The sequence below is a fragment of the Phyllobates terribilis genome, unplaced genomic scaffold (assembly GCF_046119375.1).
Source record: "Phyllobates terribilis strain yellow unplaced genomic scaffold, ASM4611937v1 Scaffold_9__5_contigs__length_417890890, whole genome shotgun sequence".
Lineage (NCBI taxonomy): Eukaryota > Metazoa > Chordata > Amphibia > Anura > Dendrobatidae > Phyllobates > Phyllobates terribilis.
In genome coordinates, this window is record NW_027362769.1 from 6126166 (window position 1) to 6414523 (window position 288358).

Sequence of the window (288358 nt, forward strand, 5' to 3'; positions counted from 1 at the left end):
ATTCAGAACCTCTGGAGCATCATCAAAAGGAGTGTCTATGATGGCGGGAGGCAGTTCACATCTAAGCAACAGCTCTGGGAGGGTATTCTGTCCTCATGCAAAACAATTGAAGCAGAAACCATCCAAAACCTGACAAATTCAATGGACGAGAGAGTTCAGAAGCTCCTTTCGAACAAAGGGTCCTATGTGCAAATGTAACATCACCTAGAATAAAGTTTTGAGTTGAAAACTGTTTGATTTCAGTTTCTAATAACCTGCTAATGCTTATAATTTCAAAAATTACCATTTTTTTTGTTCTTTATTAAAATGAAAAGGTTGATCGAAGAGTGTGGTGGATCTAAGAGTGTGGCAACCCAGTAGTCAGGATTACTTTGAATTCTGACAATCTGAGGGTCATGTTGCAGGTAGTGCAGCAAGAAGGCAGTCATGTGTCTTGCGCATCTAGGAGACCCAAAATTATTTTCCGGGCTAGATGCAGCTAAAAATTATTATTAATTTGAAAGCTGGTGGAGCTTAGTATAGATGGCCTAATAGAATCAGTACTGCAAACTGCTACAAAGCCCAAATTATTTTCCAGCCAAGATACAGATAAACATGATTAGTAATTTTAAATCTGGTGGAGTTTAGTATAGATGGCCTAATAGAATCAGTACTGCACACTGCTACAAGGCCCAAATTATTTTCCAGCCAAGATACAGATAAAAATGATTAGTAATTTTAAATCTGGTGGAGCTAAGTATAGATGGCCTAATAGAATCAGTACTGCACACTGCTACAAGGCCCAAATTATTTTCCAGCCAAGATACAGATAAACATGATTAGTAATTTGAAAGCTTAAAACGGTTGGTGAGGTGATTTTAACAAATCATCAAGCTTTTACTCTCCCCAGGATGACACAGGGGTAGAAAAGTCGTTTCGGATCCATGATTTGTTCATCTTTATGAACGTGAGTCTGTCTACATTATCAGTGGAGAGCCGCGTGCGCTAATCTGTCAGCACACCACCAGCAGCGCTGAACACACGTTCAGACAGAACCCTGGCTGCAGGGCATGACAAGATCTCCAAGGCGTAAGTGGCGAGCTCCAGCCATTTATCCAGATTGGAAGCCCAAAAAGAGCAAGGGTCCAGTGACACAGTCATGGCTTCAATGTTTACTTGGAGATACTCCTTTACCATCGTCTCTAGGCGTTGACTATGTGTCAGACTTCTTGTCTCCTGTGGCCTTGCAAAGGATGGGCTAAAAAAGTGGTGAAATGATTCAGCAAAATTGATGTTACCAGCAGATACTGTGTTTCTGTTACGGTTTGAGTGCTGAACACTCGACGGTCCCATGGTTGGCAAGTTGGAACTGTGAGATTCACTACGTGCACCACTGGTGTTTTGTGGAAAAGCACATGTAAGATTCTGCAACAGTCTCTGCTGATACTCCTGCATGCGTGCATCCCTTTCTATGGCAGGAATAATTTCTGCAAATTTACTGTACCGGGGATCTAACAGTGTGGCAACCCAGTAGTCAGGATTATTTCTAATTCTCACAATTTGGCGGTCATGTTGCAGGTAGTGCAGCAAGAAGGCACTCATGTGTCTTGCGCATCCAGGAGCACCAAGTCCCTGTTGTGTTGGTGGCGAAGTAACAATCATGCATCCTTCCTCTGCCCTCTCCCCCCAACCTCGCACAACAGAAATGTGATCAAGGTCTCCCTCATCTGATGAGTCTTCCATCAGTTCGTCCTCCACTTCTTCTTGGGCTCCTGCACCTTCCTCACTAGTTTGGCTGCTACCATGCGCCCTGGTAAAACCATCTCCCCTACCCTCACATGCCTGCCGCCTTGGTGCTGCCGACCGTCAGGACCTTGCAGATGTTAGCCCTTCCGCATACAACTCCTCCTCCTCTACTTCCTCCACCTCCTCTTGTCGCACCACCTGACTCCGAATTCTGTTTAACATGTGCTCCAGCATGTAAATCACCAGAATAGTCATGCTGATAATGGCATCGTCAGCACTAAACATCTTCGTCGCCATTTCAAAACTGTGCAGAAGGGTGCATAGGTCCCTGATCTGAGACCACTCCTCCTGCGTGATTTGCCCCACCTCTGGATCTCGTTGGCCCAGGCTATACGTCAGAACGTATTGCATCAGGGCTTATCGGTGCTGCCACAGTCGCTGCAATATGTGCAGAGTTGAATTCCACCGGGTAGGCACATCGCATTTTAGCCGGTGAAGTGGCAGGCCCAACGACTTCTGTAGAGATGTAAGTCGCTGAGCTGCTGGATGCGAACGGCGGAAGTGAGCACACAGCGACCGTGCCCTCTGCAGAAGGCCATCTAGTCCGGGATAGTGGGCTAAAAATTGCTGGACAACCAGGTTCAACACGTGAGCCATACAAGGCACGTGTGTGACATTGGCCCGGCGAAGGGCCGCACCCAGGTTTGCAGCATTGTCGCACACGGCCTTCCCTGGTTTCAGGTCCAGTGGAGACAAACATTCATGAAACTGGTTCTCCAGAGCTGACCACAACTCCTCAGCTGTGTGACTCACATTTCCCAGACATTTCAAAGTAAAAATCGCCTGATGACGTTGAGCCCTGCTGCCAGCATAGTAAGGAGGTGTGCAGGATCCCTTCTGCGCAGTTAGAAAGCTTGTGGCATGACCAGACAGGCTTTGGGTGCAGGTGGAGGACCATGCCTACTCGTCCAAGTGTCTGTGGTGAAATGCACCCTGTCACACACAGAGTTTCTCAAAGAAGCGGTGATGTTGTGTGCGACATGCTGGTGGAGCGCAGGCACACCTTTCTTTGAGAAATAGTGCCGACTGGGCATCTGGTACTGGGGCACTGCGACGGACATAAGGTCTCGAAAATCCTCTGTGTCCACCAGGCGGAAAAGCAGCATTTCTGTAGCCAAGAGCTTGCAGATGGTGAAATTCAACCTCTTAGCTTTCTCATGGATAGGAGGAAATGGTCTTTTACTTGTCCACATCTGAGGGACCGAGGGCTGGCTGTTGTGCTTAGACGGGGTTGAGAAGGGTGTGCCCGGCAAACTGCCGGTCTGTGAGGAAGATGCAGGTGGACATGTTAGGTTGCCTTGATCCAAAGGTGGTGCTATTGATGTCGGACAGCGCTGAACACCAGCTGGTGTTTCCACCTCCAAAGAAAATGATGACCTGCCAATCACACTGGCTGTTGCGGGTAAAGAGGTGGCAGGTCTGCTTCCCAAAACAGGTGTGACCGCTGTCCCCCCAGTCACAGAGGATGAAGAGGCCGCGGATGCACAAGATGTGGCAGACAGTGGTTGGCCCAGCCGGCTAGGCCGCATTGTAGCACAGTGAGCTTCCCACTGCAACTTATGCTTCATATCCATGTGCCGGTTCATGCATGATGTACTCAAACTATGTATTTTTTGGCCTCTACTTAGCTTTTGCTGACAAATGTTACAGATAACACGAGTTGGGTCATCTTTATCGATCTGAAAAAATGCCCAGGCTATGCAAGGCTTAGCACCCATGCGACCTGAAGAGCCACGACGACTTGTGGTCAGAGGCAGAGTTGTGTTTGAGGATGCAGTTGTTGACGTGCTTCCAGCACTGCGTCTCTGTCCAGGAAGGCGCAACCTGACCTCGTCGTCACTAGCATCCTCCTCCACCTCCTCTGCTGACCTCATCTCTTGGCTGACTGTGGGTTGACAGTAAGTGGGATCTCCAACCTCATCATCATCACCCTGTGTGTTATCACACCCATCGTCCTCAGAGCCAACCTGTTCCTGCCCTGACAAAAAACTAAAGTTGTCGCTCCAATCAGGTATTTGAGTCTCATCATCGTCTTCCTCATTGTCTCCACCAACAGGAGTTACTGTTTGGGAACGAGGGTCTACATTACGGTCAGAACCTTCTGCGTCTGGTCCTGGATCCGACTCATAAAGATTCTGGGCATCAGTGCAGATCATTTCTTCGTCTGGATTCACAGAAGCGCTGGAGTCGACCTCTGATTCCCAGGCTATAGTATGAGTAAACAGCTCTGCAGACTCAACCATCTGTTCTACCCCATACTCAGACGGGCAGCTGGAGACTTGGGAGCTGTGAGGAAGCAAGTGCGATTGGGGTGACACCTCTGAGGACTGGAGTATTTGTGATGTTGAAGTTGAGGTGGAGGAGAGCACATTTAAAGGAGCACTTGATATCCGTTGAAGCACCTGCTGTTTTTGTGCCTCATCTGGAATTTGTAGCGATTGGCGTGGCCGTAAGAAAGGGATCTTATCACATAGTCCGCTAAAAGAAGTAGACATCTTAGTTTGGCTGGAAGATGGTCTTTCTTCTGCAGATGTTACTGTTGCTTTAACACCTACCCCATGGACACAACCTTTTTTTCCCTTCCCAACATGCCTATTCCCCTTTCCACCAGCAGCAGGCCTTTTTCCACTCATTTTGGTGGTTAATTAATTCACAACTCTGGAGTTGTTTGCACAAAAAACAATCGATGGGAACCGAGCAGAGCTGAGTGGCCAAACTGTGGTATTAGCCCAAAAGTATTGGCTGGGTTAGATGCAGATAAAAATTATATTGAATTTGCAACCTGATGGAAGTCAGTATAGATGGACTAATAGAACAAGTCCCACACACTGCTAGAAGCCGAAATATTTTTTCAGAGCTAGATGCAGAAAAAAATTATATTGAATTTGCAACCTGGTGGAGGTTAGTATAGATGGACTAATAGAACAAGTCCCACACACTGCTAGAAGCCAAAATATTTTTTCAGAGCTAGATGCAGAAAAAAATTATATTGAATTTGCAACCTGGTGGAGGTTAGTATAGATGGACTAATAGAACAAGTCCCACACACTGCTACAAGCCGAAATATTTTTTCAGAGCTAGATGCAGGAAAAAATTATATTGAATTTGCAACCTGGTGGAGGTTAGTATAGATGGACTAATAGAACAAGTCTCACACACTGCTACAAGCCGAAATATTTTTTCAGAGCTAGATGCAGAAAAAAATTATATTGAATTTGCAACCTGGTGGAGGTTAGTATAGATGGACTAATAGAACAAGTCTCACACACTGCTACAAGCCGAAATATTTTTTCAGAGCTAGATGCAGAAAAAAATTATATTGAATTTGCAACCTGGTAGAGGTTAGTATAGATGGACTAATAGAACAAGTCCCACACACTGCTAGAAGCTGAAATATTTTTTCAGAGCTAGATGCAGAAAAAAATTATATTGAATTTGCAACCTGATGGAGGTCAGAATAGATGGACTAATAGAACAAGTCCCACACACTGCTACCAGCTTAAATATTTTTTCAGAGCTAGATGCAGAAAAAAATTATATTGAATTTGCAACCTGGTGGAGGTTAGTATAGATGGACTAATAGAACAAGTCCCACACACTGCTACAAGCCAAAATATTTTTTTAGAGCTAGATGCAGAAAAATCTTATATTGAATTTCCAACCTGGTGGAGGTTAGTATAGATGGACTAATAGAACAAGTCCCACACACTGCTACAAGCCAAAATATTTTTTCAGAGCTAGATGCAGAAAAAAATTATATTGAATTTGCAACCTGGTGGAGGTTAGTATAGATGGACTAATAGAACAAGTCCCACACACTGCTACAAGCCGAAATATTTTTTCAGAGCTAGATGCAGAAAAAAATTATATTGAATTTGCAACCTGATGGAGGTCAGTATAGATGGACTAATAGAACAAGTCCCACACACTGCTAGAAACCGAAATATTTTTTCAGAGCTAGATGCATAAAAAAATTATATTGAATTTGCAACCTGGTGGAGGTTAGTATAGATGGACTAATAGAACAAGTCCCACACACTGCTACAAGCCAAAATATTTTTTCAGAGCTAGATGCAGAAAAAAATTATATTGAATTTGCAACCTGGTGGAGGTCAGTATAGATGGACTAATAGAACAAGTCCCACACACTGCTACAAGCCGAAATATTTTTTCAGAGCTAGATGCCGAAAAAAATGATATTGAATTTGCAACCTGGTGGAGGTTAGTATAGATGTACTAATAGAATAAGTCCCACACACTGCTACAAGCTGAAATATTTTTTCAGAGCTAGATGCAGAAAAAAATTATATTGAATTTGCAACCTGATGGAGGTCAGTATAGATGGACTAATAGAACAAGTCCCACACACTGCTAGAAACAGAAATATTTTTTCAGAGCTAGATGCAGAAAAAATTATATTGAATTTTCAACCTGGTGGAGGTTAGTATAGATGGACTAATAGAACAAGTCCCACACACTGCTACAAGCCAAAATATTTTTTCAGAGCTAGATGCAGAAAAAAATTATATTGAATTTGCAACCTGATGGAGGTCTGAATAGATGGACTAATAGAACAAGTCCCACACACTGCTACCAGCTAAAATATTTTTTCAGAGCTAGATGCAGAAAAATATTATATTGAATTTCCAACCTGGTGGAGGTTAGTATAGATGGACTAATAGAACAAGTCCCACACACTGCTACAAGCCAAAATATTTTTTCAGAGCTAGATGCAGAAAAAAATTATATTGAATTTGCAACCTGGTGGAGGTTAGTATAGATGGACTAATAGAACAAGTCCCACACACTGCTACAAGCCGAAATTTTTTTTCAGAGCTAGATGCAGAAAAAAATTATATTGAATTTGCAACCTGATGGAGGTCAGTATAGATGGACTAATAGAACAAGTCCCACACACTGCTAGAAACCGAAATATTTTTTCAGAGCTAGATGCATAAAAAAATTATATTGAATTTGCAACCTGATGGAGGTCAGTATAGATGGACTAATAGAACAAGTCCCACACACTGCTACAAGCTGAAATATTTTTTCAGAGCTAGATGCAGAAAAAAATTATATTGAATTTGCAACCTGATGGAGGTCAGTATAGATGGACTAATAGAACAAGTCCCACACACTGCTAGAAGCTGAAATATTTTTTCAGAGCTAGATGCAGAAAAAAATGATATTGAATTTGCAACCTGATGGAGGTTAGTATAGATGGACTAATAGAACAAGTCCCACACACTGCTAGAAGCTGAAATATTTTTTCAGAGCTAGATGCAGAAAAAAATTATATTGAATTTGCAACCTGATGGAGGTCAGTATAGATGGACTAATAGAACAAGTCCCACACACCGCTAGAAGCCTAAATATTTTTTCAGAGCTAGATGCAGAAAAAAATTATATTGAATTTGCAACCTGATGGAGGTCAGTATAGATGGACTAATAGAACAAGTTCCACACACTGCTAGAAGCTGAAATATTTTTTCAGAGCTAGATGCAGAAAAAAATTATATTGAATTTGCAACCTGATGGAGGTTAGTATAGATGGACTCATAGAACAAGTCCCACACACTGCTAGAAGTCGAAATATTTTTTCAGAGCTAGATGCAGAAAAAAATTATATTGAATTTGCAACCTGATGGAGGTTAGTATAGATGGACTAATAGAACAAGTCCCACGCACTGCTTGAAGCCTAAATATTTTTTCAGAGCTAGATGCAGAAAAAAATTATATTGAGTTTGCAGCCTGGTGGAGGTTAGTATAAATGGACTAATAGAATGATGCTATGCCCAAAAGGTTTTACTTCACTAGGTGCAGTAAAACAATTTGTATTCTATATACAGGTGGTGTAGCTTGCAACACAGATAGGCTACTCCACTGACTAACACACTCTGCAATAGGCCAGAAAGGATTTGCTTTGCTAGATTTAGCCAAATGCTGTGAAAAAAACTTGCACAGCACTGGCACAGACCTGCCTGGCAAAAAGTGATAGGAACTGATGTAACCTAGCCCTGAAAAGGACTGCAATTACAATTAGTCTTTACTCCTAACCTATCTATTTAAGAGCACAGACCTGCCTGATAAAAGTCGTAGGAAATGATGTAACCTAGTCCTCAAAAGGACTGCAATCACAACTATTCCCTACTCCCAAGCTATCTGGAGATTTGTGCGAAAATTGGCTTGAAATTAACAAAGTATAGCGCACACAGCAACAGCGGTGCCGTCTAACACGCAGCTGCAGCAGTGAGAAAATGGTGGCGACGGGGAAAATGGCTGGGTCTTATAGGGCAAGGACATGTGACATACACTGCCAATGACACATGCCCTTGCGTGTGTGAAAAAAAGCAGTTCGCTCCGTGTGTGCGCTGCTGATAGGCTGACAGATTGCAGCTCCCCACTGTAAATGCGGGAAAGAGAAAAAAAAAATGGAGATCTTCATTATTTCTGCAAAGATCCATCACCTGCCCCTCCCCCCGCCCCGCTGTACACTCAAACTGCGTATTAACATTAATTTTCAGCATTACTGAGAAAAAAATCCAGTTATGATTTTGGTGCACGAACAGTTATCGAACATAACCTCGAACAGCCGAATTTTTTTCAAATCGTTCATGTTCGTCTAACGGCTCGAACACCGCCCAAAACAGCTCGAATTTGAGATTGGCGAACAGTTCGAGTCGAACACCGCTCATCTCTAATTGTGATCTCATTGTTACCAAGAGAGCCTCAATCCTGGGCATACTGTTTCTGTTTGTTTCCAGTCAGTTGAGGGATTTTTAGGGGCTCTATCCCTCATCTATGATGATCCTGATCGAATCTCCTTGCCTGAATCTAGGCTACGTCGCCTTAAGCAGGGGAATCGGTCAGTGGAGACTTATACAACCCCTGGCAAAAATTATGGAATCACCGGGCTTGGAGGATGTTCATTCAGTTGTTTAATGTTGTTGAAAAAAGCAGATCACAGACATGGCACAAAACTAAAGTCATTTCAAATGGCAACTTTAGGGCTTTAAGAAACACTAAAAGAAATAAAGATTAAAAATGTGGTACTCAGTAAGGGTAATTTTTTTCAGACCAAGCAGAGGGAAAAAATTATGGAATCATTCAATTCTGAGGAAAAAATTATGGAATCACCCGGTAAATTTTCATTTCCAAAACTAACACCTACATGAAATTAGATCTTCTCGTTAGTCTGCATCTAAAAAGGAGTGATCACACCTTGGAAAGCGGTTGCACCAAATGGACTGACATGAATCATGGCTCCAACACCAGAGATGTCTATTGAAACAAAGGAGAGGATTATTAAACTCTTAAAAGAAGGTAAATCATCACGCAATGTTGCAAAAGATGTTGGTTGTTCACAGTCAGCTGTGTCTAAGATCTGGACCAAAATATAAAAAACATGGGAAGGTTGTTAAAGGCAAACATACTGGTAGACGAAGGAAGACATCAAAGCGTCAAAACTTAATGTAATATGTCTCCAAAACAGGAAATACACAACAAAACAAATGAGGAACGAATGGGAGGAAATTGGAGTCAATGTCTGTAACCGAACTGGAAGAAACCGCCTAAAGGAAATGTGATTTACATACAGAAAAGCTAAACATAAGCCATCATTAACACCTAAGCAGAAAAAAACATGGTTACAATGGGCTAAGGAAAAGCAATTGTGGACTGTGGATGACTGGATGAAAGTCATATTCAGTGATGAATCGCAAATCTACATTGGGCAAGGTGATGATGCTGGAACTTTTGTCATGTCATGACCTGCAAATTGCCTGGATCTCAATCCAATTGAAAATCTTTGGTGGAAGTTGAAGAAAATGGTCATTGACAAGGCTCCAACCTGCAAAGCTGATCTGGCAACAGCAATCAGAGAAAGTTGGAGCCAGATTGATGAAGAGTACTGTTTGTCACTCATTTAGTCCATGCCTCAGAGACTGCAAGCTGTTATTAAAGCCAGAGGTGGTGCAGCAAAATACTAGTGATGTATTGGAGTGTTCTTTTGTGTGTTTGTTTTTCATGATTCCATAATTTTTTTCTCAGAATTTAGTGATTCCATAATTTTTTCCCTCTCCTTGGTCTGAAAAAAAATTACCCTTACTGAGAAGCACATTTTTAATCTTGATTTCTTTTAGTGTTTCTTAAAGCCCTAAAGTTGCCATTTGCAATTACTTTAGTTTTGTGCCATGTCTGTGATCTGTTGTTTTTCAACAACATTAAACAACTGAATGAACATCATCGGAGCCCGGTGATTCCATAATTTTTGCCAGGGGTTGTAGTTCCGAATTCCGTAGAGGGGCAACTGATACCAAGTGGAATGACCCGGCTCATATAAGCCAATTTTGTCAGGGTCTTTCAGAAAGGTTGAAAGATGCCTTGGCAGTTTACGAAATCCCAGGGTCCTTAGAGGCTGCCATGTCATTGGCTATAGACGTGGATAGACGCCTTCGGGATAGATGGTTGAGACCACCTTCTCCTGAGCTCTCTTTTCGGGGCAACACCCCTTTGCCACCAGGCCAGTCTGGAGGAATCCATGCAGCTAGCGGGGGCTACTGCGTCGCATAATTCCCCTGAAATCCGCAAGAGAAAGGAGGTGTGTTTTTTTGCTGTAACAAGGGACATTTTATTGGGGTCTGTCACTCGATTCCTAAGCAAAAAAAAATTTGTTTAACCCTTGGTAGTGTGGAGTTGTATAATCAGGGGGTGTGTTTGTCTTCAACATGCAGTTCTCGGTTTGTCCTGACGGCAGAGGTGGTGATAGAGAGCAGGACTGAGAAAATTTCTGTGTTTGTAGACAGTGGAGCTGGAGTGAGCATGGTTGATGCTGGGTTTGTGAGAACTCATGGGCTTACTTGCTGTACATTAACTAAGCCCATTCCTATTTATGCCATCGACTCAGCATCACTTCCATAGAGAGCTCTGACTCAGATTGTACATAATATAAGACTGAGGATGGGGTCTTTTCATTGTGAAGTAATTCCTTGTTATGCCCTGGAGGGCCTTCCCACTCCGATTCTACTGGGTCTATCCTAGTTGGTGAAACATAATCCGATTGTGGATTGGCTATCCAGGGAAATTGTTGAATGGGGAGATTACTGTCATGGGAACTGCTTAAAAATTTCCCTTTGCGGTCTCTACGGAGACCTTGCCTGCATTTCTGTCTGATTTTGAGGATGTATTTTCTGAGAAGGGATGTCAGGATTTGCCTCCTCATCGTGCATATGACTGTCCTATTAACCTGAGTCCCGGAGATAAACTACCCAAGTCCAGACTATATAATCTTTCGGGCCCTGAGAGACAAGCAATGAAGGATTTCATTGCTGAGAGTTTGGAGAAGGGACATATTAGACCCTCATCTTTGCCCGTGGCTGCAGGGTTCTACTTCACTAAGAAGAAAGATGGGAGTCTCGGTCCAGGTTTAGATTTCTGGGAATTGAATCAAATTACTGTCCGAGATCCGTATCCTTTTCCTCTGATTCCAGATGTATTCAACCAGGTTGTGGTAGCTAAGGAGTTTTCCAAGTTGGATATAAAGGGAACCAACAATCTGGTTAGAATGGCATTCAATACCCCTGAGGGGCATTTCGAGAGTCTGGTTATGCCTTTTGGTCTGACCAATGCACCTGCGGTGTTCCAGCATTTCATAAACAATATTTTCCGTCATTTAGTGGGCAGGTTTGTGGTGGTCTATCTGGGTGATATTTTGGTTTACTCACCTAATTGTGAGACTCATCAGGGTCATGTTAAACAGCTACTACAGATATTAAGGGATATCAAACTTTATGCCACACTAGAGAAATGTGTTTTTGCCATCCAGGAGGTGAAATTTTTGGCATACCTCTTGTCACCATCGGGTTTTCAGATTGATCGGGAGAAAATCTGTGCTGTACTTGACTCCGACCGTCCCGAGAACCTGAAGGCATTACAGAACTTTCAGGGCTTAACTAATTTTTACTGGAAATTTCTCTAAAATTATTCAGCAATTGTGAAACCCCTCACTGACATGACAAGAAAGGGGTCTGATCTTTCTAACTGGTCGAATTCCGCCCAGCAGGCTTTTTTCTCCTTAAAGAAATGTTTTGCCACAGAACCTATACTCAGTCAACCCGATGTTTCTCAATCTTTCATTGTAGAAGTTGATGTGTTGGAGGTGGGGGTTGGGGCTGTGTTGTCTCATGGTCTGTCCCCTGGTAAATGGTGTCCATGCACTTTCTTTTCCAAAAAATTATCTTCGGCTGAGAGAAATTATGACTTGAGTAATAGGGAGTTTTTGGTAATTAAATTGGCTTTTGAAGAATGGCGACATTGATTGGAGGGGGCAGTCCATCCTATTGCTCTTATCACAGACCATAAGAAACTATCATATCTTCAGTCTGCTCAACGTCTCAACCCTAAGCAGGCTAGATGGTCTCTGTTTTTTATTAGGTTCAATTTTATTGTCACTTTCCATCCAGGGGTTAAAAACATCAAGGATGATGCTTTATCTTGGAGTTTCCCTGGTGGTGGTGACCATGAGAACCCTACCCCTATTTTGCAGAAGGAGGAAGTCATTTTGGCTTTGTACGCTGATCTAAAGGGAGAGGTGTTGGAGGCTCATGGGAACGCCCCTGCCTCCTGTCCTTCGGGGAGGTTATTTGTACCATCTAATCTGCGCCGTAAGGTAATTAGTAAACATCACGACTCGGTGCTTGCTGCTCATCTATGTGGTAGGCAACTGCGGACCTCCTTTTTTGTCATTTTTTGTGCATCAGGATATAGTTGAACATGTGTTTGCTTGCAGTATTTGCATGCGTTCTAAAGTATCGTATACCCGTCCATCTGGTCCTCTCCTTCCACTGCCTATCCCTAGCAGGCCATGGAAACAATTGTCCATGGATTTTATTACTGACCTACCGGTATCTGATGGCAAGACTGTGGTCCTGGTGGTTGTAGATAGGTTCAGTAAGATGGTTAATTTTATTGCATTACCGCCCCTTCCAAATGCCAAAACTCTTGCTCAGGTATTCATTAATGAGATCGTGAAGCTTCACGGGGTTCCTTCCGATGTGGTGTCAGATCGGGAAATCCAGTTTGATTCTAATTCTGGAAAGCTTTCTGTACTCGACTGGGGGTGTAGTTGTCTTTTTCCTCTGCCTTCCATCGTCAGTTGAATGGACAGGCCGAGCGCATTCATCAAAATTTGGAGACTTACCTCAGGTGTTTTGTCTCTGAGAAACAGGAGGATTGGGCATCTTACTTACCGTTGGCCTAGTTTGCTATTAATAATCATCGCCAAGAGTCTACCGGCAGGTCACCTTTCTTTGGTGCATAAGGTTTTCATCCACAGTTTGGTACCTTTAGTGGAAGAGGGGCTTTGGGAGTTCCTGAGGAGGAACGTTTTGCTTCGTTGCTCTCGTCTGTGTGGCTGGGGGTTCAGAGTAATTTGAAGTTCATGGGAGACGAATATAAATGCATACCTGACAGAAAATGCTCGCCAGGCCCAGACCTAAGTGTGAATGACTTTGTGTGGTTGTCTACCAGGAATATCAAGTTGAAGGTTCCTTCCTGGAAGTTGGGACCTAGATTTATTAGTCCCTATAAAATAACCGCCGTCATTAACGCAGCAGCGCTTTGTCTTGAGTTACCTCAGACTCTTAAGATCCACAATGTGTTCCACAGGTCTCTGCTCAAAAAGTATGTGGTACCTCTTGAGCCCTCTCAAACTGCCGCCGCCCCCAATAGGGGTTGATGGCAATTTGGAGTCCCAAATTTCAAAGATTGTGGATTCTCGTCTTCAAAATCGTTCCATCAGGACTTGGTGCACTGAAGGGGTTATGGTCCAGAGAAAAGGATGTGGGTTTCAGCATCAGAGGTGAATTCCCCTAGGTTGGTTCATATTTTCTATGCCTCTCATCCAGAGAAATCTGGTCCTGAGTGTCCGGAGGCCACGCGTAGAAGGGGGGGTACTTTCACGGGTGTGTCGGATGTGACAGACCGTCATTCTGGATCCAGCTGTAGAAGGTCGCTGAGCTTGGCCTTGCAGACACTTTCTTAATCCTTTCACCATCCCTCCCTCTCTAGGACCCAGCGGTGAGCTCTACTTTCTGCTGCTAATTTCACACCCTTGCTGGACCTTTAAATATCACCCAGTCTCTCCAGAGAATCGCTGGTGATAGAAGTATTTTCCTCTGTTCAGGCCTGGAGTTCTAGCAGTCGGCTAGTTTCTTCTTGGAGTTCCCCCCTCCCTCTCCCTACCTAGGGCCTAGCTCTAGGGTCAGTCAGGGATTAGGTATCCTGCTCAGTGATAGGTGAGGAACCTATTTAGGGATGATACGGGAGTCAGGGTGTTGTGAGATCTACCTAGGGTTCTCCACTTTCCCTTTCCCTAGTTGCTGGGCTCCCCCCCTTTTCCCTTCATCGTACGCTGGGTCGTTCCCATACCTAGCATGACAGTTGGCCCACGACTTTGTCCAAGCTTTTAAATTTGGCCCTCTGTGTATTTGAGTTTGACATCCCTGTCATAGGGTCAGCAGAGACCACAGTGCAATATTTACATACAGTATACATTGGTGTGAAAAACTGTTTGTCCCCCTTGCTGATTTCTTATTCTTCTGCATGTTTGTCACACTTAAAAGTTTCAGATCACAAAACAAATTTAAATATTAGACAAAGATAACACAAGTAAACATACAATGCAGTTTTTAAATGAAGGTCTTTTTTATTAAGGGAAAAAGAAATCCAAACCTGCAGGGCCCTGTGTTAAAAAGTGATTGCCCCCTAAACCTAATAACTGGTTAGGCTACCCTTAGCAGCAACAACTGCAATCAAGCATTTGCGATAACTGGGATAACTGGCAATGAGTCTTTTACAACGCTCTGGTAGAATTTTGGCCCATTGATCTTGGCAAAATTGTTGCAATTCAGCCACATTGGAGGGTTTCCGCCCTTTTAAGGTCATGTCACAGCATCTTAATCGGACTAAGGTCAGGACTTTGACTAGGCAACTCCAAAGTCTTAATTTTGTTTTTCTTAAGCCATTCAGAGGTGGACTTGCTGGGGTGTTTTGGATCATTGTCCTGCTGCATAACACAAGTGCACTTCAGCTTGGGGTCACGAACAGATAGCTGGACAGTCTCTTTAAGGATTTTTTTGGAGACAACAGAATTCATGGTTCCATTTGATTTTTGGTCTAGTTTTTGTTTATGTTTATCTACTTCAGGTACTTTTGTATTGCAGCATATCTATGAATATTTATCTCTTATTTACATATCAATAGTCTTACTATGTTCTATTTGGTTACCCATCACAAAAAAATCCTCTATGCCCTGCATTGCTTATATTATTGTAGTGTGTTAGGCATCGTCGATCTCTGTCCGTCTTGTCTTAGGACAATATAGGATAGCCCATGGACAGATGACGTATGAGCAGGGGTGACAATATCGCAATCTTTATAGGGCGCCAACCTCCGCATTTACAAAGGTGTGCATAAGGTACAATCAGGGAGAGAGCACCCTTCTGTCACTTAGTTATCCTAGTATATGCACTTGATCACTTTTTTATGCACTTTATATACATGTTTCTAGGTTCTAGTGAACATTTTATTGATTTTAATAAAGGTTATATTTTAAAGGGTTTCATTTTTTAGCTACTTTCTATACCCTCTTGGCATATCGATTTTTGTTATTCAAAATCGGCAGTGTATCAAATACTTTTTTCCCCACTGTATGTATATATTTTGTGACATTGGCATGAGATGCTACCATGTAGCATATAATAATAAAACGACAACTCCAAAACACGTGAGTGAGTTTGTACATCATTTTATTATGTGTCTCTTTACACAACAACCATGAGAAGTTTACAAAGATGGTTAAAGCCTGCCAACTGTGTTGTAGTATTCCAGCAGCATACTAACATTGCTGACTAACATTGACTAATGCCACATGCCATTGACACATGCCATTAAAGAAGTTGTTTGCCTGCAAATCATTTTAAACAGAAGACAAACATTTTTCTTGTGTTGTAAAACTTTTTTCTTCCCCTGTGTTCAGCTATTGTGTTCAGTCAATACTTTGCACAAAGTTTCTGAGTGGAAAGATGTTAGCATTTAGCACCATGATGTCCGATTTCAAACTTCCCTTATATTTTAGTGGTCTTGGCCAACAATGACAAGAACATATAGACAGCACCTAGCAAAACTGAATTTGTTTATCAGTTCAGGTCAATAGATCCTATACAAAATAGTATTTGTGCTTGACAAAATGTTGCTGTGATGCTAATGCGTTATCAAACTCTCCCCACATTCTGTCCATGATGAGGTAGATGAAACATGGAAGTTCTTTCTGTATGCTATGAACTTCATCTTGGTTAGAAAGTTGGGTGGAGTTTGATGAATGTATTGATCAGCGCTTGTTTTGCCACAATTTTTTTTTAAAAATACACAGTGTTCTTTAATTTTTCATTTTGATATTTTATAGCACCATTCAGAGGTCTTCAAAATAGGAAATTTTGTAGAAAAAAATAGAGCAAAGCAATTAGTTTGTGTTATTGCAAATATTTAGCGCCTCTCCATCAAATCATCCCTGTTTTCCACAATGTGTGGAAAATAAATTACTATTTTGGTGACGCAGTTATAAAAGGGACAAAAACCGGAGTGCTGATTGTTTGCTGTGGTTTAAAATTAAGTAATACCCTAAATCTACAAGAAGCATACTGGTCCCACTTCAACACCAAATTCTTGATCTGGTCCTCCAATATCCAATGGTGCAATATCTACAATAGGCAATCTCATAGTCTTGCGTGTTCTGTACTCGAAAACTGTTTTACCCCAGTCTCCTGTGTGTTTCTATAAAGCAATAAGAAATAGAGTATAAGGTTAAGTAGGGTTGACATTGGAATAATGAATGCCACAAAAAATATAGTAACTATTAATTACCAAAGTTACTGAACAGATTTTGGACGTACTTTGTATGTTTAAAGAGGATCAGTCACATTTCACAATACTAACTGCATACATTATTAAGTAGATCTCTTAGACCTGACAAAGTTGGCGTACTTACTTTGAAAGTACATGTTGTAATGGCTGTATAATTATTTTGAAAAATCTCTTCCCTGATATTTAAATTAGCTTTTTTTTGAGTCCTGCTTTACTGTAGCTCAAGATGAACTGAGAAAACTATTATTTCTAAAATAGGTGGGACTATTCTGGATAGCATGCAATTTGTATTGTGAATATAAGACATGCCCACTTTAAACAATACAAGGAAACACAACTTATCCAGAAATAATGCTCTGATTACAGACAAATGAAACTGATCAAAGAATTCCGGCAATACTAAAACTAAATATAAAACAATATAAATGTCTTTATTATTACATAGATAAATAGACCATTTAAAAAAGGTCTCAAGTCGACCAAATAACTTGATACACTGACAAATCGACAATTAGTAATTAGGTGTCACCAATATTGTATGTAGAAACTATAATTCCAAGTGCAAAATCATGAAATAAAGCAGGACTGACATACAAAAATATAATATATCACTGTGAGGGAAGGGCAAATTATAATCACCCCCAAAAGTATCAAAAATGCAACAACAATTCCAAAAAGATTGTTATGCTAAGTAAAATGTAATGAAAACAAGAATGCAATGATTGGAAAATCTCTTATAGACATATTTTATTCATAACAGAACAAAGAACACAGAACAGAAGGTGAAACTTAGACATTTTTCCATTTCAATTGAAAAAATTACCTCATTTAGAAATTGAGGGCAGCAACATATCTCATAAAAGTAGGGACACAGTCATGTCTACCATTGTGTAGAATTCCCTTCTTACAACAGTCTGTAAATGTCTGAGAAGTTTTTTGGGAGAGAAATGTTGTCCCATTCTTGTCTGATGCTGGATTTTAGCAGCTCAACAGTCCTGGGTCTTTTTTGCCGGATTTTTCATTTTAGTATGCACCAAATGTTTGCTATTGGTGAAAGGTCTGGACTGCACTGTCATCCCCTGAACTCTTATTCTGTGAAGCCATGTTGTCATGGATCCAGTAAATGGTTTTGCATTGTCTTGCTGAAATATGCAAGACTTTCTCTGAAACAGACGTTTTCTGGATGGGGGGGTGTGTGTTGTCCTAAAACTGTGTGCTGATAACAAGCTGGATGGTCCTTTCCTCTTGAGTCCGCAGGACACAGTGCCTATCTGTCATCTGACCACAGAACAGTTTTCCATTTGACTCAGTCCATTTTAAACAAACATTGGCCTAGAGATGACAACAGCGACTGTGCATTGTGTTGATATATGGCTTCTTTGCATGATAGAGCTTTAATTTACATTTGTGGATTGCACAATGAACTGTGTTCACAAATACAGTGCTGATCACCATTATTCGCACCCCTTAATTTTTTTTTCATAAACTGAACGATATCTTCAGAAATAAATAGAAATGTACCAAAGTTATATCCTAAGGATTCATTAATTAGTGGTTCAAAGTAAAAAAACAATAAAACATTGTTTTTCAACTTCCATGTTTCAATTTCAAAGCAGAAACAGAATAAACAGCATGTGCAGCAATAAAGGCACCCCTAATTAGTACTTGGCTGCACACTCTTTGGCATTACTTACAGCCTCCAAACATTTCTTTTAGCCATTTATAAGCTTCTTGAACTTCTCAGCTGGAATTTTCACCCATTCTTCCTTTGCAGTTTGTTTAAGCTCTTGAATGTTTGCATGGTTCTTTTTCCCAATGGCAGATTTCGGCTCATCCCAAAGATTTTCAATGGGATTAAGGTCAGGACTCATTGTTGGCTATTTTAAAACAGTCCATTTTTTCTTTTTCAACCATTCCTGTGTACTTTTTGATGTGTGCTTTGGGTTATTGTCTTGCTGGAGGACCCATGATCTTCGACTCAAACCAAGTTTTCTTACACTGGGTAGGACATTTCGCTCTAAAATCTCTTGATAATTCTCTGATTTCATGATTCCTGTGATAAGGTCAAGGCCTCCAGTACCAGACGAAGCAAAGCAACCCCACAGTATTATGGATCCTCTACCAAGCTCGACTGTTGGTAAGGTGTTCTTTTCCTTATAAGCTTCATTGATCCATCTGTAAACAAACTATTGCTTTGCATTGCCAAAAAGCTTTATTTTTGTTACATCCATCCACAGAACATTTTCCCAGAAGGATTGTGGTTTGTCAAGGTACTCTTTGGCAAAGATTAATCATTTCTCTTTATGTCTTTTCTTTAGCAATGGTTTCTTCCTTGGCCTTCACCCATAAAGCTCTGTTTGGTTTAGTATGAGGCTTATGGTACTTGCTGAAACCATGACCCCAGACTGTTCCAGGCTGGACTTCATGTCTTTGGATGTTTGACGTGGTGTTTTTTCCACCATTCGCACCAAACTTCAAAGACATCTCTTATCAATTTTCCTCTTTCCCCCACGTCCAGGGAGGTTCTTGACAGTTCCATGCTTGGCAAACTTCTTAAAAACATTGCGCACTGTTGAAACTGGGATAGCAAGGTCTTTGGAGATGGCCTTATATCCTTTGGAAGTTGAGATGTCAACCCCTTTGTCTTCACCATTGTGACAAAGGAAAAAGGCCTACCATGTGGCTTTTTAAAACAGTGAAGTCATTATTCATTGGCTAATTCATGTCACATGGGCACTGACAATTAATCACAGGAGAATCTCTTCTCTGATTTACCATAGTTGAGCCAAAATGTGTTTCTATACAAAATTAATGTAAAGGGTGCCAATACCAGTGTCAAGGCAAACTTTAGGTTTTTCTATTTTTCCCTCCCATTGTTTTTGGTTTTAAATTATTGTTTAACATTTGCTCTTTTGTATTTAACACGAGTGCTCTATACAAAATACTTGATTAATTTTTTTCAGGAGTTATATCACATTATGTACTTAAACTTCATGGGTGCCAATAACAATGAGCAGGACTGTAATTATTTCTGGTAGTATTCATGAACCCATGCAGTGATTTACACAACTAAATCATGCTGGTTTTTAATGCAGTTCCGCTTGAGGACCTATAGACCATGAGCATCCAATATTATCCATCGGCCTTGTCCCTTGTGCACATGGATTTCTCCAGAATCTCTGAATCTTTTGATGACATTCTATACTGTAGATTGTGGGATATTTAAAGTTTTAGCAATTTTTCATTAAGGAACATTTTTCTGAAGCTGTTCCAATATTTTTAGATGCAGTTGTTGACAGATTAATGAACCTCTGATTATTTTTGTTCTGAGAGACTTTGACTCTCTAGCATCCTCGTTTTATACAGTCACGTGAATTAGATGAAAATTGACCCTCCAGCAGTTTTTCATTAGTACCACTTACTTTTCCAGCCTTTTGTTAAAGTGTTTTGAAATGTGCCACTGCCATCAATTTATAAATGAGATACTTTTTTCAAATAAAATGTAAAAATGTCTAACTTTCAACTTCTTATCTGTGTTCTATTATGAATAAAATATGGCTACAAACAAAAGATTTCCAAACCACTGTATTCTTGTTTCCTTTACCTTTTACAGTCTTCCAACTTTTTGGAAATTGTGGTTGCACATGAAATATTTGACAAATTATCACCTAAACAAATAACCAATAATTACCAGGGGTAATTACCAGGAGTAGGGCAAAAAACAGCCTCAACGCACATTTTGAATTAGCTTTATCAGAGGGTTCAGGCAAATATTTAATGTATATTTGGTACTTTATTTAAGCTGTACCTTTCTGCTCAAGTCACAAGTTCTATGAATTTGTAATTCTACAGTGAGCCATTCATCAAGCTTTCTTGCCAGAAAACTGATGTGAAATGTTTTAAAAAGTTGCAGTTCATTGCACAACAAGAAGTTGGCATTTTCACATCAGTTTGAAGCAGCTCCACCAAAATGAGTAAAGCTGAGGAAGAGCAGGGTCACAGAGGGACGTGGGTAGGCCCAGAACGCCAGTCTTAATGAATTGGCCCCATTGTGTTTTTCACATTGTCTATCTATGAATTAGTATAGGAAAATAGAATGGAAGCAGCACTCCAATGGAAATCAGTGAAAAAAGTGGACTTTATTCACACAGGTAAATGCAACATTTCAGCTCCTCGTTTTCTCATGCTTGAAAAAGGCTTCAAATGAGGACCTGAAACTTCACAATATACAGTACATACCAAAAGTTTGGACACACCTTCTCATTTAAAGATTTTTTTTGTATTTTCATGACTTTGAAAATTGTACATTCACACTGAAGGCATCAAAACTATGAATTAACACATGTGGAAAAGGTGGCTACTTTGAAGAGCCTAGAATATAAGACATATTTTCAGTTGTTTCACAATTTTTTGTTAAGTATATAATTCCACATAATTCATAGTTTTGATGCCTTCAGTGTGAATGTGCAATTTTCATAGTCATGAAAATACAGAAAAATCTTTAAATGAGAAGGCGTGTCCAAACTTTTGGTCTGTACTGTATATGTGTGAATAAAGTCCAGTTTTTTCACTTATTCCCATTGGAGTGTTGCTGCCACTCTATTTTTTCAATATTTGGACCTTTTGGCTGGTTGCCCGTGGAAGTATTGCACCAACAACATTAGAACTGTGCTGCTAGTTTTCCTTGTTATTATGAATTAATATAGATATTTAGTTTTCTATCTAGTTATTGGTATTGTTTCCGTTTTATGATCAGTTACTTTTGGTAGTTTTTAGAAGCATTTGTTTTCTAGAATAGCTGTACATTTGTTGATTGATTTACAGACAAGCATATTATATTAACATTAGATGGTGGCCCGATTCTAACACATCGGGTATTCTAGAATATGTATGCGGCCGACCTGGCGCGACTAATCAGCGAAGCAGTGTTTAAATGGCTTGTGCACTACTTTGTTTAAATTTGGCGCCAATATCTCTGATTGGTCACGGCCGGAACCCGCGACCAATCAGTGAACTGTGTTAGTGAGGACCGGGGAGCGGCGCTGCCTGTTCGGGTACTTCTGTTGCGAGCAGCCGGGAGATGACCGGCTAGCGCCGGTCATCTCCCGGCTGCATCGCCGCTGACCTCCATGCGGCTACCGTCGGGAGATCAGCGGCTAGGGCCGCTGATCTCCCGACAGCAAGTGTGAAGGGAGGACCGGGGAGCGGCGCCGCCTAGGCCGCCGGTCGGGGTACTTCTGCTGCAAGCAACCGGTAGACGACCGGCTAGCGCCGGTCATCTCCTGGCTGCATCGCCGCTGACCTCCGTGCAGCAGATGAGCCGCTAACGGCTGCCATCTTGTTCTGAAATCCCGCGGTGCTGATTGGCCACGGCCGACCAATCAGCGACGCGGGATTTCCTGGACGGACAGACAGACGGGATAAGCCGATTATATAGTAGATAAGGTTCTGATCAGTGTTTCTCTTGAGCCTGAAGTAGGGTTCCCCAGAACATCAACATCATCAACACCAAGCACTGTCTCATTTCCAGCCTCATAGATTTTGAGCATTGGCTAAAATACATTACTGCACAATGTTTTACCTTTTCTTAAGGTAGAGAAACATTAATTTATACTTCTATAAATGAACAATTTTAATGAAACTGATATGTCTGTGGAATAACAAAAAATAATTTTTTTTTTAGAGAGAAGTTGACTGTTTAAAATTTTCATCTGATAATCTGTAGTCAATGAAAAAAAAATTCTGCAAAAAAAATGTTCCTGAAATATTCCCAGAAAAATTGTCTGTTCTTCACTAGATATCTTTAAAGGTCTATCACCTGTTTGAAATGTATTTTCTAGTATGGGCAAAAATATGCACGGTTGTGTAGGTGTCATTCATGTAAGGGTTATTCATTATTTCATTTATTTTTGATTATTTAATATGTGTGGTCAGTCACCTCTAAACAAGTTTTTCTTTTGGTGGTAGGGTTTCCCTGGGAATCAAAATATTTTCTGAGAAGTCCTCTAATATAATAAGACTGAGAATCACTGTTCCAGATCAGCTTTTATTAATTATAATTTAGAGGGATGAGAGATTCTAAATATTTTCATGGTAAAACCAACTTTGTATGTCAAGCTGACCTATTGTTAGCAAAGATAAAAAAAAATGGTAGTAATAAAGGCAAGAAAGTAAGACACAAAGAGCAGGAAAACTGAGTAAATAGAAGGAGAAAGCTTGGAGGTGATCAAATACTTACAGTGCAACCATCTTCCAAAACAGTGTATGTGAATTTGCTGTTTCCTTCTGCTTTTAGTTCACTTTCAGTCGAGCTCATAAATTTCACAGCTTTCTTAACGTTTCCATTCTGTCCATCCATATATGCGACACTGTTCTTGCAGTGGTAAGTGATATTTTGAGAGCCTCGGCTGGACAGAATTCTTAGGAACGCCATTTGCACATCAGCAACATCTTCTGGGAGCTCTGGATCACCATAGCTGAACTGCAAAGTGCCCGTAGCAAATAATATTATTACATTAGAAAAATTAAAAAACAATTATTAAACATTTGTTAGTCAGATTTTAAAGGAGTGTTTACAAGAGTGATGGGCAACATTATGTTCTGTCTTCACTGGATCAAAAAAAGCACAGTGAGATGAAATATTCTGTGTCAAGTACAATATTAAACTACGTACAGTTTAAATTGCTCATTATTATTGATGTATGACCAAAACAACATCTTATTTTTTTAGTCCTACCTGGAAACCACCACTCACAGACTCGCCAAACCAAATATGTTTCTTAACCCCTTCTGGGCGGCTGTACCAGTTCTTTTGTGGGACATTTCGAGGATTGGCATTAATGCATGTTTCACCAGTTTCCATATTGCAGAACACTTTAATGGCATCCATTTTACAACCTTGGTTAGGGTCAATCCAGTATTCTCCTGTGAATGAAAAATAAGTCATGTCCAAACACAATTCAAGGCTTAGTTGACACCATAGAAAGAAGGACATCATCATAAGGTATTTTTTTTAATTAAAATTACTTAACACCTAATGAAAATCCAAGAGTTCCCATAATAACCAATGTGGTCCTTCAAGCTCTGCTTGTGTCCTTCATGCATTGTATCTTTTCCTGCATGAATTTATCTTTTCTGGTCTTATTATGGAATAGAAAAATTGTGCTCTTGCATTTGTTGAAGTATTTCCATACCTGAGATTGTGAAATGAGATTGTAAGGCTCATTGGGGGCTTTGGGATTAATTACCGTATGCTGAGCAATATCTTGATGGAAATTAATGCATAAACTGAGTATCTAAAAAAATGTAAAAGTGTAACTGTTGAATATTGCAGCTGTCATTTTAAGTTAGTTAATAATGTCAGAGATCTTATTGACTGCTATAAACAAATCTTTCACGTTTTATTGTGCTCTACTTCCAACATATCATACTTTCTCAGAGATATAGATTTTACGATCAATAGCAGATAACAGACTGACAATTTGGGCATTAAAACTGCATCATAGGGCTCATATGCAAAGAACAGTTCATGCTGTCTCTTGAAGCCTAGGAGACAGTAGTTTGCCTTCTCCATTGTGTTATATGGGCTTTCTATGTGAGGTTATACAAAGCTGCCACAGAGAAAACTGGTTTTATTTACATGACAGCAAGCAGCCCAATAAGTGACACACCAATGGAATTAGGGTCTTTGTGCCTACATCATGCTGCTCTAAGTTTATATAGAAAACAGTTGGTGTCGGATTCCCTTCAAAATGCAAAGAAAATTATATGTGTATATATATATATATATATATATATATATACACATATATATATATATATATATATATATATATATATATATATATATATATGCAGTACAGACCAAAAGTTTGGACACACCTTCTCATTTAAAGATTTTTCTGTATTTTCATGACTATGAAAATTGTACATTCACACTGAAGGCATCAAAACTATGAATTAACACATGTGGAATTATATACTTAACAAAATAGTGTGAAACAACTGAAAATATGACTTATATTCTAGGTTCTTCAAAGTAGCCACCTTTTGCTTTGATGACTGCTTTGCACACTCTTGGCATTCTCTTGATGAGCTTCAAGAGGTAGTCACCGGAAATGGTTTTCACTTCACAGGTGTGCCCTGTCAGGTTTAATTAGTGGGATTTCTTGCCTTATAAATGAGGTTGGGACCATCAGTTGTGTTGTGCAGAAGTCAGGTGGATACACAGCTGATAGTCCTACTGAACAGACTGTTAGAATTTGTATTATGGCAATAAAAAAGCAGCTAAGTAAAGAAAAATGAGTGGCCATCATTTCTTTAAGAAATGAAGGTCAGTCAGTCCGAAAAATTGGGAAAACTTTGAAAGTGTACCCAAGTGCAGTTGCAAAACCCATCAAGCTCTACAATAGTTTTGATGCCTTCAGTGTGAATGTACAATTTTCAAAGTCATGAAAATACAGAAAAATCTTTAAATGAGAAGGTGTGTCCAAACTTTTGGTCTGTACTGTGTATACATATATATATATATATATATATATATATATATATATATATATATTTATATATATATATATATATTTTGTAAGGTGGCTACCGGACACATAGTTGATGGGAGGTACTGTATGTATCACGCAGGTGGTTGTCCTCTGTGATGTAAAACTGTGGTAATGCACTAGTGCTCATAGTACAAAAATCCTTGGTTTGTGCATCAGGGCCAGGTTTTTAGGCTTTGCCATAGCTAATAGGAGTGGCATAGTGTGAATACTACTGAATCACGTTTTTAACAACAGAGATACAGACTTCTATGATACCTGTATACCTTTTCTGCTTTCATTCTATTGCAGTGCTGTATCAGAAGCAGGACCTTACCAGGAATATAAGGTAGAGCCACCATCAAGCGGAGGCACCATTATCGAATCTTAGGGTGCCAACCTCCGCTGGTAGGTAGGAACAGCAATAGGTGCAGACTAGGGTTATATATAGGTCCTTCCTGGCTGTGATTAGTCTCTGAGTCAACGCTAACATCATATATATCTTTGCACACACAGAATTTTTAGTGTTGGTGTATTTTAATCAAAATAATAACAATTTGTTTTGAAGGGAATATATGTTCACCAGTTTTTGACTCCCTTTTATGATTGTCACTTTTTGAGGATGACTGGCTGACCCTACTTATAATTTCTTACTGGCTTTGCACTTTGTGCAAAGTCTTTATGAGAGTAGAAGTACCACAACTACAATTTCATAATTTTTTTATGGGGCACTCCAGTTGGTGCCTTCAAGGGTGTATGGATAACCCTGCTTGAAATTTTTGGCAGGCTTTGCAGTGTGCGCAGAGCCTTTATGTGTCTATGAGTACCACTAAATGAGTATTTGAACAGAATGTGTATGAGGTTTATGTCTAATACAAGGTGTATCTGGATCCCTGATTTTTGGCACTTCTTGCCACCTTCATAAATTACACTGAAATTTCCAATTTTAATAAAAAAATAAATTTTGGTTTACTTTAATTATATTTCTTGTTTAATCTTTTTTAAATTTTGCCTTATATACAAGTTATTTTACAGGAAAAAATGTTTCTTAACATTTTTTTTTCCTGCAAACTCCAATTTCTCGTCAATTTTGAATGTTTTATTGTCAGTGCTTAAAGTGGAGTAAAAATGTGAAACCTTTGTTCTCAGCAGTGATCTGGGAGTCAGAGATGCTTCCAGGGGTCTTCCTCATGATGTTCCTCTTCCATTCAGCACTTTTTCCATCCATTTCAACATTTTCACTCCCCCAGACCTCTTTGTAAGGTCTGCCGGAAAAATGCTCAGATTTCCCATTGACACCCATTATAGTCATTACTCAAAATGAGCATCAGAGCATTAGAAATTGCTTGGTTAGAGTAGCTAGCATCCAAGAATTTTAGTACTCACTCATCTCTAGTGCCAACATTTTCGGCCATTACTGTATGTATATACATATTGTAAGGTAGCGCTAGTCATCATACTGGGGGATACTCGCTGCATCGGGTCAATTAAAGCACACCAGCCATGTCTTTCCGGTATTGCACAATGCAGCAGTTTATTACTCTTCATAAACGGCTTATCACACAGTCCATCTTAGTGGCTCCCCGACATATTATACATATAATGTCAAGAGCCTTCCAGGTACAGACAGGCCCACTTGGCTCCAGTTACAGCCTCCAGCAAAGTCACTTATATCGATGTCCAAATAAATGTCCACATCAAGCAGTGTTTTACCTTTGCCGGGTTTTAGATGCTGCAGTCCGTTTGGTTTGCCACCACTGTGGCTTTGCGGCTGCCCAGATGGGGGTCTCCAGCCCTCGTCCCGTCTAAGGCTACTGGAATGTTTCACATACACATCCAGTGTTTGCCTTCCAGAACTCTTGCCTTCCAAGCCGGCTTTCCCTCCAAGGCCACTGGCATCTACACACACAATCCAGCCTCGACCTTTCAGGCTGCCAGCCTTCACCAGGCCTCACTAGGCCTCACTCTATAATGGTGTCCCACACGGGAACAGGCCTCATGCCTTTCACACCCTGTCTCAAGACTACCAGGGTTTATATATCCTGTAGTACACACCCACAGGACCTGTGCTGATGTCACAGTCATGTGATCAGACATTCTGTGCATACAGGACCTGAGCTATGTCACAGTCATGTGACCAGTCACGTGAGGGGGAGGTACATGGTCAGCCAAAGCACATCATGGACCATTACCGTAATGCCGCAAGTCGCTGCATTACAATATACAGTTGAAACCAGAAGTTTACATAGACTATATAAAAAAAACACATATGCATGTTTTTCTCAATATATTACATAAAATCAAAATAAACCTTTCCCGTTTTAGGTCAATTAGGATTACCAAAATTTTTAATATTTGCCAAATGCCAGAATAATGAGAGAGAAAATGTGATAAGGCATTTTTATTACTGACTGCAAAGTCAAAAGTTTACATACATTTCATTAGTATTTGGTATCATTGCCCTTAAACTGAATTACTTGGGTCAAACATTTGGCATATCCTTCCACAAGCTTCTCACAATACTTGGTCAGAATTTGGGCCCATTACTCCTGACAAAACTGGTGTAACTGATCAAGGTTTGTAGGTCGCCTTGCTCGCACCTGCCTTTTCAGCTTTGCCCATAAATTTTTAATAGGATTGAGATCAGGGCTTTGTGATGTCCACTCCAAAACATTGCCACTGTTATCCTTAAGCCACTTTGTTACCATTTTGGCAGTATGCTTCGGGTCATTGTCCATTTGGAAAACCCATTTCCGCCCAAGCTTTAACTTCCTGGCTGATGTCCTGAGATGTTGCTTCTGTATTGCCACGTAATTTTCTTTTCTCATGATGCCATCTATTTTGTGAAGTACACCAGTCCCTCTTGCAGCAAAACAACCCCACAACATGATGCTGCCACACCCGTGTTTTACAGTTGGGATGGTGTTCTTAGGCTTCCAAGCTTCTCCCTTTTTCCTCCAAATGTAGCGATGGTCATTATACCCAAAAGGTTCAATTTTCATCAGACCACATGACATGTCTCCAAAAATTAAGGTCTTTCTGGCTTTTTTATGTTTCTTTTGGAGTAATGGCTTCTTCCTGGCAGAGTGGCCTTTTAGCCCATGTTGATACAGCACTCGTTTCACTGTGGATATTGACACAATCTTATCAGCTTCCGCCATCATCTTCATATTGTCTTTTGCTTTTGTCCTTGGGTTGATATGCACATGTCGGACCAAAGCACATTCATCTCTGGGACACATAACCCGTCTCCTTCCTGAGCGGCATGATGGTTGGACATTCCCATCTTTTTTGTACTTATAATTGTTTGTACATATGAAAGATGCACCTTCAGGTATCTTCAAATTGTGCCCAAGGATGAGCCAGACTAGTGCAAGTACACAATTCTCTTCCTGATATCTTGGCTGATTTCTTTAGACTTTCCCATGATGCTACACAAAGAAGCAGTGTGTTTCAGGTGTGCATTAAAATACATTCACAGGTGGGTCTCTCTAATTAATTCAGATGTTGCCAAAAAAACCATTAGAAGCTTCCAAACACATGACATCATCATATGGGCAGTCCAGAATTGTTTAAAGGCATAGTAATCTTAGTGTATGTAAACCTTTGACTTTGCAGTAAGTAATAAAAATGCCTTAAAACATTCTCTTTCTCTCATTATTCTGGCATTTGGCAAATATCAAAAACTATGGTAATCCTAATTGACCTAAAACGGGAAAGTTTTATTCTGATTTCATGTCAGGTATTGAGAAAAACATGCATATGTGTCTTTTTATATAGTGTATGTAAACTTCTGTTTTCAACTGTATATATATCTTCCAACTAATGTGTAAATCAAATATATACATATTCAAATGTAAAAAATTGTGTTTCTATTAGTGATGAGAACAAGTGCTCGTTACTTGAATTTGCCTAGGTTGCTCAAGTGACATGTTCGAGTCCCCACGCCCGATATTTTGTGACACTTAGACAGCCACAAAACATGCGGGATTGCCCGTGTTTATCAGGCAATCCCTGCATGTTTTGTGGCTTTCTAACAGCCACAAAATATGCGGGCGCGGGGACTCGAACATGTCACTCGAGCACCCACGATACTCGGTGCATACCCGAGCTCCCCATGCAAACTCAAGTAACGAGCACTTACTCTCATCACTAATGGAAACACAATTTTTTAAATTTGGATATGTCTACATTTGATTTACACATTAGTTGCAAGATGTTAAAAATGGACGAATTTTAATTTCTAATCTTTAATCTCTCAACAATTTATAACTTGGACTACTTACCACTCTTCATCTCTGGATGACAGAATTTTAGGTCACGACAGTTACGAGCTGGGTTCTTTCTAGTACCGTCTGGACTGATCATGTTTTCTATTTGACTATTAATGGATTTTAGTGACGACATAATCTCAGATGTTGTTGTTGCATCAATTGGTTGGTCACCGTAATATGGGGCTGATGGTCCCTTTTCCCCACCAAATGAAGCAAGATTAGCTCCACCACCATCACAGCAAGGCCCTGGGGGGCCAGGCTCCCCTGGTGGTCCAGGTTGACCAGCTGTTCCCTAGAAAATAAAGAACAATTATCAGTATTGCTTCCAGCTGTAACTAATTTGTTAGATTGTTTTCTATATATAATTGCATTAAATTCAGAAATCCTAATTCAGGAATCATTCTGCACAATATACACACACACATCTAAAAATATGCATAGAAATTACCTCTGAGCCAGGTTCTCCTCTGCTACCACGTGGACCTGGAGGGCCCAGGGGTCCTGGATATCCACTAGTGCCATCTTTACCAGGAGCTCCATTAGATCCTGGTGGGCCCTAAAACCATAATTTAGTTAACCAGTTAAATATTTTTAGCCGTTTTTAAATCAGTACCCAAAATTTTACTTTATAGTGCAAAGATTTACTTACTCTAGGACCTTGAGGACCTGACAATCCAGCCGTACCTTGCTCTCCAGAAGATCCCTAGTATAAAAAAAAGGTATTCAAACCTTAAGCATTATTCGTGATGTGAACTATTTTTAAAGAAACTAATATTAAGTCATATTTTTTAATTATAACTGATAAACATAATGATTTTGAGTGAATTTTGATATAAACTCACAGGAGGACCAGGAAGACCAGGGTTGCCAGGAAATCCACGATGACCTTTAATTCCATTAGTACCACGTTCTCCTGCTTCACCCTTATCACCACGTGTACCCTGAGGACCCTAGAGAAACCATGAAAGCTGCACCATTAGCTTCAAAATCAACATTAACTGTCTCGTTCTCACTCTCTATAGATTTGTATATATGTATATTGTAGGAAAGCAGGAAGTGTAAGGTCCTGGATGGTAGATATTTGTCGATAATGTAAGCTGTATCAGTAACACTAGGTTACTGAGGGGGTTTAATGTGAATGGATTTTGAGTAACCAAAAGAAACTAGCTGGGAAAAGTCGATCTTATAATCCAGTCCGGGGTTTACAAGCCAGTTAACAGCAGCTGGGATAGCTCAGTAGTGTGGAGTGTGTTGAGACTGGAGAAAGGCAGAGCTGCTGGTTAGTCTGCTCTGCAAAGAAAGGCTTGCTGGAAGCAGAGAGGTGTTTGTTTAGTAAATTCGTTGAATACAAGTGTGAGCTGCTGCTGGGAATACCGAGGTTGGTGAGGCTACTACATCTATATTGTTTCATTCTGCCTGAAGAAAAGGACTGTTTATATTATCCATTGATACTGAATGATGGCTGTTTTCATTTGGGAGCTGTAAAGTTTATGATGGACAATAAACTACATGTTGTTTTGATATAAAGTCTTGTGTCATGTGTATCCAAGCAACTACCCGAGAGAAGTGAACTCCTACTATATATACACATTTCCTGTATATACTGTACATATATATAAATATGTATATGTATATGTATATATATATATATATATATATATATATATATATATATATATACGGTACATCATAAATCCTATTGTGTATATGTGCGATCAAAGAATTGCTTGAAACCTACAGGGAGACCTCGAGCACCAACAGGGCCAGCAGGACCAGAAGGACCAGAAGGACCCTAAAAAAAGAAAGTGTGCATGAAAATTTGTTTTCAGATTAAGAACACAAAAGTAAAATCTTGCTTTTTATGCTTTTAAATTGGTAATATTTTATAATTAACCCTATCCCAGCCTATGAAAGGGTATGACCATATATGAAAGGGGGTGATTTTGGTAAGAATACCACTTTAAAAGGAAACCCGTCATCTTGTTTATTTTGTCTTCTCTATTGGCAGCAGAAAGCAGTGACAGACTAATTTCAGCAATGCCAGGGTTGTTAGCCAGAAATCCGATGTGTTCATGAGATATCAGCTCCCCTGTCACACCCATCTCTGATTCACAGTCATGTTACAGTAATAGATAGAAAGAAGACTGGGTGGGTGGTGTGTTAGAGCTTGCATCTCATGAATATATTAAACTCAGAAAAAATCAAGGGGGATGATTCATCAAAGCTTTTTTGCCAGATTTCTGGGAAAAAAGGTCTGAAATGTGTCAGTTTTTGAATGCAACATGAGGATGCACAAAAAATGTGACTTCTAACTTTTTCCCGCCATACTCGCCACAGCTTGGGCAAAGTGTGTGGGGCTGGGGCATGACAGGGGTGTGGCAGAGCATGGCAAATTAATTTGACGAGCGTCGATACAAATATTACTCCAGGAGAGGCTGGAGTAAGATTTGGGGTGAGGCGCACATAGCGATGCACGCCCCAATGCGTCTCTACTGATTCATTAAAAAGTGTGAGCCTCTTAATGAATCAGGAGCGTCTGACACCAACATGCCCCCTCATCAAGACTTGCAAGGGAATCACTGTTCTTGATGAATCACTTCCAAAATATTCATATCTAAATGGCACATCATTGAAATCAGCATGTGTGTGACTACTTCATGGTGCCCTAACAGAGGGAAATATAGACATGGTGACAGGTTCCCTTTAAGTAGAACACAACTCAGTTAACCAACCTTACGCTTTGCTTAGGATTTGTTAGTATGTTCTATGTTACCACCATCTCCCTGCAAACCCTGCATTGTGCTATTCTTCTTGTATTCCACCTGGAAATTCATGAATAAATTGACAACTGGGTGTTACCAATTGAGGGTGTGTATACACTTTCACATTGTTTAATCAGTGCTGCTAGCATCAGACTGTACATGGACACACCCCTATAACATAGGAATGGTAATATCTAGTTGTCTAGTTATAAATTTCTAGGAGGAATAACACAGGAACGGCACAATGCAGTTTCCAAAAATATGTTCCTGAATTGTTATTTAATAGTAAATACAAGTATTCACTAAGAATAGCCAACTAGTCCTATTAAACTGTAACATTACAACTGTTTTCCACAGGAAATGCCAAATGGACAATGTTTCTCTTATCTAAAAAATGAAATAGTAGAATATCTAATAATTGTAATATTGGCAATCGATCCAATGACTTCTTTCCATATGTGGAGACAATACAGCTTTTTTCTAAAGTGGCGTTATATTAATGAGTGTCTTATATAAGAAACTGTATGACTATACAAAACTGTCTTAATTATTTATACTTAGAAATTACTGCTTACGCACTATATACCAGCAGATACTGTAGCTTTATAAATTGCTGTAAACTGTATTTGTTGTAAAGAGTATAATAGCATATCATAGCATGGTCTAAATATGTTTATACATTGCTAAGCATATAATTCTTAAATGAATCTCTTACATTTTCTCCTCTATCCCCTGATTTTCCTGCTGGACCAACAGGACCTGGGGCACCAGGATGGCCTGGAGATCCAGGAGCACCAGGAGAGCCATTTTCACCGCGATCACCCTGGGAAAGAGCCAAAGGTACAATAGATTAACAAAAAATTTAGTGAAATTAGGTAAACTATTGGCAAATAGCTGGATTAGTCATTTATACCTTAGAGCCAGAAGATCCATCCCGTCCAGGCAAGCCATCGGTACCTGGATTACCCTAATGAATAAATATATTACATTTACTTACTAGCTGACCATAAACCACATAATTATTAATTTATAGCCTCCTCTAAATAATGAATAAAACACAATAAAGTGTTTCTTTTTCACTATATAATGAGATTACTGCAATAATAATACAAATCATTCTCTTTTACAAGCCAAGCTATAGGTAACTTACATCTCGTCCACTTTCTCCAGGAGAGCCATTAAGACCAGATGAACCTGGTGGACCTGGAGAACCACGATCACCCGGAGACCCGTTGTTACCTGGTTTACCATCTTCACCCTTAAAAATAAAACATTATGTTGTATTGAAGGTAAGGTTTCATACATAATGTCACAAAATGGTAATGTCAAGTTATTATGGTATGTGAATTAGTATATACAACAGGTAAAAAGCTATTCAGAAATAATATTTGAAATCTTGGAAACAATATATTGCAGAAACAAAGAATTATAACCTACCTTACCACCTGGAAGGCCAGAAGTACCTGGTCTACCCTGTAGGCCAGGTAAACCTACAATACCACGGGTACCAGCTGGGCCAGAGATACCAGAAGGTCCTGGTGAACCCTGTGGAAGAAAGTAACAAATATACAAAATATTTAAATGTTTTAATGATTCAGGCTCCCTGTTCATGGCAGAGTTTAGCTGAAATATTTTAAGAAATTCTTACCGCTTCTCCTCGAGAACCTGGTTGACCCCTCTCTCCTGGTTGACCTGGCTCACCCTTTGGGCCAGCAGAACCTGGACTACCAGGGGCTCCAAGACTGCCTGCTGGACCTGGAGGGCCATCTTTTCCTGGGCCTCCAGAAGAACCAGGAGGACCGGCATTGCCCTAGTAATAAGAAAGAGTTTCTTATTATAGCTTAGCTTGAGTGATAGCATTGATTTAAACATAACATTATGATTCTCTGCCACAAACAAGAATCACTCTTTCATATAAAATGGAAGAATAAGTGGCATAATTATTGTCATGTGTGTCTGTCCTATATTTTCTAGTTAACTAGTGAGTGAGTTAAGGAAGAGCATTTGTTAAGAAAGTAATCTGGCCATATATTGGTGTAATGTATTTTAATGTTAATGCTATTCTAAATGGTATTCTGGAGCTATGTCTATAGGTACTGTGCTAAATTGTGTTAAAATAAATATAAATATTTAGTAGGATCAGATATTTAATTGTCACAGATATTTGCCATCTTTGATCTCTAAAACCTGACTAAGTTTTCTTTTTAAATAAGTGTCTACTTACATTAGAACCGGGAGGTCCAGGTAAACCACGAGCACCAGGGAAACCAGCAGCACCCTGAAAGGCATGAAGCAAATATAATGAAACTTTATCAAGTCAGAAAATGAAACTACCTATCGCAATGATATATTTTTTCCAATTCAATCCAAACTTTCTTTAACCTTCGACAACATAGGGTTACACTTTTGTGTTTGTATGCTTTCTGTGTTTTTGCTTTTCCTCCCACAATCCAAAACATCCCAATAGGTAAATGCGAAATTTAGATATTCAACCCCAATAGGGGCAGGGGCCGTGAGGATGGAAGATTATCTCTGTACAGAGTTGCAGACTATGTTGATGTTAAATATATAATTTACTTAAACAATAAAATTCTCAAATAACTGAGCCTGGCTTTGGAAAACTTGAAGTATATTTTTAAATTTTTTAAGGTCAATTTTAATCTTACTACCGTATGTAGCTGGCATAACAATATTGAAAACTGATTTTGATAAAACTTGACTTTTTATTCTAGTCATGAGATGCAAAAATACTTAAAACAATGAAACCAATTTACATACTAATTTACAGACATACTAATTCATTTATTGTGACATAACAATATGCATATGTGAAAATCCAATTGCCAGAACCTGACCATGAATCACAAAACTAGGGGCTGATTAGTCTTGATGAACCATGCGCAGAATTAAGATGTGCCATATTTATAAAGAGGCATGCTTCTTCAACTGCCATGTGCAACCGCCAGAAATGCTACACCATTCAGGACCTGGTGTAAGTTTTTAGTGTAATTTCTTCCACATTAATGCCATTTATGTTCATGAGACAATCTGGCACGTTTGGTCATGCTTTCTCTCGCCTCATCTCCACCCATTTTTCTAAAAGTTAGCGGAGCTGGCCAGAAGTGGTATAAAAACGCCAAAAGTTGCAACATTTTTGCACAACTTTGAGTTGCACAATCAGAAAAAAAGGGACATTGCAAGTGTTTTTACTATAGAATTCTAGCAAAAACAACTTGATGAATCGGGTCCGTAGTGCTCAAATTGTTCACAGTAATAGTGAATTTCTAATTAACTTCTAATTAATCTAATGAAATTACAGTTTCTAATATATTTCAATCATATGTTTTCTAACTATATTTCTAATTATATCAAAATACAGTATAACAATACTTATTCACTTACAGCTGAGCCTGGAGCACCACGGTCACCTTTAGTTCCTTGAGGACCGGGACCACCCTATGATTAAGAAGAATAATAAAAGTAAAACTTTAAATCAGAAGACATGTTATACATTTTGGAACAAAATAAAATAGAAGGTTGCACACTAATATCTGGAAGCAGAAATTTATATATATATATATATATATATATATATATATATATATATATATATACACTGTATATTAAAATAAATATATATATATTATATAAAGAAAACTCACAGCAGGTCCAGGACCACCAGCAGGTCCAGCAACACCTGGAGAACCAGACTCTCCTCTTTCACCAGGACCACCCTTATCTCCTTTACCTCCTGGTTCTCCATTCTGACCCTAAAGATGATAAACATAAAAAAGGTGTTATTACCAGTAAAAGTTAATTTTCTAAAGAAAGTGTCACTAATTGTTTTCGTTTTCTTTGGGTGATGACGAGAAATTCCCTTCAAAAGAGGGAGTTAGTGTCAAGAAACCTATATTGTTTTAGTACAGATTAAAACTGTTAAGTATGAAAGGTAACGTATTGGTTTTAATGTATTGACTATAGTGATTAGCCCTAATATTTACAGTTATGCTCAGAGTATTCTTATATCGGTTTTCTACAACATTGGCTATAAGGTAAGGAACTTTGTCAAAAAAGAAAGAAAACAATTCTTCATCCGCTTGAATCCCACGCCACTCCATGCTTGCTGGTGCTGAAAGTGGTGCTACAAGAAATCGATGGCCTCATGTACATTTGTGTGTACAGCAAGTGACTACTGAGGCCAGTGAATGGCGTAAATCAGGTGACTGATGGATGGGATGTCATCACCCTTGGGAACCACTAAAGAGATTGCACTGAAGCAAGCAGGGATTGAAGGAGTAGTTACTTATTTCCTTGTTCTATTTAATAATATTAAACAAATCAGGGCATTTTGCATAAACATGGAAAACCCCTTTAAGGTGATTATTGACGTGCTCGATTTCATTTTTGTGGTACATTTTGCATTAAAAAAATCTGCAACAACTTACAGTTCAAAAACCTTTCCACATGTGGTGTAAAAAAAAGCTGTGCAAAATTTAGAGCAGATTTTCAAATCCTCAAAATTTACATTACATTACAGCAATGTTGCGGATTTTCACCAATTTTATAAACAAATCCACATCAAAATTAAAATCTACATGTACCATATTACCCCATCTTAATTCACCAATTTTCATCAAGAAAAGGCAAAACACATTTCTAAACTCTCTTTCTCGGAATGTTTTCTTCTCTCCTGGATTGTGTGATATACAGTAGTTTAGTAAATGAAGACATAAAAGAGGGAGCAAAACTCATTGAAGTAAAAATGAATAGAAGCTCAAACTGATGGTTTGATTTTCTTTCTGCAGTGTAGACTAAGTATTGCTTTTTGCACTTTTACCAAGTAATTTCAAAAGCAAACACCAGAATATTTTATCTTTAAAGGAATTTTTCAGGCTTAAGATATTGATGAACTATTCTTAGGAAAGGTCATAAATATCAGATCTATGAGGGTCCAATATCAACATGACCACCAATCAGTTCATCATCAGCTCTTTTGATGGTCAGATGTAAGCAGTGAACAGAGCTGGAACAGCACAATTCCGTTCACTGTGCAATGGCTGTTTCCAGGGATTTCAGCTCAGCTCCTATTCACTTTGAAAGAAGCTTAGCTGCAGTACCTGAGAAAGGCTACTATACAACAAACAAATCCGTGCTATTCTGGTTCTGTTTTCATCTGGAGCCGCCAGAGCTGAACAGCTGATCTGATATTGACAACCTATACTAAGGAAGGGTCATCAATACCTTAAGCCTAGAAAGACTTTATAAATGAAACACTATAAAAATAAGGATGACATAGATGTAGTCCACTATAGTCAAGCCCTTCTCTTATCTGTGTTATCTGACTATTAGAGATGAATGAATCTTTTGAAATTCAAATTTTCCTGCTTTGCCGAATTTTCCAAGATTGATTTGATGTAAATAAATTTGTGGAAATCTAAATACTGGAGAGCTTGTAATAGTTCAGAAAATACATGTGGGGGAGAGGAGAGAGAAAAAGAGAGAGAGAACGCCTGCTGACCATAAGAGCTTACACTCTACAGGTGAGAGACATAGAGGGGCTTCACTGATCATAAGAGCTTACTCGCTAAAGGACAGAGAGAGAACCCTGTTGATCATAAGAGCTTACACTCTACAGGAGAGGGAGAAGGGACTCAGTTGACCATAAGAGCTTACACTCTACAGGTGAGAGACATAGAGAGGACTTCACAGATCATAAGAGCTTATCCGCTACAGGTGAGAGACATAGAGAGGACTTCACGGATCATAAGAGCTTATCCGCTACAGGTGAGAGACATAGAGAGGACTTCACGGATCATAAGAGCTTATCCGCTGCAGGACAGAGAGAGAATCCTGTTGATCATAAGAGCTTACACTTTACCGGAGAGAGATACTTACCCAGTGACTTTGGAGATGGATAATGACTCTGTCTTACAAACTTTGCTCTGATTAGAACCACTGTTCTGTAATGGCCCAGGTTACTCATGCCCCTCCTGCAGGGCATTACTGGGAAGCCTGAGCAGACATGCAAAATCACCTTAGTTTGCTCTCTGATGCTTCAGCAGTGTGGGGAATGGTGTTAGGCAAATTGAATCTCAAAATGTTCGAATTCACGTGAAACCATGAATTTCAGGAAATTTGAATCGATCTCGATTCTCTGCAATTTGATCTGCCCATCTCTACTGACTTTAAAAATAAAAATTATGGGCTTAGAAAATAATACATCTGCTTTATAAATTTGGTGTATTTTTGTAAAGCATTAAACCACAACACCAAAAAGTAGTAATTGTAGTGCTGACTGTAATCCACTATAATATTATTTGCTGAATACTGCCTGAGACACTTACAGGTGCTCCAGGGAAGCCAGCAGGGCCCGGTGGACCAGATTCCCCACGTTCTCCCTAGAATGGAGAAGTACACAAAAATACGATTTTAGAATACAAAATGTTGGTATTCTGTACTGAGTAATTTTGACATCAGAGAAATAAATAGATAACACTAATAATGCAAGTTACACTACAATTACACATACTGTTTTTAATGCAATTTTTAATTCAAAAGAAACAACTCTTTCCTACTTCATTGATTCAAAAAAATGCATCAAAAACAACATCATCAGATTCTGCATGATTGTTACCAGCTTCAGGTCTCATTCACACAACTATGAATCAGTGGTATTTTTTCTGCTGTATTTTAGCCACCAATTACAACCTAATTGTGAGTCTCGTTGCTTGAACTAACAGAATCAACCTATGATGATGATAGATTAAGCCATGAGGAAACTATGGCTGTGTGTGAATAAGCTCTAAAGATAATAAAAAAAAAAGACAGTGATGCAGATATTACTAAATTGCATTTTAAGGTGTAAAATCTGCATAACATATTGGCAGCATTACCTTTTTCCATAAATATTATGATTACACCAGAATTGTAATGTAACCAGTGATGTGACCAGGACAGGATCTGTGGCAGTGAGGAAAAGGATTCTGTATTTAAGTATTTTGTTTTTTTTGCTCCTTTACTATTTTTAAGCAGTGGTTTAGTTAGGATCTGTGCACTTCACACTGGGGTACCACAACTGATGTATATGTTTGTATAATGAAAGATTTTTTTAACAATATAAATAAAAACATGGATCCAAAACATATTGCAAACAATTGCCCCTCTTATAAAAAAAAATAATTAAACATATCTGAGGGAATATTAATAATTTGAAAGATCCAAAAAAGAGTGAGAAAAAATGATATTCAATTAATATTTTAGGTCATTAATTCATTTCCTTTTTTGTCAAATATATTGTATATCAGAAAGAATACATTCCATTTTTATAAGCATAGACCATTTAAAATAAAACATGAATTGTCCATTATTAAATAAATTTACATTTACATTTATTTATTAATTCTTCACTATCAAGTTTGCCAAAAAACATAGTACTTACAGGTCCACCACGTGTACCCACAGGCCCAGGGGGTCCAGCTGGACCACCATCTCCCTATAAAACACAATATTTATAATGTCAAGCCAAGCAATGAAGTTATATAAATTGAAAGTAAAACATGGGAAATTAACATTTTAACTATTATATAGATAAAAAAAATTACCTTGTCTCCAGATGGACCAGCAGGACCAGGAGGACCAATAGGGCCAGCAAGTCCCTAAATTAAGACAAAAAATATTGAACCTGAATATCCAGTAATCATCCCAGATATGCTTTAAACAAACGAATCATTCATTGCTGAGAAATACACATTAATATTGTACAACCATTAATATTCTGTGATTTATAACTTAATTTTATACACATTTACCCTCATGCCATCCTTTCCTGAAGCTCCATCTGAACCTTTGCCACCAGGTTCACCCTAAAAGAGCAATACAAAAAAAAATTAAATTATTTAAAAAATATCATTTAGAGTGCATCTTTTTATATCTAAATGTATGTGTAAACTAGAAGAAAAGTATTGAACAGACCCTTTCTCCTTTTGGCCCAGGACTTCCGAATGTTCCTCTTTCTCCAGGCATTCCTTGAAGACCAGGTGGTCCCATTGTTCCAGATTGTCCAGGTGGGCCAGCAGGTCCCTGAAAAGGAATATATTCTTTTAAAAGGTATGATCATAAACAATGACAACACATTATTTTTTACTTCTATTACAAATTACCCTATTAAAGGGAGATTTAACAGGCATTTACACTGCAAAATAATTGTGAACGAGCATTGTTAAAAACACAAGTTTTAAGATTATTTTGCCATGTAAACAGTCTGCTGATTACCTGATGAATGAGCAAAACGCTCGTTCATCAGGTGAAATGATCTTGTATGCAGCACAAACAAAAATCTTCATTCTCAGTTGTGCATCATCCTGTTTAAGCAGGACTGACACTACTGAGAGCTGTGACATCCTATGCAAACTGAGTGATCTAGTACAGAGCGCTCAGTGAATATCCTTTACCTTGGTCTGTCTGTGTAAACAGGCATTTAAATGACCGCTGATTGGTAAATGTTTACTGTATTATGTCAGTCAATGTAGAGCAATTTACAATTAGCTTTTCCAACTCACTACTTGCACAATAGGCTGTTTTTTACCCCAGACCATGACGCAATGGTTCATACTCTTTTTGAGGAGTCTGCAGTTGTCTTAAAACAATGCCAAGTCCAACCTAACATTGTTTCTGACACTAGCCTAAATAAACAAATGATGGAAATCTTTCATAATGAGTTGGGACATCAGCATCACACTGAAGTCTCGCCTTCTTTTCACACATATTTGTATGTGTCAGGAAAAGTGCTCTGTCTCCAAATGAAGCCCTGTTGCCAGATTTTGTAATTCATTATCCTCAAAAAACTGACATCAGCAGAGTACTAAACCTGCCTCTTGTGTTCTTCAACCCTCTGTCATCCTGTAAATGGCACTGATGAGAGCTTTCATACAGCTCTTGTATATAACAGACAGCAGACACCCTGTTACAATGGCAAGGATTGGAACTAGCGACCATAACATGTAACTGGTTCGACAGAAGGAGAGAACTTCCTCTGTCACCCTATTGGTGCTCCTGAAGCAAGATGGCTCATGAGGTGACAAGACAGAGCCCTAAGGTCTGACATCATTGAACTCCTATCAAGCCATACTGTTGATTTTTATTTTTTATTAGAATGATCAAACAAATCAAACAAATATATTGTGAAGTCCAAAATTGGAAGTTAAATATATTATAATGAAGATAAAGTATTTTAATAAAAGGAAGTAAAAATATTATTTTTGCTAATAAGAAAATCACATATTTGGTATGAAAACTGGATAAAATTCGGCTAAAAAGTTATAGATTCCTCAGAATGGTACCAATAAAAACTAAGGCAAAAAAAGCATAACATAAAAAACTATATAAATGTAGCATTTCTGTAATCAAACTGACCCACAGAATGAAGCTAACATGTCACTTATACCTCCCAGTAAATGTCGGAAGAACAAAACCCAAAAACAAAGGCAGAATTGAAAAGTTTTAAAAAAAAATCATTAAAATTAGACAAGACATTGTGAAAAATAACAGTAGTCCTGCAAAAAAAAAGAGATAGCCTTTATGTGGATAATTTATTAGAATGATAGAAAAATCTATATGTCCTTAAGGTAAAAACTAGCTTTGTCCTTGAGGTGTGATGTTACCAAATAAAGAACAAATTTAGACATACAAAATTATAAATATCGAGTGGACTGCCCATTTTTACTAGTAGAGTAAATTTACACATATAGTAATAAAACGCTGAAGTGTTTGATTGGCTGCAGAGGTCACATGGACCGCACATGATCGCTGCAGCAAACTAAGCAAAGTTTGGCATTACAGTGGCATTAGAGAAGCAGAGAAATTCTAGCTGAATATCGTTTTCTTCTATTGATGAAATTAAATGTATTTTTGCTTTTCCTTTATAACTACCTTTCCACCATCTGGTCCAGGAGGACCAGCAGCACCTCGTGCACCAGGAGTTCCAGGAGAGCCTTGCACACCTCTTTCACCAGGTACACCATTTTCTCCCTAAATATAATAGTAATTAGCGCAGAAAAAAAAACATTTTATGAGCAAATAAAAGTCAACTTAAACATATTACAGTTTTAAGATCGAAAACTTACTTTACTGCCTGAGTTGCCTGGAGCTCCAATTTCACCCTTTGGTCCCTACAAGCAAAATGAACAGTGTGTTATCATTATTATTATTATTTTTGAATAGTTATTTTCAAACAAACTGAAAGTTTAAATATGAAGTATATTAAAGTTGTCTATATATGCTACATATGTATAAGTAAAAAAAAAGTTTGCAAACCATGAGCATTGAAGGATGGAAAGTCAGACATTTCTAGTTTTTTATTAAAATTTGTGAATAAAGAAAATCTCAGTTCTTAAAGGTACTTACTGCTTCCCCAGGTTTGCCATTTTCACCTGGTGGACCATTAGTTCCAGGCAATCCCTATGATAAACACATTTTAAGCCACAGCATGCAAAGATAATTTAGAACAAAGACTGTAAACTACTGTAAGCCATGCGATTTCATAGAAGTCTAAGGAACTCACTTAAAGCACCACTCCGGTGCTGCAATAAAAAAAAATGTTGGAGTGGTGCTTTAAGAGAATTAAATGTGGACAAGCTGTTGACTTAAACTTGTAGTGCCATGGTTAATACATCTGTACCGTCTTTATGACTAGCAGTCTAAAACACTATTTGCCACATGTAGTCACCTTATTACAGTAGTTTGTAAGCGGTTAGGTTGTATACACTACAATTTTCTATTTAAAAAAAAATTAACATTATATTTGTTCGTATCATTTACGGTTCTGTACGTGAAGGGATATTCTAGGATTTATAGAATGCATAAAAAAGAACAGAATCAATACTGACTTCTACTTTTCACATCTCTCCAGTGTTGCTGCTTTGATGGTCTTTGCTACAGAGACCATGCGCTGTACATCCATGTGACTTCTACAGCAATCGCTGGTCTCCTCAGCAATCTTGGTCATTCATTATGTTATCATCACTGAGGTCATTAATTGGCAGAAGCATTTACGCAAACAAACAGCACATGATTAGCAAACTATACAAACTTTGGCCGTCACACTGGAACAGTAGAAAAATTATTGGATGAGTATTGTTTTCTTTTATGTGAAAGCAGTACTGTTAGACTTTTTGTTTAAATCCTCGACAGCACATTGACACAGGAGTGTGGTATTTCCCATAAAATGTACATCATCCAGTTAGGTGTTTGGCTGCGTGCCCACGTTGCGTATTACAAGCGTATATGCTGCGGAATTTCCGCAGCGTAAACGCTTGTAAAACGCATGTATATCCGCACCCCATGGTCCCCAATGGCATTCCGCAATGTCAATGCCCATGCTGCGGATTTTTCCGCAGCGTATATGCTGCGGTCAAAAATCCGCAGCATGTTCATTAATTTTGCATTTCCGCATGCGGATGGTACCCAAGTCTGGAGGAGAGGAGACTCTCATCCAGACCTGGGTACCAAAGAACCTGTAAAAAAAAGAATAAAATAAAGTTTATACTTATCTTCTGATGTTTTCCCTCCGTCGCGCTGTTGTGTGAAGGACCTGCCACGTCATTGAGTCATGTGACCCATCACATGACTCAATGACGTCACCGCAGGTCCTGCACACAACAGCGTGAGCCGCTCAAGACTCCGGACGGGGCCGAGAATGCATCAGAAGCTGAGTATAAACTTTATTTTTTTATTTTTTACCATTCTGATTCTTTTTTTTAACTATTACTTGGTCACACTATATAAATCCATGCCGCTTGCATGGATTTATATAGTGTGAACAAGTTGTCAAGCACTTTTCCAAGTGATGCTTAAATCACTTGGAGAAGTGCTTGATAACCCGCATGCGGAAATGCATGCAAAGACGCTGCAAAGACGCCTCACAAACGCTTCTACCTGGCGGGAAAACCGCATGTAAAATCCGCATGCGATTTTCCCGCCAGGGAGAAGCGTAAAAAATATGCTTCAGTTCCGCAACGTGGGCACTTAGCCTTTTGCTTTCTACATTTCTGCTTATTCAACATCTATGCAAACATAGTTTTAGCATTTATATATATATATATATATATATATACAGTGCCTACAAGTAGTATTCAACCCCCTGCAGATTTAGCTGGTTGACACATGCGGAATTAACTTGGCATTGTGACATTTGTACTGTAGATCAGCCTGGAAGTGGGAAATGCACTGCAGCAAATTTTGTTTTTGTTTTTTTTTTTGTTTGTTTTTTACAACGTAAAAAGTTAATTCAGAGTGTCATTTATTATTCAACCCCTCAAACCACAAGAATTCTGTTTGGTCCCCCTAAAGTATTAAGAAGTAGTTCAGGCGCCAAGAATAATGAGCTTCACATGTGTGGATTAAAGATCTCTTTTGCCAGCCTTTTCTGACTATTTAAGACCCTCCCCAAACTTGTGAACAGCACTCAGACATGGTCAACATGGGAAAGACAAAGGAGCATTCCAAGGCCATCAGAGACAAGATCGTGTAGGGTCACAAGGCTGGCAAGGGGTACAAAACCCTTTCCAAGGAGTTGGACCTACCTGTCTCCACTGTTGGGAGCATCATCCGTAAGTGGAAGGCTTATAGAACTACTGTTAGCCTTCCACGGCCAGGACAGCCTTTGAAAGTGTCCTCCCGTGCCGAGGCCAGGCTTGTCCGAAGAGTCAAGGCTAACCCAAGGACAACAAGGAAGGAGCTCCGGGAAGATCTCATGGCAGTGGGGACATTGGTTTCAGTCAATACCATAAGTAACGTACTCCACCGCAATGGTCTCCGTTCCAGACGAGCCCGTAAGGTACCTTTACTTTCAAAGCGTCATGTCAAGGCTCGTCTACAGTTTGCTCATGATCACTTGGAGGACTCTGAGACAGACTGGTTCAAGGTTCTATGGTCTGATGAGACCAAGATCGAGATCTTTGGTGCCAACCACACACGTGACGTTTGGAGACTGGATGGCACTGCATACGACCCCAAGAATACCATCCCTACAGTTAAGCATGGTGGTGGCAGCATCATGCTGTGGGGCTGGTTCTCTGCCAAGGGGCCTGGCCATCTGGTCCGCATCCATGGGAAGATGGATAGCACGGCCTACCTGGAGATTTTGGCCAAGAACCTCCGCTCCTCCATCAAGGATCTTAAGATGGGTTGTAATTTCATCTTCCAACAAGACAACGACCCAAAGCACACAGCCAAGAAAACCAAGGCCTGGTTCAATAGGGAAAAAGTCAAGGTGTTGGAGTGGCCTAGTCAGTCTCCTGACCTTAACCCAATTGAAAACTTGTGGAAGGAGCTCAAGAATAAAGTCCACATGAGACACCCAAAGAACCTAGATAACTTGGAGAAGATCTGCATGGAGGAGTGGGCCAAGATAACTCCACAGACCTGTGCCGGCCTGATCAGGTCTTATAAAAGACGATTATTAGCTGTAATTGCAAACAAGGGTTATTCCACAAAATATTAAACATAGGGGTTGTATAATAATTGACCCACACTTTTATGTTTAAAATTTAATAAAATTCAACTGAGCAACATAACTTTTTGGTTTGTAAGATTTATGCTTCTGTTCATAAAACCTACTCTCGTTTGCAGTTTGAAGGCTCTAACTTATTTGCATCTTATCAAGCCAGCTAAATCTGCAGGGGGTTGAATACTACTTGTAGGCACTGTATATAGTGGCAGGACGACTCACTCGACCGCTTCCGGAAGTATACTTAGGAACCCGGGTTTTCTCTGCAGGGTTTATTTTATGGCATAAAGCCTTGCAGCTCCAGCAAGATAAACATGGCCTTACTGGCAAAACAGCAAACAGAAGATAAACTATAGCACAGTCCACATGTGTCTGTGTGGTTCGCCCACACCAGTTAAAGTCCAGCCTTCAGCTCCTTCCTGAGCTATGGCTGTACAGTCTGGAGACCTTGCCTCTCCAAACACAACAACAGAAAAAAAATTGGTGACTGAGCATTTAAACCTTGCTCAGCCACACCCTGAGGTGGAGGTATGGGGAATGACTTCCCTCCCATCTCTACATCATTTCCATAAAACCACACTCTTTAAGTGAGGTAACCCCCCAGCATATAACATGCTGGCAGAAAGTTTACTGGTTTCTGTTCACACAGGCTAGCAACCTGTGTGACACATACCTTCCCTCATAAATCATACCAGCGACTCTGTCACATATTCCTCCCCTCTGCCCAAAGCCGGGGGTTTGGGAACCTTCTGATACCAGACAGGGAATGCTAGAAAGTACATCAGCGTTCCCGTGTAACTTCCCGGTCAGGGCCGGCGTCAGCACCCGGCGCACCCGGGCAAGTGCCGGGGCCCTGAGCAGGCAGAGGGGCCCACTGGCGGTCACGCACCCCGCTGGGCTATGGGCGGAGGAGAGCGGTGTCAGTGCCCGCCCTTCTTCCCCGCTTGCTCAGGGCCCCGGCAGCCGGATACTTACCTCTCCCCGTGCCTCCGCAGATCCGCCATCTTCCTGCTCTGCGCTCCCTGTGATGTCTCAGGTCAGAGGGCGCGGTGACGTCTTTCCACCGCGCACTCCCCCTGAGCCGTCACAGGATGCGCAGAGCGGGAAGAAGCCACCGACGCTGGAGTCCGGACCCGAGCAGCTGCAGCAGGTGAGGAGGAGGGAGGTGAGTATTTGATTTTTTATATTTTTAACGTATGGAGGAATGGGGCATAATATGGGGGGGTGACATCCTGCATGGGGCATAATATGGGGGGTGGGGGTGACATCCTGCATGGGGCATTATAAAGAGAGGGGGGGGTGACATCCTGAATGGGGCATTATAAAGAGAGGGGGGGTGACATCCTGCATGAGGCATTATAAACAGAGGTGGGTGACAGCCTGCATGGGGCATTATAGAGAGAGGGGGTGACATCCTGCATGGGGCATTATAAAGAGAGGGGGGGTGACATCCTGCATGGGGCATTATAAAGAGAGGGGGGGTGACATCCTGCATGGGGCATTATAAAGAGAGGGGGGTGACATCCTGCATGGGGCATTATAAAGAGAGGGGGGGTGACATCCTGCATGGGGCATTATAGAGAGAGGGGGTGACATCCTGCATGGGGCCTTATAAAGAGGGGGGGGTACATCCTGCATGGGGCATTATAAATAGAGGGGGTGACATCCTGCATGGGGCATTATAAAGAGAGGGGGTGACATCCTGCTTGGGGCATTATAAAGAGAGGGGGTGACATCCTGCATGGGGCATTATAAAGAGAGGGGGTGACATCCTGCATGGGGCATTATAAAGAGAGGGGGTGACATCCTGCATGGGGCATTATAAAGAGAGGGGGTGACATCCTGCATGGGGCATTATAAAGAGAGGGGGTGACATCCTGCATGGGGCATTATAAAGAGGAGGGGTGACAGCCTGCATGGGGCAATATAAGGACGGGAACAGCCTGCATGGGGCATTATAAGGGGGGGGACAGCCTGCATAGTGCATTGTGTGGGGGGAACAGCCTGCATGGAGCATTATAAGGGGGAGGGGACAGCCTGTATGGGGCATTATGTGGGGGGTAACAGCCTGCATGGAGCATTATAAGGAGGGGACAGCCTGTATGGGGCATTATGTGGGGGGTAACAGCCTGCATGGAGCATTATATGGGGGCCAGTATCCTGTATGGAGCGTTATATGGGGGCCAGTATCCTGTATGGAGCTTTATAAGGGGACCAGTATCCTGTATGGAGCGTTATATGGGGGCCAGTATTCTGTATGGAGCCTTATATGGGGGCCAGTACTCCGTATGGAGCCTTATATGGAGGCCATTATTCCGTATGGAGCCTTATATGGGGGCCAGTATTCCTTATGGAGCCTTATATGGGGGCCAGTATTCCGTATGGAGCCTTATATGGGGGCCAGTATTCCGTATGGGGCCTTATATGGGGGCCAGTATTCCGTATGGGGCCTTATATGGGGGCCAGTATTCTTTTATGGAGCCTTATATGGGGGCCAGTATTCCTTTATGGAGCGTTATATGGGGGCCAGTATCCTGTATGGAGCTTTATAAGGGGACCAGTATCCTGTATGGAGCGTTATATGGGGGCCAGTATTCTGTATGGAGCCTTATATGGGGGCCAGTACTCCGTATGGAGCCTTATATGGAGGCCAGTATTCCGTATAGAGCCTTATATGGGGGCCAGTATTCCTTATGGAGCCTTATATGGGGGCCAGTATTCCGTATGGAGCCTTATATGGGGGCCAGTATTCCGTATGGGGCCTTATATGGGGGCAAGTATTCCGTATGGGGCCTTATATGGGGGCCAGTATTCCTTTATGGAGCCTTATATGGGGGCCAGTATTCCTTTATGGAGCCTTATATGGGGGCCAGTATTCCGTATGGGGCCTTATATGGGGGCCAGAATTCCGTATGGGGCCTTATATGGGGGCCAGAATTCCGTATGGGGCCTTATATGGGGGCCAGTATTCCGTATGGGGCCTTATATGGGGGCCAGTATTCCGTATGGGGCCTTATATGGGGGCCAGTATTCCGTATGGGGCATTATATGGGGGCCAGTATTCCTAACACGAGACTAAGGAGGATATCCTGCTAGTTATTATTTCTCTCCAGAAGGAATCTTAGAACATTGATTGAATGAGAGATACCCTGTCCTTGTCTCCTAAAATTTACAAATTACATTGCTAATAGTATGTTAGAACAAAATAAGTAACTCTTTTAGCATTACCTGAAAGCCCGGTGGACCAGTTGCTCCTGGTTCTCCTCGTTCACCTGTGGGACCCTAGTAAATACATAAGCTTATTCAGTACAAAAAAGCATTTCAAATTCTCATTATTTGGATACAGTGAATATTTTATATGTTATGTTCAGTCGTATCTAGAAGATGACTGCACTTTTTTGACATTTGAGTGTGACAACTACCAATGGCCAGAATGGAAATGGTGGATACAAGCTGATGGTTCAGCGTGGTGTAGCTTCACTCCAGAAAGCAAGGAACATATATAAGGAAACATTTTTGAGAAGAAGACATATTGTAGAAGTTGACTGGTGAGAGGGTGAGGCAAGACAAAGGTGTTGGTGCTATTCTTGGGGAGATGGATCAGAGTGGCGATGGAGTTGTTAAGCAGGGTTGTAGCTGCTGAGTCACAGAGCAAAGGTGGAATCTACTGATGGAGAGTTACTGGGTAAGGTGCAAACTGGCAGGTATTAAAGACGAGTGAGTAAAGTCATAGAAGTGATTCTTCCTGTGTTGTATATTACAGCTGCAGCCAAACTGACTGCCGTTGGGTTGGACAAACCATCCTCCATGCCACATGTCAAGATGCTGTCAGGTATCTACATTGTCCCCATCAAGCATTGTGCCTCTATTTTAAAAGCCAAGAACTGTGCCTTAAATATCTATAAAATCAATCATTTTCATATTTACATGTATGAGGCAATTATCAAAGGGCTGAGAAATGATGACTGGTTGTAAGTAGTATGGTTAATAAGTCCATTAATAGAAATCTCTTTGTAACCAACCATGTGGTTTTCAGCGTACTTACTGCTGCTCCTGGGGGACCCTGTTGTCCTTGGTCACCGCTCTTTCCTGGTAGACCCTAATAAAAGAATATTATAAATGAAATGATAAGACAAATAATAATAATGACTTTTACAGTGTAAACTGTATATTGACATACCTGTGTTCCCTGGGATCCAGGAACACCTTTTTCACCATTTTTACCGGGTGCTCCCTATACCAAGTATGAAAGATTAGTTACAGTAATACTACTTTTAAATTGCTAAATTGTATATAATTTTTACAATGCATAAAATGAATACATAAAATGCTGGGGAGTACCTCATTACCCTTAGGACCTGGGAAGCCCATGACTCCAGGCTGACCTCTAGGGCCCGATGGACCAGGATTACCTGAACGTCCAGATTCTCCAGGAGGACCCTTAAATATAAAAGTGGAATTTCTACATTTTAGCAGTAAGCAGTAAGCATTACCATGTCACAAATTTCATCTCACAGACCAGAAACAAAAAATTAAGATTATTAAAATTATATTTCTCCTTCCCCAAATTAGATCTTTAGAAAGATGAAAAAAGTGTGGCCAATTTCACATGTCCGTCATTTTCCGAATATGGACTGCAATGTCCGGACTAGCAGCAAGTTTCCTGTCCTGAGCTCAAGAGCGTCATATAAGGCAGCTGGGTGAATGTGGGTCATGTGAAACTGGCCTCACTCTAACAAATATAATAAAAATGTTTTAACCTGGGAAAGAGATTTTGACAATAATGTTCATCCAGGCCAAATGCGCTCCCAAGAAGCCAGTGAATACTGTGGGTATATATTCTCCAAACGATCTTTATGTCTCAAGTAAATACAACGCGTTTCGACAAGATTATGTCTTCCTCAGGTATATTGGCAGAAATTTTTAAGATACAACTGCTACTTAAAGGAAGCAAAAGCACAGTTTTGTGTGGGGGATGTGCTCCACACAAACCAGACACACCCATTCCCTTAGACATCAGTAATACTATAAAATCAAATTCATCAATCCACAAAAAGTCTTAAAAGTATAAAATATACTAGTTCATAACGCTTAATGCTATGCTAAATACTTTGTTAAAAGATATGTAAATGTACTGATGTCTAAGGGAATGGGTGTGTCTGCTTTGTGTGGAACACAGCCCCCACCCAAAACGGTGCTTTTGCTTCCTTTAAGTAGAAGCTGTATCTTAAAAATTTCTGAGAATATACCTGAGGAAGACATAATCTTGTCGAAACGCGTTGTATTTACTTGAGTAGTAAAGATCGTTTGGAGAATATATACCCACAGTATTCACTGGCTTCTTGGGAGCGCATTTGGCCTGGATGAACATTATTGTCAAAATCTCTTTCCTATGATAACCCGAGCAGGGCTATTGAATAGCCACCAGGTGTATGCAGCAAACCAACTGAAAGGAGAAAATCCCTTTCTTTGTGATCCTTAGAGATCAGTAAGCTGAATTGAAAGACCAAATAAAGGTGAGTGCAAAAGACCATTATAAATATTCATATTACCGACATATACTACACTTAGATTGGTGCGCTCTCTGTCTTCCTTTCTCTCTTTTTTGTGGAGATACACCTTTCAACCTGATAGTGAACACTTACCGAGGGTCCTGGCTTGCCGTCAGATCCAGGGCCGCCTGGACTTCCTGTAAGACCCTAACATATAGAGTAAAATTTTGTCAGACATAGGACTTGCCAGATTTATTACACTAAACATAATTACATGTTAATAATGAAATATATTGCTTTATAGCAATTTCAATAATATTAATATTTTAGATATTTTTTTGTCTTTAATACAATCAATAGATATGATGAAATTCTGTACATACAGTATATATATATATATATGTGTATGTATGCATGTATGTATGTATGTATGTATGTATGTATGTATGTATGTATGCATGCATGTATGTATGCATATATATATATATATATATATATATATATATATATTTATATATATATATATATATATATACATACACCTACCCTCATGCCAGGTAGGCCTGGACCTCCATCTCTTCCTGGTTCACCAGAAATTCCTCTAGGTCCAGGACTGCCAGCTGATCCACGTTCTCCTCCAGGTCCCTAAGGACATAAAAGAAATATAGTTGGATATTTTTTTTTAACTATCTATCTATCTGTTTATCTAGAAAATACAGAATTGAATTACCTTTTCACCTGGTGCTCCATTGCTACCTGGAGGCCCACGGAAACCTGAAGATCCCTAGATGGGAAGCAATGCACATAGATGAAATACTTCAGCTGAATATTGTATTTTTAGCACTGCTTAATATACAGTAAATTTGAAGCCCGGTTTTAAGAATAGTATGCCATCTAAGTAATTTCATTTCTACTGGGTTCATAATAGTACAAAAAGTATCCAAGGTAATGGATAAATCCCTTAAAAAAATTCTTTTTATTTTAACAGGACAAAATATAATGAATGAGAAGGGGTTGTCCTAGTAGTGGACAATTCTTTAACATTTATATTACAAAACATCCTGAACAGTAATCATCTACAAATGTATTGTAAATAAGTTTATTCCATCATACATGTAAACTAAAACTGAATGTAAACTACTGGACAACGTTCACTCCATGAACTATAGTTTACTTCTAACCTTGCCAACCACGCCATCACTTTATGATCAAAGGGGTTCAACTTCTAGAACCTCCATCAATCCTGAGAATAAATGAGTGCAGTAGTGATTTAGTGCTGCACATCTATCAATGTTTTTCCTTAGCAGCTGGGTGCCCAGGATACCGCCATACAGGAAAAATATTAAGTGGCATGCAGTGCTGAACCAAATATTGAAATGTATGAAGAGTTAAATCTCTTCGTCATTCTTAGGATCGCTGGGGGTTTATCATACAGCAATGGAATATCCTAGTCATTCATCATGATTTTAAAAGATGCAAATAGCTCTGTAAGCAAAATGTAAAATCCACTCAATCATTAAAGAGTCATTAGGATCATACATGTTAAACTAAAGGTATGGGCATAAAATCACTGTTATACTTTCAGTGTAGAAATCTGCAGCCTGGTTATTGTTTAATTATCATTAGAAATGTTGGTGCAGTAAGCTCTTCGAGCATCAGAGTGGGCCTGTGGGGTGGGACTGTGGGTAGGGTCTTCGACTTTGCCACGGCCCCTCCACTGCCTCTCGTATTATCAATGAGGAGTCGAGATCTCAATCTGTGCATGCGTCACCACCATCTTACTGAAAACCGGCTGATCCTGGGTTTTTAACTTGCATCAGTGTAAATGTACAATGCTCGTTTGAAGGTCATCCAAAGTAGCAGAAGCATGTTGGGTCACCGGCAGTCCCCTCTGCTCCAACAGTAGCTAATGTTTTTACCTGTAACTGGGTCACCTGTGACTTGCCAAATTACAGTGAAAAAATTGCAAAATGAAAACGTGTGAATGGCCACAGAAGTCTTCTATAAACTCTTAGGGGACATGTTATTATGTTGCTAAAAAGTAATTGTATAAAAACATGCAGGACGTCAATGAGTGAAAGCACCACAAACACAACTAGCACATTTTTTTTCTTTATAGTATTTTTCTTGGATTAAATTGCTTTATTTTAAATGTATTTTAAAACTGTATAATAACTCTACTAATATTTGAGGACATAGGTGTGTAAGCACCTCCAATTTTTTATATACGGTAATAAAACTGCCTATTTTTAACAGAATATAACTAAGCTTACTCTTTCTCCTGGGGTTCCTGGTACACCATTTGTTCCTGGTTCCCCATTAGCTCCTCTTTTGCCTTCTTCTCCTGCAGGACCAGGTGCACCTGGAGTTCCAGCTTCTCCCTAAACACAGTAACGGAAACAACAATATAACTACATACAGTACCTTAATTATTCAAGTAACAAGCGTTCTAATAGTACACATGCAGTACAATGGTCACATACCGTTAATACATTCACAAACAAAAAAAAATAATGTATCTAATTCATATAAATATGGAAAAGTTTATTAGATAGCGCAGATAGAATATACACTGCTCATAAAAATAAAGGGAACACTCAAATAACACATCCTAGATCTGAATGAATGAAATATTCTCATTGAATACTTTGTTCTGTACAAAGTTGAATGTGCTGACAACAAAATCACAAAAATCATCAATGAAAATCAAATTTATTATCTAATGGAGGCCTGGATTTGGAGTCACCCCCATTATTAAAGTGGAAAAACACACTACAGGCTGATCCAACTTTGATGTAATGTCCTTAAAACAAGTCAAAATGAGGCTCAGTATTGTGTGTGGCCTCCACCTGCCTGTATGACCTCCCTACAAAGCCTGGGCATGCTCCTGATGAGGTTGCGGATGGTCTCCTGTGGGATCTCCTCCCAGACCTGGATTAAAGCATCCGCCAACTCCTGGACAGTCTGTGGTGACGTTGGTGTATGGAGCGAGACAAGATGTCCCAGATGTGATCAATCGGATTCAGGTCTGGGGAACGGGCGGGCCAGTCCACAGCTTCAATGCCTTCATCTTGCAGGAACTGCTGACACACTCCAGCCACATGAGGTCTGGCATTGTCCTGCATTAGGAGGAACCCAGGGCCAACCACACCAGCATATGGTCTCACAAGGGGTCTGAGGATCTCATTTCGGTACCTAATGGCAGTCAGGCTACATCTGGTGAGCACATGAAGAGCTGTGCAGCCCTCCAAAGAAATGCCACCCCACACCATTACTGACCCACTGCCAAACCGGTCATGCTGAAGGATGCTGCAGGCAGCAGATCGCTCTCCACGGTGTCTCCAGACTCTGTCACGTCTGTCACATGTGCTCAGTGTGAACCTGCTTTCATCTGTGAAGAGCACAGGGCGAAAGTGTCGACTTTGCCAATCATGGTGTTCTGTGGCAAATGACAAGTGTTCTGCACGGTGTTGGGCTCTGAGCACAACCCCCATCTGTGGATGTTGGGCCCTCATACCACCCTCATGGAGCCAGTTTCTAACCGTTTGTGCAGACACATGCACATATGTGGCCTGCTGGAGGTCATTTTGCAGGGCTCTGACAGTGCTCCTCCTGTTCCTCCTTGCACAAAGGTGGAGGTAGCGGTCCTGCAGCTGGGTTGTTGTCCTCCTACGGCCCCCTCCACATCTCCTGGTGTACTGGCCTGTCTCCTGGTAGCTCCTCCAGCCTCTGGACAGTAAGCTGACAGACACAGCAAACCTTCTTGCCACAGCTCGCATTGATGAGCCATCCTGGATGAGCTGCACTACGTGAGCAACTTCTGTGGTTTGTAGAGTCCGTCTCATGCTACCACAAGTGTGAAAGAACAACCAACATTCAAAAGTGACCAAAACATCAGCCAGAAAGCATTGGTACTGAGATGTGGTCTGTGGTTCCCACCTGCAGAACCACTCCTTTATTGAGTGTGTCTTGATAATTGCCAATAACTTCCATCTATTGTCTATTCCATTTGCACAACAGCATGTGAAATTGATTGTCAATCAGTGTTGCTTCCTAAGTAGACAGTCTGATTTCACAGAAGATTGATTTACTTGGAGTTATATTCTGTTGTTTAAGTGTTCCCTTTATTTTTTTGGAGCAGTGCGTATATATTTTAGTTAAAAGGAAAAAAAAAAGATTAAGCACATATTAAAAAGTGAATCCGCACACACATAGATGGAAGAACTTCAGTTCGGATTATATGTCATTTCTTGCTGCAAATTCATGAAGTGATGACATAAAAATATTCATAGAGAGAATGAGTATACATGTAACATATTCAAAAACAATTTACTCCTGAGAGGCTTGCAAATAAAGATAAGAACAAAACATTGCTAAATGTGATGATTCATAATATACTTATATATGGCCAACAAAAGCTTTAAGGTGCATTATTATTGTGAATGAGTGCTCCTAGGAACGCTCGTTTCACAATAATCGTGCAGTCTGATCAGGCCGCAGTTCACTTGAACGAGCAAAACTGTAGTTTTTATTGAAATGGTAAAGGTGGAGAAGTTGTCCTGACACCCTCTCTGAAGATTTATTGCATTGATGTATTGCAATAACCTGTTTTACATGTGATTTTATATACTGTATGCAGCAGCAGTATAGTTAGCCTACGGATAGGATTAACAGTTAGAAACCAGCCCAGGTGTGGATGAGCTCCATGGCCACACAGGAAGCTGGTTCCTGTTTTGTGAGACAGAAAAAAAGAGATTGAAGATATAGATGAGAAGTATAGTTCATTAGAAGGCCACAAGTGGGAGAATCGAACGGTTAAAACATTCTAGAACAAGTTCTACAGCAACTAACTACTTAGATGACTGAGTGCAGAAATAGAAGGAAGAGTAACAAGAAGGTTCCTTTCCACCATCAGTGAGTACCTGCTGTAGCAATACACAGAGCTGAGGGAGGCATACTTCCCCTCGGCAGCTAGTAAAGAGTGGGCTACAGAACAATGTCTAAACTGGTCCCGGACGTGTATAAAGTGCCATTCCGACAAGGAAGGAACATGTGGTGCTGATTACAGTGGAGGAGAAAGAATGTGAAGGCCAGAGCTAGAAAGCTTGAGAAGTTCTCTGTCACTCTTGAATTGTAACCATACAGTCCAGATGCCATTTGAAACTCAATATAAGTATGAACCTCTGTCTAATATAAAATAAATTTATGAGAAATATCGTGAATGTTATCAAGTTTTGAAACCCTGTTCGAAGTATGCCTGTAATGGCATTTTTATCTTTTTAAAATGCATGCTAGTCTCACTGATTTGTCGCTTATTGAAAAGATCCCCGAACCATCGAACCACTTATGGCCTGGAGAGGTGTAAGCAGCAAACCTCCAAATCACACTCACTCAGGGGTACCGTAGCACGATGTTTAGGGACCATTAAATAAATATCGTCATGGATGGTCCAGTTCACCATGATCCTTTGTCCTTTTAGCAAGCCAAAAGATGATTGTTCTCGGCAGTGCATCATCATGTTGTAAGTAGGACCTGTGCTGCCAAGAACAATGGCAGTCTATGTGCACTGAACAATCTATTATGGATTTCTCAGTTCACATCGGACGCGTGGTCTGCTTGTGTAAACAGCCATGTAAGTGATCGCAAACCAGAAAACATATTACCAGTCAGCAGTTATTTAATGCTGTGCAGATACACCTTTAGGACAGGCGTAAGGTGGAGCCAGTACAAAATGCAGCTCAGATGATGAGGAACCCCGGTGTCCAACACCACTGACATGCGTTTTGCATAAATGAAATCTGTACATGGTAAACAAAGCCTATTTGTGCGAGGTGCATGTGGAGTACATCGGAGTTCCTCACCTTTTGCACCACATTCGGTATTCTGTCTCTACCTTTATTCTTTGCTCTCCTTGTCAGTTTTACCACTATGTTGGGCATACATACAGTATTATGAATGATCACATTTGCTCTTCTCTCTATGTGCAGGAATTTCAGAGGTACAGTGTTCTTACTGAACGCATACATGTGTATCTACCCATCGTTATTTAGGTGCCATTACTTCTAATCTGTTCTGATTAAATGTAATTTCTTACGGGGAATCCATTGCACTCCTTCATCTTCATGTGTGGTTCATTCACTTTTTAATATGATTATATTCTTATTTTTTGCTAATGTATAATGAAATATTGTAGCTAATAAACTTTCCCATTTGTATATGAATTAGTTACTTTGGTTGTGTTCATGATTCTTGTTTGGGAAAGTTAACAAGAATGTTCAGTTTTATCAATCCAGAATTATTGACTTACACGCTCTCCTTTTAATCCGGGCTCTCCTTTTGAGCCATCTTTGCCAGATTCTCCCTAAAAAAGGAAAAAAAATCACTGAACATTATTTAAAAAATACCAAGGAATCGACTTTAATTGAATATTAGTGAATAGCCTTTTTCTTTCTATCTTTACCATATCATATGTTATTAACACCATATAATACGCTGAGTCTGAAGGCAACTAAGAAAAAAATGTCACTTTTTAGTTTTTTTCCCCAGCTTGCTTTTTGCCGCGTTTTTGTGGGACGCAATAAACACAGCAGCCAGATGTTATCTGACTGTCAATAGGAGAATATGAAACTTTCTACAAACACTACAGCTTTTTGTGACTTTTTTCTTGCTTTTGGATAGTTCTTTGCATTATTTTTATAATACAGCAGGCTTTAGATAAGGCGTTTTTCTGCAGCTTTTTATAGGAAAAAAATGTATGGCAAAATTGTCTAATGCAAATGCAAAAAAGAAAGCAACAAAAATGTTTGTAAAAAACACAGGAAATTCATGCCATTTTTATAAGACGCTCTAAAAACTTTGAGAAAATCACACTTGCAGTATCCTCTGATGGAGCAATTCACAGATCCTATATTAAAAATATTAATTTCTTAGACCAATTTTATATCCTTGTAAGAAAACATCAAATAGATGTTTTGCAAGAAATAACAATAACAGTTTAAGAAACCAATTTTTTAAAGAATAGCTTGTAATAAACAAGAAATTTCCAATCAAAGGTACTCATGTTTTAAATATATGATAATGTTTCAAACAACGTCATGGTTTCTGGTTACTTACTGATCCACCACGTAAGCCAGGAGTTCCATTAGATCCAGGTGGACCAGGAGGACCACGACCACCAGCCAGACCAGGAGCACCAGGCACACCACCAGGACCCTTTTGAGGATAAAAGTAATTTGTAGGTTCCACTGTATGTATTGAGATAAAACAAATGTGTTCTGTATTGTGTCATTCCTACCATTTCTCCTTTGCCACCCGGATTTCCATCTCTACCAGGAGGACCCTAAAATTACATTTATTGCAAAGTCTGATCAGATGTGAATAAAACATAATAGATGTATACCATGAAACCACTCCTTTTCCACCCACAGTTTTCTCTCTACAAGAAGGACTCTGAAATTATATCATATACGTTATATTGAATGTGAATAACAGTCATAAAAAAGTGTATATTAGGAGAAGAATAACCCATTATTCCTCACATATTTTCTGGTAAAGATTTCAAGTTTCATCATACATTATAGTGACCATCTCCTTTGAGAAGACCAGCACCCTAAAACAACCACCACTTTTTATTGAAATTCTGGGTGGAAAGGTGGAGCCTTTATGGATCGGAATGATTTTCCAGCACAAACTACAGATGCTCGATTGCTTCTCTAGATCAGGATATTGGAATTTTGGTGGTCAAATTGTTCTTTCCTTTGTTCACTTTTAGTAGGTTCTAACCACTATACATTGGAAACACCCGTTATTGGAGATGTTGTGACCCAATTGTCTAGCCATCACAATTAAGACCTTGTCAAAGATCCCCAGATCCTTATACTTTCCTTTATTTCCCCGCTTCCTACTTGACATCATCATTGACAGGTGCCAATGTCATGAGAAAATGTTATTTTTTTCCCTTTTCAGTTGCTTTAATGTCGTGGCTCACTGATGTGCAGGTATCTATCTATCTATCTATCAGCACACTTTATGATGTATGCAAATATTAAATATATGAAATTTGAACTGCATTACTGCTATATACAATATACTTATAAACTGAAGGTACTTAGGGCATAAATTGACCAATTCATGAGAGCCCATCACCCGCAACAAGGCATACATTTCTTTGATGGAACTCTAATCTAATATTTATTAAACATGACTCTCCTAGGATAAAGGCCTACAAGTTTAAAGGGCAGGTAGGATCCAGCATTAATTAAAAACAGTCTTATGGTATATTCACATGTTGCATTTTTTCCATGCAATTTTGCATTGAAAAACTCAGCGTTTTACTGTACCAGAAAAGTGAATGAAATTTCTGTAATTTCATGCACGTACTGCTTAATTTTTCTTTGCAGATTTGAAACAGGTTCAATCTGCAGCATATGAATTCTTTCAGAATTTTTGCAGCGCTTTACAAGGCAAAATTTCACGTATTTTATGCAGTGATTTTCCTGCCACCACTCCAGTATTTGCAGCAGATTTTTCTGCTGTAAATACTGAATATGTGTGCATACCCTTAGGGTTATGGAAGGAGTTCTTAGCCAAATATGGAGGCAGTCACTACCTCCGTTAGTATACTATTCTATCAATCTATCTATCCATCTGTACACACAGATAATATGAAAAAACAATGCTTACAGAAGGACCAGTCAAACCAGCAGGTCCTTGGGCACCTTGTTCCCCTCTAGACCCTGGAGACCCATCAGAACCACGAGATCCAGGAGATCCAATTTCACCCTAATCAGACAAAAAGAAGTAAAGCCTTAATTAACCACTATTTGCATGCATAATAACAATGGTCACACTATCTTCTACATCACTATCAAGGTTTTGTAAAATATTTACATAATTATTCTTTTTTTTCTTCTGATAAAATCATATAATAATGAGAGATAGCAATACATTTTATGTCATTTTAATATTCAGTTTTCCTCATACGTCTTGTGTATACTGTCAGAAAGCGCCAGGTACATACTGTACATCTCAAGTACATTACAGGGCCTTATAAACAAGAGGAAGGTCAAGGGGAGTCCTTTGCTGGTGCATCAGTATACCATTTTTTTTCAACTGTATAGAAAAGTGTAGTCTCGTTTTTTTTACATTGCAGCCTATGTACAGAGTGGCACACAGTATGTCAACACTATCTGCCTTAAGTTCATCACAAGGGCTCAACAAGGTGTGAACAGAGCAAAGAGCCTTAGTGAAAACTCTCTTGCTCAAGATTTTGATATCAGGATTTTGTCCATATTTTTTGTGCTGTAAATTTTCCTCTTTAATAAAGCTACAAAGGTCCATTGAGTTGGTACATGTAAAGGGAATCTTTCAGTAGGATCATTCCTCTTAAGTTGTCTATATTGGCAGGTAGATTATAGAAAGCTGAATAAAGTGATACCTTGATACCTGTGATCTGATGTTTTATTCCAGAGATATCCATGTATTCTTATATGTAAATGAGCTGTTCAGGGCTATGGGCATGAGAATCTGCCTCCAGAAGTCATTTTAAATAAAAAGAGGTGTTACCAGTGTAAGATATGTAACTAACAGAACAGTAGAACTGAACTTTGTCTCCTTACAAACACATTAGCAGCTGCAGCTCTCACAGCTCTGCTGTATTGCAACAATATTGTAACGCTGTCTGTGAGATGGAAACTGAAGCGGAGAGGAACCTGCAGATGTGTCCGGTACAATCACACACAGCTCTGCAGCGAGATTAGGAGAGCAGAGAGAGACCATTACACATCACATTGGTAACGCCCCTTTAATTTAAAATAGGCTCTGGAGGCAGATTATCATGCAGATCAGTGTCCGGTCCATAGCCCTGAGCAGCTCATCTACATATAAGAAAATCATTTACATATAAGAAAAACATGGATTTCTCTGGAATAAGAAATCAGATTGCAGATATCAAGATATCATTTTATTCAGCTTCATATGATCTGCATGCCCATATAGATGGCTTAGGAGGGGTGATCCTACTGACAGATCCCCTTTAATGAAAAATGTTTTCATCTTTATTATTAGATGTGGCTAATGTTCCTGAGGTAGTGAACACTTTGGGTGACAAAGCCTGTGAGAGGTGCTATGGTAGTCATGCTAGTTGTTATTCACCCTTCCTAGAAGTTTACCAGCTTGGCCAAAGAAAATGACATAATGATATATGTTAAATGCTGTCACTTTTAAAGGGAATCTATCAGTAGGATTAACCCTTCTAAGCCATCTATATGGGCATGTAGGTCATAGGAAGATGAATAAAATGATACCTTGATATCTGCGATCCGATGTTTTCTTCCAGAGAAATCCATGTTTTTCTTATATGTAAATGAGCTGTTAAGTTCTATGGCCTGGACACTGACCTACAGTATATGAGAATCTACCTCCTGAGATTATTTTTAATTAAAGCAGGAGTTACCAGTGTGAGACATGTAACTAACACAGAACGGGAGAACTGAACTTGGTCTTCTTACAAACACATTTGCTGCATCTCTCCCAACTCTGCTGTATTGCACCACTGTCTGCCTGTGAGATGGAAGCTGAAGCTGATAGGAACCTGCAGATGTCAGTTCTACAGTGTAATCAAGAGAGCAGAGAGTGGCCATTACATATTACACTGGTATTGCCTCTTTCATTTAAAATAAGCATTGGAGTTTCTGTGGATCAGTGTCCAGCCCATAGATCTTAACAGTTCATTTACATATAAGAAAAACATGGATTTCTCTGGAATAAGACATCAGATCGCAGTTAACAAGGTATCATTTTATTCAGCTTCCTAAGACCTACATGCCCATATACAGGTGCTTCTCACTAAATTAGAATATCATGAAAAATGTAATTTATTTCTGTTCTTCAATACAAAAAGTGAAACTCATATATTATGTAGAGTCATTACAAACAGAGTGATCTATTTCAAGGTGTTTATTTCTGTTAATGTTGAGGATTATGGCTTACAGCCAATGAAAACACAAAAGTCATTATCCAAGTAAATTAGAATACTTTATATCAACAGCTTGAAAAATGTTTTTAAAATCCGAAATGTTGGCCTACTGAAATGTATGTTCAGTAAATGCACTCAATACTTGGTCGGGGCTCCTTTTGCATCAATTACTGCATCAATGCAGCGTGACATGGAGGCGATCAGTCTGTGGCACTGCTGAGGTGTTATGGAAGCCCAGGCTGCTTTGATAGCCTTCAGCTCGTCTGCATTGTTGGGTCTGGTGTCTCTCATCTTCCTCTTTACAATACCCTATAGATTCTATGGGGTTAAGGTCAGGCGAGTTTGCGGGCCAATCAAGTATAGTGATACTGTTGTTTTTAAACCAGGTATTGGTTCTTTTGGCAGTGTGGACAGGTGCCAAGTCCTGCTGGAGAATGACATTTCCATCTCCAAAAAGCTTGTCGGCAGAGGGAAGCATGAAGTGCTCTAAAATTTCCTGGTAAACAGCTACACTGACTTTGACCTTGATAAAACACAGTGGACCTAAACCAGCAGGTGACATGGCTCCCAAAACCATAGCTGATTATGGAAACTTCACACTAGACCTCAAGCAGCTTGGATTGCGTGCCTCTCCACTCTTCCTCCAGACTCTGGGACCTTGATTTCCAATTGAAATACAAAATTTATTTTGCATTTACTTAGTGTGTCAATGACTGACTTCTGGACATCTGTCAAGTCTTCCCTATGATTGTGGGGCCTACTGAAACAGACTAAGAAACCTTTTTAAATGCTTAGGAAGCCTTTGCAGGTGTTTTTTGTTAATTATTCAAATTTACTGAGATAACGACTTTTGCGTTTTCATTGGCTGTAAGCCATAATCATCAACGTTAACAGAAATAAACACTTGAAATAGATCACTCTGTAATGACTCTATATAATATAGGAGTTTCACTTTTTGTATTGAAGAACTGAAATAAATTAACTTTTTGATGATATTCTAATTTAGTGAGATGCACCTGTATATGGCTTAGGGAGGGTGATCCTACTGACAGTTTCCCTTTGAGAAATCAATGTAATGAAGTCAGTGACCTCCAGCCACATCCGTGTACATGAGTGACAACTATTCCCTTAACTAGAACTGAAAAAAAAATGAACTGGATAATAAGTTAATATGCATGCAAAATAGGAGCATGTTCACACTGGCCGATAAACAGACAAAATCCAAGACAGAAACAAAATGAACAATACACTGATGTAAGTAAATAAGTAAAAGCAATAGTGAACATAAATAAAATTGGATCCTTAGTAAACACTAGTGATGAGCGAGCACTAAAATGCTCAGGTGCTCCTTTCTCGGGATGAGCAAATCGTAATGCTCGGGTGCTCGAAGCGACGAGCCCAATGTCAGTCAATGGGAAACTCAAGTATTTTTCCGGCGGCCCTCCCCAGAGGTCTGGAGGGGGCCTAAAAATTTACCAAATCAATGGGAACAGTGCTGAAATTACATGGGAACAACATGGAGAAGACTCCTGTAAGCATCTCTGACTCCCAGGTCACTGCTGTGAACAATGTTGTCAGAGTTTTACGCCGCTTTTACAGACTCACAATAAAACATACAAAAACTAATCCGAAATGGCTTTTCCTGGAAAAAATGTTAAGGAACATTCTTTCCAGGGTAATAACTTGTATATAAGGCAAAAAAAAATATCAAAAAACAAAAATGCTCTTCCACACCTTGGGCTATGTTCACACGTAGTGTTTTTGATGTGCTTTCGCATTGCTTTAAACTGTGGAAAATACGTTCATCAGTAAAAGTAATTTTAATATTTTACTACCTCATCTGGTCATGTAGTGTGTGAGACATGATCAGAAAAATCCATATAGTACTGAAATGACATGGGAACAGCATGGGGACGACCCCTGGAAGCATCTCTGCATCCCAAGTCACTGCCTAAAACCGTGGTCATCAGATGTGATCCTGTAATACTGCGGTAATAATACAGAGATTTTTGGCAAAGTGGCAAATATTAAACTCCATTTGGGCAGAGTGCGTGGCAAGGGATGGGGAAGTGGATGTAATGGTGATGGTGCACACAGAGGACGTGGGCAAGATGAAACTGTGCCTGCTGAGGGAGCACAACAAGCACCCACATCATGTCAACCTAGCTTCTTGTCCCACTTTCTAGGGGGCCGCGGAACACCACTATTGAAGCCAGACCAGTGTGAAAAGGTTGTTAGTTGGATAGCAGATAAATAGATAATGCTTCCAGTCAGTTTGCCACCACCACCCTGTCTTCCACACGGTCCAGTCTCAGTAGCCGTGAGTCTGGACCACATTATTATTATTTATTATTATAGCGTCTTACATGTGAAAAAGGGGTATACATTGCAAAAACAATTACAATAATCCTGAACAAAAACGTGACTGCGACTGGTACAGGAGAAGAGACGACCCTGCCCACGAGGGCTCACAGTTTACAAGGGATGGGTGAGGATACAGTAGGTGAGGGTAGAGCTGGTCGTGCAGTGGTATGGTGGAGTGAGGGTTACTGCAGGTTGTACACTTGTCAGAAGAGGTGGGTCTTCAGGTTCCTTTTGAAGGTTTCAACAGTAGGTGAGAGTCTGATATGTTTTTGGGTAGAGAGTTCCAGAGTAGGGGGGATGGACGGGATCAGTCTTGTATGCGATTGTGGGAAGAATAGATAAAAGGGGAGTAAGAGAAGGAGATCTTGTGAGGATCGGAGGTTGCGTGCAGGTAAATACCGGGAGACTAGGTCACAGATGTATGGAGGAGACAGGTTGTGGATGGCTTTGCATGCCAAGGTTAGGGTTTTGAACTGGAGTCTCTGGGCAATGGGGAGCCAGTGAAGGAATTGACAGAGAAGAGAGGCTGTGGAATAGTGGGCGACAGGTGGATTAGTCGGGCAGCAGAGTTTAGGATAGATTGGAGGGGTGCAAGAGTGTTAGAAAAGAGGCCACAGAGCAGGATGATTCAGTAGTCGAGGCGGGAGATGCACTAGTGTTTTTGCAGATTGTGGAAAGCCAGGATACAGTCAGACCCTGGGATGGAACACGTCCTCCCGACGCAGAGGGTTGCGGGTCCTGGGTCAATTAGGGTTGTCCCCACATCTCCATCACTTGATTCATTTTTTTTTAGGAGATATTCCAGATTATGCACTTAAAGTTTGGACCCTGGGATTGAACACGTCCTAGAGCTCCTGTACCTCCTCCTCTTCAGCCTCCATCTCCATCACTTGATACATTTTTTTCAGGAGATATTCCAGATTATGTACTTAAACTTCATAGGTGCCAATAACAATGAGCAGGACTGTATTCTTAGGTGACAAACTGCACATCGCTGCAGAGTTGTTGAAAGCTGTAACAGAGCAGGCAGATCTGTGGCTCTCATCGCTGAACTTACAGCCAGGCATGGTTGTGTGGGACAATGTCGGGAACTTGGTGGCGGCTCTGAGGCTTGGCAACCTTGCACACGTACCATACCTGGCCCATGTGCTCAACTTAGTGGTACAAAACCTACTCGGATCTGCCAGAGTGGCTTGTGAAAGTATGCCGCGTGTGTGCCCATTTCAGAAAGTCAGCTACAGCTTCCGCCGCCCTGGCAGTGCTTTAGCAGCGTTTGCAGCTTCCAGCTCAATGACTGGGGTGCAATGGGACCATAAGTTGGAAATCAACGTTGCAGCTGTTTGGAATGATTTGTGAACAGCAGAGGGCAGTTGTTGAGTATCAGCTTCAACACGTCCGTCGGAATTCAGGTCAGCCTCCGCACATAAAAGCTGATGAGTGGGCATGGATGTCTGACATCTGTGCCATTCTCCAAAACTTTGAGGACTCTACCAAGATGGTAAGCGGTGATGATGCCATAATTAGCGGCGTCACCATCCCGCTTCACTGTCTACTGAAATGCTCGTTGCTCAAAATTTAAGAGGAGGCATTGCGGGCGGAGCATGATGAGATGGACAAGGAACTATACAGGGTGATGCTACACAGCCCAGCCTCATCTTATCTCAATGCGGAGTGGGTGATAATGAGGAGGAGGAGGAGAAAATGGAAAGTCTTCCTCTTGGTGAAGACAGGGAAGTCTTGGCTGTTGGCAGTCTGGCACATATGGCTGACTTTATGTTCTGTGGCCTTTACCGTGACCCTCGCGTTGTACACATTTTGGGTGACAGCAATTACTAGTTGGTCACACTCAATAATAATAATTTTTATTTATATAGCACCAACATATTCTGCAGCACTTTACAATTAAGTAGGGACATGCACATACAGACAATACAAACAATACAATGTATCACATTTCAACAGTTATAGAAGGAGTGAGGGCCCTGCTCGCAAGCTTACAATCTATATGGAAATAGAGAGACACAATAGGTAGAACATGGTCATCAGCCAGTATCTGTCTAAGTGCAGTTACCTTGTGCTATTGCGTGCATGGAGGACATGGAGACAGATGAATAGGCAGCATATTAAGATTAAAGAGGGAAAAGGGGGGAGCTGGGTTAGTAAGTTGAGGTGATAGGCTTGTCTAAACAGATATGTTTTTAAAGCAGGTTTAAAAACATGGGGGCTAGATATAAGTTACATAATTTGGGGTAGTGCATTCCAGAAAACTGGCGCGGCACGAGAGAAGTCTTGGAGACGGAGATGTGAGGTTTGGATTAAGGAGGATGTTAGTATTAGATCAGTTGCAAGACGGAGAGCACGGGAGGGGAGATAGACAGAATTGAGGGATGAGATATAGGGCAGTGCAGGACTGTGGAGAGCTTGGTGGGTAAGAGAGAGGAGTTTGTATTGTATTCTGTAGTGAATGGGTTACCTAACCAGTGTAATGAGTGGCACAGGGTAGAGGCATTGGTGAAGCAGCTTGATAGAAATATGACCCTGGCTGCTTCATTCAGAATGTATTAGAGAGTAGAGAGATTGTTTACAGGGAGACCGAATTAGAAGAGAGTTGCAGTAGTGAATAAGAGCGACATTAAGAGTTTTTGCAGTATCAAAGGTGAGAAAAGGTCAGATTTTGGAGATGTTTTTAATGTGCAGGTGACATGAGCAAGTGAGTGATTTTCCATGGGGAATAAAGGAAAGTTGTGTGTCAAATATGACTCCAGCACAACAGGCGTGCTGAGTGGGATTTATAGTGGCACCACCTAAAGGAAATTGCAAAGTCAGGTATAGGTAGGTTAGTAAAAGCAGATATAGGTAGTTTAGTAAAAGTCAGATATAGGAAGGTTAGCAGAGGGAGGGAACCAAAGGACTTCATTTTTGGAGATATTCAGTATTTAAGGCCCTTGTTGTAGAATTATTTAAAAAATTCCCATCTGACAATGCTGGTGGCAGAGGTCACAGATGGGAATTGGACACCCAAGGAGTACAGATGAGGGAGACACAAACCAGATGTGGGAGAGGCAGGGGAACACTGTCAAAGGTCTGGGACAGTTTTCTCAGACCCTTCCAGCGCCCAGTCCCTGATACACGGGGTACTCTGACAAGGAGGGAAACATTTTGGAAGATGTTGAAGGACTACCTTGGTGACTGTACCAGTGTCCTCCATGATTCCTCTCTGTGCCTTACAACTGTTGGGTATCCAAGCTGGACATGTGGTATGAACTGTCTCTGTATGACTTGGAGGTCATGGCCGCTAGCGTTTTGTCAGAGATGGTTTTTAGTGCCGCCCGGGGCATATAACTGATAGGCGCATCCGCCTGTCAACTGAAAATACTGACAGGCTGACAGTTAACAAAATGAACAAGGGCTGGATTGGGCCAGACTTCTCAACACCACCAGATGATAGCATCAAACAAACTCAAATGCAGTGGTTATTTTTTTGGGGGGGCACCCCTTCACACCCAGACATAAGTAATATAAATGCCTCAGGATTTCTTCTATTTTATTGCGCCCTCCAGCTTCTCCTTCTCCTCATCCTCCACCACCATATCACCAGGGTGACCCTCATGAAATGCCCACATAATTTTTTTAAGGGTGTTTTTGATGCACGTAGGAACTATTTTTAGAGGCCTACCTCTAAATACATATATAGTATATATGTGAACTCCCCAAGGATCAATGTTTTTCAGTCATGCACTTAGTGCATGGGCACTACCAGTCTGGGAGACCCACTCCTTAATTATAGAAAATAAATTTTTAACTGTGGCCCTCCACTGCTGTGATGAAACAGCTTCTAATCTTAATCAGCCAGATGGGTAGAATTGCTAAGCCAAGAGAAATACACTATTATGTTTTTGTTGACTTGTGAATGTATGTGTATTTCTATGGTAGACCAAGAAGAAGGACTGACCAGTAATTGTATAACTCCGATTGTTGTCTTTTCTTGGTTCTGAAACAATGATGTTTGTTGCTATGCTAACTGCATATTATACTAAAGCCAGCTAGATGTTAATTCACAAGAGCCCCCAAATACCAACTATGTAAATTGATTAAAGGGTCAAACAATGAGACCTGAGACCTGTGGAATAATACCCTTCCTAATCTTTGACCTGTGGATGTGTACTTCAAAGGACAATTGAACTATTTAAGGAACATATGCCTCTGTAGCAGGAGATTATAGACAGAGAATTGAAAGAGACTTTACAAGGATAATCAAAGATCAGACTCTCTGCAGACCATCAGCTTGGTAACATGCCTTTATCCAAAGAGACTTAGACACTGCAGGGGAGGAGCCATGGAGCAGAAGGGAGCAGCCAGTTCAGCTTGTGAGCCTCAGATATGGCTCAACTTGGTGTACAGGAAAAATAAAGCTGGACTCATCAAGTGGATTAGGAGCTCTAATGTATCACTTGTGCAAGAGAATGGACAAAGGAAATATGGTGGCCCCTCTCCAGGTTGGGTTGGAGAAGCTCTTCCACATACTGTAGTTCTGAAATTTTTATTGGCAATATTCCTCAGAAAATATGAAGATGCATTATTGATACCCCTCTTTCAGTCTGTGGGAAAGTTGTATGAGTTTGGCTTAATGATGACCTTCAGAGGCCTAAACTGTGGCTTTGCTTATGCACGTTATTTCTCAAAACGCATTTCAGATCAGGCCATTGTCCAACTCTGTAGTCATGAAATTCAAGGCGTTAAGATCTTTTTGTATCGAAGCACCAAGAAGTGTGAGCTGATGTTGGACGGGCTGCCATTGCTTATGGAACAAGCTGCATTAGAGGACTTCCTGTGAGAAATGACAGCTGGAGTAGATACAGTTTCCCTCTATGTCAGTCCTTTCACCGACCTAAAGAATATGGCTGTGGTGAAATACAACTGTCACCGAGAAGCAGCCCTGGCTAAGAAAAGTCTGTGTGAAGGTTCCTGGGCACTATGGCTGCTTTTTTACTGTGGACTAGTTCCAGCAATCTATAAGACTTAAGATGCAATCTGGCACCTTGGCAAAGCCCAATTCTGTTCTCCCTCTGATATCTAACAAACAGGTTATGCTGGAGAAACTTTCACCTACTGCCACACAGTGTCTTCAGCTCCTTTGTGAGAAACTAATATTTGGGAAGTCAGTCTACCAAATAATATTCCTGAGATATGGAAATTGTGGATGGCTTCACTTTTGGTACTGGGTGCTAATACCAAACCATGGCGTGCCATTCATTGGATATTCCTGGCTGTTTGGAGACAAGCTCATTCCCACAGAAAAGTACCAGCAAGCTAAGGAGATGTTGGCCTCTATCATCATGAAGGAGTTTGCTAGTTGTCTAGGAGACCACTGCTGTCTACCTTGTGAACATTGTGTTGAAGCTCTCAAGGATTAAGAGGTTACTTTGGCGAATCTAGTTTTTATACTAAAGATCCTGCTGTGTTTTTAGAGTTTTGTTTCTTTACGCCTCTTCAAATGTGTATAGGAGTGAATCTTAATTTTTGGCAGCCCATGAAATTGCTGCATACGCAATAACAGTACAGGAGACACACTCCTTAATAACTGGAAGGACAATTCAAATAGATTCTATATTCTAGAATATTACCTGTCTCATCTGTAATTTGTTTACGGGTGAGCTATCACAGTATGGATAGCATATTACACCGATCCAGCATGGTATTATTGCCTTATATTGCGTGCTGCAGAAAAAAATACAAGTCTATTCTAATCCATATTGATACTGCTGTTAGATGCATTTACAATAGGGACATGTGCTGCTAGGTGGTATCATCAGCTCGAGATGAGTGTTCATTCTGGTCGCATAAATCTCTTCCACAGTCCCTATTTTTTTTTTTTATTATTTATTTGGCCTTATATACAAGTCATGACCCTGCAAAGAATGTTTCTTAACATTTCTCCCAGGAAAATCCATTTTAGCTTAGTTTTTGTATGTTTTATTGTCAGTAAATAAAAATGGCGTAATACTCTGACAACATTGTTCACAGATATGCTATTGGTCAGTGACGAAGTGTAAATAGGTTTGAACAACACACAACTGTCAGACTTTAAATGGAGTGTAAAATCTGGCACGCTCCCAAAAATTTCTGGATTATTAGCGCAGTAATATGGGATCACGTCTGATGAAAACAGTTTTAGGCAGTGGCGTTAGAGATATGGTATTGGTCAGCGACTAAGTGTGAATCGGCTGAACAACATACAACTGGCAGAGTTTAACTGGAGTGTAATATTTGGCATGCTCCAAAAAATAGCATGATCATTACTGCAGTAATATTGGATCACACCTGATGACCACGATTTTAGGCAGTCGCCTTGTAGTATGGTATTGGCAATGGACCAAGTGTGAATAGTTTTATTGGTCAGCGACCAGGTGTGAATAGGTTAAACAACAGACAGCTGACATACTTTAAATGGAGTATAATATCTGATACGTTCCCTAAAGAATTCTGGATTAGTACCGCAGTAATGTCTGATACTTCTGACAACCACGGTTTTAGGCACTGGCCTTGTAGTATAGTATTGGTCAGCGACCAAGTGTGAATAGTTTGGAACAACACACAACTGCCAGATATTAAATGGAGCATAATATTTGATACACACCCAACAATTTCAGGATTATTGCCGCAGTAATATGGGATCACGTCTGATGACCACGGTTTTAGGCAGTGGCCTTGTAATATGCTATTGGTCAGCAACCAAGTGTGAATAGGTTGAACAACACACAACTGGCAGACTTCCTCAAAATGTCTGGATTATTACGGCAGTAATATCGGATCACATCTGATGATGGACAAGTTTCTCTGTTTCCACAATACAGCAATGTGAATAAAATCAGCCAAATATGTCTGTATTCTGCTAACAAGCAAATGTAGCAGTTAAAATGGTGTATTATATTGCTTATTAAGCAAATAATCAGGATTAAGTGCAAAAAGATTATTAGCCCTGATATCTAGGGCTATGGATATCTGTAACAGCAGCAGCAGACAAAATGTGCAATGGACCCCATTCAGCTCTTTACACTGTCCACAAACTCTGCCTGTCTAACTCCTGTTATCACCAGGATTAATGTATGCAGCTGGATTAGTCCTTAGAAGGACTGTTAGTTCAGATGGGTATATAGATGGATATAAACTGCTAAAAAAAGGGAACACTCAAATAACACATCCTAGATCTGAATGAATGAAATATTCTCATTGAATACTTTGTTCTGTACAAAATTGAATGTGCTGACAACAAAATTACACAAAAATCATGAATAGAAATCAAATTTATTAACCAATGGAGGCCTGGATTTGGAGTCACCCCCAAAATTAAAGTGGAAAAACATACTACAGGCTGATCCAACTTTGATGTAATGTCCTTAAAACAAGTCAAAATGAGGCTCAGTATTGTGTGTGGCCTCTACGTGCCTGTATGACCTCCCTACAATGCATGCGCTCCTGATGAGGTTGCGGATGGTCTCCTGTGGGATCTCCTCCCAGACCTGGACTAAAGCATCCGCCAACTCCTGGACAGTCTGTGGTGCAACGTGACGTTGGTGTATGGAGCGAGACATGATTTCCCAGATGTGCTCAATTGTATTCAGGTCTGGGGAATGGGCGGGCCAGTCCATAGCTTCAATGCCTTCATCTTGCAGGAACTGCTGACACACTCCAGTCACCTGAGGTCTGGCATTGTCCTGCATTAGGAGGAACCCAGGGCCAATCGCACCAGCATATGGTCTCACAAGGGATCTGAGGATCTCATCTCAGTACCTAAAGCAGTCAGACTACTTCTGGCGAGCACATGAAGGGCTGTGCGGCCCTCCAAAGAAATGCCATCCCACATCATTACTGACCCACTGCCAAACCGGTCATTCTGAAGGATGTTGCAGGCAGCAGATCGCTCTCCACGGTGTCTCCAGACTCTGTCACATGTCACATGTGCTCAGTGTAAACCTGCTTTCATCTGTGAAGAGCACAGGGCGCCAGTGTCAACTTTGCCAATCATGGTGTTCTGTGGCAAATGCCAAGCGTCCTGCATGGTGTTGGGCTGTGAGCACAACCCCCATCTATGGATGTAGGGCCCTCATACCACCCTCATGGAGTCAGTTTCTAACGGTTTGTGCAGACACATGCACATTTGTGGCCTGCTGGAGGTCATGCTGGAGGTCATTTTGCAGGGCTCTGGCAGTGCTCCTCCTGTTCCTCCTTGCACAAAGGCGGAGGTAGCGGTCCTGCTGCTGGGTTGTTGCCCTCCTACGGCCCCCTCCACGTCTCCTGGCGTACTGGCCTGTCTCCTGGTAGCGCCTCCAGCCTCTGGACACAACGCTGACAGACACAGCAAACCTTCTTGCCATAGCTCGCATTGATGTGCCATCCTGGATGAGCTGCACTATCTGAGTAACTTCTGTGGGTTGTAGAGTCCGTCTCATGCTACCACGAGTGTGAAAGCACAACCAACATTCAAAAGTGACCAAAACATCAGCCAGACAGCATTGGTACTGAGATGTGGTCTGTGGTCCCCACCTAGAGAACCACTCCTTTATTGAGTGTGTCTTGATAATTGCCAATAATTTCCATCTATTGTCTATTCCATTTGCACAACAGCATGTGAAATTGATTGTCAATCAGTGTTGCTTCCTAAGTGGACAGTTTGATTTCACAGAAGTTTGATTCACTTGGAGTTATATTCTGTTGTTTAAGTGTTACCTTTATTTTTTTGAGCAGTGTATATCTTACTGTGGAATACCTATACCTAACTAATTAACCGCTAATTCTCTCCCTCACTCAGAAGCACCTCTCCCTACTCTGCCTGTTTCCAGGGTAGAATGTGACAAGCATAGGGTCACCGGGTCTTATATAGACCCGATGATGCTATGAGGCCAGCCAATCACTGTGATACCACAACCAACATGGCTACGGCATTACAGTGAGTGTCAGGCAATCCCCGCATGTTTATTAGCTGTGTAAAGAGCGCCAAACATGCGGTCAGGGACCCGAGCTCCAGCCCGAGCATCTCGAAAGTATTCGCTGAGCACTGAGCATCTCGAACAGTGATATGCTCGGGTGAGTACCGAGCAGTTGCGAGCAAGCTCGCTCATCACTAGTAAACACTCTTTTTGACCAAAGAGTAAAATCCATCACACCAATGTCAAGGTGTAACCAAATTCGGGATGGTCCTAATCTCTAGCATTAAAACCTTACAAGGTGTCAATGTGACGTCAATGTGAATAAGGGCAGAGCAGGACCCATCTCGTCCCAAACATGAGTAGCCAGCAATATGTGAAGCTATATAAATGTACTGTCCTGCTCAAAGGAAGGGAGACCACACCCTTACCTGCACTAACGGCAGAAACCTGAAATTTAACCGAAAAAATCTCCGATAGACTCCATATTTTTCACAAGATAGCAGGATGACATGGTTAGACAACTACTGATCATACATATTTCATCTATGGGATAGGTAGTACATGTTATTTGTAGGATATGCCTTTCATTATATTTAAAGCTCAATAAAGCTAAATATTTAAAACTCAATAGTAAAATATTTTTCAATCTCTTAAAAGGATAAATTAGAAATGGCTGTAAATATTGGAATAAGTTAGAAGGAACCAAAGCTATATCTCTGAAGGAGCTGTTATTGATTATGTGAAATAGTAATATGGTAAACATGAGTAAAGTTAATTGCTACTTTCATAACTAACATGCAGCTAAATACCTTGGGACCTGGACCACCAGGGAATCCGGAATTACCAGGGGGACCTGGAGGACCCTACAGAAAAGCATACAAAATATTACAAGACTGTACATTAGATGTAACAAAAATATTTTATTGATTGAATATTTTAATATTTTTACCAAGCCAATATGTATTAAATGTGATAAATGAAATAGACTCTATAAAATTAATATAAAACAAATCACATAATGTTCTTACTGGCTGTCCAGAAGCACCAGGACCACCATCATTACCACGTGCACCCTAAAATGAAAAAAAAAAATTACCTGGTTTGTTGATTTATCTTCAGAATAAGCAACAAGAGAAAACGATGGGAAAAAAAAATTTGATTAGCTTAGCTGAAGGGGTGACACCATATCTTTTGCTGTCCCTGGCTCCTAAATTCATAGGATCACTTCATTAAATAACAGGACAAGGCCTGTATTGTTTATAAGGCTGAGCAGGCTAAAGCCTAGGGGCTCCACAAGGACTAGGGGTCCATCAATTTTGTTTTTGCTCAGGAACTTTTGCCTGCACCTGTTACCTGCACGTTATGCTCCAGTGGCTAAAGGCACTTTGTGTAGTAGCAATAGGTGAACATACAGTATATATTGATCACACAGTGACAGTTGTGACACCATGCTGCCTCCTGCCTTATTACACCTTTCTGAACAAGGCAGTTTACAGTAGTTGTGACATCACCATGTCCTTGAACATTCCCACGGGCTGTTTGCCCAGCTAAATATGGTCTTGTTCATCTTGTTAAGGAAATAGGGGGCTTGTTGTGGGAACATTGACAATACTTTATCACTACTTAATATCACTCTCACTGTAGATTTGCTTTTCAATTTCTTATCGTATTTCAGTATTCTTATTTCTAACTTTCTATTTGTGCATAACTTCCACAGGTCCTCATAGGACACATGCATTATAATTTTGTTTCACCTCTCATATTCTTTTCTTTTTTTCTTATTAATACTCTCCCAGGTTAACAAATCCCAGAAGTTTAGCAAAAAAATGGGAGATCTTAAGGCTTGGGTACTGGAAGAAAACATTGATGTGGTTGGTGTTGCTGAGACATGGTTGAACTCTACACATGCTTGGGCCATAAATCTTCCTGATTCTATGCTTTTTCAGAAAGACAGCCAAATAGGAAAGGGGAAGAGTATGTCTGTATGTTTGATAGTGAGTGTGACAAAGGCAATAGGGTAAAAAGATTGTGGGGAAGTTGGACACATGTGGGTGGAACTACATAGGGAGATTAACACTGAAAATATATCTTTTTGTGTATTCTATAAAACCTCAATATCACTGAGAAGTTGGAGGGTCTTCTCCATAATCAGAAGGAGTGGGCTACTACTGATAAAGTAGTGATTATGGGAGATTTTAACCAGGTATTGATGAGCCTGCTTCAAAGACAAAGGGGACAAAATTCCTCTACTTTTTGTAGAATAATTTTATGGATCAGTTCCTGGAAGACCCGACAAGAGGTAATGATCTGTTGGATCTGGTCATTTCTAACAATGCCGAGCTGATTGAAAATCTCACTATTCACGAAAACTTGGAACAAGTGACCACAATAAAACTTTATTTTGCCTAATCTGTAAAAGTCATAGGCAGGGAGCGCAAAATCTTAATTTTAAAAATGCAGATTTTCCCATATTTCACTTCAGAACTTTGGGATCAGCTACTGTATGTATTTTAAATCTATTTTTGCCAATCCATGACCATGCTTCTTCTTGAGACACTCCTTTGTTGCCTTAGCTGTATGTTTTGGGTCATTGTCTTGCTGGAAGACCCAGTCTCGACCCATCTTCAATGCTCTTACTGAGGGAAGGAGGTTATTGGCCAAAATCTTGCGATACATGACCCCATCCATCTTGCCTTCAGTACGGTGCAGTCGTCATGTCCCTTTTGCAGAAAAGCACCCCAAAGTATAATGTTTCCCCCACCATGCTTCACGGTTGGGACGATGTTCTTAGGGTTGTACTCATCCTTCTTCTTCCTCCAAACACGGCGAGTTGAGTTACTGCCAAAGAGCTAAATTTTTGTCTCATCTGACCACAGCACCTTCTCGCAATAACTCACAGAATCATCCAGGTGTTCATTGACAAACTTCAGACGGGCCTGCACATGTGCCTTCTTTAGCTGAGGGACTTTGCAGGCACTGCAGGATTTTAAACCTTTAAGGCATAATGTGTTACCAATGGTTTTCTTGGTGACTGTGGTCCCAGCTGCCTTAAGATCTTTAACAAGTTCCCCTCATGTAGTTTTAGGCTGATCTCTCACCTTTCTCATGATCAAGGATACCCCGCGAGGTGAGATTTTGCATGGTGCCCCAGATCGATGTCGATTGACAGTCATTTTGTATTTCTTCCATTTTCTTACTATTGCACCAACAGTTGTCTCCTTTTCACCCAGCATCTTATTTGTGGTTTTGTAGCCCATTCCAGATTTGTGCAGGTCTATGATCTTGTCCCTGACATCCTTAGAAAGCTCTTTGGTCTTGCCCATGTTGTAGAGGTTTAGAGTCTGACTGATTAATTGAGTCTGTGGACAGGAGTCTTTTATACATGTCTTTGTCAGTGGGCAAACTTACAAAAACAGCAAGGGATCAAATACTTATTTCCCCCACTGTATGGCCCATTCAAATATATGGTCAAAAGATGTTCATGTAAACCCCCCTCAGGGGACATGCCCTGCGTCTAGAGAGAAAAAGCTTCAATCCCCATGTGAGGCTTCTCAACAATGAAAATTATTAATCTGTAGAATAGGATTACTAAAGAGCTTGTCACAGTGAGAACTGTTTATTGTAGGGATGGGGAACCTCACGCCTGCAGGCCAATTACGGCACTCAATGACCTTTTCTCCGGCCCCTGGGTAGATTCCAGGGACTGCAGTGCTTGGGAAGACAACTGTGTTTTGATGGCCGCCAGCCCATTAATTTCTTTTTGCGCTGTGAGCACGTATACGTAGCGTTCACTACTGATCACTAAGGTGTGTGCAATGAAAGATTATGTCCTGACACCAGTTCTAGCGTCATGACGTACTTTGTAGAAGTTAGAGCGTGATTTGTGCGTATTTGTGTATAAATATCCAAATGGCCCTTGGCAGAAAAAAGGTTCCTGACCCCTGGTTTATGGCTTTAAAAAGGCTTAGATGCATTGTTAGAAGAAAATAAGATAAACACATACAGTGTATGTCAATGTGTAAAATAATTTTCTGAATGTTAATCCAGTCATTCGACACTCCAGATATTTTAGGGCAGCTTGGTTCATACATTATGGATGCACCTATACACTTTTCTTTGGTTGAATTTGATGAATGTAACATGGACCTAATTATATGGTGTTGTCATCGTTCTATTCTTCCAACCTTCATAAAACCATCTACATATAAAAGATTCATGGAGAGTCATTGACTGGCCATTTTTCGTATAATTATGGAGAAAGATACAATGGGAGAGATTCATCAAGGTAAATGCACCATGACCTGCACTATATTCATGATGTGACACTTTTAGTGATTTGCCCAATAAGTGAGCATGGTTTGGCTGAAAACCCAATATGGCTTATCTGAAAATAGGCATGGTCTAATATGCGACACCAAGTTAAAAAAAAATTGCACTCATTTTTGGCATAATGTAACCAGCTAAAAAGTGGTGGAAACTTAAAATATGGCAGATTTATCAAACAACGAAAAATACTTTGATAAAACTGGTCCATTTTTATACCGTCTAGTCTAAATTTGAATTGTCTAATAATTAGACAGTATCCTTTGAAATACTTAGCATAGTAAAAAACTCATTGTTAAAAGGCTTTTATCATTGATGGTGAATGCTAGGATGTACCATCAATGAAAATTTGGTTTCTTAACAATGGCAGACCATGTCACCGCAACATAAAGGGAGTTGGCCGACTAGGTTATTTAAATAACTAAGCAATCCCAGTCATGGCTGACTCCCAGTACCCTTCAGGGAGTTTACACTGATGTTGGGGATTGATGAAGGTGTCATACGTAATATTTGTATCATACAATATGTGCTATTTTGATGTGCAGGGACAAATTACAAGGGTCACAGAAGTACACAGGAAAATGGATCACCATTCCCAGGATTTGTGAGGCTGCCAAGACCGAAACTCGACCAATCAAAATGATATGGCACATCCATCAATTTACCATAACCTTACTTAATGGGAAAACTCCTTTATATATAGTTTTCCCTATAGCTCAGAAAAAGCCTCAATTTACTTACAGCTGGTCCAGGTGATCCAGGACGGCCTCTCTCACCAGCTTGTCCTCTTGGTCCCTAAAAAAATGTAAATAATAATAATAGTAGTAATGAAAATACAAATTATATTTCTTATAGTGTGACTGAGACCTGTCATATGATACTAATTTCTAATATGTCTAGAAGGGGTTAAAGAAGTTTATAAAATTAGGACCAAGTCAAAGATTATATGGTAATGGTGGTGGAGTGAAAAATCATCATATTCAGACAGGTCATAAAGGCACATTAGTAGTGTTATGATGTATTAAAGTCCATTTTAAGAGGATTCAAAATAAAAGGTAAGGTCCTTTGATCTAAAAACATTTAGAGACAACCTGTCATGTCCCCAAAACAATTAATCTGCAAATAGGGTTAATCTGCAGGCTAACAGCATTCTAAAGCCGCCCCAAAAGCCACAGGAGCAAATTAACTTTATTCCTCCCGGCAGCCTCTGGTTTTCAGATGGTGAGCTGTAATAACACCCTGGCAAATTGACTGAGAGCCGTCCACTGTGTCGGTGCAGAGCTGGCTGTCAGTCAGTGCCAGGGCATGAGCACAGTACATAGAGAGCTATGTACTGAGCAGTGACCAAAGCCTCGCTGTATGAGTCTCTGGTACTTGAAGCTGGGACTGCCGGGAGGAATATAGCCCATTTCCTTGTGGTAGCCCAGCTTTCAGAATGGTGGCCACACAGCTTTAAAATATTATTACCCGCAAATTAACCACATATATGCAGATTAATAGCGCTTGGGGACATAACAAATTCCCTTTAATGCAGATATCAACATTAGGGAACTAATGTAAGAGGGTGGCAATCAAATATTGTGATTAATGCACAGTTAAAGGGAGTCTGTCGTCCCCAAATTAAACCATTTGTACAGGTATGTAGGGGGCTGAGCCCCTAAAAAAAATCACGCTTGTATAGATTTCAGTGGTTTAGTTGCCAGTAAAAAGAACAATTTATTTCATACGCAAATTATTTAACATAGGTGCATCCTTGGCGGGTGAAGAGCCTGGTGCACCGTTACACCCCCTCAATTTGCTTAATGAGTACTTTCTCATATCTTGACAGTGCTTGAGCGAAAGCTACATCAACTTAATCAGTGGCTTTGCACCTCCACATAGAGACTCTCATACAACGTGAGTATGGGTGCTCATTTCTTGCTCTTGTCTGCAGTGCAGTACCAAGCAGCAGCCACAGACAGGCGCCAGCAATGAGCGAGCACACTGACATTCTGTGAGTGGCACATGGCTATGTCCTTACATTGTCAGTTTACGCTATTGTCACTGGCTCCTGTCTGCAGCTGCTGCTCAGTATGGTCCTGTAGATGGGAGCCAGTGATAACATGTCATAGTATGTGATGGTGGTTGAGCTCCTGCAGTGTCTGTGCAGAGGTGCAGAGCCACAGGTTGAGTTCAGGCAGCACTCACACAATGTGTGTGTTAATCAAGCTTTGACAAAGTGTTCAATATGCAAATTGAAGGGAAGTCATGATGCACCGAGCCCCCTGAATTTGGTGTCCTAAGGGTGCACTGAAGTCCCCTAATGTGCATACAAAATAAATATTTTTTTCTGGAAATTAAATCACTAAAATCAATATTACAGGAATAATTTTTTTTTTTATTTGTTAAAAGGAGTAGTGGAGCTTGTTCTTGACACTATACAGTCTATGGAGGAGTAGCAAATGGGTTAGACGTCCTGTACAGAGTTGTGCCCGTTTCTTGCATTTGTCATCCCTGTAAGCAATCTGATATTCTCCTATCTTCTTATGTAATCTATAGGTCTCTGCATTATGGATGGACATGTTTTATATCTTTATTTACAGCACATTTGTCATTATGTTTTTGGTGATTTTGAGTTTATAAGATTCTCTAGAAGTTACTCTAGAATTATAACATTAAATTAGTGACTTTCAACCTTAAATTAATTACAGTAGGGGAACCCCTGAAAAATATTACCACTCCTAGTGAACCCCTAATTCTATACCTGTCCTAAAGTAGCATAGTGAAGGGGGTGAGTAAAGCCTTGTATAATTCTTGATTTCTTGTCTGATGCTATCATTCACTTGGCTCATACAAGTTTACTCTTTTACACAACATCCTTAAGCAGGCTGAGAAAAATCATTACCGCTGTGCCAGGCAATCCATTGTCTCCAGAGGCACCAGGTTCACCCTAGTAAACAACATTCAGCAATGTAAGTACAATAAAACACACACATAATATTACATTAAAAGTACAAACTACTACTGAAATAGAGACAGGAAAGTGAGCAGAAAGCCAGGAGGTTCTACAGTGTCACCGGATGGATGGCACAATAGTGTCACTGACTGCTTTCCAGACATAAAAGTTCTATACAGAATATGGAGAATTACCCTGAGTCCAGGGGCTCCAGAGTCTCCCTTTGCGCCATCTCTTCCATCGATACCCTGCAAAAGTAGTAATATCACACTAGTAAAGAAATATACTTTGTCAAAACTTTTTTTGGTTGATCAATCTGTGTTTGAGTATTCATATTATGTGTGTGAATATGTAATCATATTATGACTGTATGTATATTCACATAATGTATGTGTGATCATATTATGTGTGTATGTATATTCATATTATCTGTATGTGTGATCATATTATGTGTGTATGTATATTCATATTATCTGTATGTGTGATCATATTATGTGTGTATGTATATTCATATTATCTGTATGTGTGATCATATTATGTGTGTATGTATATTCATATTATCTGTATGTGTGATCATATTATGTGTGCATGTATATTCATATTATCTGTATGTGTGATCATTTTATGTGTGTATGTATATTCATATTATCTGTATGTGTGATCATATTATGTGTGTATGTATATTCATATTATCTGTATGTGTGATCATATTATGTGTGTATGTATGTTCATATTATCTGTATGTGTGATCATATTATGTGTGCATGTATATTCATATTATCTGTATGTGTGATCATATTATGTGTGCATGTATATTCATATAATCTGTATGTGTGATCATATTATGTGTGCATGTATATTCATATTATCTGTATGTGTGATCATATTATGTGTGTATGTATATTCATATTATGTATGTATTTATATTCATATAATCTGTATGTGTGATCATATTATGTGTGCATGTATATTCATATAATCTGTATGTGTGATCATATTATGTGTGCATGTATATTCATATTATCTGTATGTGTGATCATATTATGTGTGCATGTATATTCATATTATCTGTATGTGTGATCATATTATGTATGTATGTATATTCATATTATGTATGTGAAAGTGTACTATTATTATCTGTGTGTATGTTCATATTATGCATGCATTCACAAGTGTACTCCTATTATTTGTGTGGTTATGTATTGATATTATCTGTATGTGTGTTCATATTATGAGTGTATATATTCATATTATCTATGTGAAAATGTATTATTATCTGTGTGTATATTCAGATTTTCTGTATGTACTGGTATATATTATGTGTATGTATGTATAATTATAATGTGTGTGCATGTATATTCATATTATCTGTATATATTGTATCTGAATGTATAATCATATTATGTGTGTATGTACAGTACAGACCAAAAGTTTGGACACACCTTCTCATTTAAAGATTTTTCTGTATTTTCATGACTATGAAAATTGTACATTCACACTGAAGGCATCAAAACTATGAATTAACACATGTGGAATTATATACTTAACAAAAAAGTGTGAAACCACTGAAAATATGTCTTATATTCTAGGTACATCAAAGTAGCCACCTTTTGCTTTGATGACTGCTTTGCACACTCTTGGCATTCTCTTGATGAGCTTCAAGAGGTAGTCACCGGAAATGGTCTTCCAACAATCTTGAAGGAGTTCCCAGAGATGCTTAGCACTTGTTGGCCCTTTTGCCTTCACTCTGCAGTCCAGCTCACACCAAACCATCTCGATTGGGTTCAGGTCTGGTGACTGTGGAGGCCAGGTCATCTGGAGTAGCACCGCATCACTCTCCTTCTTGGTTAAATATCCCTTACACAGCCTGGAGGTGTGTTTGGGGTCATTGTCCTGTTTAAAAATAAATGATGGTCCAACTAAACGCAAACCGGATGGAATAGCATGCCGCTGCAAGATGCTGTGGTAGCCATGCTGGTTCAGTATGCCTTCAATTTTGAATAAATCCCCAACAGTGTCATGAGCAAAGCATCTCCACACCATCACACCTCCTCCTCCATGCTTCACGGTGGGAACCAGGCATGTAGAGTCCATCCGTTCACCTTTTCTGCGTCGCACAAAGACACGGTGGTTGGAACCAAAGATCTCAAATTTGGACTCATCAGACCAAAGCACAGATTTCCACTGGTCTAATGTCCATTCTTTGTGTACTTTAGCCCAAACAAGTCTCTTCTGCTTGTTGCCTGTCCTTAGCAGTGGTTTCCTAGCAGCTATTTTACCATGAAGGCCTGCTGCACAAAGTCTCCTCTTAACAGTTGTTGTAGAGATGTGTCTGCTGCTAGAACTCTGTGTGGCATTGACCTGGTCTCTAATCTGAGCTGCTGTTAACCTGCGATTTCTGAGGCTGGTGACTCAGATAAACTTATCATCAGAAGCAGAGGTGACTCTTGGTCTTTCTTTCCTGGGTCGGTCCTCATGTGAGCCAGTTTCTTTGTAGCGCTTGATGGTTTTTGCAACTGCACTTGGGGACACTTTCAAAGTTTTCCCAATTTTTCGCACTGACTGACCTTCATTTCTTAAAGTAATGATGGCCACTCGTTTTTCTTTACTTAGCTGCTTTTTTCTTGCCATAATACAAATTCTAAATCTATTCAGTAGGACTATCAGATGTGTATCCACCAGACTTCTGCACAACACAACTGATGGTCCCAACCCCATTTATAAGGCAAGAAATCACACTTATTAAACCTGACAGGGCACACCTGCGAAGTGAAAACCATTTCCGGTGACTACCTCTTGAAGCTCATCAAGAGAATGCCAAGAGTGTGCAAAGCAGTCATCAAAGGAAAAGGTGGCCACTTTGAAGAACCTAGAATATAAGACATATTTTTAGTTGTTTCACACTTTTTTGTTAAGTATATAATTCCACATGTTAATTCATAGTTTTGATGCCTTCAGTGTGAATGTACAATTTTCATAGTCATGAAAATACAGAAAAATCTTTAAATGAGGTGTGTCCAAACTTTTGGCCTGTACTGTATATTCATATGTGTCTAAGTGTACTCCTAATCTGTGTTTATATATATTTATGTTATCTGTCTGTAAATATATTCATATTATTTGTCTGTAAATTTATTCATATTATCGATGTGTTTGTATATACATATTATAATCTGTGTGTATTGATTTTTTCTATGTGTACGTATAGTCATATAATCCCTCTGTAACAGTAATCATTAGAGATGATTTAATCTTTTGAAATCTAAGTTTGACATGTCTATCGATCCAGTGATTTATTGTTGTGGAATGTGCTATCTATATATATTCGTATCATCTATGTGTTTGTGTATTCCTATTATCTGTGTACATAACTATTCAGATTATTGAATATTATTATTATTCATATTATATGCATACTTGAGTATTTTTTATATGTATGTATGTGTTTTACTCAGTTATATAGTGCCATTAATTCCACAGCGCTTTACAGACATTATCATCCCTGTCCCCATTGGGGCTCACAATCTAGATTCCCTATCAGTATGTCTTTGGAGTGTGGGAGGAAACCTGAGAACCCGGAGGAAACCCACGCAAACACGGGGAGAACATACAAACTCCTCGCAGATGTTGCCCTTGGTGGGATTTGAACCCAGGACCCCAGTGCTGCAAGGCTGCAGTGCTAACCACTATTATCTGTTTTTCTATTATTTATGTGTACATTTGTTCATATTACATGTGTGTATTCAAACTTTTGAACTCCGTCTGGTAAATGTGGGCCCATGGGAACTTTAAAATAAATGTTAATAAAAGCTCTAGTTGTAGACTTTATGTTAAGTGTACATACACAGTGTCCGATTTATATAAATGTATAAATAAATCAAATTTAGTATTAAATGTAATTGATAAGTGTACAACTAATGCCCAGTTAAGGATTTATGGATAGTGTTATCCTACTCCTTTCCATAATACGGATTACTTGTAACAATCACCACTGACGTGATCGTAGATGGTCTAGTTTGAGTCTTGCTATCATTTTGTCAGATGTCTCATATTGTATATATACAAGTGGTGTGGGCAACACTGTGGCGCAGTGGTTAGCACTGCAGCCTTGCAATGCTGGGGTCCTGGGCTCAAATCCCACCAAGGACAACATCTGCAATGAGTTTGTATGTTCTCCCTGTGTTTGCGTGGGTTTCCTCCGGGTTCTCCGGTTTCCACCCACACTCCAAAGACATACTGATAGGGAATGTAGATTGTGAGCCCCAATGGGGACAATGATGATATTGTCTGAATTGTAAAGCAATGCAGAATAAGTTGGCGCTATATAAATAAAAAGATTATTATTAATGGTGTAGCTGTGATGTTTTCTGTAGCATACCCGTTACATGCAGCACAGGCTGACATATCTAGTTAGAAGAATTAGTTGTGCATGAGATTGTAGATGTAGCCACCTAGTGGTTATTTGGGGTAGGACATGTTGTATTCTTGCACATTTGTTTTATTATTTTTACTTGTGCCACAAAATTATGTTGAAAATAGTGAAGGCTATATGATACGGAAAAAGTCTCCGGAACACATAAATAAGTAAGGGAATGCATACTAGATATATAGAATTACAGTGTAAATGTAATATATAATAAAATTAAGATCATTTTCTCTACCATATAAATTATGCGCATTGTATGTTAAATGCTAATGTGCTCTTTCATTAGAAGATGATAAAATAGATAAAAGAGATTGTGATAAAATACTTACTCTGTGACCTTTCATGCCAGGGAAGCCAGCCATACCAGGTGGTCCTCTGCCACCCTATGTGCAAAAAATGAAATATTGTATTATTATTATTATTATTACTATTCTTAAGTATAACTTCAGTATAACTCACATACAGATGTAGCATTTATTAACCTAACACACATGCCAGAATGCAGCAAGATATGATGGTGCAGAAAAGTGTAATCTGACACCTAAGTGATCTCATTCATTGGCTTTTGCTGTTAAGTGTCCAGTTACAGTTTACTGCACAGCGACACTTTTTTACTTTGTGGTATACCATAACATGTTGCTTTAAGAAATGCTGTTATCTGTAATGTGTACTGTACAGATACCTCAAAAAACTAAGAAATTCTACCTGTAAAATATGGCTGCAGCTTTTAGTGTAAAGATAAAAAGCTTGCACTGGCTGATACTATTCCTCACTCACTCTGACCCAAGATCAGCTTCACTCCTACTTACAGGGGCGCCAGCGACTCCGCGCTCTCCTGGTCTTCCAGGTCGACCGTTTTCACCCTAAAGAAAAGTAAGGAATGTGTTGCAAGCTGTTAGCGTACACATATTCTCAGATCCATCTTGTACTTGTACTTGTATTAGAACGCAGACACGGCACCTGAATTTATGAGATTTGCATTATACTTTAGCTCTCACGCACACAAGCATACTGCAAAATGTAAGTTGTACTGAGTAATTAAACAGCGTGCATTTACTTCCATGGACCTGAGTATATTTATAATTTCAGAAAAGCATAGAAGGCCCAATTCATCATTGCATTTTCGCCATTTGCCTAATTGTAATTATTGTCTTCACATGATTGGGGGATTGGTTTGTTTTATAAGGTATGTTTCCACAATGTGTTTGCATTTTATATGACTTAGGGCTCTTTTACACGTCCGTGTTTCCAGTACGTGTGGTGACAATTTCCACACATACTGGAGACACTGAGACACGCAGACCCATCCAAATCTATGGGTCTGTTAGTGTGTTTCCATGAACCGTGTGTCCGTGTGCTCCACACGCTGACATGTCTGTTTGTTTGCGGATGCATGGTCCAAAAAACGTCCCACACGGATGAAATCCGTCAGTCATCAGTGTGACACATACCGGTGCCTGGGAATCAGTGTACAGTTAGAGCCGGGTGCTGAACACTGCCCTCATCATGGTTCCCTGCCGGCGCTGCGATCAGCACCAGCAGGGACAATGATGGGGGTAGTAGTAGTCTGCTCCCGCAGTGTCCCTATGTAAAAATAAGATTAAAATAATCTTCCATAAGTGTCCCTAAGAGTCCCCCACTATAATCCTCTGACTGCTGATGCTGAAAAGCCGGGGAGAATGAGCCGCTCCAGGAGCGGTGTCCTGTCACTCAGTGAGCACAGCTCCGGAGCTGCTCGCTGGAGCGAGTCATTTTCCCTGGCTCCTCTGCTGAGCGGTCGCATGGATTACAGTGGAAGACATCTCCGGACATGTGAGTATATGGATTTTATTATTTTAATCATATTTTTACACTGGAACACTTCGGGAGCAGACTACTACTACCCTGTCCCTGCTAGTGCTGATCGCAGCTCCGGCAGGGAACCATGATGAGGGCAGTGTTCAGCACCCGGCGCTTGGGAACAGCGCTAACTGTGATCCTGATGCGGCACATGGGCGGCACACGGTTGCCACACGTGTGACACACACGGACACACGGATATCTCCGATACCGTTTTTTCCAGTACCGGAAATATACGGACGTGTGAAACCAGCCTAAGAGTGCACACAGCACCAGAAACATGTAACAGTGTTTTTTTCTATCACCAATATGTGGATTTTAATTGTTTAACATATATGGAATACAATTTGAAGATTTTTTCTATATTTGTGGATATGCCGATCAACTTTGTTATTCTTTTTCCTATGGTTCTTGCTGTGTGAAGCTACGAGAACTGGAGATATTTGTGCATGTCTAAACATGGATATACCCTTCCATGTATGGGTTGCAATGCATGGATTGGTCGCGGGTCTTCTGAACTGATTTTGACAACCTCATTTATGCCTAAGAGGCTGTTGAGTTTGGGTAGAGAAACCCACGGCCGGTCTGTGAATCACGGACCATGACACACAGATGTGTGAATTTCGCCTTAGGAAAAGGCTCCACAGTGACTTATTGCATGACATTTTATGTGCCTGAGGATATAAGACACAATTGCCTGAGTAAATGGCATACCATTGAGACTGTGCAACACCCCGTGCAGAGTAAACAAAAGTGTTTGTTCCCATCCTGTCTTCCCCACGGTGAGACATTAATAAGTAAAAGCATAAAAGATAATACCACCCCCTTGGCAAAAAAAAAGCAAAAATCAATGTGTTTTTTAGCTCTCATTTTGTGAGAAGCCATGGGAATACTGCTCAAGATATTGCACTCTGCAATGTAATATAATCTCGTCTATATTTCTACTGTACCTTAACATTATATTTGGAGCCAAGTTAATGTAGCTGATAGGTTCAATGTAATCGCTCCAACTATGTGCCATATTAACACCACATATAACGCTCAACTAATCCGCCCCTCTCCTCCTCAGCTTCTCCCCTCTGCAAATCCCTTATTGTCTCGCCATTCCACAACGTATCCATTTCAAGCTACTAACACCGACCTTCAAAGCTGTCCATAGTCTGTTTCCTCCATATATCTCTGGATTAAAATCGTGATATCTTCACACAAGGCCTCCTTCTCTCCTCAACAACATATGTTCCTCACCCAATCGCCTCAAAGACTTCTCCTGAATATCCCCCATATTCTGGGATTTTGTGCCCCAACACGTCCGATTATCCACCACATTCTGAGCTTTCACATGGAACTTGAAAACCCATGTCTTCAGAACAGCTTACAGCCTGCAATGACCCCGCTGTCACATCACCAACACCGGAGCTTCTGCAACTCTCAACATACTGTCTCCTGCCACATTATCCTGTAGAAAGTAAGCCCGCAACGGCAGCGCCCTCTCCTTTCTGTACCAGTCTGTCATTGTTCGATTGTTCAACATATTTTAGACATAACATATACTTACATCCTTTCCTGATGGACCCATAGGTCCGAGAGGTCCATTTTGTCCAGAAGGTCCCTTAAAAGAAATAAATAGCAAAAGTTATATGGGTTTTGAGTGTACAAAAACACCATTATTATAAAGAAAATAGAGTAACATAAAGTGACTTTCTAACTTAAATAATATAAATATTTAATATAAATATATAATATTGTAAATATTCTGTTCAGTCTGTACAACTGTGCACAGAACAGCTGAGCAGATTGTCAGGTCCTGAATGTAGAGACTAGAGCAGGACTCTTCCTAAGGCCCCACTATCAGTATTTGGTCAGTATTTTTGCTCAGGAGTGGGAGCCAAAACCAGGTGAGGAACAATCAGAGAAAAGGTATAATAGAAACAAGTCACCAATTCTGCATTTATCACGAACTCCTGGTTTTGGCTCCCACTGCAGAGAAAAAATACTGACCAAATACTGACCAAATACTGATGGGCTGTGGTCTTATACTGGTCCTGTGAAGCTCAGCAAAAGTTAAATCGGCTGAATTTGTGTTTTTCAGAAGCGAGAGGTTTATGTGTTTTTTTCTGCATCTCTTTTTGTAGTTTCTTCTTAATAAATCCCCATAATTAGGTAGGATGTAAGGAAAGTGCAGAGTCTTAATGTTAAACTGTTTTACTAACAGCAGCACACGTTTCTACTTTACAAACTGGGGTTTAGGTGGGCGTATTTCATTGGCCATATAGGAGCCACAATGCTTGGACTAATCGCAGATCTCCTGGCCTGAGCCATCTGAGCGTAGGCCTCGCTCCAGCACACCGCGGCACGACCAGCTCTCCCTCACCCATCCCCTGTAGACTGTGGTCCTCGCTCCTCCTGGACCAGCCGCTGACTTGTATTGTATTAGATTATTGTATTTGATTTTTAATGGAATAAATGGCGCTATAATAATAAATAATAATAGGGACATGGTGCTCTAATTAATTAGTGTTTCACTTGATTAATTAAAAATGCCATTATTAGTATCCCTTAGAGTGCTGCTTTTATGACTAAGGGGAACTGATTCTACATGCTTTATCCTGAGACAAGCTGCTTGCAGGAATTCTATATGCATTCAATTGAATGTTGTAGGTAACTAGTGCTGGCGAACCTACTGGCACGCAGAGCCATGCCGCAGCACTACTGGATCGGGCCGGCGGGTGAGAACTCTCGGACACAAACTTGCCAGGCCCGTGAGGCGCAAATACACGCTGCCGGCCAAATCAGAGGCCAGCGGCTTCCGGCCAATCCGGTCAGAGGCCAGCATGACGTCGGCCAGCCAATCAAATGCCGGCGGCTTCCAGTCAATCAGAGGCCAGCATGACGTCGCCCGGCCAATCAGATGCCAGCGGCTTCTGGCCAATCAGAAGCCAGCATGACGTGGGCCAGCCAATCAAATGCCAGCGGATTCTGGCCAATCAGAGGCCAGCATGACGTCGCCCGGCCAATCAGATGCCAGTGGCTTCTGGCCAATCAGAAGCCAGCATGACGTGGGCCAGCCAATCAAATGCCAGCGGATTCTGGCCAATCAGAGGCCAGCATGACGTGGGCCGGCCAATCAGATGCCAGCGGATTCTGGCCAATCAGAGGCCAGCATGACGTCGGCCGGCCAATCAGATGACAGCGGCTTCTGGCCAATCAGAGGCCAGCATGACGTCATCAGGCCAATCAGATACCAGCAGCTTCCAGCCAATCAGAAGCCAGCATGACGTAGGCCAGCCAATCAGATGCCAGCGGATTCTGGCCAATCAGAGGCCAGCATGACGTGGGCCAGCCAATCAAATGCCAGCGGATTCTGGCCAATCAGAGGCCAGCATGACGTGGGCCAGCCAATCAGATGCCAGCGGATTCTGGCCAATCAGAGGCCAGCATGACGTCGCCCGGCCAATCAGATGCCAGCGGCTTCTGGCCAATCAGAAGCCAGCATGACGTGGGCCAGCCAATCAAATGCCAGCGGATTCTGGCCAATCAGAGGCCAGCATGACGTGGGCCGGCCAATCAGATGCCAGCGAATTCTGGCCAATCAGAGGCCAGCATGATGTCGGCCGGCCAATCAGATGACAGCGGCTTCTGGCCAATCAGAGGCCAGCATGACGTCGTTAGGCCAATCAGATACCAGCAGCTTCCAGCCAATCAGAAGCCAGCATGACATGGGCCAGCCAATCAAATGCCAGCGGATTCTGGCCAATCAGAGGCCAGCATGACGTGGGCCGGCCAATCAGATGCCAGCGGATTCTGGCCAATCAGAGGCCAGCATGACGTCGGCCGGCCAATCAGATACCAGCGGCTTCTGGCCAATCAAAGGCCAGCATGACGCGGGCCAGCCAATCAAATGCCAGCGGATTCTGGCCAATCAGAGGCCAGCATGACGTGGGCCGGCCAATCAGATGCCAGCAGATTCTGGCCAATCAGAGGCCAGCATGACGTCGTCAGGCCAATCAGATACCAGCAGCTTCCAGCCAATCAGAAGCCAGCATGACGTGGGCCAGCCAATCAAATGCCAGCGGATTCTGGCCAATCACAGGCCAGCATGACGTGGGCCGGCCAATCAAATGCCAGCGGATTCTGGCCAATCAGAGGCCAGCATGACGTGGGCCGGCCAATCAGATGCCAGCAGATTCTGGCCAATCAGAGGCCAGCATGACGTCATCAGGCCAATCAGATACCAGCAGCTTCCAGCCAATCAGAAGCCAGCATGACGTAGGCCAGCCAATCAGATGCCAGCGGATTCTGGCCAATCAGAGGCCAGCATGACGTGGGCCAGCCAATCAAATGCCAGCGGATTCTGGCCAATCAGAGGCCAGCATGACGTGGGCCAGCCAATCAGATGCCAGCGGATTCTGGCCAATCAGAGGCCAGCATGACGTCGCCCGGCCAATCAGATGCCAGCGGCTTCTGGCCAATCAGAAGCCAGCATGACGTGGGCCAGCCAATCAAATGCCAGCGGATTCTGGCCAATCAGAGGCCAGCATGACGTGGGCCGGCCAATCAGATGCCAGCGAATTCTGGCCAATCAGAGGCCAGCATGATGTCGGCCGGCCAATCAGATGACAGCGGCTTCTGGCCAATCAGAGGCCAGCATGACGTCGTTAGGCCAATCAGATACCAGCAGCTTCCAGCCAATCAGAAGCCAGCATGACATGGGCCAGCCAATCAAATGCCAGCGGATTCTGGCCAATCAGAGGCCAGCATGACGTGGGCCGGCCAATCAGATGCCAGCGGATTCTGGCCAATCAGAGGCCAGCATGACGTCGGCCGGCCAATCAGATACCAGCGGCTTCTGGCCAATCAAAGGCCAGCATGACGCGGGCCAGCCAATCAAATGCCAGCGGATTCTGGCCAATCAGAGGCCAGCATGACGTGGGCCGGCCAATCAGATGCCAGCAGATTCTGGCCAATCAGAGGCCAGCATGACGTCGTCAGGCCAATCAGATACCAGCAGCTTCCAGCCAATCAGAAGCCAGCATGACGTGGGCCAGCCAATCAAATGCCAGCGGATTCTGGCCAATCACAGGCCAGCATGACGTGGGCCGGCCAATCAGATGCCAGCGGATTCTGGCCAATCAGAGGCCAGCATGACGTGGGCCGGCCAATCAGATGCCAAGCAGCTTCTGGCCAATCAAAGGCCAGCATGACGCGGGCCAGCCAATCAAATGCCAGCGGATTCTGGCCAATCAGAGGCCAGCATGACGTCGGCCGGCCAATCAGATGCCAGCGGATTCTGGCCAATCAGATGACAGCGGCTTCTGGCCAATCAGAGGCCAGCATGACGTGGGCCGGCCAATCAGATGCCAGCGAATTCTGGCCAATCAGAGGCCAGCATGATGTCGGCCGGCCAATCAGATGCCAGCGGATTCTGGCCAATCAGAGGCCAGCATGACGTCGCCCGGCCAATCAGATGCCAGCGGCTTCTGGCCAATCAGAAGCCAGCATGACGTGGGCCAGCCAATCAAATGCCAGCGGATTCTGGCCAATCAGAGGCCAGCATGACGTGGGCCGGCCAATCAGATGCCAGCGAATTCTGGCCAATCAGAGGCCAGCATGATGTCGGCCGGCCAATCAGATGACAGCGGCTTCTGGCCAATCAGAGGCCAGCATGATGTCGGCCGGCCAATCAGATGACAGCGGCTTCTGGCCAATCAGAGGCCAGCATGACGTCGTTAGGCCAATCAGATACCAGCAGCTTCCAGCCAATCAGAAGCCAGCATGACATGGGCCAGCCAATCAAATGCCAGCGGATTCTGGCCAATCAGAGGCCAGCATGACGTGGGCCGGCCAATCAGATGCCAGCGGATTCTGGCCAATCAGAGGCCAGCATGACGTCGGCCGGCCAATCAGATACCAGCGGCTTCTGGCCAATCAAAGGCCAGCATGACGCGGGCCAGCCAATCAAATGCCAGCGGATTCTGGCCAATCAGAGGCCAGCATGACGTGGGCCGGCCAATCAGATGCCAGCAGATTCTGGCCAATCAGAGGCCAGCATGACGTCGTCAGGCCAATCAGATACCAGCAGCTTCCAGCCAATCAGAAGCCAGCATGACGTGGGCCAGCCAATCAAATGCCAGCGGATTCTGGCCAATCACAGGCCAGCATGACGTGGGCCGGCCAATCAAATGCCAGCGGATTCTGGCCAATCAGAGGCCAGCATGACGTGGGCCGGCCAATCAGATGCCAGCAGATTCTGGCCAATCAGAGGCCAGCATGACGTCATCAGGCCAATCAGATACCAGCAGCTTCCAGCCAATCAGAAGCCAGCATGACGTAGGCCAGCCAATCAGATGCCAGCGGATTCTGGCCAATCAGAGGCCAGCATGACGTGGGCCAGCCAATCAAATGCCAGCGGATTCTGGCCAATCAGAGGCCAGCATGACGTGGGCCAGCCAATCAGATGCCAGCGGATTCTGGCCAATCAGAGGCCAGCATGACGTCGCCCGGCCAATCAGATGCCAGCGGCTTCTGGCCAATCAGAAGCCAGCATGACGTGGGCCAGCCAATCAAATGCCAGCGGATTCTGGCCAATCAGAGGCCAGCATGACGTGGGCCGGCCAATCAGATGCCAGCGAATTCTGGCCAATCAGAGGCCAGCATGATGTCGGCCGGCCAATCAGATGACAGCGGCTTCTGGCCAATCAGAGGCCAGCATGACGTCGTTAGGCCAATCAGATACCAGCAGCTTCCAGCCAATCAGAAGCCAGCATGACATGGGCCAGCCAATCAAATGCCAGCGGATTCTGGCCAATCAGAGGCCAGCATGACGTGGGCCGGCCAATCAGATGCCAGCGGATTCTGGCCAATCAGAGGCCAGCATGACGTCGGCCGGCCAATCAGATACCAGCGGCTTCTGGCCAATCAAAGGCCAGCATGACGCGGGCCAGCCAATCAAATGCCAGCGGATTCTGGCCAATCAGAGGCCAGCATGACGTCGTCAGGCCAATCAGATACCAGCAGCTTCCAGCCAATCAGAAGCCAGCATGACGTGGGCCAGCCAATCAAATGCCAGCGGATTCTGGCCAATCACAGGCCAGCATGACGTGGGCCGGCCAATCAGATGCCAGCGGATTCTGGCCAATCAGAGGCCAGCATGACGTGGGCCGGCCAATCAGATGCCAAGCAGCTTCTGGCCAATCAAAGGCCAGCATGACGCGGGCCAGCCAATCAAATGCCAGCGGATTCTGGCCAATCAGAGGCCAGCATGACGTCGGCCGGCCAATCAGATGCCAGCGGATTCTGGCCAATCAGATGACAGCGGCTTCTGGCCAATCAGAGGCCAGCATGACGTGGGCCGGCCAATCAGATGCCAGCGAATTCTGGCCAATCAGAGGCCAGCATGACGTCGGCCGGCCAATCAGATACCAGCGGCTTCTGGCCAATCAAAGGCCAGCATGACGCGGGCCAGCCAATCAAATGCCAGCGGATTCTGGCCAATCAGAGGCCAGCATGACGTGGGCCGGCCAATCAGATGCCAGCAGATTCTGGCCAATCAGAGGCCAGCATGACGTCGTCAGGCCAATCAGATACCAGCAGCTTCCAGCCAATCAGAAGCCAGCATGACGTGGGCCAGCCAATCAAATGCCAGCGGATTCTGGCCAATCACAGGCCAGCATGACGTGGGCCGGCCAATCAGATGCCAGCGAATTCTGGCCAATCAGAGGCCAGCATGATGTCGGCCGGCCAATCAGATGCCAGCGGATTCTGGCCAATCAGAGGCCAGCACGATGTCGGCCGGCCAATCAGATGACAGCGGCTTCTGGCCAATCAGAGGCCAGCATGACGTGGGCCGGCCAATCAGATGCCAGCGAATTCTGGCCAATCAGAGGCCAGCATGATGTCGGCCGGCCAATCAGATGCCAGCGGATTCTGGCCAATCAGAGGCCAGCATGACGTCGGCCGGCCAATCAGATACCAGCGGCTTCTGGCCAATCAAAGGCCAGCATGACGCGGGCCAGCCAATCAAATGCCAGCGGATTCTGGCCAATCAGAGGCCAGCATGACGTGGGCCGGCCAATCAGATGCCAGCAGATTCTGGCCAATCAGAGGCCAGCATGACGTCGTCAGGCCAATCAGATACCAGCAGCTTCCAGCCAATCAGAAGCCAGCATGACGTGGGCCAGCCAATCAAATGCCAGCGGATTCTGGCCAATCAAAGGCCAGCATGACGCGGGCCAGCCAATCAAATGCCAGCGGATTCTGGCCAATCAGAGGCCAGCATGACTTGGGCCGGCCAATCAGATGCCAGCGGCTTCTGGCCAATCAAAGGCCAGCATGACGCGGGCCAGCCAATCAAATGCCAGCGGATTCTGGCCAATCAGAGGCCAGCATGACGCGGGCCAGCCAATCAAATTCCAGCGGATTCTGGCCAATCAGAGGCCAGCATGACGTGGGCCGGCCAATCAGATGCCAGCGGATTCTGGCCAATCAGAGGCCAGCATGACGTGGGCCAACCAATCACATGCCAGCGGCTTCTGGCCAGCATGACGTTGTCGGACAATCATATGGCAGCGGCTTCTGGCCAATCAGAGGCCAGCATGACGCTAGCCGGCCAATGAGAGGCCAGCATGACCTCTGATTGACCAGCAGCGTGTATTGCAGCGTACGTGCCTGGTAAGTTCGTGCGCTGCAATACACTTCAAGCTAGATGTGCCGGCTACAGGAGAGGACGCTGCACGGGAGAAGAAGAAAGGTGAGTATCAGTGTTTATTATGTCATTTTTTTTTTTTTTAAATATGCGATGCACAGTGGCGCCAGCAAGCTGGGAGGGGGGGGGGAGCATATATACATGGACTGAGGGGGGGGGAGCATATATACATGGACTGAGGGGGGGGGGGGAGCATATATACATGGACTGAGGGGGGGGGGGGAGCATATATACATGGACTGAGGGGGGGGGAGCATATATACATGGACTGAGGGGGGGGGGAGCATATATACATGGACTGAGGGGGGGGGGAGCATATATACATGGACTGAGGGGGGGGGGAGCATATATACATGGACTGAGGGGGGGGAGCATATATACATGGACTGAGGGGGGGGGAGCATATATACATGGACTGAAGGGGGGGGAGCATATATACATGGACTGAGGGGGGGGGAGCATATATACATGGACTGAGGGGGGGGGAGCATATATACATGGACTGAGGGGGGGGGAGCATATATACATGGACTGAGGGGGGGGGAGCATATATACATGGACTGAGGGGGGGGAGCATATATACATGGACTGAGGGGGGGAGAGCATATATACATGGACTGAGGGGGGGGGAGAGCATATATACATGGACTGAGGGGGGGGAGAGCATATATACATGGACTGAAGGGGGGAGCATATATACATGGACTGAAGGGGAGAGCATATATACATGGACTGAGGGGAGGGCCAGCATATATACAAGGATTGAGGGGAGGGCCAGCATATATACAAGGATTGAGGGGAGGGCCAGCATATATACAAGGATTGAGGGGAGGGCCAGCATATATACCAGGATGCTAGTATGCATGGCCCCCACCCCCCAATCCTGGTATGTATGGTACCCCCTCACCCCCCAATCCTGGTATGTATGGCACCCCTCACCCCCGAATCCTGGTATGTATGGTACCTCTCCTCACCCCCCAATCCAGGAATGCATGGCACCCCCTCACCCCCCAATCCTGGTATGCATGGCACCCCTGACCCCCCAATCCTGGTATGCATGGTCCCCTGACCCCCCAATCCTGGTATGCATGGGCCTCTTACCCCCCCCCAATCCTTATGTATAGCACTCCTCACCCCCCAATCCTGGTATGCATGGTCCCCTCACCCCCCAATCCTGGTATGCATGGTCCCCTCAACCCCGAATCCTGGTATGCCTTGTACCCCCTCATCCCTAGCCTGGTATGCATGGCACCCCTCACCCCCCCCCCAATCCTGGTATGCATGGTCCTCTCACCCCCCAATCCTGGTATGCATGGTCCTCTCACCCCCCAATCCTGGTATGCATGGTACCCCCTCAACCCTATCCTGGTATGCATGGTCCCCTCAACCCCCAATCCTGGTATGCATGGTACCCCCTCAACCCTATCCTGGTATGTATGGCACCCCTCACCCCCCAATCTTGGTATGCATGGTCCCCTCAACCCCAAATCCTGGTATGCCTTGTACCCCCTCATCCCTATCCTGGTATGCATGGTCCCCTCAACCCCTAATCCTGGTATGCCTTGTACCCCCTCATCCCTAGCCTGGTATGTATGGTACCCCTCACCCCTGAATCCTGGTATGTATGGTACCCCTCACCCATAATGCTGGTATGCATGATCCCCTCACCCCCAATCGAGGAATGCATGGTTCCCCCTCACTCCCCAATCGAGGAATGCATGGTACCCCCTCACTCCCCAATCCTGGTATGCATGGCACCCCTGACCCCCCAATCCTGGTATGCATGGGCCCCTCACCCCCCAATCCTGGTATGCATGGGCCTCTTACCCCCCAATCCTTATGTATAGCACTCCTCACCCCCAAATCCTGGTATGCATGGTCCCCACACACCCCAATCCTGGTATGTATGGCACCCCTCACCCCCTAATCCTGGTATGCATGGTACCCCCTTATCCCTATCTTGGTATGTATGGCACCCCTCACCCCCCAATCCTGGTATGCATGGGCCCCTCACCCCCCAATCCTGGTATGCATGGGCCTCTTACCCCCCAATCCTTATGTATAGCACTCCTCACCCCCAAATCCTGGTATGCATGGTCCCCACACACCCCAATCCTGGTATGTATGGCACCCCTCACCCCCTAATCCTGGTATGCATGGTCCCCTCACCCCCATAATCCTGGTATGCATGGTCCCCCCCCCACCCCCAATCCTGGTATGCATGATACCCCTCATCCCTATTCTGGTATGCATGGTACACCTCATCCCTATCCTGATATTCATGGTCCCCTCACCCCCAATGCTGTTATGCATGGTCCCCCTCTCACCACCCAATTCTGGTATGCATGGTCCCCTCATCCCCCAATCCTGGTATTCATAGTACCCCCTCATCCCTATCCTGGTATGCATGGCACCCCTCACCCCCCCAATCCTGGTATGCATGGTCCCCTCAACCCCGAATCCTGGTATGCCTTGCCATCCCTAGCCTGGTATGCATGGCCCCCTCACCCCCCAATCCTGGTATGCATGGTCCCCTCATCCCCCAATCCTGGTATGCATGGTACCCCCTCAACCCTATCCTGGTATGTATGGCACCCCTCACCCCCCAATCCTGGTATGCATGGTCCCCTCAACCCCGAATCCTGGTATGCCTTGTACCCCCTCATTCCTAGCCTGGTATGCATGGTCCTCTCACCCCCCCCAATCCTGATATGCATGGTCCCCTCAACCCCCCATCCTGGTATGCCTTGCCATCCCTAGCCTGGTATGCATGGCCCCCTCACCCCCCAATCCTGGTATGCATGGTCCCCTCATCCCCCAATCCTGGTATGCATGGTACCCCCTCAACCCTATCCTGGTATGTATGGCACCCCTCACCCCCCAATCCTGGTATGCATGGTCCCCTCAACCCCGAATCCTGGTATGCCTTGTACCACCTCATCCCTAGCCTGGCATGTATGGCACCCCTCACCCCCTAATCCTGGTATGCAAGGTCCCTTCACCCCCCCAATCCTGGTATGTATGGTACCCCTCATCGCTATCACGGTGCACACACATACAAAAAAATAAACACTTATACTCACCTTTCTTCCCTGTGCTCCAGCGCTGTGTCCCGTTCTGCCGGAGACCGGGAGAGGAGTGTGTTGCCGGAGTACGCACGTGCCCATACCGCGCTGTCCGGCGCCATTTTGCTGAAGACACACTGCAAATGTGTCTTCAGGAAAATGGCGCCGGATAGTGCTATGCGCATGCGCCGATTCCGACGCCTCACTCCAGCCTCGGGACCAAACAGAGGCGCCGTGGCAACACTCCTCCCAGTCAGATAAGTATGTAAGTATGGCGCCGGAGATCGTGGTATGCGTTCAGTGCCTACGCATACCGTGATATCCGGCGCCATACACACTCCTCTTACCTGTAACGGCTTGATGCGTTCTTCTGTCTGGAGCCAGACTGTGTAGGCATGTGACGCTGGCGCAATCTATAAAGGCTTCAGAGAGAGGGACGCATCTCCGGTTATATTATAGACCATACAGTCCCTTTAAACAGACTCTGTCAGCACAGAATGACTGCTCAAATCAAGTACAGGTGCTCAGTGCTTTACGGCGGAGCACAACATTTATATACACCTTCCCACCTGCTTGTTTTCTATCTATGTCCTCCCTTCTCTGGTTCTATGAAGCCAGAGCTGCGAATCAAAGAAGAGGGGGGTGGAGTAAACATTAAGGGTAAACATGCAGGTTGGAAGGTGTATTTAAATAATTTTTTTGCACCATGGAGTTTTTTTTGAACAGTCATTCTGTGCTGACAGTCTCTTTAACCCCTTTCCGACATTGTTACTTAATAGTACGCACCACATCGGCACCCCCTGTTCAGCGCGGGCTCCGGCGCTGAACCCGCACTGAATCGGGCACATGTCAGCTGATTTATACAGCTGACATGTGCCCGCAACAGCCGCGGGTGGAATCGCGATCCACCCGCGGCTGTTTACAAGTTAAATGCCGCTGTCAATCTCTGACAGCGGCATTTAACTTGCGCTTCTGGGAAGCGTGTCCTAGGCCCCGCCCATTGGTGATCGTGGGTCACCGATGCGTGGGCATGTCAACCCTGGGTCTGCAGCAGACCCCTGTGGTTGTCATGTAAAGATAGTGGTCGGCGCTCATAGCACATGAGCATTTCTACTACATAGAGGCGATCTGCTCAACTCCTATGTAGCAGAGGCGATTGGACAGCTGCTCCTTCTAGTCTCCTATGGAGACTATTAAAGCAAGCAAAAAGTGTAAAAAAAAGTTTTTAAAAATATTAAAAAAATATAAGTTTAAATCACCCCCCTTCTGCCCCATTCAAAATAAAATAATAAAAAATAAACCCCATATACACATATTTGGTATCGCCGCATTCAGAATCGCCCGATCTATCAATATAAAAAAAGAATTAATCCGATCGGTAAACTGCGTAATGAGAAAAAAATTCCAAACGCCAGAATTACATTTTTTTGGTCGCCACAACATTGTAATAAAAGGCAATAACGGGCGATCAAAACTTCGGATCTACCCCAAAATGGTATCAATAAAAATGTCAGCCCAGCGCGCAAAAAAATAAGCCCTCACCTGGCCCCAGATCCTGAAAAATGGAGGCACTGCGGGTCTCGGAAAATGGCGCCTTTTTTTTTTTTAGCAAACTTTGGAATTTTTTTTCACCACTTAATTAAAAAAGAGCCTATACATGTTTGTTATCTATGAACTCATAATGACCTGGAGAATAATAATGGCAGGGCAGTCTTAGCATTTAGTGAACGTGGTAAATAACAAAACAAAAAAACAACTCTGGAATTGCATTGTTTTTGCAATTTCACCGCATTTGGAATTTTTTTCCCATACACGATATGGTAAAATGGTGATGGCGTTTAAAAGTACAACTCGTCCCGCAAAAAATAAGCCCTCACATGGCCATATTGAACAAAAAATAAAAAAGTTCTAGCTCTCTAAAAAAGGGGAGCAAAAAACAAAAACGCAAAAATGGAAAATGATCCGGTCATGAAGGGGTTAAAGTCGACATCACTATAAAAGCTTCAAGATTGTGAGTGTAAGGTCAATAACTGGGCTATGCATGCACATGATGATCAAAGTTTTCTAAGAGACTAACAAGGTAACATATATTAAACCTCAAAGAAATGTTGATGTCTTTTTCAGGCAGGTGAACCTGCTGAATTTTTCAAGAAGAACATGCTTTGGGAAATGACAGCTTTTTCTTCCTAAGAGAATGTGCTCACTGTTCGGAGCCGGCTGTGGCCCCGACGTTGTGGAACAGCTGCGCGGCCTCCGCCCATTATGCAAATGAGCGGCGCCATTTATTTTTTTCACCTGCGGACTTTCCTCATAGAGGCTAGTCTATGGGGAAAGTCCACATGCAGACCCGCAAGAGAAATTGACATGCTGCGGTCCTGAAAGACGCCGCACATGTCAGTTTCCGTGGGTGATCCGCAGGTGCAAGGAGACGCATACCCTAAAGCTTCACTTTTAGTGTTTTTTTTTCGTCTGAGCACTTTTTTAAAGTTTTAGACCACCGAAGTTTTATTTTTAGCGGTTTTTTTTTCCTTCATTTTTGTGTTTTTTTTTTTTGTTTGTTTTTTTTTTTACTGGTGTTTTATGGTCTTTTTTTTTTTAACAACGTTCAACATTGACGCCATTGACACTTAAAAATTGCCTGGGTGCCTTTTCAGTATTCCCATTGACTTGTATTGTAAAGTATAGAGCATATTCAGAGCAGAAAACGCCTGAAGAATTCTCCGGTTACTTCTTTTAACCACTTGGCATCTGTAGAGACCTGAAGCTGTTAAAGGATAATCAAAAACCTGAACATATGAACAGGTCGTTTTTACAACGAAATGCATATGTTCATTCTTTGAGAGGTTAGAAATCGCTTTTTCAGGTGGTTTTCAGAGTGAAATCTGCCTGAAAAAGACATCATGTGCACAAAGTGGACAGATTTATATAACGCAATGACTTACAGGAGGACCAGGTGGTCCAGATTCACCTGGGGATCCTTGATAACCAGGGGATCCCTGTTGGCAGAAAACAAGAGGAAATAAATGCATATTGATTATTCAGACACATGACCAGCATTGCTATATCCAGATATAAGCTATAGAAAAAGAAAAAAGATGAAGCAAAGAGGAGTAGAAGCAGAATAGTTGCATATATCCCTACCAAATAAGACACATTTTTCTAGGAATTCACTAAACTAGAGAGTCCTGGGTTCAAGGATGTACCACAAGGAGTACGATATATCGGACAATACACAGAAAACTAGTGAATTCCTGGAAAAGCATACTGAACCTCATTTATCAAAACGATTTAAAAGAAAAAAATATCTCTGTCACCCAGTAAGGACTCGGCTAGCACTTCATAAACAGCTTTAGTATCATTAAAAACCACAATGTGATTGCGTGCTATGGGCAACAAGGACAGGTTTTTGTTTACTATTTTGATCATCTGCCTGATATTCTCTCACCAATGGCCTTTGGTGAATCTATCACCAAAATTCTGGTTACAGATTCCCTTTGAAGTAGGAATTTTTTTAAGAACAATTGGCCTGCTAAAGGCACATGTGAATAGGCACAATTATTGTAATGAGTTCATGATCTATCTGCAAAAACAACAGCGCACATATAAAAAAAAAACCAACAAGCAACAAAAAACTAATGTGTGAAATCAGGACGAGTCAACCACAATGGGCCACACTTGGAATCATACTATTTAGCCATCTGTAGCTAAGGCATTTACACATATATACATATATATAAAGAGCAAGATTTATAAATCTACTTACAGGTTGGCCAGATTGTCCCGGTGAGCCTGGGGGTCCAGGAGGTCCTGGTGAACCCTAAATATAAATACAAGATAAAGCATTTACTTCAAATTGTTACTAGTCTTTAGTTATTATACTTTACAAGATTTGTCTTTACAAAAGTTTTTACTTTCTGTAAAGGTATGTGCACATGTTGCACTTGGGTTTTTCCATCAAGTTTTTGCCTGATAAAATGCAGCAATTTACTGTCTGAGCAAACTGAATGAAATTTGTGAAATCAGATTCACATGCTGCTTATTTATTACTTATAGATTTGAAGCGGTTTCAAGTCTGCACCATGTCAATTCTTTCAGCGTTTTTTGCAGCGTTTTTCACCCACTCTAATGAATAAAAATTCATAAAAAAAAGAAGCACACAAAAACGTAGCAAAGACATGCGTTCTTTAAGCAGCATTTTTCCTGCCAAGAGACATGTTTTTGATGCAGAAATGTCTGAAGCAAATACTGGCCACATACACTAACACAGAACAGCATTCTCAGGGCCGCAGGACTACTGACACATTATAGTTAATTCAAATATCTGGTAACAGTGGAATGAACAGAAGTAGAACATAGGCCCAGGAGTTAATCAATAATGAAAAACAGCTTGACAATAGCTAAGAATCAAAAGATAACAAATGCATATTTTTTTTGGCTTAGAAGTTCTTACAAAAGGAATTGAATCCTATAAAAGTCTCAAAATGATCACGTGGAATGTAATAAATGGATGGATTGCTGCTGTGACATTTATATGCCCATATAAAGAACTACCTATTGAACCCGTTCTACGCCCAGGTGGCGAGCATATTTATTGGTATATGATCTCCCATGGAGGTATGTGCTGCCCCCATCCTGGTATTTGTGCTGCCTCCATCCTGTTCCCAAATCCTGTTATGTGCTGCCCCCATCCTATCCTGGTATGCATGGCACCCCGCATCCCTATCCTGGTATGCATGGCACCCCTCATCCCAGGTCCTGGTATGCATGGCACCCCTCATCCCCATCCTGGTATGCATGGCACCCCTCATCCTGGTATGTATGGCACCTCATCCCTCATCCTGGTATGCATGGGCCCCCTCATCCCAGATCCTGGTATGCATGACCCCCCCTCATCCCCAATCCTGGTATGCATGGCACCCCTCATCCCCAATCCTGGTATGCATGGCACCCCTCATCCCCAATCCTGGTATGCATGGCACCCCTCATCCCCAATCCTGGTATGCATGGCACCCCTCATCCCCAATCCTGGTATGCATGGCACCCCTCATCCCCAATCCTGGTATGCATGGCACCCTTCATCCCAATCCTGGTATGCATGTCACCCCATCCCAATCCTGGTATGCATGGCACCCCATCCCTCATCCTGGTATGCATGGCCCCCACATTCCCAATCCTGGTGTGCATGGCACCCCTCATCCCTCATCCTGGTATGCATGGCACCCCATCCCTCATCCTGGTATGCATGGCCCCCACATCCCCAATCCTGGTATGCATGGCACCGCTCACCCACCAATCCTGGTATATATGGTACCCCTCATCCCCAAATGCTGGCATGCATGGTACCCCCTCACCACCCAATCCTGGTATGCATGGTACCCCCTCATCCAAATTCTGGTATGCATGGCACCCCTCATCCCCATCCTGGTATGCATGACACCCTTCACCCCCAATCCTGGTATGCATGGCACCCCTCACCCCCAATCCTGGTTTGCATGGCACCCCTTATCCTGATATGCATGGCACCCCTCACTCCCAATTCTGGCATGCATGGCACCCCTCACCCCCAATTCTGGCATGCATGGCACCCCTCACCCCCAATCCTGGTTTGCATGGCACCCCTTATCCTGATATGCATGGCACTCCTCATCTCCAATCCTGGTATGCATGACACCCCGCATCCCCAAATCCTGGTATACATGGCACCCCTTATCCCCATCCTGGTATGCATCGCACCTCTCATCCCAAACCTGGTATGTATGGCACCCCATCCCTCATACTGGTATGCATGGCCCCGACATCGCCAATCCTGGTATATATGGAACCCCTCATCCCAATTCTGGTATGCATGGCACCCCTCATCCCCATCCTGGTATGCATGACACCCTTCACCCCCAATCCTGGTATGCATGGCACCCCTCACTCCCAATTCTGGCATGCATGGCACCCCTCACCCCCAATTCTGGCATGCATGGCACCCCTCACCCCCAATCCTGGTTTGCATGGCACCCCTTATCCTTATCCTGATATGCATGGCACTCCTCATCCCCAATCCTGGTATGCATGGCACCCCTCATCCCTGATCCTGGTATGCATGGCACCCCTCATCCCCATCCTGGTATGCATTGCACCTCTCATCCCAAACCTGGTATGCATGGCACCCCATCCCTCATACTGGTATGCATGGCCCCCACATCGCCAATCCTGGTATGCATGGCACCGCTCACCCACCAACTCTGGTATATATGGAACCCCTCATCCCCAAATGCTGGCATGCATGGCACCCCTCATCCCCCAATCCTGGTAGGCATGGCACCCCTCACCCCCCAATCCTGGTATGCATGGCACCTCTCACCACCCAATCCTGGTATGCATGGTACCCCCTCATCTCAATTCTGGTATGCATGGCACCCCTCATCCCCATCCTGGTATGCATGGCACCCCTCACCCCCAATCCTGGTATGCATGGCACCCCTCACTCTCAATTCTGGCATGCATGGCACCCCTCACCCCCAATTCTGGCATGCATGGCACCCCTCACCCCCAATCCTGGTTTGCATGGCACCCCTTATCCTTATCCTGATATGCATGGCACTCCTCATCCCCAATCCTGGTATGCATGGCACCCCTCATCCCTGATCCTGGTATGCATGGCACCCCGCATCCCCAAATCCTGGTATGCATGGCACCCCTCATCCCCATCCTGGTATGCATTGCACCTCTCATCCCAAACCTGGTATGCATGGCACCCCATCCCTCATACTGGTATGCATGGCACTCCTCATCCCCAATCCTGATATGCATGGCACTCCTCATCCCCAATCCTGGTATGCATGGCACCCCTCATCCCTGATCCTGGTATGCATGGCACCCCGCATCCCCAAATCCTGGTATGCATGGCACCCCTCATCCCCATCCTGGTATGCATTGCACCTCTCATCCCAAACCTGGTATGCATGGCACCCCATCCCTCATACTGGTATGCATGGCCCCCACATCGCCAATCCTGGTATGCATGGCACCCCTCATCCCCAATCCTGGTATGCATGGCACCCCTCATCCCTGATCCTGGTATGCATGGCGCCTCTCATCCCCACTCCTCGTATGCATGGTACCCACTCACCCCCCAATACTGGTATGCATGGCACCGCTCACTCACCAATCCTGGTATGTATGGTACCTCTCATCCCCAAATGCTGGTATGCATAGCACACCTCATCCCCAATCCTGGTATGCATGGCACCCCTCATCCCCCAATCCTGGTATGCATGGCACCCCTCATCCCCCCAATCCTGGTATGCATGGTCCCCTCACCACCGAATCCTGGCTTGTATGCTACCCCCCTCATCCCTATCCTGGTATGTATGCTACCCCCCTCACCCCCCAATCCTGGTATGTATGATACCCTTCATCCCCAATGCTGGTATGCATGGCACCCCTCACCCCCCAATCCTGGTATGCATGGTCCCCTCACCCCCCAATCCTGGTATGCATGGCGCCCCTCATCCCCAATGCTGGTATGCATGGTCCCCTTTCCCAAGAATCCTGGTATGCATGGTACCACCTCATCTCTATCCTGGTATGTATGGTCCCCTCACCCCCCAAATGTGGTATGTATGGTACCCCCTCATCTCCAATTCTGTTATGCATGGCACCTCTCATCCCCAATGCTGGTATGAATGGCACCCCTCATCCCCCAATCCTGGTATGCATGATCCCCTCACTCCCCAATTCTGATATGCATGGCACCTCATCCTGGTATGCATGGCCCCCTTTTCCCCAATCCTGGCATGCATGGCACCTCTTATATCCAATTCTGGTATTCATGGCACCTCTCATTCCTGATCCTGTTATGCATGGCACCCCTCATCCCCAATCCTCATATGCATGGCACTCCTCATCCCCAATCCTGGTATGCATAGCACTCCTCATCCCCAATCCTGGTATGCATGGCACGCCTCATCCCCGAATCCTGGTATGCATGGCACCCCTCACCCCCCAATCCTGGTATGCATGGTACCCCCTCATACCTATCCTGGTAAAAAATGCACATATTTGGTATCACTGTATTCGTAAAAGTCTGATGTATCAAAATATAAAATAAAATAATCCAGTCAGTAAATGGCGTAAAGGGGAAAAAAAATCCAAAAGCCAGAATTGCTGTTTTTCGACCGAAAAAAATTTAATAACAGGCTATCAAAACATTGCAAGTATCCCAAAATAGTATCAATAAAAACAAGACCTCACACATCTCCACATCCCGAAAATTAAAAATTGTACGACACTCGAAAAGTGGCAGACACAAGCAAAATATATATATATATTTTTTTACACATTTCTGAATTTTTCTCACGACTTAAATAAAACAAAAACTATGCATGTTTGGTATCACCATAGTTATACTGACCTAGAGAATCATATTGCCAGGTCATTTTTACAGTAAAATGAATGCTCTAAATAAAAATCCCAAAATCAATTGCTGATTTGCACTTTTTTTTTTGCTATTTTCCCACTCAGATTTTTTTCCCCGCTTTCCATTATATCATATGATAAAATGGATTATGTAATTCAAAATTATAACTCGTCCCACAGTAAACAAGCCCTTACATGACTATATCAACAGAAAAATAAAAAAGTTATGGCTCTTGAAATAAGGGGAGTGAAAAACGAAAGCACAAAAACAAAAAATTGCCTGGTCCTTAAGTAGTTAAAGTGGTTGTCTGCAGCAAGACCAGCAGTCAACTAATTTCTACGGGCCTTGTAATTGAAGCTAAAGGCAGCCATTCATATGTAAGAATACATTTTTCCCATGTTCTGTCAGGTATAAAATTGCAATAATTGTAACATGGAACATGTTTTAAAGAGAAGAAATAAAGGTTTTAATTGTTAAATCTAGTGCTGGATTTTTACCCTGTTTTCTGGATTATAATTGGTCTGTCTTGTATGATCCAGCTTGCATATTACAAGTATTTACACTATTCTATATTCATCTTCTCTTCTTCAACAGAATTTAAGGAACATCAGCTTATGGATGTGTTTGGACATTATGGCTGCAATTCATTAAAGTATTTACAACAGGTTTTTTTGGCAAAAAACAATTTGAAAAGTTGCAAATTTTCTTTGCAATGCAGTTATCCAACAATTTTGATTCTTTTGTTTTTTTCATATAAGTCCAGCCAACCCCACCAAAGTGGATGGGGCATGGACAGGATGGGGCATGGACAGGATGGGACATGGCAACGTCCCTTACTGGTGTAGCATTTCTGGCAGTGCACATGGAGGCGCATGCCACTGAGTACATGCACCTAATTAATACACCAGTGTACAACTCCAATCTTAATGAATCAGCTCCTTTTTTGCCTGAGAAGACAGCTAATTGTCCAAATGTGTATGTAAAGTTTAATGTATTCAACTTGTACATAATATACTGAAATAAGTGTTTTGTTTTTGAGAACATCTTCAAACATGAAAAAATGGGAATTATTACTGTATAATTCAACAACTTAAAGAGAACCAGTCAGGATGCCATAGTAGTATGGCTGTATACAAAAGTTACGTATCTTGTCGCAATTCAATGTGCCAACCCTGAGAAATTGAGCTTGGAAGCCACGTGCAAATTCTCCTAGAAGTGCTACAGCAGGCCTCCTAGAGCACTCCCAGGTTTATTTGCTTGTAGCTGTAAAGCTCAATTTCTGAGCGATGGAGCTGCAGATTACTACAAAAGTGGGATCATTTTTTTATTATTGTTCTAAGACCTCTGCCGCCATACTATTTGGTTGATTACTAAAATAGTCCTAAGAGTTTCCCTATAAAGGGAGCCAACCATCTAATTCATACTGCTCAAAACACGGGCATCAAATATCAGAGTCCGTCTTTGATATTACAGTCGTGTATGTTTTACTCTGAAACACTGTAGCAGAGAAAGCTTTGAAAAGATGTCCAGGACTATGTGGTGATTCATTAAGCTGTTTGCATGAGAATTCTGCCATTAACATCTTAATAAGTAGCAATATTTTTCTGCAACTCAGAAGACGAGCCAAAATATTGCAAAGGTTGGCGCTGTCACGCTTATCTCGGTCATCTATACCAATATGGTCGCATCAAGGGTGAGGCATTGGTAAGATGGGGTGAGGCTAAGCTGGCCCATCAAATTTGTGAAAAGTTGCCCCACTTTAGTGGCATAACTTACTTCAAAAATCTGCTCCAGTCCTGAGTAACATTTCTAGCGGAGACGCATGGTTTTCAGAAGATTCCTTCTGTTCATTAAATCTGACACCAGTCTTAATGAATCTGGCCTATATGTTTCAGCTGACGAGTTTGAGGCAGTTTCCTTAGGTCCCAGGTCCCACTTCTATTCCTTTTGAATGAAAGATCTCTCACTATACATGAAAATGGAGAGAGATCTATCAATCTTTGTGGTCCAACAAGAAGCGGCCAGGAAAGGACCTTCGTTCAGTTGATACTTTGTCTCCAATCGACTTTTCAAAGTATGTTTTCTCTGAAATGCTGCAGTGTTTCAAAGTAAACCATACCTGGCTACAGTAGTGCTGCCAGACTGTTGATTCATGCCTCCTGAGGTTTGGGCAGCTGGAATCAGTTCACAAGTTTTAAATAAGGGGTAAAAATATAGACGTTTTTAAAATAATTTCAATAAAAAACATTGGGAAATAAAGTTACTCTTACAAGCATCATTTGACCACCGGAACCTGATTTGAAGTCATATCCTCCAGATTTGGAGTCATACTGAGGACGATAAATCTGTAAAAAAAAAATAACCACATCATTATTAAAGTTTGATGCATTCTGAGGTTTTACAGAGTACGTTGTCCATATATTTAAACAGTCCCCTGCCCTCATCCAAATATTTCTCAAATATAGAGCTGTAAATGTCATGTTTTATGCAGATTAATTTCATTTATTCATTATTAAATTATGAATTCACATAATTTCAGTTTATTATTAGTGATGAGCGAACATGCTCGCCACTACTTGGTACTCGCCCGAGCATCACGGTGCTCGACAAACTCGGCGAGTATATCTGGGTTGCTCGGGCGGGAGCTCGGGTCCCTGCCCTGCATGTTTGGTGCTCTTTAGAGAGCCAATGAACATGCAGGGATTGCTTGCCACGCACTGTAATACCGTAGCCATGTTGGTTGTGGGCATTACAGTGATTGGCTGGCTGCATAGCGTCATCAGGTCTATATAAGACCTCGTGCCGCTATGCTCGTCACAGTCTAACCCAGAAACAGGCAGAGTAGGGAGAGCTGCTGCTGTGTCAGGGAGAGATTTGCTTGTTTATAGTTAGTATAGGTATTCCACAGCATATCTATATATCCATCTGAACTAACAGTCCTTCTGAGAACTAATCCAGCTGCATATATTCAGTGGTGATAGCAGGAGTTAGGCAGGCAGGCAGTGTATGTGGCAGACTGCAGTGCATATAGTGCAAGAGAGTCCATAGCACGTTCTGTCTGCTGCTGCTGTTGTTACAGATATTTGTAGACCTAGTCCCAGATATCAGGGGCCAGGGCTAATTTGTTTTTATTTGAATCCTGATTATTTGCTTAAAAAGCAAAGTACACAATTTTTCTGCTCCATCTGCTTGTTAGCACTGCAGAATACAGCCATAGCTTTTCCATATTACAGCGATAAAAATCCAGAAATTGGAACTGAACGTGGAAAATATTGGCCTCCGTTTTGTTGCAGTGTGTCGGTGAAGCTATTCACATGAGGTCTCTGTGAAGAATAGTATTAATAAACTACAGGCCCGCTTTTTAAAACCATTGTTCTCCATCAGACGTATCACATATAACTGTGTTCCAAAATCAGCCATTTGTAGTGAACGTGGAAAATATTGTCCTACATTTATAGTTTGTAGCAGTGTATCAGTGTACACCATTTTACGGCTCCATTTGCTTTTTCGCAGAATACAGACAGATTTTTTTAGTTTTACTCATATTACTGTATTGTGGAAGCAGATGAACTTTCTTCAATGATCAAACGCACGTAATCAATATGACTGCCATAATATTACAGAAATTTTGTGGAGCATGCCAAATATTTCACTCCATTTAAGGTCAGACAGCTGTGTTTTGTTGAACCAATTGACACTTAGTCGCTGACAAATACCATAATATTAGGCGACTGCCAGAAACTGTGGCCATCAGACGCGATCCCATATGACTGCCCTAATAATCCAGCAATTTTTGTGAGCATGCCAAATATTACACTCCATTTAAAGTATTGCAGTTGTGGATTCAAACCTATTCACAGTTGGCCGCTGACAAATAGCATACCTGTGAACAATGTTACGGACTGACAAAAAAAAACCATACAAAAAACAAGGTAAAATGGAAAAAAAGTTAAGAAACATTCTTTCCAGGGTAATGACTTGTATATAAGGCCAAAGAAATAAAAAAATAAACTTATGGACTGTGGAAGACATTTATGCGACCAGAATGAACACTCATCTGTAGCTGGTGATGATACCATCTAGCAGCACCTGTCCCTATTGTAAATGCATCTAACAGCATTATCGATAGGGAATAGAATAGATTTTAATTTTTTTTGGGCAGCACGCAGTATAAGGCAATAATACCTGGCTGGATAGGTGTAATACGCTATCCATACTGCGTTACCTCACCCGTAAAAGAATTTCAGATAAGACAGTTAATATTCTAGAATATAGAATCTATTTGAATTGTCCTTCTCATTATTAAGGAGTCTTAACCTATTAATACAATAGTTACATTATACAGGAGGGGGCGCGCCATTCTAACACCTCATCGGCACTCCTGTGATACAATCGTGGGCTGCTGGTGGGTTGCCATGACGGCCATGGGTCTGCTGAAGACCCCTGTGTATGTCATCACAGTATTCCTGTGAAAACCAGCCTGTGGCTGGCATATATAGGAGACTGTGATTTCTGCTATATACGGCAATGCTGTGGCATTCCTGGATATAGCATAAGTGATCGGATGATCGCAGGTTCAAGGGGACTAACAAATACAGTGAACAGTAAAAAAAAAAAAAAAAAAGTTTTTAAAAAATAAAAAAATTATAAAAGTTCAAATCACCACCCATTAAAAATTAAGAAATAATAATAATAAAAAAAATTCACATATTTGGTATCGCTGCATTCGTAAAAATCTGATGTATCAAAATATAAAATAATCCAGTCTGTAAATGGCGTAAAGAGAAAAAAAATCCAAAAGCCAGAATTGCTATCTATTTATTTGAATTGTCCTTCCCATTATTAAGGAGTGTGTCTCCTATACTGTTATTGCATATGCAACAATTTCAAGGGCTGACAAAAATTAGGATGGACTCCAATACACATTTGAAGAGACGTAAAAAACATAAAAAAAATAAAAACACAGTAGGATCTTTCTTTAGTATAAAAACCAGACTCGCCAATGTAACCTCAATGTAATCACATTGCTCTTCTTGTTTGGCCTCCATCTCCGAAATGACATCAGTCACAAGCTGGAAGCACTGCAGCACTGCCTTGGCCAAGCGGCAACAGGCTGTGCTGAAGATAATATGCTTAATGCTTAGGTGACAAACCGCCCACCGCTGCAGAGTTGTTGAAAGCTGTAACACAACAGCCTGATCTGTGGCTCTCACCGATGAACATACACCCAGGCATGGTCGTGTGTGACAATGGGCGGAACCTGGTGGCGGAGAAATGACAGCCGGAGTAGATACGGTTTCTCTCTATGCCAGTTCTTTCACCAAGCTAAAGAATATGGCTCTGGTGAAATACAACTTTCACAGAGAAGCAGTGTCCGACTGAAGAACATTGGGCCCACCAGAGGATTTGATTCTGAGGGCCCACCTTTCTCCCTCACTCAAGAGCCCCATAGCAGCTGCAAAGTTTGCGCTATCATGAACTATCCTGATGGAGAAGCCAGAGCCCACTGGAGGAGTCTCCGGTTCTCTGGTGGGCCCGTCCAACCCTGCCGAGAAGCAGCCCTGGCTAAGAAAAGTGTGTGGGAAGGTTCCCGGACACGCTATGGCTGCTTTTTTATATTGTGGACTGGCTTCAGCAATCTATAAGATCCCTTCACTGGTTCCCCATTGGCCAGAGACTTCAGTTCAAAATCGAAACCATGACATGTAAAGCCATCCACAACCTGTCTCCTCCATATATCAGTGACCTAGTCTCCCGGTACACACCTGCACGCAACCTTCAATTCTCACAAGATCTCCTTCTCTACTCCCGTCTTATATCGTTTTCCCACAATCCATACAAGATTTTTCTGGTGCATCCCTTCTACTCTTTAACTCTGTACCCCAACATATCAGACTCTCGCCTACTGTTGAAACCTTTAAAAAAAGCTGAAGAACCACCTCTTCCGACAAGCCTACAATCTGCAGTAACCCTCGCTCCACCATATCGCTGCTCGACCAGCTGTACCCTCACCTACTGTATCCTCACCCATCCCTTATAGACTGTTTGTGCGCCCTCACGGGCAGGGTCCTCTCTGCTCTTTTACCAGTTAGTGACCTCTTTTCACAGGTAAAGCGCAATGGAATAAATGGCGCCATAATAATAAATAATAATAATTATACTATTTGTATTCTAGGTCAATTGATGGCACTTTCCTGGTGACTGCCCCTAAATTGATGTGTTTTAACAGCTTTTGGTCCAGTTTGAAGGTATGTATGCATTTGGTTTTGGCACCCATTGAATCCAATGGCGTTCGGCGAATATTCGACAACTACAATGGCGATTGTAATCCGTAACGAATATTGAAATATTCGCTAGTCTCTAATCAGAAACACCCTTAAAAAAATTATGTGGGTGTTGCATCACGGTCAAACTGGTGATATGGTGGTGGAGGGTGAGGTGAAGGAGGCATAAAATAGAACAATTCCTGAAGTGTATACCCATGTCTAGGTGTGAAGGGGTGCATGGGAATAGACCCGCAAAAAAATAACCACTGGATTTGAGTTTGTTTGATACTATCATCTGGTGGTGTTTAGAAGTCTGGCCCAATCCAACCCTTGTTCATTTTTATAAGAGTCAGCCTGTCAGCATTTTCAATTGACAGGTGGATGGATGCGCCTATCAGTTATAATGCCCCCGGTGGCACTAAAAATCATCTCTGACAAAACTCTAGTGGCCAAAACCTCCAAAGAGTAGAGAGACAGTTAATGCCATGTGTCCAGCTTGGATACTCAACAGTTGTAAGGCACAGAGATAGAGAGGAATCATGGAGGACGTTGATACTGTCGCCACGGTAGTCCTTCAGCATCTTCCAAAACTTTTTCCTCCTTGTCAGAGTACCCCATGTATCAGGGCCTGAGCGCAGGGAGGGTCTGAGAAAACTGTCCCAGACCTTTGACAGTGTTCTACTGCCTCTGCCGCATCTGGTTTGTGTTTCCCTCACTTGTACTCCTTGGTTGTCCAATGAACTGTCTGACTGTTACATCTGCCGCCAGCGTTGTCAGATGGGAATCTTTTTTGTTATAATTCTTCAACAAGAACCTGAACTTAATATCTCCAAAAATGAACTCCTTCTTTTTCCTCCCTCTACTAACCTACCTATACCTGACTTTGCAATTTCCTTTAGGTGGTGCCACCATAACTCCCACTCGGCACGCTTGCTGTCTTGGAGTCATATTTGACACACAACTTTCCTTTATGCAACGTGGAAAATCACTCACTTGCTCATGTCACCTGCGCCTTAAAAACATCTCCAGAATTCGACCTTTTCTCACCTTTGATACTGCAAAAACTCTTACTGTCGCTCTTATTCACTACTGCAACTCTCTTCTAATCGGTCTCCCTCTATACAAACTGTCTCCTCTCCAATCCCTTCTGAGTGCAGCAGCTAGGGTCGTATTTCTATCAAGCAGCTTCACCGATGCCTCTACCCTGTGCCAGTCATTGCACTAGTTAGGTTAAACAAACTTTACAGAATACAATACAACCTCATCTCTCTCATCCACCAAGCTGTCCACAGTTCTGCACTGGCCTATATCTCATCCCTCATTTCTGTGCATCATCCCTCCTGTGCCCTCCATTCTGCAACTGATCTAAGACTAACATCCTCCTTAATCAGAACCTCACACCTCCGTCTCCAAGAATTCTCTCGTGCCGTGGCAGTTTTCTGTAATGCCCAAAATGAGTATAACGCGATGGTCACGGTAAAGGCAGCGGAACATAAAGTCAACCTTGTGTGCCAGACTGCCAACAGCCAAGACTTCCCTCTTCTCACCAAGAGGATGACTGTCCATATTCTTTTCCTCCTCCTCCTCCTCATTATCACCCTGTATAGTTCCTTGCTCCACCTGCATTGCCTCCTCTTTAATTGTGAGTAGCTAGCATTTCAGTAGACAGAGAAGCGGGATGGTAATGCTAATTATGGCGTCATCACCGGGGAGGAGTTGCCCGCCTTGTGTCTGTGGCCACCACACCGCTTGTTCCTGCCTGTTGTGGTGCTATGCCTCCCTCCCCCTGTGTGCTGCTGTCCTCGCTCTGTATGTCCCCTTGCAAAGTTGGGTCAGTGACTTCATCGTCCACCCCTTCGTCTTCTCCTTCTGCACCCTGGTCCTCCTCCTGACTTTCTGTCCATTGTGTCTCATCATTATCCACCTCTTGCGACAGTAATTGCACTTTCCCACCATCACCTTCGGGTGACCATGGCTGCTCAAATTGCTACATGCGATTTTCTGTTGCGTTGCTCGAAGCTGGCCGGCCGAGAGGCCCGAATCTATTGATGGAATAGTGAACAGCTCTCGGGGTAATCCTGGACTCTAATCTCTCCTTCAAACCACATTTCCAAGCTCTTTCCACTTCCGAGCGGACCAAGTGAGAGGGCAGAATGTATAAATGGAAAGATGAACAAAACAGCTCTTCATAGTGTTCAAGTGTGGGATCAGTTGTCTCAGGGCACTCAGAATGGTGGGAGGAAGGAGGATCAGGGTGAGGAAGAAGCCAATTCCAAGTAAAAAAAATCTTCCAGATCTGCACATTCCTCTACCACGAATCTACAAAAACACTAGTGCACGACCTCATCATCTCCCTTCTCGACGACTGCAACCTTCTGCTTTGTGGCCTCCCTTCTAACACTCTTGCATTCCTCCAATCTATCCTAAACTCTGTTGCCAGACTAATCCCCTTGTCCCCTCGCTATTCCATGGCCTCTCCTCTCTTTCAATCCCTTCACTGGCTTCCCATTGCATAGAGACTCCAGTTCAAAACCCTAACATTGGCATGCAAAGCCATCCACAACCTGTCTCCTCCATACATCTGTGACCTAGTCTCCCGGTGTTTACCTGCACGCAACCTCCGATCCTCACAAGATCTCCTTCTCTACTCCCCTCTTATCTCCTCTTCCCACATTCGCATGCAAGATTTCTCCCATGCATCCCCCCTTCTCTGGAACTCTCTACCACACCATTTCTGACTTTTGCCTACTGTTGAAATTTTCAAAAAGCAACTGAAGACCCATCTCTTCCGACATGCGTAAAACCTGCAGTAACCCTCGCTCCACCATACCACTGCACAACCATCTCTATCCTCACCTACTGTATCCTCACCCATCCGTTGTAGACTGTGAGCCCTGGTGGGCAGGGTCCTCTCCTCTCTTGTAACAGTCGCTGTCACATTTTTGTTCAAGATTATTGCAATTGTTTTTGCGATGTATACCCCCTTTTCACATGTAAAGCGCCATGGAATAAATGGCGATAATAAAGTAATAATAATAATAATGTGGTCCAGACTCACATCTACTGAGACTGGACCATGAGGAACACAGGGTGGTGGTGGTGGCAAACTGACTGGAAGCTTTATCTGCTATCCAACCAACAACCTTTTCACACTGCTCTGGCTTCAATAGTGGTGTTCCTTGGCCCCATAGAAAGTGGGACAGGAAGGTAGTTTAACATGATGTGGTTGTCTGTTGTGCTCCCTCAACAGACATAGTTTCATCTTGCCCACGGCCTCTGCGTGCACTATCACCATCACCATTAAGTCCACTTCCCCGTCCCTTGCCACACACCTTGCCCATTTTAAATGGAGTTTATATTTGTCACGTTGCCAAAACTGTCTGTATTATTACCGCAGTAATATAGCATCACGTCTGATGAGATGACCACAGTTTTAGGCAGTGACCTGGGAGTCAGAGATGCTTCCAGGGTCTTCGCCATGCTGTTCCCATGTCTTTTCAGCACTGTATGCATGTGTCACACAGCACATGGCCAGATAAGGTAGTAAAATGTTAAAATTACATTTCCCGGTGAATGCATTTTTCATCGTTGAAAGCAATGTAAAAGTGCAAAAACGCTTCAAAAACGGTACGTGTGAACATAGCCCAAGGTGTGGAGGATCACTTTTGTTTTTGTATATTTATTTTGTCTTTTATACAAGTCATTACCCTGGAAAAGATGTTGCTTAACATTTTTCCCAGGAAAATCCATTTTGGTTTCGTTTTTGTATGTTTTATTGTGAGTCCGTAAAAGTGCCGTAATACTTGGACAACATTGTTGACAGCAGTGACCTGGGAGTCAGAAATGCTTCCAGGGGTCTTCCCCATGCTGTCCCCATGTCATTTGAGCACTGTCCCATTGATTTGGGCAATTTTTAGGCCCTCAGCAGACCGCCACGGGAGGCCACCAGGAATATGCTCGAGTTTCCCATAGACTTATATTGGGCTCATTGCTCAGATCAAGCACTCCACCATTCCAATTTGCTCGACTAGAGCAACGAGTACCCGAGCATTTTAGGGCTCGCTCATCACTAATTATTATGGAAACCCAGATGCAATGTCAGATCTGTCATAGGACATGTGTTATCACTTACAGTACAGACCAAAAGTTTGGACACACCTTCTCATTTTAAGATTTTTCTGTATTTTCATGACTTTGAAAATTGTACATTCACATTGAAGGCATCAAAACTATGAGTTAACACATGTGGAATTATATACTTAACAAAAAAAGTGTGAAACAACTGAAAATATGTCTTATATTCTAGGTTCTTCAAAGTAGCCACCTTTTGCTTTGATGACTGCTTTGCACACTCTTGCCATTCTCTTAATGAGCTTCAAGAGGTAGTCACCAGAAATGGTTTTCACTTCACAGGTGTGCCCTGTCAGGTTTAATAAGTGGGATTTCTTGCCTTATAAATGGGGTTGGGACCATCAGTTGTGTTGTGCAGAAGTCTTGTGGAAACACAGCTGATAGTCCTACTGAATAGACTGTTAGAATTTGTATTATGGCAAGAAAAAAAGCAGCTAAGAAAAACGAGTGGCCACCATTACTTTAAGAAATGAAGGTCAGTCAGTCCGAAAAATTGGGCAAACTTTGAAAGTGTCCCCAAGTGCAGTTGCAAAAACCATCAAGCGCTACAAAGAAACTGGCTCACATGAGGACCGCCCCAGGAAAGGAAGACCAAGAGTCACCTCTGCTTCTGAGTATAAGTTTATCTGAGTCACCAGCCTCAGAAATCACAGGTTAACAGCAGCTCAGATTAGAGATCATGTCAATGCCATACAGAGTTCTAGCAGCAGACACATCTCTACAACAACTGTTAAGAGGAGACTTTGTGCAGCAGGCCTTCATGGTAAAATAGCTGCTAGGAAATCACTGTTAAGAACAGGCAACAAGCAGAAGAGACTTGTTTGGGCTAAAGAACACAAGGAATAGACATTAGACCAGTGTAAATCTGTGCTTTGGTCTGATGAGTCCAAATTTGAGATCTTTGGTTCCAACCACCGTGTCTTTGTGCGACCCAGAAAAGGTGAACGTATGGACTCTATATGCCTGGTTCCCACCGTGAAGCATGGAGGAGGTGTGATGGTGTGGGGTGCTTTGCTGGTGACACTGTTGGGGATTTATTCAAAATTGAAGGCATACTGAACCAGCATGGCTACCACAGCATCTTGCAGTGGCATTCTATTCCATCCGGTTTGCGTTTAATTGAAAAATAAATGATGGTCCAACAGGACAATGACCCCAAACACACCTCCAGGCTGTGTAAGGGCTATTTGACCAAGAGGGAGAGTGATGGGGTGCTACGCCAGATGACCTGGCCTCCACAGTCCCCAGACCTGAACCCAATCAAGATGGTTTGGGATGAGCTGGACCGCAGAGTGACGGCAAAAGGGCCAATGAGTGCTAAGCGTCTCTGGGAACTCCTTCAAGATTGTTGGAAGACCATTTCCGGTGACTACCTCTTGAAGCTCATCAAGAGAAGGCCAAGAGTGTTCAAAGCAGTCATCAAAGCAAAAGGTGGCTACTTTGAAGAACCTAGAATATAAGACATATTTTCAGTTGCTTCACACTTTTTTGTTAAGTATATAGTTCCACATGTGTTAATTCATAGTTTTGATGCCTTCAGTGTGAATGTACAATTTTCAAAGTCATGAAAATACAGAAAAATCTTTAAATGAGAAGGTGTGTCCAAACTTTTGGTCTGTACTGTATACTGTAAGTCAGTGAAGACCAGTGAGTTGCGTCCATATTGATGGGAAGAGCACATGCAGTTTTCTTCCTGCCAAATCACACTGAATGTGAAGAAGCTAAAAATGGAGCTATCAGTGCAAACCTGAACAGAGCTTTATTCACCAACAATAAAACTACTTACCCCATCTCCACCACCTGTGGCGCCACCTCCACAACCCTCACAAATTCCAGGGGGACCAGGGGGACCAGGTGGACCTGGCACACCGGGATTTCCATTATCACCATTTCGGCCGGGAGTGCCAGGAGGGCCCTACATAGAAGAGACATACCATGTTTAACACATCTTTGATATATATTGTATACATGCAGAAATCAGCAACAGCCCAGTACTGCTGTGTGGACTCCTATAACCACTGCTCATTGTTTTGTGCTGGTGGCAACTTTGTGATGGATATACTATGACAAACTGTTCCTTTTTCTTCTAATGACAAATGCAGTACATTATTCTGATCAGTGATATGGCACAATACATTAGTGAGATGCGGTGATTATAGGTTATGTCATAAAGTAGTGACAGATATGCTGATTACAACACAGTCTCTTATCAGTTAATACACTGTAGTCATGTTAAACCCTTAAACCACCTATTCATCTTTTGCCATTTTTTAAAGTCACCTTTCTTATTTTGTCATGGGGGATTTGATAACTTTTTTGTGTGCTAAAGTCTTCAGTATGGCACATGTAGCTCATGTATTTGGCACAAAATCAGAAATGCTATTTATTATAGTCTTTAACCATTTTTGTGACTTTTTAGAAAAAAAGTAGCAAATCTTTTAAAAAGTCACAGGTTTGTCTTAAAATGTGCCAAATTAAAGACTTGATTAGAAACCTTACTCCAGGCAGGGACTGGAGTGAGAGGTGTTAAAAAGTCACATTTCAAGAATCTGTCTAAACTATCTGGATCTGCAAAATTGGCGATGCAACATTTAAAAAGATTTAAAGAGAATCTGTCAAAACATTTGACCCATCTAAACTATTAATATGGTTATACAGGTTATAGACTGTTGAGGAGAGTGATACATGTATGTCTCATATTAGATGCCTTGTTGTTGATAAATCATCTTTTATCACTTTATATAAATGACCGCTTTCAGGCTATGTCTGGAAGATAACACCACCTCCAGAGATTATTATACATGATGGGGGAGTTACCAGTGTGATGTGCGATGGCCGCTCTCTGCTCTCCTGATCTCACTGCAGAGCTGGGTGTGATTATACCTGACACTTCCATCTCACAGACAGACAGGGGGTATTATTGTTTCAATACAGCAGAAACAGAGAAGCAAAAAATGTGTTTGCAAGAAGACAAAGTTCATTTCTCCTGTTCTGCGTTAGTTACATGTAACACACTGGTGATGCCTCGGTGCAGCGGGTATGTGACACCACAGCTAGTCTTATTCATGATGAGCTGTGGCATTCCATAACCCAGAAATCTCACTCTACAGGCCCAGACCAGAGTAAGATTTCTGGTCTAGCACACGGAGGTGCACGCCACTCATCAGATACTCCAGATTCATGGAGAGGCAGTCACCTCTTCATGAATCAGGAGCATCTGACTCCAGCATATCCCCTCATCAAGACCAGTGAAAAAATCAACGTTCTTGATAAATCGGGACCTAAGTAGCAAATACTAAAGCCACTAAAAAGAGCAAACTAATCAGGAAAAATGGAGAACCAGCAATCATGAAGCCCAGGGCCTTAGCTTTAGACTACAATCACACATTCATTTCCTTGTTAACAGCCATTACAAATGAATACATTTTCATCTTTGTTTCATACATTTTGAATCATTTATTTCTCATGCAGTTTTAAAAACTGAAGGAGGTTAAGTATAGAGATGAGCGTTGTTCTACTCGAACTATTCGCCAATCTCAAATTCGAGCTGTTTTGGGCGGTGTTCGAGCGAACACGAACAATTTGAGAAAAATTCGGCTGTTCGAGGTTATGTTCGATAACTGTTCGTGCACCAAAATCATAACTGGATTTTTTCATAGTAATGATGAAAATTAATGTTAATACGCAGTTTGAGTGTACAGCGGGGCGGGGGGAGGGGCAGGGGATGGATCTCTGCAGGAACAATGAAGATCTCCATTTTTTTTTCTCTTTCCCGCATTTGCAGTGGGGAGGTGCAATCTGTCAGCCTATCAGCAGCGCACACACGGAGCGAAGTGCTTTTTTTCACACAAGCAAGGGCATGTGTGATTGGCAGTGTATGTCACATGTCCTTGCCCTATAAGACCAAGCCATTTTCCCCGTCGCCACCATTTTCTCACTGCTGCAGCTGCGTGTTAGACGGCACCGCTGTTGCTGTGTGCGCTATACCTTGTTAATTTCAAGCCAATTTTCGCACAAATATACAGATAGCTTGGGAGTAGGGAATAGTTGTGATTGCAGTCCTTTTAAGGACTAGGTTACAGCATTTCCTACGACTTTTATCAGGCAGGTCTGTGCTCTTAAATAAATAGATTGTGGGAGTAAAGACTAATTGTAATTGGAGTCCTATTCAGGACTAGGTTACATCAGTTCCTATCAGTTTTTGCCAGGCAGGTCTGTGCCAGTGCTGTGCAAGTTTTTTTCACAGCATTTGGCTGAATCTAGCAAAGCTAATCCTTTTTGGCCTATTGCAGAGTGTGTTAGTCAGTGGAGTAGCCTATCTGTGTTGCAAGATATACCACCTGTGTATAGAATACCAATTTTTTTACTGCACCTAGTGAAGTAAAATCTTTTGGGCATAGCATCATTCTATTAGTCCATCTATACTGACCTCCATCAGGTTGCAAACTGAATATAATTTTTTTCTGCATCTAGCTCTGAAAAAATATTTGGGCTTCTAGCAGTGTGTGGGACTTGGTCTATTAGTCCATCTATACTGACCTCCATCAGGTTGCAAATTAAAAATAATTTTTTTCTTCATTTAGCTCTGAAAAAATATTTGGGCTTCTAGCAGTGTGTGGGACTTGTTCTATTAGTCCTTCTATACTGACCTCCAGCAGGTTGCAAATTGAATATAATTTTTTTCTGCATCTAGCTCTGAATAAATATTTGGGCTTCTAGCGGTGTGTGGGACTTGGTCTATTAGTCCATCTATACTGACCTCCATCAGGTTGCAAATTAAAAATAATTTTTTTCTGCATCTAGCTCTGAAAAAATATTTGGGCTTCTAGCAGTGTGTGGGACTTGGTCTATTAGTCCATCTATACTGACCTCCATCAGGTTGCAAATTAAAAATAATTTTTTTCTTCATTTATCTCTGAAAAAATGTTTGGGCTTCTAGCAGCGTGTGGGACTTGTTCTATTAGTCCATCTATACTGACCTCCATCAGGTTGCAAATTAAAAATAATTTTTTTCTGCATCTAGCTCTGAAAAAATATGTGGGCTTCTAGCAGTGTGTGGGACTTGGTCTATTAGTCCATCTATACTGACCTCCATCAGGTTGCAAATTAAAAATAATTTTTTTCTGCATCTAGCTCTGAAAAAATATTTGGGCTTCTAGCAGTGTGTGGGACTTGGTCTATTAGTCCATCTATACTGACCTCCATCAGGTTGCAAATTGAATAAAAAAATTTTCTGCATCTAGCTCTGAAAAAATATTTGGGCTTCTAGCGGTGTGTGGGACTTGGTCTATTAGTCCATCTATACTGACCTCCATCAGGTTGCAAATTAAAAATAATTTTTTTCTGCATCTAGCTCTGAAAAAATATTTGGGCTTCTAGCAGTGTGTGGGACTTGGTCTATTAGTCCATCTATACTGACCTCCATCAGGTTGCAAATTAAAAATAATTTTTTTCTTCATTTAGCTCTGAAAAAATATTTGGGCTTCTAGCAGTGTGTGGGACTTGTTCTATTAGTCCTTCTATACTGACGTCCAGCAGGTTGCAAATTGAATATAATTTTTTTCTGCATCTAGCTCTGAAAAAATATTTGGGCTTCTAGCGGTGTGTGGGACTTGGTCTATTAGTCCATCTATACTGACCTCCATCAGGTTGCAAATTAAAAATAATTTTTTTCTGCATCTAGCTCTGAAAAAATATTTGGGCTTCTAGCAGTGTGTGGGACTTGGTCTATTAGTCCATCTATACTGACATCCATCAGGTTGCAAATTAAAAATAATTTTTTTCTGCATCTAGCTCTGAAAAAATATTTGGGCTTCTAGCAGTGTGTGGGACTTGGTCTATTAGTCCATCTATACTGACCTCCATCAGGTTGCAAATTGAATAAAAAAAATTTCTGCATCTAGCTCTGAAAAAATATTTGGGCTTCTAGCGGTGTGTGGGACTTGGTCTATTAGTCCATCTATACTGACCTCCATCAGGTTGCAAATTAAAAATAATTTTTTTCTGCATCTAACCCAGCCAATAGTTTTGGCCTAATACCACAGTTTGGCCACTCAGCTCTGCTCGGTTACCATCCATTGTTTTTTTGTGCAAACAACTCCAGAGTTGTGAATTAGTTAACCACCAAAATGAGTGGAAAAAGGCCTGCTGCTGGTGGAAAGGGGAATAGGCGTGTTGGGAAGGGGAAAAAAGGTTGTGTCCGTGGGGTAGGTGCAGAAGAAAGACCATCTTCCAGCCAAACTAAAATGTCTACTTCTTTTAGCGGACAATGTGATAAGATCCCTTTCTTACGGCCACGCCAATCGCTACAAATTCCAGATGAGGCACAAAAACAGCAGGTGCTTCAACGGATATCAAGTGCTCCTTTAAGTGGGCTCTCCTCCACATCAACTTCAACATCACAAATACTCCAGTCCTCAAAGGTGTCACCCAAATCGCACTTGCTTCCTCACAGCTCCCAAATCTCCAGCTGCCCGTCTGAGTATGAGGTAGAACAGATGGTTGAGTCTGCAGAGCTGTTTACTCATACTATAGCCTGGGAATCAGAGGTCGACTCCAGCGCTTCTGTGAATCCAGACGAGGAAATGATCTGCACTGATGCCCAGAATCTTTATGAGTCGGATCCAGGACCAGACGCAGAAGGTTCTGACCATAATGTAGACCCTCATTCCCAAACTGTAACTCCTGTTGGTGGAGACAATGAGGAAGACGATGATAAGACTCAAATACCTGATTGGAGCGACAACTTTAGTTTTTTATCAGGGCAGGAACAGGTTGGCTCTGAGGACGACGGGTGTGATAACGCACAGGGTGATGATGATGAGGTCGGAGATCCCACTTACTGTCAACCCACAGTCAGCCAAGAGATGAGGTCAGCAGAGGAGGTGGAGGAAGATGCTAGTGACGACGAGGTCAGGTTGCGCCTTCCTGGACAGAGACGTAGTACTGGAAGCACGTCAACAACTGCATCCTCAAACACAACTCTGCCTCTCACCACAAGTCGTGGTGGCTCTTCAGGTCGCATGGGTGCTAAGCCTTGCATAGCCTGGGCATTTTTTCAGATCGATAAAGATGACCCAACTCGTGTTATCTGTAACATTTGTCAGCAAAAGCTAAGTAGAGGCCAAAAAATACATAGTTTGAGTACTTCATGCATGAACCGGCACATGGACATGAAGCATAAGTTGCAGTGGGAAGCTCAGTGTGCTACAATGCGGTCTAGCCGGCCGGGCCAACCACCGTCTGCCATATCTTGTGCATCCGCGGCCTCTTCATCCTCTGTGACTGGGGGGACAGCAGTCACACCTGTTTTGGGGCGCAGACCTGCCACCTCTTTACCCGCAACAGCCAGCGTGATTGGCAGGTCATCATTTTCTTTGGAGGTGGTAACACCAGCTGGTCTTGAGCGCTGTCCGACATCGATAGCACCACCTTTGGATCAAGGCAACCTAACATGTCCGCCTGCATCTTCCTCACAGACCGGCAGTTTGCCGGGGACACCCTTATCAACCCCGTCTAAGCACAATAGCCAGCCCTCGGTCCCTCAGATGTGGACAAGTAAAAGACCATTTCCTCCTAGCCATGAGAAAGCTAAGAGGTTGAATTTCACCATCTGCAAGCTCTTGGCTACAGAAATGCTGCCTTTCCGCCTGGTGGACACAGAGGATTTTCGAGACCTTATGTCCGTCGCAGTGCCCCAGTACCAGATGCCCAGTCGGCACTACTTCTCAAAGAAAGGTGTGCCTGCGCTCCACCAGCATGTCGCACACAACATCACCGCTTCTTTGAGAAACTCTGTGTGTGACAGGGTGCATTTCACCACAGACACTTGGACGAGTAGGCATGGACAGGGGCGTTACATGTCGCTGACTGGGCACTGGGTAACTATGGTGACAGCAGGACAAGGGGCTGCTGTCCAAGTCTTGCCGTCCTCACGAGTTGTGCGTCAATCCTCTTTATGTCATTTTTCCTCCACTGCTTCTGCCTCCTCAACCTCCTCTCGGTCTTCCACCTGCACCCAAAGCCTGTCTGGTCATGCCACAAGCTTTCTAACTGCGCAGAAGGGATCCTGCACACCTCCTTACTATGCTGGCAGTAGGGCTCAACGTCATCAGGCGGTTTTTACATTGAAATGTCTGGGAAATGTGAGTCACACAGCTGAGGAGTTGTGGTCAGCTCTGGAGAACCAATTTCATGAATGGTTGTCTCCACTGGACCTGAAACCAGGGAAGGCCGTGTGCGACAATGCTGCAAACCTGGGTGCGGCCCTTCGCCGGGGCAATGTCACACACGTGCCTTGTATGGCTCACGTGTTGAACCTGGTTGTCCAGCAATTTTTAGCCCACTATCCCAGACTAGATGGCCTTCTGCAGAGGGCACGGTCGCTGTGTGCTCACTTCCGCCGTTCGCATCCCGCAGCTCAGCGACTTACATCTCTACAGAAGTCGTTGGGCCTGCCACTTCACCGGCTAAAATGCGATGTGCCTACCCGGTGGAATTCAACTCTGCACATGTTGCAGCGACTGTGGCAGCACCGACAAGCCCTGGTGCAATACGTTCTGACGTATAGCCTGGGCCAACGAGATTCAGAGGTGGGGCAAATCACGCTGGAGGAGTGGTCTCAGATCAGGGACCTATGCACCCTTCTGCACAGTTTTGAAATGGCGACGAAGATGTTTAGTGCTGACGATGCCATTATCAGCATGACTATTCCGGTGATTTACATGCTGGAGCACATGTTAAACAGAATTCGGAGTCAGGTGGTGGCACAAGAGGAGGTGGAGGAAGTAGAGGAGGAGGAGTTGTATGCGGAAGGGCTAACATCTGCAAGGTCCAGACGGTCGGCAGCACCAAGGCGGCAGGCATGTGAGGGTGGGGGAGATGATTTTACCAGGGCGCATGGTAGCAGCCAAACTAGTGAGGAAGGTGCAGGAGCCCAGGAAGAAGTGGAGGACGAACTGATGGAAGACTCATCAGATGAGGGAGACCTTGATCACATTTCTGTTGTGCGAGGTTGGGGGGAGAGGACAGAGGAAGGAAGCATGATTGCTACCTCGCCACCAACACAACAGGGACTTGGTGCTCCTGGATGCGCAACACACATGAGTGCCTTCTTGCTGCACTACCTGCAACATGACCCTCGAATTGTGAGAATTAGAAATAATCCTGACTACTGGGTTGCCACACTGTTAGATCCCCGGTACAAAAGTAAATTTGCAGAAATTATTCCTGCCATAGAAAGGGATGCATGCATGCAGGAGTATCAGCAGAGACTGTTGCAGAATCTTACATGTGCTTTTCCACAAAATACCAGTGGTGCACGTAGTGAATCTCACAGTTCCAACTTGCCAACCGTGGGACCGTCAAGTGTTCAGCACTCAAACCGTAACAGAACCACAGTATCTGCTGGTAACATCAATTTTGCGGAATCATTTCACCACTTTTTTAGCCCATCCTTTGCAATGCCACAGGAGACAAGAAGTCTGACACATAGTCAACGCCTAGAGACGATGGTACAGGAGTATCTCCAAGTAAACATTGAAGCCACGACTGTGTCACTGGACCCTTGCTCTTTTTGGGCTTCCAATCTGGATAAATGGCCGGAGCTAGCCACTTACGCCTTGGAGATCTTGTCATGCCCCGCAGCCAGCGTTCTGTCTGAACGTGTGTTCAGCGCTGCTGGTGGTGTGCTGACAGATAAGCGCACGCGGCTCTCCACTGATAATGTAGACAGACTCACGTTCATAAAGATGAACAAATCATGGATCCGAAACGACTTTTCTACCCCTGTGTCATCCTGGGGAGAGTAAAAGCTTGATGATTGGTTAAAATCACCCTACCAACCGTTTTAAGCTTTCAAATTACTAATCATGTTTATCTGTATCTTGACTGGAAAATAATTTGGGCTTTGTAGCAGTGTGCAGCACTGATCCTATTAGGCCATCTATAATAAGCTTCACCAGATTTAAAATTAAAAATAATTTTTAGCTGCATCTAGCCCGGAAAATAATTTTGGGGCTCCGAGATGCGCAAGACACATAAGTGCCTTCTTGCTGCACTACCTGCAGCATGACCCTCATATTGTCAGAATTCGAAGTAATCATGACTACTGGGTTGCCACACTCTTAGATCCCCCAAACTTTTCGATCAACCTTTTCATTTTAATAAAGACCAAAAAAATGGTCATTTTTGAAATTATAAGCATTAGCAGGTTGTTAGAAACTGAAATCAAACAGTTTTCAACTCAAAACTTTATTCTAGGTGATGTTACATTTTCACATAGGACCCCTTGTTCGAAAGGAGCTTCTGAACTCTCTCGTCCATTGAATTTGTCAGGTTTTGGATGGTTTCTGCTTCAATTGTTTTGCATGAGGACAGAATACCCTCCCAGAGCTGTTGCTTAGATGTGAACTGCCTCCCGCCATCATAGACACTCCTTTTAATGATGCTCCAAAGGTTCTGAATGGGGTAGAGGTCAGGGGAGCATGGGGGTCACACCATAAGTTTGTCCCCTTTTATGCCCATATCAGCCAGAGATGCAGATGTTTTATGTGCAGCATGAGATGGTGCATTATCATGCAGAAAAATGATCTTCTTCTTCTTGAACCATGGCAGGAAGTGCTGTTTGAGAAAATCCACATACATTATGGAGTTCATCTTTAGCGCCTTCAGGGATCCTAAAGGGGCCGACAATCTCTCTCCCCATGATTCCAGCCCAAAACATTACTCCACCTCCTCCTTGTTGGCGCTGTAGCCGTGTTTGCGTGGGGTGTCCATCAACCAGCCATCCTCCACTCCATTCATCTGGACCATCGAGCGCTGCACGGCACTCATCCGTGAACAAAACAGTTTTGAAATCAGTCTTCATGTAATGTTTGGCCCACTGGAGCCGTTTCTGCTTGTGTGAAGTGGATAGAGGAGGTCGACAGGATGGCATATGCACAGCTGCAAACCTCTGAAGGACCCTGCATCTTGTTGTTCGGGGGACGTTGGAGGCACAAGCAGCTTCAAAAACTTGTCTGCTGCTATGACAAGGCTTTTTTGCCGCTGCTGTTTCAACCTGACGTAATTGCCTGTAGGAAAGAGTCCTCAATTTGCCCTTATCAGCACGCACACGTGTGTACTGTGAATCAGCTACATACTTCTTGATTGCCAAGACACTTCATCCTGATCATCGCACAATGTTGATTGTAGTCATGCCTTGACCTAAACACTCCACAATTTGTTGCTTCTCAGCAGCCGACACATCCTTTTTCTTTCCCATTTTGGCAGAAAATGTAGGCTGCTTAATAATGTGAGAGAGCCTTCTTAAGTAGTCTTGCCTTTCATTGGACACACCTGCCAAACTAATTAGCACAGGTGTCTGCAATTGCTTACAGTGATATAAAGAGCCCTGACACACATCACCATCAATGAGTTTAACTGACAAACAAACAAATTCTTCCCTTATCACTCCTAAACACTTTTTGCATAATAATTTGGAACGCGGTGTACATGTGCTTTTCCACAAAACACCAGTGGTTCACGTAGTGAATCTTACAGTTCTAACTTGCCAACCGTGGTCTGTATGGAATTGTTCAATAAAGGGCCCAAAATTAAGATAACATAGATGGGAGAGGTCTCTATGAATAGGAATTCCTAAGTATTTGATACCCTGTGAGGGCCAGGCAAAGGGAAAGTTGGACTGGATGGAATCCTATATGGATTTAGGGAGGGAGACATCGAGGGCCTCAGACTTCGCTGCATTGATTTTAAAATTTTACCATGTAACAAAGTGATCTATTTCAGCCATAACAGCAGGGATGGATATATGTGATTAAGTGATATATACTAGGACATCATCAGCAAATAGAGAGCACTTGTACTCGGTGCCTCCCACCTCAATCCACCTAATATTGGGGTTATGGCGAATTGATGAGAGCAGGTGCTCCGTCACTAGGATGTATAAGAGAGGGGACAGAGGACATCCCTGCCTTGTCCCATTGGTGATTATGAAAGGTGATGAAAATGTTCTGACGCACCCCCTGGGCCTTGGGACACCCGGAGCCGGACCCTTTTTGGTGGATGCTGGTGGTTGTAGTCTTCGTGGCGGCGATCCGGTTCCGTGGCTCAGGGCGGTCAAACCAGTGGCGGAACTATTTATGTGGTTTTGATGTTTAAATGTCCGACTACGCCACCCGTGGATTGCGGTCAGAGTGAACCGCCGCTACAGGGCAGACCGCTAAGGCTGGTGTTGTGGGTGCAGCAGAGCGTAGCATAACTCCCCACGGGAGGAGTATAGCCTCAGGGCAGTGTATGCGGAGGATGGGGGTGATGGTGCAGGGCAGCAGCAGTAACGACACGGAGTCAGTGATGCAGTTCAGGGCCTTTACTCACAGTTCTTATTATCCAGACCACGTCTGCAGGTAACGGCTGCCCACGTCGTACTGTGCTCACCAGGTGAGGGGCTCAGACAACTCCCAGATAACTTTGGAGCGCTTCACAGGACCCCCTTTGTGTGTCCTTTGTCTGGCCTTTCTTACCAACACTTCTGTCCGGCTGCCTCGGGCCTCCTCTTGGTAAACTTGGCGCCAGTTTCCCTGACCCTATGTGGTGCCTTCCTAGCGGGTGGAGCAAGGGGCTGCGCCACATAAAATGTCAGAGCCTCCGGTTTCTAGCTGAGGGTCGTTTCCTGCCTCCACTAGTTCGGGGACCGGTCTCCCCCTTTGGCCTGACCCCTCCACGCAGGTGGATTCGGGCGTGCGGTGGCGACTCGCCCGTCCGCACCCCTGGGATCCCTTCATTCTTCGTTCCTGGAGCCTTCTCCGCTCCTCTTCCTTCCTTCTCCCTCTTGCAGGCCTGGGCCTCTGTTACTAGGCCCGCCTCCGGAGCAGAGCTCATGCAGAGCCCCTGCTCCCTGCCACTTCTGCTCAGACTTCTCTGCACTGAACTAAGATGGTGCCCACCTTTTATACTCCCTTCTCAATGCACCCAGGAACTGCTTCCTCCCTGCTCCTGCACTGCAGGGTTCCCCTTCCTCAGTGTTCCCTCCCCCCACTCCAGCCAGGGACAGGGACTGTCGTGCCCATCTCAGGGGCATATTGGTCGCCCTGCCCCACGGCAATGTGGTGTAATGCATGCAGGTGTCGGGTCCTGATCCACACTCCATCCTTATCTGAGAGTGAGATATCACACCTCTGGGTGAGGTGCAATACGTCTGTAGCAACCGAGCCCTCGGTGCTACAGTTCCATTTATCTTCAGCCTAGGTGACGTATTGTGATACAGGGCCGTGATTTTGGCTATAAAAGGGTCCCCTAGACCCCTACCCCAAGCTTTTTAAGAGAATCATATATGGCGTGCCAGGAGACTCTATGGAATGCTTTCTCAGCATCCAACGAGAGTATCTACTTACAAATTTTTAACTGCATCTAGCCCAGGAAATACTTTGTGCCTAGTAGCAGTGTCTGCTAGTCAGCGGATTATCCCGGCTGTTAAGCAAGCTACACCACCTGTAGTTTGGACACTTAATTTTTTCAAAGGAAATGCTTCGGGACCACGGGATACTTAGTGAAGAGCATCAGGAGGCACCCCAAGGCATAGGGGCTGGGACTGGCACTAGGATGCCTTGCGGTGGACAGCCGAGCTCGATCCTTATAAAAGCTTTTTAACTGCAGCAGCTTTAGTGGACGCTACTGGAGCTGGAATTACGCGGCTGCTGGCATGAGACTTGCCCTCCAATAGATCCTTGTAAATGGATTTAAAGTGTATTCATTCAAATTAGAGGGACAATTTAAATTAAAAAGCTTAGAGCTGCCTCCACCACAGGGGGGCTCTCTCGACCCACCAGCGGACAGGCACCAGTATTGGGAGAGGGGGGCTGGCCGTCAGGGTTCACCGCGGCTCTGGCACAAACCCGGCGACACGGAGGTGGCACGGGCAGGAGCGGACTGGCCGTCTCGGCTTCTCACTTTTTGGATTTTAGAAGGGCATGACATGCCTATATCTGTGTCTCCCCCTCCTTTTACTCCTCCACCTCTTTTCTTTTCGCATGACTATATGTACTTGTCACTTTTCCATGTGTTAGTTGTGTCTTCTGAGCAGTTTGTCAGCTTTTGGACACCTTTGAAGGTGTTTTCTATGTGTTTCTATGTGTTTTTGTTTGCCTGCCATTGGTTTTAACGGTGTTCGACGAACAGTTCGGCGAACACACGGGTGTTCGACGAACCGAACCGAACTCGAACACTACGGGGGTGGCTCAACACTAGTTAAGTATCTTAAAAAAAAATTCCCATTGCTATTTAGCAATGGATTAGTTAAAAACGGATGAAAAATAGATGGAAAACAAATATCTTCTGTCTTTCATTCATTTTTGTCAGATTCTCAAAGAGACTGCACCAAAAAAACTAATAACAGGACATGCACTGTGCTTAACAGATTGGACACTCACATCTGTTTAAAAAAAGTGGTTCCATTGAAGCCTACGGGTCAAATTGCTGTCATTTTTAATAACCGATAAGAAAAACAGATGTATGAATGAAGCCTTAGGAACGTGTGCTGTTGGAGTGAAAATCGGACAGCACATTGACCAATGTTATTCAATAGGGCTGTTCAGATGACAGCGTGAAAAGAATTGCTGTTGAGACCCGCCCATTGAAGTATTTGGGTGCACCAAAAAACTTGGATCCCATAGGGAACATCTGTGTGGCGTTTGATTTTAATGAATACATTGTCATTATTATTCTAGTAAACTGTATTTGATCTTGTACATTTTAAAATATTGATGTGTAGAATCGGAGGCAACACTGATGTAAAGAACAGACACAGATGGCACATGGCTGACGATATGGATGGAAATCAACAACGTTTTCTAGATGAATATCTGATGATTTTTCCTACATTCATCTGTCTTGTACTGTAGTTGCAGCATGCTGCCATTGCTGAGACCTAGAAGCCTGGTATATTCAAGATTTCCTTTCATCCTTCCACTTCTGGTTGATGGCCTTCTCCTGTACAGTACTACTACTGGGTGGTCCTGCTTTCCCTATAGACTGTAAGCTTGTGAGCAAGGCCCCACTCCTGTAACTATTGAACTATGTGTTACTTTGTGATGTCTTTTTTGTCTGTACATGTCCCCGCTCAGTTGTAAAGTGCTGCAGAATATGTTGGCGCTATAGCAATAAAATTCTTATTTCCATGGTGGCCAGGATAATATGCTCTTTTGGATACATGTGAGAGTGGCTGCATTTTATCATTATGATGCAATGTGTGCACCACAGAAGACTCTGAACAAGTTCCTGTCTGCTTCCTGTGCCATCTTCTGACTTTAAGGCTGTGTGCCCACGTAGCATTTTTCAAGCGTATATGCTGCGGAATTTCCGCAGCGTAAACGCTTGAAAAACGCATGTATATCCGCACCCCATGGTCCCCAATGGGATTCCGCAAGTTCTATGCACATGCTGCGGATTTTTCCGCAGCGTTTATGCCGCGTTCAAAAATCCGCAGCATGTCATTTAATTTTGCGTTTCCGCAAGCGGAATTGCCTTTGTCCAATGCATAAAAAACGCAAGGCAATTCCGCATGTGGAAAACGCGTGATAAACGCGCGAAAAATGCGCGATAAACGCGTGCGGAATTCCGCATGCGTTTTTCCGGGAGAGAACTTGCATTTATGCAGCAGAAATTTTCTGCTTCATAAATGCAACGTGGGCACATAGCCTTAGGCTGTGTACACATAATGCGTTTTTGATGATTGGAAACCTTATGACATCAATGTCTATGAGACTTCTGAGGATCTGTGCACATGATCAGGAATTTTCCTGTCAGTATTTGCAGTGCGTTTTAATCTGCAGCATGTGAATTCTTTGTATGTTTTTGCCTGCATTTTTCCTATTGAATGCATTGGCAAAAATGCAAGCAAAAACGTACCAAAAAAGCGTGGAATTTCCGCAGTGTTTTTACTGCCAAGAGGTGCAGAAACGCTGCAGAAATTTCTGCGCAAAATACTCATCGTGCGCACATAGCCTTACACTCTAAATACCAACAAAAGTATAGCAATGCATGTAATGTATACTTACAGGATGCCCATTTGGTCCGTTAGGTTTCTGGGTATCGGTGGTAGGCTGCACATAAAATACATATTAAGATGGACATTATGGTTTTGTTTCATAAAAATAGTAATTTATTATATTTACTATAATTTTGTAATGTAAATGTAGCTATTTATACAAAATATACTTATATTGTATTCATAAGCATGACTTTATGATACTAATGAGCTAGGGTCACTGATCATGTATTATATACTACTAGAATTGCAGTAAAGTTCTATATTCACAGTACAGTGGCTTTAAAGCTACTTAAAAATTGTAATTCTAAGATAAAATGTAATAATTCTATCTTAAAAGGATTTTTCCTTGAACAAAGTACATCTTCATCAATAGATCTTGGGATAATAATAATCTCCACAATTGGATTTGCTTAAAAAAAATCCTCTGCACAGATAATCTTATAAATGTGCCCCTGCTGTGTACTGTGCAATGGCTGTGTCTGACCGTGCAGGAACATGGTCTGATCATTCCACATCTCCTGGGCAGGGGAGGAAGCAACGATAGTATACAGACATTACAGCAGGGGATCACAGCTGATCCTTTCCCTAAGGTAAATTAAGTTTTTAAACTGCATGGAAATGTTTTTACCTGCGGAAACCAGCATCTGTGATCCCATGCTGTCCTGTCTGTATATTCTCTTTTGCTTCCTCCCCTGCCCAGGAGCTGTGGTATGATCAGACCATGTTCCTGGCAGTCAGACACAGCCATTACACAGTACACAGCAGGGGCACATTTATATGATTTTCTCAGCACAGGAAATATTTTAGCACATCCAATTGTGGAAATTATTATTATTCCAAGATCTATTGATTAAAGTGTTGTTCTTGGGACAATCCGTTTAACTAAAGCTGGTTATACATAAGCAACCACTGCTCTATTTGGAAAAAGTATTATGACTCTCCTCTTAATAACCAAATTCAGGATTTTCATTTCGTCCCACTGCCACAGCACAGATGTATAAGGCTATGTGCCCACGGTGAGTTTTTGGTGAGTTTTTAATGCTGCAGAATTTCTGCACCTATTCTTTAAATTAGGTTTCACTTGCAGTTTTTTATTGTGTTTTTGAGGTGTTTCTTTAAACACAAGTTTTTGTCACGTTTGTGACTGTTTTTTGTCTGTGTTGGTGTGTCATGCTTTAAATAAAGTTGCTTATTTTTTTATACTTCCTGGTATTTGGCTTTGACAAAACTTTATTGATATACTTATTTGCGAATTACATGCATTTCTGATGCGTTTCTGACACAGAAACGCACTAAAAACACATGTGCATTGTTGACCTGCAGATTTTCCGCATCTATTTGTAGTTTATGGGGAAAATCCACACAAAATACTCAACGATGAAACTGCCGGTCAATTTACGCTGAGGAAAAAAAAAAAAAACACAGTGGGCATGAAACTTCTATAAATCCCATCTACTTTGCTGGTACTATAAGGTGCTGCATTTTTGCGGCAGCCAGAATACACAGTGTCAAAAACTCACCAAAAGCTCATCGTGGGAACATAGCCTCAAATCCGGCACCTAGCCCCGCAGTCTGCCTTTACTAACATTTGTGAGAGAAAGACTCATTCTAATGAGCTCACTGAAACCAGCGTGGTGCTGTAATAGGATGTCACCTACATATTCCATGATCACCTGTGAGTGGAATTATTCAAAAGTGGGAGCATCTCGCAACTGAGCCTCAAAGTAGAAGACCACACAAAGTCACAGATTGGGGTGACCAAGTGGCAAAGCACAAAGTGAAGAAAAGTTGCCATTGTTCTGCTGAGTGAGCGTGGTTGGCTATGCAAATCAGATTTTAGCCAGATTAAAAAATCTAAATAAAGTTGCAAACTCATTCCATTAAGGGAGTAGTAAAAAATGTGCAGTAACATTTCTAGATGGATGTGACACTAGCCACTTGTTCACATCCGGTCGCTGAATGAGCTGAAAACAGCTGATTAGTGGTGGTGCTGGGTGTTGGACCACCACTGATTTAATATCGATGATCTATCCCAAAGAAGCATCATCAATATCATGAGTCTGAAAAACTCTTTTAAACAAGCTCCAAAAAAATCAATGATGGCTCTTTTTTTTTTCCGAATTCTGGGAAAATGTGTTTTTACAGGTTTAAAGGAATTTACAATTGGCTGGCAATGATACTGTGTTTTCATGCAAAGATTTATATGCCAAAACAGGTATCAATAGAAATTTGACAACAAATGCGTCAACACTGGCTTTCAGGCCACATATACATACAGTGGATGGCGTTGGACAGATTGGACAACATTCTCCAAATGGAATCTCTGGGTTTTCACATTCTATCTCGGTGTCATCACAGATGATTTCATCGCACAGCACACTTCCAGAGTCACAAACACAGATTTGGCATGGTTCTGGTTTCCAGACGTCCCGATCAGCATACGATTGTCCAGAATGGGAACATTCTGAGCCTGCAACTGCAAAGAAAAAAATATAAGAAATGTCAGTCCAGTGAAATGTTTCTAATAGTTACATTTTCCACATCAATACTTGTAGTTAACTGTCTAGAAGCCCCAACCATAAACTATTATTATTAGCATTAGTACACTCACAATGGTGGATTAGCAAAGATTTGTGCAATTCTGTAACATGATTGGTAGGAGTGTTGGTTGGCTCCTATGAAAGTCTGACCATCCTATTATATAGATATGCTATGACTCATCATTACCTGTACCAGTATTTTTGGACACAGTGCTAAGGTGTGGCCGACTGCACAAAATCTGTTGTGGGTGAGGTGGGACTGACACCCTCGATTACACCCAGGATGCCCCTATGGTTGAATCCTCACTTTTCCCATCTATATTCTTTACCAGATGGGGCTTTTGAGTGCCACTTTGGCACCATTTTTCATAACGTTCAACTTTTGCAGTAAGCAGTCCGAAAACTTGTCAAAAACAGAAAAGAGCTTGTTTCATTTTTCTCAAAATTCATGAAGCACGTGTGCCATTTTGAAGAATTTGGTGCAAAAAACAGAGTCGACAAAACAAAAAAGAAAAATGTCTGGAAGTAAAAACGTACAAGATAAATTGGGCCTTTGTCTTGTATTTAATGGTTTTGGCCAGTAGATGGCACTGCTTGACAGCATGTTACTAGTCCCTGACATCTGGCTCTAATGAGCTGTGTACCTGATGTGAACTGAAGTGAAACAAGATATGAGACATCTTTTTAGTTTTTGCTGTTTTTGGCAGATTGTCTGCAGCAGAATAATTTTACATGGAGATTTTTTCATCTGTACTTATTTAGTGTATCCACATTGTGCAGATGGGGATATTTTTTACCCAGAATAGTATGACATAATAATAAAACATTTTTTTCAGTGTATCCATACAAAGTAAGTTCTAGAAAATTGTTAAATGTAGTCACAGAAAAAATTGGCAGTATTTTATGTAATTTATAAAGTGCAATTGGAAAGAAAAATGTGATACTAGAAACAGCTGTTGACTCAGATTCAATGGAGTATTGTTTAAAGGGAACCTATCATGTCCCCCATGCACTCCAACCCAGCAGCATTCACATATATATTACTAAAAGCAATGCCTAACCAGTAGTGTTGAGCGAGTATGTTGTGTCCGAGTATGCTTGGGCCGAGCTCCGAGTATTTACAGCTGCTCGGTGATAAGGTTAAATCGCTCCCGTGTGCATGATTTGCAACTGTTTGTCAGCTTTATTACATGTGAGGAATGTGTAAGAAATAGACATTCCTCACATATATTAAAACTGTCAAACAGTCACAAATCATGCACACGAGAGCCATTTAACCTTATCACCGAGCAGCTGTAAATACTCGGAGCTCGACCCGAGCATACTTGGCGAAAGGGTTAATAGAACATACTGGCTCAACACTACAGTAACCAGCCCCTTATAATGGTTTATCTGCTCTGTTTTTCTTATGCTAATTAGGCCTTTGACTAGTCAATGGAGTTTTCCCCAGATTAGTTATCCCTCTTTGCATGTACCTCTTTGCATGGGGGACATGACAGGTTCCCTATAATGTAGTGCATGTTTGGTACTCCAGCTGCTGTGAAACTATAACTCCCATCATGTGCCAACAGCTGCCTAACAGTATGATGTCAGGGATTGCTGGGAGTTGTAGTTTTACAACAACTGGGGTGCTGAAGCTTGCTGATCCCTGAAACTGTAACACACTCCTTTGGTTCTAAATGAAAAGTGTTTCCCGCTTTAGGTTCTGTTTGCAAGGGTGTGACAGACTGTCGTATACCTTAACCTGAAGACAACAATTGTAGTGTAAATACTAACATGGGGTGGTATTGTGTTTTTATGGTATAATGTAAAATGCATAGAGTGTTATAAGTACTGATGCTGCTATGTGGGTACTGTATTGGTAATACCTAAAATAATCTGGTATACTCAGCTCAGGAGTAGGAATATTGGAGCAGTTAGGCAGTGGTGGGCCTATTAGTGTATAAGTATTGTTAGCATAGTGTTAATGTAGGAAAGTAATGCAAGCTGTGTGCTGGAATGTAGGTAAAAGGTTAGATTGTCCTAGCAACAGACTGCAGGATTAGATACAGTTAAATGTTTGGGACCAGCCCAGCATGAGGGTAAGGTAAAGCAAAAAGAGGAATCATCTACTGGTTTAGTCAATCTGAGTTAGTGGAAGGTTTGTGTGAAGTTTAGGTGAGAGTGGGCTGAAGGCACACGGAGCACATAACATTCTGACAGCATGAGATCACACCGAATTTTCTGCTGACATTCCTGTAACCACTGAGGCCTATGGCCCAAACTAGGCACTGAAGTGTGTGCCTTATTCCCTCCCATACAGAGGAAGCCAAACAAGGAAATGTGTGAGGGAAACGTAGCGGATCTCAGGAGTACTGTGGGGCCGGATGAGAAATCCCTGGGGCTGACAAGAGGATCAAGCATAGGGAAAGTCCAAGCTCAATGTTCACAGGCGCTTGAAAAGTCCTGCATTGTTGAAATAGTTTTATCTGAACTGTTCAGTAAAGTTTAACTTGTTATAACGAACTGGGTGTCCCCTGATGTGTGTGCAGCTGATTCTGGACCTAAGGACAGGGATGCAAAAAAAAAATGCAGTATACACTGTTCTCTTCCATACATTGTATGAAGCTCACCCATGTGAGGCTATGGGTGTGCAAAATTAATCGGATCCCATATGGATCAACCATCCAATTTTTTAGATACATTGCCTATCCCTATATCCTGCGGATTTCAGAAATATATTTGATGTATGGCTAGGACATAAAGTATTTCCATAATTAAATATGGAATTCCTATCTATCTAACTAAAGGAAAACCACATGGCTAGGGACCACATGGCAGCAGGTCCTTTGTACTGAGTTGAGCTGACTAAAGGTGTGATATTTGTCACTCACAGTCTCTTGACTCCCCCCCCCCCAGCTGCTAGGTGTAGTGTTACTACTGCACACTGAAGGGAGTTTTATAATCCCCTGACAAATATGATGCAATGATTGACATGGAATTATATCGCCAATATTCTTCACAACCACCATGACGGAGAGAAAATGGAGTCCATTTGAACTCGATTTGTCAAGTTTGTACTGAATGGCTCCATCAGGGACAGGTCTGAATCCTGTTTTTCAGGGATTCAGATGGCAGCTATGAAAGGATTGCTGTACCAAGTGAGAATCTTGCTCAAGGTTACAATACAACATGGAGAATCTTCTCAGCCACTTTTCAAGTACCCTGAGAGCAATCACCTCCGGAGACTGCAGGTTATTTAGACATTGTTGCCTCTATATGAGGTTACTGTTTATCTAAGATCACATAGATATAGGACAGTTACTGTGATTCATTAGTCTGCAGAGTCCCCAGATCTCCACTGCATTGGGCATCTTGAATAACTTTCATCATGCAGCCATACTTATGCACACTTGGCTTAGCTGAGAGTGCAGGAGTCATGAAGGAATCTGCTCACAGACACCTCTGTTTGGCACTTTATCTAGAAAAAAATTAACGTGCTGATCATTCTTTCCTTGTACATTATCAGTCGGGGGAGTGCTGCCTTCTCTCTAATGTATGTAGGAGCATTAAGGCTGGAATGAGAGATATGCGTGTGCCAACATCTACCTTGTAAGAGCTTATGTAGGTGTGTCAATATGATGAAGCATTACTGTTACATAGCTATGCAGTGTATTAGGTGACAACAAACAGCTCGCAGCCAGTGAGACTTGATTACATTAACAATTTCTATTTTACAATGGAGAACCTGCTCCACAATATCTCAGGATCAGGGCTGCCACCAGGGCATTACTGCCCTCAGTACTTTTTGGGGCCCGGTGACCAGAAGGTGACCCTTTTTTGCTTCTGCTTACCGGGCCTGTTAGGGATAAGAGCTCAGCGCATGATGAACCCAGCGGACAGAAATGGGTGCTGTACCGGGTGCATCATGGTCTTGTGACAGGCTGCGCGGCTGTGCCCGCTCATCTTCAATCTGTTGCAGTGCGGGGACGGTGGTGGGCAATCAGGGAAGTGTGATAGTGAGGGGGAGGCTGCTGAGAGGGAGGCTACTGAGAGGGAGGCTACTGAGGGAATGCTGCTGAGAGGGAGGCTACTGAGGGGATGCTGCTGAGAGGGAGGCTACTGAGGGGAAGCTGATGAGGGGAGGCTGGTGAGGGGATTCTGCTGAGGGGAAGCTGGTGAGGGGACTCTGGTGAGTGGCTGCGGAGCAAGGGCGCCAATTTTGTTTCAAGAGGATGCCAACCTCCGCAGACAGGTAGGGATGAGTAGTTGCTAAATGCTCCCCCCTTTACTCTTGACTACTTGATAATTTTTTTTATATTATCACTTTTTGAGTTATCATGTTTTGAGGTGTAGTTTTATTCTGGAATTTATAGGTTTTTAATGAATACCAATAAAGATATTTTTAGTAGTATATAATCGGTGAATATACATGTAATAATTATACCTTGCTTACATTTATTAATCCGGAGATCGCAGGCTGCGGCAGCGGGCAGGCTGAGGCGGCGGCGGTGGGCAGGTATTGCTGGTGGGCAAGCTGAGATGACCATTAGATTCTTCTTGATTAGGCGGCAGGCGCGGTGGTGCCACTGGCTATGTGAGTAGCTAATTAAGTGTATGTATTAATTTGTCCACCATTTCAGTACGTGATTGTATGATGTAATCATTCCCTCCCCCCTACCAACCCACAACCAAAATTTATAAGCTACTGGATGATCCTGAGTGATGGTGCAAAACCAAATGCCGAATTACATCAGGCGGCCGTGCTCAGGATTCTCCAGGAGCTTATACATTTTGGTTGGGGTGGGGAGGGAATGATTGATGGAATCTGCAATCAGAAATACAGACTATAAATAAAGAAAATCACAATCTGGTTACAATTAGTTTAAAAAATGTATGTGTCACATTCCCTTAAAGAAAAATAAATATAACACCTAAAAAAAGAGTATTGGATATTTTAAGAAATGTTTAATAGGTTACAGCAGAGTAGGGCCCTGCCAGAAGAGTCTCCTTGTCCTGGTGACGGCTTAAGAAATCTTTGGTGCAAAACAAAAGCTGCTGGCTATGTATGTGATGTGGTGTTCGATGGGAACTGTTAATGTGTGATTGGTGAGGACGTGGTGCAGAAGTGGAATTTTTCCAAGAGTGGGCGGTGGGACTGTGGTAGGTTCGAGGGGTGGAGGCGGAGCTGGGGTGGAGCCTGGGTGGAGTCTCAAGGGGGCCTGGAAATTTTGATAGTATAGGGCCCTGAAATTCTTAGTGGCAGCCCTGCTCAGGACAGACATGATTAACAATCTTAAGAACATAATAGTGACACATTTTATATGCTCCTAGTGCCATTAATTGGTTTATCCAAGAATTTTTTTTTTTACTATGGGCTTAGAAATGAACAGGCTGGTAGTTGCTAACTACCTGCCTGTTCTAACCATTGTCGGCACAGTGTTCATTGATCGCTCCTGCTGGCGATTCAGCTGCTTAATGTCAACAGAGCAGCTTTTCCTCTTCCAAGATGCTCTGTCAACAGGGTGTGACTGCCAACATCATGCTGATTAACAGTTGGCTCCTTGCAGTTAGGCCCGGGAAGCCGGCAGTCAATCAACAGATCAGAGCGGAAGAGAAGAAGCTGCTCTGTTGACATGGTGTCAGCAAAAGCTGCTGAATCACCGGTAGGAGCGATCTGTGACTGTACTATGCCGGCAGAGATCATCCCCGACACAGCAGGCAGATAGTTAGCAACTACCTGACTGTTAGTTTTTAGGCCCATACTAAAAAATAAAAATAGTATTGGAAGAGCCTTTAAAGAGGTCATCTTCTCACAGACTCACAAATAGAAGCCCAAATTCATTAAGATGAACACACAGTAATAAGTCATTTGCCACATCTTTTGACTGCCCTTGTGCTACAAACTGAGTTGTATGCCAGTTGTGAACTAATGTAGATTTCCATTATAATTTACATCAAAATCTGGCATAAATTTTTCGTAAACAGGGGTATGATTGGCCATTCCCCTTCTGTAAAGCGCTGCTTAATTTTTGTTATAATAAAGTAGCAAAAGTGGAGTAAAACAAAAAAATTGCATTTTTTGTTCTAATGGCTCCGCACCAAAATGTGAACATTTTCTAAGTTATGATTGTAAGAGAGAAAGGCTAGTGTCTATAATGTTCTGATCAATGTCGGCTAAACTATATTTCTTGTATATCCTGTGTATTAAAACATATGGGGACACATGGTAACAATTCATTAAGGAAGTTGTAGATGATAATAAAAATATGGTGGTTTTCTTCTAAAAATAGCACCACACCTACCCACAGGATGTGTTTGGTATTGCAGCTCAACACTCCAAATAAGACCCAAGCTGTAGATTGCTGTGGCACTTTTCCGGGAAGAGAGCTGACATGATTTTAGAATCCTGTACAGGCTTTTCAAGCTTGATTGATGAACTCTAGCCAGTGTGTAAAAGTATAATAAAGATTTTTAGCCACTGTCAAGTAATCTGTATGAGTGAATCTAAAACTGTGGACATAGAAAATTGTGGAATCTAGATTGTGTTCCCTGAACCTCATTCAGATGAGGATATTGCACATGTCCATATTCCGGTTCTAATTCCTGGACTCTCCAACAACAATTCTACTTAACAAAAGGAACAACTTCATATGGATTTACTTTACCTTATGTGCAGTTCTGTAGGATTAGTGGAGTCTGGGTTTAGCATCCCGAATATAAAGAGTTAGGTTAAAAATACAAGTCAGTTTCAGCAAGAGCAGACCACAATCTAATATGTATGGTGGCCCCTGATTGTCTCCTGACAGATTTTATCAGGGGAGAGAAGAATCACGCAGTTTAAATTAACAAGCCTGATCCATAGTTACCTAGATAAATAGTACGGTCAAAAAAAGACTCATGTCCATCAAGTCCAGTTGAGGGATGTGAAAGGACCAAGGCATGAGGTATATGTTCAGCCATAATGCATTATCCAGTTTGCTCTAAAGAGACAGTTTTTTATCTTGATCCGGAATGTCGATTGACTAATTCAACATTCAGAACAATTCAGATGCTTTTGTCTTCTCTGGAGATTGGTGGAGACGTGTCTAGTACTCCGCTCTGTCCATATAAGAGGGAGTTGGGAGAGATAGTTGGCAGCCAAATAAGTGTTTGGCCATCAACTGTCTAAGGTATATGGGCACCTTTAGGACCTGTTCTCAAAAGCACCATGGATACAATTATCAAGATTATGTGTCAGATTGTTTTTTGACCTTTGTCACATGGTTTTTAATGGTTCTCATTTACTGATTTTCTGGGTCTATCCGATATAAAAGTCCACTAATTTTCACATCTACTGATTTTAGGTCAGTGTAGCAGAGTGAAGTTTAGAATAAATTAGATATGAACAAGATCCACAATAGTACCCTGGTTCGCATATGTGAGGGTGACACAGCAACCCAATGTCTATTTACTGCCAAGATTGGTGATTATATCTACAAAGCTAATGGACACATTAAAGAGGTTGTCCACTACTATAGAGAATGCCCCTGTCGATTTAAAAGGTGGAAATAAGATTTTTTATAATTACCTTGTGTTGTGTTTGTTGCCTGTGAGTGGCGCTATTGCGAACCGCTCAACAGGCATCACGTGACTCCCGGCTGCAGCCGGCTCTGACATCCGTTCATGTCACGTCAAGTTCCGGCTGCAGCCGGGGGTGACCCAGTGATGCGCTCCCCACTGATTGATGGGCTGTGGGTTTCACCGCGCATCACAGCCCAGCATCCACCGCGCACTTTCCCTCTCCTCTGCCGTCATTGGGAAAGCACGCAGTGGATGCTGGGCTGTGATGCGTCTTTAAACCTCACCCACAGCCCATCAATCAGGGGGGAGCACGTCTCTAAGTCACCCCCGGCAGCAGCCGGAACCTGACATGACATCAGCGGATGTCAGAGCCAGCTGCAGCCAGAGTCACGTGATGCCTGTGAGCTGTCCGCAATAGCGCCACTCACAGGCAATAAACACAACACAAGGCAATTACAAAAAATCTTATTTTCATCTTTTAAATCGACAGGGGCATTCTGTATAGTAGTGGACAACCTCTTTAATGTGCGAGGAGAAGGAAACTTGTATTCTCTATTTCTGACACCATAGATCTTGAGATAAGTTAGATCACTTCAATCCCATTCTGTACTCATATTTCATTTGCACAGACCTAAACAATGCTATGTGTGCGGGAGAGAGAGACAAGGCAGCTTTTGGAAATAGGACATTACTTTTGATTTACTTGTAACAGAAACATTATTCAAGGGCATGACTTATGGAAAATGGAAATGGTTTCTTAGCTAATCTGTAAGGCATTCACTTTCAGCAAACCACGCCAAATTTTCAAGTCCAAAGTCAATGCTCCAAATTACAGCTAAGAAATGTCTACTGCCTGACTTATCTCATGTTTTCCATTGTCCGGCTGACATGAACCAGACGATGTCTCAGATGGTGCCAGGAGGCAGCAGATGAGTCCAATCTCTGAAGAAAGACTGTAAGTGTTAGGGTGTTCATGATTTACAGAATATCTGGGAGATTAATCTGACAAATGCTCTGAGTCACCTTGGCAAACCTTGTAAATAAGAACCTTCCAGTGACACCATTTCCTCATGTTTTTGACAGCTGTTGTACATTTCAGTACTTACAGCAGTGAAATCTTATTCAGCTGGAAGAAATGACACAAGTCATGTTGACAGCACTTTACCACAAACTGTTCTCATAGCATTCCTTGTCAGGACGGGATACTTATGGGTAGGGGCCGCCATATATTCAACAGTAGGAAACATTGCACCCTCTATTAAAAGGAGACCCCATCCCTTACTGGTCATCTCCCCTACGGCTTGTGAATAGGGGGTAATGCATATAATTGGTAGACAACTGTCCCCATTAAAGCAATTGTCTCATAAACAACATATATCACCTGTCTATGGGAGGGGTGATACATGTATGATTGCTAGGACATATAATAATCACAAGAATGGAGGTCCCCAAGCCTATCTCCTGTGTGAACTGCCCGATTTACCAGCCAGAGTCAGGCTCGTCCATTTCAGCCAGTTATGCTTTACTATAAAATGCTGGGGCATTTCAGAGGGAAACATACATTTAAATGCTGGCCGGGAACAATGGCACTGTGATGACTGGCGGACTCTCTTCACCTACTTCCATTGAGTGACAGGTCTCTCCAGGGAGAAGCCGCTGTGGACCCACCTTTCTGAGCAGCATGGTCCCGGACAACTTTTAAATGTATGTTTTAGGTCACAGCCCCACTATCAGTATTTGGTCAGTATTCGGTCAGTATTTTTTCTCAGGAGTGGGAGCCCAAACCAGGAGTGAGTGATAAATGCAGAATTGGTGACTTGTTTCTATTATACCTTTTCTCTGATTGTTCCTCACCTGGTTTTGGCTCCCACTCCTGAGAAAAAATACTGACCAAATACTGATAGTGGGGCCGTGGCCTAATATAGCTAATATAGAGCGCATTATGCATTATATGGGCTACATGTATCCTTTCTCTTGGACTAGCTACCACTTTTAGTACCATATTGCTTACCCTTGTAACAAGTACCATAATAAACACTCAAGTAAGCACCCAACTATAAGACAAGCACCTATTACAGCTAGACATGAACCCGGATAGCGGCTTCCTTGCATGCCCTTGCATGTCTGCCTGCCCAAAAGAAAGTTATATGCTAAACTATTATTTTTATAAGAATTCTCTGTTTACAGCACAATAATCAGCAACCAACAGGCACCAACATTTGGGGTTAACGAAACATGTTTTCATTGGCGCTTCCTTGATTTATATTATAGCCATTATTATAACTTGTATTATATTCATCATTAGTGGCGGTTTTTATTCTATAAAATAGCAGACACTATGTTTGCACAATGGATTGCTACTTCTTTGCTGCTCTGAATTACAGTTTTCACTGAAATCTCAAACAGGTATTAAACAATATTTAAACCAAACTATGGAGGAAGGAGTGCTTTTAAATGTTCACCAGATAGTAGAAGGCCTATTCTATATCTCCCATCTATTACTTGTGTTTATTATATGTTATTTTATATTTATTAACTGAAAAACATTGTACTTTGTTGTTGTATAATTTCACTTTTGAAAGCCTTTCTATAAGATCCTTGGAATAAAAAGGGTGTGGCTGCTTTCTACAATGCTAGACGGCCACTAGATGGCAGCAGCACCACATCTGGAACCGTTGTTTCCTTGTAAAGCAATTCATGTTCTTTCCAAAAATGTCAGCAGATTGTGAGCCTTATAAGCTGTAATACGAATAATCATAAAGGCTGAGGCCATGCTTTGTCTTGTAACGAGGGGTAATAAAAATAGCTTTTGTGGAACAAATGTTTTACATGATCTTTTTTTGCAGTCAGTAATCCATATTGCCAAGCCCAAAGGAAAAAGAGTAATGTCATTACCCTGTTGTTTTCTATAGTAACATGTCATATGTTAATACTGATGAGATCATCACACTGTACATTGCCAGGTTTAGTAGACTACAGACAGGCAGAATGTTTTTACTCAGTCTGTTCCAGCTGTTACAACATAGGGAGAATAGTCATAGCCTACAGCTACACATGACTGCATGGAAACTGGTACACTTAGATCCATTACTGTGCATGCTGCTGTAGCATAGCGCACCATGCACATAGGTAACACAGCACAGCACATAATGTACAGGGGAGTTCTGCAGTGGGATGATAGATTACTCTGTCTTATCTTGTGATGTGTCCTCTTATCAGGTTGTACAAGTGGAAGACGTCTCTCCAGCTCAACATGAGCTCCTCAGAACATTAGTAAAGGGTTGGGGTGTAACAATGAGCACTTTATTTGCAGCTGCTTCCTGCAGGAGGTGGAAGGATTTGAGACTAGCTAAATTAATTTATGTTATATGATGAAATATTTTTTGTAAGTTTCTATTTCCACTTACTTGAAATTCTTTACTCCCTTAGCATCATTGATCCTATAACCTTGGCTTTGCATGAAAGTGATCTATTTAGGCGTTAGAATGGTTTGATTCACCAATCTCATTAGAAGAAAAGAACACCCTTTATAACATTCGCTGACAAACATATGATCATGTGGAACACAATATTCACGTTGTAGACAGGAGCACTTTAAAAATAGAACAATGCAACTTTGTAGTAAAAAACGTACTTATACCACAATTTATATTAAACAAAACTTCCTTCAATGGGACAATATGATGATAAACCATCACCAGATTATCCTATTAGACTATGCTGCTTACAAGTGATAATGTGATTTTCTTCACTACGTATAAGCACAGTAATGACATTTATCTGTTATACCAGCATCCGAAGCATACAGGAAATATTAATAAAGTGACTTTGCTAATAAACCTCATAAAATGAAGTGTACCAGGGATAATTTCCTCTAAGGTCTGAAATCAATTTTAAAATAATTTGGAACATGTTCCAAAATCTAGAGAAGGCATCAGTTCTGATTATAAGATGGACATACAGATGTTGGAATCACATCTATAAATGTCTGGTCCTTGCTCCAGCGGAGTAGTGTCTCATTCAGTGCTGTATTAACTGCCTTTCCAGCATACAGATCAGATTACATTGCAGCTAGGGACATATTACTTCTGCATTACAAGAATTACAGTCCATCTGCAGAGAGACTTCTGCAACCTGTTACTGTAGGAAACTTCAGGAGCTGCTCTTAACCTAAGGAGATCAGTATCATTCTCATGACATGGGTGCAGTGTAAGACTCCTGATGCATTCATGGCATTTGCAGCTATTAATACGTTTTTCTTACTTTTCTTTCATAGGATGTAGACAGAGGTTTTTTTTCACCAGTTAAGGTTAAGAAAGAATACAAAGTTGTGACAATTACTCACCTTCCTGCTGTTGCGCCTGAATTAGAGAAAGGCCAGTCACTGCAATGATGCAGAAAAGAGAGGATATTTGCACAAAGCTCATCATGTCTAAATGTTAGACATGAGACTCTTAGTGCAGACTAGGGGGAAAAATACAAAAAAATCTTCTAAATTAGCACCATCAATTGTTTCCCCACCCCTTCAGCGATGGGCCCGTATACAGAATTTAGCCACAGATCTTTAGATGTACTCTTCTTAAATAGGGAAATCTTTGGCTTGCACTAAATTCCAGCCCCCTTTCTGAAACTTGAGAGGTGTTGCCATCACGAAACCCCTTCAGTGCTGAGGGATCCCATATAGGGCTTGCAGTGCAATGTAATGCCAAGTGAATATGCAGAGTTAACATGGAAGGACCTGTGTTTGACCCCACGGAACAGGAAGAAAAGTGAAAAAACACATCTGGAGAAATGTACTTTGTACAAATGAGGATAGCTACAAATTTTCATTATCTTCTAAATTTAGAGAGAACAGATGTTATCAAATGTAATACTACACATTAAGCATCAATAGCAGTTATATAGTAATTATATGATTAGAAATAGAACTGCAAATAAATGTAACTAACAATGCAGTGTGCAATATCCAATCAATAAGTGGTGAACATTATATTAGGTCAAAGCATGACACAAGCATTATTTTATCTTTATAAAAGTCAATCAATATTATCTCATTAAGTTCCATATTTAAAGTTATTTTGCAGTGATGTGCGAGTGTGCTCGGCACTTCTCGTTACTCAACCGAGTATCCAGGTGCTCGAGACGGTCGGTACTCAAACAAGTTTCGGGTACTCGGGCACCATGCTCGATTTCCCGCCCCACATGTTTCGCCACTGATTTTCAGACACTAAACATGCGGGGATTACCTGACAATCACATTAATGCCGTAACGATGTTAGCTAGTGGCATTACTGTGGTTGGCCGGCCACATAGCATCATCAGGTCTATATAAGACCCGGTGACACCATGTTTGGCGCATTGAACTCGGAAATAGTGTAGGGAAAGTTTCTGCTGCAGAAGGGACAGTGTGTTATAGCATTATAACACAACAATGTTGCTGGTGCAACATTAAACCAACAGTCCTTTTCAAGGCTAATTCTAATAGATTCTATTCTATAATGCTGCTCTTAGCTGCAATTAGTGTATGATTAGCTGCTGGAGTTGGGATAGTTTGTTAATGGCATTTAGGTAGGGTTCATTGCGTTACAGTCCTGCTATGTACAACCAAAAGTCCTTTCAGGGACAATTTAACTAGATTATATTCTCTAATAATACCGCTGTTACATAATTGAAAATGCACAAGGCGTGTGGTAAAGGACGGGGAAGTGGACATGCATGCAGAGGCCGAGGCTGTGGGACAGATGAAACTGTTCCTGCTATGGTGGCACAACAAACACGCATATCTATGAGTCCTTGTTTCCTGTCCCACTTTGCAGGGGTGCACAGGACACCACTCTTGAAGCTAGAACAATGCAAACAGATGGTCAGTTGGATTGCAGATAATACTTCCAATCTGTTTCGCAGCACCACCCTGTCTTCCACACGGTCTAGTCTCACTAGCCAAGAGTCTGGACCACATAATCCTCACCCTGATCATCCTTCCTCCCATGATATCGTTTCCCAGGAGACAAGTGATCCTACACTTGGACACCTCAAGGAGCTCTTTACATTTCCATTTATTGATTTTGGCCTCCTGCCCTCCATGTTCAGGAGAGACATGAGGAGATGGTGTGTAGTGTTGCATACCGTTTTCGCATACATCGACAGATCTATCATCGAACAGGCACACTACATCCAACAGACGAAGACCAACCAAAATTTGCTCAACTTTATATACTGGATACCGCTAATGCAAATGAAATCAGACTGAAAAAAAAGAAAATGAAAAATGTCATCCTACATTGATGAACATTATCGCTGAGCAACTGAATGCTATCAATCCATTCGCTGCTGCCTATCAAATGCTATGCGACGTTGAACAACAAGAACAGCTCAAAGCTCATTAAAATTTAACTGTCATGCCAACCATCACAATGGCTATTAAAAAAGATAGGACTCAAGATCCAAGGCGATACAACAACCCAACAGTGAGTGAAGTTGCAGTTGTCTTTCACAATGAAGATGGTGAGCCTCCCTTCAATAGAGACATATTAAGTCATTTAAAACCTGATCCACGCAACCCTCTGGCTACAAAAACACAATGCATCAGCGTTCTCCATAGCAATTTGGATGCTCTGCTGTATCCTATCTTTTTCCCATATGGAGACCAAGGTTGGCATGACGGTCTAAAACAACAGAGAAATAGTGCCCAAAGAATAACTCAACTTCAGTACTATAGCTTTGGATTATCGGTCAGGAAGGGATTTAATCCACTATTCATAGTGGCATACTCACACAGCAATATTTGGTCGATGCATATGTCAAAATCGAGGCAAATCATCTACATTACATTAGAATGCACCAGAAAGATTTAAAAGTGGAAGATTACTGCCTCCTACAAGAACATTTACTAAAAAAAGCTATTGAAAAGGGCACCCCAATTGGAAAGACAGTAATCATCTTTTGAAGGCAGTCCAAGAACATGCAACAGCGCTACCAGGATGCTATGTGTGCAGTAACAAAGTATGGTCGACCAGATCTGTTTGTCACCATGTCACCATGACATGCAATCCCAAGTGGACTGAGATTGCACAAAATTTAGAACTGTGGCAACGTGTGGAACATAGGCCAGACTTGGTGGCATGTGTTTTTAAAATTAAACTTGATTCCCTATTAGAAGACATCAACAATGGCTTATTTGGAGAGGTCACCGCAGCCGTCCATGCCTTCGAGTTTCAAAAGCGCGGTCTGCCACATGCACATATTTTAATAATCCTTGAAAGCAATTCAAAAATATGAACTGAAGAGGACATGGACAACATAGTATGGGCAGAAATTCCAGATGAAACAAAATACCCTCAGCTCCACAACATTGTTATTAAGAACATGATTCATGGTCCCTGTGGAGAAGCCAATCCTAACTCTCCCTGTATGGATAATGGGAAGTGTTCCAAAGGTTTCCCCCAAAAATACCAAGAATATACCAAAGAAAAGGACAGCTATCCAAGTTACCGAAGAAACATTGGGAGAACATACGACCATCATTCAAAGACTGTTGATAATTCATGGGTTGTTCCATATAACCCTTATTTGCTCAAAAAATACAACTGCCACATTAATGTGGAAATCTGTGCTTCCATCCAAAGTGTAAAATATTTGATTGGATATGTATACAAAGGACACGACAAGGCTAATATTGAAATAGCTCAAAGAGACATCAAACATGATGAAACAAGACAATTTGTTGATTTGAGATACGTCAGTGCGCAAGAAGCTGCATTGAGAATATTTGCTTTTCCAGTGCATAAACAATCTCATGCCATCATTCGCATAGCGGTACACCTGCGTATCTCTCAGCCACTATATTTTCATGACGATCCCATTGATAACATTCAACAAAAGCTCCATAATAATTCCACACTAATGGCGTACTTCAACCTTAATAAGATCGACCTAAATGCACATCAATATTACTACCGAGAAATTCCTGAGCACTATGTTTGGAAACAAGGCACATGGGAACCCAGAAAGCGACGATGCGAAAAAGTAATTGGAAGAATGTATACAGTTAGTGTGAATGACCAAGAACGATATTATTTACGTTTGTTATTATTGCATGTAAAAGGCCCAACAAGTTTTGAGAGCATTAAATCCGTAAATGGTGTTACACATCAAACATTTAAAGATGCTGCATTACCACTAGGATTATTAATAAATGACAGTGTCTGGAAAAATACTATAATAGATGCCACCGTTCTGAACATGCCTACACAGCTTTGGGAGATGTTTGCTTACATCTGTGTTTTCGGCCCACCTACTAATCCCCTAGAGTTGTGGAATGAGTTTAAGGAACATTTTTTAAAAGACTACTTGGTCAAATAGCTCTTACACAGCCTGGAGGTGTGTTTGGGGTCATTGTCCTGTTGAAAAATAAATGATGGTCCAACTAAACGCAAACCAGATGGAATAGCATGCTGCTGCAAGATGCTATGGTAGCCATGCTGGTTCAGTATGCCTTCAATTTTAAATAAATCCCCAACAGTTTCACCAGCAAAGCACCCCCACACCATCACACCTCCTCCTCCATGCTTCACGGTGGGAAACAAGCATGTAGAGTCCATCCGTTCACCTTTTCTGCGTCGCACAAAGGCACAGTGGTTGGAACCAAAGATCTCAAACTTGGACTCATCAGACCAGATTTCCGCTGGTCTAATGTCCATTCCTTGTGTTCTTTAGCCCAAACAAGTCTCTTCTGCTTGTTGCCTGTCCTTAGCAGTGGTTTCCTAGCAGCTATTTTACCATGAAGGCCTGCTGCACAAAGTCTCCTCTTAACAGTTGTTGTAGAGATGTGTCTGCTGCTAGAACTCTGTGTGGCATTGACCTGGTCTCTAATCTGAGCTGCTGTTAACCTGCGATTTCTGAGGCTGGTGACTCGGATAAACTTATCCTCAGAATCAGAGGTGACTCTTGGTCTTCCTTTCCTGGGGCAGTTCTCATGTGAGCCAGTTTCTTTGTAGCGCTTGATGGTTTTTGCAACTGCACTTGGGGACACTATTCAAAGTTTGCCCAATTTTTCGGACTGACTGACCTTCATTTCTTAAAGTAATGATGGCCACTCGTTTTTCTTTACTTAGCTGCATTTTTCTTGCCATAATACAAATTCTAACAGTCTATTCAGTAGGACTATCAGCTGTGTATCCACCTGACTTCTGCACAACACAACTGATGGTCCCAACCTCATTTATAAGGCAAGAGATCCCACTTATTAAACCTGACAGGGCACACCTGTGAAGTGAAAACCATTTCCGGTGACTACCTCTTGAAGCTCATCAAGAGAATGCTAAGAGTGTGCAAAGCAGTCATCAAAGCAAAAGGTGGCTACTTTGAAGAACCTAGAATATCAGACATATTTTCAGTTGCTTCACACTTTTTGTTAAGTATATAATTCCACATGTGTTAATTCATAGTTTTGATGCCTTCAGTGTGAATGTACAATTTTCATAGTCATGAAAATACAGAAAAATCTTTAAATGAGAAGGTGTGTCCAAACTTTTGGTCTGTACTGTACATATGACATAGACATAGATAGGTGGATAGATAGATGCATATACACATAGATAGATGTTTCATAGCTATGAGATCGATATAGATAGATTGTGTGATCTATAGACAGATATTTAATATTGTAAGGTGATCACATGGAGATGTGTCATCCAGTTTGGAAAACTTGGTGATATGAACCCGGATTTAATGCTCCAGTGTCACAGATGCTGAGAGACTTAAATTAACTTTAACAGAGCTGGGTTTTTTGTGAACAGCTAAAGTGATGGGCGGGACGGCTGTTCACCATATCTCCACCTCAGGGTGTGGTCCATAGAGATAGATAGATATAAACATACATAGATAGATAAATAGATAGCTAGATAGATATGAGATACATAGATAGATGATAGATACATATGACATACATCGATGATAGAGACATACATAGATGAGAGATAGATAGAAAATGACATACATACATACATTAAATATAGATTGAGACACAGACAAATAACAGATGATAGAGACAGATGATAAATCAATATAAAATCCATATATAATAGATAGATACAGGGATAGATAGACATAGATTATAGAATAAAATGTGCTTTTTTGTCCTTATGTGGTCACGATGTAAATTAAAGCACCTTTGTCATAAATTATTCCATGTTAATAAAATGTTACCTTTACCTACTTTGCTTTCTTTTTAACACAAGGGGAGGGGTGAGTGCACATAGGAAAGAGGACACGCAGGGGGGAGACAGCTCAAATGAGAGAACACACGAGGGAAGAAGACAACACAGGGGTAGAGAGAGAGAGAGCAGACAAGGGGGAGAGCACATGGGGTACACAGGTCATAGTAGAGATCACATGAGAGGAGAAGACAGCAGATGGAGGAGAGAGAAAGCGCACAGGGGGGAGAGAGACAGAACACAGGGGGGAGACAGCTTAAACGGGACAGCACATGAGGGGAGAACACAGCACAGGAAGGAGAGAGACAGCAGACAAGGGGGTTAGCACATGGGGTAGACAGGTCAAAGAAGAGAGCACAGATGGGAGAAGTCAGCACATGGGGGAAAGAGAGTTGATAGGTGGGTGAGCACATGGGGGGGAGAGATTCTCAACTCTGCAAAGCCTGCCCCCATCGCAACATTACCGTCCTCCCGATGAGATAGCATCGGGCCTTCATCTAGTGGGCTTAATAAGAGACATGCTTTATTTTCAAGTCTGGATCCCATATATGTGCTTATAGGCAATGGGTATAGTAGCTCTTTATTACAAGCTCATGCACACATGCACTTTAGTTTGTTGCATGACCTAGATGGGAGATTTGGGCAGCAACTGACGGGAGTTTTTGTGTGAATAAATCTCTGAGGAACTCCTATGCATATCTGCACTTTAATCGGTTTCAATATTTATGATTGATCAGCTTAGCCTAACCTCTGATACACTTCCATGCATTTATGCACCTTAATGGGCTCTGATACCTATTGAACATTATATTGTATATTATGAATGATAGTAATTGTGTGTATAGCCCAGCGTTCTAAATAAATTGTGGCACACTCATTCCCCTCCATGGGTGATAACTAAATGGTTTTATTGCACAATTTTTCTTTTCACTAATATTTTTTTAAGGTGTGTTTTTTATGGTGTGTTTTTTATCATGAAAAATCCAATAAAGTTTCATAATTTTAATATCAGTTTTGTGCTTAATTTCTGAATAATTTTATTAGGTGAATCAGTTCATGGGTATGTCTCTCTTACTCTTCTGTCCTGAACATTTAGTATTTCTTTATTAACCTACTCATTTGTACTTTTGGCATTCACAGTTACTACTGAGGCTGGATACTATTCTTCCTACATACGCCCTCTATCTAATATTTCGGTACATTTCAATACTATTACCTTTTATCCTTACCCTCCCATTTGAATGTTGGTCTGTATTCCCAGCATTTTTATAATATATATAAAAATGTTGTATTTTCTGTTGACTGCTGTTTTATATTTAATATCGACCATGTACCTTATCATTAATATATTATTTCTAATATCTAGTACACTGATGAAGGTCATATTTAACCGAAACGTTTGTACCTTCTCATCATTACATTTTCAAGATTATGTGAGTCATTTGAGTGCCAAGTTCTTCGTTATATTGAACTGGCTTTGGACCCTACCTGTGCATCAACTATTTCCAGGAGTGCAGTAGTTTTGTCTTATTAACTCTCTTTAACTGAACTGCTCTTACTCTCTGCTCTTCACAAGTTACATTGAATGCGGCCTTCTCCGTCCCATCGTTGTTTTGTGTTGTTTCTTCAATTTCTTAATACAGCAATGATGATAAGATCTTTACTATCCACATAGTCTTCACTAGCCACGTCAACAGCTTTAGTTTCATTCAAGTCAAATTCTTGCTTTTTGCCATCTTGGTCTGTATCTTTTTGTCTCATATGAGTATTATCTGATATAAATGAGTGTTATTTCTGGTCCCATACATCTCTTCCACAGTCCACAACATGATTGCTTCTTTCCATGCATTCATTGACAGATTCAAGCTGTTTATGGCTATCTGTAGAGAAATTCACAAAAGAATCAGCCAAAAATGTATTCATAGACCAAGTCAAGTACATTCTTTGTCCCATCTTGTTGTATTTCTAGTGGTCAAATGTCAGTATCATCTGATGGAAATGAGTGTTCCTTCTGGTCACATACATCTCTTCCACAGTCCACAACTAGTGATGAGCGAATATGTTTGAAAACCGATCGTAAATGTTCAGTTCAGCGCAAATATGGCACATTCGGATTCATGATCTGAAACACAAGCATTTTTTCTTAAAATCTGCAAAAATCGGGAACATTCTGTGAAAAAGTGCGGGAAAATTATTGCGGTGTAACTAAAGTTTTTTTAACACTTTGGCTAGCATACTGCTTGTGTATGATGAGTGGGGGGACATGTTTGATGAGGGGAGGGGCTGAGGGAGAGCTGACAGAAGCTGAGAGCAGCGCTGTTGTGAAGACTCGGGGTCTTCCGTGGGCCTAATACTACTCAGATGACACAGGGTGAGGGTAAAACAGTGTGGTGAAACTTTATTGAACCACAAACCAAGCAATAAACACATAGAACAGTCCCAGCAAATGCCTGAGATGGTACAACATTACACAGTCCTCACCCTTCCACTGGCCCGCCTGCGATACAACTGCGACTTTGAGACTTCCAGGGCCAACTACCTCAACCAGTGGCCCCCCGTTTCTGGCAGGCCCCCATAGAGAGAAGGTAGCGGCAAGCTTAGCAAGCTAGCAGTCCATCGAGGTACAAGGCCAGGAGACCCATGGGTCCCACCCTGGCCTCTCTGAGAGTTTGCATGGGGCCAGATGACCGGCTGGTCCCAATCTGGCTTCTCCGAATGTCTCCATGGGTTCCAGGTGACCAGATGGTTCCACCTGGCAACCCCAAACAACATATCCATGGGGCCAGGTGACTTCATCGTCCCAACCTGGTCTCCCCAAACGGTATCCATAGGCTCTATGATGGTCAATGGAGCAAATCCGTATCTTTTGAGTCAGGGTTATATACCCCTAGGCTATAATCATGAAGAATCCAAATCTGTGTCTCTTTGGGAAAGCCATCCTACCAAGCTGATGGTCTCAGAGAGTCAGATCTTTGATTCTCCTTGTAAAATCTCTTTCCAATTTATGTTTCAAGTCCAAGTGCTACAGAAGCACATGTCCCTTAAAATAGTTACAGTTGTCCTTGCAAGTACACATTTACAGGTAAGGGGTTAGTGTGGGCATTACTCACAGGGCTCAGGTCTCATTGTTTGAGCTAATCTATTTACATAGTTGGTATAGCAGGGGGCTCTTGTAAATAAACATCTAGCTAGCTTAGTATAATATGTCATTAGCATAGTAGCAAGCATCATTGTTTCCAACCGAAGACAAGTCAACATTCAGTTTTATACAAATAGTATGACCTTCTTGACCAGCCACAAAAACTGCACATACATTTAAAAGTAAACACAAAGATAATAGTGTATTTCTCTTGGATTAACAAATCTAATCAACTGGTTTATAAAGATTATAGGCTGTACTGTCACAATCGTGCTTCTATTTTTTTTTTCCTAACTTTATGTGTGCAAATCGCGGCTAGCCAATCAGGGCGCAGGAAGCATCCACACTGTCCGGACATAAGGGCTTGTGCCATTGGCTGCTGAAATCACATTTCCTCTTTATATAAAGAGCGGACATCTTGTGTGAGTGCCATTTTCTGCTTATAAGTGGTCACAGACATTGCTGCTGAACGCTGCTCCTGCATACTGAGAGATTTTAGCTAGATAGATAGGCGATTGCTTCTAAGTCAGATAGTTTAGATAACTAGTGTTCTGTGTGTCTGTGAAATCAACCTTCCAGCAGTTTTTTTTTCTTGTGCCAATGCTGAGGTCCACACAAAGACAGCAGGGTCATGTCATAGAACTCTGTTGTGCACTGCTTCTATTGTGCTCCATGCACGACTATCCCTTAAAAAATCTATTTTTTTCACTTGCTAATATGATATAGCAAGTCCTACTAGCCCACCTTGTCATGTTGTGGGGTTGAAATTCAGCTGTATGCAGAGCTCCTGAGTGCAGAGTACAAAAATCTATTTTTTTTTATTTGCAAATGTGAAATCGCAAGCTATAGTAGCCCACCTTGTCATTTTGTGGGGGTGAAATTCTTAAAAAAGAATCTATTTTTTCTGTTGCTAACCAGAGTTAAAAAAATATTTTTTGCTGTGACAAACATGTTACAGTCTGCAATATGCCACCTAGTCCTTGTGTGGCATTGAAATTCAGCTGTTTTCAGAGTAATAAAATCGATTTTTTTCTGTTGCTAACCAGAGTAAAAAAAAAAAAAAATTTCTGTGACAAACGTGATACAGTCTGCCATGAGCCACCTAGTTCTTTTGTGGCAGTGAAATTAAGCTGTGTGTAGACTGAGTGCACAAACTATTTTTTTCCTGTTGCTAACAAGAGTAAAAAAATATATTTTTTCTGTGACAAACGTGATACAGTACGTCATATGTCACCTTTTCATTTTGAGGAGGTGAAATTCAGTTGTATGCAGAGCTTATGCAGAGTAAAAAAATCTATTTTTTTCTGTGACTAATGTGATACAGCAGGCTAGATCTGAGTTTGAAATATCTTGGAGCATATATTCTATGCTATACAGGCATCATCCATAGTAAAACAAATACATTTTTCTGTCACTAATGTGATACAGCAGGGGACATCTCAGTTTGAATAGTTTGGAGCATATCTCCTATGTTATACAGGCCTCATCCACAGTAAAAAAAATACTTTCTTCTGTTACTAATGTTATACAGCAGGGGACATCTCAGTTAAAAATAGTTTGGAGTATATCTCCTATGTTATACAAGCGTCATCCACAGTAAAAACATTTTCTTCTGTTAGTAACGTTATACTGCTGGGGACATCTCAGTTTGAAATAGTTTGTAGGATTAGGGATGAGCGAGTATACTCTTTACTATGCGGTACTCGCCGAATAGTATGGAACTACTCGTCACTCCCCGAGTTTCCTTGTGATTACTCACTAGGAGTAACGAGTACAATGTAAATCAATGGGAAATGTGAGTAAGCCAAGTAATTGTCTGCTGGAGCCTATAAAGCGGTCTGGGGGCTGAGGAAAAGGCTGAAATGGGTGCATGATTGTTTAAAACACGGCAATAAAAAGCCGCCGGCTTTTAAACAATCACTCAGCCCCATACTCGCTTCCCCGCAGCCTCCCATCCCTATCCTACGCTGCCCCCGCCGCCTCCCATCCCGATCCTAAGTTAGGACTGGGCGGGGAACGCAGCACCAGTGAGCGGGGAGCGAAGGACCCGGGCAGGGAAGCCGGCAGTGAAAAGACTTCACCGCCGGCTTTTCCTTTCGGTGCTGCACTCCCCGCTCCCTGATGTACGCTCCCAGCTCCCTGGTGCTTCGCTCCCCGCCCGGTCCTAACTTAGGATCGGGATGGGAGGCAGCGGGGAGCATACATCAGGGAGCGGGGAGCGCAGCACCGAATGGGAAAGCCGACGGTGAAGTCTTTTCACTGCCGGCTTTCCCGCCTTTTACTTCAAATTAACAGCCGAGGTATCAGCTGATGCTGATCAGCTGTTCATTTGAAGTAGCCGCGGTGCCCTCAGAGGATTTATGTGAGTTCATGCTTGACTTCATGAACTCACATCAACTTTCCCACTGCCGCACAGCACAGCTACATCTCTGGTAGAGAATCTCTACCAGAGATGTAGCTGAGCTAAAGAAGAAGACTCCATTGGACTACGTTGGACAGAAGATAATTTTTTTAATAAAGATGGAGTCTCTAATGTTTTTATTTTTTTTTTATTTCTAATAAAAAAATTATTTCTCTGTGTTGTGTTTTTTAAAAATATTTTACTTAGAAATTCATGGCGGTCATGTCTAATATTGGCGTGACCCCAAGAATTTCGGGCTTAGGGCCAGCTGATAGTACAAAGCTGGCCCTAACCCCTTTATTACCCAGTGAGCCACCGCACCAGGGCCCTGGATGAGTTGGGTACAGCGCCAGAAGATGGAGCTTCTATGAATGCGCCATTTTCTTGGGTGGCTGCGGACTGCAATTCGCAGCAGGGGGGGGGCAGAAAGCTTGGGCCTCCCTGCGCTGCAGATTCCAGCCCCCAGCTGCTTAGTTGTACCTGGCTGGACACAAAAATAGGGCAAAGCCCCATGTCAAATTTTTTAAAATTATTTTAGAAAATTCATGAAATAATTAAAAAAAGGGCTTCCCCGTATTTTTGTTTCCAGCCAGGTACAAATAGGCATCTGGGGGTTGGGTGCAGCCAGTTCCTGCCTGCTGTAACTGGCTGGACACAAAAATATGGTGAAGGTCACGTCAAATTTTTGGTGAAAAATTCTTTAAAATTAAAAAAAAAAACACATTTAGGGACTGCATCTTTATTAACCCCTCCACTTGATGGGTTAATAAAGATGCAGTCCCTAAATTATTATTTATTTTTTTATTTTTTAATTAATTTTTCCAAAAATTTTTGACGTGGGCTTCGCCATATTTTTGTATACCAGCCAGCTACAGCATCCAGGAACGGGCTGCCCCCAACCCCCAGCTGCCTATTTGTACCTGGCCAGATACAACAATATAGGGAAGCCCTTTTTATTTTTTATTATTTCATGTATTTCATGAAATAATTAAAAAAAAAATATGTGGGGCTTCGCCCTATTCTTTTGTCCAGCCAGGTACAACTAGGCAGCTGGGAGATGGAATCCGCAGTGCAGGGAGTCCAAAGTTTTCTGGGCCCCCCACCCACCCCGCTACAAATTGCAGTCCGCAGCCACCCCAGAAAATGGCACGTTCATAGAAGCGCCATCTTCTGGCGCTGTGCTCAACTCATCCAGGGCCCTGGTGCGGTGGCTCACTGGGTAATAAAGGGGTTTGGGCCAGCTTTGTATTATCAGTTGGCTCTAAGCCCGAAATTCATGGGGTCATACCAATATTAGACATGACCGCCATGAATTTCTAGCGAAGTATTAAAAAAAACACAACACAGAAAAAAAAGAAAAAAACACTTAGAATCTCCATCTTTATTAAAAAAAATAATCTTCCGTCCGACGTAGTCCAGTGGAGTCTTCTTCTTTAGCTCAGCTACATTTCTGGTAGAGATTCTCTACCAGAGATGTAGCTGAGCTGTGCGGCCGTGGGAAAGTTCATGTGATTTCATGCTGTCAAGCATGAACTAACATGAACCCTCTGAGGGCACCGCGGCTACTTCAAATGAACAGCTGATCAGCATCAGCTGATACCTCAGCTGTTCATTTGAAATAATCGGCGGGAAAGCCGGCAGCGAAAAGACTTCACCGCCGACTTTCTCGTTCGGTGCTACGCTCCCCGCTCCCCCGCCGCCTCCCATCCCGACCCTAAGTTAGGATCAGGCGGGGAGCGAAGCACCAGGGAGCGTACATTAGGGAGCGGGGAGCGCAGCACAGAACGGGAAAGCCAGCGGTGAAGTCTTTTCACTGCCGGCTTCCCCGCCCGGGTCCTTCGCTCCCCACTCCCTGGTGCTGCGCTCCCCGCCCGGTCCTAACTTAGGATCGGGATGGGAGGTGGCGGGGGAGCGGAGGATCGGGATGGGAGGCTGCGGGGAAGCGAGTATGGGGCTGAGTGATTGTTTAAAAGCCGGCGGCTTTTTACCGCTGGCTTTTAAACAATCATGCACCCATTTCAGCCTTTTCCTCAGCCCCCAGACCGCTTTATAGGCTCCAGCAGACAATTACTCGGCTTACTCGCTTTTCCCATTGACTTACATTGGACTCGCTACGCGTAACGAGTACCCGAATATTGGGACTTACTCGTTAAGGGTATAGTGAGTCCGATTATTTCACTACTCGCTCATCCCTATGTAGGATATCTGCTATTTTATACAAGCGTTATCCACACTAAACAATACTTTCTTCTGTTAGTAACGTGATAAAGCAAGCCATGTCTCACCTTGTCATTTAGTGCTGCTGACATTCAGATGTGTGCAGAACTGGTGTAGAGTTAAAAAAAAAAAAAAAAAAAAATCGAATTTTTTTTTGCTGATAGCGTGCTTCTACCACAGTATCTGAGCAACATGAGTGGGAAAAAGAGAGGTCATAGTGGAAGGGGGAATATGCTTGGTGTTCAAGGTATATGTCGGGTAGGTGGTAATGTTAGTGAAAGCGCTAGTGAGCCATCATCGTCACATCCTATCCAAAGACAACTGATAGCTTATGTTACTGTAGAGAGGTATGGTATGCTTTAGGTGAAACTCTATTTAAAGGGTGATGCTTGAGGCAACTAGTGGACGTTTTGGCCAACACTGTGGCCTTGAGCACAATGTCGCTGTAAGAAAATATGTCCAAAAATATACAATAAGTACAACAAATAGAAAACAATATATATACATATGTACAAAACAATGAATGAAAACATGTCCGTGTTATAAGGCTGTTCACAGGGTACAGACAAAGTTCAACCATAATAAATCGCTGGTGGTGGAAAAAAATGGTATATCAACATACAGTACAGACCAAAAGTTTGGACACACCTTTTCATTTAAAGATTTTTCTGTATTTTCTTGACAATAAAAATTGTACATTCAAACTGAAGGCATGAAAACTATGAATTAACACATGTGGAATTATATACTTAACAAAAAAGTGTGAAACAACTGAAAATATGTCTTATATTCTAGGTTCTTCAAAGTAGCTACCTTTTGCTTTCATGACTGCTTTGCACACTCTTGGCATTCTCTTGATGAGCTTCAAGAGGTAGTCACCGGAAATGGTCTTCCAACAATCTTGAAGGAGTTCCCAGAGATGCTTAGCACTTGTTGGCCCTTTTGCCTTCACTCTGCTGTCCAGCTCACCCCAAACCATCTCGATTGGGTTCAGGTCTGGTGACTGTGGAGGCCAGGTCATCTGGAGTAGCACCCCATAACTCTCCTCCTTGATCAAATAGCCCTTACACAGCCTGGAGGTGAGTTTGGGGTCATTGTCCTGTTGAAAAATAAATGATGGTCCAGCTAAACGCAAACCGGATGGAATAGCATGCCGCTGCAAGATGCTGTGGTAGCCATGCTGGTTCAGTATGCCTTCAATTTTGAATAAATCCCCAACAGTGTCACCAGCAATGCACCCCCACATCATCACACCTCCTTCTCCATACTTCACGGTGGGAACCAGGCATGTAGAGTCCATCCATTCACCTTTTCTGCGTCACACAAAGACACGGTGGTTGGAACCAAAGATCTCAAATTTGGACTCATCAGACCAAAGCACAGATTTCCACTGGTCTAATGTCCATTCATTGTGATCTTTAGCCCAAACAAGTCTCTTCTGCTTGTTGCCTGTCCTTAGCAGTGGTTTCCTAGCAGCTATTTTACCATGAAGGCCTGTTGCACAAAGTCTCCTCTTAACAGTTATTGAAGAGATGTGTCTGCTGCTAGAACTCTGTGTGGCATTGACCTGGTCTCTAATCTGAGCTGCTGTTAACCTGCGATTTCTGATGCTGGTGACTTGGATAAACTTATCCTCAGAAGCAGAGGTGACTCTTGGTCTTCCTTTCCTGGGGCGGTCCTCATGTGAGCCAGTTTCTTTGTAGCGCTTGATGGTTTTTGCAACCGCACTTGGGGACACTTTCAAAGTTTTCCCAATTTTTAGAACTGACTGACCTTCATTTCTTAAAGTAATGATGGCCACTCGTTTTTCTTTACTTAGGTGCTTTTTTCTTGCCATAATACAAATTCTAACAGTCTATTCAGTAGGACTATCAGCTGCGTATCCAGCAGACTTCTGCACAACACAACTGATGGTCCCAACCCTATTTATAAGGCAAGAAATCCCACTTATTAAACCTGACAGGGCACACCTGTGAAGTGAAAACCATTTCCGGTGACTACCTCTTGAAGCTCATCAAGAGAATGCCAAGAGTGTGCAAAGAAGTCATCAAAGCAAAAGGTGGCTACTTTGAAGAACCTAGAATATAAGACATATTTTCAGTTGTTTCACACTTTTTTGTTAAGTATATAATTCCACATGTGTTAATTCATAATTTTGATGCCTTCAGTGTGAATGCACAATTTTCATAGTCATGAAAATACAGAAAAATCTTTAAATGAGAAGGTGTGTCCAAACTTTTGGTCTGTACTGAACATGCTGCATTTTGAGAGCAGGTCATAATAACCACATGAGAATGATCAGGGTCAAGGATAAGAATAAGGGATCACGTTTAAATCCACACGGATCCCTGTACAGGCTTCTCTGGAGCACTGCACCTGCCGAGACCTTAATCTATGGGGGTAATGTTGACTTATTTATTAATCCTGTTGACGCTACTTTTTATAACCTTTACCTCCTTATACCTTCTAGCTGGCCATTATCGCCTCCTACACTATCTCGCAAAATATATCCCATGCACGTGGCACACAGGACCGAGTCAACTGCAGCACGGCACCAGACCATATTTTTCTGTCCACCAATTATAATTTCCCAGCAGACATGGTCCTTATCTCCAGGACACCCTGAACCCAGCACTTTTCTAACTGACGGGCATACTCCATCCGTGTCTATACCCAGACACCTCCTACCGGATTGGTAAGCTCCCCCCCCTTTGTTTTACCATCCACCATCAACATGTCAATGATAACCCATTCATATTTTATAGGTTTCCTTATCTAAGAATTGCCCCTCACTTCTTTTTGACTGGTAATTCTTCTCCTTTTTTTCCCAGATGCGTCTATCCACTTGGTAAGTCGCACTTTTTCTTCTAAAAAATTCTTACTCTTGACCCTGATCATTGTCATGTGGTTATTATGACCTGCTCTCAAAATGCAGCATGTATGTTGATATACCATTTTTTTCCACCACAAGCGATTTATTATGGTTGAACTTTGTCTGTACCCTGTGAACAGCATTATAACACGGACATGTTTTCATTCATTGTTTTGGACATATGTATATATATTGTTTTCTATTTGTTGTACTTATTGTATATTTTTGTACATATTTTCTTACAGCAACATTGTGATCAAGGCCACAGTGTTGGCCGAAACGTCCACTAGTCGCCTCAAGCATCACCCTTTAAATAAAGTTTCACCTAAAGCATACCATACTTCTCTACGTGTGCAGTGATTTTTATGTTTTATTACTGACGGAACCACTGGCTCCCTTGACTAGCACTGTGCCTTTCCACTTTGTTGAGTGCTAGCCTTTATCGTTTCCACTAGCTTATGTTACTGGACTTGCTACTCCACTCCCTTTCTTTGACAGCGATACGCCTTGTTGATAAGGGCCAGAAAGAGCTGATGCTCCAGTGGATGGAAAGCGCTGCTTCAAGTGGCCTCTCCTCTTGTTCCTCCACCTTAACATCACACATAGTACAGTCCACAGAGGTGGCACCCCAATTACCCTTGTTTTCCCCCCGCGTCACAACTGTCCTACTGTCCAACTGACTGTAGGGAACCACAGATGGGTGTATCTGCAGAACTGTTCATACATTCTATACCATGGGCAATGCAAAAAAAAGAAGCATGGACCGCACCTCCAAAAAATCATACATTTGATCTAATGCCTGTTGGCAAAAATATATATAACTGAACATGAGGTTCTTAGTTTAACATTCTGATCAGACTGTATGAAGCCCACTGCACGTCACAGCAAACCTCGTAGTGGGTCCTAACATTTCCTACCTGAACGGCAGCAGAGCCGTGCGCCAACCACCACCGCAGCGACAATGCACCAGCAGGGCGGGCGGCCTGGTGCTTCACAGCACCCATGCTGCAAGACCGTGTCCCCATGACTCCAGGCCGCGCCATGGGCAACAGAAGTTTACTCCAAAAATTCACTGAGTCAAGGAGAGGAAACACCTGAACAGATGCACAAAAATTTTTTAGGTTGGATTTGGGGCAGGACGAAATAGGGTCTGAGCAGGTTCCTGACCCTTGTCACCAGGCGTTAACCACCGGGGGGGTGATCCTGATGAGACTCAGATACCTGTACTATGCTGTCAGGGCAACAAGAGGAGAAGGGTCACTTTGAGGGTGAGGAATGGGATAACACATTGGATGATGACGAGGTTGTAGATCCCACTTGGTGTGAACCCAGAGGCATGCAGCTGAGTAGCTCATCTGAGGAGGTGAAGGAGGAGGAAGATGATGTGGTTATGCTTCATCCTACAGTGCAGACATGGAGTAATACAAGCACGAGGAGCACTGCATCTTTAGCCACAGCTTTGGCTGTGGCTTGCAGTGGTCGCGGGTCTGCAGCTCGTAGGGGCGGCAAGGGCTGCCTAGCCTGGGCCTTTTTTGACATCACAAAGGATGAGCAAACTCACAATATCTGCAAAATTTGCAAGAAAAACTCAGTAGAGGGAAAAAGTGCAATCATTTGGCTACTACAAGCATAAACCTTCACATGCGCAATCAATATGAGTTACACTGGCAATCTCAGTGCGATAAAATGCGGACCAGCAGACCTCAACATCCATCAACTACCACATAAACCACATCTGCTGCTTCTTCCTCCTCCTCTGTTACCATGCCAACTATTGTCATGCAGGTCTCTCAACGAAAAACCTCTGGTTCTTTACCCGCTCCAGTCAGGCTGAGTGAGAGTCCCAGAAGTTAACATGCCTGCTGTGGTTGTTTCACCAAGAACACCACATATTTCCCAATCCATCGTAACATTTCTGCCTGCTCCTCACTCACGGTCCAGCAGTTTTTCTTGTTCATCTTGCTCCGCCCTCTCTCAGCACTGCAGCCAGCCCTCGGTCCCGCAGTTGTGGTTACGTAAAGATTGTTTCATCCTACACATGAGAAACCTAAGAGGTTGAACTCCACCATCTCCAATCTGTTGGCCACGGAAATGCTGCCTTTCCGCCTGGCAGATACAGACGGTTTCCGAAAGCTGATGGCGGTCGCAGTCCACCAATACCAGTTGCCCAGTCACCATTACTTCTCTAAGAAAGCTGCACTACAGACATAGATTTAGTCAAGGAACAGTCAATGTTGTACACGCAAAAACATGGCCAAGGGCGTTACATCTCGCTGACTGGGCACTGGATGACTCTGGTGTCTGTGGGGGCAGAAGGGAAAGGGGCTACTCCACAAATCTTGGAATCCCCAAGGCTTGCAGAACAAAACTCTGTATTTCACACTTCCTCCACTGCTTCTGCCTCCTCCACCTCCTCTAGGGCCTCCACCTGTGCACTCAACCTCTGCCTTAATGAGACATGCATTCCAACAATGTAGAGCGAATCCACACCACCTCCGTACTGCGCAGTCAGGGCTCACCGCAATTAGACAGTGTTAATATTAATATGCCTTGGAGATCGCAGTCACACAGGTGAAGAGTTGTGGACAGTGGTGATGAGCGAGCATGTTTTGCTAACCCTTTCGCCGAGTATACTCGGGCGAGCACCGAGTATTTATAGCGTGCTCGGTAATGTGTTTGAATCACTCCCATGTGCATGATTTGCGACTTTTTGACAGCTTTAGTACATATGAGGAATGTCTGCTTCTTACACATTCCTCACATGTTCTAAAGCTGTCAAACCGTCACAAATCATGCACACGAGATTTCTCCTCCACTATCCAGGCCTGGATGAGCTGCTTCAGAAAAGCACAGAAGTTGTGTGCTTACTTCCACCATTCGCACCCCTCAGGTCATCGACTTGCATCGATACAGAGGTCTTCTTTGTTAGTGATGAGCGAACGTGCTCGCCACTACTCGGTACTCGCCCGAGCATCATGGTGCTCGACAAGCTCGGCGCTCGGCGAGTATTTCTGGGTTGCTCGGGCGGGAACTCGGGTCCCCTCCCTGCATGTTTGGCACTCTTTAGAGAGCCAATAAACATGCAGGGATTGCCTGCCATGCACTGTAATGCCGTAGCCATGTTGGTTGTGGGCTTTACAGTGATTGGCTGGCCGCACAGCGTTATCAGGTGTGTATCAGACCTGGCGCCCCCATGCTCGTCACAGTCACTCCAGATCAGACAGTGTAGGGAGTGCTGCTGCTGAGCTAGGGAAAGATTTGCTTCTGTATTAGGTAGTGTAGGGAGAAAAACCATACATTACACATATCCATCTTAACAAACAGTCCTTTTGAGGACTAACTAATCCATCTGTAGAGATATAAGGCAGGCAGTGTATATAGGCAGGCAGGCAGTGTATATAGCAGACTGCAGTGCACATAGCACAAGAGGCTCCATTCTAGTTCTGTTGGCTGCTGCTGTTAGATATTTCTGGAAATAGATCCAGGTCTCAGGGGCCAGGAATAATTTTTTTTGCATCTTAATCCTCATTATTTGCTTAAAAAGCAATCCAGAGAACATTGTTTTTCTGCGCCATTTGCTTGTTGGCACTGCAGAATACAGCCAGGTCCTTTCCATATTACCGCGCTAAAAATCCATCTATTTAAAACTGCGTTTTCTCCGTCCCACGGATCACATATACATTTTCAGAAAATACTGCCATTTCTGGCCTCCATGAAAAAAAATTTTCAGTGTGTCAGTGAAGCTATTGACACAGGATTGCTGTTCAAAGTAGTTACCTACAGGCCAGGTATTTAAAACCGTGTTTTCTCCGTCACACGGCTCACATATATTTTGTCAGAAAATACTGCCATTTCTGGCCTCCATTAAAAATTTCTTTCAGTGTGTCAGTGAAGAAATTCACAGCAGTTTGCTCATCAAACTACTTACCTACAGGCCAGGTATTTAAAACTCTGTTTTCTCCGTCACACAGATCACATATAAATTCGCTCCAAACTCAGTCATTTGTAGTGAGCGTGGAAGATACTGTCTTCCATTTAAAATGGGCAAGGCACGTAGCAAGGGACGGGGAACTGGACGTGATCGTAATGGTGCATGCAGAGGCCGAGGACAAGGCCGTGGGCAAGCCGAAATTGTTCCACAACAAACACCCACATCTTCTCGCCTGACCTTCCGGTCCCAATTTCTAGGGGGCCGAAGCACTCCACCACTATTGAACCCAGAGCAGTGTCAAAATGTTGTTGGTTGGATAGCGGATAGTGATGAGTGAGCACTAAAATGCTCGGGTGCTCGAAGCTCGGGTCGAGCACATTGGAATACTCGGGTGCTCGACCCGAGCAACGAGCCCAATGTAAGTCTATGGGAAACTCGAGCATTTTTCTGGCAGTCCCCCCCGGCGGTCTGCAGAAGGTCAAAAATTGCCCAAATCGATGGGAACAATGCTCAATTAAACGTCAGGCAGGCAGAATATATAGGCTGACAGGCAGGCAGGGTATAAAGGAGGGTGCATGTAAAACATAGCAGGGCACTTGGAACACACTAGTGCCCTCCGATTTTCATTCACCCCTCTCTTTAAAAAAGCCGGCCGGCAATTCATCAGCGGCATACACCGGTACCCGACAATTTAGAACAGAAAGAATAGAGCATCACACATAGATTGGATAGATAGAAACATGGCAGTCACATACAGTATATAATAAGTACAGTGACAGTGTTGGTTACTGTACTTGTTATTTAGTGTTAAAATAAAGGATTTATTAAAAAAAAAATAATAGTGTTTTTGTCTCTTTAAAAAAGCCGGCCGGCAATTCATCAGCGGCATACATTGGTACACGACAATTTAGAACAGAAAGAATAGAGCATCACACATAGATTAGATAGATAGAAACATGTGAGTCACATATATAATAAGTACAGTGACAGTGTTTTTTACTGTACTTGATATTTAGTGTTAAAATAAAGGATTTATTAAAAAAAAAAATAATAGTGTTTCTGTCTCTTTAAAAAAGCCGGCCGGCAATTCATCAGCGGCATACATTGGTATCCGACAATTTATAACAGAAAGAATAGAGCATCACACATAGATTAGATAGATAGAAACATGTGAGTCACATATATAATAAGTACAGTGACAGTGTTGGTTACTGTACTTGTCTTTTAGTGTAAAAATAAATTATTTATTTAAAAAAAAATTGGCGTGGGGTTCCCCGTAATTTTAGTCTCTAGCGGAGGTTAAGCAGATGGCTTGGGCAGATGTTTGAAGCCTGGGAAGGGGATAATACCCACGGAGCTTCCCAGGCTACTAATATCAGCCCCAGATGAATACCTAGCCTTTACTAGCTATTAAAATGGGGGAACCCAAAAAAAATGACATGGGGTCCCCCCTATTTTAATAGTTAGCAAAGGCTAGGCAGACATCTGGGGGCTGATATTAATAGCCCTGGAAGGGTGCCATGAATATTGGCCACCTCCCAGGCTACAAACACCAGCCGTCAGCCGCCCCAGAAATGGCGCATCCATAGGATGCACCAATTCTGGCACTTAGCCTCGCTCTTCCCACTGCCCTGTAGCGGTGGCAGTGGAGTAATAAGGTTTGGGTTGATGTCAGCTTATAATGCAAGCTGACATCAAGCCCAGGTTAGTAATGGAGAGGCGTCTATAAGACACCCCCATTACTAACCCCATAGTGAAAGTTAAAAAAAACACAAACACCCAGAAAAAAAAGTCCTTAAATTGAAATAAAGACATAATTCTTTAATGTTCTAAATTAAACTCTACTTACCGTCACGACCATTCCAGCTGAAGCCAACGATCTCCCGCAATAAAAGTAAAATAATAAACCAACCTCATCCTTACCTTTCCATGGTTCCCAGGACTGCTTCAGCTCTGCTGTATTGACATGACAGGCTGGATCACAGCAGAACGCTGCCTTCCAGCTTGCCATGCGGCAGACACTGAGAAGCTTCTCAGTGAAGCTCCTCAATGTCTCGCTGTGACGGCATCCAGATGAGCCGAGTTCATGTCCAATGAACTCAGCTCACCTCATGCACGTCACTGACAGTGTGGGAGAATTCTCCTGCTCAAGCGGTGCCGGCAAATGACGTTGAGCAGGAGAATTCTCCCACGCTGGGACGGCATTGAGATGGCAGGCTGGATGGTAGCAGAACGCTGCCATCCAGCATGCCATCCTTCAGAGACACTTCGGAGCGCAAGCCATGCACCATGGAACCATGGAAAGGTAAGGATGAGGTTGGTTTATTATTTTACTTTTATTGCAGGAGATCGTTGGCTCCAACTGGAATGGGCGTGACGGTAAGCAGAATTTAATTTTGAACATTACCGAATTGTGTCTTTATTTCAATTAAAGGACTTTATTCTGGGTGTTTGTGTTTTTTTTTAACTTTCACTATGGGGTTAGTAATGGGGGTGTCTTATAGACGCCTCTCCATTACTAACCTGGGCTTGATGTCAGTTGGCATTATAAGCTGACATCAACCCCAACCCTATTACCCCACTGCCACCGCTACAGGGCAGTGGGAAGAGCGAGGCTAAGTGCCAGAATTGGCACATCCTAAAGATGCGCTATTTCTGGGCAGCTGACGGCTGGTGTTTCTAGCCTGGGAGGGGGCCAATATTCATGGCACCCTTCGTGGGCTATTAATATCAGCCCGCAGCTGTCTGCCTAGCCTTTGCTAACTGTTAAAATAGGGGGGACCCCACATCATTTTTTTTGGGGTCCCCCATTTTAATAGCTAGTAAAGGCTAGATATTCATCTGGGGGCTGATATTAATAGCCTGGGAAGCTCCGTGGGTATTATCCCCTTCCCAGGCTTCAAACATCTGCCCCAGCCATCTGCTTAACCTCCGCTAGAGACTAAAATTGCGGGGAACCCCACGTCAATTTTTTTTTTAATAAATCCTTTATTTTTACACTAAATGACAAGTACAGTAACCAACACTGTCACTGTACTTATTATATATGTGACTGACATGTTTCTATCTATCTAATCTATGTGTGATGCTCTATTCTTTCTGTTCTAAATTGTCGGGTGCCGATGTAAGCCGCTGATGAATTGCTGGCTTTTCATGTTTCACTGTGAGCACTGTTCCCATCGATTTGAGCAATCACTGTAATGCCACAACCACCATGGCTGTGACATTACAGTGAGTGGCAGACAATCTCTGCATGATTGGTGCTCTAAATAGCGCCAAACATGCAGGACGGGGACCAGAGCTCCAGCCCGAGCTTCTCGAAAGTACTCGGCGAGCTCCGAGCATCTCGAGTACTGAGATGCTCGGGCGAGTACCGAGCAGTGGTGAGCATGCTCGCTCATCACTAATAGCGGATAATGCTTCCAGTCACTTAGCCACCACCACCACCCTGTTTTCCTACATGGTTAAGTCTCAGTAGCCGTGAGTCTGGACTGCATATTCCTCACCCTGATCCTCCTTCCTCTCACCATGCTGAGTACCCAGAGACAACTGATCCCACACTTGAACATTCTGAAGAGCTGTTCACTTTTCCATTTATAGATTCGGGCCTCTCACCCGGTCCACTTGAAGCGGGGCAAGAGGAGAACGCGTGTAGCAATGCCCAAATATTTGAGCAGCCACGGTCACACGAAGGCGACGGTGGGAAAGTGTCACAAGAGGTGGACGATGATGAGACACAATTGCCAGAAAGTCAGGAGGAGGACCAGGGTGCGGAAGTGTAAGACGAGGTGGTGGATGATATAATAACTGTTACGCACACGCCTGGGCAGACTGGCTTGAGCGTGATTAGTGATCCCACTGGACCATGAACCGAGGAGTGCCTGGAGGGGCATAACTAAGTATCAACTCAGTCCGACCAAGGTCACACGGTGGCTCAGTCGACTCCGTGAACCGAGCAGAGGAACCGAGCAGAGGGACCAGGTGCTACTCCAGGTCAGACCCCAGTCACAGTTGTTGACCCACACCGGGAAACACAGGAGCAGGCAGGTTAGGCTGGCATACAGACAGGTGGGTACTGGCTGGCACGGCTGGTATGAAGACAGGTGGGTATTGGAAAGCACGGCTGATATGCAGACAGGTGGGGACTGGCAGGCACGGCTGGTATGCAGACTGGTGGGCACGGCTGGTATGCAGACAGGCGGGTACTGGCAGGTAGGAATGCAGGCAGGATAGGGACCAGTACTGACTGGGATGAAGGAACGGAGCCGCAGGTGCGGTGGACAGCAGAGCAGAGGGAAACCGCAGATGTGGTGAACAAGCAGAGCAGAGAGAAACCTCCAATGCGGTTAACAAGCAGAGCAGAACTGCCGGAGCGGTGAACAAACAGAGCAGGGTGAAACCGCAGGTGCGGTGAACAAGCAGAGCAAAACCGCAGGTGCGGTGAACAAGCAGAGCGGAGCAAAACCGCAGGTGCAGTGAACAAGCAGAGCAGAGTGGAACCGCAGGTGCGGTGAACAAGCGGAGCGGAGCAAAACCGCAGGTGCGGTGAACAAGCAGAGCGGAGCAAAACCAGAGGTGCAGTGAACAAGCAGAGCGGAGCAAAACCGCAGGTGCGGTGAACAAGCAGAGCAGAGCAAAACTGCAGGTGCGGTGAACAAGCAGAGCGGAGCAAAACCGAAGGTGCGGTGAACAAGCAGAGCAGAGGGGAACCGCAGGTGCGGTGAACAAGCCGAGCGGAGCAAAACCGCAGGTGCAGTGAACAAGCAGAGCGGAGCAAAACCGCAGGTGCGGTGAACAAGCAGAGCAGAGCAAAACTGCAGGTGCGGTGAACAAGCAGAGCGGAGCAAAACCACAGGTGTGGTGAACAAGCAGAGCAGAGTGGAACCACAGGTGCTGTGAACAAGCAGAGTAGAGCGGAACCGCAGGTACGGTGAACAAGCAGAGCAGAGCGGAACAGAAGGTGCAGGCAGACAGGACAGGGCTCTGTTCACATGGAACAGACTGGAAAATACAGAAAGATCATTAAAGCAAAGGAGGTAGATAGGGAGGAAGGGAAAGGAGACAAGCAGAACCAGATACACACAAGGTACTTACAATGAAGTAGCGAGTGGACACAAAACTCACAAACTGAAGTACAGAGACAACGAGTTGGAGTTAGGTGCAGGTTCAGACACTGCAGGAAAAGGGAAGATATGGACAAAGAGACAAACAGGTAACGGACTAGGACACTGTTCAGATAAGATCTGAACCAGGAACAAGATACAGGAACGAGCCTGGGAACTCAGCCCCCAGGGTGGCAGAAACTGACTAGAAGCCACAGGTACAGGTAGCAGCCCTGGGTATTCAGCTCCCAGGGTGGCGGAAACAGACTAGAAGTCAGAGATACAGGTAGCGGCCCTGGGTACTCAGCCCTCAGGGTGGCAGAAACAGACTAGAGTCAGGACAGGACCTAGCAACTCACAGTTGCACAGAACACACTGTAAGAAAGTGTTGCTCAGGCACCTCCTACTGGGTGGAGGGGGTATAAGTATTCAGTGACTCACAGCAATAGGGTGGGGACACATTAGGACTGCGCACACTGTAGCTTTAAGAATCAGGAAGCAACAGCGCTGACATCCTAAGCCAGCAGACTAGAGACATACAAACAGCAGGTACTGGAGCAAAGTGTGCAGCCAGGCCTGATAGGTAAGATTGCGGTCTTGCATGGTGAGAGATGGTAAGCCATGCAAGCATGCCGCCAGGGATGTTACAGTACCCCCCTTTTACGCCCCCTCTTCTTCAAGCCAGTAAGGATTTCCTGCAGAGAATTTGGAGGCCAATCCTTCTCTTCAAGAAGATTACGTCTTCTGTCCACTAGAGGGAATGAAACTGGTCTCACCATCTTGGTGACTAGGATGCTTCCTCCCATCGAGCTATCCTCAGCAACAGAGGAAGTGGGTGAAGTACCAGGAACAGGGCACAGGAAAGTCTCTCTCCACTTGTTAATATCAGGTAGTACCCCAAAGGATTCATGGGACAACTGGAGGTCTTCCACCAGGTTGGTGGGGTGCAGAGACTCAGGGTTAACCACCGCTTTGACGTACACTTTGCCAAGCTCACAGGATGACATGGGTGAAGTACCAGGTACAGGGTGCAGAAAAGTCTCTCTCCAATTGTTATCAGGTAGCACCCCAGGGGATTCAGGAGACAACAGGAAGTCCTCAGTCTAGTTGGAGGGGTGCAGAGACTTGGAGGTAGCCACCGCCTTGATGTACTTATTGCCAGATTTGTTAGAGATGGAGGATCCTTGCTTAGGGACCAACTTCAGTCTGGTTTCTGAGATGACACGTCTGCGAGGCGGGGAGGTGCCTAAAGCCAGATCATTGATACAATCGTCAAGACTGTGTGGGAACAATGCCTCCGCTTCCCTTCCTTTGGAGACTTCAGTGCACAGCGAGTCAGCGACTAGCAGATCTGGTGAAGAAGAAGAAGAAACTGCTGACTGTCCTGAAGATATGGGGACTGGACACTCCTTGCACCTCAGCAGTCCCCCAGGAAACACCATGCAGGATCTCCAGACCTGAGCGGGCACTAGATCTCTCGGCTCTGGACGACCTGTGGGTAAACCAGACAGCACCTGGATTGTGAACTTCTTCATGTGTAATGCTCCAATCTGGAGCTTAATTTGTACAGACATATTTTGACTGTTTCTGAGTAGGGCACGTCCTTCCGCTGACAATGCCCAAACCGGCTTCTGGAGTTGTTGGACGGGAATTAGACACCGACTCTTCAAGGCTTTAAGCCCGAAACTTCCGGTTAATCCAAGGCCTTCACTTGCCACGGAGACAGTCATGGTCATCTGTGGAGAGAAAACACTAGTGCCAAGGGCAGCCTCTGCTACAGGCCTAATGTCTTGGGATTCTCCAACCTTCGCTGGACAAAAACCGTCAGGGGGTCCCAAACAACCACAGCAGGACCGCAATCCGATTTTGTGACTGAGTTCTGACCTCTGCTTTGCCTGACGAACATAGTCATCCTTCATGGATTCTGTGCGGATAGCTGCCGCTACAGCCCGGGGAACAGGAGGTCTTTGGGAGGACAGAACCTGGCGTGACGGTTTACCTCTACGCCTTGCACGTCTGGACTGCCTCTTGAGGTTGGGAAGGGAAGTATTCTGTGGAGCATTGTCATCCTGTGTGGATTCTGTGTGGGCAGCAGCCTCTTCAGGCTGGAGAACTGGTAGGCTACCTACACACATCACCCATCGGGGCTGCTTCAGGATATTGGGAAGGGAAGCTTTAGCAGAAGCTTCAGGATTAGGGTCATCGAAGACCATTAGAAAGGCCACCAGGAAGGCCTGCTGGTCAGAGACGATAAGATCCCATTCTTCCCATAGGGGGGTGATCCATTTCAATGCATCACCCGCTAGGTAGGACATCATGAATGCTACTTTAACCCGATCGGTAGGAAAATAGTGAGCATAGAATTTGAAATGCAGCATGTATTGCTCCACAAATCCACGGATTCGTTTTGGATCCCCATAGTACCGTGGTGGATCCGCAGGAACGAGTGCTGATAGATCCATTTGGGCTGGTGCGTAAATCGCCTGAACCTCAGCTTGCGAAAAAAAAATTTCTTGGTGCATGTATTTGCCAGTCAAGGATTCAAATGTCTCTGAGAGTAAAGGGCCGTGGGGCTCAACGGGAACCATGGCCTGAGCAAACTGTTACTCACACACCCGGGCAGACTGGCGTGAGCGTGATTAGTGATCCCACTGGACCATGAACCGAGGAGTGCCTGGAGGGGTGTAACTAAGTATCAACTCGGTCCGACCAAGGTCACACGGCGGCTCAGTCGACTCTGTGAACCAGGGAGGAACCGAGCAGAGGGACCAGGTGCTACTCCAGGTCAGAACCCGGTCACAGTTGTTGACCCACACCGGGGAACGCAGGAACAGGCAGGTTAGGCTGGCATACAGACAGGTGGGTACTGGCTGGCACGGCTGGTATGAAAACAGGTGGGTAATGGCAGGCACGGCTGATATGCAGACAGGTGGGGACTGGCAGGCATGGCTGGTATGCAGACAGGTGGGCACGGCTGGTATGCAGACAGGCGGGTACTGGCAGGTAGTAACGCAGGCAGGATAGGGAACAGTACTGACTGGGACACAGGAACGGAGCCGCAGGTGCGGTGGACAGCAGAGCAGAGCGAAACCGCAGATGTGGTGAACAAGCAGAGCAGAGAAAAACCGCCAATGCGGTGAACAAGCAGAGCAGAACCGCCGGAGCGGTGAATAAATAGAGCAGGGTGAAACCGCAGGTGCGGTGAACAAGCAGAGGGGAGCAAAATGGCAGGTGCGGTGAACAAGTAGAGCAGAGTGGAACCGCAGGTCCGGTGAACAAGCGGAGCGGAGCAAAACCGCAGCTGCGGTGAACAAGCAGAGTGGAGCAAAACCGCAGGTGCGGTGAACAAGCAGAGTGGAGCAAAACCGGAGGTGCGGTGATCAATCAGAGCGGAGCAAAACCGCAGGTGCGGTGAACAAGCAGAGCAGAGCGAAACCGCCAATGCAGTGAACAAGCAGAGCAGAACCGCCGGAGTGGTGAACAAACAGAGTAGGGCGAAACCGCAGGTGCGGTGAACAAGCAGAGCAGAACTGCCGGAGCGGTGAACAAGCAGAGCGGAGAAAAATACGCAGGTGCAGTGAACAATCAGAGCGGAGCAAAACCGCAGGTGCGGTGAACAAGCGGAGCAGAGCAAAACCGCAGGTGCGGTGAACAAGCGGAGCAAAACCGCAGGTGCGGTGAACAAGCGGAGCGGAGCAAAACCACAGGTGCGGTGAACAAGCAGAGCGGAGCAAAACTGCAGGTGCGGTGAACAAGCAGAGTGGAACAAAACCACAGGAGCGGTGAACAAGCAGAGCGGAGCAAAACCGCAGGTGCGGTGAACAAGCAGAGCGAAGCAAAACCGCAGGTGCGGTGAACAAGCAGAGTGGAGCAAAATCGAAGGTGCGGTGAACAAGCAGAGCGGAGCGGAACCACAGGTGCTGTGAACAAGCAGAGTAGAGCGGAACCGCAAATGCGGTGAACAAGCAGAGCAGAGCGGAACAGAAGGTGCAGGCAGACAGGACAGGGCTCTGTTCACATGGAACAGACTGGAAAATACAGGAAGATGGTTAAAACAAAGGAGGTAGATAGGGAAGCAGGGAAAGGGGACAAGCAGAACCAGATACACACAAGGTACTTACAATGAAGTAGCGAGTGGACACAAAACTCACAAACAGAAGTACAGAGACGAGTTGGAGTTAGGTGCAGGTTCAGACACTGCAGGAAAAGGGAAGGTACAGACATAGAGACAAACAGGTAATGGACTAGGACACTGTTCAGACAAGATCTGAACCAGGAACAAGATACAGGAACGAGCCTGGGAACTCAGCCCCCAGGGTGGCAGAAACTGACTAGAAGCCACAGGTACAGGTAGCAGCCCTGGGTACTCTGCCCCCAGTGTGGCGGAAACAGACTAGAAGTCAGAGATACAGGTAGCGGCCCTGGGTACTCAGCCCCCAGGGTGGCAGAAACAGACTAGAGTCAGGACAGGACCTGGCAACTCACAGTTGCACAGAACACACTGTAAGAAAGTGTTGCTCAGGCACCTCCTACTGGGTGGAGTGGGTTTAAGTATCCAGTGACTCACAGCAATAGGCTGGGGACGCATTAGGACTGCGAACCCTGTAGCTTTAAGAATCAGGAAGCAACATCGCCGACACCCTAAGCCAGCAGACAAGAGACATACAAACAGCAGGTACTGGAGCAAAGTGTGCAGCCTGGCCTGATAGGTAAGATTACGGTCTTGCATGGTGGGAGATGGTAAGCCATGCAAGCATGCCGCCAAGGATGTTACAGTAACTGACCCAACCTGGCAGGAGGACATGCAGAGCGAGGACTCCCATCTCATCAATGACTATTTGCAATGCCCAGTATTCATACCCATCTTTCTACTATCTCTGCTAGCTTTAGAGTTTCATCCAGCTTTTCTGCTCTCTCTGTGAACACTGCCCCTCCCTGGGTGATCACATTAACATGCTGTCTTGCAGGAAATCTATCAATGGACTGAAGAAAGCAATAACTATCTTACACAAAGCCACTGTTCGGCTACTATCTTTCCCTAGCACCCCTTTCTCATCTAGTTCCCTGCTTTCTTTTGTTAACCACTGCATACAATTTAGCCAAGTGAATTTAACATTAACCCCCTCCAGCTAGGGTGTGCCAGTATGCTTATCTGCTTGCTTTCTGTAACCACTCCATACTGGAGGACTACAAGGACGCGTTTTCTCTGTTCTGGTATTAACAAGTGCAATTCAACCAAAAGTTAGATACTCACACCTATCTGTCTGGAAGACCCTTTGCCGGCTTGAGTCAACCAAAAGAGGTGCGGCCGCGTTTCCAGCCTCTCTCATTACGCTTGCCAGGTGTCTCCCTCCGTCTTTTTAAAGCCTCAGTGCTACCGGGCTCACAGCGTCTTCTTCACGTCCTTGTAGATAACTCACGTAGAGGTTTCTTCTTGGTTGCACATATATTTTTATAGTCCTTCACTTTTATAGCTTTCTTATAAATTCGGGCAGGCTTGAAGCGCTCCATGAGAGGTCCTCTCTCCGGCTGGGTTACTTTGAGCGATTTACATGTTCCGTCCCGAGATCCGACTGGGTCCCGGCTTCCACTATGTTAACCCAGTGTGCCGTCAGTGAGATCTACCGTTACTGCCCACAAGCACTTGATCACGTGTCCGTTGTTAGGTGGACTATCCCAGTAATTGCAATGTTGAGGGCATGTCTGATATTGTGGGACACGTGCTCGTGTAATGCGGGGACGGCACACCGGGAGAAATAGTGGCGGCTGGGGACTGAGTACCGAGGGACAGCCGCCGCCAACAGGTTTCGGAAAACTTCCATCTCCAAGAGACAAAAAGGCAACATTTCGAGCGCAAGCATTCGCGAAATGTGGGAATTTAGTATTGTGGCATGTGGGGCGTTGGCTTCGTATTTGCGCTTGCATTCCATGACTGGGGTAGGGACAACTGAATGCTGCGCTGGGACAAGGATGTGGAGGTGCTTGTTGATGGTGCTACTTGAGAGTGTGCAATGACAGGTGCAGGGCGGGAGGCAACTTGACATGCGCCATGGACAGGGGATTGACATGCACGCACAACAGCGGAAGAAGCACTTGTGTCACCCGCATACACTGTTGCTGGACCCTGGGGTTCGGCCCATTTAGTCGGGTGCTTTGCTGCTATGTGCCTGATCTTGCTGGTGGTGGTCAGTCTGCTAGTTTTGCTACCCCTGCTGATGCTGGCCTGGCAGGTGGTCCAAATGTCCTGTATAAGTTTATCTGCACAGTCTTTAAAAAATAACCAGACTCAGGAAGACTTAACAGTTGCACTGGCAACTTCCGTCATGTTGGCGTTACAAGGAATTCTTTCCCGCCTTGAGTCTGCGGCCACCACACTGCTTCTTCCAGCCTGTTGTGGTACTACACCTCCATCCCCCTTTGTGCTGCTGTCCTCGCTCTGTGTGTCCCCCTGCCAGGTTGGATCAATTACTATATCATCCACTATCTCGTCTTCCACTTCCGCACCCTGATCCTCCTCCTGACTTTCTGGCAACTGTGTCTCATCATCATCATTCACCTCTTGCGACAGTAACTGCACTTTACCACGCCTTCGTGTGACCTTGGCTGCTCCAATATTTGGGCATCGGTACAAGAGTTCTCCTCTTGACTCGCTTGAAGCTGGCAGGGCGAGAGGCCCTGATCTACAAAAGGAAAGTGAACAGCTTTTCTGTATGTCCAAGTGTGGGATCAGTTGTTTCTGAGCACTCTTCATGGTGGGAGGAAGGAGGATCAGGGTGAGGAATATGCGGTCCAGACTCACGATTACAGAGACTTGACCATGTGGAAGACAGGGTGGAGGTGGTGGTAGCTAAGTGACTGGAACCATTATCTGCTATCCAGCCAATAACCTTATCACACTGCTCTGTGCTCATTAGTGGTGCTCTGCGGTCCCCTAGAAATTGAGACAGGAAGGTCGAGCGACAAGATGTTGGGGTTTGTTGTGGCACAATTGCATCTTGTACACAGCCACGTCCTCGGCCTCTGCATGCACCATAACCATCACATCCACTTGCCACGCAACTTGCCCATTTTAAATGGAGGCCAATATTTTCGAAGGTCACAAGAAATGGCTGATTTTGGAACACAATTATATGTGATACGTCTGACAGAGAACCACGATTTTAAATATTAGGCCTGTAATTTACTAATATTATTCTACGTGGAGAAGTAGAGTGAAAAACTTCACCGACACACTGCAATGGAAAGAAAATGGAAGAAATGTATGATTTTTGAAGTCTTTTTGGTGATATGTCTGACAGAGAAACACGGCTTTAAATTTTGGGCCTGTAATTTAGTCATATTATGCTACACGGAGACATAGTGTGAATAGCTTCACCGACACACTGCAACGAAATGAAAATGGAGGAAATGCATGACTTTTGAAGACTTTTTGGTGAAATGTCTGACAGAGAACCATGGCTTTAAATTGTAGGCCTGTAATTTACTAATATTATTCTAAACGAAGGCCTAGTGTGAATAGCTTCACCGGTAACTGCAATGGAATGAAAATGGAAGAAATGTATGATTTTTAAGTCTTTTCAGTTATATGTCTGACAGAGAACCACTGCTTTAAATTGTAGGCCTGTAATCTAGTAATATTATTCTACAAGGAGACATAATGTGAATAGCTTCACCGACACACTGCAACGGAATGAAAATGGAGGAAATGTATGATTTTTGAACAGTTTTTTAGGTGATATGTCTGACGGAGTACCATGACTTTAAATTGTAGGCCTGTAATTTTCTAATATTGTTCTAAATGGAGACCTGGTGTGCATAGCTTCACCTGCACACTGCAACGGAATGAAAATGGAACAAATGTATGATTTTTAAACAGTCTTTTCAGTGATATGTCTGACATAGAATCACAGCTTTAAATTGTAGGCCTGTAATTTACTAATATTTTTCCATACGGAGACCTAGTGTGAATAGCTTCACCGGCACACTGTAATGGAATGAAAATGGAAGAAATGTATGATTTTTGAAGTCTTTTCGGTGATATGTCTGGCAGAGAAGCACGGCTTTAAATTATAGTCCTGTAATTTACTAATATTATTCTGCACGAAGACCTAGTTTGAATAGCTACACCCACACACAGCAACGGAATGAAAATGGAAGGAATGTATGATTTTTAAAGTATTTTCGCTAATATGTCTGACAGAGAACCATGGCTTTCAATTATAGTCCTGTAATTTACTAATATAATTCTACACAAATATCTGGTGAGAATAGCTTCACCCACACACTGCAACGGAATGAAAATGGAAGAAATGTATGATTTTTTAAGTATTTTCGGTAATATGTCTGACAGAGAACCACGACTTTCAATTGCACGCCTGTAATTTACTAATATTATTCTACACACGGACCTAGTGTGAATAACTTCACCGACACACTACAATGGAATGAAGATGGAGAAAATGTATGATTTTTTAAGTCTTTTCGGTGATAGGTCTGACAGAGAACCACTGCTTTAAATTGTAGGCCTGTAATTTACTAATATTATTCTACACGGAGACCTAGTGTGAATAGCTTCACCAACACACTGCAACGGAATGAAAATGGAAGAAATGTATGATTTTTGAAGTCTTTTAGGTGATATGTCTGACAGAGAAAGAGAACTTTAAATTGTAGGCCTGTGATTTACTCATTATATTCTACACAAAAACCTAGTTTGAATAGCTTCACCGACTCACTGCAACGAAATTAAAATGCAACAAATGTATGATTCTTGTAAAGTCTTTTAGGTGATATGTCTGACAGAGAACCACGGCTTTAAATTGTAGGACTGTAATTTACTAATATTATTCTACACGGACACCTATTGTTAATAGCTTCACCGACACACTGCAAAGGAATAAAAATGAAAAAAATGTATGATTTTTTTAAGTCTTTTCGGTGATATGTATGACAGAGTATCACGGCTTTAAATTGTAGGCCTGTAATCTACTAATATTATTCTACAAGGAGAACTAATGTGAATAGCTTCACCGACACACTGCAACGGAATGAAAATGGAGGAAATGTATGATTTTTGAAGTCTTTTCGGTGATATGTCTGACAGAGAACCACTGCTTTAAATTGTAGGCCTGTAATTTACTAATGTTATTCCACATGGAGACCTAGTGTGAATAGCTTCACTGACACACTGCAACGGAATGAAAATAGAAGAAATGTATGATTTTTTAAGTATTTTTGGTAATATGTCTGACAAAGAACCACGACTTTCAATTGCATGCCTGTAATTTACCAATATTATTCTACACACGGACCTAGTGTGAATAACTTCACCGACACACTACAATGGAACGAAGATGGAGAAAATGTATGATTTTTGAAGTCTTTTCTGTGATATGTCTGACAGAGAACCAATGCTTTAAATTGTAGGCCTGTAATTTACTAATATTATTCTACACGGAGACCTAGTGTGAATAGCTTCACTGACACACTGCAACGGAATGATAATGGAAGAAATGTATGATTTTTTTAACAGTCTTTCAGGTAATATGTCTGACAGAGAACTTCGGCTTTAAATTATTGGCCTGTAATTTTATAACATTATTCTACAAGGAGACCTAGTGTGAATAGCTTCACTGACACACTGCAACAGAATGAAAATGGAACAAATGTATGATTTTTTAACAGTCTTTTAGGTGATATGTCTGACACCGAACCATAGTTTTAAATTGTAGGCCTGTAATTTACTAATATTATTGTACACGGAGACCTAGTGTGATAGCTTCACCGACACACTGCAACGGAATGAATTTGGAAGAAATGTATGATTTTTGAAGTCTTTTCGGTGATATGTCTGACACAGAATCACAGTTTTAAATTGTAGGCCTGTAATTTACTAATATTATTCTACACGGAGACCTAGTGTAAATAGCTTCACCCACACACTGAAACGAAATGAAAATGGAAGAAATGTATAAGATTTGTACAGTTAATTAGATGATATATCTGACAGAAAAGTACGGCTGTAAATTGTAGATCTGTAATTTTCCAATTATATTCTACAAGGAGACCTAGTGTGGATATCTTCACCGGCACACTGCAACGAAATGAAAAGGGAAGAAATGTATGATTTTTGAACACTCTTTTTATTTCATATGTCTGACAGAGAAACACGGCTTTAAATTGTAGGCCTGTAATTTACTAATATTATTCTATACGGAGGCCTAGTGTGTGTAATGCACACGCCCGGGCTGAGCGACGTGTGCGTGTGATTCCACTGGACCGTGCCGGAGAGTGAATGCCTGGAGGGGCGTAACTAGGTATTCACCCGATCCGACCAGGGTCGCACGACGGCATACGACGCCAGTGCACCAAGGAGGAACCGAGCAGAGGGACCAGGTGCTACTCCAGGACAGACCCCGGACACGGCTGTTGACCCACACAGGGGAATACAGGAACAGGCTGGTTAGGCTGGCGCACAGACTGGTGGGTATAGGCAGGCACGACTGGTTTGCAGGCAGGCGGGTATGCAGGCAGGGGGGTACAGGCAAGCACAGCTAGAGTGCAGACAGGGAGGCACTAGCAGGTAGGAACACAGGCGGGATAGGACCCAGTACACACTGGGACTCAGGAACAATACAGGCAGAGGGGTACAGGCAAGCACCGCTAGAGTGCAGACAGGGAGGCACTAGCAGGTAGGGACACTGGCGGGATAGGACCCAGTACACACTGGGACTCAGGAACAGAACCACAGATGTGGCGGACAAACACAGCAGAGTGAGGCCGCCCAGAGAGGTGAGCGAGAACAGGGCAGGACAAGACCACCTGAGTGATGAGCAAGAGTAGAGCAGGACAAGGCCACCAGGAGCAGTGAGCAAAGGGTCAGAGCTGAGCGAGACTGCCGGAGCAGTGAGCAAGAGTAAAGCAGGACGAGACCGCCTGGAGCGGTGAGCAAGAGTGGAGCAAGACTGCCGGAGCAGTGAGAAAAAGGATAAGAGCGGAGCGAGACTGCCGGAGCAGTGGGCAAAAGGGTCAGAGCGGAGCAAGGCTGCCGGAGCAGCGAGCAAAGGAGTCAGAGCAGGCTAGAACCGCCGGAGCGGTGAGCAAAGGAGTCAGAGCAGGCTAGAACCGCCGGAGTGGTGAGCAAAGGAGTCAGATTAGGCTAGAACTGCCGGAGCAGTGAGCAAAGGAGTCAGAGCAGGCTAGAACCACCGGAGCGGTGAGCAAAGGAGTCAGAGCAGGCTAGAACCGCCGGAGCGGTGAGCAGAGGAGTCGGAGCAGGCTAGACTGAGCAGGGGGGACAGGGCTCTGTTCACATGGAACAGACAGGAAGGGAAAGGCAGAGCCAGATACCCACAGGGTACTTGCAGTGAAGTAGCGAGTGGACCACAAACTCACAAACGGGAGTACAGAGACAACAAGCAGGAGTTAGGTACGAGTTCAGACTCTGCAGAAAAAGGAAGGGAACGGACAAAGAGGCAAAACAGGTAAAGGATAGGAGAGAGTTCAGACTGGAACTGAGTGTACGGAGGAGACCGACACTGCAGCGGAATACAGGAGCGGGTCTGGGAATACGGCCCCCAGAGAGGCAGGACGAACAGGCAAGGAGCGTGTTCAGACAGGACAGACAAGATACAGGAGCGGGTCTAGGTAATCGGCCCCTAGAAGGCAGGAGGAACAGGCTAGGAGCGAGTTCAGACAGGTCAGACAAGATAAAGGAGCGGGTCTAGGTAATCGGCCCCTAGAAGGCAGGAGGAACAGGCTAGGAGCGTGTTCAGACAGGCCTGGAAATACAGCCTCCAGGATAGGCAGACAAGAGAACACAGAACGGGACCTGGCACCTTCAGAGTGCAAGCACACACTGAATGAAACACTATGCTCAGGCAGGGATTGATTGGAGCAGCTGAGCTATATACCAGGTGACAGACAGCAATAGGCTGAGGACGCACAAGGGGTGTGACCCACAGCAGGTACAAAAAGCAGGAAGTGATCGGGCGCCGCCCTTAAGCAGCAGAAATAGACACAAACAGACAGCATGGAGGGAAGCCAGAGAGACATTCTGAACAGGAGATCAAGTGCGCGCTCTTGCACAGTGGGAGATGGACCACTATGCAAGGACGCCGCCAGGTATGTTACAGTGTGAATAGCTTCACTGACACACTACAATGGAATTAAAATGGAAGAAAAGTATGATTTTTGAAGTTTTTTCAGTCATATGTATGACAGAGAACCACGGCTTTAAATTGTAGGCCTGTAATTTACTAATATTAGTCTAAACGGATATCTAGTGTGAATAGCTTCACCGACACACTACAATGAAATGAAAATGGAAGAAATGTTCGATTTTTGAAGTTTTTTCGGTGATATATCTGACAGAGAACCAAGGCTTTAAATTGTAGGCCTGTAATTTACTAATCTTATTATACACGGAGACCTAGTGTGAATAGCTTCACTGACACAATGCAACGGAATGAAAATGGAAGCAATGTATGATTTTGGATGTCTTTTTGGTGATATATCTGACAGAGAACCACTGCTTTACATTGTAGGCCTAGAATTTACTAATATTATTCTACGCGGACACTTAGTTTTAAAAGCGTCAACAACACTGCAACGGAATGAAAATGGAAGACATGTATGATTTTTTAATAGTCTTTTAGGCGATATGTCTGACAGAACTACGGCTTTAATTTGTAGGCCTGTAATTTTCTAATATTATTCTACATGTACATGAAGACCTAGAGTGAATAGTTTCACCAGAACTCTGCAACGGAATGAAAATGGAAGAAATGTATGATTTTTGAAGTCTTTTCGGTGATATGTCTTACAGAGAACCACGGCTTTAAATTGTAGGCCTGTAATTTACTAATATTGTTATACACAGGGACTTAGTGTCAATAACTTCACCAACACACTACAGTGGAATGAAAATGGAGGAATTGTTTGATTTTTCAAGTCTTTTCGGTGATATGTCTGACAGAGAACCACGGCTTTCAATTGTAGGCCTGTAGTTTACTAATAATATTCTACACGGAGACCTAGTGTAAATTGCTTCACCAGCACATTGCAACGGAATGAAAATGGAACAAATGTATGATTTTTGAACAGTCTTTTAGGTGATATGTCTGACACAGAATCACAGTTTTAAATTGTAGGCCTGTAATTTACTAATATTATTCTACATGTAGACATAGTGTAAATAGCTTCACCGGCAAACTGCAACGGAATGAAAAGGGAAGAAATGTATGATTTTTCAACACTCTTTTTATTTCATATGTCTGACAGAGAAACACGGCTTTAAATTGTAGCCCTGTAATTTACTAATAATATTCTACACGGAGACCTAGTGGGAATATCTTTGCCGGCATACTGCAACAAAATGAAAATGGAAGAAATGTATGATTTTTGAACAGTCTTTTCGGTGATATATCTGACAATGAAGCATGGCTGTAAATTGTAGACCTGTAAATTACAAGTATTTTTCTACAAAGGGACCAAGTGTGAATAGCATCACCGACACACTGTACCTGAAAGAAAAGGGATGAAATGTATGATTTTTGAAGTGTTTTTAGTGATACGACTGACAGAGATCCACGGCTTTCAATTGTAGGCCTGCAATTTACTAATATTATTCTACACGGAGACCTAGTGTGAATAGCTTCACCGACAAATTGCAACGGAATGAAAATGGAAGAAATGTATGATTTTTGAAGTCTTTTAGGTGATATGTCTGACAGAGAAAGAGAGCTTTAAATTGTAGGCCTGTGATTTACTCATTATATTCTACACAAAAACCTAGTTTGAATAGCTTCACCGACTCACTGCAACGAAATTAAAATGCAACAAATGTATGATTCTTGTAAAGTCTTTTAGGTGATATGTCTGACAGAGAACCACGGCTTTAAATTTTAGGACTGTAATTTACTAATATTATTCTACACAGACACCTATTGTTAATAGCTTCACCGACACACTGCAAAGGAATGAAAATGAAAAAAATGTATGATTTTTTAAGTCTTTTCGTTGATATGTATGACAGAGTATCACGGCTTTAAATTGTAGGCCTGTAATCTACTAATATTATTCTACAAGGAGAACCAATGTGAATAGCTTCACCGACACACTGCAACGGAATGAAAATGGAGGAAATGTATGATTTTTGAACAGTTTTTTAGGTGATATGTCAGACGGAGTACCATGAATTTAAATTTTAGGCCTGTAATTTTCTAATATTGTTCTAAATGGAGACCTAGTGTGCATAGCTTCACCTGCACACTGCAACGGAATGAAAATGGAACAAATGTGTGATTTTTAAACAGTCTTTTCAGTGATATGTCTGACAGAGAATCACGGCTTTAAATTGTAGGCCTGTAATTTACTAATATTATTCCATACGGAGACCTAGTGTGAATAGCTTAACCCACACACAGCAACGGAATGAAAATGGAAGAAATGTATGATTTTTGAAGTATTTTCGCTAATATGTCTGACAGAGAACCATGGCTTTCAATTGTAGTCCTGTAATTTACTAATATAATTCTACACAAATATCTGGTGAGAATAGCTTCACCCACACACTGCAACAGAATGAAAATGGAAGAAATGTATGATTTTTGAAGTATTTTCGATAATATGTCTGACAGAGAACCACGACTTTCAATAGCACGCCTGTAATTTACTAATATTATTCTACACACGGACCTAGTGTGAATAACTTCACCGACACACTACAAAGGAATGAAGATGGAGAAAATGTATGATTTTTGAAGTCTTTTCGGTGATATGTCTGACAGAGAACCACTGCTTTAAATTGTAGGCCTGTAATTTACTAATGTTATTCTACATGGAGACCTAGTGTGAATAGCTTCACTGACACACTGCAACGGAATGAAAATGGAAGAAATGTATGATTTTTGAAGTATTTTTGGTAATATGTCTGACAAAGAACCACGACTTTCAATTGCATGCCTGTAATTTACCAATATTATTCTACACACGGACCTAGTGTGAATAACTTCACCGACACACTACAAAGGAACGAAGATGGAGAAAATGTATGATTTTTGAAGTCTTTTCTGTGATATGTCTGACAGAGAACCAATGCTTTAAATTGTAGGCCTGTAATTTACTAATATTATTCTACACGGAGACCTAGTGTGAATAGCTTCACTGACACACTGCAACGGAATGATAATGGAAGAAATGTATGATTTTTTAACAGTCTTTCAGGTAATATGTCTGACAGAGAACCTCGGCTTTAAATTATAGGCCTGTAATTTTATAATATTATTCTACAAGGAGACCTAGTGTGAATAGCTTCACTGACACACTGCAACGGAATGAAAATGGAACAAATGTATGATTTTTTAACAGTCTTTTAGGTGATATGTCTGACACCGAACCATAGTTTTAAATTGTAGGCCTGTAATTTACTAATATTATTGTACATGGAGACCTAGTGTGATAGCTTCACCGACACACTGCAATGGAATGAATTTGGAAGTAATGTATGATTTTTGAAGTCTTTTCGGTGATATGTCTGACACAGAATCACAGTTTTAAATTGTAGGCCTGTAATTTACTAATATTATTCTACACGGAGACCTAGTGTAAATAGCTTCACCCACACACTGAAACGAAATGAAAATGGAAGAAATGTATAAGTTTTGTACAGTTAATTAGATGATATATCTGACAGAAAAGTACGGCTGTAAATTGTAGATCTGTAATTTTCCAATTATATTCTACAAGGAGACCTAGTGTGGATATCTTCACCGGCACACTGCAACGAAATGAAAAGGGCAGAAATGTATGATTTTTGAACACTCTTTTTATTTCATATGTCTGACAGAGAAACACGGCTTTAAATTGTAGGCCTGTAATTTACTAATATTGTTATACACAGGGACTTAGTGTCAATAACTTCACCAACACACTACAGTGGAATGAAAATGGAGGAATTGTTTGATTTTTCAAGTCTTTTCGGTGATATGTCTGACAGAGAACCACGGCTTTCAATTGTAGGCCTGTAGTTTACTAATAATATTCTACACGGAGACCTAGTGTAAATTGCTTCACCAGCACATTGCAACGGAATGAAAATGGAACAAATGTATGATTTTTGAACAGTCTTTTAGGTGATATGTCTGACACAGAATCACAGTTTTAAATTGTAGGCCTGTAATTTACTAATATTATTCTACATGTAGACATAGTGTGAATAGCTTCACCGGCAAACTGCAACGGAATGAAAAGGGAAAAAATGTATGATTTTTGAACACTCTATTTATTTCATATGTCTGACAGAGAAACACGGCTTTAAATTGTAGCTAGAGATGAGCGTTTTTCCACTCGAACTGTTCGCCAATCTCAAATTCGAGCTGTTTTGGGCGGTGTTCGAGCCGTTCGGCGAACACGAACGATTTGAGAAAAATTCGGCTGTTCGAGGTTATGTTCGATAACTGTTCGTGCACCAAAATCATAACTGGATTTTTTCTCAGTAATGATGAAAATGAATGTTAATACGCAGTTTGAGTGTACAGCGGGGCGGGGGGAGGGGCAGGGGATGGATCTCTGCAGGAATAATGAAGATCTCCATTTTTTTTTCTCTTTCCCGCATTTTCAGTGGGGAGGTGCAATCTGTCAGCCTATCAGCAGCGCACCCACGGAGCGAAGTGCTTTTTTCACACAAGCAAGGGCATGTGTCATTGGCAGTGTATGTCACATGTCCTTGCCCTATAAGACCAAGCCATTTTCCCCATCGCCACCATTTTCTCACTGCTGCAGCTGCGTGTTAGACGGCACCGCTGTTGCTGTGTGCGCTATACCTTGTTAATTTCAAGCCAATTTTCGCACAAATCTACAGATAGCTTGGGAGTAGGGAATAGTTGTGATTGCAGTCCTTTTAAGGACTAGGTTACAGCATTTCCTACGACTTTTATCAGGCAGGTCTGTGCTCTTAAATAGATAGATTGTGGGAGTAAAGACTAATTGTAATTGCAGTCCTTTTCAGGACTAGGTTACATCAGTTCCTATCAGTTTTTGCCAGGCAGGTCTGTGCCAGTGCTGTGCAAGTTTTTTTCACAGCATTTGGCTGAATCTAGCAAAGCTAATCCTTTTTGGCCTATTGCAGAGTGTGTTAGTCAGTGGAGTAGCCTATCTGTGTTGCAAGATATACCTCCTGTGTATAGAATACCAATTTTTTTACTGCACCTAGTGAAGTAAAATCTTTTGGGCATAGCATCATTCTATTAGTCCATCTATACTGACCTCCATCAGGTTGCAAACTGAATATATTTTTTTTCTGCATCTACCTCTGAAAAAATATTGGGCTTCTAGCAGTGTGTGGGACTTGTTCTATTAATCCATCTATACAGACCTCCATCAGGTTGCAAACTGAATATAATTTTTTTTCTGCATCTACCTCTGGAAAAATATTTGGGCTTCTAGCTGTGTGTGGGACTTGTTCTATTAGTCCATCTATACTAACCTCCATCAGGTTGCAAACTGAATATAATTTTTTTCTGCATCTAGCTCTGAAAAAATATTTGGCCTTCTAGCAGTGTGTGGGACTTGTTCTATTAATCCATCTATACAGACCTCCATCAGGTTGCAAACTGAATATAATTTTTTTCTGCATCTACCTCTGAAAAAATATTTGGGCTTCTAGCTGTGTGTGGGACTTGTTCTATTAGTCCATCTATACTAACCTCCATCAGGTTGCAAACTGAATATAATTTTTTTCTGCATCTAGCTCTGAAAAAATATTTGGCCTTCTAGCAGTGTGTGGGACTTGTTCTATTAATCCATCTATACAGACCTCCATCAGGTTGCAAACTGAATATAATTTTTTTCTGCATCTACCTCTGAAAAAATATTTGGGCTTCTAGCTGTGTGTGGGACTTTCTCTATTAGTCCATCTATACTGACCTCCATCAGGTTGCAAACTGAATATAATTTTTTTCTGCATCTAGCTCTGAAAAAATATTTGGCCTTCTAGCAGTGTGTGGGACTTGTTCTATTAATCCATCTATACAGACCTCCATCTGGTTGCAAACTGAATATAATTTTTTTCTGCATCTACCTCTGAAAAAATATTTGGGCTTCTAGCTGTGTGTGGGACTTTCTCTATTAGTCCATCTATACTGACCTCCATCAGGTTGCAAACTGAAAATAATTTTTTGTCTGCATCTAGCTCTGAAAAAATATTTGGCCTTCTAGCAGTGTGTGGGACTTTCTCTATTAGTCCATCTATACTGACCTCCATCAGGTTGCAAATTAAAAATAATTTTTATCTGCATCTACCTCTGAAAAAATATTTGGGCTTCTAGCTGTGTGTGGGACTTGTTCTATTAGTCCATGTATACTGACCTCCATCAGGTTGCAAACTGAACATAATTTTTTTCTGCATCTAGCTCTGAAAAAATATTTGGCCTTCTAGCAGTGTGTGGGACTTTCTCTATTAGTCCATCTATACTGACCTCCATCAGGTTGCAAATTAAAAATAATTTTTATCTGCATCCAGCTCTGAAAAAATATTTGGCCTTCTAGCAGTGTGTGGGACTTTCTCTATTAGTCCATCTATACTGACCTCCATCAGGTTGCAAACTGAAAATAATTTTTTGTCTGCATCTAGCTCTGAAAAAATATTTGGCCTTCTAGCAGTGTGTGGGACTTTCTCTATTAGTCCATCTATACTGACCTCCATCAGGTTGCAAATTAAAAATAATTTTTATCTGCATCTACCTCTGAAAAAATATTTGGGCTTCTAGCTGTGTGTGGGACTTGTTCTATTAGTCCATCTATACTGACCTCCATCAGGTTGCAAACTGAACATAATTTTTTTCTGCATCTAGCTCTGAAAAAATATTTGGCCTTCTAGCAGTGTGTGGGACTTTCTCTATTAGTCCATCTATACTGACCTCCATCAGGTTGCAAATTAAAAATAATTTTTATCTGCATCCAGCTCTGACAAAATATTTGGCCTTCTAGCAGTGTGTGGGACTTTCTCTATTAGTCCATCTATACTGACCTCCATCAGGTTGCAAATTCAAAATAATTTTTTGTCTGCATCTAGCTCTGAAAAAATATTTGGCCTTCTAGCAGTGTGTGGGACTTTCTCTATTACTCCATCTATACTGACCTCCATCAGGTTGCAAATTAAAAATAATTTTTATCTGCATCTAGCTCTGAAAAAATATTTGGCCTTCTAGCTGTGTGTGGGACTTGGTCTATTAGTCCATCTATACTGACCTCCATCAGGTTGCAAATGAAAAATATTTTTTATCTGCATCTAGCTCTGAAAAAATATTTGGCCTTCTAGCAGTGTGTGGGACTCATTGTATTAGTCCATCTATACCAAGCTCCACCATCTTTTAAATTAATAATAATTTTTAGCTGCATCTAGCCCTGAAAATAATTTTTCTTCCCAATAGTGGTAGCAATAGAAATATGGGGCGCGCGCCTGGCTTACAAAAATATACGCTTCATAACAAAAAACACCAGCCTAGCGCACTGCATTAATAAGATGGCATCATCGTCTCCCCCAGTGCTAGGCCTACTACCCAGGCTAGCATTCCTGTGCCTAAAACACAATGTATGGGTCCGCGCTAGCCACTATGCTGAGGGGTCTAAAGCTGCTGCTAACGCTTTATAACAATTCAATTGGCAGATTTTCACAGAGCTCTTCCACAACGCCCACCCATCGGGCAACAGTTGCCCACCTTCCCTATGGGATCTAGTGGCGAATAGTTGATGCCATTAATCAGAGCGTCAGTTGCCCCGCCGACGTGGCAAGCATACGGTAAGGCATGGGAAGAGTGGACACGACTAGTAGCAGGCAGACGGGTTGACCAATGTGAACAAGCCAGATCACAAGTCACCATAGAATTTCTCCACCAGCTAATTATGAGGGGCATATCAGGGGCATCAGCGCAGCGGTGTCTGACCGGAGTAGCATTTCACTTCCAACTACTGAATTGGGGAGATGTGACAAAGGTTCATCATCAGACAATCCATAAAAGGGTGGAAAAGGGGTCAGCCAAGTCAGGAGTGTAGACGTCCCGTCCCGTGTCACTAAAACTGATTTCTCACATCATATCCCTAACACCATTAACATGACACTCACAATTTGAAGCAACACTACTGTCTACTGCATTTGTGATCGCCTTCTTCGGGGCGCTATGCATAAGCGAATTAGTCCCTCAATCCAAAATTACCACCAGTAGAGGCTTATTACACCAGGACGTAGTCATAGCCAATAATGCAATACGTCTACGCATACACAAATCGAAAACGGTTCCAGCGGGCAGGGGCACTTGGGTACTTCTACAACCCACAAACGGTACACTGAGTTGGGTAACAATAGTAAAAACATATCTAACCATCAGATCACAAAGTAATTTCTTCCTATCACACATTGATGGAATGCCATTATCAAGATACCAGTTCCAAGCTATATTTAATAAATGCATAACATCGGCAGGGAACCACCCCAAAGATTACGGGACACACTCATTCCGCATAGGCACGGCCACGGAAGCAGCAAGAGCAGGACTGTCAGAAACGGAAGTTCAGAGGATAGGGAGATGGCGATCCACGTGTTTGGCAAGATACATAAGACCGGACTTGTTATCCTAACGTGGTTTGTTTCTTTTACAGGTGACGCTAAGTCAACAGTGTGGGTGATAGGCCACTCGTATATGTATTGGGCAGAAAAAAGGGCGAAAGTCTGCCCAGGCGGGAGGAAATTAGAGTTTCATAACACATATTTCAACTAGAGAGGTATGAGAGGCCTGCTATGGCCACAGGTACTAATGGAGGTAATCAAGGTAGGGAGAGAGGCAAGATGTCCGGTCATCTTAGTTATACAGGCCGGGGGAAACAACCTAGATCATCATAACAACGCATAACTAATGGCAATAATGAAACTAGACACTGAGCGCTTCAGAGAATTTTTCACAAAACTAGCGATAGTATGGTCAGAGATTGTGCCGATAGCGGTATGGCAAGGTGCGCGAGACATCACGGCCATCGAACGGACAAGGCGGGTAATAAATATTCGGATGGCAAAATTTAGAAGCGACAGAGGCGGTGTCGTGGTACGACACCGACAACTGGAAGGAGAAAAAGCAGGCCTCATACGGCCCGACGTTGTTCACTTAATGAATATTGAACTGGACATATTCCTGTCAGGACTCCAGGACGGAGTGGAACAAGCGTTAAGAGTGATGGGTGGGGGTCAGAGTCCTGCATACGAGTACGCAGGATCCTCCGTGGCCTGGAAATAGAAAGGACATGTTGGAGAGTTACACTTGTTGGCCAACTTGCCGGAGTGGAGACCCAGGGCATGCTGCAACAAGCTGAATTATTTTAGAAATAAAATGCCTTTCTAATGGAATGAGTATAAAGAGTTAATAAAGCTGTGACCGATCCTCACCCATCCAGTTGTAAGAGTTACATTATTGTATTGTCAAGGAAAGGGGGGCGGTAGGGGGGCTGAGCATCTGGGTTTGGTTGGGGGTCCCCACAGTCTGCCTAGGCTAGATGCATTTAAAAATTCTTGTTAGATACACAGGCGGTGCAGCTTGCTTCGCAGCTGGGCTACTACGCCCAAAGTATTGCCTAGGCTAGATGCAGTTAAAAATTCTACACTGACTAGCAGACACTGAAGATTTGGAGCAGACCTCTGAGCTCTTCAGACTCAACCATCTGTGTTACCCCAAGCCATAGTGTATCTAGTTTCTTACAGTTAAAAAGGGGGGGGGGCGACCCAACCCACCTGGAATTGACGATGCTAACGTCACGTAAGACACAGCAAGGGGACTCCAAAAAGAGTCTCCATTTTTTCCCAAAATTGTGGCACAGACACCACTTAACCCTAGAACGCATACCTGGGGCCTCGCAGGCCCGCCCTGTTAATTGTTTTCTATTTTCTGCAAGATTACTTTAGTTAGAATTTTGAAACTCTAGGTATTCTTCATGTATATAGTTGTTTGTCATTTGAGTTTGAGTTATTCCATGTTATTTGCACACGAGCCTAAAAGGCCCCAGGTATATGAAAGTGTAGATTTTTATGGTCATGCGTTCTAGGGTTAAGTGGCATCAATTGCCCCACAGTTGCTTAAAACGGTTGGTGAGGTGATTTTACCAAATCCTCAAGGTTTTAGTCTCCCAAGGATAACACAGGGGTAGAAAAGTCCTTGCGAATCCATGATTTGTTCATCTTTATGAACGTGAGTCTGTCTACATTCTCAGTGGACAGACGCGTGCGCTTATCTGTCAGCACACAACCAGCAGCGCTGAACACACGTTCAGAGAGAACACTGGCTGCAGGGCATGACAAGATCTCCAAGGCGTGAGTGGCGAGCTCTGGCCATTTTTCTAGATTGGAATACCAAAATGAGCAAGGGTCCAGTGACACAGTCATGGCTTCGATGTTCACTTGGAGATACTCCTGCACCATCCTCTCTAGGCGTTGACTATGTGTCAGAATTCTTGTCTCCTGTGGCCTTGCAAAGGATGGTCTAAAAAAGTGGTGAAACGATTCCACAAAATTGCTGTTACCAGCAGATACTGTGTTACTGTTATGGTTTGAGTGATGAAGACTCGACAGTCCCACGGTTGGCAAGTTAGAACTGTGAGATTCACTACGTGCACCACTGGTGTTTTGTGGAAAAGCACATGTAAGATTCTGCAACAGCGTCTGCAGATACTCCTGCATGCGTCAATCCCTTTTTATGGCAGGAATTATTTCGGCAAATTTACTTTTGTACCGGGGATCTAAGAGTGTGGCAACCCAGTAGTCGGGATTACTTCGAATTCTGACAATCTGAGGGTCATGTTGCAGGTAGTGCAGCAAGAAGGCACTCATGAGTCTTGCGCATCCAGGAGGACCAAGTCCTTGTTGTGTTGGTAGCGAGGTAAGAATCATGCTTCCTTCCTCTGCCCTCTCCCCTCAACCTCGCACAACAGAAATGTGATCAAGGTCTGCCTCATCTGATGAGTCTTCCATGCCCATCGCCAGTTCGTCCTCCACTTCTTCCTCGGCTCCTGCACCTTCCTCAACAGTTTGGCTGCTACCATGCGCCCTGGTTAATCCCTCTCCCCCACCCTCCCATGCCTGCCGCCTTGGTGCTGCCAACCTTCTGGACCTTGGAGATGTTATCCCTTCCGCATACGACTCCTCCTCTACTTCCTCCACCTCCTCTTGTCCCACCACCTGACTCTGAATTCTGTTTAGTGTGTGCTCCAGCATGTAAATCACCGGAATAGTCATGCTGATAATGGCATCGTCGTCAGCACTAAACATCTTCGTCGCCATTTCAAAACTGTGCAGATGGGTGTGTGGCGCCCCTGAGGGTTCAGTCGCCACAGAGTTACTGCATCTCACCCAGAGGTGTGGTATCTCACCCTCAGGTAAGGAAGGCATATGGCTCGGGACCCTAACACCTGCATCCAACACATACCCGCAGTGGGGGTAGGGCAAGATTGCTCCTAAGGGAGAGCACAGTCCCAGGTCACTAGCTGGTGGAAGGGTCCTATGTAGTGGGTGCTTATGGGAGCAGCTTAGCGGAGCACATGACAGGGAGAGTATAAATAGGAAGCTATCTTAGAAAGAGCAAGCCAGTCAGAGGAGGAAAAGTGACAGGAGCAGAGGCTCGGCATGAGCTCTGCTCCAGAGGCGGGCCTAGCCTGGGAGGCCCAGGACTGAAGGAGAGAAGAGAGGAGTGGGAGCAGGAAGGCTCCAGGAACCGAAGGGACCCTAGGGCTATGGGCCGTGCAGAAGGCCACCCGTACTCCTGCTGCTACCAGGAGGTAGAGGGGTCAGACCAGATAAGGGGAACCGGTCCCTCAACTAGCGGAGAAACAGCAAGGCTCAACTAGAAACTGGAGGCTGCAGCATTTCATGTACTGCAGGTAAAAGTCCACACCAGTCTCACTAAGAAGGTAGCCACATAGGACCCAGGGGACGGAACACAAGTCGCCCGCCAAGGCCCGAGGATACCGGATAGAAGTGTCACTGGGTGTGAGGTGCAGGTAGAAGGCCAGAGAAAGGACACACAGAAGGGGGTCCTGCTAAGTACTCCGGAGCTATCTGGGGGTGGACTGAGCCCCTCACTGAGTACGCACAGCACGACGGGTGAGATTGCTCTGGTACCTGTAATCTGGACTGCAACAACTGTGAGTAAAATCTTGGGACTGCATCATACGGACTCTGTGTTCATTACTGACTCCCTGCACTACAACCACCATCATCCACCCACACTGCCCTCAAGCTACACTCTTCCTGTGGTGAGTAATAATACCATTGCTGCAAAACCACCAGCTTCAGAGGACTGTTCCGCAGCGGCGGCCCCTTTTGCCCCACTCCAGAGGTGGCGTAGTCGGACATTATAAAACCCATATATACAAATTACCCTTGGATTGACCACCCTGGATCACGGACCGGGTCACCGCCACAGTGACTACAACCCCCAGCGTCTACCGGCCCGACTCAGGGTACCCCACGGCCCAGGGGGCGCGTCAACTTCATAGGTCCCTGATCTGAGACCACTCCTGCAGCGTGATTTGCCCCACCTCTGGATCTCGTTGGCCCAGGCTATACATCAGAACGTATTGCACCAGGGCTTGTCGGTGCTGCCACAGTCGCTGCAACATGGTCAGAGTTGAATTCCACCGTGTCGGCACATCGCATTTCAGCCGGTGAACTGGCAGGCCCAACGACTTCTGTAGAGATGTAAGTCATTGAGCTGCGGGATGCGAATGGCGGAAGTGAGCACACAGCGACCGTGCCCCCTGCTGAAGGCCATCTAGTCTGGGATAGTGGGCTAACAATTTATGGACAACCAGGTTCAACACGTGAGCCATACAAGGCATGTGTGTGACATTGCCCCGGCGATGCAGCATTGTCGCACACGGCCTTCCCTGGTTGCAGGTCCAGTGGAGACAACCATTCATGAAACTGGGTCTCCAGAGCTGACCACAACTCCTCAGCTGTGTGACTCACATTTCCCAGACATTTCAAAGTAAACACTTATGCCTTGAGCCCTGCTGCCAGCATAGTAAGGAGGTGTGCAGGATTCCTTCTGCGCAGTTAGAATGCAGGTGGCATTACCAGACAGGCTTTGGGTGCAGGTGGAGGACCGAGAGGAGGTTGAGGAGGCAGAAGCAGTGGAGGAACTTCGAGATAAAGAGGATTGACGCACAACTCGTGAGGACGGTAAGACTTGGACAGCAGCCCCTTGTCCTGCTGTCACCATAGTTACCCAGTGCCCAGTCAGCGACATGTAACGCCCCTGTCCATGCCTACTCGTCCAAGTGTCTGTGGTGAAATGCACCCTGTCACACACAGAGTTTCTCAAAGAAGCGGTGATGTTGTGTGCGACATGCTGGTGGAGCGCAGGCACACCTTTCTTTGAGAAGTAGTGCTGACTGAGCATCTGGTACTGGGGCACTGAGACGGACATAAGGTCTCGAAAATCCACTGTGTCCTCCAGGCGGAAAGGCAGCATTTCTGTAGCCAAGAGCTTGCAGATGGTGAAATTCAACCTCTTAGCTTTCTCATGGCTAGGAGGAAATGGTCTTTTACTTTTCCACATCTGAGGGACCGAGGGCTGGCTGTTGTGCTTAGACGGGGTTGAGTAGGATGTCCCCGGCAAACTGCCGGTCTGTGAGGAAGATGCAGGCGGACATGTTAGATTGCCTTGATCCATAGCTGGTGCTCTCGATGTCAGAGAGCGCTCAACACCAGCAGGTGTTTCCACTTCCCAATGAACTGATGACCTGCCAATCACACTGGCTGTTGCAGGTAAAGAGGTGGCAGGTCTGCGTCCAAAAACATGTGTGACTGCTGTCCCCCCAGTCACAGAGGATGAAGAGGCCGCAGATGCACAAGATGGGGCAGACGGTGGTTGGCCCAGCCTGCTAGACCGCATTGTAGCACAATGAGCTTCCCACTGCAACTTATGCTTCATATCCATGTGCCGGTTCATGCATGAAGTACTCAAACTATGGATTTTTTGGCCTCTACTTATGTTTTGGTTACAAATATTACAGATAACACGAGTTGGGTCATCCTTATCATTCTGAATAAATGCCCAGGCTATGCAAGGCTTAGAGCCCATGCGACCTGAAGAGCCACTACGACTTGTGGTCAGAGGCAGAGTTGTGGTTGAGGATGCAGTTGTTGACGTGCTTCCAGTACTCCATCTGTGTCCAGGAAGGCACAACCTAACCTCGTCGTCAATAGCATCTGTGACGCCCCGCTGTGCTTGGTATCACATATCCTAGAAGAGTGTATTGATGGAATCCTCCACAAGAGGCCCCCATAAACATTCACACATCTCCACCTTCCACCTCAGACCAGCAGAGGGAGCCCGTTAGGGATATAAATAGGGAAGGTGGAGCTAGGCAGTTCAGTTCCTCTGAAGAGTTCCTGCAGTAGAGAAGCCTAAGAGAGGTCAGTCTGCAGTGGAGCTCAGTCTAGTCTAGAGAACTCAGTTAATAGTTCAGCAGTGGAGCACGAGGCTCCTGCTAACTAGATTCAGTAAGGCATAACCGGAATCCCTGGAGAACTACAAGTCCCAGGATGGCTAAGGTGCTGATACATAACAGAGCCACGAGACGCTTAGGCCCCGCATAGTGGGAGCGTGAACTCCAAGAGAAGGCCCTACCACAAGGTCAGCCAGCGCAGGACAGAGACAAAGTTAGGCCTAGCTCCAGGCAGGTCAGAAACTTACTACGCAGAGGCAAGAAACAGGAGGCCCTACACCCGCTCATTGGGGAGGATCCTGATATTCACCCTTCACCCTACAGTGCTCCGGGATGTGCCTGAATTTCCTCCAGTAAAAGGTACTGAAGTGACTACCGTGTCCGTTCCCGTTCTTGCTCTGACCCAGCTGGGTCTCGCCTGTCCTGCATTCCCCCTGCATACGCTGCCCTGAGACCTAGCTCCACCTGTGGGGAGCTATACCATCGAGCAGCCTTATCACGGGTCTCAGTGGACTGCTGCAGCGCTGGTGCTTCTCACCAGATACCACAGGTGGCGTCACAAACTCTTATAAAATTAACAATTATCCACTCTTTTAAAGAGTGACCCCAGAGTACGGGCCAGGGAGCTGACCACCGCGACATTTCCAAGGCCAGGCAAAGGCCCGGGTACCGAGTCATCTCCATCCCCTGGGCTAGTCACATCCTCCTCCACCTCCTCCGTTGACCTCATCGACCGGCTGACTGTGGGTTGACAGTAAGTGGGATCTCCAACCTCGTCATCATCACCCTGTGTGTTATCACACCCGTCGTCCTCAAAGCCAACCTCTTCCTGCCCTGACCGAAAAGTCAAGTTGTCGCTCCAATCAGGTATTTGAGTCTCATCATCATCTTCATCATTGTCTCCACCAACAGGAGTGACAGTTTGGGAACGAGGGTCTACATTATGCTCAGAACCTTCTTCATCTGGTCCTGGATCCGACTTATAAAGATTCTGGGCATCAGTGCAGATCATTTCCTCGTCTGGATTAACAGAAGCTCTGGAGCAGACTTACGTTTCCCAGGCTATAGTATGAGTAAACAGCTCTGCAGACTCAACCATCTGTGTTACCCCATACTCAGACGTGCAGCTGGAGACTTGGGAGCTGTGAGGAAGCAAGTGCGATTGGGGTGACACCTGTGAGGACTGGAATATTTGTGATGTTGAAATTGAGGTGGAGGAGAGCCCACTTGAAGGAGCACTTGATATCCGCTGAAGCACCTGCTGTTTTTGTGCCTCATCTGGAATTTGTAGCGATGGGCGTGTCCGTAAGAAAGGGATCTTATCACATTGTCCACGAAAAGAAGTCGACATCTTAGCTTGGCTGGAAGATGGTCTTTCTTCTGCAGATGTTACCCCCCCCCCCACTGCGGGGGGCTCGACCCACCAGTGGACAGGCACCAGTATTGGGAGAGGGGGGCTGGCCGTCAGGGTCCACCGCGGCTCTGGCACAAACCCGGCGACACGGAGGTGGCACGGACAGGAACGAACTGGCCGTGTCGGCTTCTCACTTTTTGGATTTTAGAAGGGCATGACATGCCTATATCTGTGTCTCCCCCTCCTTTTACTCCTCCACCTCTTTTCTTTTCGCATGACTATATGTACTTGTCAGTTTTCCATGTGTTAGTTATGTCTTCTGAGCAGTTTGTCAGCTTTTGGACACCTTTGAAGGTGTTTTCTATGTGTTTCTATGTGTTTTTGTTTGCCTGCCATTGGTTTTAACGGTGTTCGAAGGTGTTCGACGAACAGTTCGACGAACAGTTCGGCGAACACACGGGTGTTCGACGAACCGAACCGAACTCGAACACTACGGGGGTGGCTCAACACTAATTGTAGCCCTGTAATTTATTAATAATATTCTACACGGAGACCTAGTGGGAATATCTTCGCCGGCATACTGCAACAAAATGAAAATGGAAGAAATGTATGATTTTTGAACAGTCTTTTCGGTGATATATCTGACAATGAAGCATGGCTGTAAATTGTAGACCTGTAAATTACAAGTATTTTTCTACAAAGGGACCAAGTGTGAATAGCATCACCGACACACTGTACCAGAAAGAAAAGGGATGAAATGTATGATTTTTGAAGTGTTTTCAGTGATACGACTGACAGAGATCCACGGCTTTCAATTGTAGGCCTGCAATTTACTAATATTATTCTACACGGAGACCTAGTGTGAATAGCTTCACCGACACATTGCAACGGAATGAAAATGGAAGAAATGTATGATTTTTGAAGTCTTTTAGGTGATATGTCTGACAGAGAAAGAGAGCTTTAAATTGTAGGCCTGTGATTTACTCATTATATTCTACACAAAAACCTCGTTTGAATAGCTTCACCGACTCACTGCAACGAAATTAAAATGCAACAAATGTATGATTCTTGTAAAGTCTTTTAGGTGATATGTCTGACAGAGAACCACGGCTTTAAATTGTAGGACTGTAATTTACTAATATTATTCTACACGGACACCTATTGTTAATAGCTTCACCGACACACTGCAAAGGAATGAAAATGGAGGAAATGTATGATTTTTGAACAGTTTTTTAGGTGATATGTCTGACAGAGAACCACGGCTTTAAATTGTAGGACTGTAATTTACTAATATTATTCTACACGGACACCTATTGTTAATAGCTTCACCGACACACTGCAAAGGAATGAAAATGGAACAAATGTATGATTTTTAGAGATGAGCGTTGTTCTACTCGAACTGTTCGCCAATCTCAAATTCGAGCTGTTTTGGGAGGTGTTCGAGTCGTTCGGCGAATACGAACGATTTGAGAAAAATTCGGCTGTTCGAGGTTATGTTCGATAACTGTTCGTGCACCAAAATCATAACTGGATTTTTTCTCAGTAATGATGAAAATTAATGTTAATACGCAGTTTGAGTGTACAGCGGGGTGGGGGGAGGGGCAGGGGATGGATCTCTGCAGGAATAATGAAGATCTCCATTTTTTTTTCTCTTTCCCGCATTTGCAGTGGGGAGGTGCAGTCTGTCAGCCTATCAGCAGCGCACACACGGAGCGAACTGCTGTTTTTCACACAAGCAAGGGCATGTGTCATTGGCAGTGTATGTCACATGTCCTTGCCCTATAAGACCAATCCATTTTCCCCGTCGCCACCATTTTCTCACTGCTGCAGCTGCATGTTAGACGGCACCGCTGTTGCTGTGTGCGCTATACCTTGTTAATTTCAAGCCAATTTTCGCACAAATCTACAGATAGCTTGGGAGTAGGGAATAGTTGTGATTGCAGTCCTTTTAAGGACTAGGTTACAGCATTTCCTACGACTTTTATCAGGCAGGTCTGTGCTCTTAAATAGATAGATTGTGGGAGTAAAGACTAATTGTAATTGCAGTCCTTTTCAGGACTAGGTTACATCAGTTCCTATCAGTTTTTGCCAGGCAGGTCTGTGCCAGTGCTGTGCAAGTTTTTTTCACAGCATTTGGCTGAATCTAGCAAAGCTAATCCTTTTTGGTCTATTGCAGAGTGTGTTAGTCAGTGGAGTAGCCTATCTGTGTTGCAAGATATACCACCTGTGTATAGAATACCAATTTTTTTACTGCACCTAGTGAAGTAAAATCTTTTGGGCATAGCATTATTCTATTAGTCCATCTATACTAACCTCCATCAGGTTGCAAATTAAAAATAATTTTTATCTGCATCTATCTCTGAAAAAATATTTGGCCTTCTAGCAGTGTGTGGGACTTTCTCTATTAGTCCATCTATACTGACCTCCATCAGGTTGCAAATTAAAAATAATTTTTATCTGCATCTACCTCTGAAAAAATATTTGGGCTTCTAGCTGTGTGTGGGGCTTGTTCTATTAGTCCATCTATACTGACCTCCATCAGGTTGCAAACTGAATATAATTTTTTTCTGCATCTAGCTCTGAAAAAATATTTGGCCTTCTAGCAGTGTGTGGGACTTTCTCTATTAGTCCATCTATACTGACCTCCATCAGGTTGCAAATTAAAAATAATTTTTATCTGCATCTACCTCTGAAAAAATATTTGGGCTTCTAGCTGTGTGTGGGACTTGTTCTATTAATCCATCTATACAGACCTCCATCAGGTTGCAAACTGAATATAATTTTTTTCTGCATCTAGCTCTGAAAAAATAGTTGGCCTTCTAGCAGTGTGTGGGACTTTCTCTATTAGTCCATCTATACTGACCTCCATTAGGTTGCAAATTAAAAATAATTTTTATCTGCATCTAGCTCTGAAAAAATATTTGGCCTTCTAGCAGTGTGTGGGACTTTCTCTATTAGTCCATCTATACTGACCTCCATCAGGTTGCAAATTAAAAATAATTTTTATCTGCATCTACCTCTGAAAAAATATTTGGGCTTCTAGCTGTGTGTGGGACTTGTTCTATTAGTCCATCTATACTGACCTCCATCAGGTTGCAAACTGAATATAATTTTTTTCTGCATCTAGCTCTGAAAAAATATTTGGCCTTCTAGTAGTGTGTGGGACTTTGTCTATTAGTTCATCTATACTGACCTCCATCAGGTTGCAAATTAAAAATAATTTTTATCTGCATCTAGCTCTGAAAAAATATTTGGCCTTCTAGCAGTGTGTGGGACTTTCTCTATCAGTCCATCTATACTGAACTCCATCAGGTTGCAAATTAAAAATAATTTTTATCTGCATCTACCTCTGAAAAAATATTTGGGCTTCTAGCTGTGTGTGGGACTTGTTCTATTAGTCCATCTATACTGACCTCCATCATGTTGCAAACTGAATATAATTTTTTTCTGCATCTAGCTCTGAAAAAATATTTGGCCTTCTAGCAGTGTGTGGGACTTTCTCTATTAGTCCATCTATACTGACCTCCATCAGGTTGCAAATTAAAAATAATTTTTATCTGCATCTAGCTCTGAAAAAATATTTGGCCTTCTAGCAGTGTGTGGGACTTTCTCTATTAGTCCATTTATACTGACCTCCATCAGGTTGCAAATTAAAAATAATTTTTATCTGCATCTATCTCTGAAATAATATTTGGCCTTCTAGCAGTGTGTGGGACTTTCTCTATTAGTCCATCTATACTGACCTCCATCAGGTTGCAAATTAAAAATAATTTTTATCTGCATCTACCTCTGAAAAAATATTTGGGCTTCTAGCTGTGTGTGGGGCTTGTTCTATTAGTCCATCTATACTGACCTCCATCAGGTTGCAAACTGAATATAATTTTTTTCTGCATCTACCTCTGAAAAAATATTGGGCTTCTAGCTGTGTGTGGGATTTGTTCTATTAATCCATCTATACAGACCTCCATCAGGTTGCAAACTGAATATAATTTTTTTCTGCATCTACCTCTGAAAAAATATTTGGGCTTCTAGCTGTGTGTGGGACTTGTTCTATTAGTCCATCTATACTGACCTCCATCAGGTTGCAAACTGAATATAATTTTTTTCTGCATCTAGCTCTGAAAAAATATTTGGCCTTCTAGCAGTGTGTGGGACTTGTTCTATTAGTCCACCTATACTGACCTCCATCAGGTTGCAAATTCAAAATAATTTTTTGTCTGCATCTAGCTCTGAAAAAATATTTGGCCTTCTAACAGTGTGTGGGACTTTCTCTATTAGTCCATCTATACTGACCTCCATCAGGTTGCAAACTGAATATATTTTTTTTCTGCATCTACCTCTGAAAAAATATTTGGGCTTCTAGCTGTGTGTGGGACTTGTTCTTTTAGTCCATCTATACTGACCTCCATCAGGTTGCAAATCGAATATAATTTTTTTCTCCATCTAACCCAGCCAATAGTTTTGGCCTAATACCACAGTTTGGCCACTCAGCTCTGCTCGGTTCCCATCCATTGTTTTTTTGTGCAAACAACTCCAGAGTTGTGAATTAATTAACCACCAAAATGAGTGGAAAAAGGCCTGCTGCTGGTGGAAAGGGGAATAGGTGTGTTGGGAAGGGGAAAAAAGGTTGTGTCCGTGGGGTAGGTGTTAAAGCAACAGTAACATCTGCAGAAGAAAGACCATCTTCCAGCCAAACTAAAATGTCTACTTCTTTTAGCGGACAATGTGATAAGATCCCTTTCTTACGGCCACGCCAATCACTACACATTCCAGATGAGGCACAAAAACAGCAGGTGCTTCAACGGATATCAAGTGCTCCTTCAAGTGGGCTCTCCTCCACATCAACTTCAACATCACAAATACTCCAGTCCTCAAAGGTGTCACCCCAATCGCACTTGCTTCCTCACAGCTCCCAAATCTCCAGCTGCCCGTCTGAGTATGAGGTAGAACAGATGGTTGAGTCTGCCGAGCTGTTTACTCATACTATAGCCTGGGAATCAGAGGTCGACTCCAGCGCTTCTGTGAATCCAGACGAGGAAATGATCTGCACTGATGCCCAGAATCTTTATGAGTCGGATCCAGGACCAGACACAGAAGGTTCTGACCATAATGTAGACCCTCATTCCCAAACTGTAACTCCTGTTGGTGGAGACAATGAGGAAGACGATGATGAGACTCAAATACCTGATTGGAGCGACAACTTTAGTTTTTTGTCAGGGCAGGAACAGGTTGGCTCTGAGGACGACGGGTGTGATAACGCACAGGGTGATGATGATGAGGTTGGAGATCCCACTTACTGTCAACCCACAGTCAGCCAAGAGATGAGGTCAGCAGAGGAGGTGGAGGAAGATGCTAGTGACGACGAGGTCAGGTTGCGCCTTCCTGGACAGAGACGTAGTACTGGAAGCACGTCAACAACTGCATCCTCAAACACAACTCTGCCTCTCACCACAAGTCGTGGTGGCTCTTCAGGTCGCATGGGTGCTAAGCCTTGCATAGCCTGGGCATTTTTTCAGATCGATAAAGATGACCCAACTCGTGTTATCTGTAACATTTGTCAGCAAAAGCTAAGTAGAGGCCAAAAAATACATAGTTTGAGTACTTCATGCATGAACCGGCACATGGACATGAAGCATAAGTTGCAGTGGGAAGCTCAGTGTGCTACAATGCGGCCTAGCCGGCCGGGCCAACCACCGTCTGCCATATCTTGTGCATCTGCGGCCTCTTCATCCTCTGTGACTGGGGGGACAGCAGTCACACCTGTTTTGGGGCGCAGACCTGCCACCTCTTTACCCGCAACAGCCAGCGTGATTGGCAGGTCATCATTTTCTTTGGAGGTGGTAACACCAGCTGGTGTTGAGCGCTGTCCGACATCGATAGCACCACCTTTGGATCAAGGCAACCTAACATGTCCGCCTGCATCTTCCTCACAGACCGGCAGTTTGCCGGGGACACCCTTATCAACCCCGTCTAAGCACAATAGCCAGCCCTCGGTCCCTCAGATGTGGACAAGTAAAAGACCATTTCCTCCTAGCCATGAGAAAGCTAAGAGGTTGAATTTCACCATCTGCAAGCTTTTGGCTACAGAAATGCTGCCTTTCCGCCTGGTGGACACAGAGGATTTTCGAGACCTTATGTCCGTCGCAGTGCCCCAGTACCCGATGCCCAGTCGGCACTACTTCTCAAAGAAAGGTGTGCCTGCGCTCCACCAGCATGTCGCACACAACATCACCGCTTCTTTGAGAAACTCTGTGTGTGACAGGGTGCATTTCACCACAGACACTTGGACGAGTAGGCATGGACAGGGGCGTTACATGTCGCTGACTGGGCACTGGGTAACTATGGTGACAGCAGGACAAGGGGCTGCTGTCCAAGTCTTGCCGTCCCCACGAGTTGTGCGTCAATCCTCTTTATGTCAAAGTTCCTCCACTGCTTCTGCCTCCTCAACCTCCTCTCGGTCTTCCACCTGCACCCAAAGCCTGTCTGGTCATGCCACAAGCTTTCTAACTGCGAAGAAAGAATCCTGCACACCTCCTTACTATGCTGGCAGTAGGGCTCAACGTCATCAGGCGGTTTTTACTTTGAAATGTCTGGGAAATGTGAGTCACACAGCTGAGGAGTTGTGGTCAGCTCTGGAGAACCAATTTCATGAATGGTTGTCTCCACTGGACCTGAAACCAGGGAAGGCCGTGTGCGACAATGCTGCAAACCTGGGTGCGGCCCTTCGCCGGGGCAATGTCACACACGTGCCTTGTATGGCTCACGTGTTGAACCTGGTTGTCCAGCAATTTTTAGCCCACTATCCCAGACTAGTTGGCCTTCTACAGAGGGCACGGTCGCTGTGTGCTCACTTCCGCCGTTCGCATCCCGCAGCTCAGCGACTTACATCTCTACAGAAGTCGTTGGGCCTGCCACTTCACCGGCTAAAATGCGATGTGCCTACCCGGTGGAATTCAACTCTGCACATGTTGCAGCGACTGTGGCAGCACCGACAAGCCCTGGTGCAATACGTTCTGATGTATAGCCTGGGCCAACGAGATTCAGAGGTGGGGCAAATCACGCTGGAGGAGTGGTCTCAGATCAGGGACCTATGCACCCTTCTGCACAGTTTTGAAATGGCGACGAAGATGTTTAGTGCTGACGATGCCATTATCAGCATGACTATTCCGGTGATTTACATGCTGGAGCACATGTTAAACAGAAATCGGAGTCAGGTGGTGGCACAAGAGGAGGTGGAGGAAGTAGAGGAGGAGGAGTTGTATGCGGAAGGGCTAACATCTGCAAGGTTCAGACGGTCGGCAGCACCAAGGCGGCAGGCATGTGACGGTGGGGGAGATGGTTTTACCAGGGCGCATGGTAGCAGCCAAACTAGTGAGGAAGGTGCAGGAGCCCAGGAAGAAGTGGAGGACGAACTGATGGAAGACTCATCAGATGAGGGAGACCTTGATCACATTTCTGTTGTGCGAGGTTGGGGGGAGAGGACAGAGGAAGGAAGCATGATTGTTACCTCGCCACCAACACAACAGGGACTTGGTGCTCCTGGATGCGCAACACACATGAGTGCCTTCTTGCTGCACTACCTGCAACGTGACCCTCGAATTGTGAGAATTAGAAATAATCCTGACTACTGGGTTGCCACACTGTTAGATCCCCGGTACAAAAGTAAATTTGCCGAAATTATTCCTGCCATAGAAAGGGATGCACGCATGCAGGAGTATCAGCAGAGACTGTTGCAGAATCTTACATGTGCTTTTCCACAAAATACCAGTGGTGCACGTAGTGAATCTCACAGTTCCAACTTGCCAACCGTGGGACCGTCAAGTGTTCAGCACTCAAACCGTAACAGAACCACAGTATCTGCTGGTAACATCAATTTTGCAGAATTATTTCACCACTTTTTTAGCCCAGCCTTTGCAAGGCTACAGGAGACAAGAAGTCTGACACATAGTCAACGCCTAGAGACGATGGTACAGGAGTATCTCCAAGTAAACATTGAAGCCATGACTGTGTCACTGGACCCTTGCTCTTTTTGGGCTTCCAATCTGGATAAATGGCCGGAGCTATCCACTTACGCCTTGGAGATCTTGTCATGCCCCGCAGCCAGCGTTTTGCCTGAACGTGTGTTCAGCGCTGCTGGTGGTGTGCTGACAGATAAGCGCACGCGGCTCTCCACTGATAATGTAGACAGACTCACGTTCATAAAGATGAACAAATCATGGATCCGAAACGACTTTTCTACCCCTGTGTCATCCTGGGGAGAGTAAAAGCTTGATGATTGGTTAAAATCACCCTACCAACCGTTTTAAGCTTTCAAATTACTAATCATGTTTATCTGTATCTTGGCTGGAAAATAATTTGGGCTTTGTAGCAATGTGCAGCACTGATTCTATTAGGCCATCTATAATAAGCTCCACCAGATTTAAAATTACTAATCATGTTTATCTGTATCTTGGCTGGAAAATAATTTGGGCTTTGTAGCAGTGTGCAGCACTGATCCTATTAGGCCATCTATACTAAGCTCCACCAGATTTAAAATTAATAATAATTTTTAGCTGCATCTAGCCCAGAAAATAATTTTGGGGCTCCGAGATGCGCAAGACACATAAGTGCCTTCTTGCTGCACTACCTGCAACATGACCCTCATATTGTCAGAATTCGAAGTAATCATGACTACTGGGTTGCCACACTCTTAGATCCCCCAAACTTTTCGATCAACCTTTTCATTTTAATAAAGACCAAAAAAATGGTTATTTTTGAAATTATAAGCATTAGCAGGTTATTAGAAACTGAAATCAAACAGTTTTCAACTCAAAACTTTATTCTAGGTGATGTTACATTTTCACATAGGACCCCTTGTTCGAAAGGAGCTTCTGAACTCTCTCGTCCATTGAATTTGTCAGGTTTTGGATGGTTTCTGCTTCAATTGTTTTGCATGAGGACAGAATACCCTCCCAGAGGTGTTGCTTAGATGTGAACTGCCTCCCGCCATCATAGACACTCCTTTTGATGATGCTCCAGAGGTTCTGAATGGGTTAGAGGTCAGGGGAGCATGGGGGTCACACCATAAGTTTGTCCCCTTTTATGCCCATATCAGCCAGAGATTAAGATGTTTTATGTGCAGCATGAGATGGTGCATTATCATGCAAAAAAATGATCTTGCTGTGAAATACACGGTTCTTCTTCTTGAACCATGGCAGGAAGTGCTGTTTGAGAAAATCCACATACATTATGGAGTTCATCTTTAGCGCCTTCAGGGATCCTAAAGGGGCCGACAATCTCTCTCCCCATGATTTCAGCCCAAAACATTACTCCACCTCCTCCTTGTTGGCGCTGTAGCCGTGTTTGCGTGGGGTGTCCATCAACCAGCCATCCTCCACTCCATCCATCTGGACCATCGAGCGCTGCACGGCACTCATCCGTGAACAAAACAGTTTTGAAATCAGTCTTCATGTAATGTTTGGCCCACTGGAGCCGTTTCTGCTTGTGTGAAGTGGATAGAGGAGGTCGACAGGATGGCGTATGCACAGCTGCAAACCTCTGAAGGACCCTGCATCTTGTTGTTCGGGGGACGTTGGAGGCACCAGCAGCTTCAAAAACTTGTCTGCTGCTATGACAAGGCTTTTTTGCCGCTGCTCTTTTAACCTGACGTAATTGCCTGTAGGAAAGAGTCCTCAATTTGCCCTTATCAGCACGCACACGTGTGTACTGTGAATCAGCTACATACTTCTTGATTGCCAAGACACTTCATCCTGATCATCGCACAATGTTGATTGTAGTCATGCCTTGACCTAAACACTCCACAATTTGTTGCTTCTCAGCAGCCGACACATCCTTTTTCTTTCCCATTTTGGCAGAAAATGTAGGCTGCTTAATAATGTGAGACAGCCTTCTTAATTAGTCTTGCCTTTCATTGGACACACCTGCCAAACTAATTAGCACAGGTGTCTGCAATTGCTTACAGTGATATAAAGAGCCCTGACACACATCACCATCAATGAGTTTAACTGACAAACAAACAAATTCTTCCCTTATCACTCCTAAACACTTTTTGCATAATAATTTGGAACACAGTGTACATGTGCTTTTCCACAAAACACCAGTGGTTCACGTAGTGAATCTTACAGTTCTAACTTGCCAACCGTGGTCTGTATGGAGTTGTTCAATAAAGGGCCCAAAATTAAGATAACATAGATGGGAGAGGTCTCTATGAATCGGAATTCCTAAGTATTTGATACCCTGTGAGGGCCAGGCAAAGGGAAAGTTGGACTGGATGGAATCCTATATGGATTTGGGGAGGGCGACATCGAGGGCCTCAGACTTCGCTGCATTGATTTTAAAATTTGACCATGTAACAAAGTGATCTATTTCAGCCATAACAGCATGGATGGATATATGTGATTGAGTGATATATACTAGGACATCATCAGCAAATAGAGAGCACTTGTACTCGGTGCCTCCCACCTCAATCCACCTAATATTGGGGTTATGGCGAATTGATGAGAGCAGGTGCTCCATCACTAGGATGTATAAGAGAGGGGACAGAGGACATCCCTGCCTTGTCCCATTGGTGATTGTGAAAGGTGATGAAAATGTTCTGATGCACCCCCTGGGCCTTGGGACAACCGGAGCCGGACCCTTTTTGGTGGATGCTGGTGGTTGTAGTCTTCGTGGCGGCGACCCGGTTCCGTGGCTCAGGGTGGTCAAACCAGTGGCGGAACTATTTATGTGGTTTTGATGTTTAAATGTCCGACTACGCCACCCGTGGATTGCGGTCAGAGTGAACCGCCGCTGCAGGGCAGACCGCTGAGGCTGGTGTTGTGGGTGCAGCAGAGCGTAGCATAACTCCCCACGGGAGGAGTATAGCCTCAGGGCAGTGTATGCAGAGGATGGGGGTGATGGTGCAAGGCAGCAGCAGTAACGACACGGAGTCAGTGATGCAGTCCAGGGCCTTTACTCACAGGTCTTATTATCCAGACCACGTCTGCAGGTAACGGCTGCCCACGTCGTACTGTGCTCACCAGGTGAGGGGCTCAGACAACTCCCAGATAACTTTGGAGCGCTTCACAGGACCCCCTTTGTGTGTCCTTTGTCTGGCCTTTCTTACCAACCCTTCTGTCCGGCTGCCTCAGGCCTCCTCTTGGTAAACTTGGCGCCAGTTTCCCTGACCCTATGTGGTGCCTTCCTAGCGGGTGTAGCGAGGGGCTGCGCCACATAAATTGTCAGAGCCTCCGGTTTCTAGCTGAGGGTCGTTTCCTGCCTCCACTAGTTTCGGGGACCGGTCTCCCCCTTTGGCCTGACCCCTCCACGCAGGTGGATTCGGGCGTGCGGTGGCGACTCGCCCGTCCGCACCCCTGGGATCCCTTCTTTCCTCATTCCTGGAGCCTTCTCCGCTCCTCTTCCTTCCTTCTCCCTCTTCCAGGCCTGGGCCTCTGTTACTAGGCACGCCTCCGGAGCAGAGCTCATGCAGAGCCCCTGCTCCCTGCCACTTCTGCTCAGACTTCTCTGCACTGAACTAAGATGGTGCCCACCTTTTATACTCCCTTCTCAATGCACCCAGGAACTGCTTCCTCCCTGCTCCTGCACTACAGGGTTCCCCTTCCTCAGTGTTCCCTCCCCCCACTCCAGCCAGGGACAGGGACTGTCATGCCCATCTCAGAGGCATATTGGTCGCCCTGCCCCACGGCAATGTGGTGTAATGCATGCAGGTGTCGGGTCCTGATCCACACTCCATCCTTACCTGAGAGTGAGATATCACACCTCTGGGTGAGGTGCAATACCTGTTAGAACCTTGCTGTTAGGTTTTTTTTCCTTTGCTGGTCACATGACCTTGTTGGCCTATTTAGTCCTGCTCCGCCCTTCTGGCTTTGCTGGACTTCATTGTATATCTACTTTCTAGCTAGCCTGTGCTCTGTATCTAACTCTGTTAGTTTGCTTGGTCTACGGACCTCTATGTTCTATCTATTTTGTTTGTTCGTCTGTCTGCTACTATTTCTGTTAGGAGGTGTCCCATATTCCTCCCAGTCCTTAGTACTTGTAGGGATTCCCTCCCCACATCTATAGGTCTCCGTACAGACTAGATTAGGACTTTAGCAGGTCTGATCGCAGGATCAGGTTCCCTGTTACATCGTAGGGATTCAGCTGAGTCCTATAGTAGGGACAGATCTCCTCTCTTTCCTTAGCTTTGGTAGCAGAACATAACAGTAAGTCCAGCCAGCAAATTCTCTAAGGAAAGATTTTTCTGTTCCATCATGGTGTCGGTTCAGGATTTGGCTCATCGCCTGCAGGGACTCTCTCTGGAGGTGGCCGAGCTCCGTCAGCACGTGAGTAACTGTCCTGGATCACATTTCTTGGAGCCTAAGGTATGTTTGCCGGATTTAGTTTTTGGTGAACACCGAGAATTTTTTTCATTTAAAAATGCTTGCTTATTGTATTTTCGTTTGAGACCTAAGTCCTCTGGGGATGAATCCCAGCGCGTAGGGTTCATAATGTCACTTTTGCACAAAGAGCCTCAGGAGTGGGCCTTTTCTTTGCAACCTAGTGATTCATGCTTCAGATTAGTGGATAGTTTTTTTTCTGCTTTGGGACTATTATATGATGATCCTGACCGTGTTGCATCAGCTGAGACTGAGTTGAGACGTTTAAAACAAGGATCGGGTAATGTGGAAAAATATTGTACACATTTTCGTCGTTGGTCCACTCAAACAGGGTGGAACGATTCTGCTCTGAAAAGTCTATTTCTTGCTGGGCTCAGTGAAAGGGTTAAAGACCTGCTAATTGCTTATCCTACACCTGAGGATTTGCAACAGGCTATGCAATTAGCTATACGGGTGGATAGAAGACTGCGTGCTAGGGTTAATGAGAGCAAATCCTCTGCTATGTCAGTTTCTGGTTATGATAATGTGTGTATTAACAGTGGTGAACCGATGGAGATTGGATCGGTGGCACCTCGCTCTCAAGAAAAAGACCGTCGTTTTTCGGAAGGCTTGTGTTTCTATTGCGGAAAATCTGGTCATTTGATTAAAGGCTGTGAGCTTCGTATGAAGAAAGAAAAAAAAATGGTCAGTCACGCCCGTATTGCCTGTTTAAATTCCAAGGGTATATTTTTAGCTGCTTCCACGATTGCTCAGAAAAAATTGATGGAATTTCGGGTGTTTGTTGATTGCGGGTCTACACTGAATGTAATTGATGGGGGATTCGTGGAAAAACTCAATTTAAAACCTGAACCTTTATCATCCCCCATTGCTGTGGTTTCTGTGGATGGCTCCCCTTTGAAGAATATTACTCTCAAGGTCAGTGAATTTCCTCTCACTATTAATGGTGTTCACCATGAGAAATTGGATTTGGTAGTGTTGAATAACTTGCCTTCTCCAGTAATATTGGGTTTGCCCTGGTTAAAATTTCACAATCCTGTACTGGATTGGTCTACCAGTGAAATTAAATCCTGGAGCCATAAATGTTATGACAAGTGTTGTAACGGGCGTATTGCAGCTTTGGATAGGGGAGAATTGCCTGTTCCTATTCAGGATTTTTGGAGAGTTTTTTCTGAGAAAGAATCGCAGGTTTTGCCTCCCCATAGAGACTATGATTGTTCTATTGAATTTGTCCCTGGAGCGACTCTTCCTAAAAGTCGTTTATTTAATCTTACTATTCCTGAGAGGAAGGCTTTGGAGGAATACATACAGACAAGTTTGGCCGCCGGTCACATTAGGCCCTCTAAGTCTCCGGTGGTGGAGGACGGGGAATATGAAATTTCTCGCATCCTTGACTCTAGACGGTATAGAGGTAGTTTGCAGTATCTTGTGGCCTGGAAAGGTTTCGGACCCGAGGATAACTCTTGGGTGAGGTCAGATGATGTTTCCGCGTCCAGACTTATCAGAGCGTTTCACAGGAGATTTCCTGATAAGCCTGGTCCTAGGGGATCCGGAGGATCCTCTTAGAAGGGGGGGTACTGTTAGAACCTTGCTGTTAGGTTTTTTTTCCTTTGCTGGTCACATGACCTTGTTGGCCTATTTAGTCCTGCTCCGCCCATCTGGCTTTGCTGGACTTCATTGTATATCTATTTTCTAGCTAGCCTGTGCTCTGTATCTAACTCTGTTAGTTTGCTTGGTCTACGGACCTCTATGTTCTATCTATTTTGTTTGTTCGTCTGTCTGCTACTATTTCTGTTAGGAGGTGTCCCATATTCCTCCCAGTCCTTAGTACTTGTAGGGATTCCCTCCCCACATCTATAGGTCTCCGTACAGACTAGATTAGGACTTTAGCAGGTCTGATCGCAGGATCAGGTTCCCTGTTACATCGTAGGGATTCAGCTGAGTCCTATAGTAGGGACAGATCTCCTCTCTTTCCTTAGCTTTGGTAGCAGAACATAACAATACCTCTGTAGCAACCGAGCCCTCAGGGTGCTACAGTTCCATTTATTTTCAGCCTAGGTGACGTATTGTGATACAGGGCCGTGATTTTGGCTATAAAAGGGTCCCCTAGACCCCTACCCCAAGCTTTTTAAGAGAATCATATATGGCGTGCCAGGAGACTCTATGGAATGCTTTCTCAGCATCCAACGAGAGTATCTAATTACAATTTTTAACTCCATCTAGCCCAGGAAATACTTTGTGCCTAGTAGCAGTGTCTGCTAGTCAGCGGATTATCCCGGCTGTTAAGCAAGCTACACCACCTGTAGTTTGGACACTTAATTTTTTCAAAGGAAATGCTTCGGGACCACGGGATACTCAGTGAAGAGCATCAGGAGGCACCCCAAGGCATAGGGGCTGGGACTTGCAGTAGGATGCCTTGCGGTGGACAGCCGAGCTCAATCCTTATAAAAGCTTTTTAACTGCAGCAGCTTTAGTGGACGCTACTGGAGCTGGAATTACGCGGCTGCTGGCATGAGACTTGCCCTCCAATAGATCCTTCTAAATGGATTTAAAGTGTATTTATTCAAATTAGAGAGACAATTTAAATTAAAAAGCTTAGAGCTGCCTCCACCACAGGGGGGCTCGCTCGACCCACCAGCGGACAGGCACCAGTATTGGGAGAGGGGGGCTGGCCGTCAGGGTTCACCGCGGCTCTGGCACAAACCCGGCGACACGGAGGTGGCACGGGCAGGAGCGGACTGAACGTGTCGGCTTCTCACTTTTTGGATTTTAGAAGGGCATGACATGCCTATATTTGTGTCTCCCCCTCCTTTTACTCCTCCACCTCTTTTCTTTTCGCATGACTATATGTACTTGTCACTTTTCCATGTGTTAGTTGTGTCTTCTGAGCAGTTTGTCAGCTTTTGGACACCTTTGAAGGTGTTTTCTATGTGTTTCTATGTGTTTTTGTTTGCCTGCCATTGGTTTTAACGGTGTTCGAAGGTGTTCGACGAACAGTTCGACGAACAGTTCGGCGAACACACGGGTGTTCGACGAACCGAACCGAACTCGAACACTACGGGGGTGGCTCAACACTAATGATTTTTAAACAGTCTTTTCAGTGATATGTCTGACAGAGAATCACGGCTTTAAATTGTAGGCCTGTAATTTACTAATATTATTCCATACGGAGACCTAGTGTGAATAGCTTCACCCACACACAGAAACGGAATGAAAATGGAAGAAATGTATGATTTTTGAAGTATTTTCGCTAATATGTCTGACAGAGAACCATGGCTTTCAATTGTAGTCCTGTAATTTGCTAATATAATTCTACACAAATATCTGGTGAGAATAGCTTCACCCACACACTGCAACAGAATGAAAATGGAAGAAATGTATGATTTTTGAAGTATTTTCGGTAATATGTCTGACAGAGAACCACGACTTTCAATTGCACGCCTGTAATTTACTAATATTATTCTACACACGGACCTAGTGTGAATAACTTCACCGACACACTACAATGGAATGAAGGTGAAGAAAATGTATGATTTTTGAAGTCTTTTCGGTGATATGTCTGACAGAGAACCACTGCTTTAAATTGTAGGCCTGTAATTTACTAATGTTATTCTACATGGAGACCTAGTGTGAATAGCTTCACTGACACACTGGAACAGAATGAAAATGGAAGAAATGTATGATTTTTTAACAGTCTTTTAGGTGATATGTCTGACATAGAACCATAGTTTTAAATTGTAGGCCAGTAATTTACTAATATTATTCTACACGGAATCCTAGCTTCACCGACACACTACAATGGAATTAAAATGGAAGAAATGTATGATTTTTGAAGTTTTTTCAGTGATATGTATGACAGAGAACCACGGCTTTAAATTGTAGGCCTGTAATTTACTAATATTATTCTAAACGGATATCTAGTGTGAATAGCTTCACCGACACACTACAATGAAATAAAAATGGAAAAAATGTTTGATTTTTGAAGTTTTTTCGGTGATATATCTGACAGAGAACCAAGGCTTTAAAATGTAGGCCTGTAATTTACTAATCTTATTCTACACGGAGACCTAATGTGAACACTTCACTGACACACTGCAACGGATTGAAAATGGAAGCAATGTATGATTTTTGATGTCTTTTTGGTGATATATCTGACAGAGAACCACTGCTTTACATTGTAGGCCTATAATTTACTAATATTATTCTACGCGTAGACTTAGTTTGAAAAGCATCAACGACACTGCAACGGAATGAAAATGGAAGACATGTATGATTTTTTTAATAGTCTTTTAGGTGATATGTCTGACAGAACTACGGCTTTAAATTGTAGGCCTGTAATTTTCTAATATTATTCTACATGTACATGAAGACCTAGAATGAATAGTTTCACCGGAACTCTGCAACGGAATGAAAATGGAACAAATGTATGATTTTTGAAGTATTTTCAGTGATATGTCTTACAGAGAACCACGTCTTTAAATTGTAGGCCTGTAATTTACTTTTATTGTTATACACAGGGACCTAGTGTCAATAACTTCACCGACACACTACAATGGAATGAAAATGGAGGAATTGTTTGATTTTTCAAGTCTTTTTGGTGATATGTCTGACAGAGAACCACGGCTTTCAATTGTAGGCCTGTAGTTTACTAATAATATTCTACACGGAGACCTAGTGTAAATAGCTACACCAGCACATTGCAACGGAATGAAAATGGAACAAATGTATGATTTTTTAACAGTCTTTTAGGTGATATGTCTGACACAGAATCACAGTTTTAAATTGTAGGCCTGTAATTTACTAATATTATTCTACACTGAGACCTAGTGTGAATAGCTTCACCTGCACACTGCAACGAAATTAAAACGGAAGAAATGTATAAGTTTTGTACAGTTTTTTAGGTGATATGTCTGACAGAAAACCACGGCTGTAAATTGTAGCCCTGTAATTTACTAATAATATTCTACATGGAGACATAGTGTGAATATCTTCACCGGCATACTGCAACAAAATGAAAATGGAAGAAATGTATGATTTTTGAACAGTCTTTTCGGTGATATATCTGACAATGAAGCATGGCTGTAAATTGTAGACCTGTAAATTACAAGTATTTTTCTACAAAGGGACCAAGTGTGAATAGCATCACCGACACACTGTACCAGAATGAAAAGGGATGAAATGTATGATTTTTGAAGTGTTTTCAGTGATACGACTGACAGAGATCCACGGCTTTCAATTGTAGGCCTGCAATTTACTAATATTATTCTACACGGAGACCTAGTGTGAATAGCTTCACCAACTCACTGCAACGGAATGAAAATGGAAGAAATGTATGATTCTTGTAAAGTCTTTTAGGTGATATGTCTGACAGAGAACCACGGCTTTAAATTGTAGGACTGTAATTTACTATTATTATTCTACACGGACACCTAGTGTTAAGAGCTTCACCGACACACTGCAAAGGAATGAAAATGAAAAAAATGTATGATTTTTGAAGTCTTTTCGGTGATATGTCTGACAGAGTATCACGGCTTTAAATTGTAGGACTGTAATCTACTAATATTATTCTACAAGGAGACCTAATGTGAATAGCTTCACCGACACACTGCAACAGAATGAAAATGGAGGAAATGTATGATTTTTGAACAGTTTTTTAGGTGATATTTCTGACGGAGTACCAAGACTTTAAATTTTAGGCCTGTAATTTTCTAATATTGTTCTAAATTGAGACCTAGTGTGCATAGCTTCACCTGCACACTGCAACGGAATGAAACTGGAACAAATGTATGATTTTTAAGCAGTCTTTTCAGTGATATGTCTGACAGAGAATCACGGCTTTAAATTGTAGGCCTGTAATTTACTAATATTATTCCATACGGAGACCTAGTGTGAATAGCTTCACCGGCACACTGCAACGGAATGAAAATGGAAGAAATGTATGATTTTTGAAGTCTGTTCGGTGATATGTCTGGCAGAGAAGCACGGCTTTAAATTATAGTCCTGTAATTTACTAATATTATTCTACATGAAGACCTAGTGTGAATAGCTACACCCACACACAGCAACGGAATGAAAATGGAAGAAATGTATGATTTTTGAAGTATTTTCGCTAATATGTCTGACAGAGAATCATGGCTTTCAATTGTAGTCCTGTAATTTACTAATATAATTCTACACAAATATCTGGTGAGAATAGCTTCACCCACACACTGGAACGGAATGAAAATGGAAGAAATGTATGATTTTTGAAGTATTTTCGGTAATATGTCTGACAGAGAACCACGACTTTCAATTGCACGCCTGTAATTTACTAATATTATTCTACACACGAACCTAGTGTGAATAACTTCACCGACACACTACAATGGAATGAAGATGGAGAAAATGTATGATTTTTTAAGTCTTTTCAGTGATATGTCTGACAGAGAACCACTGCTTTAAATTGTAGGCCTGTAATTTACTAATATTATTCTACACAGAGACCTAGTGTGAATAGCTTCACTGACACACTGCAACGGAATGAAAATGTAAGGAATGTATGATTTTTTAACAGTCTTTTAGGTGATATGTCTGACATAGAACCATAGTTTTAAATTGTAGGCCTGTAATTTACTAATATTATTCTACACGGAGGCGTAGTGTGAATAGCTTCACCGACACACTACAATGGAATTAAAATGGAAGAAATGTATGATTTTTGAAGTTTTTTCAGTGATATGTATGACAGAGAACCACGGCTTTAAATTGTAGGCCTGTAATTTACTAATATTATTCTAAACGGATATCTAGTGTGAATAGCTTCACCGACACACTACAATGAAATGAAAATGGAAGAAATGTTTGATTTTTGAAGTATTTTCGGTGATATATCTGACAGAGAACCAAGGCTTTAAATTGTAGGCCTGTAATTTACTAATCTTTTTCTACACGGAGACCTAGTGTGAACACTTCACTGGCACAGTGCAACGGAATGAAAATGGAAGCAATGTATGATATTTAATGTCTTTTTTGGTTATATATCTGACAGAGAACCACTGCTTTACATTGTAGGCCTATAATTTACTAATATTATTCTACGCGTAGACTTAGTATGAAAAGCGTCAACGACACTGCAACGGAATGAAAATGGAAGACATGTATGATTTTTTAATAGTTTTTTAGGTGATATGTCTGACAGAACTACGGCTTTAAATTGTAGGCCTGTAATTTTCTAATATTATTCTACATGTACATGAAGACCTAGAGTGAATAGTTTCACCGGAACTCTGCAGCGGAATGAAAATGGAACAAATGTATGATTTTTTAAGTCTTTTCAGTGATATGTCTTGCAGAGAACCGCGGCCTGTAATTTACTAATATTGTTATACACAGGGACCTAGTGTCAATAACTTCACCGACACACTACAATGGAATGAAAATGTAGGAATTGTTTGATTTTTCAAGTCTTTTCGGTGACATGTCTGACAGAGAACCACGGCTTTCAATTGTAGGCCTGTAGTTTACTAATAATATTCTACACGGAGACCTAGTGTGAATAGCTTCACCGACACACTGAAACGGAATGAAAATGGAAGAAATGTATGATTTTTGAACAGTCTTTTAGGTAATATGTCTGACAGAGAACTATGGCTTTCAATTGTAGGCCTGTAATTTTCTAATATTATTCTACATGGAGACCTAGTATGAATAGCTTCACCGGAACTCTGCAACGGATTGAAAAAGGAACAAATGTATGATTTTTGAAGTCTTTTCGGTGATATGTCTGACAGAGAACTACGTCTTTAAATAATAGGCCTGTAATTTACTAATCTTATTCTACACAGGGAGCTCGTGTGAATAACTTCACGGACATACTACAATGGAATGAAGATGGAGAAAATGCATGATTTTTTAAGTTTTTTCGGTGATATGTCTGACAAAGAACCACGGCTGCCAATTGTAACCCTGTAATTTACTAATATTATTCTACACAAAGATCTATTTTGAATAGCTACACCGACACATTGCAATTGAATGAAAATGGAAGAACTGTATGATTGTTGAATAGTCTTTTAGGTGATATGTCTGACAGAGAACCATGGCTTTATACGGTAGGCCTTTAATTTTCTAATATTATTCTACATGGAGACCTAGTGTGAATAGCTTCACCGGTACTCTGCAACAGAATGAAAATGGAAGAAATGTATGATTTTTGAAGTCTTTTCGTTGATATGTCTGACAGAGAACCATGGCTTTTAATTGTAGTCTTGAAACTTACTAATATTATTCTACACGGAAACGTATTGTGAATATCGTAACCGACACACTGCAACGGAATAAAAATTGAAGAAATGTATGATTTTTGAACGGTCTTTTAGGTGATATGTTTGACTGAGAACCACGGCTTTAAATTGTAGGCTTTTAATTTACTAATATTATTCTACACGGATACCTATTCTTCACCGACACACTACAATGGAATGAAAATAGAAGAAATGTATGATTTTTAATCAGTATTTTAGGTGATATGTCTGACAGAGAACCACTGTTTTAAATTTAAGGCCTTTAATTTACTAATATTATTCTACACGGACACCTAGTGTGAATAGCTTCACCAACCCACTGCATCGAAATGAAAATGGAACAAATGTATGATTTTTGTAGTCTTTATGGTGTTATGTCTGACAGAGAACCATGGCTTTAAATAGTAGGCCTGTAATTTACTAATATTATTCTACACAGATACCTAGTGTGAATAGCTTCACCGACACACTACAACATAATGAAAATGGAGCAAATGTAAGATTTTTGAAGTCTTTTAGATTATTTGTCTGACAGAGAACTACGGCTTTAAATTGTAGGCCTGTAATTTACTAATATTTTTCTACACGGAGACCTAGCGTGAATAGCTTCTTTGACACACTGCAACGTAATGAAAATGGAAGAAATGTATGATTTTTGAACAGCCTTTAAAGTGATATGTCTGACAGAGAACCACTTGCTTAATTTGTAGGCCTGTAATTTACTAATATTATTCTACACAGAGACCTAGTGTGAATAGCTTCACCAACCCACTGCAAAGGAATGAAAGTAGAAGAAATGAATGATTTTTGGACAGTCTATTAGGTCATATGTCTGACAGAGAACCAAGGCTTTAAATTGTATGCCTGTAATTTACTAATATTATTCTACACGGAGACCTAGTGTGAATAGCTTCACTGACAGACTGCAATGGAATGAAAATGTAAGAAATGTATGATTTTTGAACAGCCTTTAAGGTGATATATCTGACAGAGAACCACAGCTTTAAATTTTAGGCCTGTAATTTACTAATATTTTTCTACACAGAGACCTAGTGTGAATAACTTCACCGACCCACTGCAACGGAATGAAAATGGAAGAAATGAATGATTTTTGAACAGTCTATTAGGTGACATGTCTGACAGTGAACCACGGCTTTAAATTGTAGGCCTGTAATTTACTAATATTATTCTACACGTAGACTTTGTGTGAATAGCTTCACCGACACACTGCAACGGAATGAAAATGGAAGAAATGTTTGATTTTTGAAGTCTTTTCAGTGATATGTCTGACAGAGAACCATGGTTTTAAATTGTATACCTTTATTTTACTACTTTTATTCTACACGGAGTCCAAGTGTGAATAGCTTCACCCACACACTGCAACGGAATGAAAATGGAAGAAGTGTTTGATTTTTGAAGTATTTTCATGGATATGTCTGACAGAGAACCATGGCTTTAAAATGCGGGACTGTAATTTACTAATATTATTCTACACGTAGACCTTGTGTGAATAGCTTCACCGACACACTGCAACGGATTGAAAATGGAAGAAATGTATGATTTTTGATGATTTTTTTAGGCGATATATCTGACAGAGAAACACGGCTTTAAATTTTAGGCCTGTAATTTACTAATATTATTCTACATGGAGATCTAGTGTGAATAGCTTCACAGACACACTGCAACATAATGGAAAAGGAGGCCAATATTTTCCAAGTTCAGTTCAAATTTCTGGATTTTTTTCACTGAAATATGGAATAGATCTGGCTTGATTCTGCAGTGAGCATAACAGTGCTGTACTCTGGATTGCTTTTTAAGCAAATAACCAGGATCAAGATAAAATTTTTTTTTTTGCCTTTCTATGTCTAGAAATATCTGCAATTATTACAGCAGCAGCAGACACGATGTTTATTGTACCCTCTTGTGCTGTAACATACACTGCAGTCTGCCACATACACTGCCTGCCTGCCTAGCATGGATTATATGCAGCTGGATTAGTCCTCAGAAGGACTGTTAGTTCAGATGGATATAGATATATGTTGTGGAATACCTATACTATCTATGAACAAGCAGCCGCGGGGTCCCCCCTCTGCTCACCGGGCCCCAGTGAACTGAACTTGCATCCTCACTCGGATGCAGGTTCACTTTAAAGCTATTGCCATTTGGGAGTCTTCACGCACAGCAATAGTTAACGGCCACCAGCCAATCACAGGCCAGTAGCTGACATCACGCCCACGTTGCCGGCGTATGACGTCAGTGCTGTCCTGTGACTTGCTGGCGTCCATGCTTCAAATCAAGGAAGGAGCGTCGCCGCTGGAGCAGCAGTAAAGTAAGGAGGATTTTTTTTTTTAAAGACATGGGGTGCACAGCTGAGACATGGTGGAGCAGAGCTGAGACATGGGGGAGCAGAGTTGAGACATGGGGCGCAGAGCTGAGACATGGGGTGCAGAGCTGAGACATGAGGGCAGAGCTGAGACATGGGGTGCAGATGTGAGATATGGGCCGCAGACCTAAGACATGGGGTTCAGAGCTGAGACATGGGGGAGTAGAGCTGAGATATGGGGGAGCGGAACTGAGACATGGGGGAGCAGAGCTGAGACATGGGGGAGCAGAGCTGAGACATGGGGTGTGGAGCTGAGACCCTACTTCAGATGGTAATTTGACTTAATTCCCGGAAATCTAAACAAGGCCCCCATCTTTGTTCTTCATGAAGAAGAACCCTGCCGTCACAGGCGAAGATAAAAGCCTGATGTGTCCCTTCTCCAGACTTTTCGCAATGAAATCCTTCATGGCTTGTCTCTAAAAGCCAGAAAGGTTATATAGTCTGGACTTCGGTAGTTTATCTCAGAGGGTCACGTTGATAGGACAGTCAAATGCACGATGAGGAGGAAAATCCTGACACTCCTTTCAGAAAAAACATCCTCAAAACCAGCCAGAAAAGCAGGCAATATTTCCATAGAGAATATAGCAAGAGAAATATCTAAACAGTTCTCATGGCAGTAACCTCACCATTCAATGAAGACCCAAGACAATTGGGGTAGAAAGACTGTACAAGACATAGCAAGGGATTGTCTCACAATGAATCAACCCCACCCTCAGTTTTACACTATGTACAATCTGAGTTAGTGCTTTCTGTGCAAGTGGTGCTGAGTAGTGATGGGTGAGCACTAAAATGCTCGGGAGCTCATTGCTCGGGTCGAGCACATTGGAATACTCGGGTGCTTCACCCGAGCAATGAGCCCAATGTAAATCTATGGGAAACTCGAGCATTTTTCAGGCGGCTCCCCCCCGGCGGTGTGCTAAATATGTTAAGGAACATCCTTTCCAGGGTAATGACTTGTATAAAAGACAAAATAAATGACCAAAACCAAAAATACTCCTCCACACCTTTGGCTATGTTCACACGTAGTGTTTTTGATGCGTTTTTGCACTTTTGCATTGCTTTCAACCGTGACAAATGCATACACTGGGAAATGTCATTTTAACATTTTACAACCTTATCTGGCCATGTGGTGTGTGAGACATGATCAGACACATCCTGTTTCATTTATGAAGGAGGGATTCTGAAAGTCACAAAGCCTATTTTTATAGGGCCATCATGAGGCCTTTATTATTCTTAAAGGGCCAGCAATGGGCCCTCACTATTCTTAGAGAGCCATCAGCCAGCTATGTTTTGTTGTTCCCATTATTAAATATTGGGTCTCCTATACTGTTATTGTGCATGGAGTGAGTGGCAGGTCTGCCCAAAATTTGGATGCACCCCAATTCCCCTTTGAAAATTTGAACACACCCCAATACCCCTTTGAACAGACTTAGAGGAGGGCCTCCTGAAAACAATGTTCCCATTATTAGGAAGAGGGTCTCCCATACTGTTTGCCTATGAAGCGAATGCAAGGGCTGCCAAAAATTTGGACCTACTCAAATGCCCCTTGGAAGAGACTTATAGGAGGGCCTCCTGGAAAAAAATGTTCCCATTATTAGGAAGTGGGTCTCCCATTGTGTTTGTCTATTCAGTGAATGCAAGGGTTGCCAAAAATTTGGAGGCACTCCAATGCCCCTTGGTAGAGACGTGGAGGTCAGAGGGCCTCCTGAAAGCAATGTTCCCATTATTAGGAAGTGGATCTCCTATAGTGTTGGCATATGCAGTGAATGCAAGGGTTGCCAAAAATTTGGAGGCAGTCCAATGCCCCTTGGAAGAGACGTGAAGGTCAGAGGGCCTCATGAAAAATTGTTCCCATTATTAGGAAGTGGGTCTCCCATTGTGTTTGCCTATGTAGTGAATGCAAGGTTTGCCAAAAATTGGGAGGCACTCCAATGCCCTTTGGAAGAGACATAGAGGGCCTCATGAAAAAATGTTCCCATTATTAGGAAGTGGGTCTCCCATACTGTTGGCCTATGCAGTGAATACAGGGGTTGCCAAAAATTGGGAGGCACTCCAATGCCCCTTGGGAGAGACGTGGAGGAGGGCCTCATAAAAAAATGTTCCCATTAGAAAGGAGCTGGTCTCCTATACTTGTAATGCACATGCACTAAGTGTATAGGCTGACAAACATTTACCCCTGGGGGATATACATAAACATACTATATAACATTTTTTTTACAGGCATCATAAACACCCTTTAAAAAAATTATGTGGGTGTTGCATCATGGACCATGGTCACCCTGATGATATGGTGGTGGAGGATGAGGATGAGGAGAAGAAGGAGGACAAGAGCAAATAGCCAAAATCAGGAAGCGTATACCCATGTGTGGGTGTGAAAAGGTGCATGGGAATACACCTCCCAAAAAAAGACACTGGATTTGAGTTTATGTTACGCTGCTATCATTCGGTGGTGTTGAGAAGTCTGTCCCAATCCAGCCCTTGTTCATTTTTATAAGAGTTAGCCTGTCAGCATTTTCAGTTGACAGGCGGATGCGCTTATCAGTTATAATTCCACCAGCGGCACTAAAAGCCTGCTGTGCTAAAACGCTAGCGGCAGGGCAGACCAGGACCTCCAAGGCATAGAGAGCCAGTTTATTCCACGTATCCAGCTTGAATACCCAAAAATTATAAGGCACAGAGCAATCACGGAGGACGTAGGTGACTTTCTAAAATGGGCACACAAGCGGCGTACTTTAACAAACAGATACGGCAGCTCCGGGTAGGATTTGAGAAATCACTGGACCACGAGGTTAAGCACATGGGCCATGCATGGTACGTGTGTGAGCTCGCCTCGCCTCAGAGCCACCAACAGGTTCCGGCCATTGTCACACACGACCATGCCTGGCAGTAGGTTCTGTGGTGTGAGCTACAGATCTGCCTGCTCTTTCAAAGCTGTCCACAACTCTTCATCATTGTGCGGTTTGTCACCTAAGCATATTAGCTTTAGCACAGCCTGTTGCCGCTTGGCCGAGGCAGTGCTGCAGTGCTTCCAGCTTGTGACTGATGTGGTCATTTCAGAGATGGAGGCTGAAGAGGAGGAGGAGAATGAAGTGCAGGAGCTGTAGACTGTGGGGGCAACCCTGATTGACCTAGGGCCCGCAATCCTTGGCGTTGGGAGGACATGTTCCATCCCAAGGTCTGACTGGGTCCCGGCTTCCACTATGTTAACACAGTGTGCTGTCAGCGAGATGTACCGTCCCTGCCCACAAGCACTTGTCCACGTGTCTGTGGTTAGGTGGACTTTTCCGGTAACTGCGTTGTTGAGGCACGGCTAACGTTTTCGGACACATGATTTTGTAATGCGGGAACGGCACACCGGGAGAAATAGTGGTGGCTGGGGACCGAGTACCGAGGGACAGCCGTTGACATCAGGTTGCAGAATGCTTCCGTTCACGAGCCTAAAAGGCAACATTTCGAGTGCAAGCAGTCGCAAAATGTGGGAATTTAGTAGTATGGCCTGTGGGGCGTTGGCTGCATATTTGCGCTTGCGTTCCAAGGACTGGGGTATGGACACTTGAACGCTGCGCTGGGACAAGGAGGTTGACGTGATTCCTGATGCTGCTACTTGAGAGTGTGCAATGACAGGTGCAGGGCAGGAGGCATCTTCGCATGCACCATGGACACAGGATTGGCTTGCCTGTACAGTACAGACCAAAAGTTTGGACACACCTTCTCATTTAAAGATTTTTCTGTATTTTCATGACTTTGAAAATTGTACATTCACACTGAAGACATCAAAACTACGAATTAGCACATGTGGAATTATATACTTTACAAAAAGGTGTGAAACAACTGAAAATATATCTTATATTCTAGGTTCTTCAAAGTAGCCACCTTTTGCTTTGATGACTGCTTTGCACACTCTTTGCATTCTCTTGATGAGCTTCAAGAGGTAGTCACCGGAAATGGTCTTCCAACAATCTTAAAGGAGTTCCCAGAGATGCTTAGCACTTGTTGGCCCTTTTGCCTTCACTCTGCGGTCCAGCTCACCCCAAACCATCTCAATTGGGTTCAGGTCTGGTGACTGTGGAGGCCAGGTCATCTGGCGTAGCACCCCATCACTCTCCTTCTTGGTCAAATAGCCCTTACACAGCCTGGAGGTGTGTTTGGGGTCATTGTCCTGTTGAAAAATAAATGATGGTCCAACTAAACGCAAACCGATGGAATAGCATGCCGCTGCAAGATGCTGTGGTAGCCATGCTGGTTCAGTATGCCTTCAAATTTGAATAAATCCCCAACAGTGTCACCAGCAAAGCACCCCCACACCATCACACCTCCTCCTCCATGCTTCACGGCGGGAACAAGGCATGTAGAGTCCATTGGTTCACCTTTTCTGCGTCACACAAAGACACAGTGGTTGGAACCAAAGATCTCAAATTTGGACTCATCAGACCAAAGCACAGATTTCCACTGGTCTAATGTCCATTCCTTGTGTTCTTTAGCCCAAACAAGTCTCTTCTGCTTGTTGCCTGTTGTTAGCAGTGGTTTCCTAGCAGCTATTTTACCATGAAGGCCTGCTGCACAAAGTCTCCTCTTAACAGTTGTTGTAGAGATGTGTCTGCTGCTACAACTCTGTGTGACATTGAATTTAATTTACTAATATTATTCTAAACGGATATCTAGTGTGAATAGCTTCACCGACACACTACAATGAAATAAAAATGGAAAAAATGTTTGATTTTTGAAGTTTTTTCGGTGATATATCTGACAGAGAACCAAGGCTTTAAAATGTAGGCCTGTAATTTACTAATCTTATTCTACACGGAGACCTAATGTGAACACTTCACTGACACACTGCAACGGATTGAAAATGGAAGCAATGTATGATTTTTGATGTCTTTTTGGTGATATATCTGACAGAGAACCACTGCTTTACATTGTAGGCCTATAATTTACTAATATTATTCTACGCGTAGACTTAGTTTGAAAAGCATCAACGACACTGCAACGGAATGAAAATGGAAGACATGTATGATTTTTTTAATAGTCTTTTAGGTGATATGTCTGACAGAACTACGGCTTTAAATTGTAGGCCTGTAATTTTCTAATATTATTCTACATGTACATGAAGACCTAGAGTGAATAGTTTCACCGGAACTCTGCAACGGAATGAAAATGGAACAAATGTATGATTTTTGAAGTATTTTCAGTGATATGTCTTACAGAGAACCACGTCTTTAAATTGTAGGCCTGTAATTTACTTTTATTGTTATACACAGGGACCTAGTGTCAATAACTTCACCGACACACTACAATGGAATGAAAATGGAGGAATTGTTTGATTTTTCAAGTCTTTTTGGTGATATGTCTGACAGAGAACCACGGCTTTCAATTGTAGGCCTGTAGTTTACTAATAATATTCTACACGGAGACCTAGTGTAAATAGCTACACCAGCACATTGCAACGGAATGAAAATTGAACAAATGTATGATTTTTTAACAGTCTTTTAGGTGATATGTCTGACACAGAATCACAGTTTTAAATTGTAGGCCTGTAATTTACTAATATTATTCTACACTGAGACCTAGTGTGAATAGCTTCACCTGCACACTGCAACGAAATTAAAACGGAAGAAATGTATAAGTTTTGTACAGTTTTTTAGGTGATATGTCTGACAGAAAACCACGGCTGTAAATTGTAGCCCTGTAATTTACTAATAATATTCTACATGGAGACATAGTGTGAATATCTTCACCGGCATACTGCAACAAAATGAAAATGGAAGAAATGTATGATTTTTGAACAGTCTTTTCGGTGATATATCTGACAATGAAGCATGGCTGTAAATTGTAGACCTGTAAATTACAAGTATTTTTCTACAAAGGGACCAAGTGTGAATAGCATCACCGACACACTGTACCAGAATGAAAAGGGATGAAATGTATGATTTTTGAAGTATTTTCAGTGATACGACTGACAGAGATCCACGGCTTTCAATTGTAGGCCTGCAATTTACTAATATTATTCTACACGGAGACCTAGTGTGAATAGCTTCACCAACTCACTGCAACGGAATGAAAATGGAAGAAATGTATGATTCTTGTAAAGTCTTTTAGGTGATATGTCTGACAGAGAACCACGGCTTTAAATTGTAGGACTGTAATTTACTATTATTATTCTACACGGACACCTAGTGTTAAGAGCTTCATCGACACACTGCAAAGGAATGAAAATGAAAAAAATGTATGATTTTTGAAGTCTTTTCGGTGATATGTCTGACAGAGTATCACGGCTTTAAATTGTAGGACTGTAATCTACTAATATTATTCTACAAGGAGACCTAATGTGAATAGCTTCACCGACACTGCAACAGAATGAAAATGGAGGAAATGTATGATTTTTGAACAGTTTTTTAGGTGATATTTCTGACGGAGTACCATGACTTTAAATTTTAGGCCTGTAATTTTCTAATATTGTTCTAAATTGAGACCTAGTGTGCATAGCTTCACCTGCACACTGCAACGGAATGAAACTGGAACAAATGTATTATTTTTAAGCAGTCTTTTCAGTGATATGTCTGACAGAGAATCACGGCTTTAAATTGTAGGCCTGTAATTTACTAATATTATTCCATACGGAGACCTAGTGTGAATAGCTTCACCGGCACACTGCAACGGAATGAAAATGGAAGAAATGTATGATTTTTGAAGTCTGTTCGGTGATATGTCTGGCAGAGAAGCACGGCTTTAAATTATAGTCCTGTAATTTACTAATATTATTCTACATGAAGACCTAGTGTGAATAGCTACACCCACACACAGCAACGGAATGAAAATGGAAGAAATGTATGATTTTTGAAGTATTTTCGCTAATATGTCTGACAGAGAATCATGGCTTTCAATTGTAGTCCTGTAATTTACTAATATAATTCTACACAAATATCTGGTGAGAATAGCTTCACCCACACACTGCAACGGAATGAAAATGGAAGAAATGTATGATTTTTGAAGTATTTTCGGTAATATGTCTGACAGAGAACCACGACTTTCAATTGCACGCCTGTAATTTACTAATATTATTCTACACACGAACCTAGTGTGAATAACTTCACCGACACACTACAATGGAATGAAGATGGAGAAAATGTATGATTTTTTAAGTCTTTTCAGTGATATGTCTGACAGAGAACCACTGCTTTAAATTGTAGGCCTGTAATTTACTAATATTATTCTACACAGAGACCTAGTGTGAATAGCTTCACCGACACACTACAATGAAATGAAAATGGAAGAAATGTTTGATTTTTGAAGTATTTTCGGTGATATATCTGACAGAGAACCAAGGCTTTAAATTGTAGGCCTGTAATTTACTAATCTTTTTCTACACGGAGACCTAGTGTGAACACTTCACTGGCACAGTGCAACGGAATGAAAATGGAAGCAATGTATGATATTTAATGTCTTTTTGGTTACATATCTGACAGAGAACCACTGCTTTACATTGTAGGCCTATAATTTACTAATATTATTCTACGCGTAGACTTAGTTTGAAAAGCGTCAACGACACTGCAACGGAATGAAAATGGAAGACATGTATGATTTTTTAATAGTTTTTTAGGTGACATGTCTGACAGAACTACGGCTTTAAATTGTAGGCCTGTAATTTTCTAATATTATTCTACATGTACATGAAGACCTAGAGTGAATAGTTTCACCGGAACTCTGCAGCGGAATGAAAATGGAACAAATGTATGATTTTTTAAGTCTTTTCAGTGATATGTCTTGCAGAGAACCGCGGCCTGTAATTTACTAATATTGTTATACACAGGGACCTAGTGTCAATAACTTCACCGACACACTACAATGGAATGAAAATGTAGGAATTGTTTGATTTTTCAAGTCTTTTCGGTGACATGTCTGACAGAGAACCACGGCTTTCAATTGTAGGCCTGTAGTTTACTAATAATATTCTACACGGAGACCTAGTGTGAATAGCTTCACCGACACACTGAAACGGAATGAAAATGGAAGAAATGTATGATTTTTGAACAGTCTTTTAGGTAATATGTCTGACAGAGAACTATGGCTTTCAATTGTAGGCCTGTAATTTTCTAATATTATTCTACATGGAGACCTAGTATGAATAGCTTCACCGGAACTCTGCAACGGATTGAAAAAGGAACAAATGTATGATTTTTGAAGTCTTTTCGGTGATATGTCTGACAGAGAACTACGTCTTTAAATAATAGGCCTGTAATTTACTAATCTTATTCTACACAGGGAGCTCGTGTGAATAACTTCACGGACATACTACAATGGAATGAAGATGGAGAAAATGCATGATTTTTTAAGTTTTTTCGGTGATATGTCTGACAAAGAACCACGGCTGCCAATTGTAACCCTGTAATTTACTAATATTATTCTACACAAAGATCTATTTTGAATAGCTACACCGACACATTGCAATTGAATGAAAATGGAAGAACTGTATGATTGTTGAATAGTCTTTTAGGTGATATGTCTGACAGAGAACCATGGCTTTATACGGTAGGCCTTTAATTTTCTAATATTATTCTACATGGAGACCTAGTGTGAATTGCTTCACCGGTACTCTGCAACAGAATGAAAATGGAAGAAATGTATGATTTTTGAAGTCTTTTCGTTGATATGTCTGACAGAGAACCATGGCTTTTAATTGTAGTCTTGAAACTTACTAATATTATTCTACACGGAAACGTATTGTGAATATCGTAACCGACACACTGCAACGGAATAAAAATTGAAGAAATGTATGATTTTTGAACGGTCTTTTAGGTGATATGTTTGACTGAGAACCACGGCTTTAAATTGTAGGCTTTTAATTTACTAATATTATTCTACACGGATACCTATTCTTCACCGACACACTACAATGGAATGAAAATAGAAGAAATGTATGATTTTTGATCAGTATTTTAGGTGATATGTCTGACAGAGAACCACTGCTTTAAATTTAAGGCCTTTAATTTACTAATATTATTCTACACGGACACCTAGTGTGAATAGCTTCACCAACCCACTGCATCGAAATGAAAATGGAACAAATGTATGATTTTTGAAGTCTTTATGGTGTTATGTCTGACAGAGAACCATGGCTTTAAATAGTAGGCCTGTAATTTACTAATATTATTCTACACAGATACCTAGTGTGAATAGCTTCACCGACACACTACAACATAATGAAAATGGAGCAAATGTAAGATTTTTGAAGTCTTTTAGATTATTTGTCTGACAGAGAACTACGGCTTTAAATTGTAGGCCTGTACTTTACTAATATTTTTCTACACGGAGACCTAGCGTGAATAGCTTCTCTGACACACTGCAACGTAATGAAAATGGAAGAAATGTATGATTTTTGAACAGCCTTTAAAGTGATATGTCTGACAGAGAACCACTTGCTTAATTTTAGGCCTGTAATTTACTAATATTTTTCTACACAGAGACCTAGTGTGAATAACTTCACCGACCCACTGCAGCGGAATGAAAATGGAAGAAATGAATGATTTTTGAACAGTCTATTAGGTGACATGTCTGACAGTGAACCACGGCTTTAAATTGTAGGCCTGTAATTTACTAATATTATTCTACACGTAGACTTTGTGTGAATAGCTTCACCGACACACTGCAACGGAATGAAAATGGAAGAAATGTTTGATTTTTGAAGTCTTTTCAGTGATATGTCTGACAGAGAACCATGGTTTTAAATTGTATACCTTTATTTTACTACTTTTATTCTACACGGAGTCCAAGTGTGAATAGCTTCACCCACACACTGCAACGGAATGAAAATGGAAGAAGTGTTTGATTTTTGAAGTATTTTCATGGATATGTCTGACAGAGAACCATGGCTTTAAAATGTGGGACTGTAATTTACTAATATTATTCTACACGTAGACCTTGTGTGAATAGCTTCACTGACACACTGCAACGGATTGAAAATGGAAGAAATGTATGATTTTTGATGATTTTTTTAGGCGATATATCTGACAGAGAAACACGGCTTTAAATTTTAGGCCTGTAATTTACTAATATTATTCTACATGGAGATCTAGTGTGAATAGCTTCACAGACACACTGCAACATAATGGAAAAGGAGGCCAATATTTTCCAAGTTCAGTTCAAATTTCTGGATTTTTTTCACTGAAATATGGAAGAGATCTGGCTTGATTCTGCAGTGAGCATAACAGTGCTGTACTCTGGATTGCTTTTTAAGCAAATAACCAGGATCAAGATAAAATTTTTTTTTTTGCCTTTCTATGTCTAGAAATATCTGCAATTATTACAGCAGCAGCAGACAGGATGTTTAATGTACCCTCTTGTGCTGTATCATACACTGCAGTCTGCCACATACACTGCCTGCCTGCCTAGCATGGATTATATGCAGCTGGATTAGTCCTCAGAAGGACTGTTAGTTCAGATGGATATAGATATATGTTGTGGAATACCTATACTATCTATGAACAAGCAGCCGCGGGGTCCCCCCTCTGCTCACCGGGCCCCAGTGAACTGAACTTGCATCCTCACTCGGATGCAGGTTCACTTTAAAGCTATTGCCATTTGGGAGTCTTCACGCACAGCAATAGTTAACGGCCACCAGCCAATCACAGGCCAGTAGCTGACATCACGCCCACGTTGCCGGCGTATGACGTCAGTGCTGTCCTGTGACTTGCTGGCGTCCGTGCTTCAAATCAAGGAAGGAGCGTCGCCGCTGGAGCAGCAGTAAAGTAAGGAGGATTTTTTTTTTTAAAGACATGGGGTGCACAGCTGAGACATGGTGGAGCAGAGCTGAGACATGGGGGAGCAGAGTTTAGACATGGGGCGCAGAGCTGAGACATGGGGTGCAGAGCTGAGACATGAGGGCAGAGCTGAGACATGGGGTGCAGATGTGAGATATGGGCCGCAGACCTAAGACATGGGGTTCAGAGCTGAGACATGGGGGAGTAGAGCTGAGATATGGGGGAGCGGAACTGAGACATGGGGGAGCAGAGCTGAGACATGGGGGAGCAGAGCTGAGACATGGGGTGTGGAGCTGAGACCCTACTTCAGATGGTAATTTGACTTAATTCCCGGAAATCTAAACAAGGCCCCCATCTTTGTTCTTCATGAAGAAGAACCCTGCCGCCACAGGCGAAGATAAAAGCCTGATGTGTCCCTTCTCCAGACTTTTCGCAATGAAATCCTTCATGGCTTGTCTCTAAAAGCCAGAAAGGTTATATAGTCTGGACTTCAGTAGTTTATCTCAGAGGGTCACGTTGATAGGACAGTCAAATGCACGATGAGGAGGAAAATCCTGACACTCCTTTCAGAAAAAACATCCTCAAAACCAGCCAGAAAAGCAGGCAATATTTCCGTAGAGAATGTAGCAAGAGAAATATCTAAACAGTTCTCATGGCAGTAACCTCACCATTCAATGAAGACCCAAGACAATTGGGGTAGAAAGACTGTACAAGACATAGCAAGGGATTGTCTCACAATGAATCAACCCCACCCTCAGTTTTACACTATGTACAATCTGAGTTAGTGCTTTCTGTGCAAGTGGTGCTGAGTAGTGATGGGTGAGCACTAAAATGCTCGGGAGCTCATTGCTCGGGTCGAGCACATTGGAATACTCGGGTGCTCCACCCGAGCAATGAGCCCAATGTAAATCTATGGGAAACTCGAGCATTTTTCAGGCGGCTCCCCCCCGGCGGTGTGCTAAATATGTTAAGGAACATCCTTTCCAGGGTAATGACTTGTATAAAAGACAAAATAAATGACCAAAACCAAAAATACTCCTCCACACCTTTGGCTATGTTCACACGTAGTGTTTTTGATGCGTTTTTGCACTTTTGCATTGCTTTCAACCGTGACAAATGCATACACTGGGAAATGTCATTTTAACATTTTACAACCTTATCTGGCCATGTGGTGTGTGAGACATGATCAGACACATCCTGTTTCATTTATGAAGGAGGGATTCTGAAAGTCACAAAGCCTATTTTTATAGGGCCATCATGAGGCCTTTATTATTCTTAAAGGGCCAGCAATCGGCCCTCACTATTCTTAGAGAGCCATCAGCCAGCTATGTTTTGTTGTTCCCATTATTAAATATTGGGTCTCCTATACTGTTATTGTGCATGGAGTTAGTGGCAGGTCTGCCCAAAATTTGGATGCACCCCAATTCCCCTTTGAAAATTTGAACACACCCCAATACCCCTTTGAACAGACTTAGAGGAGGGCCTCCTGAAAACAATGTTCCCATTATTAGGAAGAGGGTCTCCCATACTGTTTGCCTATGAAGCGAATGCAAGGGCTGCCAAAAATTTGGACCTACTCAAATGCCCCTTGGAAGAGACTTATAGGAGGGCCTCCTGGAAAAAAATGTTCCCATTATTAGGAAGTGGGTCTCCCATTGTGTTTGTCTATTCAGTGAATGCAAGGGTTGCCAAAAATTTGGAGGCACTCCAATGCCCCTTGGTAGAGACGTGGAGGTCAGAGGGCCTCCTGAAAGCAATGTTCCCATTATTAGGAAGTGGATCTCCTATAGTGTTGGCCTATGCAGTGAATGCAAGGGTTGCCAAAAATTTGGAGGCAGTCCAATGCCCCTTGGAAGAGACGTGAAGGTCAGAGGGCCTCATGAAAAATTGTTCCCATTATTAGGAAGTGGGTCTCCCATTGTGTTTGCCTATGTAGTGAATGCAAGGTTTGCCAAAAATTGGGAGGCACTCCAATGCCCTTTGGAAGAGACATAGAGGGCCTCATGAAAAAATGTTCCCATTATTAGGAAGTGGGTCTCCCATACTGTTGGCCTATGCAGTGAATACAGGGGTTGCCAAAAATTGGGAGGCACTCCAATGCCCCTTGGGAGAGACGTGGAGGAGGGCCTCATAAAAAAATGTTCCCATTAGAAAGGAGCTGGTCTCCTATACTTGTAATGCACATGCACTAAGTGTATAGGCTGACAAACATTTACCCCTGGGGGATATACATAAACATACTATATAACATTTTTTTTACAGGCATCATAAACACCCTTTAAAAAAATTATGTGGGTGTTGCATCATGGACCATGGTCACCCTGATGATATGGTGGTGGAGGATGAGGATGAGGAGAAGGAGGAGGACAAGAGCAAATAGCCAAAATCAGGAAGCGTATACCCATGTGTGGGTGTGAAAAGGTGCATGGGAATACACCTCCCAAAAAAAGACACTGGATTTGAGTTTATGTTACGCTGCTATCATTCGGTGGTGTTGAGAAGTCTGTCCCAATCCAGCCCTTGTTCATTTTTATAAGAGTTAGCCTGTCAGCATTTTCAGTTGACAGGCGGATGCGCTTATCAGTTATAATTCCACCAGCGGCACTAAAAGCCTGCTGTTCTAAAACGCTAGCGGCAGGGCAGACCAGGACCTCCAAGGCATAGAGAGCCAGTTTATTCCACGTATCCAGCTTGAATACCCAAAAATTATAAGGCACAGAGCAATCACGGAGGACGTAGGTGACTTTCTAAAATGGGCACACAAGCGGCGTACTTTAACAAACAGATACGGCAGCTCCGGGTAGGATTTGAGAAATCACTGGACCACGAGGTTAAGCACATGGGCCATGCATGGTACGTGTGTGAGCTCGCCTCGCCTCAGAGCCACCAACAGGTTCCGGCCATTGTCACACACGACCATGCCTGGCAGTAGGTTCTGTGGTGTGAGCTACAGATCTGCCTGCTCTTTCAAAGCTGTCCACAACTCTTCATCATTGTGCGGTTTGTCACCTAAGCATATTAGCTTTAGCACAGCCTGTTGCCGCTTGGCCGAGGCAGTGCTGCAGTGCTTCCAGCTTGTGACTGATGTGGTCATTTCAGAGATGGAGGCTGAAGAGGAGGAGGAGAATGAAGTGCAGGAGTTGTAGACTGTGGGGGCAACCCTGATTGAACTAGGGCCCGCAATCCTTGGCATTGGGAGGACATGTTCCATCCCAAGGTCTGACTGGGTCCCGGCTTCCACTATGTTAACACAGTGTGCTGTCAGCGAGATGTACCGTCCCTGCCCACAAGCACTTGTCCACGTGTCTGTGGTTAGGTGGACTTTTCCGGTAACTGCGTTGTTGAGGCACGGCTAACGTTTTCGGACACATGATTTTGTAATGCGGGAACGGCACACCGGGAGAAATAGTGGTGGCTGGGGACCGAGTACCGAGGGACAGCCGTTGACATCAGGTTGCAGAATGCTTCCGTTCACGAGCCTAAAAGGCAGCATTTCGAGTGCAAGCAGTCGCAAAATGTGGGAATTTAGTAGTATGGCCTGTGGGGCGTTGGCTGCATATTTGCGCTTGCGTGCCAAGGACTGGGGTATGGACACTTGAACGCTGCGCTGGGACAAGGAGGTTGACGTGATTCCTGATGCTGCTACTTGAGAGTGTGCAATGACAGGTGCAGGGCAGGAGGCATCTTCGCATGCACCATGGACACAGGATTGGCTTGCCTGTACAGTACAGACCAAAAGTTTGGACACACCTTCTCATTTAAAGATTTTTCTGTATTTTCATGACTTTGAAAATTGTACATTCACACTGAAGACATCAAAACTACGAATTAGCACATGTGGAATTATATACTTTACAAAAAGGTGTGAAACAACTGAAAATATATCTTATATTCTAGGTTCTTCAAAGTAGTCACCTTTTGCTTTGATGACTGCTTTGCACACTCTTTGCATTCTCTTGATGAGCTTCAAGAGGTAGTCACCGGAAATGGTCTTCCAACAATCTTAAAGGAGTTCCCAGAGATGCTTAGCACTTGTTGGCCCTTTTGCCTTCACTCTGCGGTCCAGCTCACCCCAAACCATCTCAATTGGGTTCAGGTCTGGTGACTGTGGAGGCCAGGTCATCTGGCGTAGCACCCCATCACTCTCCTTCTTGGTCAAATAGCCCTTACACAGCCTGGAGGTGTGTTTGGGGTCATTGTCCTGTTGAAAAATAAATGATGGTCCAACTAAACGCAAACCGATGGAATAGCATGCCGCTGCAAGATGCTGTGGTAGCCATGCTGGTTCAGTATGCCTTCAAATTTGAATAAATCCCCAACAGTGTCACCAGCAAAGCACCCCCACACCATCACACCTCCTTCTCCATGCTTCACGGCGGGAACAAGGCATGTAGAGTCCATTGGTTCACCTTTTCTGCGTCGCACAAAGACACAGTGGTTGGAACCAAAGATCTCAAATTTGGACTCATCAGACCAAAGCACAGATTTCCACTGGTCTAATGTCCATTCCTTGTGTTCTTTAGCCCAAACAAGTCTCTTCTGCTTGTTGCCTGTTGTTAGCAGTGGTTTCCTAGCAGCTATTTTACCATGAAGGCCTGCTGCACAAAGTCTCCTCTTAACAGTTGTTGTAGAGATGTGTCTGCTGCTAGAACTCTGTGTGACATTGACCTGGTCTCTAATTTGAGCTGCTGTTAACCTGTGATTTCTGAGGCTGGTGACTCGGATAAACTTATCCTCAGAAGCAAAGGTGACTCTTGGTCTTCCTTTCCTGGGGCGGTACTCATGTGAGCCAGTTTCTTTGTAGCGCTTGATGGTTTCTGCAACTGCACTTGGGGACACATTCAAAGTTTGCCCAATTTTTCGGACTGACTGACCTTCATTTCTTAAAGTAATGATGGCCACTCATTTTTCTTTACTTAGCTGCATTTTTCTTGCCATAATACAAATTCTAACAGTCTATTCAGTAGGACTATCAGCTGTGTATCCACCTGACTTCTGCACAACACAACTGATGGTCCCAACCCCATTTATAAGGCAAGAAATCCCACTTATTAAACCTGACAGGGCACACCTGTGAACTGAAAACCATTTCCGGTGACTACCTCTTGAAGCTCATCAAGAGAATGCCAAGAGTGTGCAAAGCAGTCATCAAAGCAAAAGGTGGCTACTTTGAAGAACCTAGAATATAAGATATATTTTCAGTTGTTTCACACTTTTTTGTTAAGTATATAATTCCACATGTGTTAACTCATAGTTTTGATGCCTTCAGTGTGAATGTACAATTTTCAAAGTCATGAAAATACAGAAAAATTTAAAATGTAAATTTAAATGAGAAGGTGTGTCCAAACTTTTGGTCTGTACTGTACAACAGCGAAAGAAGCAGTGGTGCCACCCGCAGACACTGTTGCTGGACCCTGGGGTTCGGCTCACTAAGTCAGGTGCATTGCTGCCATGTGCCTGATCATGCTGGTGGTGGTCAGACTGGTAGTTTTGCCACCCCTGCTGATGCTGGCCTGGCAGGTGGTGCAAATGGCCTTTTTGGGGTTATCGACACAGTCTTTAAAAAACAACCAGACTCAGGAAGACCTAACAGTTGTACTGGCAACTTCATTCGTGTTGGTGTTACGGGGAACGGTTGCCTGCCTTGTGTCTGCAGCCACCACACTGCTTCTTCCTGCCTGTTGGGGTCTTCTGCCTCCCTCTCCCAGGGTGCTGCTGTCCTTGCTCTGCATGTCCTCCTGCCAGGTTGGGTCAGTTACTATATCATCCACCACTTAGTCTTCCACTTCCGCACCCTGGTCCTCCTCCTGACTTTCTGGCAATTGTGTCTCATCATTGTCCATGTCTTGTGACACTTTCCCACCGTCACTTTCGTGTGACCCTGGCTACTCAAATATTTGAGCATTGCTACATGTGATCTCCTCTTGCCCCGCTTCAATTGGACCGGGTGAGAGGCCCGAATCTATAAATGGAAAAGTCAACAGTTCTTTGGAGTGTCCAAGTGTGGGATCAGTTGTCTCTGGGCACTCAGCATGGTGGGAGGAAGGAGGTTCAGGGTGAGGAATATGCGTTCCAGACTCACGGCTACTGAGGGGTAGTGGTGGTTGTGGCTAAGTGACTGGAAGCATTATCTGCTATCCAACCAATAACCTTTTCACACTGCTCTGTGTTCAATAGTAGTGTTCTGCGGTCCCCTATTAATTGGGAGAAGGTGTGGGTGTTTGTTGTGGCACAATTTTGGCTTGCCCACGGCCTTGGCCTCTGCATGGACCATCACCATCACCATCAAGTCCAGTTCGCTGTGCCTTGCCACGTGCCTTCCCCATTTTAAATGTAGGACAATATCTTCCACACTCACTAAAAAAGGCTGAATTTGGAGCGAACTTATATGTGATTCATGTGACGGACAAACCACAGTTTTAAATAGCTGGCCTGTAACTAACTATTTTTAACAGCAAACTGGTGTCAATAGCTTCACTGACACACTGAAACAATTTTTTAATGGAGGCCATAAATAGCAGTATTTTCTGAAAACGTATATGAGATCCATGTGACGGAGAAAACACAGTTTTATATACCTGGCCTGTGAGTAACTATTTTGAACAGCAAACTGTTGTCATTGGTTTCACTGACACACTGAATCAAATTTTTAATGGATTCCAGAAATGGCAGTATTTTATGAAAAAGTATATGTGATCCGTGTGATGGAGAAAACTGTTTTAAATAGCTGGCCCGTAGGTAACTATTTTGAACAGCAAACTGGTGTCAATAGCTTCACTGACACACTGAAAACATTTTTTAATGAGGCCAGAAATGGCAGTATTTTCTGGAAATATATATGTGATCCGTGTGACGGAGAAAACGCAGTTTTAAATTGCTGACCTGTAGGTAACTATTTTTAACAGCAAACTGGTGTCAATAGCTTCACTGACACACTGAAAACATTTTTAATGGAGGCCAGAAATGGCAGTATTTTTTGGAAATATATATGTGATCCGTGTGACGGAGAAAACACAGTTTTAAATAGCTGGCCTGTAGGTAACTATTTTGAACAGCAAACTGGTGTCAATAGCTTCACTGACACACTGAAACAAAATTTCAATACAGGCCAGAAATGGCAATATTTTCAGCGCAATTATATGTGATCTGTGTGATGGACAAACCACAGTTTTAAATAGCTGGATTTGTTGCACTGTAATATGAAATGGACCTGGCTGTATTCTGCAGTGCCAACAAGCAAATGGCACAGAAAAACGGTGTTCTCTGAATTGCTTTTAAAGCAAATAATGAGGATTAAGATCCAAAAAAAAATTATTCCTGGCCCCTGAGACCTGGGCCTATGTCTAGAAATATCTAACAGTAGCAGCAGCTGCAGCAGCAGACAAAACTGGAATGGAGCCTCTTGTGCTATATCCACTGCAGTCTGCTATATACACTGCCTGCCTGCCTACATTCACTGCCTGCCTAATATCTCTGTAGATGGATTAGTCCTCAGAAGGACTGTTTGTTGAGATGGATATGTGTAATATACTTCTGTTCTACTTACACTAGCTAATAAACAAGCAAATCTCTCCCTAGCTCAGCAACACCTCTCCCTACACTGTGTGATTCCGGAGTGACTGTGGTGAGCATGAAGGCGCCAGGTCTGATATAGACCTGATGACGCTGTGCGGCCAGCCAATCACTGTAATGCCAAAACCAAAATGGCTGCGCCATTACAGTCAGTGGCAGGCAATCCCTGCATGTTCATTGGCTCTGTAAAGAGCATCAAAAATGCAGGGAGGGGACCCGAGCTCCTGCCGAGCAACCCTGGAAATTCTCGCCGAGCATCTTGAGCAGTGAGATGCTCGGGCAAGCACCGATCAGTAGCGAGCATGCTCGCTCATCACTAGTGCTGAGTCGATGGCGAAGATGGGAATAGGCTTAGCTAAAGTACAGCAAGCAAGACGATGAGCTTTCACAAACTCAGCAGCAATCATGCTGACTCCAGCACCATTGTCAACAAACACAGAAATATTCTTGTTTTTGCAATCTAGCACCACCTCTGCTGTCAGGACAAACCTGGAATTGCAGGTTGGTGAAAAAAGCACCCCTTGCTTATACAACTCCAGACTACCAAGAGTTAATCGAGTCTCCTTTTGCTTACGGATGGAAGGACAGGTCCCAATAAAATGTTCCTTTTTCCCACAAAAAAAATACGCCTTTTTTCTTGCGAATCTCTGGGAAATGTATGTTGCAGAGGCACCCCCTAACTGCATGGGTTCCTCCACCTCCACTCGTAGTGGTTCACCACCAGACTGCTTCCCCAGCAGAGGTACACAACCCCGACAAGAAGTCCCCGGAGAAGGTGGTCTCACCCACCTATCCAGACGGCCTCCATCAATATGTATAGCCAACGACATGGCAGCCTCCATGGACCCAGGGGTTTCATATACTGCCAAAGCATCTTTCAACCTTTCAGTAAGGCCGTCGCAAAATTAGATTCTGAGGGCTGAGTCATTCCATTTAGAATCTGTTGCCCATCTACGGAATTCAGAACTGTAAGTCTCCACTGACCGATTCCCCTTCTGAAGGCGATGTAGCCTAGACTCAGCCAAGGCGACTCGGTCAGGATCATGATAGATGAGGGCCAGGGCCCCAAAAAACCCTCCACAGACTGGAGACAAACCGAATCCTGCAGTAAAGAAAAAGCCCAGGATTGCGGATCTCCATGCAGGAGTGAGATCACGATTCCCACCCGTTGCTCGTCACTTCCGGAGGGGTAAGGACGAAGTTTAAAGTACAATTTGCAGGACTTTTTGAACACAAAAAACTTGTTATTACATCCTGAAAACCTGTCTGGGAGGGCAACCTTGGGTTCAGGCTGGGCAGACCTAACTGCAAAGACCCCCACATTAGCAACCTGTAGCCACTGATGCTGTTACTGAACCTCATGTGGGAGGTCATTCACCTCCAGAGACAGACAGCGGAACTGCTCTGCGAGGTCTGCAACAGAAACCATACTAAGGTAAAAAAAACACGCCCGAAAGAAAAAAAACAACACACAAATAAACCCAAGTGTCAGTTGTCTTTTTTTCTTCTATATGTGCACAGCCGGTGATAATGCAAACACACTGTGTAGGAAAGACTAAGTGCAACACAAAGGAAGAGAGGAAGGGGGGATTGAAGACTCTAGAGAAAGGGGGGTTGAAGACCTCCAAGGCTGATCTGAGATCAACCTGTATCCCCTACTGTCCCTATATTGGTTCTTCATCAATCGCCTCACAGGAACCTACTCCTGTACTTCCCTAGCGCTTGGCCCTGGATAGAGAAGAGCGGGGGTGATCATTAGTCAATCCCCACTAACAAATAAAGACCACAAAGGCCACAAACAAGGGGAAAAGTAGCTTAGCTTGAGTCGACTTCAGTGAGATAACTCCAAATGTCCTCCTAGCAGCAGAGACGTAGAATGCAGTCTGAAATAGCTCCAAGCATTCACAAGGAAACGTGAATAGCACCGGCACCTTCCTGCTGCAAAGTGAAACTATTTAAACACCCAGGCCAGGATGTCAATTAGAGTAGGAAAGAGGTAGCCACTGGGTCCTAGAGTGAAACAGCTAAGAAGTTGTCTGCAGTGGCAAACAAAGAGATCTTCTACAACCAACTGCACGGCGACTGTCTGTCACATCTGACACACCCTTGACAGTATCCCTCCCGCTGTAAGAGTGGCCTCCGGACACTCAGGATCAGGTTTCTCAGGATAAGAGGTGTGGGATGAACGAACCAACCTGGAAGCATTTGTGGCACCCCTGCGGGTTCAGTCGCCACAGAGGTACTGCATCTCACCCAGAGGTGTGGTACCCCACTCTCAGGTAAGGATGGAGTACTGCCCGGGACCCAAACACCTGCATCCAACACTACACTACTCCAGACCAGCAGGAGGGGCGAGATGCACTGCTGATCTGCTGAGCCCTGACTGTTATGATCTGCAACATAAACTAAGGAAAGAATGGGAAAAGCTGTCCCTACAGTAAGACTAAGCTGAATCCCTACGATGTAGTGGGCTGCCTGTTCCTTGTGAACAGACCCGCCTTCGTCCTCGGCTAGTCTGAACGGAGACCTATAGAACAAAGGGAGGGGTCCCTAAAAGAACTAAGGACTGGGACAAAAATGGGACTCCTCCTAACAGAAGTTGTTGCAGAGAAAAAAGACAAACTGACAAAAAGTACTAGAGGTCCCAGAGGACCAAGCGAACTAGACAGAGATAGGCACCGAAGCACCTAGCTAGAGAGACAGGCAAAAAACACTGAAGTCCAGCAAAGCCAGAAGGGCGGAGATTGAATATATAGGCAGCTGGTCACGTGACCGCAAAACACAAGATAGCAAAAACTAACAGGAGGGTTCTAACAGTACCCCCTCTTCTATGAGGATCCTCCGGATCCTCCAGGCCCAGGCCTATCAGGAAACCTCCTGTGAAAAGCTTTAACAAGCCTAGGAGCAGAGACATCATCCGTCCTTACCCAGGAGTTGTCTTCGAGACCGAAACCCTTCCAGGAGACAAGATACTGTAATTTCCCTCTATGCCATCTTGAATTCAAAATACGTGAAATTTCATATTCACCGTCTTCCACCACAGGAGGAACTGTGACAGTGGCGTCCCTATTAGAAACGTCAGCCTTTTTCAACAAGGAAACATGAAACACAGGATTAATCTTCCAACCTGACAGCAGATGGGATAACAACCTGAAGCACTTTAAATGGACCCACAAACTTAGGACCCAGTTTTTTAGAGGGAATCCTCAACCGCAAGTTCTTCGAGGACAACCAAACCATGTCACCCACAGTAAACAAAACCTCTTTACGTTTTCTGTCTAAATATTTCTTAGACTTCTTGTTAGCCTCTTGCAGGTTACATCGTACATTAGTCCAAACTCTCTCCAAATCACCGGAAAAATTCTCCTCCTCCGGCACCGCCGACCCCAATTTGGAGAACGAACCAAAAGACGGATGTCTCCCAGTGCAACAAAAAAGGGAGAACACCCAGCAGAAGAGGATGTATGATTGTTAAGAGCAAATTCTGCGAGAGGCAGAAACTCAGACCACACCTCTTGATTGTCTGCCACAAAACAACGCAAAAACTGTTCAACATCCAGGTTCTTTCTTTCAGTCTGTCCATTAGACTCAGGATGATAACCAGACGAAAATGACAAATGAACTCCCAACCTGTCACAAAAAGCACACCAAAAGCGAGCCACAAACTGAGGTCCTCTATCAGAAACAATATCCGTCGGAACGCCATGGAGCTTGACAATCTCCTTAACAAACGCCTTAGCGAGTGTCTTGGCGCAGGGCAACTTAATGAATGGAACCAAGTGACACATCTTACTAAAACTGTCTGCGACCACCCTGATGACAGTAAAACCCTCAGACACAGGAAGATCAGTAATAAAATCCATAGTGAGATGCGTCCAAGGCGCGCTAGGAACCTCCAGAGGGCAAAGCAACCCCGCAGCAGGAGTATGTGAAGCCTTTGACCTAGCACACACAGTACACTGACGCACCCACTTGATGACTTCCTTCTGCCATCCAGGCCACCAAAAACTGCGACTGATAAGTCTCTTAGTCTCCGAAACTCCTGGATGACCTGCCAACCGAGACTCATGACACTCCACAAACAAATCTCTCCTAAAGGCTCTAGGCACTTACAACCTCCCATGGGGAGTGTTAGATGGAGCATCATCTTGAGCATTCAGAATCCCATTCTCCAAATCGGAGTTTAATGCCGCCACCACAACTCCTTTCTGCAAAATGCTCTCCTCCTCCTCGGCACCGACCGTAGGAGAGAAGCTGCGAGATAAAGCATCGGCTTTAACATTCTTAGTACCAGGGATATAGGTAACAGAAAAATGAAACCGAGAAAAAAAAAGTGCCCACCTAGCTTGACGGGCATTCAAGCGCTTGGCAGCATCCAGATAGATCAAATTCTTATGATCTGTGAAAACCTGAATAGGAAATCTAGTGCCTTCCAAAAAATGACGCCAGTGTTCAAATGCAAGTTTAATAGCCAGCAACTCCCGATTTCCATCATCATAATTCAGTTCGGTTTCCGAATTTTTTTTCGAAAAGAAGGCACAAGGATGTACTCCACCCTTGTTCTCCTGAGACAAAACTTCTCCGACCCCCACCGATGAAGCATCGACCTCGACCAAAAAATGTTTGGTCTCATCAGGCTGTATAAGGATAGGGGCAGAACTGAACCTCTCTTTGAGATACTCAAATGCTTCAATGGCTTCAGTAGTCCACTGGGTCGTATTCGCACCATTCCTGGTGAGATCGGTTAGAGGTTTAACAATTACTGAAAAATTATTAATGAATTTCCTGTAATAATTGGCAAAACCCAAAAACTTCTGCATAGATTTCAAACCAATAGGCCTAGGCCATTCCTGCACAGCCTGAACCTTCACAGGGTCCATCTCAAAGCCCTAGCTGAAGATAATGTAGCCCAAAAAACTAATTTTCTGCACAGCGAACTCACATTTCTCCAGCTTAGCAAAGAGTGAATCACTCAATAACTGCAAAACTTCACGTACACTCTGCCAATGGGACTCTAGATCTGGTGAATAAATCAAAATGTCATCCAAATACACAACCACATTCTTACCAATCAAAGGTCTCAGGATGTCATTAATAAGGTTCTGAAAAAACGCAGGTGCATTGGTAAGACCGAAGGGCATCACCAGATTCTCAAAATGACCTACCGGAGTGTTAAAAGCAGTTTTCCATTCATCACCCTCCTTCACACGTAACAAATTGTATGCCCCTCGGAGATCAATTTTTGAGAAACACTTGGCTCCCACTAACTGGTTAAACAAGTCAGGAATTAACGGTAATGGGTAGTAATTGTGTACGGTAATCTTATTAATTTCACGAAAATCCAGACATGGACGTAAACCGCCGTCCTTTTTTTTAACAAAGAAGAATCCGACTGCCACAGGCGACTTAGCTGGTCTAATGTGACCAGCAGCCAGGATAGTCTCTATGTACTCCTCCAAGGCCTTTCTTTCAGGGATAGTCAGATTAAACAAGCAACTTTTGGGAAGAGTAGCACCCGGAACAAACTCAATGGCGCAATCATAATCCCTATGAGGAGGTAAAACTTGCGACTCCTCCTCCGAAAAAACCCTCCAAAAATCTTGAATAGGTACAGGTAATTCCCCTTTTTCCACAGCCACAATGCGACCATTACAACATTTATCATAGCACTTCGGACTTCAAGACTTAATCACATTAGTAGACCAGTCCAACAAAGAATTGTGCAGTTTTAACCAAGGCAATCCTAGAACAACTGGAGAGGGCAAATTATCCAAAACAACCAAGTCCAAAATTTCTTGGTGAACACAATTGATAGTGAGAGGAAATGCAGCAGTCTTGTGAGTAATACATTTCAAAGGAGTGTTATCAATTGCAGCCACAAAAATAGGAGATGACAAAGGTTTGGATTTCAATTTAAGTTTTTCCAAAAACTCTTTATCAATCACATTAAGTGTTGAACCACAATCCACAAATACCTGAAATTCAATCAAATCTCCCTCCAGAGTAGTACACCCAGAATGGAACACTCCTGCAGAGCGTAGACAAGCTATACGGGCGTAACTGACCTTTTTTTTTTCTTTACTTAAACGACACTCACAATACTTAATCTAATGATCATCTTTACCACAATAAAGACACAAACCTTCGGAGAATCTCCGATCTCTTTCTTGAGAGCCGAGTGACATCGCCCCAACCTCCATTGGTTCTCCGCTGTCAGAGCAGATTTTCTGGAAACTAGGACCTGAAGTTACAGGAGTTTTTACATCATTGACCCTGAACCTTATTCTCCTGTCCACACGAACAGCTAACTGCATAGCTTCCTGCAGAGTCTCAGTTGCAGGGAATGTAATTAGCAAATCCTTAACCCTTTCACTCAGACCAGCAAGAAATAAACTTTTCAGCGCCGAATCATTCCACTTAACTTCTGAAGCCCATCTCCTGAAGTGTGTGCAATAAATTTCAACATCATCTGACCCCTGATTCAAATGTCTAAGTTCTGTCTCAGCATATGAGATTCTATCAGGATCGTCATATAATAGCCCCATAGCAGAAAAAAATTCTTCAACAGAACTTAAACACGGATCATTAGGTTGGAGAGAAAAGGCCCACCCCTGTGGTTCTTTGCACAAAAGTGACATAATAAAACCAATGCTGTGATTCATTCCCAGAGGACCTCGGTCTCAAACGAAATATAACAAACAAGCATTTTTAAAGGAAAAAAAATCTTGCTGTTTACCATAAAAAATATCAGGCAGTCCTACCTTGGGTTCGACAAAATGCGCTCCAGGACAGCTACTCACATGTTCCTGAAGCTCGGCCACCTCCAGAGACAATCCCTGCAGGCATTGAGCCAACTCCAGGATGGAAACCATACTGATCCCCGAATTTCTTTCCTTTTATTTATTTTTTTTTTTTTATGCTGGACTTACTGTTATGATCTGCAACATAAACTAAGGAAAGAATGGGAAAAGCTGTCCCTACAGAAAGACTAAGCTGAATCCCTATGATGTAGCGGGCTGCCTGTTCCTTGTGAACAGACCCGCCTTCATCCTCGGCTAGTCTGAACGGAGACCTATAGAACAAAGGGAGGGGTCCCTAAAAGAACTAAGGACTGGGACAAAAATGGGACACCTCCTAACAGAAGTTGTTGCAGAGAAAAAAGACAAACTGACAAAAAGTACTAGAGGTTCCAGAGGACCAAGCGAGCTAGATAGAGATTGGCACCGAAGCACCTAGCTAGAGAGACAGGCAAAAAACACTGAAGTCCAGCAAAGCCAGAAGGGCGGAGCTGGAATATATAGGCAGCTGGTCACATGACCGCAAAACACAAGATAGCAAAAACTAACAGGAGGGTTCTAACACTGACCCTGGCTGGAGTGGGGGGAACCAAGAGAGGGGGAACCATGTAGTGGGTGTGGGTGGAGGAAGAGTTTTAGGGGAGCACTTGAGAAGGAGGATATAAAAAGGAAGCCATCTTGGGTGTGAAGTTAGTTCAGTGGAGTCAGTTCAATCAGAGGAGGAGAGTGAAAGGAGCTCTGATCAGGAAGAAGAGAGACTGAAGGGAAGAGAGGAGCAGGGAGAAAGGCTCTAGAAGGAAATTGTGGATCCTAGGGGTACGGGAAGTGCTGGAGGCCACCCGTACGCCCGAATCTACCAGGAGTGGAAAGATCAGGCCGCAAAGGGGACCGGCCCCTAACTAGTGAGAATTGCAATATTCAACTAGAAACCAGAGGCTTCTACATTTCCAGGGTGTAGTTGCCACAGCCGCAATTAATCGCCAAAAAAGTAGCACAAGATCCAGGGAACTCCAGGTTGCCAGCCAAGATCTGCAGTTACCGGCTTGGGACACTGTTTGCGAGGCGCAGGGCAGGAGGGTGAGAGCCAGCGTAGGAAGACGACCAGGAGGGACACACAGAAAGGGGTCCTGCTAAGTGCTCTAGAATTACCTGAGGGTTTGCTGAACCCCTCCCTGAGTAAACACCGGACGACGTGGGTGGTTATGAACTGCAGTTGTAACCAGGAGCAACGTGAAAATCGTGAGTAAAACCCTGAGGACTGCACCCCACTGTCTCTGTGAATTTTTGCTGCGCCATCATCCCCTGCACCACACTGCACCACCACAGTTACTTCATCACTCACCATCACAGCAACATCCTGGAGCTTAGCTCTACCTTTTGAGAGCTGAACCAACGCTGCTGCATTAACAACAGCTCCAGAGGGCCTGCTCCGCAGCGGCGGCTCTATATAGCCTCATACGACAGGTGGCGTCACAAACATTAAATACAAAAACTATAAAATCCCCTTTTATTGACCGCCCTGGGTCATGGACTGGGTCACCGGCACTGTGACATCTCCCCTAGCAACGACCTGCCCGGCTACCGAGTACCCCATGGCCCAGGGGGCACGTCACATTCATCTCTGATGCTGAAACCCACATCCTCTCCTCGGGACCATAACCCTTCCAGTGCACCAAGTATTGTAGAGAACAACATTGGAGATGAGAATCCACAATCCTCGAAATCTGAAACTCCAGATTACTATCAACCATTATTGGGGGCAGCGGTAGAGGTGAGGGCTCAAGGGGTTCCACATACTTCTTGAGTAAGGACCTGTGGAAAACATTGTGGACCTTAAGGGCCTGAGGAAGCTCAAGATGAAACGCTGCTGGGTTAATGACGATGGTTATTTTATAGGGACCAATAAACCTAGGTCCCATCTTCCATGAAGGAACTTTCAATCTTATTTTCCTGGTAGACAACCACACAAAGTCATTCACATTGAGGTCAGAACCTGGCAAGCATTTTCTGTCAGCCATATGCTTATACCTGTCTCCCATGATCTTTAAATTACTCAGAACCCCCTGCCACACTGAGGAGAGTGATGAAGCAAACCCCTGTATTTCCCTAGCGCTTGGCCCTGGATAGGGAAGAGGGGGGATGAGCACTAGTCGATCCCCACTAACAAATAAAAACCACAAAGAAGAAAAACAAGGGGGAAAGTAGCTTAGCTTGAGCTGACTTCAGTGAGATAACTCCAAACATCCTCTTAGGACTAGAGAAGTTGAAAGCAGTCTGAAATAGCTCCAAACGTTCACAAGGAAACATGTGAATATCACCGGTACCTTCCTGCTGCAAAGTGAAACTATTTAAACACCCAGGCCAGAGTGTCAATTACAGTAGGAAGGAGGTAGCCTCTGTGTACTAGAGTGAAACAGCTAAGAAGTTGTCTGTAATGCCAAACGAAGAGATCTTCTGCAACCAACTGCATGGCGACTGTCTGTCACATCTGACACACCCGTGACATGTGGTCCCTAAAAAAAATGGGTTTTGTAAATTTTGTTGAAAAAAGGAGAAATCGCTGGTCAACTTTTAACTCTTATAACTTCCTAAAAAAAAAAATTATGTTCCAAAAATAGTACTTATATAAAGTAAACATGTGGGAAATGTTGACTACTAACTTAAGGGGCATAAATAAACAAAAGGCAACACCAACACATAAATACCACCAAACAGAAAAAATAGGAATTTTTTAATGCCAATAAAAAATATGTTTATTCAATAGAGATTAAAAAAACAATCCCACAGAGTCTAGCAATGGAAGACCACAAAATAGTATTGCAGCATATATAGCAGACTTAAAATATAACTTTTAATATATTCTTTAAAAGGACAAAAAAAATTAAAAGACGCACACAAAACACATATACTAGAATAGCCCTTAAGCCTGTATGGGAGAGGTGATAACAATAGTAATACAGTTCAAGGGCAATATCCGTTTCACAGTTCACTTCACCTAACCAACAAAATACTCCTGTTTAGAGACAATACTGTATAATCATAAGGTGAAAGAGTGGAAAAAAAGGAACAGTCTCACCAGTCCCGCAGCATGGGTCGTCCCATCCAAAGACACCAGACTCGCCTGGATGGTCATCAGTGACTGACCCCATCAGACCTTATACCACTGGCCGACCCTGAGACCCCAAGACTCCCGCCCTTACAAGGGCAGTCCACAGCTGACCCTCAATTACTAGTCAGCCAAAAGATGACCCTAATACATGGCTCCTGACGCGTTTCCTCAACATCGGGTGATTCATCAGGGGATTGGCACAAGTAGATTCAAAGATGTAGGGTATTGTACCCCTCCATCAGGGTATGAAAAAAGACAATGGCATCAGACCCTAGGTCAATTACCTTTTTATATATTCATTTGCAATTAGTCTAAACACCTGCCATGTGTGTGATCACAGATCCCTGCCACCATATTGGACAGGGCTCAAAGTGGAAGTGAACGCTAGCCAATCAATGCATGCAATAAACGCCCCTTAATTTTGAAGGTGATCCCACCCCATATACTCTGAGGCTAGCATGGTGTTCCATGCCTGTCCACTCCGGTAGTTGCGCCTCCATAGAACGCCGTCCCCATGGTTGCGGAACGCACGCTCCGCGAACGTCACATCCGGTGTATCCACCCCCAGTCAATGACGCTGCCATAGTTGTGGAGCGCAAAATGGAGACAGCATGGGGATCGCCCCAGGAAGCATTTCTGACGCCCAGGTCACTGCTGTCAACAACGTGGTCAGATGTATTAAGCCACTTTTAAGGGCTCACAATAAAACGTTCAAAAACGAAACTAAAACTGCTTTCCTGTGAAATATGTTAAGGAACTTCATTTCCAGGGTAAAGACTTGTGCATAAGTTAAAATAAATGACCCCCCCAAAAATATACTCCTCCACACCTTGGGCTATGTTACCAAGTAGCATTTTTTATGCGTTTTTGCACTTTTGTATTGCTTTCAACCGTGACAAATGCATTCACCGGGAAATGTCATTTTAACATTTTACAACCTTATCTGGCCATGTGCTGTGGGACACATGTATACAGTGCTGAAAAGACATGGGAACAGCATGGGGAAGACCGCTGGAAGCATCTCTGACACCCAGGTCTCTGCCTAAAAGTGTGCTCATCAGAAGTCATCCTTGTCGCATCAGAAGATGCAGACTTGCAACTATCCCCGTGCAAGTTCTTGTCCCAGGGCACTGTTCAATTGTACCTCCCCCATTCCTTGCAATGAAAGCGCAAGTATGCAGCCTGCCACCCACCCACCCCCAGACTGCAATACCATACTGCTTGCACTTGAAACTGGGCCTTTTAGGCATGTGGAGGCGGAATCTGGCCACCACGTCATGGCTGCGTTGGCGGCCTGGAATCCATACTCAGTCCCCAGCCGCCCGGCGGCCGGGTGTCCATTCTCGGTCCCCAGCCACCAGGGGGCGGCCGGTGTCCATACTCGGTCCTCAGCCACCCCGCGGCCGGGTGTCCACACATGATCCCCAGCCGCCTGGGGGCAGCCGGGTGTCCATAAACGGTCCCCAGCCGCCCCTATTTCTCCTGTCAACTTCCCCCCACACACTTTTCTTAGCCCGGCCTGTTTTAGGGCAGCATTGGACGAGACCACCAGAGAACCAGACTCCTCCGGTGGACCCTGGCATCTCCATCAGGGGAGTTGAGAGTGCCAGGGTGAGGAGCATGATGATGATGATACAAGTTAGCATCTGCTTTGTTTTCTTTTAATGCAAGCATAAGTGTGCAGCCTGCCACCCACCCACCCCCAGTCTGCAATGCCATACTGCTAGCTTGCACTTGAAATGAGGCCTTTTAGTTTGGAGGAGGCCGAAGCTGGCCACTACCTATGGCTGCTTCGGCAGCGAGGTATCCATGCTCAGTCCCCAGCCGCCCCTACTTGTCCCGGTGTGCCTTATACATAAGATTAAGCGCGTATAACAAAACATTACCTGTACCCTCCCCAGTGCATTTAGTGGGAAGGACAGCCTATTCTGCTGTAGTGTGTGCATGCCAAACCCCTGTTCATGGTACATGCGAAGATGCTTCCCACCCTGCACCTGTCATTGCAGACTTGCAACTATCCCCGTTCAAGTCCTTGTCCCAGGGCAGTGTTCAATTGTACCTCTCCCATTCCTTGCAATGCAAGCGCAAGTATGCAGCCTGCCACCCACCCACCCCCAGGCTGCAATACCATACTGTTTACTTGCACTTGAAATTGGGCCTTTTAGGCATGTGGAGGTGGAATCTGGCCACCACGTCATGGCTGTGTTGGCGGCCTGGAATCCATACTCAGTCCCCCGCCGCCCGGCGGCCGGGTGTCCACACTCGGTCCCCAGCCGCCAGGCGGCGGCCGGGTGTCCATACTCGGTCCCCAGCCACCCCGCGGCCGGGTGTCCACACACGATCCCCAGCCGCCTGGGGACAGCCGGGTGTCCATAAACGGTCCCCAGCCGCCCCTATTTCTCCTGTCAACTTTCCCCCACACACTTTTCTTAGCCCGGCCTGCTTTAGGGCAGCATTGGACGAGACCACCAGAGAACCAGACTCCTCTGGTGGGCCCTGGCTTCTCCGTCAGGGGAGTTGAGAGTGCCAAGATGAGGACCATGATGATGATGATACAAGTTAGCATCTGCTTTGTTTTCTTGGAATGCAAGCGCATGTATGTAGTAGCGGCTAAGCCTGAGGTGGTCAGCGTTTTGGCGCATATCCTACCTCCTCCGAGGATTGCTGGATGTTTTCCTGCTACTATCCCAGTTCTATGACTCCCGTTAAAACAAAGCTTCAGGTGATAATTGATGAATGAGGTAGTGGCAAAGGAGAAAAAGCAGGAGGAACAGGGACCATTCACAACAATATCAGGCCAGTCAACCACATATGTCTTGTAGGATATGTTTCTGTAACAAAAGGAGCGGTTCGGCAACACAGTTATAGGGCATACAGTAAGTGCAATGCCTACCAAAAATTTCGAGGCACTCCAATGCCCCTTGGAAATGACATGGAGGTCAGAGGGCCTTAACTAAACAGTTTTTTCCATTTATACCAACTGGGTCTCCTGTACACTGTTAGCCTAAGCAGTGAATGGAAGACTTTCCAAAAATTATGAGGAACTTGCATTGCCCCTTACAAGAGCCATGCAGTACAGCATATTACAAACATAAGTCCCATTATTGGGGAGTGGGTCTCCCATAGTATTTGCTTATGCCTTCCAAGCAAAAGCTTCCAAAAATTTGGACGGACCAACTTGCAATGCCCCTTACAAGAGCCATGCAGTACAGCATATTACAAACATAAGTCCCATTATTGGGGAGTGGGTCTCCCATAGTATTTGCTTATGCCTTCCAAGCAAAAGCTTCAAAAAATTAGGAGGAAATGCAGTGCCCATTCAAAGACTCGTGGAGGTCCCAGTAGCTTAACAAGACAGTTTTAATGCCCCTTATAAAAGACGTGGAGGTCAGAGTGGTATGACAAGACCCTTTTAATGCCCCTCAGAAGAGATGTGGAGGTCAGAGTGGTATAACAAGACGCTTTTAATGCCTCTCAGAAGAGACGTGGAGGTCAGAGTGGTATAACAAGATGCTTTTAATGCCCCTCAGAAGAGACGTGGAGGTCAAAGTGGTATAACAAGATGCTTTTAATTCCGCTTACAAGAGACGTGGAGGTCAGAGTGGTATAACAATACGCTTATGATGCCCCTCAGAAGAGACGTGGAGGTCAGAGTGGTATAACAAGATGCTTTTAATGCCCCTCAAAAGAGACGTGGAGGTCAGAGTGGTATAACAAGACGCTTTTAATGCCCCTTACAAGAGACGTGGAGGTCAGAGTGGTATAACAAGACGCTTTTAATGCCCCTCAGAAGAGACGTGGACGTCAGAGTGGTATAACATGACGCTTTTAATGCCCCTCAGAAGAGACGTGGACATCAGAGTGGTATAACAAGATGCTTTTAATGCCCCTTACAAGAGACATGGAGGTCAGAGTGGTATAACAAGACGATTTTAATGCCCCTCAGAAGAGACGTGGAGGTCTGAGTGGAATAACAAGACGCTTTTAATGCCCCTCAGAAGAGACGTGGAGGTCAGAGTGGTATAACAAGACGCTTTTAATGCCCCTTACAAGAGACGTGGAGGTCAGAGTGGTATAACAAGACGCTTTTAATGCCCCTCGGAAGAGACGTGGACGTCAGAGTGGTATAACAAGACGCTTTTAATGCCCCTTACAAGAGACGCGGAGGTCAGAGTGGTATAACAAGACGCTTTTAATGCCCCTCAGAAGAGACGTGGAGGTCAGAGTGGTATAACAAGACGCTTTTAATGCCCCTTACAAGAGACGTGGAGATCAGAGTGATATAACAAGACGCTTTTAATGCCCCTTACAAGAGCCATACAGTACAGCATCTTAAAAATATTATTCCCATTATTGGGGAGTGGGTCTCCCACAGTCTTTGCTTATGCCTTCCAAGCAAAAGCTGACAAAAATAAGGATGGGTGAACTTTCAATAATGGCAACATGGACCACGGTCACCCCGGTGGTATAGTGGTGGTGGTGGCTGAGGATAAGGAGAAGAACATAAAACAGCCGAAATGAGGAAGCGTATACCCATGTGTGGGTGTGAAGCGGTGCATGGGAATACACCTCCCGAAATAACACAGTGGATTTGACTTTATGTTACTCTGCTGTCATTTGATGGTGATGAGAAGTCTGGCCCAATCCAGCCCTTGTTCATTTTGATAAGGGTCAGCTTGTCAGCATTGTCAGTTGACAGGCGAGTGCGCTTATCAGTTATAATTCCCCCAGCGGCACTAAAAACATGCTCCGATAACACGCTAGTGGCAGGGCAAGCCAGGACCTCCAAGGCGTACAGAGCGAGTTCATTCCAAGTGTCCAGCTTGGATACCCAATAATTAAAAGGCACAGAGGAATCACGGAGGACACTGGTACGGTCGGCAAGGTACTCCCTCACCATCTTTTGAAACTTTCCACTCCTTGTGAGAGTACCCCGCACCTCAGGGTCTGTCCGAAGGGAGGGTCTGAGAAAACTGTCCCACAACGTTGACAGTGTTCCCCTGCCTCTGCTGGATTGGAGTTCCCTCTCTCTCGCATGTACGCTTTGGTTGGTCAACGAACTGTGACCTCTGCCGCTAGCGTGTTCAGATGGGAATTTTTTTAACAGTTCTGCAGCAAGGGCCTTCTTGTACTGGCCAATTTTTGTAGACCTCTCCACCTCAGGAATAAGAGAGTGAAAGATCTCCTTGTAGCGGGAGTCTACAAGTGTCACCAACCAGTAATGACTGTCACCCAACATTTTGACAACGCGAGGATCACGGTTAAGGCAGCGTAATATAAAGTCAGCCATGCGTGCTAGACTGGTCACGGGCAAGATTTCCGTGTCCTCACCAAGATGACGACTGACCATGCTCTCCTCCTTCTCCTCCTCCTCCTCCACCCTGTCCTCAGGCCACCCACGCTGAACCGATGGTATGACACTTGTACAGGTGCTACCGTCTACGCGCATGATAACAGCTCATGTTCTTCCTCCTCCTCCTCCTCCTCTCCCTCATTGTCCCCCAATGCACATTGGGATGAGATAAGGCTGGGCTGTGTGTAATCGCCCACTACGGCTTCTTGATCCATCTCATCATACTCTGGCTGCAATGCCTCCTCTTTAATTCTCTGCAGAGAGCGTTGCAAAAGACAGACAAGTGGGATGCTGACACTAATGATGGCGAGATCGCCACTCACTATCTTGGTGGCCTCCTCAAAGTTTGTCAGGATGGTACATATGTCAGACATCCAGGTCCACTCATGAGGTCTTATGTGTGGAGTCTGACCTGAATATCGACGGTCTTGTTGCTGCTGGTACTCCACAACTGTTCTCTTCTGTTCACAAATCCTTTGCAACTTGTGGAGGGTAGAGTTCCAACATGTGGGGACATCACACACCAGTCGGTGTGCCGGAAGCTGCAAACGCTGCTGCAACACAGCAAGGGCGGTGCAAGCTGTAGCCGACTTGCGAAAATGAACTGACAGGCAGCGTACTTTCACGAGCAGATCTGGCAACTCGGAGTACGATTTAAGAAACCGCTGAACCACGAGGTTAAGCACATCAGCCAGGCATGGTACGTGTGATCTTGCCTCGCCTCAGAGCCGCCACCAGGTTACGACCATTGTCACACACGACCATGCCTGGATGTAGGTTCAGCGGTCTCAGCCACAGATCTGCATGCTCTTTCACAGCTGTCCACAACTCACAAGCAGTGTGAGGTTTATCACCTAAGCTTATGAGTTTCAGCACAGCCTGTTGCCGCTTGGCGGAGGCAGTTCTGCAGTGCTTCCAGTTTGTAACTGATGTGGTGATATCTGAGATGGAGGCTGAACATGAGGAGGAGGAGGAGGATGATGTGCAGGAGCTGTACACTGTGGGGGCCACTCTGACTGACATAGGGCCCGCAATCCTCGGTGTGGGGAGGATGTGTTCCGTCCCAAGGTCCGACTGGGTCCCGGCTTCCAATATGTTTACCCAGTGTGCCGTCAGGGAGATGTACCGTCCCTGGCCACAAGCACTTGTCCACGTGTCCGTTGTCAGGTGGACTCTCCCGGTAACTGCGTTGTTGAGGGCACGGCAGATGTTTTGGAACACGTGCTTGTGTAGTGCGGGGATGGCACACCGGGCAAAATAGTGTCGGCTGGGGACCGAGTAACGAGGGACGGCCACCGCCATAAGGTTGCGGAAGGATTCCGTCTCCACCAGCCTAAAAGGCAGCATTTCCAACGCAAGCAGTCGTGAAATGTGCGAATTTAGGACTGTGGCCTGTGGGGCGTTAGCTGCGAATTTCGGCTTTCATTCAAAGGTCTGGGATATGGACAATTGAACGCTGCGGTGAGACGTGGATGTGGACGTTGATGCTGTTTCTTGAGAAACTGCCATAGCAAGCGAAGACTGAGAGGAGGGGGCATCTTTACATGCAGTATGGATAGGGGATTGCCTTGCACACACAACAGGGGGTTCTATTGCACGCACAACAGTGGAAGAAGCAGTGGTGACACCCGCTAACACTGGTCGTGGACTCTGGGGTTCGCCTCACAAAGTCGGGTGCTTTGCTGCCATGTGCCTGATCATGCTGGTGGTGGTCAGGCTGGTAGTTTTCTCACCCCTGCTGATGCTGGCATGGCAGGTGGTACAAATGGCCTTTTTGGGGTTATCAGCAGAGTCTTTAAAAAAATTCCAGACTCTGGAAGACCTACCGCTTGTACTGGCAACGTCCCTCGTGTTTGTGTTACGGGGAACGGTTGGCCGCCTTCTGTCTGCGGCCACCACACTGCTTCTTCCTGCCTGTTGAGGTACTCTGCCTCCCTCCCCCCTGTGAACTGCTGGCCTCACTCTGCATGTCCTCCTGCCACGTTGGGTCAGTTACTAGATCATCCACCACCTCCTCCACTTCCACTTGCGCACCATGATGCTCCTCCTCACTTCCTGGCAATTGTGTCTCGTCATCGTCCACCTCTTGTGACAAATTGCCAGCGTTGACTTCCTGTGGCCGTGGCTGTTCAAATATTTGGGCATCGCTACATGGGATCTCCTCTTCCACCACTTCAAGCATAGCAGGCGAGGGGCACAAATATGGAAATGGACCAGTGAACAGCTCTTCAGAGTGTCCAAGTGTGAGATCAATTGCTGTCTGACGACACTCGGCATGGTGGGAGGAAGGAGCATCAGGATGAGGAGGAGTATGCGGTCGAGATTCACGGCTACTAAGAGTTGACCATGTGGAAGATAGACCAGAGGTGGTGGTGCCCAGGTAACTGGAAGTATTATCTGCTATCAAATTAATAACCTGTTCACACTGATCAGTTCGCAATACTGGTGTTGTTCTGTGCTTCAATAGTAATTCGGTCAAGAAGTGTGAATGAGAAGATGTGGCTGTTGGTTGTGGCACATTTTCACCTTGGCCACGGCCCCGTCCTCTGCACGCACCATCACCAGAACGTCCAGTTCCACGTCCCTTGCCACACGCCTTGCCCATTGTAAAGGAAGTAAAATAGCTTACACTCGCACTATTAATGGAAAAAGGGTAATAAAAAGTAGATTAGAACCGTGGAAGAGGAAAACCGCAGTTCTATTTCTCTGGCCTAAACACTGCTCTTTTAAACAATCAGAACAATCAGGGAGAAACTATTACTGTTTTTCCTTACGGAAAAAATGCCAAAACCTGAATAATAGAGATTTTTTACCGTGGAATGGCAAAACACAGTTATTGTTTACTGGTGTATACCAGACTTTTTAAAATATATAGATTTGCGGCTGAACAGTGAGCGACACACTCAAACAGTTTTTTTTTTAGATACCAAATGCCCAAAACTGGATACTACACAGATTTTACCCATTGAACTGCAAAACCACACTGGGATTTGTCAGGCGTACACCAGACTATTTTCAACAGATATATTTTTGTGTCAGAACACTCAGGAGACACTACTGTTTTTTTTCTGCAAAAAATGCAAAAAGCAGGATAATAGAGATTTTGTACCGTGGAACAGCAAAGCCACAGTTTTAATTTACTTGTGTATGCCAGACTTTTTAAAATATATAGATTTGCGGCTGAACAGTGAGCGACACACTCAAACTGTTTTTTTTTAGATACCAAAGGCCCAAAACTGGATACTACACAGATTTTACCCGTTGAACTGCAAAACCACACTGGGATTTGTCAGGTGTACACCAGACTATTTTCAACAGATATATTTTTGTGTCAGAACACTCAGGAGACACTACTGTTTTTTTTTACTGTAAAAAATGCAAAAAGCAGGCTAATAGAGATTTTTTACCGTGGAACAGAAAAACCACAGTTTTAATTTACTGGTGCATGCCAGACTTTTTAAAATATATAGATTTGCGGCTGAACAGTAAGCAACACACTCAAACTGTTTTTTTTTTAGATACCAAAGGCCCAAAACTGGATGCTACACAGATTTTACCCGTTGAACTGCAAAACCACACTGGGATTTGTGAGGCGTACACCAGACTATTTTCAACAGATATATTTTTGTATCAGAACACGCAGGAGACACTACTGTTTTTTTTTACTGCAAAAAATGCAAAAAGCAGGATAATATAGATTTTTTACCGTGGAACAGCAAAGCCACAGTTTTAATTTACTGGTGTATACCAGACTTTTTAAAATATATAGATTTGCAGCTTTACAGTGAGCGACACACTCAAACTGTTTTTTTTTTAGATACCAAAGGCCCAAAACTGGATACTACACTGATTTTACCCATTGAACTGCAAAACCACACTGGGATTTGTCAGGCGTACACCAGACTATTTTCAACAGATATATTTTTGTGTCAGAACACTCAGGAGACACTACTGTTTCTTTTTACTGCAAAAAATACAAAAAGCAGGATAATAGAGATTTTTTACCGTGGAACAGCAAAACCACAGTTTTAATTTACTGGTGTATACCAGACTTTTTAAAATATATAGATTTGCGGCTGAAAAATGAGCGACACACTCAAACTGTTTTTTTTTTAGATACCAAAGGCCCAAAACTGAATACTACACAGATTTTACCCATTGAACTGCAAAACCACACTTCTGTTTCTGTGGCCTATACCAGACTCTTTTCAACAGATATATTTGTGTCTGACAAATCAGAGACACACTTTTTTTTTTGGGGGGGGGGGACACCAATAGGTTAATAAGACAGGTATTTGTACAGTGTGTAGGAGGAAAAAAAAAAGAGGATTTAGATGAAAAAAAAGGATTTTTACTGGCCCCCGAAACCTGCAGCTAAGTCCAGCAATTTCGATATTAGTCCTGAGAAGGACTGTTTGTTTGTTCTGGCAGCCTTTACAGACCCTACACTAACTATTTCGCAGCAAAAATCTCTCCCTAGCTCAGCAGCGCTGTCCCTATACTGTCTGATCCGGAGCGTCTGTGTCCAAGATGGCGGCGACCGGTTTTAAATACTCGAGGTGACGCTGTGCGGCCAGCCAATCACTGTAATGCCCACAAACAACATGGCTGCGGCATTACAGTGACTGGCTGGAAATCCCTGCATGTTCATTGGCTCTGTAAAGAGCGGCAAACATGTAGGGCGGAGACCCGAGCTCCCGCCCGAGTAACCCGGAAATGCTCGGTGCTCGCCGAACATCCCGAGTAGCGTGATGCTCGGGCGAGTACCGAGCAGGGTCGAGCATGCTCGCTCAACACTAATCATAATTATTACACTCAAATATTGAACAATCTTCAAATAAATTAAACTTAAAAAAATAAAGACGCAGATCACGACATAACCACTTCTTACATGTCTGTTCTTTTGTATCATTATAAAAATATGTTTACTGGCAGCACCTGAGCATTATTAGAACATAAAATAATTGTTAAACTTAACGGTCAGTCTCAGACTGTGTTAAAAATTGCTATATTTTAATAGGATGTGTCATATATTTGCACGCACAACAATCAGAACACACTTCTAAAAATAAAACGTAACATAGGCCGCCCTTTAGCTATAAAAAATCTTTATCGATATTGATATTTCTAATTTTTAATAGCCCAGCTAAGGAGTACTTCATGAACATAAGAGCCATGAGTTCTCCAGGAACGCCATGACATCCAGCTCCTACAGCCAGCGAAGATTTAGAGCAATGATGTGTCAGAATACATGGCATCAAACCAAAATGACTTGTTAAAATTACGCAATAATTTTATATTTGCTGAAAAAAATTTCATGAACAAACAGTGGACAATCCAGGCTAATCCAAATCAATAAGTACAGATCATTGAGGTACCGCCAAAGTTCTCTATCAGTCTGTCTACACAAAACACCCCATTCGACACCACAGAATTTAAAGGGAGTAGGTATGCAAGCATTTATGTTCAAGATCAAACAACACTAGATAGAAAAAGGTGCACGTGTAAGAAATTCCACAACACTATATCATGAAAGGAAAAAGATACATATCTTTTCACAATCCACTACAGATTTTTTGCAATGCAAGATAAAAACACTGAAGAGGGTTGTCCATGTTCATCTAGTTTTTATTCTATAGGCTTGCTCTGCTAAGTAAAAATAGCAAAATCAGTCTTACCTACCTCCTGCCATTCCAATACTACTTCATGGTGCAATCGATCTATGTTGACATAGCTGCAGAACTGGCATAACTAACAGAGCACATGACCACAGCAACCAATCACTGGCTGCAAAGGTCATGTGTTGTAGTTGTGAAATCACCGCTGCAGTGATGTAAACACAGTCTCTTAACCCCTTGACGACTGCTGATACACATTAAAATGGCAGTCATTAAGGGTACTTAGTCCCTCATTGCCGTTTTATACGGTGATCAGGAATAGGTGTATAGCGCCCCAGAGTTGGAAAATCACTGGGATTTCAGCTACTGGGAGTAACTGAGACCCGGGAGAACACGATCAGGGCTGGTTTTTACGGTCCCAATCAGGTGACAATCGTTATGCAACAAATAATGGCAATCACGGAAAAACAAGAGAAATACACTGTAAAAAATATTTTTCTTTGATATGACCCGACATGTCAGAGTAGAAAGAAATAGTGTCTTCCTTCCAAAGCTAAATAACTATTACATGCGTTGTACGCCGCCTGAGATCTACTGGGCGGCTCCTGGCAATATCAAGAACAAAGTTCACTGGTTCCAGATGTTTGATCATTGTGATATATCCTATCACAGCAATTAAAACCCAAAATGTTTTGTAAACTGGACAGAACTTGGGCTGTGCCTCTCTCTTCTCCCCTTTCAGTTGTTATTGGAGACAAGAGACAAGACACTACGTTCAAAATGCTATCCTGTCAGTGAAAGAATCAAAAATCATGATCAATTTCAATAAATCATTTCCCAATCTTCTAAATCAGCCCCCTTATCATCCCTCCCCACCATGTAATCCCCCAGTCAATTTTTTATTGTTTGCTTTTTTTTTCTTTCTTTCTTGTTTTTTTTCAAAAGGTAAAAAAATATATAGAAGAAAAAAATAATGACTAGTGCTAGATTTGGTCTGGGTATTTTTTTGTTTGGCATATAAAATACAATAATGGTCCTCAGAATGTTCACTGCAGAGAGGGCATACACTCTGCTTTGCTCTGACAGTTTTGGAAGTGAGACAAAATCTGAAGCAGAACTGTCTTTATCTAGTGACAGCTCCTTCTTCCCCAAGGAATCCCACACCCGGATGGTGCTGAAATGGCAGAGGCAGGGCCAAGTTCTGCAGTCCCCTCTCTGTTGTGGTGTCCCAACAATTCCTACAAATGTCCTTGAAATAAAAAAATGTTCCTACACAACATCGTCCTCAAAAAGGATGCTGGATTTGTAGGAAGCATGGTAGAAAGATAGATTCCCTATATTATTGACCTATGTGCCCATCACAACCAGGCCTTTGTGTCACTCCCTGTTTTGAAACATACCACACATCTTCCCATTATTAATTAAATTACCATGAATAACACTACATTTTGTGGTAGAATATTTTTTTCAAGTTGTTTATATTTATATTTTCCATTTAGTGGGCCCCAGTAGAAAGTCATTTTAATGGGACAAGTAATAAAAAGAATATTTTTATCCGTAAAAACACATTTTACACCATTTCACAATTAATTCCAGGCCACTATAATCACATACCAAACTGTTATTCAGAGAAATACTTCTTTCACATGCCCAGTCTGTATACTCCAGAATGTGGACCCCACAAATGTTCTTGAAGATTCATGTCATCTGACAAGTAATTCCATGACTTGATCACTCACATAAACATTTTAACCATTTATCTTAGTTTGACTGTTTTTGCGATTATGTTTTGCAACATAAAACTTTTCCTTCTTTTTATATTACTTATATATTATTTATATTGGTGATACATGCATGATCATTTTATCGGAGGATCTTTAAAATAAGGATGTTTCATATTTTTACTCTATGGACTTTACTTCATAGTTCTTGCCAAACCTCCTATACCAGACAATATTTTTAGAATTCTGTTATTGATTGGTTGTTTTGTGCACATAGCAGTTCCTACATAGATGAGCAAGAGCTTGTTATGGTGTATCACGTCTATTGGCACATTTGTCCCCTATATAGGGTTTGGGGAGCTAAACAGACATATGACCAGTCTCTGTGAAAGATAAACCTGTCATTCTAGCCCTGCTGGTGTTCTTTCATCTTTCAAACAAACACAGGTTTGCCACATAGTTCGATACATTTTCCTCCACATTTTGAACATTTTGACTTTTACTCCAGTGTTTTCTACCTGTTACAATATACACAATTGTGGGGCAAGTGCTTTGTTAGCAAGACCAAGTTTTATAATCAGCAAATATGTTTTAAGGGACATGCCTCTCTCTGTGAGTAATAATTCCTGGAAGGATTTTTTTGTTTGGTAGCTCAATGTCTCTGTAACATTTGAATGGGTCCTGGAATTCCATCAATTTTGCCATAAAGACCAAATAGTGCACCATCTATTATTATAGACACAGCCGTGTGTCCAGTACTCACATTGGTGCCATATATTTATGTTTTCTGCTGTTCTTGAACAACACAGGCTTTGCAAATATGACAATCTATTCCAAATAAAGCCAAATTTGTGTTCCAAAATTCAAATAGTGCTCATTCCCTTCTGAACCCTGCCATTTGTTCAAACAAAACTTTTTGACTACATGTGGGGTACAGTTGCACTCATAAGACAGTGAGCAACAAACTGTGATGTCCATTTTTTTGGGTTACCTCTTACAAAAATGAAAAGCATTTTTGTGAAAAAAATGAACATTTTCAATATGACCACCAAATATTATCAAAATCTGTGTGGGTTCAAAATGCTCAATATACCCTGGATGAAATCCTTGAGGGTTGTTGTTTCCAAAATGCGGTTGTCAAGGTAAAATATATATATTATAGAAAATCAATTAGTTTCTTTTAATAGATTACCTAACCAGTGTGAATTAATATAGGGATGATGGAATAATCTATGTGTATGTATGTATGCAAATGTGTATATGCACATGGATTATGTTAATAATTAATGAATATATAACTAACAGTTTCTATTCTTACTGTAGAAATGATTTCCTGGGAATGACGTATGCATGTGCATAGCTGATAACAGAGAGATTCATGTCGAGTTGGCAAAGATGGCGCTGAGAGACAAACTCACCCCCTCCCATCGGAATTCCTAAGGCGTTACTAAGGCCAAAAGATACATGAATGAACAAATTGCAGTGTGGCGGAGGCATGGTGAGGAGGGGAGGGACAGTGTGAGGTCTGGGGCGTGGTGCCCAGCATGAATTGTTGGGTGTGTTCTAATTGTGGCCAGCAGAATCCATTGTCAGCAGATTATTGTGTTGCATGTCATGTGCCTCGTCCAGGAGGCCCACCCCTCGCTACTACCCAAGCCACTCCTAGTGCTCCATCCTCATCTGTTATACCTATGTCCGCCCAAAGTTCCAACCCTTCCTGCAGCGGCCATGTTGCTACACCCATTGCATCACCTCTGGCCTCTGACCAGATTTCCCTTTGGTGGCGGCCATCTTGGCGCACCCTTCCTGTAGTGTGCTTCCATCCGGTGGCGGCCATCTTGGCGCACTCGGAATACAGGCCGCAATACATACTACACCCGGAACGTGTATGATGAAGATTATTATTATTTATTATTATAGCGCCATTTATTCCATGGCGCTTTACATGTGATAGGGATATACATAACAAAAGCATTTACATAATCTTAACAAAACGAGTCAGCGACTGGTACAAGAGGAGCGAGGACCCTGCCCGCGAAGGCTCACAGTCTACAAGGGATGGGTGAGGATACATTAGGTGAGGGTAGAGCTGGTCGTGCAGTGGTGTTTACTGCAGGTTGTAGGCTTGTCGGAAGAGGTGGGTCTTCAGGTTCCTTTTGAAGGTTTCCACGGTCGGCGAGAGTCTGATATGTTGGGGTAGAGAGTTCCAGAGTAGGGGGGAAGCACGGGAGAAATCTTGTATACGATTGTGGGAGGAGGAGATAAGAGGGGAGTAGAGCAGGAGATCTTGTGAGGATCGGAGGTTGCGTGCAGGTAAGTACCGGGAGACTAGGTCACAGATGTATGGGGGAGACAGGTTGTGGATGGCTTTGTATGCCATGGTTAGAGTTTTGAACTGAATTCTCTGGGCAATGGGGAGCCAGTGAAGGGATTGACAGAGAGGAGAGGCCGGGGAATAGCGGGGGGACAGGTGGATTAGTCGAGCAGCAGAGTTTAGGATAGATTGGAGAGGTGCAAGAGTGTTGGAAGGGATGCCACGGAGCAGGAGGTTGCAGTAGTCGAGGCGGGATATGATGAGGGCATGCACTAGTGTTTTTGCAGAGCCTTTGCTGAGGAATGCACGGATCCGGGAGATGTTTTTGAGTTGGAGTCGGCAGGAGGTGGAAAGGGCTTGAATATGTGGCTTGAAGGAGAGATCAGAGTCCAGGGTTACCCCAAGGCAGCGAGCTTGTGCGACTGGGGAGAGTGAACAGCCATTGACGTTGATGGATAGGTTGGATGGGGGATGTGAATGAGAGGGTGGAAAGATGATGAACTCCGTTTTATCCATGTTGAGTTTTAGAAACCAGAGAGATGGGTCAGCAGAGCATTAGAAGACAGCATACATAGGAGCAGGGGAATTATGCAGAGCATGTACCAGAGAGATGGGTCAGCAGAGCATTAGAAGACAGCATACATAGGAGCAGGGGAATTATGCAGAGCATGTACCAGAGAGATGGGTCAGCAGAGCATTAGAAGACAGCATACATAGGAGCAGGGGAATTATGCAGAGCATGTACCAGAGAGATGGGTCAGCAGAGCATTAGAAGACAGCATACATAGGAGCAGGGGAATTATACAGAGCATGTACCAGAGAGATGGGTCAGCAGAGCATTAGAAGACAGCATACATAGGAGCAGGGGAATTATGCAGAGCATGTACCAGAGAGATGGGTCAGCAGAGCATTAGAAGACAGCATACATAGGAGCAGGGGAATTATACAGAGCATGTACCAGAGAGATGGGTCAGCAGAGCATTAGAAGACAGCATACATAGGAGCAGGGGAATTATGCAGAGCATGTACCAGAGAGATGGGTCAGCAGAGCATTAGAAGACAGCATACATAGGAGCAGGGGAATTATGCAGAGCATGTACCAGAGAGATGGGTCAGCAGAGCATTAGAAGACAGCATACATAGGAGCAGGGGAATTATGCAGAGCATGTACCAGAGAGATGGGTCAGCAGAGCATTAGAAGACAGCATACATAGGAGCAGGGGAATTATGCAGAGCATGTACCAGAGAGATGGGTCAGCAGAGCATTAGAAGACAGCATACATAGGAGCAGGATCCATCATGATCAGTGTGTGACACAACTTAGAGCTACAATCAACAATATTCTGAACTATGTTGGAACAAGGAACCTTACTTCTATTGCTCTTCCTGCTATAAGTTCTGGAATGTATGGATTTCCTATGCAAGCCTGTGCCCAAGCTATAGTCCAAGCTATACAGGAGTATAGAGGATTAACTATGTTGGAGGAGATAAGACTAATCAGCAATGACTATCATAAATCTCAAATTCTCACCCGAGCTGTGGAAAGTGCCAAAGCTAGATCAGACCCACTCAGCTGCCAGATGACCTCAGAAGATAACCCAAATGAAGTATTTCCTGTACAAACAAGCCCATCTCCTGTTGCTATGTTGCTATCTCCCTCAACATCTTCACAGTCACAATCTCCAGTGCCAGATCACCATAATAGATATGTGGCATTCACACCCTCTTAAGTTAATCAAGGGATTAGTCAACTACCTGACCCAGACAGACACCCTATGGCATTCTACAGAAGAATCAGACAAATTCTGCAAACTTATTTAGCCACTTGGAAAGATCTTCATGAAATCACTAGCATTAAAGTGGGAGATGCCTTCTGGCCAATAATTCAAGTAGCTCTGAATGACAGCCAAGTGACAGACAAGGAGACTTACCAATCAGGAGGAGCTTTTTATCAACAACTTCAGCAATAGGCCAAGGAGTGGATCACAGACTCATCTACCAGTGTATTGGACTGTACTCAAGAATCAGGGGAGAATGTCGAAAAATTTTACACCAGAATCTATACTCTGTTCAAGGATCAAGGGTTCGATGAAGGTCAGAGGATCCAACAGAATCTGCTAGTCACTTCATTTGTTAGGGGACTCAGAGAGGAAATCTCAGCAAAGCTTACAGATAGAGATGAGCGTTGTTCTACTCGAACTGTTCGCCAATCTCAAATTCGAGCTGTTTTGGGCGGTGTTCGAGCCGGTCGGCGAACACGAACAATTTGAGAAAAATTCGGCTGTTCGAGGTTATGTTCGATAACTGTCCGTGCACCAAAATCATAACTGGATTTTTTCTCAGTAATGATGAAAATTAATGTTAATACGCAGTTTGAGTGTACAGCGGGGCGGGGGGAGGGGCAGGGGATGGATCTCTGCAGGAACAATGAAGATCTCCATTTTTTTTTCTCTTTCCCGCATTTGCAGTGGGGAGGTGCAATCTGTCAGCCTATCAGCAGCGCACACACGGAGCGAAGTGCTTTTTTTCACACAAGCAAGGGCATGTGTGATTGGCAGTGTATGTCACATGTCCTTGCCCTATAAGACCAAGCCATTTTCCCCGTCGCCACCATTTTCTCACTGCTGCAGCTGCGTGTTAGACGGCACCGCTGTTGCTGTGTGCGCTATACCTTGTTAATTTCAAGCCAATTTTCGCACAAATATACAGATAGCTTGGGAGTAGGGAATAGTTGTGATTGCAGTCCTTTTAAGGACTAGGTTACAGCATTTCCTACGACTTTTATCAAGCAGGTCTGTGCTCTTAAATAGATAGATTGTGGGAGTAAAGACTAATTGTAATTGGAGTCCTTTTCAGGACTAGGTTACATCAGTTCCTATCAGTTTTTGCCAGGCAGGTCTGTGCCAGTGCTGTGCAAGTTTTTTTCACAGCATTTGGCTGAATCTAGCAAAGCTAATCCTTTTTGGCCTATTGCAGAGTGTGTTAGTCAGTGGAGTAGCCTATCTGTGTTGCAAGATATACCACCTGTGTATAGAATACCAATTTTTTTACTGCACCTAGTGAAGTAAAATCTTTTGGGCATAGCATCATTCTATTAGTCCATCTATACTGACCTCCATCAGGTTGCAAATTAAAAATAATTTTTTTCTGCATCTAGCTCTGAAAAAATATTTGGGCTTCTAGCAGTGTGTGGGACTTGGTCTATTAGTCCATCTATACTGACCTCCATCAGGTTGCAAATTAAAAATAATTTTTTTCTTCATTTATCTCTGAAAAAATATTTGGGCTCGAAGCAGCGTGTGGGACTTGTTCTATTAGTCCATCTATACTGACCTCCATCAGGTTGCAAATTAAAAATAATTTTTTTCTGCATCTAGCTCTGAAAAAATATTTGGGCTTCTAGCGGTGTGTGGGACTTGGTCTATTAGTCCATCTATACTGACCTCCATCAGGTTGCAAATTAAAAATAATTTTTTTCTGCATCTAGCTCTGAAAAAATATTTGGGCTTCTAGCAGTGTGTGGGACTTGGTCTATTAGTCCATCTATACTGACCTCCATCAGATTGCAAATTAAAAATAATTTTTTTCTTCATTTAGCTCTGAAAAAATATTTGGGCTTCTAGCAGTGTGTGGGACTTGTTCTATTAGTCCTTCTATACTGACCTCCAGCAGGTTGCAAATTGAATATAATTTTTTTCTGCATCTAGCTCTGAAAAAATATTTGGGCTTCTAGCGGTGTGTGGGACTTGGTCTATTAGTCCATCTATACTGACCTCCATCAGGTTGCAAATTAAAAATAATTTTTTTCTGCATCTAGCTCTGAAAAAATATTTGAGCTTCTAGCAGTGTGTGGGACTCGGTCTATTAGTCCATCTATACTGACCTCCATCAGGTTGCAAATTGAATAAAAAAATTTTCTGCATCTAGCTCTGAAAAAATATTTGGGCTTCTAGCGGTGTGTGGGACTTGGTCTATTAGTCCATCTATACTGACCTCCATCAGGTTGCAAATTAAAAATAATTTTTTTCTGCATCTAACCCAGCCAATAGTTTTGGCCTAATACCACAGTTTGGCCACTCAGCTCTGCTCGGTTACCATCCATTGTTTTTTTGTGCAAACAACTCCAGAGTTGTGAATTAGTTAACCACCAAAATGAGTGGAAAAAGGCCTGCTGCTGGTGGAAAGGGGAATAGGCGTGTTGGGAAGGGGAAAAAAGGTTGTGTCCGTGGGGTAGGTGCAGAAGAAAGACCATCTTCCAGCCAAACTAAAATGTCTACTTCTTTTAGCGGACAATGTGATAAGATCCCTTTCTTACGGCCACGCCAATCGCTACAAATTCCAGATGAGGCACAAAAACAGCAGGTGCTTCAACGGATATCAAGTGCTCCTTTAAGTGGGCTCTCCTCCACATCAACTTCAACATCACAAATACTCCAGTCCTCAAAGGTGTCACCTAAATCGCACTTGCTTCCTCACAGCTCCCAAATCTCCAGCTGCCCGTCTGAGTATGAGGTAGAACAGATGGTTGAGTCTGCAGAGCTGTTTACTCATACTATAGCCTGGGAATCAGAGGTCGACTGCAGCGCTTCTGTGAATCCAGACGAGGAAATGATCTGCACTGATGCCCAGAATCTTTATGAGTCGGATCCAGGACCAGACGCAGAAGGTTCTGACCATAATGTAGACCCTCATTCCCAAACTGTAACTCCTGTTGGTGGAGACAATGAAGAAGACGATGATAAGACTCAAATACCTGATTGGAGCGACAACTTTAGTTTTTTGTCAGGGCAGGAACAGGTTGGCTCTGAGGACGACGGGTGTGATAACGCACAGGGTGATGATGATGAGGTCGGAGATCCCACTTACTGTCAACCCACAGTCAGCCAAGAGATGAGGTCAGCAGAGGAGGTGGAGGAAGATGCTAGTGATGACGAGGTCAGGTTGCGCCTTCCTGGACAGAGACGTAGTACTGGAAGCACGTCAACAACTGCATCCTCAAACACAACTCTGCCTCTCACCACAAGTCGTGGTGGCTCTTCAGGTCGCATGGGTGCTAAGCCTTGCATAGCCTGGGCATTTTTTCAGATCGATAAAGATGACCCAACTCGTGTTATCTGTAACATTTGTCAGCAAAAGCTAAGTAGAGGCCAAAAAATACATAGTTTGAGTACTTCATGCATGAACCGGCACATGGACATGAAGCATAAGTTGCAGTGGGAAGCTCAGTGTGCTACAATGCGGCCTAGCCGGCCGGGCCAACCACCGTCTGCCATATCTTGTGCATCCGCGGCCTCTTCATCCTCTGTGACTGGGGGGACAGCAGTCACACCTGTTTTGGGGCGCAGACCTGCCACCTCTTTACCCGCAACAGCCAGCGTGATTGGCAGGTCATCATTTTCTTTGGAGGTGGTAACACCAGCTGGTCTTGAGCGCTGTCCGACATCGATAGCACCACCTTTGGATCAAGGCAACCTAACATGTCCGCCTGCATCTTCCTCACAGACCGGCAGTTTGCCGGGGACACCCTTATCAACCCCGTCTAAGCACAATAGCCAGCCCTCGGTCCCTCAGATGTGGACAAGTAAAAGACCATTTCCTCCTAGCCATGAGAAAGCTAAGAGGTTGAATTTCACCATCTGCAAGCTCTTGGCTACAGAAATGCTGCCTTTCCGCCTGGTGGACACAGAGGATTTTCGAGACCTTATGTCCGTCGCAGTGCCCCAGTACCAGATGCCCAGTCGGCACTACTTCTCAAAGAAAGGTGTGCCTGCGCTCCACCAGCATGTCGCACACAACATCACCGCTTCTTTGAGAAACTCTGTGTGTGACAGGGTGCATTTCACCACAGACACTTGGACGAGTAGGCATGGACAGGGGCGTTACATGTCGCTGACTGGGCACTGGGTAACTATGGTGACAGCAGGACAAGGGGCTGCTGTCCAAGTCTTGCCGTCCCCACGAGTTGTGCGTCAATCCTCTTTATGTCAAAGTTCCTCCACTGCTTCTGCCTCCTCAACCTCCTCTCGGTCTTCCACCTGCACCCAAAGCCTGTCTGGTCATGCCACAAGCTTTCTAACTGCGCAGAAGGGATCCTGCACACCTCCTTACTATGCTGGCAGTAGGGCTCAACGTCATCAGGCGGTTTTTACATTGAAATGTCTGGGAAATGTGAGTCACACAGCTGAGGTGTTGTGGTCAGCTCTGGAGAACCAATTTCATGAATGGTTGTCTCCACTGGACCTGAAACCAGGGAAGGCCGTGTGCGACAATGCTGCAAACCTGGGTGCGGCCCTTCGCCGGGGCAATGTCACACACGTGCCTTGTATGGCTCACGTGTTGAACCTGGTTGTCCAGCAATTTTTAGCCCACTATCCCAGACTAGATGGCCTTCTGCAGAGGGCACGGTCGCTGTGTGCTCACTTCCGCCGTTCGCATCCCGCAGCTCAGCGACTTACATCTCTACAGAAGTCGTTGGGCCTGCCACTTCACCGGCTAAAATGCGATGTGCCTACCCGGTGGAATTCAACTCTGCACATGTTGCAGCGACTGTGGCAGCACCGACAAGCCCTGGTGCAATACGTTCTGACGTATAGCCTGGGCCAACGAGATTCAGAGGTGGGGCAAATCACGCTGGAGGAGTGGTCTCAGATCAGCGACCTATGCACCCTTCTGCACAGTTTTGAAATGGCGACGAAGATGTTTAGTGCTGACGATGCTATTATCAGCATGACTATTCCGGTGATTTACCTGCTGGAGCACATGTTAAACAGAATTCGGAGTCAGGTGGTGGCACAAGAGGAGGTGGAGGAAGTAGAGGAGGAGGAGTTGTATGCAGAAGGGCTAACATCTGCAAGGTCCAGACGGTCGGCAGCACCAAGGCGGCAGGCATGTGAGGGTGGGGGAGATGATTTTACCAGGGCGCATGGTAGCAGCCAAACTAGTGAGGAAGGTGCAGGAGCCCAGGAAGAAGTGGAGGACGAACTGATGGAAGACTCATCAGATGAGGGAGACCTTGATCACATTTCTGTTGTGCGAGGTTGGGGGGAGAGGACAGAGGAAGGAAGCATGATTGTTACCTCGCCACCAACACAACAGGGACTTGGTGCTCCTGGATGCGCAACACACATGAGTGCCTTCTTGCTGCACTACCTGCAACATGACCCTCGAATTGTGAGAATTAGAAATAATCCTGACTACTGGGTTGCCACACTGTTAGATCCCCGGTACAAAAGTAAATTTGCAGAAATTATTCCTGCCATAGAAAGGGATGCACGCATGCAGGAGTATCAGCAGAGACTGTTGCAGAATCTTACATGTGCTTTTCCACAAAATACCAGTGGTGCACGTAGTGAATCTCACAGTTCCAACTTGCCAACCGTGGGACCGTCAAGTGTTCAGCACTCAAACCGTAACAGAACCACAGTATCTGCTGGTAACATCAATTTTGCGGAATCATTTCACCACTTTTTTAGCCCATCCTTTGCAAGGCCACAGGAGACAAGAAGTCTGACACATAGTCAACGCCTAGAGACGATGGTACAGGAGTATCTCCAAGTAAACATTGAAGCCACGACTGTGTCACTGGACCCTTGCTCTTTTTGGGCTTCCAATCTGGATAAATGGCCGGAGCTAGCCACTTACGCCTTGGAGATCTTGTCATGCCCCGCAGCCAGCGTTCTGTCTGAACGTGTGTTCAGCGCTGCTGGTGGTGTGCTGACAGATAAGCGCACGCGGCTCTCCACTGATAATGTAGACAGACTCACGTTCATAAAGATGAACAAATCATGGATCCGAAATGACTTTTCTACCCCTGTGTCATCCTGGGGAGAGTAAAAGCTTGATGATTGGTTAAAATCACCCTACCAACCGTTTTAAGCTTTCAAATTACTAATCATGTTTATCTGTATCTTGACTGGAAAATAATTTGGGCTTTGTAGCAGTGTGCAGCACTGATCCTATTAGGCCATCTATAATAAGCTTCACCAGATTTAAAATTAAAAATAATTTTTAGCTGCATCTAGCCCGGAAAATAATTTTGGGGCTCCGAGATGCGCAAGACACATAAGTGCCTTCTTGCTGCACTACCTGCAGCATGACCCTCATATTGTCAGAATTCGAAGTAATCATGACTACTGGGTTGCCACACTCTTAGATCCCCCAAACTTTTCGATCAACCTTTTCATTTCAATAAAGACCAAAAAAATGGTCATTTTTGAAATTATAAGCATTAGCAGGTTGTTAGAAACTGAAATCAAACAGTTTTCAACTCAAAACTTTATTCTAGGTGATGTTACATTTTCACATAGGACCCCTTGTTCGAAAGGAGCTTCTGAACTGTCTCGTCCATTGAATTTGTCAGGTTTTGGATGGTTTCTGCTTCAATTGTTTTGCATGAGGACAGAATACCCTCCCAGAGCTGTTGCTTAGATGTGAACTGCCTCCCGCCATCATAGACACTCCTTTTAATGATGCTCCAAAGGTTCTGAATGGGGTAGAGGTCAGGGGAGCATGGGGGTCACACCATAAGTTTGTCCCGTTTTATGCCCATATCAGCCAGAGATGCAGATGTTTTATGTGCAGCATGAGATGGTGCATTATCATGCAGAAAAATGATCTTGCTGTGAAATACACGGTTCTTCTTCTTGAACCATGGCAGGAAGTGCTGTTTGAGAAAATCCACATACATTATGGAGTTCATCTTTAGCGCCTTCAGGGATCCTAAAGGGGCCGACAATCTCTCTCCCCATGATTCCAGCCCAAAACATTACTCCACCTCCTCCTTGTTGGCGCTGTAGCCGTGTTTGCGTGGGGTGTCCATCAACCAGCCATCCTCCACTCCATTCATCTGGACCATCGAGCGCTGCACGGCACTCATCCGTGAACAAAACAGTTTTGAAATCAGTCTTCATGTAATGTTTGGCCCACTGGAGCCGTTTCTGCTTGTGTGAAGTGGATAGAGGAGGTCGACAGGATGGCGTATGCACAGCTGCAAACCTCTGAAGGACCCTGCATCTTGTTGTTCGGGGGACGTTGGAGGCACAAGCAGCTTCAAAAACTTGTCTGCTGCTATGACAAGGCTTTTTTGCCGCTGCTCTTTCAACCTGACGTAATTGCCTGTAGGAAAGAGTCCTCAATTTGCCCTTATCAGCACGCACACGTGTGTACTGTGAATCAGCTACATACTTCTTGATTGCCAAGACACTTCATCCTGATCATCGCACAATGTTGATTGTAGTCATGCCTTGACCTAAACACTCCACAATTTGTTGCTTCTCAGCAGCCGACACATCCTTTTTCTTTCCCATTTTGGCAGAAAATGTAGGCTGCTTAATAATGTGAGAGAGCCTTCTTAAGTAGTCTTGCCTTTCATTGGACACACCTGCCAAACTAATTAGCACAGGTGTCTGCAATTGCTTACAGTGATATAAAGAGCCCTGACACACATCACCATCAATGAGTTTAACTGACAAACAAACAAATTCTTCCCTTATCACTCCTAAACACTTTTTGCATAATAATTTGGAACGCGGTGTACATGTGCTTTTCCACAAAACACCAGTGGTTCACGTAGTGAATCTTACAGTTCTAACTTGCCAACCGTGGTCTGTATGGAATTGTTCAATAAAGGGCCCAAAATTAAGATAACATAGATGGGAGAGGTCTCTATGAATAGGAATTCCTAAGTATTTGATACCCTGTGAGGGCCAGGCAAAGGGAAAGTTGGACTGGATGGAATCCTATATGGATTTAGGGAGGGAGACATCGAGGGCCTCAGACTTCGCTGCATTAATTTTAAAATTTTACCATGTAACAAAGTGATCTATTTCAGCCATAACAGCAGGGATGGATATATGTGATTGAGTGATATATACTAGGACATCATCAGCAAATAGAGAGCACTTGTACTCGGTGCCTCCCACCTCAATCCACCTAATATTGGGGTTATGGCGAATTGATGAGAGCAGGTGCTCCGTCACTAGGATGTATAAGAGAGGGGACAGAGGACATCCCTGCCTTGTCCCATTGGTGATTGTGAAAGGTGATGAAAATGTTCTGACGCACCCCCTGGGCCTTGGGACACCCGGAGCCGGACCCTTTTTGGTGGATGCTGGTGGTTGTAGTCTTCGTGGCGGCGATCCGGTTCCGTGGCTCAGGGCGGTCAAACCAGTGGCGGAACTATTTATGTGGTTTTGATGTTTAAATGTCCGACTACGCCACCCGTGGATTGCGGTCAGAGTGAACCGCCGCTACAGGGCAGACCGCTAAGGCTGGTGTTGTGGGTGCAGCAGAGCGTAGCATAACTCCCCACGGGAGGAGTATAGCCTCAGGGCAGTGTATGCGGAGGATGGGGGTGATGGTGCAGGGCAGCAGCAGTAACGACACGGAGTCAGTGATGCAGTCCAGGGCCTTTACTCACAGTTCTTATTATCCAGACCACGTCTGCAGGTAACGGCTGCCCACGTCGTACTGTGCTCACCAGGTGAGGGGCTCAGACAACTCCCAGATAACTTTGGAGCGCTTCACAGGACCCCCTTTGTGTGTCCTTTGTCTGGCCTTTCTTACCAACACTTCTGTCCGGCTGCCTCGGGCCTCCTCTTGGTAAACTTGGCGCCAGTTTCCCTGACCCTATGTGCTGCCCTCCTAGCGGATGGAGCAAGGGGCTGCGCCACATAAAATGTCAGAGCCTCCGGTTTCTAGCTGAGGGTCGTTTCCTGCCTCCACTAGTTCGGGGACCGGTCTCCCCCTTTGGCCTGACCCCTCCACGCAGGTGGATTCGGGCGTGCGGTGGCGACTCGCCCGTCCGCACCCCTGGGATCCCTTCATTCCTCGTTCCTGGAGCCTTCTCCACTCCTCTTCCTTCCTTCTCCCTCTTGCAGGCCTGGGCCTCTGTTACTAGGCCCGCCTCTGGAGCAGAGCTCATGCAGAGCCCCTGCTCCCTGCCACTTCTGCTCAGACTTCTCTGCACTAAACTAAGATGGTGCCCACCTTTTATACTCCCTTCTCAATGCACCCAGGAACTGCTTCCTCCCTGCTCCTGCACTGCAGGGTTCCCCTTCCTCAATGTTCCCTCCCCCCACTCCAGCCAGGGACAGGGACTGTCGTGCCCATCTCAGGGGCATATTGGTCGCCCTGCCCCACGGCAATGTGGTGTAATGCATGCAGGTGTCGGGTCCTGATCCACACTCCATCCTTATCTGAGAGTGAGATATCACACCTCTGGGTGAGGTGCAATACGTCTGTAGCAACCGAGCCCTCGGTGCTACAGTTCCATTTATCTTCAGCCTAGGTGACGTATTGTGATACAGGGCCGTGATTTTGGCTATAAAAGGGTCCCCTAGACCCCTACCCCAAGCTTTTTAAGAGAATCATATATGGCGTGCCAGGAGACTCTATGGAATGCTTTCTCATCATCCAACGAGAGTATCTACTTACAAATTTTTAACTGCATCTAGCCCAGGAAATACTTTGTGCCTAGTAGCAGTGTCTGCTAGTCAGCGGATTATCCCGGCTGTTAAGCAAGCTACACCACCTGTAGTTTGGACACTTAATTTTTTCAAAGGAAATGCTTCGGGACCACGGGATACTCAGTGAAGAGCATCAGGAGGCACCCCAAGGCATAGGGGCTGGGACTGGCACTAGGATGCCTTGCGGTGGACAGCCGAGCTCGATCCTTATAAAAGCTTTTTAACTGCAGCAGCTTTAGTGGACGCTACTGGAGCTGGAATTACGCGGCTGCTGGCATGAGACTTGCCCTCCAATAGATCCTTGTAAATGGATTTAAAGTGTATTCATTCAAATTAGAGGGACAATTTAAATTAAAAAGCTTAGAGCTGCCTCCACCACAGGGGGGCTCTCTCGACCCACCAGCGGACAGGCACCAGTATTGGGAGAGGGGGGCTGGCCGTCAGGGTTCACCGCGGCTCTGGCACAAACCCGGCGACACGGAGGTGGCACGGGCAGGAGCGGACTGGCCGTCTCGGCTTCTCACTTTTTGGATTTTAGAAGGGCATGACATGCCTATATCTGTGTCTCCCCCTCCTTTTACTCCTCCACCTCTTTTCTTTTCGCATGACTATATGTACTTGTCACTTTTCCATGTGTTAGTTGTGTCTTCTGAGCAGTTTGTCAGCTTTTGGACACCTTTGAAGGTGTTTTCTATGTGTTTCTATGTGTTTTTGTTTGCCTGCCATTGGTTTTAACGGTGTTCGAAGGTGTTCGACGAACAGTTCGACGAACAGTTTGGCGAACACACGGGTGTTCGACGAACCGAACCGAACTCGAACACTACGGGGGTGGCTCAACACTACTTACAGACTCCAGATCAGAATATGTGGACGTGCCCGCGCGAAAGGTACTCCTCATTGCTAAAGCTACAGAGAAACAATTGAATGCTGTACAAAGGCCTGCTCCAAGGCCTTCTCCAAAGCCTGCTCCAGCACCTGCACCAACTCCTGTTCCTGCTCCTGCTCCAGCTGCTCTAGCAGTCTATCAACCTGCAGATAATCAACAAGAACAGTTGCCATTTCCCCCAGGATACCCACAACAACTATACCGCTCACCCCCACGATGGATGGGTCCACAGCAAATGTACAGAGGACCGAGTTTAAGACTAAGGGAACCAATCTGTCACCATTGTAACCAACCAGGTCATTTCAGAAGAGAATGTCCAGAGAATAGAGGGGATCCTTTCTATGGCTCGATGCCATTCTCCTTCAACCCGCAAATTGAAATAAGAGATTCTACACACTACCAAGGGAATCCACGGTACTCCCGCCAAGAGTATAGACATCCATCACGGCAGCCACCACAGAGAGAGTATGAGACAATGTCAAGAGAACCTGTGCAGAATTACAGAGACCAGCCACCGCAACAGATGTACCGAAATAAAAGGGACCCACCACGCCGGTTTGCGGGAGAAGACCAGAAATACCTGCATAGGACCATGGCAAACCCCTGCTCACCTTGACCTCAGTTGAAAAATGTCCCCACTAAATCTGGACTGATTTCTACTGTCAAAATTGATGTAGAGGACAGAACTTTACCTTTTCTAGTAGACACGGGTGCAGCCAGTTCAGTAATACAGTCAAGAGATTTACCCTATGACTCGCTTATATCCGATGATTTCCTTTCATATGTGGGAGTGGATGGAAAACCACACTCATCCCGACTAACATTTCCATTGCCTATTGGGAAAGAACAGAAGGTGCTGGCCAGATTGCTCGTTTCAGACACCTGCCCGCTTAATTTGTTGGGAGCAGATCTACTCCAGAAGTTAAATGCTCAGATATCATATGATGAGAATGGAATGCATCTAGATGTCTCTACTCCGTTATCATTAAAGGAACAAACAAAGGTACATGCCCTCCCACTGTGTGTCATCCAATTTGCAAAAAACGCCATACCACAGCATTATCTTGATGGCATACCACCTGAACTCTGGTCTCAAGGTCCTGATGATATAGGTTAGCTGCCTGTCCCGCCAGTCCAAGTTTTCCTGAAAGAAGATGCACGGATTCCCAGACTCCCACAGCACCCACTGAAAGTAGCCCAAGAAGCGTCATTAGATGCCCAGATCCAAGAATTACTCATGAAATGAGCATTAATTTCCTGTGTTTCTCCTGCTAATACTTCATTGTTTCCAGTGAAGAAGAAAACTGCAAGAGGAGAACCGGATAAATTCAGGATGGTGCAAGATCTGAGAGCTGTGAATGCAGTTACAATCCTGGAGACCCCAGTGGTGCCAAATCCACATACATTACTTAGGGAAATTCCCACTGAGGCAACGCATTTCACAGTAATCGACTTGGCAAACGCCTTCTTCAGTGTGCCTCTGCATCCAGACTGTCAGTATCTTTTTGCTTTTACACACAGAGGAGTACAGTACACCTGGACCGTTGTGCCTCAAGGAGCTCAGAACTCCCCTTATCACTTCACACTGGCCTTAACTACCTGTCTCCAACCCTGGAAGAGTGAGAACCCTGAAGTCACATTCATACAATATGTCAATGATCTACTCCTCTGTTGTCCTGATGACCAAACTTGCCACAGGTTCAGCTATTCTTTGCTCCAATTTCTGGCCACTATCGGATGCAAAGTTACACTGCGAAAGCTACAATGGTGTTGTACCAAAGTTGTGTTTTTGGGTCATTGCATAGCCCAAGATACCAAACATCTCACTGAAGAGCGGAAAACTGCCATCCGTGACATCCCATACCCGAGAACTGTCAAACAACTCCAAGCTTTCCTGGGAATGGTCACATACTGCAGGCAGTGGATCTCTAACGCGTCAGTTCTCATGTAACCTCTATATGATCGGGTCCACTCTTCTGAGCTTGACCTGCATTTTTACCAAGAAGCTGAAGATACAATGGACCAGTTGAAAGAACTCATCATTTCAGCCCCTGCACTGGGGATTCCCAACTATGAATTTTCATTCTTTCTATTTGTCTCTGAAGGCATGTGGCCATGCCTCAGGAGTTCTGGCACAAAAAATATGGAGGCCACATGAGACCCATCGGATATTATTCCAGTAAATTGGATCTAGTGGCGCAAACAGCTCCAACATGTCTCAAAGCAGTGCTGGCAGCTACAGAACTCCTCCACAGAACAGCAGATGTTGTACTTGGCCATCCTACAACTATACTGGCCCCTCATGATTTGAAAGCTATCCTTGCACACACCCAGCACAACCATCTACCTATGCAACGTTGTGTCAGAATCCAATGTGAGCTCCTTTTACCAGAAAATATAGCTCTTCGGCGATGTACTGTCTTGAAACCCTCCACTCTGCTTCCTCTGTCAAGGGGGGACTGCTCTGAAGACTTAGGGGGGTCCTCAGATGAAGGCAGAAACCTCTCACCTACCTACTGTCTCTGAGCAGCCACTGCCTGAAGCGGATCTGATACTGTATACTGACGGGTCCAGATACGCAGATGAATATGGAACTCACCATACCGGATATGCGGTGGTGTCCCCACCAATGGTTGTTTCTGCTAGATCACTGCCATCTTATAGGTCAGCTCAAGAGGCCGAACTGTATGCTCTGACCGAAGCCTGCAAGCGCGCAGAGAGTCGAGTGGCCAATATCTACATGGACTCGAGGTACGGATTCAGGATTGCCCTCGACTTTGGCCTCATATGGGCCCTGAGGGGATACAAGACAGCCAGTGGAGCTCCAATCCAGAATGCAGCGGCAGTGAGAAGTCTGCTAGAAGCTCTAAAGTTATCTAGGCTAGTGGCTGTGATCAAAATTAAGGCTCATGGGAAACTGAATTCGGAGGAAGCCAAGGGGAATCATCTGGCTGACATTACAGCAAAAGCAGCAGCTATAGAACCAATATTTCCAGAGGAAACAGAGGTGTAGGGGGGTACAGAGGTGTTTGTGCTCACCAGAAGTCAGAGACATCGAGGGGATGAGGAAGAAATGAGCATGAGAAATTTGTGGTTGGAAGAAGAAGAGGAGGAAGATGAAGAGGAGCAAAGACTGGAAGAGAATCTGACACACAGGACTTAAGTGGACCGGCAGAATGCAGTAACAGAAGAAGAAAAACAAGGATGGATCGGATGGGGAGGAACGTTTTGTAAGGACGGAATCTGGAGAGTGAGAAGTAGAATATGTCTGCCAAGAGCACTGTATCCTGCAGTGGTTCAGTGAGCTCATGGAAAGGTACATAGAGGGAAGAATCAGATGATTTCAGCTATCAATAAACTCTATATTGCACCCGAGATCTCAGTTCTTGCTACAAACTATACTAGGAGCTGTGAAATTTGTAACACTTGTAATCCCGGAAGAACAGAACATGTGCCAAAGTCACAGTATCCTTTCCAGAGAATCCAAATTGATCATATGCAATTACCCAAGAGTCGAAGATATGAATATGTTCTGGTGGTGGTGGATATGTTTTCCGGCTGGACCGAAGCATACCTAGTAGCCAACATGACTGCTATAACTACAGTGAAAAGGCTTCTGGCAGAACTTATCTGCAGATTCGGGATTTCAGAAGTGATTGAAAGTGATCAAAGACCCGCCTTCACTGCAGAAGTTACCAAATCAATCTGGGAGATGATTGGGGCAGATTTGGGCCTGCATATACCTTATCATCTTCAAAGTAGCAGCAAAGTTGAAAGGATGAATGGCACTTTGAAAAACAAAATTCTTAAAGCCAGTAAAGAATTGTCACTTCCATGGCCGGAGGTGCTGCCTATTGCCCTATACTTAGTCCGAAATACCCTGAGACAACCCACCGGGCTCACATCATATGAGATCTTGTTTGGGGGGCCACCTAGAATGGGTCGATATTACCCAGAGCAGCTTAGTTCAGGCAATGATAAGCTTGTGAATTTTGTTGTCGGACTTGCTAAAGAGTTAAAACTAACACATGCTACAGTGTATTCCAGACTCAGATCTTGAACCAGGTACTCACAGCATCCAGCCTGGAGATTTTGTCTGGATAAAGAATCACGTGTGAGGCACACTGGATGCCAGATTTGAAGGGCCCTACCAAGTGTTGCTTACAACATCGTAGGGTTCCAGAATAGCCTTAACATAGGGTTAATTCTTCTCCCCCTCTGATTTTTAACATATGGATATTAAAAGCAAATAATTGATTTTAGGGGGGTCTGTCAAGGTAAAATATATATATTATAGAAAATCAATTAGTTTATTTTAATAGATTACCTAATCAGTGTGAATTAATATAGGGATGATGGAATAATCTATGTGTATGTATGTATGCAAATGTGTATATGCACATGGATTATGTTAATAGTTAATGAGTATATAACTACAGTTTTTATTCTTATTGTAGAAATGATTTCCTGGGAATGATGTATGCATGTGCATGGCTGATAGCAGAGAGATTCAAGTCGAGTTGGCAAAGATGGCGCTGGAGACAAACTCACCTCCTCCCATCGGAATTCCTAAGTCGTTACTAAGGCCAAAAGATACATGGATGAACAAATTGCAGTGTGCCAAGTTATCAGAAAAAGCAAGGAATTTTACTAATCCCACCTAGAAGGAGAATACTATTTAACCCCATGTCTGCGTAATAAAGTATGCCATTTGCGTGGTTCAGTCTCTGAGTGAAGTTTTTCAACCAGATTATCAGATTTGGTTAATTAGCTTCTCTGCATGCACTCGGACATCTTTAATTTGGAGGAGAGCAGTTACCTGGTGTATCTTAAATTGGTGAAACCTCCGCACGGTCACTTGTGAGGAGTTTCTGCTCTTTTAGGTATCTTAGGGCCTGCAAATGCGACATGGTGCCCACAATTTATTTCAGCCAAATTTGTGTTCCAAAATTCAAATAGTGCTCCTTCTGAGCACTGCCGTTTGTCTAAACAGAACTTTTTGACTACATGTGTGATATCGCCACTTTAACCCCTTTAACCCCTAAGGTGGTTTGCACGTTAATGACCAGGCCAATTTTTACAATTCTGACCAGTGTCACTTTATGAGGTAATAACTCTGGAACGCTTCAACGGTTCCCCCTGATTCTGAGATTGTTTTTTCATGACATATTGTACTTCATGATAGTGGTAAGATTTCTTCGCTATCACTGGCATTTATTTGTGAAAAAAAACAGAAATTTGGTGAAAATTTAGAAAATTTCACAATTTTCTAAATTTGAATTTTCTTGACCTTAAATCAGAGAGATATGTCACACAAATTAGTTAATAAATAACATTTCCCACATGTCTACTTTACATCAGCACAATTTTGGAACCAAAATTTTTTTTTGTTAGGAAGTTAAAAGAGTTAAAATTTGACCAGCGATTTCTCATTTTTCTAACAACATTTACAAAACCATTTTTTAGGGACCACATCATATTTGAAGTGACTTTGAGGGGCCTTTATGACAGAAAATACCCAAAAGTGTAACCATTCTAAAAACTGCACCCCTCAAGGTACTCAAAACCACATTTAATAAGTTTATTAACCCTTCAGGTGCTTTACAGAAATTTTTGGAATGTGGAAGGAAAAAATTAACATTTATTTTTTTTCACAAAAATGTTACTTTAGACCCCAATTTTTTATTTTCGCAAAGGTAACAGGAAAAATTGGACCCCAAAATTTGTTGGGCAATTTCTCCTGAGAACGCAGATACCCCATATGTGGGGAAAAAACACTGTTTGGGCACATGTCAGGGCTCGGAAGGTAAGGAGCGCCATTTGACTTTTTGAATGTAAATTTTTTTGAATAATTAACAAAAAGTCCCCATTAGCGGACGCCATGTCGTGTTTGGGGAGCCCCTGATAAATAGTGTAAAATCCCCACTAGTGACACCATTTTGGAAACTAGACCCCTCATAGAACTTTTCTAGATGTGTGGGGAACACCTTGAACCCCAAGGTGCTTCACAGAAGTTTATAACATTGAGCCGTAAAAATAAAATTTTCACATTTTTCCCACAAAAATGTTTTTCAGCCCCCAATTTTGCATTTTCATAAGGGTAACAGGAAAAATTACACCATGAAACTTGTGCAATTTCTCCTGAGTAAGCTGATTCCTCATATGTGGGAGAAAACCACTGTTTGGGTGCACGGCAGGGCTTGAAAGGGAAAGAGCGCCATTTGACTTTTTGAATGTAAAATTTTTTGAATAATTAACAAAAAGTCCCCATTAGCGGACTACATGTCATGTTTGGGGAGCCCCTGATGTGCCTAAATAGTGTACTTTCCCCACTAGTGACACCATTTTGGAAACTAGACCCCTTAGGGAACTTATGTAGTTGTGTGGGGAACACCTTAAACCCCCAGGTGCTTCACAGAAGTTTATAACATTGAGCCGTGAAAATAAAATTTTCACATTTTTCCCACAAAAATGTTTTTCAGCCCCCAATTTTGCATTTTCATAAGGGTAACAGAAGAAATTGCACCATGAAACTTGTGCAATTTCTCCTGAGTAAGCTGATGCCCCATATGTGGGGAAAATACACTGTTTGGGAACTCGGCAGGGTTCAGAAGGGAAGCAACACTGTGTGACTTTTTGAACGCAAAATTGGCTGGAATCGAGAAAGGGACTCCATGTCCCATTTGGAGAGCCCCTAATGTGCCTAAACAGTGGAAACCATCCCACAAGTGACCCCATTTTGGAAACTACACCCCTCAAGGATTTTATCAAGGGGTATAGTGAACATTTTGAACCCAAAGGTATGACACAGAATTTGATAACATTAGGTCATCATATTGAATAAGTTGTTATTAGTAGTGATGAGCGAGCATACTCGCCACTGCTCGGTACTCGCCCGAGCATCTCAGTACTTGAGATGCTCGGAGCTCGCCGAGTACTTTCGAGATGCTCGGGCGGGAGCTCGGGTCCCCGTTCTGCATGTTTGGCGCTATTTAGAGCACCAATCATGCAGGGATTGTCTGCCACTCACTGTAATGTCACAGCCATGGTGGTTGTGGCATTACAGTGATTGCCCAAATCGATGGGAACAGTGCTCACAGTGAAACATGAAAAGCAGGCAATCCATCAGCGGCATACACCGGTACCCGACAATTTAGAACAGAAAGAATAGAGCATCACACATGGATTAGATAGATAGAAACATGTCAGTCACATATATAAGTACAGTGACAATGTTGGTTATTGTACTTGTCATTTAGTGTTAAAATAAAGGATTTATTTAAAAAAAAATTGGGGTAGGGTTCCCCGTAATTTTTGTCTCTAGCGGAGGTTAAGCAGACGGCTGGGGCAGATGTTTGAAGCCTGGGAAGGGGGTAATACCCACGGAGCTTCCCAGGCTACTAATATCAGCCCTCAGCTGAATACCTAGCCTTTACCAGCTATTAAAATGGGGGACCCCCCAAAAAATGACGAGGGGTTCCCCCTATTTTAATAGCTAGCAAAGGCTAGGCAGACAGTCCAATGAACTCAGCTCACCTCATGCACGTCACTGACAGCGTGGGAAAATTCTCCTGCGCTTGCAGTGAGCGCAGGAGAATTCTCTCACGCTCACCGCAAACGCAGGAGAATTTTCCCATGCTGTCAGTGACGTGCATGAGGTGAGCTGAGTTCATTGGACATGAACTCGGCTCATCTGGATTCCGTCACAGCCAGACACTGAGGAGCGCAAGCATGCCTGCGCTTCTCAGTGTCTGCGGCATGGCAAGCTGGATGGCAGCTTTCGGCTGCGATCCAGCCTGTCATTTGAATGTAGCAGAGCTGGAGCCATCCTGGGAACCATGGAAAGGTAAGGATGAGGTTGGTTTATTATTTTACTTTTATTGCAGAAGACATTGGCTTCAGCTGGAATGGGCGTGATGGTAAGTATGGTTTAATTTAGAACATTCAAAAATTGTGTGTTTATTTCAATTAAAGGACTTTATTCTGGGTGTTGTATTTTTTTTAAATACTTTACTAGAAATTCATGGTGGTCATGTCTAATATTGGCGTGACCCCATGAATTTTCGGGCTTAGGGCCAGCTGATAATACCAAGCTGGCCCTAACCCCTTTATTACCCAGTGAGCCACCGCACCAGGGCCCTGGATGAGTTGGGTACAGCGCCAGAAGATGGCGCTTCTATGAATGCGCCATTTTCTGGGGTGGCTGGGGACTGCAATTTGCAGCGGGGGGGGGGGGGCAGAAAGCTTAGGCCTCCCT

General features: G+C 43.4%; 1 protein-coding gene and 1 long non-coding RNA gene across 4 annotated transcripts; one reads left to right on the forward strand and one right to left on the reverse strand.

The window, feature by feature from the left end:
* Positions 1-15573: 15573 nt before the first annotated feature.
* On the reverse strand, positions 15574-148336 carry COL3A1 (collagen type III alpha 1 chain). 2 transcript variants are annotated; one of them, XM_073646297.1, is made up of 51 exons: positions 148105-148336; positions 135954-136153; positions 133685-133729; positions 119419-119547; positions 109506-109580; positions 102589-102642; positions 101768-101821; positions 88615-88668; positions 86030-86083; positions 85550-85603; positions 80989-81042; positions 80744-80788; positions 78601-78654; positions 74565-74609; positions 74346-74399; positions 59953-60051; positions 58565-58609; positions 58384-58482; positions 57578-57631; positions 53544-53651; positions 52001-52054; positions 51817-51915; positions 51424-51477; positions 50120-50218; positions 49959-50012; positions 49824-49877; positions 49007-49060; positions 42676-42729; positions 42396-42440; positions 42202-42300; positions 40246-40353; positions 40083-40136; positions 39876-39929; positions 39713-39766; positions 38619-38672; positions 35937-36044; positions 35677-35730; positions 34499-34552; positions 33923-34084; positions 33712-33819; positions 33425-33532; positions 33188-33241; positions 32990-33097; positions 31251-31304; positions 30355-30462; positions 30162-30215; positions 29961-30068; positions 29525-29804; positions 23441-23628; positions 22943-23185; positions 15574-16614 (listed from the first exon to the last, which is right to left on the reverse strand). In XM_073646297.1, the coding sequence occupies exons 1-51, from the start codon at positions 148187-148189 to the stop codon at positions 16468-16470; spliced, it is 4389 nt and encodes a 1462-aa protein (XP_073502398.1). In that variant the 5' UTR covers positions 148190-148336; the 3' UTR covers positions 15574-16467. The 2 variants fall into 2 exon arrangements, with proteins under 2 accessions (XP_073502398.1, XP_073502399.1); XM_073646298.1 differs by lacking the exon at positions 133685-133729.
* Positions 95670-222151, forward strand: LOC141161483 (uncharacterized). Of its 2 annotated transcripts, none has more exons than XR_012250633.1 (3): positions 95670-95805; positions 113411-113483; positions 221671-222151. It is a non-coding gene; the product is annotated as an uncharacterized lncRNA (long non-coding RNA). The 2 variants fall into 2 exon arrangements; XR_012250634.1 differs by lacking the exon at positions 221671-222151 and adding an exon at positions 164201-164413.
* The last annotated feature ends 66207 nt before the right edge of the window (positions 222152-288358 follow it).

Bases quoted from the DNA above. Each gene is read 5' to 3' on its own strand.
- COL3A1 (XM_073646297.1), bottom strand. From the start codon at position 148,189: ATGATGAGCTTTGTGCAAATATCCTCTCTTTTCTGCATCATTGCAGTG. The intron at 51,916-52,000 runs GTAATTCAATTC...TTATGTCCTTAG, and splicing joins ATGGAGCACCAGGTGAAAAG to GGACCTGGAGGAGAACGTGG. The intron at 30,463-31,250 runs GTAGGTTTCAAG...TGGTTTCTCTAG, and splicing joins TTGGTGCTCGAGGTCTCCCT to GGTCCTCAGGGTACACGTGG.